The 256,551-nt window shown below is 42.3% G+C and overlaps 6 protein-coding genes across 13 annotated transcripts; 3 read left to right on the top strand and 3 right to left on the bottom strand.

The window, feature by feature from the left end:
• The first annotated feature begins 30,017 nt into the window (after nt 1-30,017).
• On the top strand, nt 30,018-78,263 carry KPNA3 (karyopherin subunit alpha 3). The gene is made up of 17 exons (XM_054653738.2): nt 30,018-30,226; nt 50,091-50,135; nt 58,197-58,286; nt 58,480-58,509; nt 58,599-58,651; nt 58,735-58,830; nt 60,865-60,950; nt 64,379-64,465; nt 64,871-65,040; nt 66,166-66,210; nt 68,699-68,830; nt 69,979-70,107; nt 71,764-71,868; nt 72,001-72,072; nt 72,187-72,349; nt 73,246-73,340; nt 75,675-78,263. The coding sequence occupies exons 1-17, from the start codon at nt 30,149-30,151 to the stop codon at nt 75,771-75,773; spliced, it is 1,575 nt and encodes a 524-aa protein (XP_054509713.1). The 5' UTR covers nt 30,018-30,148; the 3' UTR covers nt 75,774-78,263.
• Nucleotides 78,264-87,664: 9,401 nt separating this feature from the next.
• On the bottom strand, nt 87,665-89,879 carry ARL11 (ARF like GTPase 11). The gene has a single exon (XM_077174700.1). The coding sequence runs from the start codon at nt 89,863-89,865 to the stop codon at nt 89,281-89,283; it is 585 nt and encodes a 194-aa protein (XP_077030815.1). The 5' UTR covers nt 89,866-89,879; the 3' UTR covers nt 87,665-89,280.
• A 9,218-nt stretch (nt 89,880-99,097) lies between these two features.
• On the top strand, nt 99,098-123,504 carry RCBTB1 (RCC1 and BTB domain containing protein 1). 4 transcript variants are annotated; one of them, XM_077173707.1, is made up of 13 exons: nt 99,119-99,254; nt 99,771-99,897; nt 105,368-105,538; nt 106,363-106,513; nt 106,954-107,120; nt 109,712-109,870; nt 110,955-111,062; nt 111,986-112,128; nt 114,871-115,061; nt 118,150-118,276; nt 118,731-118,882; nt 119,488-119,618; nt 122,546-123,504. In XM_077173707.1, the coding sequence occupies exons 3-13, from the start codon at nt 105,395-105,397 to the stop codon at nt 122,684-122,686; spliced, it is 1,614 nt and encodes a 537-aa protein (XP_077029822.1). In that variant the 5' UTR covers nt 99,119-99,254; nt 99,771-99,897; nt 105,368-105,394; the 3' UTR covers nt 122,687-123,504. The 4 variants fall into 4 exon arrangements, with proteins under 4 accessions (XP_054509148.1, XP_077029822.1, XP_077029823.1 ...); XM_054653173.2 differs by lacking the exon at nt 99,771-99,897 and having other exon boundaries at nt 99,098-99,254; XM_077173708.1 differs by lacking the exons at nt 99,119-99,254; nt 99,771-99,897 and adding an exon at nt 99,439-99,606.
• A 785-nt stretch (nt 123,505-124,289) lies between these two features.
• Nucleotides 124,290-171,704, bottom strand: SETDB2 (SET domain bifurcated histone lysine methyltransferase 2). The gene is made up of 24 exons (XM_077174670.1): nt 171,412-171,704; nt 170,373-170,432; nt 167,930-168,052; nt 166,433-166,498; nt 165,758-165,860; nt 164,584-165,153; nt 162,984-163,103; nt 161,812-161,981; nt 160,847-161,069; nt 159,885-159,966; nt 158,836-158,929; nt 157,832-158,160; nt 157,128-157,216; nt 155,016-155,127; nt 147,452-147,642; nt 141,938-142,073; nt 140,181-140,288; nt 139,300-139,433; nt 136,351-136,397; nt 132,811-132,869; nt 132,288-132,354; nt 130,359-130,481; nt 129,056-129,127; nt 124,290-125,226 (listed from the first exon to the last, which is right to left on the bottom strand). Exons 1-24 carry the CDS (start codon nt 171,425-171,427, stop codon nt 125,087-125,089), a joined length of 3,234 nt encoding a protein of 1,077 aa, XP_077030785.1. The 5' UTR covers nt 171,428-171,704; the 3' UTR covers nt 124,290-125,086.
• A 1,553-nt stretch (nt 171,705-173,257) lies between these two features.
• Nucleotides 173,258-232,989, top strand: CAB39L (calcium binding protein 39 like). 4 transcript variants are annotated; one of them, XM_054628475.2, is made up of 10 exons: nt 173,258-173,400; nt 189,572-189,785; nt 198,686-198,834; nt 209,052-209,216; nt 213,497-213,615; nt 218,032-218,200; nt 221,697-221,756; nt 223,295-223,360; nt 223,855-223,998; nt 231,133-232,989. In XM_054628475.2, exons 3-10 carry the CDS (start codon nt 198,733-198,735, stop codon nt 231,310-231,312), a joined length of 1,005 nt encoding a protein of 334 aa, XP_054484450.2. In that variant the 5' UTR covers nt 173,258-173,400; nt 189,572-189,785; nt 198,686-198,732; the 3' UTR covers nt 231,313-232,989. The 4 variants fall into 4 exon arrangements, with proteins under 4 accessions (XP_054484450.2, XP_077029819.1, XP_077029821.1 ...); XM_077173704.1 differs by lacking the exon at nt 173,258-173,400 and adding an exon at nt 189,198-189,348; XM_077173706.1 differs by lacking the exons at nt 173,258-173,400; nt 189,572-189,785 and adding an exon at nt 190,055-190,538.
• A 7,441-nt stretch (nt 232,990-240,430) lies between these two features.
• CDADC1 (cytidine and dCMP deaminase domain containing 1) lies at nt 240,431-255,716 on the bottom strand. 2 transcript variants are annotated; one of them, XM_054655093.2, is made up of 9 exons: nt 255,560-255,716; nt 252,121-252,215; nt 250,434-250,611; nt 249,021-249,599; nt 247,041-247,090; nt 245,834-246,003; nt 244,611-244,800; nt 243,931-243,991; nt 240,431-242,754 (listed from the first exon to the last, which is right to left on the bottom strand). In XM_054655093.2, the coding sequence occupies exons 1-9, from the start codon at nt 255,630-255,632 to the stop codon at nt 242,681-242,683; spliced, it is 1,470 nt and encodes a 489-aa protein (XP_054511068.2). In that variant the 5' UTR covers nt 255,633-255,716; the 3' UTR covers nt 240,431-242,680. The 2 variants fall into 2 exon arrangements, with proteins under 2 accessions (XP_054511068.2, XP_077029818.1); XM_077173703.1 differs by lacking the exon at nt 240,431-242,754 and adding an exon at nt 242,761-243,552.
• Nucleotides 255,717-256,551: the final 835 nt, after the last annotated feature.

Genomic DNA, 256,551 nt, shown 5'->3' with positions numbered 1-256,551 from the left:
ACCTCTGTCTGAGGCCAAGAAAAATGGCCCTCTGTCCTTCCAGGGGTGTGCTGTCTTGGAGCAGCTGTGCTGCCAGCTGGATGAGTTCAGGAGGCAGTGAGCAGGTGGCACACCAGAGAACATGAAAGGGAGATAGACAGGGTCGTCTCTGAGTCTGAACAGCTTGAAGAGCCTCAGACCCATCTGTAACAGGGAAGACAGCAGTGTCTGCCTTGCACTATCAAGGTAAGCAAAACCTCTGGAGAAAGGGATGGATGGAAGCTTATGACGTCTGGCACCAAGAGGAATGTTCTTGCCACACCTATGGGTTCACAGCTGCAAAACAGGTTCATTGCCCTCTTAGTTGAAGAGAAGCTAGGTAAGCATGGGGGCCTAAGTGGTGGACAATACCTTGCTGAGGCACTAACAGGAAAAGTCAGTAATTGACTACAGATCTAGTGTTGGAAACATCATAGGATCCTAACAGGTTGTGGTAAGAGCAGACAGTGAGGTGGACTGAAAACTGGATGAATGGCCAGGCCCAGAGGGAGGTCAGTGACACAAAGTTTAGTTGGAGGCCAGTAACCAGCACTGTACTCCAGGGTCAATACTGGCTCCAATCCTCTTTAACATCCTCATTAATATTCTGGGTGATACAGAACAGTGCAGAGTGCACCTTTAGGGAGTTTGCAGCTGACACAAACTTGAAAGGATTGGCTGATATGCCAGAGGGTTGTGCTGCTATCCAGAGGGACCACAACAAGTTGGAGAAATGGGCTGATGGGAAACTTATGAAGTTCAACAAGAAGTGCAAAGTCCTGCGGTTGGGAAGAAACAACCCAATCTATATGAACAGGCTGGGGCTATCCATCTAGGAAGCAGCTTGGCAGAAAGGAACCTGCAGGTCCTGGTGGACAAGGTGAACTGAGCCAACAATGTGCCCTTGCAGCACAGAAAGTGAATGGTATCCATGGCTGGTTAGCCAAAATACTGCCAGCAGGTTAATGGAGGTGGTCCTTTGCCTTTACTCAGCTCTGGTGGGGCCACACTTGGACCGCTGTGTCCTGTCCTGGACTCCTTGTACAAAAGACAGAGACACATTGGAGAGAGACTGAGGCCACAAAGGTGATTAAGGGTGAAGCATTTTCCCTATGGGGCAGGGCTGAGAAAGCACAGACTGTTCAGCCTGGAGAAGGCTCAGGGGGAATTTGATCAGTGCATGTAAGACGCATGGAAGGAGGGTGAAAGGAATGCAAAGCCACGGTCTTTGCAGTGGATCACAGTGACAGGACTAAAGGCAATGGGCAGAAGCAAATGCAGGAGGCTCCCTCTGAACATCAGGAAACTTTTTTTACTGTCAGGATTGCGGAGCACTGGCACAGCTTGGCCAGACTGGTTGTGGAGTCATCGTCCTTGGAGGTATTCAAAAGCCAGCTGGACATGGTTCTGGGTAGCTGGGTTTAGGTGGCTTTGCATGAGCAGGGGGGTTGGACCAGGTGACATCTGGAAATCCCTTCCCAGCTCACCCATTCTGTTTCATTCAAATGCTTCACCTGGAGTTATATTAATTATGTTCATGGGTAAAGGAGGAAGTATTTAAAGAAATTCTAATCACTGTATCTAACTGCATCCAGCAAACAACTCTCTCTGAAGACTGCTGTGGTTAAGAATATTTAACATTAGAAGCTGCTACCTTGAGCTTAATGTAGACTTGCTTTAAAACAGAGAGGAGGCTGTCTTCATCAAAGCTGGTGTTTGAAATGGAAAACATTTTGGTAAATATAAAATACTCAAAATAGCTGCTACATTCACCAAAAATATGGAAAGAGCCTGCTTTTGTGGCTTAAATTTGCTCATTTCTCATCTTAAACAGAATGAGATGCATTTGTAATACCACACAATGTAACTGTATCTCTTCTGTAAAAGTAAAAAAACTTCTTGTTTTATAATCAGTGACACAGGAGAACTCTAAAAAAAAAAAAAAAGAAGTTAATAAATTCTTATTATAATCTATTCATCAAAATGGAAAGCAATACCAATTTTCACCTGAAAATAAGTTTTGTGATGAGAGTTCTTAAAAGAAGCAAGGCTAGATTTAATTCCATTGGCCACAGAAATAGAATGTGAGTTAACCTGTGTCTCAGCCTAACATTTCAGCACCTGGCAATGAATCCAGATGTTTTCCCAGAACTGTTCCCAGTCCCAGCTTTGCCCAAAAGTTGTAATTCAGTAAAAAGTAAATTTCAATTAAGATTTAGCAATATATTTACTAGTAGCAAATTTATTTTAACAAGAATGAATCATACTTCCCAGTGAAATGGTTGAGGTATTTCCACTAATTGTTTACACCCAAAATGTTTTCTTAATCTTTGAATGTTACAATTTTTGACACCCTGTCTCTTTGAGTAAAAAACTTTGTATTAACTAATGTTTCCTGGGTCCTTCTGATGTTATACTGTGGCAGCAAGATATGAAGTCTGAAAAAGCCTTCCTTTTCACATCCACAAATCGATAGAAGTGAAGGACACATGATACAAGTTACATATAGATCAGAGGAGCTGTAATTTTTATAATACTGTGACTGTCTGTGGTGCTTTGGGGGTAGATGAAATCAGGTAGTGCTATTCCAACAAGATTAAAGTCCTAATTAGGTACTAGAAGGCTAGAAACACCTGTCAAAGATTTCCTGAAAAGATGCTCTTCCACAAAAAAATCAGGATCCAGTACCATGGATTCTCTGCAGAGAGAAACTTCATGCTGTGCATTGGGTCTCTTAAATGCCATTCAGCACAATTCTAATCCCACGATAGAAGAGAGCTTTCAGAGATGGCAGGACATGGTATTCAGGTGCAAATGTTCATGAGAATACAGACTGTCATGAATATTCAGGGTGTTTTTCCTTTCCTCAGGCTTTCTTGGGAGTGCACTGCCATTCATACAGCTGTGTGCAAAAACAGCAGAAGGAACCAGGTTCTATAGTGGGAATTTCTTTACTTCATCTGAGTTCTTAGATTATTTTTGTGTACTCACTCATCTTTCTTATCAGTTTGTGTTGATGTTGTCTTGCATACTGACAACCAATCACGCTCATGGCTGAGATAAGGTTCCACAAAAGTCCACAAGTAAATCAGTAAAACATTGTTTCATACATTTGTCTCTGAATCCAGGCTTTAAGGCCCAAGGATCCAGCCCCGCAAGGAACCTAAGGTGTTGAAAACCACTGTTGCTTCTGGAAATGGAATACTTCTTGCTTAGTGAAGAACTGCTTGCATAAATGTGTCTAAAACAAAGCCGCTAAGGTACTTTCAGGAAGCCTGTTATGGTGAATTTGGAAAAAAATTAAGTGCCTCTTCACTCCTGTTCGCTGTTCCTTCCCTTGCCCAGTTCTGCAATAAAATAGTTTTCAGTATAAATATCTTGGACTTCATAGAAATATAGAAGCACTTAGGTTGGAAGAGACTTCTAAGACACTCAAGCCCAACCATTAACCCAGGACTGCCAAGTCCACTACTAAACCTTGTCCCCATGTACCACATCTACATGTTCTATCTGCAGGAATGAGGACTCCACCACTTCCCTAGGCAGTCTGTTCCAATGCCTGACAACCTTTTCAGGGAAGAAATTTTTCCTAGTATCCAATCTAAACCTCCCCTGGTACAGCTGGAGGGTGTTTCCTCTTTTCCTGTCACTTGTTACGTAGGAGAAGAGACTGACCCCTACATGGCTTCACCCTCCTCTCAGGCAGTTGTAGAGAGTCAAGGTCCCCCCTGAGCCTCCTTTTCTCAGCTAAACATCCCCAGCTCCCTCAGACACTGCCCAAAAGACTTGTGCTCCAGACCCTTCAACAGCTATGTTGCCCTTCTTTGGATACACTCCAGCATTTCAGTGATACAGATTTCCAGACGAAAGTGCGCAGGATTAGGGAGAGCTCTCAGGTGTACCTTTGTACCTTTGCTTTTCTTGAGTGCTTCATGTATAAGCTCTCTGTTGAGGCAAATCTTGGTGGCTTGAATGTTGAATTTTTGTCTGTTGAATACTTGTAAGAACAAAGAGGTGGAAGTACCATTTCCCATCTCACCTGGCTTGTGTAAGAGCCCTTTAATATTTTCTTTATTTTAGTTTCCCCATCCAGACATTTCAGCTTTTCCTAGCTCCTTTTCTAGCTCTGTGTTGGAGCTAAAAAAGCTGACCTGATCTGGCTGCCAAGATGAGTCAGCAGAAGAGCTCTTTGTCCCTCCACATAGTCCTAATGTCTGACACTTCCTGGGAAGAGGCAAGATTTCTTAGACACTGGAATTTCCTTTGCTGCATCAAGAGAGGTGGGCTGGGGATTAAATGAGATTGAAAAAACATTCTCATGGGGAGTCAACTGCTAAAATGCCAGAAATTCAGTGTGAAGTGAGTAAATAAAACTAAGATCACTATTCCTTCATTCCAGAGCATGCCAAGAAAAGAGTTTATATCTTCGTGTGTATGTATTTAGGTTGCATTGTGCCTGCAATTTAATTTAACATAATATAGGGAGAGCAAAAATTGCAGCCAAGTCACTCCATGGAAAACTCTGGCATGTTAGTAGACAAGACACTTCCTAGCTTCAAACATGAAAACTTGAGTCATTTTTGTTGGATGTGCTCATTATATTGGCAAGCAGTACATGTTAAAATCCCCATTGTCGAGAAATCTAAATTCCCTTTTCCCTTAAAATATCTGTACTCAGTATAGGAGGGCTTATGACCTTTTCATAAGTGAACAAATGTTATAGTGAATAATGGTTGTAGTAGGTTGGTGAGGATTTTGTGTGGGAAAAGTGCTGCTCTTGGCCAAAGTAAATGCTGGCAAAATCGAAATAAGCTGGTGGAAGAGACATTTTTCATGCAAGCTGGTAGCTTGCTCCAGACAAAGTAATCTTTTCCTGTGTGTAGGATGGAAATAGCGCTTCCCTCTTCAGAGGGATGTCAGAACACATCGAAGGAAGGTGAGGCAGCCAAGGCCATGTTCAGACTGCTTGTACCCTAATGCCTGTCACAACTCCATCTCTCCATTGTCTGAGGAATCAAGTCTGAGCAGTCTGAGTCACTCATGACTAATTTGAATGTAGTAGTTATAATTCCTAAATTAAGCTCCCTGAGTAGGGAGTGTGAACACACCTTCAGATGTTACAGTAAAGGGAGGGCCATCTAATTTATCTTAAGAGTTTGTACTTCCCCAGAGATTTCTTTACGAAAGGATTGGGTTGCTTGTAGTCCATTTCTTCAGTTCTCTCTCAATTCATAATCTTTTTTCCATTTGCTCTAAAAGACCATTTTCCCACTAATGTTAAAATAGGTGATACAACAGCCATTTATTTGTTGCAGGCTGACAGTTCCCAAAATCTGAGAAATTTTGTATCTATTAAAAAAGCGATGGTCAACATAATTCTGTCAGCTAAAATCCCTGTAGGAGATGCATGTCACGCAGCAAAAGATCTCTGCTGAAGCTCCTTGAATTATTTCCTCAGACAGAGTGAGCAGTAGTGACAGATGGCCTTTTTTCCTATTCTCCATGTATTGCTGGAGGTTTGCCTTGCAGAGCCACGCTGGTTGGGATAAGAAAGCAAACAGGGCTGCCTTGAGGCTTCACAACAGCATAAACACATTGAAAGTTGGGGCTCTGGGGAGAGGAACCAGAGCTGGACCAAATGGTGAGGACAAAACCAAAATCCTTTGCATTTTCTGTTTGCTGGTGATGCTGCTGCTGTCATGGTGGGGTAGGAAAGAAGGAGGTGGTGACTGTAGCTGATACAAAAGCACATGTTGCCCAACATGGGCACGTGTTACCCAGCAAGGCTCTGGTAAAACTCTACCCTAAGTATTTTGTCCCAGGTCACACAGAAAGTCTCAATCAGGTGAAGCAGGCCGGCTATGTCAGTGAGGAGAGGGAAGGGCTGATATTCCCGGCTAACACAGCCATGCAAGTAGGAAGGAGCTTCTGAGCTAGTGAGTGTTAAACTGTCAAAAACATTGCTTGTAGCTGCATCACTGCTCACTGCATTCAGGAGGGTGTTACACTGCTAAAAGAAAAAACCCAAACCCCAGTTTTACTGAAATAGCTGTGTCCTCGCTAGACGTGCTTTTCAGGATAGCACTCTGCTATTCCCGAGCTGATAAGGCTGCCCTGCCGTGCAGATAGCCTTGACAGTGCTGCTATTCGTTCTCCTCTGTGGAATAGCAATCATAATATTTCACCCTTTGTCTTCATCCTAAGAGCCAGGGATGTCAGATCCATCCTGGGGAAACAGCCAGATCCCCCAGGTTTGGCTGTCAACTCGGCTCTGCATCCGTCGCTCCACAATGAGCCTCCCACTGCGGGCGGTGGTGGGGGAAGGTAAACTGTGACCTTGTGTGGCAATGAACTGCATGGCTGTGCCTTATTGTCAGGGCCTGATTGTTGCTTTCAGGATTGGTCTATAAGAAAGTTCCTTTTTAGAGCTATCTCTGTTTCTGCCCTTTATTTCTTTTCCTTTCTCATTTTCCTGTGTCTGAATCTAGCGACACACATGATTTATACCAGTGCAAACCCAGTTGCATTGATGTGGAAGGATCTGCAGCTGCTGGTGTTAGCTTGACTGGTGAATTGCTCAGTGGCTTGGACTCCTCCTAGAGCCTGGAGTCATTCTGCAACTCGACTAAGTTAAGCTTCAATGATTGCTGCCCAGTTCCTCTCTTGGGCTGCATGATCTTGTCCTCGTATGGAGTTATGCTGGCCTGCAGCCAGACTGCACTTCTTTGTGCCCATGTGCTCCAGAAAACATATCTAACACATTCCCTTAGTTAGCTGGGTGCCCTACCGAGGCCCAGTGCTTCCTTTCACCTGGCTCTGTTTCCTTTATCCTCTGAGGAGAGGAATAAGCACAAATCCTGATCTCTCACTGAGTTGCTTTGGCCATCTACAAAGACATCCAGACCAGTCCCATTAAAATCATGGAAAAGATTATTCTGGGAGGTATTGAAAACACCTGGATGACACAGACATTGGTTATAGCCAGCATGGCTTCATGAGGGGAAAGTCCTGCTTATCAAACCTAATGTCCTTCTACAGCAGGGTACCCCACCCAGTTATCTCCAAAAGCCAGTAGGTGTAATCTTGGACTTCAGCAAAGCTTTCAATACTGTCTCACAGTGTCCTTCTGGATAAAATATCCAGCACACCGCTGGATAAATGCACCATGGATTGCTGAGCAGCTGGCTCATGGATCAGGTACACTGGGTTATAGTGGATGGGGTGACATCAGAGTGGGAACTTGTCACTAGTGGGGTTCCACAGGGCTCCATCCTCAGCCATGTGCTCTTGGTCATCTTCATTAATTACTTGGACGCAGGACTGGAAGGGAAACTAAGTTCACTGACAACACTAAGTTGGGAGGAGCTATTGACTCCCTTGAAGATTGAGAGGTCCAGAAGAGAGACCTTGACAAATCTGAGGTCTGGGCAGTCACCAAATGTGTGAGATTCTGCACCTGGGATGGGGCAACCCTGGATGTGTGGACAGACTGGAGAATGAGAGGTTGGAGATCAGCACTGAGGAAAGGGACCTGGGAGTCCTGGTCAATGGCAAGTTGAACAAGAATCAGGAGTGCCCTGACAGCCAGGAGGGCCAACCCTGTCCTGGGGTGCATCAGGCACAGCATTGCCAGCCAGGAAAGGGAGGGGATTGTCCCTCTCTGCTCTGAGCTGGAGCAGCCTCACCTCGAGTGCTGGGGGCAGTTCTGGGTGCCACAGTATAAGACAGACATGAAGCTGTTAGAGAGTGTCCAAAAGAGGTCTATGAATGTAGTGAAGGTCCTTGAGGAGAAGCCACATGAGGAGTGGCTGAGGTCACTTCATCTGTTTAGTTTGGAGGAGGCTGAGGGGAGACCTCATTGCAGTCTGCAGCTTCCTCATGAGGGGAAGAGGATCTGATCTGATCTGATCTCTTCACTCTCATGACCAGTGACAGGACCTGAGGCAATGGCCTGAGGTTGTGTCAGGGGAGGTTTAGCCTGGAGATTAGAGCAAGGTTCATCACCCAGAGGGTGGTTGGGCACTGGAACAGGCCCTCCAGGGAAGTGGTCACAGCACCAGCCTTACAGAGTACAAGAAGCATTTGGACAGTGCTCTCAGGCACCTGGTGTGACTCTTGGGGTGGTCTGTGCAGGGCTTGTGGATCCTTGTGGGTGCCTTCCAACTCCATATTCTGTGATTCTATGATTCTATTATTAGCAGTGATGTAAATTAAAGCCTGTTAAAACTTGGAAGCAAAACTGATTATAATATTTTTTTAGTACAATCTGAACGCTGGAGCTGTGCAGGATATGTGATGATTGGACCACCTTCAGTCCTGTAGCTAGAAAGGAGCTGATCTTGGTAATGATTTTCAGGACCAAACAGTCACCTGTAGGATGCCACCAAGCCTTATGCCTGCAGTGCAGGCAGAGGCCAGCTTGGGAAAGTATGATTCTTCATGCCAGCTTCACAAGGGGATGGTGAGTGACAGCAACAAGCAGGGACTTGCTTCTTCTCCAACACTTTGCTACTACATGAGGCTGCAGCAGCCAAATAGCATCAGGCCCAAGGTTCATCTGTTCTCCAGGCAGTGCTCCTCCCAGGCACACCTTCCTCTGTGACATCTCCTTGTGGGGCCACAGCAACATGCCCTACCCATAATAAAGGCATTATGCTAAATAATATTTTACAGTCATAAGTGTTATTGCATATGGGTACTTTGTGCCATTTGGATATGTCACTGTTTAAATATTTTCTAATGCCCTTAATGATATTAATGAAGAAAAAACCCTCTTTTTGTTTGTTTGGGTATTTTTTTTTATTGCAGGAAACAAATAGCAATCTTGCTGCTTTCAGGTAGGTTGCAAGTCCTGCAAAATTAGCTACTGGTAACACTCTTTGCATTTGCAAAAGGCAAAAGACAAAACCCTGCTTTTTTTTCCCAGTATATCCTAGTGCATTTTTTTAATAATTGTATCCCCTTTGTAAGTATCCCAGAGCATGGCAGTGGCATTTTAGTCAGCAAGCTTTGGTGGGAGGTATTCTGGAGAATAGGATGTTTTGGAACTGGATGACCTTCACAACCACATTTTAGATGACCCTTGTGAAAATCATTTTTAAAACCTGTGTAAATTAAATGAGCGAATGTAGCAGTCTGCAGGAGATGCTGGACTCACAGTCAGATGGGAACAAAGGATCCATGAGAGGAAATTCAACTTAGAGGATGCTAATTCACACCTATAAACTACTGTGCACAAACCAGCTGGGATTGAATTCCCTGCTTCTCTTTGGATGTTAATGAGAAAAAATGTGTAGCAATAACGGGTTAATCACCCTTCAAGAAAGGCTCTTGGGTGAAACTGAACAGGGGACAGGGAGAGAAGAGGAGAGTCAGGTTTAATTTCAGCAGCAGCACCAAGAAATCTGGCTATAGATGCCCAGAAAAGTGCTACTCCATCTGCCTCTGCTTCCACCAGTGTTACAGTGGTGTGGCAAAGTCTGCTTCTGCTCCAGCAATGAAATGGAACCTAATCAGTGAGGAATCTTGCAAAATTCCAGATTATTATTGTTATTATTATTATTGCTCTCCGATAAACCATAAGCATGCCAGGCTCTCCAGTGAGCAAGCCCAGTGAATGCAGTTGATGTTAACCTTAAGTGATACATTCCTGGGTATTCTTCACTCTCCACAGCAGCATTTTGTTTGGAAAGGAGCAGGGTGTTTGAGAGAGGGTCAAGCTGCAGCCTGTCCCAACCCCTCAAAAAGTTCAGAGACTTGTGGTGCAGAGGTGCTTACCAGTGATCTGTAGGTTGGCTCAACAACTCCTCATCCCTCCTAAAATCTCACTCATCCCATGCATCCTTTCCATTTTTCCTTGAGAGATTCCCTGTAACTGCTTCAGAGCTTCAATGCAAACACCTTTGTTTGAAATACAGAATGACAGCAGCAGATGCCTTCATAGACAGCAAAAAGCTTGGAGAAGGGCAGAGTAAATAAACAGCGAAAATTAAATATATATTATTGCCACACAGAGAGGAGCTTTCTGTTCAAAATGAAGCAATTAACATGTAGGGACTCATTCTGCTGGGCTGGGAGGAAGCAGGAGGCACGTTATTTAAACAAATTGCCATGTAGCCCGTGATTATCATTAGGATTCATTCAAGCCCAGGCATTCAGTAAAGCTTCTGCTCTGCGGCTGGCTCTGTGCTGCCTCTCTATCAGTACCTATTGTTTCATAATCTCGCCATACTCGACGCTTTTTTTATCCCAACCAAGTCTGCCTTGTTTGTTACCCTCCCCACTGACTAAGCCAGAGCACATTAACAATGCAGGGTTTCATTCAGCTCTTTTTCTCGGGTTAGCTGAAAGAGGGATGTCTTCTCTCCTAATTGCAGAGGATCTCTTCAGCTTTGCAATTTCTGCACTGAAGCTTTTTTAGGGGAAGGCGTGGGGCTATACATAAACCCGAGAACTCACTGGCAGGGCAGATAATTGCTCTTTCCCTCCAAGCAGAGCAGAGCCCTCCTAAACAGCTCTGCAGAGCCAAGCTTCTGCATGGCAGACGGGAACCTCACACATGGCACAGCAGCCACAGGCTCTCTCCCTCTGTCCCAGCCAGATGGCTTCCCTCTGCTCACAGCAGCACAGCTCAGGTGGGCTGTCTAGGACCCGATCTGGCCTTTCCCGGCCATGCTCTGCCCAGGGGCAGACCCCATCTGGGGTGTGAAGCTGAGCAGGACAAGGATGTGCTGCCAAGTGTGCCTCTTGCACAGGCACCACCACCACATGCTCCCCACTGGGAAGGGAATCACTTTCCTTGCAAGAACAGGGGGCTTGTCACAAATGTTTCCAGATTTTTAAATTTTTTCCTCCCACTGTTCTGATCTAGAACAAAACCAACACCTTTTTGTTGCTTTAGGAGTATTGACCTCACTGAGGAGCAATCTTGTTTCCTAGATGCTGGGGGGAGCAGCCTGGTCATCTCCAAGGAGCCCCGAACTTTGCATGGTCACATTCCCCTTGGCACATCTGCCAAGTCCCCAGTGCCCAGAGTGTCCTGTGGCAGATCAGAGCTGTAGCACAGGAATCCATCCCTGACAAGACTCAGCATGCTCAAACCTCCCTTGGCATCTTCCCTCACCCTTTCTCCTCTTCATGAGTATCTGTGCCTCCCAGTGTGGGTTGAGCACATCCAGCATCGAGGACCCCACTGCACGGACACGCAGACTCCCCATCGCTCCCTTCTCTCCTGCCAGGAGCACGTTGCAAAAACACCCTTCCCTTCTGCAGGAAAGTGGCCTCCTCTGCTCCTCTCCTATCGAAACCTCAAAGTGATGTTTTTGGAGCATCACTCAGGGTGGAATAATCCAATCAGAACTGGGCTATGTTTCCCTTTTGCATGCTGTGTTTCAGAGATGCACCCAGCACAGCGTCAAAGCCTCTCCACCCACAACTGAAGGGAAAGTGCAACCTTAAGTACATAAAATGCAAAACTACCATAGACAAATACATATTTTGCATATAATGTGTCCATAAAAACAAACTTTATAATCTATATATACACATGTAGAGCATTTATATATGCAACAGATATTAATACTACCTAATGAACACAAATTTATATTTCTATGCTATATGCACTTATTTACATTTATGAATATATATTGTGGCTATACAATGTACTTGAGCCACTGGTTGTAGCTTAAATAAGACATTTTCAGACTAACATTTTCACATATGTCCAAGAAGAGAAGGCTGTGCCCAGAGGCAGATGCCTGTGGTTCACGTACTGCAGATAGGGATGGAGAGGGGGTCTTGGAGAAGCTTCAGTACAATGAGCCAGGAGATCTTTAGCAAACACAGGCTCAGGGCTTTGCTTTAAATTGCACCTCTTATGTGAGGGGAGAAGGTGCTTCCTCAGCTCAGGCCCCTTGCTGCTGCCCCTTGTCTGAATCTGTTCCTCTGCAGTTTAGGATAGCCCTCTGGTCGCCCAGGCCTGGCCATGACAGGAGGACGACCACATTCCATGGGACAAGAAGCTGTGCTCAGCACGATGAACCATCTCCCAAAGCTGGTCTCCAGGAGCACCCCTGCAGGGTGGCCTTGGCTGGGCTGCAGCTCCTGATCCCTCTGCTTTCTAGGTGTGACATGCATTGAGGCCATAGCCCCAAATCTGAACCCTCTCCAAGCTTCAGCAGCAGCTTGCACAGGATTTTGAGGTTCACATTTCTGGATTTAGGCTCAGGAACTGTGTACTGAGCTAACCATAGCCACTAAATCCCCTTCTGGATCAGGAGCTTGGTGTGCTGCAGCCTAGAAAGTACCTTTGCACTGCAAAACAATGACTGGCTGCTATGGGATCCTGAAGGGACCTGAGACTGAGCATGGCATGGTGCCTGGAGAAGAGGAGGCTCAGGGGGCACATTATTACTCTCTACAGCTGCCTGAAAGCAGGGTGTAGCCAGGTGGGGGTCGGTCTCTTCTCCCAAGCAACTAGTGGCCTCAAGTTGCACCAGGGGAGGTTTAGATTGGATACTAGGAAAAATTTCTTTCCCAAAAAGGTTGTCAGGCTGCCTAGGGGAGTGGTGGAGTCCCCATTCCTGGAGGTATTTAAAAGATGTGCAGATGTGGCAAGTGGGGACATGGTTTAGGGGTGTACTTGGTAGTACTGGATTAATAGTTGATCTTAGAGGCCTTTTCCAAGACAATTCTGTGATTCTATGTGCTCATCTGTGCTAAATCAGCAAAAATGCTGAGCTGTAAGAAGCAAGACTAAATCCAGGTATCTAAGAAGTTCTAGCTTCAGTTCGAGCTTTGAGCAGTCAAGGAGCTGTGCCAACCTAACCTTCCTGTCCTAAGGCTGCTTGAGATAATACAGGCAGATGAAGTCCCTAAATAGAGTGAGAGAGGAAAACGAAAGAATCAAAACAGAAATGTTTCACAATTTCTGCTTTCTGAAGCATGTAGGCATATTAACAGGGACATCTAAAGTCTGTACTCTGTCCAGAATGGAAAGTCACTATAAAATACTAACAAAAGTGTCTTATCATCACCAAATGTTGATTTGCCCACTCCACATTTTCTTATCTTTATCCCTTGTTAATATTGAAGTTATTTTCCATATTTTCTGAAATTTCTGTGCATCATCTGCAACTAAATTTCATAGCAATTAACTCCTCAGGACCTATCAATTGTATAAGAGAAGACTGAGAAATAAGCTCAGGGAATTCCCAAAGATGAACATTGAACTGCTAATGACTAATCATAATATGCACAATTATGAGGATGGTGATGGCCATTTGAAGACTAACATATGACAAATGATAGTGTAAATATTCTTCACTCTGCCTTTTTGTCTTGATACTTGTTTTGCTTCTTGGAATGTTAACATTGAGAGAGAATTAACTAGTGGTTTAAATTCCAACTCCATCCGCACAAAAAATTGTGTTCCTGCAATTTGGATATGAAAAAGATATAAGCAACTTCCTAGCTAGTTATTTTAAAATATTAAAAGTAAAAATAGTAAGCAGGTATTAATTCAAACACTCCAGTACTGATTGATGCTAGGTTATCCAGGCTCAAAGGGATTTTTCTTCCTCAGATGAAATGAGCACTGCAGTGTGGTGTTGCTGAAATGAGGGCTGGCTACAGTTCCTTTGGCCCCACTGATTCCATCTGAGTTTAGCTTTCAGTTTCCCAAATATCTTGTGCAATCTCAGCTTCCACAAGGGATTAACCTGCCACTCCACAGCTCAACATCTTGCTTGGAGCTAGCTCTTAGCGTGAAACACACAGCCCTACATGAGCAGTGATGCTCCTCATACCTGCACAAACCTGTCAGAGCTCACCCAACCTGACGTCTCGGGACCTGGCATGACCCATCCTGTCATTTCAGGAATCCATGTTTTTCCATGAGACTTGAGCTCTGCCCATCATCTCCCTTTGCAGCAGGCCACAGCAGTGCCCTTTGGGGACAGCTGTGTGGCACCTTGCAGCCAACATGACACATCCCAGGCTACCATGTTGGCCCAAAACTGGCTGCCCCAGAGGGTTGGCCCTCCTCCCTGGCACACTGGAGAGGACAAGACAGCACTGTAAATCCTTGGGGTGGAGTTTGCCAGCTCTGGGGCAATGTTCTAGCAGGTCCAAATAACTGTGACTGGGGCAAGATGGGGGGATTGGCCATGGGAGCCAGCAAGGCAGGGCAGGGCAGTAGCTGCCACCCCAGCAAGTACTGGGTGTCTGCTGTAAACATCAGCCAGGCAGGAATTGCTCCAGGCTCCCTGTGATGGCAGAGGCTTTGGAAACCCTCCTCCAGCTTAAACCAGATTTGCCTTCTTCAGCACAAGCCTAATGGGATTGTAAGCAGTTAAATCTCTGTGACTTTCTCAGACAGTGTAATTTTACACAGCCTTGCCCTCTTCTCCTCCTTTCTCTACCACAGCCTTAAGATCGGACAGTTTTCTTTCATTTCAACTTGGGTTTACTCAAAAGAAAAACAATTACTCTCTAACCAGTTTAAACAAATGTAAAATAACCTGCTGTGACCAAGCAGAGAGAAAAGTGTGAGGGAAAAATACCCTGCCTTCCCCTGCCAAGTCACCTTCCAAAGCAGTATCTGCTCCTCCAGCCAATTGCAGGTGTCAGGCTGCCTCAGGATCTCTTGGTGATTTTATAGTGATCCATTAAGGAAACACATTACACAACTCTGAGCTGATAGGCTTATCCAGGCAGCTGGGAGATGCATCATGGCCTCCCTTCTGACAGCAGGGTGACTTTGCTGGGTCCTGGCATGGGCTCCATGATCCATGTCCTGCCTGGTGACCTGGGCAGTTGGAGCCATTGCCTGGGCAGAGGCACCAGTGCTCATGGGGAGAAAGCTTAAGAGGAGAAAGCAGTGCTTTCTAGGGCAGCATCTGAAGACGGATGTTAATCCATGGCAGTGTGGAAACCTGGAGAAGATCCTTTTCTTCTGGATAAACCACAAGTTCTCAGCTTATTGAAGATAAGAGATAGCATATAGCTACCAAATTAGGGAAAACCAGTGTGATTTTGGTATTACTTCAGTTTTTGTCACCCAAAGAAGAGGTGCAAACATACTGTAGCTCCTCCTGTTTTCTGTCCCAGACATGCTGGTGTTTGCTGTGCACCAGAAACCTGCTTCCCAATGTCTTCCCTGAGATGAGCTCAGCTGGTTGAATCACGGCACTAATAACTCCAAGGTTGTGGGTTTGACCCAAGTGATGGGTCACTATCTTAAGAGCTGGACTCGATGATCCTTGTGGGCCCCTTCCAGCTCAGAATATTCTGTGATTCTGCAGCTCTGTTTGCTGTGTCTGTCACCAGGAGAGCCTGGTGTGTAACCCAGCGAGCGTCCCCACTCCTCTCACCCTTCCGTTCTGTGTTGTGCCGAGAGCCACGGAGAATTTTGAGAGGATGACCTGCATCCCTCAGCAATTTCCAAGGACACTTGTCTTTCAAATAATGGATTTGTGATTCATGGCCAATAATTTAGTGGTTTATGTGTGCTTTTCTGCTGGGTCTAGGATATTTAAAATGTCTTTGAGCCCAGAGTGTGTGCATCTGTGTTAAGAGGCTGAAGGTGATGGGTGCAGCCCATACCACCCATACTCCTTGCTCAGGCAGGCTGGCAGTGGCTAAGAGAGACCATTTAATCTTAAATCTTCCTACTTTCTCCCCAGTTTAAATAAATACCAAAAGCAGAGGGGATACTCTTTTGGTTTGGCTTAAATCTGCTTCTGATCTGGATAAGCTGAGTTGAGATCAGGTGTTTTTATGCCAAAGCATGTGATTTCTTACATATAGTCCCCATCATTTCAGGGAGAACTTGGAGAAAGGAAAGGTACACAAGGGAAAAGCAATCTAGTGGTGACAAAGCCAGTCCTGTATTTCCTGGGGAAAATTACTATGGGGACTCATCAGAGTGGTCCATAAAAAAACACCACGCCAGCCAACTCACCCCGAAGAGACCCAAGTGCAACTAAACTGTCTGGCCCTGCCCTTTACAAGGCCTGGTAAATCGAAAGACATAAGAAGATGCTTGGAAAGTTAATTACTTGTTCCTAATTGGGTTCTTTGCACTTCCCTATGTTGGCTCCCTGCTCCTCGAGAAGCAATTTGTAGGACCAGGGCATGAGTTTGCTGAATCCTGCAAAAAACCCCACTGTAGATGAGAATGGTGAGTGTGTGCGGTCTGCCAAGGTGACAAAAAAGGGTCCCTGGTGCCACCAAGTTCACAAGAGATTAAGGAGCAGAGCAGACACTGTGCCTTCAGAGACAAACTGTAATTAAACCTGTGGGGCAGTGTTCAGAAAGGGACTGACACAGCATTACCCATTATTTTGAAGGGTATGTAGGAAAGAAAAGGTGGCAGCCAATTTAGGTGTGAAGCAGTCCAACTTGTGGCCCCTGCTTTGTTAGCACCAGGCATCTACTGTGGGTCTCCTCCCCATGTTTTAGCTTCTCACAGGTGAGTTAAAAAGCTGTTCCTTGGGCCATGGGCATGGCTGGCACTTTGAAAAATCTCTGCTGCAATAGACTGGTTTGGACCTGTGCTTGTGACAGCTACCCAGGTTGCCGCTGGTGTTTCACGTGCCCATCACTGTGGCATCTTTCATCACCATGACTGCCCTTTGCAGAGGTCTCCAGCCCATCTGCCAGAAATGCAACCTGGGTAGCAATTAAGGACACTTGACAAAAAGCATCTGCCCTCTAATTCATTGTTTTATTTCTTGGCATCCTTTTGTGGAATGAACTGAAATAATATAGATGCTAAATAACACTCACTATGAGGGATTTATTACTTTTTTAATGCTATAAGTAACATCCAAAAACTATAGCTCCAAATAACATGTAGATTGTCAAATATGTTTAAGAGGTGAAGTTTTATTAGCTGCATTTGTTCTCCTGCACTGCATTTCTACTAGATTTTAAAATTGTAGTAATGTTTTACTCTGGTCCCTACCAATACAGGTTTCTAATGATCTGCACAGAAATCTTGAAGTTTCTGCCTTAACTGTAAAATGTAACAGTTAAATGTAAAAGGAAGATGAAGAGTGAATGGTCTTCTTTCCTCCTCATAATCTGCAGGGATTTACCCTCCAGCTTTAGGACCCAAATGAATCTCCCAGTGTTTGATACCACTCAAAAATGTAACTATAATTATTAGCAAGCCACCACCAGCACCTAGTGAGAGTCTGAACAGAACCCCAAATGTATTATCTACCAAACCAGGTATTTACATCTGACTGCATCTCAGTCTTCTGAGATTCTGTAGTAAAGATGCTTATTCTGGCACTTTCCCCAAAGCAACCCACCAGGTTTCAGATATTACAGCCATCAGTCAATGCAGGTTGAGCATATTTGCAGCAGAGACCCCCTGCACTGCTGTCATGGCTGTAAGATTAAATTAAAAAGCACAGTTATCTTTTGTAGCCTGGAGCACTGTTATCTCTTCAAACACAAGGAAGCCCTATTCCTTTTACACTGGAAGAGCAATGCCAGGGACTCACCAAGTATTTTCTATGCAACACTTAAAAAAATTAAAATCTGTGGCACTGAGACAATTATCTGAACTCTCATTTATTATGTGGAAGAAATCTGGCAGGAATTTTGGTAGATCTGGCAATGATTTTCTGCCAGGGAAGGAATTCCCTGTAGCCAGCAGGGAGGCTTTCAGTTTCTCATCCACTTGGCCTCCCTCTTGTTTTAATATGAGCTTGCTGAGTGCTGACAGGGGACATGGTGATGTGCAGCTCAGCATTTCTTAAAGCGAGCAGTGCTCCTGCCGAAGGGCAGGAGGGAGCACATGGGTCTGCCAAGGGGGTTTCTGAGGGGACCCACACAGCATTCCCCCCAAACAGAGTCCCCTGTCACTACCATTTTTCAAAGTGGATGAAGGAGGCTTGCAGGGCTTTGGGGTTTACCGCTGTTGTTTTCCCTCACTGCTTGTATTTACCTTGGCAGCTGGGGAAATACTGATCCGTGTTGCTGGAGGTTTGCTGGAGGGTTTCTGGGAGGTCCTGGTGGTTTCTTAGTAGCTAGCTGAGGGTAGGAAAAACAGCCTGGGAAAAGAAAAAAGACCACCACAAACACCTCTCTCCCTTTTTCTCTTTTCCCACGGATCAGTTCCCTGACCTGATTCCTGACAAGCCTGCCAACCATCCATACTGGCACATGGCAGGGGCCTTGGGGAGCAGAACCAACCCTTGTGCCTGGGGCTGGCAGCAGGGATGCCAGCCCAAAAGGCAGCACCCCTCTCCTCACCTAAAACAATTGGTGCAAAATACCAATTGAGCTAAATTTTAGTAGCCACACCAGGCTGGCTGACATCCAGTTCAACTGAGCCAGATTTTACATCAACTGTGTTGAATCATTGTAAAACTATCTGCAAACAATTGCTTACAAAAGGCTCCCTCCCCTCTCAAATAACCCACACTCACATTTTTTGCTCCTGCTATGTTGTCATTGTCATGTTTTAGCTTAGATAGAGCATTGCCAACACTCATACTGCTTGAGGTTGCACTTTAAATCCACTGTTTGAGACAAGCAGTGAAGTAGGAACTACAGCACTCCTTATTAGTCTCCTTTTGCCTTCCTCTCCTCTCCTCTCCTCTCCTCTCCTCTCCTCTCCTCTCCTCTCCTCTCCTCTCCTCTCCTCTCCTCTCCTCTCCTCTCCTCTCCTCTCCTCTCCTCTCCTCTCCTCTCCTCTCCCCTTGCCTATTCTTTTCCTGCCTTCTATTTCCTCTGCCTGCTTTTTCTTTTGCCTTGACTTTCATTCCTTGCTTGTTCCTTACTTCTCCCTTTTCTTTGCACTGCTGAAGAAAGCTTAAAAATCCCTCCTGGGCTCACCCTGAAGACAAAGCCAAACTCAGAACTGGCTTAGTTCAATCCCCACTGCTGGTAAACAGAAGCTGGTGAATCTATTTTACCAGTGGGTTGGATGTCCCTGCCCAGGATGACAGCATCCATTGGTGGATGCTGGAGACAGGAATGGCAGTCATCTGCAGTGATGTGTCCCCTGCCAAGCTTGGAGTTAATGGCACCCAGTCTCCTCCAGCAGGGGCCTGGCAAGTGCAGTGCAGCACCTGGCATTTCCCCATGCTGCCCAGCGAGCCATGAGGCCTCAGTCACCTCATCCAAGTTCCATGGGATGCTTGGGAATGCCCTTGTTCCAGCTGGCCTGTGAGAGTCAGGCAAGGGGCTGAGGACACTTGCCTTTAAGCAAGCTCGCTCGCAGCTGGCGAGATGTCATCCTAGCGAGAAGTTGTCATCACCCGCTCTGCTGGTTGTGATAATAAAAAGAGACAATTTAGGGTTGTACAGCTCCAACTGGGAGTGTTTCCCAGCTGTGTGTGCTTCTCAGCCATGCCACAGCTTTGCTCTGGGTTGAGCAGAGCAGAGCACAGCCTCAGCCTGTGTGACATGAAAGCTCCTGTCTGGAGCTCTGCAGGCTCCTCGCTGCTCCCTGCCATGCTGCTGGGATCTCTTGGACCCCCAGGCAACCCATGTTGATTTTGTCTTATTGCCACAGCCCTGCACCTGCAAGCCCTGTTACGACAGTCTGCCATGAAAAGTAATAGCCACAGTGTGAGAATTGCCTTCCTTTTCCATCTCTCTTCCTGTTCCTGGGCTCTTGCTCTCAACTTACATTACAGAACACAACAAAATCATAGAGTCATATAATGATTTATAGAATTGTAAAATCATTTAGATCAGAAAAGACATTGAGTTCAACCAGCAATACGTTTGAGTGGGTCAAAAAACTCCCCCAAACCCCTATATACTCACCATGGGAAATTTGTCTGCAGAGAGGTGACACATGTCAGCAGAGAGGATGCTTAAGGGAGGACTCTCCTCTGAAGACCTCCTGTACCTTCTTCTCCCAGCTGGTCATGTGGTGAGCTTTCCTTTCCCTTCTGTTTCTCTCCTTTCATTTTTTTACCTTTTCCAAAGAGTAGCTGTTATCTCTGAAGTCAACGCACGTCACAGCTACAGACCCTGTGAATAAAGCTCTGTGTGGGTCCAGCTGTCTCAACATCCTCCACACAACAACCTGGGTGAGACTGCCAGCAGCTGAATACCAGCCAGCAGGTGAGCTCCACTGGTAAATAGTGCCCAGCTTCCCGAGGGACTCTGTGCCTGCCAGCTCCTGGCATTCCTGCATAGGGATCACACAGGAGCCAGGCTACAGAAGTGATGCAGAATTGGGCAACCAGGAGAGAAAGAAAGTACATGTGCTACCTGTGGCCTGCAGAGAGAGATTAATCCAGTCACAGTCCTGCTGGAGCATCCTCAAAGGACTAAATGAAGGTCCCTCAGGATGACAGAAAGCCATTCTTTACTCAGAGTGAGTAAAGAAACTTACTGTGTAGTTGGTTCTTCCTTCATTGCACATTATCTTCCAACACCTAAGGCAGCACCAAAGATGAAAACAGATTTCTATTCTTAACCAAAACGACTCACAAGGCTTCCCATTTTGATTAACAGTTCCAGTTCAAAGGGGGAACATATGGTCACCAAAATTAAGCTCGAATATATTTTTCTCCCTCTGGTCTTCTGTGACACCATTCCAGTGGTTCTTTGCTGGGAAGAGTGATGCTTTATAGGTTCCCAGTGTATATATGCCACATCATTAGAAAGCCATTCAAAGGGGTGAATGCGGATCTGGTTTAAAAAGTGACAATATAAAAATGTCACTCTCTCACTTGACACATCTGACCAAGCAGAGCATATCTTCATGTGCACTTGGAAAATTGCTGTTTATTTTCATGACTGAAATGAAACCCTCACCCCACAAGCACACAGTGTTACGCTTAGCTGTATGCATACGTGGCATCTGGTTTATTCAGTCAAAATAGCTGTGCACATTGTTATTTTCAGGCTTTGAGAAGCTATTGCCATGGGGACTGAAGATCCAAATAGATCCTGAGATCAGATCACAGGAGGTTTTAAAATAAAATTGGCACTTTTGCCAATAATCATGTGAAACCAGCTTCGATGTGTAAGCACAGAGACTCACCACCTTGATGACTCCTTACAAATCATAGTTACTGAAACAAGAAGGATATTCTATATTGTCCATAGCAGCCTGGTACCAAATGCATTTTCAGGATTTAAATATACAATGTCTCCTCAAAGGAGAAGGAGATGGCAGTAGCCAGCTGTAGAGGGTTTGTGTTGGTACCATAACCATAACTCCAGCTGAATTTTTTTCCATCAAGGAATGCAGAGGCAAGATCTTGTTCCAGATTCACATAGAACTGCACTTGTGACCTTCTTATCTCAGCAGGAAGACAAGCTATTAGATACACACAGAGAGGAGAGAGAGAGAGAATAGGTATACATATAAAACTATGTATAAATGTATATATAAATAAATGTGTATTAACTTATAGTGGGGCAGAAACTAGAACTTGTTTTGCAGAACAGCAGTGGCTGGAATCTGCCTCTACTTCTGTGTAATCTCTGCAGTGAAGCAATCTCAAGCTGTGCTATCAGCTCTGGTAAATGAAGCGATGTCAGGGCAGGTTAATACTTGGATATGAGAACGTGAAAGAAAATCCGCCTTTCCAAGGATGCTGTAATCAGAGCTGCATTAACCAGGGACAGAAACAGCCTGCTCTGCCAGGCTGCAGGGAAGCACTGCTTGCACAACATGCACACAGTGTGCAAATGCATGTTGTGTTGCTGGGATCAAGGGTGGGGTGGAACCAGAAGGCCCCCAGATCCACTTCAGTAAATCTTTGTGGGTTTTGTCATAATTATTGTCATTAAATTGCCTTTGCTTGCACACAAAGAAATTTTTAGTCTGAGTTAGTGAAATCAGTCCAAATACAAGTGAAGGCTTTGGTGTCATTGCAATTCTACTTTTGAGATACTTCTGGCTTTATTCTGCAGTGCAGATGTAAGCCCTTCAGCTCTCAGCAACTGTGTTTAGGGGAACGAGTGTATTGCTAAACATGTACCAAAATCTGAAAGAGGTCACCATGCTTTGTGATGGTGTGGTGGGTTGACCCTAGCTGGACCCCCAGTGCCCACCAAGTCACTTTATTACTCTCCCTTCTCAGCAGGATATGGGAAGAAAAACAGGACAAATGTTCATGGGTTGAATTAAGGACAGGGAGGGATCACTCACCAATTACTGTTATGGGCAACAACAGACTCAACTCAGAGAAATTAATTTATTGCAAATTGAATCAGAGTAGAGTAATGAAATATAAAACCAAATCTTTAAACACCTTCCCCCCACCCTGCCCTTGACAGCTGGGTCCATCTTGGAGCCCCCTGGCATTGGCTCTGTAGGGCACGGGGGAAGCTGCTGGCAGCTTCTCACAGCAGCCACCCCTGTAGCCCCCCTGCTGCCAAAATCTTGCCATGGAAGCCCAGCACAGATGGCAATGTGCTGGCTCTTCACATCTGTGCTAGCTAAACACCACTGACTACGGCTGATCAAACTACTCTCTCCTATACCCGTGTTAGCTATTGTGTATCACTCACCACCTCTTCAAAGCATCAGTGTCCCAGCACCAAGCTGTCAGCATGGCGTCTCATTATCGCTCTGGAGCTGATGAAGGTCACCCCACCCACAGAGTTCCAAACCTGCAGGTAGGTTATTTCAGAACTGATCCTTCAGTGCCACCAAATCAGAGGATATGAGAGCAAAACCATCCTTTTCCCTTGTGCTGCCAAAATACAAGACCTTGTCTAATGTGCAGGCCAAGACTTGGACTTGATGATACTTGTGGGTCTGTTCCAATTCAGGATATTCCATGGTTCTATGAAACTTCTCATTGCTTGGGGTTGTCAGCATAAGGGAGTTTGCAAGTTGAGATCTGACCTTGCAGCACTCCTGAGACTTTATGTGTTCGCTAAAATGAGGTTGTCCTGTCTGGATCCTCTCTGAGAGACCAACCAGAGCCAACCAGGGCTCTCCTGTGTTTATATGGTCAAACTGAAACCCTCAGGTGGATGTACAGGCTGGTTTGCAGGAGCTTCAATAGTTCTGGGGAGGACAGGCCATGGGCATGTGTCCTGCCAGCTGTCAGGAGTGGGCTGTGACAACAGAGCTGCCATCTCTGCTGAACCTCACCAACACTCGGCCTGGGCAGCACAGCCAGCTCTGACCTGTCCGTCTTATGCACACACTGTGACCACACAGACATGTGCAGCACCAGCACCCTGCTGCAAGTGGTGCTGACAGTTGTTTGCATGATCCCCATGGCCACCTCCTCAGAGATGGAGAGCAGTAGCCTTTATCTGGCCCATGACTCGTGCAGGATGCAGTACAGGGGCTTTGGGTAGCTGATGTGAGTGCCACGGCTCCCAGGACAGGCTTTCCCTCAACCACTGTGACATTCTCCACTTGCCACAGTTTCCACAGCTTGCATGAAGATTTTGAGGAGTCCTCCTGCCTAGAAGATGCAGTGAGACAGGGAATAGGAAGAGAGATGTCAAAAAACACTGATTCTCACATTGGTGGTCATCAGTGGTCATCATTTCTCGTGGGAGAACATCATAGCAGGGCTTGCAGGTGCAAGGCCATGACAATAAGACAAAACTCCCAATTATGCTAATTGAATTATCCACTTTGAAATATAAATTAAGAGTCATCCTGCGGACAGTCATTCCCAGGTCCTCAGGGACCTTTCCTGTAAATTGCATTCCTTTAACATCTCCTTCAGCTACAACATTGCCTGTGCCAGAGATTTCCTGGCCCTTTTTGGCTCTGGGACTGGGCTTCAACCAGTGCATTTCCGGGCTGCCTGTGCCAAAGGCTCTGGGCCATGGGGAGGACCTCCCAGAGCCATTTCTACAAAATGTTTTTTATAGAAAAAACACTAGCCCATCAGGCTTTGCTGTTTGTGGCACAGCCCAGCCCAGCCTTCTGAGCACCTGCATCTCAAGGCCAAAGCCAAGAGGGTGGTGGATCCATGGTTCTGCAAAGAGTATCTCAGAAGCCCTGCTTGGATCCTCTGCGCAGGGTGACATTCCTGCTCCTGAACATCATCTAACTTAAATTTGGAAAAGCTGGTGTGAATATCCGTGACCTGTCAAGTTTTGGAGCTCAGACATCTGGAGAAAGGGATGTCTTCAGCTCTAGGTGGGTGCCCAGGCCCCCAGCACATCCCCCTCCTCCTGGGGCTTGGGCTGCCTGGGCCCAGGGCCAGCTTTGACAGTGCAGCTGCCTGGCCTTGAATCAAAGAGCTGTTTGAGAACAAGCTGTGAGGAGCCTTGGCAAGGACTCACTCCCCTTATCTCAGGCACTGTTTTTAAGTAGGGGTTTTGCCCTTGGTTTCTGCCTGAGCTACATTGCAGCTATCCCTGTACCTGGCCATATAACTCCCTGGTCTGGACCTGGACATGACATGGCACCTGCCTCAGCTCTTCTTGCTCGGGTACCATAGCAGAAGATCCTTGCCCATGAAGCCCTTATTTCATGCCCACCTTGCTGTCACCCACAACAGCAGCTCACCAGCTCTTTTGTGCACCTGCCTAAAAACAGGGAAAAACAGAAGATGAGGAAATATTATGGACTGTGGGATTTCCTCTGAGAATAGCAGAGAAGGAAAGTGATGCTCTGAACCAGAAGGAGCAGAACCTCTTCTCCCAGTTAAAGTGTGGACAAAGATGCTGAGACAGCAACTTGGCTCAGACAGAACACAGAGAACCCATGAATAACCAGAGGTTTCATGGTTCCTCCTTCATTAACAATGTTCCCCAGACTCTGAAGATGCTGGCAGACTATCCAGCTGCTCCCTCAATGCTTCTGTTCCTCGTCTGTAGATAATGAGGCATTTGTTAATCCTGACACTGGCTCTCCCAAAGACAGCCTCATGACAGCTCCCTCACCAGCTCTTTGCGTTGTCCCCAGAAGTGACTGCTTCCAGCAGAAAGGGCAGCTCTCTGGGACTGGTCCTGGCACAGAGATACTGAGGAAGGCCCTCATTTCCCTGAGCCCTTTACCAGTCTGCACAGCTCCTGAGAGCCCACTGGAGCTGCTTGTTTGTGCAAGGTGCCATTGACCATGCTGCCCATGGGTAGTGGGATAAGGTGCTCTGCTGCAGAGAAGTATTTCAGACTGCCAGGTCTACTGAGGCACTGTTGAAAAACTGGGGAACAACATCAGAGAGCCAATTGGATGAGATGCACACCCCACTGCAGCCAGAGATTGTTTCCTTGTGGGCATCCAAACCTATGGCCAGAGTTCTCTTCCAAAAAAGCAGCTGTTTTCACCCCAGACTGGAGTCTGGCACCAGGTAAGCTGTCTCCAGGGTGGGTGACCAGAGAAGGGACAAAGCAGCAACAGGACAACCAGGTGACACCCATAACCACCTGCTTTGAAACTGGAGGACCGCACTGTACTCTGGGACTACTTGGGTATCAAATTCACACTGACATGGCTCACTGAGCACTAATTCTCTGCTGTGAATATAAGGACTATTGTGGGTCAGACCAAAAGCAGGTCTGAATAAGAATTCAGTAAGGCTGTTGCATCTCCAACAGCCACCAGTAAACTGATGTATCAAAAAAAGCATAAGGACAAGAAAAAAAGTGATGCTCCCGCCAGCACTTTCCCAGTGTTTCAACTGTTTTCAGCTTAGGGATTTCCTGACCTGGAGGTTGTGGACCTTTCTACACAGCAACTCACCATGGGCTTCTCTTCAGTGGATCTATCTCATGTCTCCTGGAGTGCGTGTTACCTCTTAGCTCACACGGCATTTGTTGGCAGCCTTTAACAAAGCTGGAGTGTCTACCAGGATTTAGCTCACTGTCATTACCAAGCCACAGTTGCAATGAGGTGGGAACATAACTCTTTTCCTAAGAAGACAAATTTTTTACCTCAGTGGTGGAGAGAACTGCAAACATGCATTAATGGTCTCACCAAAACAATACATGCACCTTCAGGGAAAATGAGTGTCAGAGGCATTGCTTTCATTTATTGCATGTGTTACTCATCCCTTTTTGTAAGAGAGCAACACCCAAAATGCTGCCCAGCCAGCTGCTGGAGAGCTGTACGTACAGTGGGACAGCCACAGAGGGTCTGGGCAGGGACCCCAGCCATGCAAGGGTCTGAGCCTGCCCCAGTCACACTGTCTCTAGAGGTACTAGAAGGCAAGGCATGAAGGTTAATGTCTGCTGAGAGGCAGAGAGCACATGAACAGTGCAGATTTTATAGGGCAAAAAGGCTTTCTCTCACTCTGCCATGCCAGTGGTAACACGTGGTGACAGCTGTCATTCATCCCAGGTCAGAGGTGCTTGGCTATCCCATTCTGAGGTGGGCAAGCAAGGCATGAGACCCATGGGTGCTTTAGGTGCTCCATTCTGAGGTGGGCAAGCAAGGCATGAGACCCATGGGTGCTTTAGGTTAGAGCTTAAACTTCTGTAGCAATCCTTGTACCTTCCTGTGATTACAGGTTGCACAATTTTACAGGCTGTTCTTGACATGTGGTTTGTGGCCAAGTGAGTAGCAGTGTTTCAAGATGATCCCACCTTGCCAGCCATCCTGCTCCTCTGCTGAGGAGGCATCCATGCCTCCTCCACCCTAAGGTCTTGGCTTCAGCTTCTCATGGCTGTGAACAGAGACTGAGGAGCTGACACGTTCTATTTGTCTCTCCTGCCTCGCCTTGTAATATCCATTAGCAGGGTGGGACTGCATCTCAAAGCAGTGCACCTAAACCTCCCCAATCCTTCTTGAAGGGATTGCCAGCGACAACATGACTCAGGTTCATTACATTTTTTTACATGCTGGTTTCCTTGCAGCTCTATTGACTGGTGGATACAGACAAAATTGCTGACTGCAAAAGAACAAGTGACTGGCAAGCACAGGGTTAGTGGCCGCTGAATCTGACACTGCACTGAGCTGACCGTGTGCTCTTCCCAAAATACAGCAATATTCATTGGGTTGATCCCAATGAATTTGTTAATTCCAGTTTTGCTGGAGCCAAAAGGTCATCCCAGAAACAAGCACTACTCAACTTCATCCAGTAACGGGATACGTGAAAAGTTCTTATTGCCCTTATCTTTGAATTATGAAATATCTTTCCTCCTCACAGCTCTTTAAGCTACAGATTTTATGTTGTCAGGGCACTGAAGGCACCCACAGGCCTTGGTGGCCCTAACCACCCTCTTTTGCTCCCCTTCACCCTTCCCCATCACCCAGCCAGGACACCCAGCACCCACATTTGGGCCAGGGTTGCAATGGAGCTTGAGACTGGCACCACTGCAGCATCACTGGGGCAAGGGATAGAAATGGAGCACGAGGAGGCTGCTCAGGGTCAGTGAATCCTTCAAATGTGCTCATGGTCCTCACACATATCTTGCAGGTCTTGACAACATGAACACAATGATATGAAAGTCATGGTGATGAAGAACAGCCACCCAGATCCACATGGTTTGTTCTGTTTTTAAAGTAGCAAACTACTCATTCCTTATGTTTTAGTAGTGTCTGTTAATTACTGTGCCAAAAAGTAGTATTTCCTTAACTGCATCAAAATGTTTTCCCTGATCCAAATCAAGAGCTTCACCACAAAGCTTTATTCAGGCAGCAAAGCCAAGCAAACTTCCATGTAGCTCTGTCTAAGAGGTGTTCAACTCCTGAGTGTCTACCAGGATTAATTCAATGCACCATAGAAACTCTGAAGGGCTTATGTACAGGAAGAAATGGGAAAGAAAAGAACAGTGAATTTATAAATCCTATCTAGTGGAATGGGTATAGATTTATGGATTGGTAAATTGAGTTATCCCAACCTGGAGACACTTGATATTTAATTGCAAGTTTTCCTCTTACCTCTCAGTTTACGCTGAGTGGTGCTGAACAATAATCCTTTGTTCATGGTAAAGGTGGCCAATTCCTCCAGAGGAGAACTGATCCTGCCTAGCAGGGATCATATCAGCATTGCTCTACTGCCCTACCAGGCCTGAGACAGCCACAGCCACCTTCCTTGGGGGGGTAAAACAAAGCTCTCAGCTGCTGAATCTGCTTTAGGAGCTCTCCTGAAGACAACTGGATAGCTGGAGAAATTTTCCTTCAAACTTCCAGGTAGCCTAGAGGCCATCTCTGACAAACACCAGCCACACTGGTTGTGCCTTTTTGGCTTTGCCTGTTTCTGACTCCTTTTTGTCTTCCACCCTAGCAACAATGGTGCAGCACATGCGGAAAAAGCTGTGGGAAAAGGCACAGAGGGAAGTGTGCTGGGATTTGGAACTGCTTGGAAAGGAGAGAGATGGAAACCCCGATATTGATCCCTCAGATAAGGACATTTGGCACGCAACTCAATGACGGTGAGGAAGAGCATTCCTCTTCCGGACTTTTACTCATCTCCAGCAGGCTGCAAGCCTTGTTTTGCCAGAGCTGTGAGGTACAAGCTACAGTCACTCAAATGATCCAAAGAGGGGTTGGGAGAAGGCAAATAAAAAGCTGAGCCGTCAATTAGAGACCTCTAAAAGAAAAATTTATATATAGCTGTAAGGATCTGTTGCACACCCTGATGTGGCGTAAGATGAGCTAAATTTGAATGTTACATGTTTTCATTATTTTGGGGTTTTGGTTTTCTTGGATAATACTCTGCTTTATGCTAGGTGTTAGATCACTGCTTACCACTGACTACAACTACACCACCCACTTATATCCTCCTTTCTACCATGAAAATTCCAGGTGTGACTTCAGGGCACCGTATTTGACCCAAATTGCCATGCCAAGGCTGCCATCAATCTGGGGGTGCTTCGTTTGCAGTCTGTTCAAATACTCCCAGAGCTGCACGTGGGGAGTCATACTGCAATAATTTTGACAGTTTGGGGACAGTTTGTTGGGCTGGCAGAGCCCCTTTGTGCCCTGCATCACAGTCGGTGTGTCTCCAGCTGCCACATGCATGTATGGAATGAAGGGCATGTTGGCAAAGCACTGGATTTGCTTTTTCCAGGCAGGGCTTGCTTGCATGGCAGAGCCACCAGAGGGGACTCGAGGCTTCCCAAAACACCTGGATTTCCTAGGTGCTTGTTGTGCAGCACTTCCCAGGCTGGGTACAACGATGTTAGTGCAGTCATGAGGAGCAGAGTGAGGTGCAGAGCAGATCCACGACACAGCCCTGGCTGGAAGAGCTGCTTGAGGCCACTTTGTGCATGAGCCGTGCCAGTGGGGTCACCCCAGAGTGCATTTGGGGGGAAAACCCCACAGCTAACAAGATCAGTGGAATCCTGGGATGCATTAGGAAGAGCATTGCCAGCAGGTCCAAGGAGGTGATCCTGCCCATCTACTCAGCCCTGCTGAGGCCACATTTGGGGTGCTGTGTCCAGTTCTGGGCTCCTCAGCACACTGGAGACAGGGAGCTCCTGGAGCAGGTTCAGTGGAGGACAACAAAGATGATGAAGGGACTGGAGCATCTCTCTTGTGAGGAAAGGCTGGGGGGAAGATGGAGCCAGGCTCTGCTTGGTGGTGCCAAGCAATTGGAAAAGAGGCAATGGGCAAAATCTGATGCACAGGAAGCTCCACCTGAACATGAGAAAAGACTTCTTTACAGTGTGAGTGACCACGCACTCGAACATTTGCCCGGAGAGGAGACTGTGGAGTCTCCTTTACTGGAAATATCAAGAACCATTTGGATACAATCCTGTGCCATGTGCTGTTTGAGCAGGGAGATCGGACCAGATGTCCCGCTGTAGTCCCTTCCAACCGGACCTATTCTGAGGTTCTGCTTGCCCAGTACCGTCAGGCCCTCGGTTCTCCCGGAGCGCCCGGCGTCGAGCCGGCACCGCGCGGCCGGGCCGCCGCTCCACGTGCGGATCCGCCACCCGTCCGCACTACACGCCCCAGAATGCCCCGCGGGGCGGGGGCGGGACCGGACTGGTTAGGGGGCGGGGCCAGAGCCGCGAGGCCGCGCCGCAATTGGGCGATGTCCGCCCGCCCTCCGCGTCACGTGCGCTCGCACCGCCCGCTCCCCGCCCCCCCACTCCTCTCCCAGTCACTCAGCAACGGCGCGCGCGCGCGGCAGCGGCCCCCCCCCTTCCCCCTCCCCGCCCGTTTTCCCCCCCGCGCGCTCGTCACGGAGCGCGTCCCGCTTCCCTCCGCCCCTCGCGCGAGCCGCCGCCGGGAGCCGCCGGAGCCGCCTCGCAGGAGCCGCCGGGAGCCGCCATGGCCGAGAACGCCGCCGCCACCGGCCTGGAGAGCCACCGCATCAAGAGCTTCAAGAACAAGGGCCGCGACGCGGAGGTGCGTGTGGGGCCGGCGGGGCCCCGGCCGGGCCCGGCCTCCGCCGGCGGCCGCCAGAGGAGGGGCCGGGCCGGGCTGGGCCGCGCTCGCGGCGGGAGGAGGCGGCGGGGGGAACGCCTGAGGGGGGTTTTTTTCTTCGCCGTCATGCGGGCGGGCGCGGCCGGCGGGGGGCGGAGGCGGCGGCGGGGGAAGGGTTGGCGCGGCCGGGCCGCCCGCGGGCCCCTCCGCCGGGCTCGCCGGGGCCCGGGCAGGGCCGGCGGGATGCGGCACCTTCTCCGCCCGCGGCTCTTCCCGCTCCCACCCCGGCGGCCTCCCCGTCTTGCCGCCTTCCCCGTGCCCGGGGCTCGGATGGGGCCTCGGACAATGGTGCCGGCCGCCTTTGTGCCGCCCCCCGGGGCGGTGGCGGCCCTTCCGCCGGGGCTCGGGGCTGCCCTGCCCTCGGTGCCGCTGCCGCTCACGGCGGCCTGTGCTGGTGCCGGGGACCGCTCCCACGCTCTGGTGAGCCTGGTTACGGTGGGCTGTGCTGGCCCGTTTTGTTCCTTGTCCTACCGTGTATCAACCCCTTTTTTTAGTTTTTATATTTTATTTTCAAATGCTGCTAGGCCCATCAGTAATGGTTTGCTGGGCGTCTGCGTCTAAATGGGGAAGAAGTGCGGTGCTTGGTAAGGCTAATGGGGTAATAGTTTAGTCGCCCGAATTTGAGAGCTTCAGGGTTATTGGGAGGTTTTCCTAGAGATGTTCCTGAGGTCTTCGAATCTGCGTGTCATTTTCGGACACATCCTCAGCTCTACTCGCAATTGAAAGAGGAAATCCCAAATCTCGTGTTTAAGTTTCTGTAATAGGAAAGGAAGGGGGAGGGAGCTCTGAAATCAGGCTAGGATTGAAATCGGCTTAGGATTCGCTAGAGTGAAAACCTAAATATGTGTCAGATTACTTTGACTTCACCTGAGGGTGTTTTCCATGCTTCTGTCGATTTTATCACTTAACTTTTGTAATCGGTAGACTGGAATTTTAGTCCTCTGAAAGCACATTTTGTATTTTAGGAGAATTCACACTTCTGCTGCTATTGTTTGGGTGGAGACAATTTTATGCAGGTCAGGCTTAGCAGCAGCAGTGTCTTTAAGGTGACATTCACAGTGTAAAGTAATCTTTAATTTTTATTTAAGTCTGCAACAGTGAATCTTAAAGAAACCTTGCATGTAAAGAGTATGATAACTTCAACACTTCTGGCTAACATTAGTAAATGTTAGAAAGTAACTAAAAATTGCCCATCCTTCTGTTTAGCGGTTGCTTCTTAGGGTAAGGAGGGGGCGTGGTGCATTTCTTTTTCCCCTTCTCATCCAGTGAGGCTCTTCCTGCTGCTCCTCATTCATTTTGTCCTTGTCTCATCTCTCCGTATTGGTTACCGGCTTTGTTGCTGCTTTCTCAGTCACTGGCCTGAATCCATCAGAGCTCTAAACAGGGAAAGGTTAGGTATGTTCATGCCTAGTGTGAACTGATCTGTCATCCACGCTTGCCTGTATTATAGCATGCCCAAGACTAGAGGAACTGAATGTCGGCCTCCATGGGGAGGAAGGAGGGAATGGATGGCCTCAGCTTTGCTGAGATTACTTCTGCCAGACCAGCTAAGGTGGCTTAGCTCACATTTCACCCTGAAGGGGAGTAATTATTTTGGAGTAGTGTATTTGCTCTTATGGAGAAGCATATCCCTAGGGTTGACTTCCAGTGTGCTGAGTGATTCCCTTTCTGTGGCTGAGCCTAAGAGTGGTGCAGAGCTCCAGTAACATAGTTAAAGCTGTCATATCTGCTTTTGAAAAGAGTTAAAATCTAGGCAACATATTTCTTTTGCACTAACAAGTAGATAAAATGCAGAGGTATTTTAAAGTTGTATACCCATGGAGATATGCTAAAATGAAATTTAGGTTCATTTAAAGGACTTTTAAAGATTGGAAATGTTTCAGTGTCTTTCAAAATAGCTTAATTTGTATTAAATGTCTGAGGTTTTCTACTAAACCTTCTTTTTGACTCTTTTCCGATCCGGGTATTTAAAAGTTCATCTCAGAAATACCCTTCTGGAGTAAACTTTATCTAACTTAAGCCTCTAAAAGTAAAACAATGTAGATTAAGTTTAGAGTGGAGAATGAATGAGCTCAGCAGAGCTATATAATTGCCATTAGTTACTGTGCCTCTCTTGAGGAACTGGTACACAGACTGACCTGCTGATTGCACAGATTGTGAAAAGCCTATAACTTTCACTACACAGAGACAAAGTGTTTGTTTTCTAAATCAAATATACCTAATTCCCAACTGTCAGCAATTAAATACACTTGGTTTGCTCCCTGTACTGCAATAAGGGTTTGACGTAGAGAACCTGCCTTCAATTTTCTGTGCTCAGCTTTGGAAATCAGGAGGCATCAGTGCTTTCCTTGGCATTGATCTACACCACCTCGTTTTGTCGAATTCCACCAAAGAGAAGTGAAGTATTTAGAGTGATGGCATAATAAATCATGGTCTGATATCTAGATTATATCCTCTGGATAATTTAAAATATTCAAAGCTGTACAGTCTCAGCTTCAGTTTGAAAACAGTGGCACTTGAGTCACCTTCTGCCTGGAAACAGTCATTGCCTTTGAACACATCAGGCTTGAGCACATTCTTTACTAATCTTCCTTTGACTGCTATTAAATACTTGAGAGTTACTATTGATCCCCTCTGGGTACAGACTCTTCTGGCAGACCAAAATACTTACTCCTTTAATTTGTACTTAACTCATATTTTGTTACTGGGTTTGCTGGGACATATAATTGTCTTTGCTTTTACTTAATGCAACTTTAAGGGAAACAAGAGATAAGTAAGTACTTTTGGATTTTGCTCTGCACCCCATGCAGCTTCTCATTGTGAATTTCTAAGAGCAGAGGAACAGACCTGTTGAGCAGAAATCAAAGGTTCTGAATCTTTCACCTGTACAGGTTCATTCTCCTTCTTCTAGTTTCAAGTTTGGGTGGAAGTTCCATACCTCTTTGTTGTGTTCCTCTTTTAGGGAGGTAAAGTTGTTGATACTGAACTGGAATTTTGATTTTGGGGTATTAATATTCCAAAAAACATCTAGCTCTCAAAAAGGATAATAGCAGTATCAAATGCCACAATTTAAGTGTTCTTCACTTAATATGAGTTTCTGTTCTTTCTTTAATTAGTGAGATTTTTCTATTTTTATAGGTACTGACATGTGATTAGCAGCAGACAAAGTTAACCTCAACCTGCAGAGCTGATCAATAAGGAGCCAAGACTCTCATGGCTTCATCTGGACAAACAGCTGCCGGTTCTCTCCTCACTGTCTTCTGAATTCTGTGTTCTCCTGAGATGTGAAAGAGGTTTTTGAATTGTTACACATAAAATGAGAAGACTTTCCTGTGTTGATTATGGACATGAGTCTTAAGTCTCAGTGATGTTTTTTTTTCCTAAATATCTAGCACTAATTATTCCAGTACAGTTGAGGCTTCACAGGACAAAATTAAACAGTTGCAATCACTTAATTTGTGACACTCACTGTAACTGTGTTTATTTGTTTATATTGATATCTAAGCTAGCCTAGCTTTTAGAAAACCTAATTTGAACCTTCTGATTTTTGCAGTTCTTCAGCTTCATTCTTTGCTCAGTAACATCCTTCCTAGCGTTATTTACTCCTTCGGTGTTTTGGATTAGAAATGTTGCTTATTCTTTATTACAGTAGCAGGCACCCATTTGTTGACTCACAGTTCTGATGTTTAAGGTGGTGGATCAAACAATCAGCCCATTTCTTTCTGTCAGGATTAGTCAGCATCCCTGACTAAAACTGAAGAAAAAGTCTTGATGAGCAGAGGTGTTATAATTTGTAGGGCTGTCTGCATGATATGCTGGTGGTTTTTGTGTGTGATATAATGAGATTGTGTGGTCATGAAATTAGCAAAGTGCATACTAAATTGAAAACTCTATGTGCTCTCATTTAAAAGAAAACCAAGGAGAGAAAGAAACCCAAAACCTAGAAGGGAGTTAACGTGTTATAAACTGAATAACTTTATGTAAAAACACTTCAATGACTGGGATTAAAATTTCCTTTTTGTATACCTATCATACCCCAGTCATAAATCAAAAGAAGATAAGTCTTAGATCTTCTGTTGGTTAGGCTGTAGGGTTATCCTTCTGAGATTTGCTGAGGGCCATTTACCAGAAGGAAATGTAGCCACTTGTCATCTTTCACCTACTCCTGCTCTATTTGATTTTTAGTTTCTGAAGTCCTGGTCACTGATGTATTTTTCCCAGTTACAGGCGGTTGTGTGATCTTTAAGTCTGTATCACCTTTGGGATCAGGAACTTTGAAGGATACATTTTTATTCTGTGCCTTCAGCATTCTCACCCCAAATGAGGCAGAGAAAGCAAGTGGCCTTAGCCCAGATCTCCGTCATCAGCTCTGGCAGATTCAGTGTATTTACTGTTCCTGCATTGCTAACAGTGAGGATCTAGTTTTTGAGGATGCCTGAATTCAGCCCCATTTTTCTATCATGCTGCCATCAATTTTTTGTGAGCACAGGAATGTTGTTCTGGGGAGGCCAAATCAGTGCAGTCTCTGGGCATCTGGGAAAAGGTACAGCTTGGCTTAAAGCCCTGTTCCTGTCAAGTGTCAAAGGCTTTTTGCAGTGGAGCCTCCTTACCTGCACAGTGCTAGCGAATGAGTGCACATGCTGCTGCCAGCTCATTTCTGGGTGCTGTTCTGTGCACTAAGTAGAGTTTTTGCTGTTTCCTCGTATTTCCCTCCAAGGCTTCATGAAACAAGTAAGTGTTGTAGCAGTCGCAGAAGTCCTGTTACTCCCAGCTACTTTGTACCAATGCAGTTTCTTTCAAAATTTCACAGTACAGATTGTCAGCTCTCTGCATTTCATTTGGACACAGGAAAGGATACCAGAAGGGAGTAGGGATTTAACAGCTGGCTTAGGTGGGTTTAAGGTACTATGGACCTGCTGTAAGGTTCACTGGCTTGTTGAGGCTCAGTAGGTAAAGTGAAAGCACAGGTGTCCGGTAACTTCCTGTTGGGAGCTAGATGTAGTACATGATCCAGTACTCTCATGCAGAGTTTTTTAACTCCAGCTGCTTCTTTGGTACCCTTTAAACCCAATATACATACTTTTGGAAGAACAAAAGTGTACATGTTTGTACCTTGGAAAGAATTACATGGATTGGAAGTAAGGTACAGATGTGGGAAGCCTCTTTGGTTGCTATTGCTGCAGAATTTTCCAAGCTTTAGTCTGCAAGTAAATAGTTCAACACTGTGAAATGTTCGTGACTCTTGGCAGAAAGCAAACACCTGAAAAGTCCATTTAGATGTACTGTGTAGTGTTTTCCGTGAGGTTCAAAATCAGTTGAATCCATTGCATTTTAAAAGATTTAAATACACAGATACGTTAGGAAATAGTTTATTTCCAAAATACCTGTGGAGAATGCAATTTGGAGATGGTATCTTGTGATGAACATAATCTTCATAAGCTGATTGGGATCTGTGCTTGCTGTATTGAGGCCCAATTATTGCTGTTTGCTGTTGTGATACACCAAGCCTCTGGTAATCTTCCTGTAATTACAGAATTTGTTTTTCTTCATTCTTGTGTATTTCTAACACTATAGCAGTGCCACTGATACCTCTAAAGCTTCTTCTATGAAAGGATTAATTTTTAATTTGTAGAATATTGAAGTCTGGTCACAGCTGGTAGCAGTGTAACAGTCAGACTAGTTTTAAAGGGCTCTTTAACTATTTTTTACATAAGTTCTTTGAGGCCTTTGTAATTGTACCGTTCCAGCACATATCTAAGCAGGATGTTTTGTCCTTTAAAATGGCGTTATGTGAAAAGACAGCAATTAGGAAGATACAGCAGCTACAAATAACTGATCAGATTTGTATTTGTTGTGGGATTAGAAGTGGAATGAGGCATCTAATTTATAACAGGCTAGAGGAGGCGATGAACTAGTAGATAACGGATTGGTCATCAAGTAGTAAAGACAAATTATCAACTGACCTGATTTGAAAAAGAAATCTAAAACCTGTATCTTTTCCAATAATAGTCTGTCAGTTGTTTCCAAAATACCTGCTGTGGGAAACTCTGATACTGAATTGATGTTCCTGCTTACTAATATAATAGCAGAAACTGGGCTTTGTATTCCATTTCACAAAATTTGATATTGGTAGTCAAAAGCACTGGTATCTTCCAAAAAGTTAGTCCTGCATCAGAACTGTCTGTGCCTTGGAGTGAATGAGTTGCAAAGCTCTTCATGTTTCTTTAATTTTCTGCTCCCTTAGCTTCCTGAGCCAGCCCTTCACATCTGGAGAAGACCAGTGGTGGCTCAAAGAGGTCAGTGTGAAGGGGAGAAGGTATATCTTGTCTAGTGGTATTTAACTGTTGGATTGTTATCCCTTCACAATCTGATTAACACCATTAAATCTGCTGGGGAGGCTCCTTGGCTCACCTGACACTTGTCTCCCTTCTCAGGCTAAGCAAATGTTGCAGCCAGCTTTGAACTTGATTTTGTGTATATTTAAAAAGTACAGCAAGTACAAAATAGGAATATATAATGTACTAGTGTCTACAGAACAGGAGACAAATTTGTATCTTCTTCATTCAAACACCTGTTACTGAATTACTCATTTCCCTCATACTCTGTCATGTCTCATCAGCTGAGGACCTCTTCTTGAGCATTTTTAACCTTAGTTATTGTCAGATTCAGTAACAGGTGGACTTTGGAGGTGGTGATAGAGTAAGTGATTCTCAAAATCCGCTTGGGAAAACAGCTTCCTTTCAAGACTTGTAAGCCTTGATGGAGAAGTGTTTGAGTGTTCCAGTCCCACTGCAAATTTGCTGGTGTGGAACACAGAGCTCATCTGTATGAGGAAAAGGTGGTTGGTCACACAGGGTGCTAGTGTGGTGTGTGCCCAGGCTTTCAGAGGTGCAGTAGGGGATTCCTGACCACGTACTGTGTCAGATTTCAGGTTTGCAGTTCCTGGAGTGCCAGTCCTTGCCTTTTCTTAGTCAGCTACAGCGTAAGTCAGAAGGTTGATGAAGTTCTGCAGAGAGTTGTTGTGTCTTGCTGTGGTAACTGAAGTCACCACTCACCATCAGATACTCTTTGCATGCAGCTTTTTGGCATCGGGGCTCTCACTTCTCATGCACATGTAATGTTAGGTGCAAAGTCAGTGGTAGTGATTTCTCTGCAATAAAAATCGGACTTTCAGCCAGATACAGGAGGCTTTCCACATCAGGAGGGGGTCCTGAAATGAGAGCCCTGCTGCGATTCATCAGGATCCTGTTAACCACTGTTTGCCAGGTGTGCAATAAGAATCTGTAGTGTTCATAGCACTGATCAAACAGCACTGAGGAGCAACCTTCCAGACAAGAAGAGGCATTAAAGGAGCACTGATATGTGCAATCAATGTGATAGCATCTTTTCTTTTAGCGGAAGGACATATAAACTGGAATTTTAAGAAACTGAAGGAATCCTCAAGGAGAGCAGTATGATACCCAAAATGTTCAAGTAATGTAAGCACACGGATTCTATGTTTCTGTCACATTAAAAAGTGAGGTAGAAGCATCTAGAATTTAGGATACTGAAATGATTAAATCAAAAGGGCAGCTGACAAGGTTTGTAAGATTGTGGGATGCTGCTAGAGTGTATTTTCTAATTCCTAATGCTCCATCTTCTTCCTGCATTGTCAGCTGGGTTTGTTGTTTTCTCTTGCATTTGAGCAGAATGATCTCTTCATAGATTTAATTAGGCAGCTAGCACATGTTTAATCTTTTTTTTTTTTTTGCCTTTTGATTGTATCTTTCAAAAAACAGCAAAGAAAATCTGATTTCATTTGAGCATGTAATAGTATACCAAAGAAGTCTGCTGTGGTTGAATATAGCCTAGCTCTCTAGGGACTTAATTTATTGGTTTTTTTTTTCATGGCACCCTGTGAATGTATGCAAATTGCAATTATTTTCTCATTTTATAGATGGAATAACAAAATTTTTTTCCCCACTTCACAGGGAGGTGTTTATAAATATATAATGGATTCATAGAATGATCATCCCAGGTACTTTGGTATTACAGTTGAAGACTGTTTACTTATTTGAAAAGGGAGTGTCTTTATTCAAACACAGATGACACAAGAAGGTATCTGGCTAGTATTTAGCCTTGTATGTTTTCTTGATTTTTCTTCTTGCTAAGGGAAACTAGTATAAATATTTGGCATGCTTAAGAATCTCTGGTCTTCTGGTGTTTGCCCCAGAAATCTGTGAAACCTTTCTGACCAAACACTTAATTTTGTAATGAATTTCTTAAAAGAGGTTATCTACAATTTCTACAATCTACAATATAAGTTTTTACATTTGAAAGTATTTATGTTGATCTGAAGATGATCATTTTAGTCAGTTGTTTGCGCTTAATTACCATGAAAGATCCTAATTTGGCTTTGCTGCTTTGATGTCCTGTACACACGTGAATATGGTATTTTGTCTATGAAATATGGTATTAGGTGGTAGGTTTGGTTTCTGGTAACATGTATTAGTAAAAAAATGAAACTGTACCTGAGTTGGTCTTCTAGACTCTTCTTCAGACTCTTCTAGTCTTCTGGACTGTGGAAGGGGAAAGGGCTTCCTTGTCTTTTGTGGAGGCAGTCAGGTTTTTCTGCCTGACCAGACAGGTCTGCTGCTTTCCCTGCTCAAAAGGGATGGGAGCGATGCTTGCTTAGAAACTTTAGGAGAGGATAGAAGAGGTGTCATGTCTTAGGCAAGACCAAGGAGTGGTGTAGGTATTTCATTTGTTCTCCCTCAAGGACAGGTTAGGCTTCTCTTTCCAGGAAACTCTAAAGCATTTACTATCCTGCTCATGCAATTTAGCAAAATAACTAATTGCCTTTTTAGAAGTTTATGTACTGGCAAAAGCAGATTCCTGTAACATAAAAGTACCAAATCTCAAATCCTTGTACCTATTTAATGTGTCAAGAAGCCTTAATCTTTTAACTTTCAAAAGAAGTATGAATAGGAATTACTTGTAATTAGACTATCTTGGTTTCCACTCTTCTTGGTGTTTATTTGGTGTATTACAGTATTCAGATAAGGCAGAGCTGACATCTTTGTGAAATTCAGTATGCCCTTCTCTGTCCAAAAGATATGAGAGGAGAAGAAAAACTCGATGCAGGTATCCATGAGTTTCTTTTGGCCGCCGCATAAATGACCAAACGCTGCATTAAAGTTTTTCAAGGTAGACCTTGTGTCAAAATGGAGATGGCAAGTGACAGCATTGCCACTACTTTTTGTGACATTTTGTGGAGAGGTTCCTTGCTCACTTAGGACCACCAGTCAAAAGTAGTGGAATTAGTTGGTGATCCTTGCTGCCTACCTGTTGGTTTGTGCAGACCAGCTGTTGCACAGTGGTGAGTTTAACTTGGGGTGCTGTCGAATTACCTGGAAACCTGATTTTGCCTTCAGGTGGAGCCCAAATGGGTGCATTGTGGTCTTTGATCTGATATCAGTAAAAGTGTGATTAACAGTGTTAAGATCTACATCTGAATGGAAGTCCTGTAAAACTTGACAGGATATAATGTCCTTGATTCATACAATAGTAGTAACTGGAAATGGGCTAGATTTTGTATTCCTTCCATGAGTTTTGGTGTTGAATAGAGAATTCCAGCTCTTATATTCTATATCAAACCAGGAGATAACATGTTCATTGTATTCCAGTATTGGTGCAATTTGTGTTGAATGCAGCCAACTTGCCTCGAGTCCAGTCTCCTGAGGGTTGTTTGATAGTTTGTACTTGTAAACTGGATAATTGGTATATGGGAATGAAAACAGGAGTGCTCACTTCTCGCTTCTTTGCTGGTAGTAGCTCAGTATGGAGGTTGAACAGTTGCAGAGAGGATATCAGGACCTCAAAGAATATCCTTACAAAAGAGCTGGTAATGAATAAACATAGCAATTGCTTTTCTGCTAAGATCTTTTGGAGCAGTAGAAGCAGACAATGTGAATGGGCAGCTCTGTCTGCTTCCACAGGGCTTTCAGGTGGGTCAGCATCATGAGCAGTAATAATTGGAGGTTTGTGGCTTTCAATACTGGCATGAGAATCTGCCTTCAGTGAGTCATTACCCTCCACTAAGTAAAAGAGTTACAGTAGATCTCTCATTCATCCAGTTTGCTGAGGCTAGCCATGTTCAGATACCTGAATTATCTTGCCACAGACTAGTTAACAGAAGGCGCCTGGGCTTAATTTCAGGCACCCCAAACTGGGGATTTTAAAAAAAAGTGTGGCATCTCCTACTGCAAAATAACTAGTTTTCTTTTAGTGGCCTTTATTAACCCTGAGGAACTAGGTCCCAGACAAATCATGACATAAGATACAAGTAGCATAAACACTGCACTCTGCTCCTTTTGTACCTAGTATGGTGTTAAATGTTACAAGCCAGAAGGAAGATTTAAAATATTATGGTCCTGCAGCACACAGGGAATCTCAACTAAGTTTTAATACCTTCTGCAAAATAATAGAATGTTTACCTAAAAGAAGAGCAAATACCTTTTAGGTCAAATAGTAATCAAATGAAATAAAACTGTCTTGGAGTATCAGATCAAGGTACAAACGCATTTTAAGTTTGTTTGGCTGCTTTGTACTGTGGAATCCATGCCCCCTGCCTGCATTTTTAACTGGGTCAGCATAATTTAATGTGGAGCTATGATAACAAAGCCAGAAGTGAAAAGTGAAGTTGTTCTAACTTTGTAGTCTATACAACTAGGGAAAAAATCCTTTTTTTTTTTTTTTTCTTAGAAGGACAATTGGGAACTTTATATAGGAGTACTTGGTAATTAGGTAAGTCTCAAAATAAGGCTTGGGGAAGAAGGGTCTGCCTAGAACATACACTGGTTAGGGGAGAAAAGATGGGTAATCCATGATGCTGGTGAGTAAGGGAATAACCTAGCTAGAAGGCTTAATTTGAACTAAACATTTGGTTTACTTGGCATGGATGTCAAATCTTTTTGTATGTCCAAAAGAACTAGATGGGATTGGTGTACAGAGCATCATTGTTTTTAATTCCTCCAATTGTGATTAAGTAGTTGCATTCAGATTATCATTATGCTGTCCCAGAATTCTTCTCTCCTATATTGTGAGAAACTTGCAATTCTTGGGTAAGGGATATACACTTTGAAGGTGTGAACAGGTGGAACAGCAGTGTCACCTCCTGTCAGTGTTCTTAGTCTTTGTTTTTATCTGAAGCCAGCTGTTATCAGAACAAGTAGAATATCATCAGTTTAGGCCTCAACTTTACACGTACTAATTATATGCCTATGCAAATTGGGAATATTTAGCTTCTGATTTAACCAAAGATAGGCAGCTGACAATCTTAATCATCTCATCAATTGTATACAAACAAGCATTTTGATGGGGTTTTTTCCTGCCCCAAATCAGCCTGGCTTGTGAGGCTTCTGCATTTTCATGTGCATTGCAGTATTTCGTATTTTTGAAGAGGTGTCAGGGAAGGAATAGGGAAAAAAGGTCAGTAAAGCAATTTCTAGTGAAGATTGGTGTTTACTTCATCTATACAAACATCACCTTTTATTGTCTTGCACCCACACCTATGTTGTGAAATATAAAAATTGTACTCAAGGATATGCTCACATGCAAGGGGGAAGGCATTAGTTACATCCAGTCCAGCTGTTGGAACTGGGCCAGATTTTTCTTTTGGTTAGGCAGGTGGGAGTAGTCTAGAACTGACTTGCAAATGCTAAGCTGGTTGGGCTCCCTATATGTTTAATCAAGCTGCTTTACTAACCAGGCTATGTGTTCAGGGTAGCTCTTTCCTCTAAGCATGTAACTTCTGATTTTCTGAGATCTGTTTCTGTAATGTTGAGAGACAAAAGCAGAAATAAAGAATTTAATGATGTTTGTAAATTCAGAGAAATTAGAATTGGTCAGTGGATTTGTGCTCTCAATTTAATAGCTGAATTTTCAAAGGAATTAAGTGCATATCCTACTAAAGTTCCCGGAAACATAACTTGTGTATCCACAGGATAGCCAAAGCTGACATTGAGGTGTGTTGTTCATCTTGATGCCTTGTGAGGCTACCTAGAACAGAAGCTAGACAGTGTTAAAGTAATAAAGTAGGTATTTATTAAAATGCCTTCAAAGGATACACCTTGGGCAGTGCAAGAGCCTGGGCAAGGCTCCACCCAAGATGGATGCTGGGTCACGAGTTTTCACACTTTTATAACTTTCGGTCCATTTACATATTGGGGTTAATTGTCCAATTACAGCTTCAGGTTGTGAAGTCCCATCCTCCCAGATTGCTCTCCTCAGTTCACTGTTGTTTACATTTTTGGGGCCTGAAGCTGCAACAGTGTCCTGGTTCTCAGGCTGGATAAGGATTGTTTTGTCTAAACTGTGAAGAGAACTTGCTAACACTTTATATAAAGTTCAGAGTTATGTGCTAATGCGGTACAGAATCTGAAAAATATGAAAGCTAAAACTTAAAGCATGAGTCTTGTCAAGATGGTGCTGGCTTTCCCACTGCCATGGGCTAGCTCGAGGCTGATATTGCTGGCTGGCCTGCAGGAGAGTGGGAGTAGGCAGCTAGCTGGTTGTGGGGCAGTAGTGACGTGCTGCCTGGGTAAAAACATCTGCTTCCTCCCTCTTAATTTCTGATGGTTTGTGGACTTGCTTGCTGAAATTGTAATGGAAGTGGTCTAAATGTGTTGATTAAAAGTTGACGCTGTTGAGGTATCCCACTTAATTCCCACTTAATGAGGTGGATGCTCGGGATGAGCACCACACTGAGCTCCCTATGTTGTTGTTACAATGGTAGATAGATTTTTAGTTGTAGATGCTGGTTATGCTTTAGTATTCCTTCTGACACAATTGGTATAGCTAAAAGTAGTTAAAATTATTAAAATTCATACCACTTACTGTTGCAGCATTTGATTATTTTGTGCAGCAAATCTACATTATTAAGCTCTCCATACATGAAACTTAATTTTTAATTTTGTTTAAGGATTCTGTATCTCAGCATACAGCTAGTCAGAAGGTCAGGTCATTACATTTCATTTTGTACCACCCACATATTTAAATAGTTTTAGTTTGCTGATTTCTACTGTAACTGGGGATGAAGTAATCTTACCAAGTGTCCAGAATTCTGTGACTCCAGAAGTGATATACTTAAGGGACTTCAAAGTGTTTATGGTCAATTAAGATTGATTTTTAGATATGAAGTAGAAACTTAAAATTAACAGAAACCCTAAGACTAGTATTCCTATTTAATTGTGGATGAGATTTAGTTGCTTAAAGTAGTAACATCGTTTTAAAACATTGTGTCATAAATGGATGACTAGTCTGTCTACTTTGTCTAAGGTGTGATTTTTATCCTTTTGGATTAGCTTGATTTTTTTTTTCCCCTGCAACCTTGTATAACTATAGTAGGGTTTGGGTTTTTGTCCCGTTTCCTCCCCCGCCCCAGTACACCACTTTATGTATTTGCTACAGAGGAGTTTGAAAAATGTTATTTTGTTCTCATGTACAAGTACAGCTGATTGGTTTTGGGATTCCTTGAAATTTATTTTCTTTTTTAGTCTACAGAGGCTATATGGGTTGCCTTTTCAAGTAGTTTAATGTATTATGCAGTTAAATAGTTCTTATGTTAAACAAAGGCTTGAAAAGGTTGTTGGACTTACCTCCATAGAACCTCAATGTTATTCAACACTTGGAAGTAATCCTTTTTTTCCAGAAAGGTCTGCATGGCTCATGGTAAGGCACCAAGTGGCAGTGTGATAGGAGTGGTCTTGGCTCTTTAACATGTAATGAGCACGTACATCCTGTGCACTCTCATATGCAATTTCACAAATGGTACTTGTGCAGTGTGTATGGGTCGGTAAAGGGCTTCCAAATATTTGAAAAATAATTCTTTGAATTATTTATAGCTGGTGGTACAGCTTATGCTGATAATTCAGAATTTCAGAGGCCATTGATTTTTGATATCAAGAGTTCGATGCAGTTTTGTGTTCTATCTTAAAACAAGTATCAACTGAAAAATAAGGAAGACATTTCCCTTCACCTCAGGTGGCTGAAACTGAACTTTTGAGTTTCTTGTCATCTTGTTGAGAGAGATGCCACCCTTGTTGAGAGATCTGAAACACTGATCTGATGAGTACAGCTGTATTCTGTATTCCTTCTGCCCATTGAGTGTGTCAAAAGCAGTTTTACAGGGACCGTGGCATTCTTTTCCTCTTTTTTTTCCTCAAGGTCTAGTGTCTCTTAAATCTCTTGGCTTTTTGTGTTTTGTATCACAGTGAAACAAAGTTCCCTTGCAGCCCTTAACACAACAACCCTAATGTGTGCAGTGATTTTCTTTTTTGGCATATGAAATTAATTTCAGATTTGAGGGAACTAGGAATTATTTTTCCTTCAAGGTGATAAGGAGTGATCCTTCATAGGTAACTGTGTCTGACTTTGGAAGAATATTCAGAAATTCAGTGTAGAAGTGAAACACTGATTTATCCAACAACACCTAGTAGATCTTTTGGGGTTTTTTATGCTTTATTTTATAAAATAACAAAATGCTGAGGAATTTGAAATTAGAAATACTGCTCAACATCTACTTTTGACTTGTAACAAGACTTAGAGTACTTGGTGCATTACTGTGGTCATGTCAGCCTGTCAAACATACTGGTAAATAATTGTTCCTTACATATGTTGAACTGGGGAGAAGGAATCTCTTGTTACAAAAGCCTTACGAACTTAAGTCTGCCTTGAGTCATGTATAACAATTGAGATGTAATGTTGTAGCACAGCTTGATAAGTGTTGTGTTCTTATTTCTTACTGCTGACTGGCAGTTACTCATTTTTACTGTTTGCACTTAGTGCACGGTGCATTAATACCTTGTGTTTAGGGTGTCCTCATGGTTCAGATGCTGCAGCTGTCATCATTTTGTGATTTGTAGGATTTTGCCTGTGCTGTATTTTCCCTGTCAGAGACTTGGAGAATGTTATTTTTTTTATCCTGTGAAACAGTTCAGCCTTAGCTTGGGGGTTAGTGCCGAGATGTGCTGTTTCAGTGTTCCATGAAGTTACTTGTTTGAGCTCATTATGTTGAGATGTGATCATAGTCAGAAGCTGTGGATGTCAAACCCTGTTTTAGATCCGTTGGTAACCTCTTGCTAGACTTCAGTTGGTGTGGTATCTATACACTTCAGCAGATGTCCTCCCAGCCTGGAACCTGGGAATGAATCCTGGGTTAAGATGCAGAATAATTTAATCTCTTCTCTCTGTTTTATCTGACATGTATTAGCTGGGGAAAATGTTTAGCCTTTCTACTAGGGTATAAATCCCTTGTAAATACCTCTCAGTCCCCTACATGCTGGGTCTTGCAGGTTGTGTAAAAGCATCTTATTCTGCTTACAGTGGTAATGATTCCTTGAAGGGAGACTAGCAGTGGTACTTAAGACTGCTTCTTTTATATGCTATTGCACTATAATATGTGTGTCTCTTCTGAGGCTGTAGGAAGGTGCTGATGACCTGCTGTATTTCTAAATTGGTTCATCTGAAACACAAGCTTTAAATACTTTCAAGAAATGGCAAATCAGGACAAAAAATTATCTGAATCATTTAGGTCTGTTTTTTAGGGAGTAAAATCTGGGCTTGGTCAGTCTTCTGTCCTATCCTGTCCCACTCTCCTCACTGACCCTACCAGATAAGATTGGAAATTGTGCCTTTTGGTCTGCAAGTTTTATTTTAAAACTTCCAAAAGTCCAGCAAGAGTATGCAGAATATGGTGCTATATGTGTACCTGCATTTCTTGTAATTGGATGAAGCTGAAATATATTTTAGGTCTTCCAAGGCAAGGATTACTAGATTGTGGACATTCGGAGTCTTACCATGGGGCAGTCTGTCAGTAGTGTATCAGCACCAATGGTAAAGAGGAGAAAATCAAGCTGGGCAACAGTCTGGAGAAATCCCCAGTAAGAAGCATGAATAAAATTAGCTAATCAAGCCAATGTGAAGTGCATTCATGTGTTTTTCATGTACGTACAGTCTGTAATTGCCACAATTGACAAGTATGAATTAAGTGGAATCCGTGGGATTAAACACATTGATATGCAGTGGTCATGTCATGTGTCAGGAACACAAAGTGTTGGTTAGAAGTAGTGTCAGCAGACTTCAAGCAAGGAGCACTGATCATGATCCAGCCATGGCAGCCAAGTTTAACTGCCAGAATGCACCACAGGCTCTTTGGGAACTTCAGTCCCATGTGCTTGTAGGAAGTCTCTAGCCCCAGCATTGTATCACTGATTCTTGGTGATCTTGATGACCCTGACAAATGGACTTTTTTTAAAAAGATGTTGTGCCAGCAAGAGAGCCCTGGGAGCATGAAGACTGGGAACCCTTAGTTTAGTGGGGGGTACTAAACTGTTTAGTAACAGTCATTGGTTCCATGGAGTTAAAACTGGTATCCCAGTTATCAACCTGTACTGCCTTTAAAAGGAGGAAGGTAAAAAGTACCAGAGCTGCTTTAAAGAGAAAACACTCATAGTAGGTTTAAAATGAAATACAAAAGAACACCCAAAAGGATAAAACCCAGGTAATATGGAGATTGCCTAAAGAGAATTAGAGCTCAAAAAAAGTGTGGTACTGGAAAACAAAAATGTCTTCAGAGGTGATAACTTTTTTATGAATCTTTCTAAAGAGTGATAGCTCTCTAAATGAGGAAAAGATGGGAGATTTTTGTACATTGATTGTGAAAACTGTGTGTAATGGAGTAGTGAAATATTTTGAAGATCAACTTGATAAAAAAGAAGAAAGAGTAAAAAAATATTGAGACAGATTTGTAATAGGGTAGAATCAGACAGGCTGAAGTAATGGAAGCATGAAACAAAGATAAAACCCTAATGGAAAATCTGAGTGAATTATTTGCCCTTAGAAAGAAGCTTGGAGTCTTCCCAATGGAGACTTTATGGATGGCTGACTCTTGAGTAACTCTCTTTATTGTTACTAAAATATTGTTAGAGAAGGTTTTAGAGTAAATTGATTAAATGAGTAATAATGTCTTGCCTGGGACTGCCCTGTATTTGGGTTTTTTCTAAACCAGAAATATCAAACTGCTGAACTGCTGAGCCCAGCATATAGTATTCCTTAAATCTGCCCTGCTTCCAGAGGAATGATAGGTGATAAATGTTACCATGATCTTCTAAAGAACTTGAGATTTAGTCTCTCTCTTTCTCTGTTCAGTATAAATGTTCTAGAGTATTCTTGCATAGCCAAATGAGTAAATTGTAGGTAGGGAGCAAATCTAAAAGTAAATTGTGCCTTGCATCAGTTAAATCACTGAGACTTCAAATTTGGCATGTGCAATATTGGAGTTTGGAGAGGAAAATTCTAGTGGACATTTGAGTTGACTGATTATGATAGGGTACACCTCAAACTCAAAATTTAAGATGAGTAGGAATAAAAGGTGAGATTTTAGGGGAAGGTGGGATGGTGTTGCTAGTGAAATGTTCAGTAAAGAGTTTTGGTGTTTATAACACAGAATGATCAAGAAAAGGAGACTTTACAGCATTGTTTAGTTACATTTTTTATTGAAATGCAGTTACAGAATCATGGAATGACGTGAGTGGAAATGAGCCTTGGAGATCCAGTTCCAACCTTCCTGCCATGAGCAAGAGTACCTCCCACAAGACCAGCTTGTTCAAAGCCTCATCCCACTTGGTCTTGAACAATTCCAGGGTTGGAACATTCACAACTTTTCTGGGAAGACTGTGCCACTGCATTACCACCTCACAGTAAATGTCTCCTAATGTCGAATCTAAACCTGCCCTCTTTCAGCTGAAAGCCATTCCCCCTTGTCCTATCACTCCATGCTCTGGTAAAAAGCCCCTTTCCAGCTCTCTTGTATCCCCCTTTAGTACTGGGAGGCAGCTGTCATGGGGAAGAAGTGTTGAAAAACTTCAGGCTATATGGTTTTCTTAAATTTGACACAGTTACTAAGATTATTCAAATATAAAGTTCTAATAAAACAAGAAATTTTAATGACTGGTCTTGCTAGTTGCATATGATGACTTCTTGGGTTCTTTGTTCAGACAAATGAACCTACACAATGCCCTCCCATTCCCCAGCTATCCAGTCCCTATCATACTGAGCTGTTGCAGCAGGCTCAGATGGTCACAAGTATCAAAGCAAAGGGTTTACCAAAATGATGAGAGGGGGGAAATAACCTGCAGTTCTGGTGGATGCTGTAGTGCTGGTGTCCTCTTACAGTGATGAGGACTTATTTTGTTTAAAGTAGTAGAGTTCAACCCTGTAGATGTAAAAGGAGCATTTTGTCCATGTTTACGTGAGTGAGCTGGTTAATCAAGCAGTGGGCAGGAAGACAAGCCTTTCTTACTGTCAAGTGATCCCAAGGTAATGAATTTCATGGAGAATTTGATGAATTTCATAATGGAGATGAGACAGCTTCAGGGAGACCTCATTGCAGCCTTCCAGTACCTTAAGGGGGCTTACAAAAAGGAGGGAGAGAGGGTGTTTATATGGGCAGGTAGCGAGAGGACAAGGGACAGTGTTTTTAAATTGAATGAGGGTAGGTTTAGATTACATGTCAGGGAGATTCTTTACTGAGGATGAAGTAAGAACCTGAGGCACAGGTTGTCCAGAGAAGTTGCCCCATCCCTGGCAGTGATCAAGGCCAGGCTGTATGGGGCTCTGAGCAAGCTGGTCTAGTGAGCAGCACCCCTGCCCATGGCACTGCTGTGCAACCTGGCTGAGAGCAGTGAAGCTATTGTAGTTCTGTCCTGTATATATTCATGGTGTGAAATCTGCTCATTTTTTCTATCTGTGTTTCATCTTTAGCATGTTTGATGTTTTCTTAGGTGGCTGATGGGGAGTGCTGGTGTTTACTGTTTATTGCTGGTCTTCACTGGTAACTTTTTTGCTCAGGGAGTTATTTGCCCTAACTCAAAAGGAACATGATAGTGGCAGTGAAGGTCAGTAGCAAGGATAGGACATAAAGTATTTTAAAAGGCTAATTTTAGTTAGTGTGGGTGATCTTGCTGGACTGCAGCAGTCATCCAGTCCTGTTCTCCTTTGAATTGCATTCTGATGGTACATGTCTTTTCCACTGATAGTTGAATGAACCTAAGGAGATTGCTTTCAGTAGGCTAAATTCTTTTTCAGTCTTCTGGTCTGTCTTATCTGAGAGGTGCAGCAGCATTGTCAGGAATGCGTTCGGAGTGCGCAGTATCTTTAAGGAGCTGAGATGCTTGTGGGTTGGTTTTCCTTTGTAGTGTTTCAGCTACAGATCCTAAGGAGACTCAGTACCACTGTACTGCTTTGTTTCCTTTTTCTGCAAGCCTGATTGGTCTTGTTGCATAGAGCTCAGTCATGATTGATTTTGGCCAGAGAACTAGTATAGGTTATGTGTTTAGGTTGTGAATGTGATTATATGGGAATATGAGATGGTCTGATATGAGAATATGAGAAACCTGGATTTACTGCTGCCTATGGTCTGCACATATAAAAACACCTGGAGAGTCATTCTAGTGAAAACTCCATGGGAAGTTGATATTTTGTACCTTTGGGATACTTGTTGTGGTAAAAGCTATCTGTAAGGTGTATGATAAAAAAAAAAGAGAACAAATCAAACAAACGAACAAAAAAAACCCAACCGAAGCAAAACATCACAAAAAATATGTGCATCCTCCTAGAAAAGATTGAGTTATAAATTATGCACAGTTTTCCATGTCTTTTGATGAATAACTGCACTTTTTTTAACCTAGAAACAGCTGATTCCAAACAGAATACTACTTTCTTGACATACTTTTTTTTTTTTAAACAGACTATGAGAAGACACAGGAATGAAGTTACAATTGAATTGCGGAAGGTGAGTCTGCTTTTCTTTATCAACTGTGTTGCTTTGCTAAAAGTGCTCTGGTGTCTTAAATAAATATTTTTCCATAAGCTTTGCTTTATAGCCCCAAACTTATATAGAAAAGGTGCAAATTTGGTAAATACTAACTGTGGATTCTAATTTATTTTTCTTCTCCAATTTGTGAAGCTCAGTACAACAGAGCAGTACTGCTTTACTCCAGTGTATCACTTGGAAATAATCCATATTCAGTTTCTGTACCAGTTATTACAGTGGAGCTCTCAGCTGTTCAAATGTTTAAAATCTCTGAATGGGAAAAAGGAGAGCTTTAGCATTTAGAAAGTGAGGTTGTTAATTTATCTTGTTTTCTGAAAATTATTGCTTCCATGCTGTAAAGGGAGTTAATTTGGGGGTCAGATTTTGGCTGTATTGGGTAAATGTCAGTATGGCTGGAAAGATCATGAGTATGAGAGCTGATCTAGTTTACTGCTCTGCCTAATTAGAACATTCGTTACACCCTTATCTTTCATAACTCTTCCAACTGCCTTTCTCAGCACCTCAAAGAGAAAGGGTAAACTTTTATTTGCTTTTGGGTACCTTCAGTGTATTTGAGGACTTCATACTGGCCCCTTTACCTTTATCCTGTTGAGACAGATTCAGTTCTTCACCCTTTTCTTGAACACTCTCTTTCCTAAATTTGACTTGTTGCTGCTTCTTAGATCCAAATTGCCTGAATTTTTCTGGAAGTCTGGAAATCTGAAAGGATGCAGGCTGCAGCTGAGTTTTAAATGGAGTAGTGAAAACCAGTTCCTGATACTGTATTCCTCTTTATACTAAGTATGTTTTTGACAGGCACACAGTCTGTGTATGCTTTGTACGCTTCTTAGAGTACCACAAAGCAAATATAGTTGTTTTGTTTGCATAGTTGAATAAATGCAGATTTTTTTTTTTTTTACAATTGACTTCTGTCTCCTAAATTACATCTGCTTTTTCCAGGCTTTCCCATTTTGTTCCCCAGTATGTTTCCAGGCTTCTCCAACTTGGTATAACCTGTATTTTCTATTAGTTTCATTAATGATCTGATAAGTATTTGGCTTGAATATTCTCAATATAGCCCAAACTCCTTTTGGTCTCCCATTTGATGTTTATCTCCAGTTTGCCAGTTAAATCCTTGACAGTTTGAGTAGTGCTTGCTTAGAAGTGCACACTCATCAAATTCTGTCTTATGTTTTCATTATTTGCAAACTGAGAAGACAAAATACTTGCTAAAATCAAAGTTGAGGGTTTGTAAAGAGAAACTATGTTGATGGAAATTAGCTTGACTTTTGAGAAATTTTGTCTGCACTTATCACCTGATTACGTAGGAGCAACCAAAAAAATCTTGTAGTAGCATTTTCCTGGGATCCTTCTGTTCCTCTTGGAAAAAGGGACTTTGTTTTTTCAGGTCTTACAGAAAAACTTCTCTATCTCATTACATTATAAACTATAAACATTTCTAAGATTCATCCTGAGACTATAATAATTAGTCAAAGAAATCTAATTTGACTCAGAAGACTGGAAAATGATCAGCAGTGGAAGTTTATGGTGACATGTTAGAGGCCCTCTTTGTTCAGAAATGGTGTAAAACTTGCTGTGTAACTGTGAAATCTGTACTGGGAAAAGTCATTTGTTGCACTTGGGCAGCCTGTGCCTGCTAGCAAAGCAAACCTGTAAAAGATGGCTTAGCTAATGCAGCATATCCTTATACATCTTATTAAATTGAGATGGAATGTGAGCATTCCTGTGCAATCTTGGAAGAGAACTTTGCAGTGCAAAGTGAGAGTTTTAATTTTAAATTAATTCTTATAATTGGTTTTTGTAACAGGTCACAATTTCAAGGCCAGTTTATTACAGAAGCATGGTGGGGAGCAAGTCAGACACTTAAGGCAAGATATTATCCTGTGTGGAAGGAATCCAGCATGTGCCAGTAATATGTGAGTGAAAATGAGGAGGAAGCCTATGAGCTGCCAGTGACTTCTCACTGAAAACTGCACATGCAAAGATCAGTTACACATTTAGAGGAGAAGTCTGAGCACTGGATGTAGGTCAGACTGTAAATCAAGAGTGAACAGCAGCTGCAGCACTCTTAAATGCAGGAACTGGTGTTCTTGAATGTTGGTTAAACATCTTCACTGCAGAGACCAGAAAAAAATTTGCTTTAATAATAAATTCACTGTGTCAACTCAGCTAGTACTGGTTTGCAGTTGGAACTCTGTGGTAGATGAGATTATGTACCATTGCTTCTGGTACAGAATTAAGACTGAAATGTTAAAGGATATGTTTTGATAATGTTTTATCAAGTTCCAGCGGTGGAAAGGATAAGTTGTAGTATCATTGCTTCAGTCCTTACAGTTAACACTGCTGCTCTAGCATGAGTATGCCAAAATCAGGAAATTTTTGGCATGACCTTAGTAATCCACTGGTGCCTCTTCAAAGGAAAGGGATGTGTTCTCTTCATCCCAGCTACCCAGATGCTGCATGTACACCTGGCTTTGAAGAAAAGAGACAAATTGAGTGTATTCTTGATCTGTACAGTTGAAGCACTACACAGTCATGGGTTTGTCTTTTGAATCAATGTGGATATAAATATTAAATGAATGGATCTGATGAAATTGTTCACATCTCTGTTTAGTAAGATGGAATAAATAAAAAATCATGGCTTTGAACAGTAGTAAACAACTTCAGCATGCATCAGTGTGAGGTGTTTATTCTCTTGAAATTACAGACATCAAGGTGCATTTGCAACACATTCTGTTTCAAGAATATATTATCTCTATTCACTGTCTTCACACCACAGCTCTTACTCAGGAAGAAACTATTTTTTCCCCTGCTTTTTATTTCTCAATCACTTATTATTTGTTTAGGAATTTAATTGACAAAGATTAGCAAAGCTATCTGACAGGAAAAGGTAGCAGTAGTCTGGCAGATTCCAGGTTGAGGCATGGGTTGGCATCATGAGCCAGGCAGATGACACTCCCCAGGGTCAGATGCCCTTTTACTGATTCCATATTGGCTTTGTGTTCTATGCATTTTGAGAGTGGATCTACTACATTTCTGGAAAGATAGTCTTGGTCTCTGATTATATTGTTTGTACAGCAGCAGCTCTGAGAGCTTAAACAATAGCCATCTCCCTTTCCTGACAGATAACAGTGTCAGTTCTGATACTTTAAGAGTCAGGTGGTAGAGGCTGCATCAGGATGTAGAATATAAAGCTCTTCAGTGCAATGTCTTGGTGAAGTCTGATTTAGAGTGTTTATCACTTGGTTTCAGCATCCCAGAAACCTGAAGGCTGCTCTGTTAGTAACAAGGATCCTGGAATTAATTGGCTTGGTCTGTTAGTCTCAATCTAGAGGGGCATAGTGGATGAGCAATGGTTAGGATTCAGTTTAAGGTTCTATATCTAAATAAATCCTGTAACTCCATTGCTCTGAGACATCCTTTGACTCTGGGTGCTTGGCTTTCTCTGAAGATGAAGTTTGTCTTGGGTCACTTGTGTGCCTAAACAAAGGTAGTCAGTCTTAGCCAGGTCAATGATACGGTCATTGAGTTAGATGTCACCCTTCAAAGGAAGCCTTAGCACTCCTAACTTCAGCAGAAACACAGGATACTGTCTGCTAACTGGAATCCTAAGTACTTCCATGATCTCTCACAAGGTTTATTTTTGGCTTTCTTGGCAAACTCAGCTGCCTCTGAGAGCTCACAGACATGAGCACGTGAAAGCTTTAATTGCCAATTAAGTTTGGTGCAAGGCAAAGCAATTATTTGATAAATAAGTGGTGGATTAAAGAGTCATGGGCATATGTCTTTTTTTACCTCTTTCCCTGGCATACTGTCCTTGTTTCTACTTTGATCTTTCCTAAATAAGATTGCTTATGTCCATGATAGCTCCTAAATAAAATAGAAGACTCTTTGAATAAAGGAATCTGTCTTTTATGTTGCTGGGAGTGCTAGGGTGGAAAATAAATCTTTTTCTGATTCTCAGTAAGTCTGAAACTCCAAAAGCAAAAGAAAATACTTTGTTTCAGGACTGTAAAACTTGTATCAGTTAAGTGTCTTTTCCAGTTCAGTGTGTATGTATAGCTTTTTGTTCGCTATAAAGGACATATTTTAGTACATAATATAAGTCTGCCAGTTTGAAGAATGACTACAATGACAGGGACACTGAAGCACTATTAGTATGGTCTTCTGGAGGCTTCCCTAACATTTTCTACTATCAAGTGTTAGTAGCACAAATTCTTGGTAAAGAATTTGCCTTTACCCTGCCTCAACTGATTCATTTAAAAAAAATACCCTAAGAGGAAAATTACATTCCTAATGGTTTCTTTTAGAGGCTTAGTTGAAAAGGGTTAGGAAGAAATTCTTTGGAGATTTGCTTGAATCCATTTGAGTGAGATCTTGCTGTTCCCTGACTTAAGAGGTCTCAATCTTTGCAATTCATGCTTAGGCCATACACTGCTATCTACTTCTTTTTAGTCAATTTGTCCCTTTTCTGAGACAGATGAGCACTAACCGAACAGGAACATTATGATGGCTCTGTGTTGTCACAAAGGTGAATTAGCAGAACTCAAATGTAGGGAAGTGCCTACCTCTTCTAACTGTGTATCTGTAGCTAAATCTTTATCTGAAGAAGAATCTTGGAATCTGACTTGGGCTCAGTGGTAGCTTAAAAGGGATGTCCAGAAAACCTGAATCTACCTTCATCACTGGCTTGAACCCTTAGTCTCTCCTTGGATGTAATTGCAGGGGCAAGAGCTGCTTGTTGTCATCTGTGAGTATAGCTAATACTGGCTACCATTAGGAACTCCAGTTTTTAATGTTGAAATGTTCTTGAAGTTCTGCTTTTTGTCCTCAGAAGACTCAAACATAATTATGTTAACTTTTGTCCCTCAAGAACATCTACTGGCTACTGAGCTCCTATTTAACTTTCCCCTGACTTGAAGAAACATTTTGTAATGGTATTTGTTATCTGCAGGCAAAGATTTTCTTGTTAATTTCTTTTCCCTTTTAATCTTGGAACCTCACAACAGCTGGCACTCCTCACAGAGCTTTCCGGTGTGTCCAGTGCTGAAAAATATGTAGAAATTCATATTTGATACCTTTCCCAGTTCTGTTAGAGCATCCCATTGGCCATGTCCCCTAGTACTAAGTTAAATGTTGCACAGAGTTTTTAGGATGTTCCTTTTACCCACAAGGAGTCTTCTGTTAAATCGTGTTTTTGAACATTTGAAACTTCCTTGAATTAGTCTTTATTTTTTTTAATTGTGTGGCCGTCTTCTAAGAAGATAAACAAAAGAAGTACCAGGATCTGCAGGACTTGAATACTTGCTGTTCATGTAGCTTGACCATCCCACTGTCAGTGAAGCAAATGATGTGCATCTGTCATAAAAACTGGACAAGAGAGTGCACTCCTAGTATCATTACTGTTATCTATTCATTTGGCAAGTTTACCAATGCCCTTTGTAGGCTGCTGCAGTGGGATCTCTACCAGAATGTTGGCAATACTTACAACCAGCAGTCAGCACCTGTTTATGAGCTTCTGTACTTACTGGACATAGTATACATGGTTCAGGCAGTGTTGAGAATCTTCCCTTTAGAAGGAGACTTGCTGCATTTTGTTTGTGACAAGGTTTAACCATCAGAATTCTACTCTGATGCTTCTACCTTTGAAAGGGCTCTCTCACCAGGCTTTGAACAGGACAGCTGTATCCAGGTATGTTCATTCATCTTCATTTTCACCACAGGAGCCTGCAGAAGGGGCCGGTGCTTTGATTTAGGCAAAACCTTTTTGAGTTTGCTACAATACGTCCAAATACAAGCATTTTAAAGCAATGGCAGGCTGCAAATCATCTTCTTTTACCTTCTGTGGGAGAGTGATTGCCTGTCAAATTACTGGAGAGAGTATTTTAGTTGTCTAGGGATTGGACGCTTTTGCAGATGGACAACGATATTTCAAATAGCCTTAGAGACACTGTTTAGAACTGAAAGGTTTCATGAGCACTGACTTTATAAGAAATGCTAATTAGAATAGAAACTTATAGTACTTCTCAGTAAGTACTAGCCTCTCTGCCTCAGGCTGCTGTGGAAACTCTTCTATATTGGTCCTGACAGTTGTTTTTCAACCCAGCCACCTGCAAACAGTGAATAGCTACAGGAACATTGTTGCTTCTCCTTTCTTTCCTTGGCTGAGGTAATTTTTTCTGGAGCCTATCACACCATATCACTGATGGCCTGAAGACATTGCCTGCACTCACAGAAATTGTGGCATTATTCTGTGGTCAGTTATATCCTGTGAAGTTTCTTTTTCTCTCTTAAGGGGGTGTAATATCTTGGCCTTAGAATATGGACTGTTACTGGTACTTGTTTTGGTTAAGGTTAACAGTAGGAGGCATTCTGGGAGGTATGCTCATGGTGCTGAAGGATTGGATGGTTGAATAGTTGTGTGTGCAGGTATAGAAGGCTTACTGGAACAGGAGAGGCTCTTGTTCAGCTCAGTGACTGGTGTAGGAAAATCAGGTAAATACACTGCAGGTCTTTCTGCTGAATCCATCAGTTTATGTGTTCCTGCCTGATGCACTTTGTCTGCATACACTGCTTTCTTGGTGCTCGGCTGCCCGCTCCTTCCCATCTTCCTTCTCTGCAGATGCACTTGCCAACAAACTGCCTGTGGTGCTTGTCTGTACTGATGTGCTCCGTGTATGCAGCTGTTACTGCACGGCTCTGGAGCCAGTCTAGGTGGTCTGTGCACTCTTTGAGGATCTAGTTTCTGTTCTTACAACTTGACTAAAATTAAACTATGCTAAGTCTGTGGAATGTTGTCTTCTGCATTAAAGGGTTATTCTCGTGCTTGTTTGTAGTTTTAGCTTTGTGTTATCTGAAAAGAAAAATATATTGATTGGGAGGATTTCAAACTTGTTTTAAGTTATTTCTAAGATGTCTGAAAGGTAAACACGTCCCTGAAATTTTGGACCAGGAATTGCTGCTTTTTATAACATAAAATAAAATATTGGGGACCCTTCAACACATCATTCTGTTTAGAGGCTTTTTTAGATATTACAAACCAGGTGTGGTTCTCTTAATGAGCACTGTGCTTATCAGATAATTGGAGACTGAAAAGCGTGCCTTTCCTTGCTAGTATACTAGATTTCTTCTAGATGTTAGAGCTAGCTCTTGCACTTTTTCAACATTTTGCATCATTAAAGAATTAAATCTTAACTTATAAAAAAACCAAAACCAAATATAAAAAGGTGTTCAGATATATATACTGTATCATCATCTTCCATTGCCTCTTCTGTCTTTGTGTACCTCTAGACATACCAAACAAATTATAAAGTCTAAAATTTAGAAGAGACCATTTCACAGTTTTGGTATAATACTTTTAATACGTTCTAGATTTGTAAAAAAGTGTGAACAATTGATGATTTGGGTTTTTTTCTTTTTAAATTACTGTTTTATGTCTTCAAATTCATTAAATTAGGAATGTTAAAATGAAATGTTAAATGGGTATTTTAACACTAAAAAGATAATTTTATTCTTTTAGAATTCCTTAAAGGAACTAAGACTGGAGGATGTCTTGTTTTTTGTCAGGACTTAGGCTAATAGCATGAGTGGGAAATACTGCAAGTGCCAGTGTGCATGGAGCATGCTACTTTACACAGAAAATGCAAATAGATGTGACCAGGGAGCTTCAAAACAAGGTTTAGCTGAAAAATAATCTTTCACTGAAAAAGAATTTCTGTTACGTGTGGCTAAATGTTAATATCATGCAGAGCTATGAGTATTGTGAATGCCTGTTAGAAAACTGATCCCCAGAGTGTGAGTTTTAATTAATTCAAATGTCATGGATTGTTGTAGATCTGTCTGATTAGCAAGCTGCCAGATTATTACAGCTAAAATACTGCAAATTCTATTTGCAGCTACAAATGCCTTTAAAAAAAGGCAACCTTATCTATACTTAAATGTTGAAAGGGTCCATTGTGCATCACCACCCTGTACTAATAAGCATTAGAAGTGGCTTTATTTTTTGTCATTTCTTTACAGAACAAAAGAGATGAACATCTTTTGAAAAAAAGAAATGTTCCTCAAGAGGAAAGCTTAGAAGATTCTGATGTTGATGCTGACTTCAAAGCAGTAAGTTCCTTGATTCTGGAATTATTTTTAAAACTTTGGTGGTGTAACTGAACAATATATTCTGTTATCTTACAGTTATCTGAAAGTAAATTTATGAACTGATACACTGTTAAAATAAGTTTTCTTGTATTAAATGTTTAAGAAGGTTATAATTTATCAGCAAAATTACTAAAACTTTTTTTTTCTTTTCAAGCAAAATGTAACACTAGAAGCTATACTGCAGGTATGTTACATTTAACTTTTTTTTTTTTAACTAGAAGGGTGTGTTCTGTGCATTTTTAATTTTTACTGTGTTTTTAATTTTTATTTCAGAATGCCACAAGTGACAACCCAGTGATCCAACTGAGTGCTGTCCAAGCTGCAAGGTAAAATAAATAAAGATACAGAAACATAACTTATACATGGTTTTTGTTATAAAAGTTACTTACTTTTACTTTCAATTTCACAGAAAACTCCTATCCAGTGACAGAAATCCACCTATTGATGACTTAATAAAATCTGGAATTTTACCAATTCTGGTAAAATGCCTAGAAAGGGATGATAAGTAAGTATTCTTTTAAAAATCTTCACTGTTACTAGAAATTTGCATTAAGAAAAAAATGATTATTTGAAACAAAACTGAGGATTCCAGCACCATATAATCTGACACAGTGGATCAATTCCATGGTGATAAATCACAAGTTCTCCAGGAATATTTATTCTGCCACTGAAATGTCATTTAATTTTTTCAAGCGTGTTTGAGCATATCCAAGTAATGGAGAAAATCTTACTACATTTCTCACTGGGTTTGAATATTTCAGCCTTTCACTAGCTTTTTTTAAGAAACCTGCCACAGACTTGTGTGTATTTGTGTGAAGGCAGAGAACATGCCTGGTTGTGAACAGGGGATTTTTGTAGAATACATTTGTCTTTTCCATTAAGATTATTAGCTGGTATTTCTGGTTTCTTCTCACTGCAAGGTGTGTTTCCTTCTGGCTCTCTGCTGCTCTCTTATGTGATGGTAGAACATGGTGAGCATGCTCTCTGAGCCTTTATTGGAAAACAAAGAGCTTCAGTAAAGAACATAGAGAACACTGAGCATATAGCTGCAGGCATTTAATGACATGTAAGAAACAAAACATGCCATATTCAACAAATCTTGAGCCCCTGATTCGGATAGATAGGGATTAACACAATTGAGGTAAATATTTTAGCCTGTCTTTGATCTCAGGCAGACATGAATGTATTTATAGTATTTCCATTTTCAATGTTATTTCTGCAGCTATGAGAGCTAGGAATTTCAAAAATATGTTGTGGTATTTTTGGTATATTTTGATGGCTGCAAAACTACGAACTGTGAGTAGGGTTTTTTCCGAGCTTGTTTAACAAAACAGTTGCTTAGAAGGCAGCTGACAATAACATTCAAATCAGGAAAGAATTTTAAAATGGGTCATGAACGCTTGTCTGCTCTAGAAGTAAATGGTTCAGTGCTTTGAAATTTTTTTAATTTGAATCTTCTGCTAGTTTTTGTATGATTTACCCTTGTACATATTTAATAAGTCTCTCAAAATTGAACTCAATGTTTTTTTTTAAGCAGTCCTTTTAATCGTGATTGCTATATAATATTTAGCAGAGTTAAACTCTGAAAAGACTTTGCATAACAAATCATTAAAGCTGTTATTCATGTAATACTTAAAAGCTTATCATGAGAGAAAGAAAAAAGGGACTAACCTAAAGCTAGAGTTTTAATACACTTGATCCTAAAATTTAAAGGTTTATAGGTAGCTGCTGAGAGGTGTGATTTGTTTTTACCTCCTTTTTAATTCTTCCCATCCCAAATAAAACCTCAAATTGCTTTGGAAATTAATACAAAAAAAAATTTTAAAGAAGCCGGTATTTAAAACTGTATATAAAACATGACTGATAAAGGCACAAAAAGCCATGGAAATGAAACAGTCACCTGACAGTAAATATTCTCTGTTCTTCCTAAATCCAGACACTTACAGTTGTGCTAATGACCATGGGCTATAAACTCTTTTGTAGCTTGTAGAACTCTTAACTTAAACAGCAGTTTTCATGCAAACCGTTTTACTAAACTGCGGTTGGCACAGACAGCAGTTGACAGACATCTTGGAAGAGATGTCTCAGCTTTCATGACATTTGTAACTAATTTTATCTGTATTTAATAAGACAGGTGTGATGCTGTCTTTTCATACCGATTGTAGATATTTTGCCTGTCAATGATGGTGCAAAAAAATGTCTGTATCCAAGTATACCAGCTTGCACTTGATCTGGAATGTAGTGGCGGAAGAATCAAGTTTAATTGGTTGTTTGGTTGGAGTTTTTTTGTTACAAATACTAATTCAGAGTGATGAATGGTTTACAAAAGGTCACGGAATGCAAGACCTCTTTTTTTCTTACAGCTTTTTCCCTGAAAAGTCCAGGCTTAGATGTTGGAGTTTTTTAAATGTTAGCCCAGTGGTACTGCCTAAATGTAGAGTATTTCTTATGGATGCAGCTAGCAATATTGAAATGATCCATAAAATAGTCTTCAGATGATGTATCAACTTATAACTAGTATAAAACTCTTTCATTACAGTCCTTCATTACAATTTGAAGCTGCATGGGCATTGACTAACATAGCATCAGGCACTTCTGCACAGACTCAAGCTGTTGTACAGTCGAGTAAGTATTACAACTTTGGTTTTTTTGGGGAGGAGGCAGTGGGGGTGGATATTGTGGGAAAAAGAAAGTATTTGGATAACAAATGCCATTTCTTATCAATACCATTAAAGTAATAAATACATGCTTGTCCTGAAGATTTCTGAAAGATTTCTACATTTGCTCTTAAACATAAATCTGCTTGTCACTAACAATCAATGTTAAGGATGCCAGACAGGATTTCCCATAAAGAAGACAGAGAATGACAGATGACACAATCACTATGACAAAAATCTAAGTCCTTTCTCTTTCTTAGTTTGATTTCTGAAATCATGTACCATTAATTGCTCTGTGGATAACACTTAAGTTAGGAGTTAATTCTTTCTGCCTCAAAGGTGTGTTCATAAATCTTATTAAAGTTGTTAAATATATACAGTATGTAAGGTTGCCCATTTAAATACATTGTTAAGAAAATTACCATCCTTTCCTTGTCTGTATGATTAGTATCTCCTGTACACACACGTTTATTGAACTGCTTTCATTTCTTGTTTAACCAGACAGTGAGAAAGGAAAGAAACTCTAAAGTCAAATGAAGATAAATTAATCAAATACTTTTTTCATTATTCTGTCTATAGCTTTTATGGATCAGCATACTTATCTTAAAACAATCACCTTTGTGCTCATAGAATATGTTGTCATAAAACACTAGATTATAGATAAGCAAATACATAATAAGCTATCTTTACTTACTCATATTCTCATTTTTATATGGGAAAGTGGTGACTTAGTTGTTTGAATTTTTTTTTACTGTATGAACCTGCCTTTCAAAGTAAAATGCTGGTTTATATGTTTTCATGGCTAAGAAAATAACTAAATAATTACTAGATTCTGTATATTTAAGATACTGGAGCATTATTATTATTATTATTATTATTATTATTATTAATAATAATAATAATAATAGTAATAGTAATAATAATAATAATAATAATAATAATAATAATAATAATAATAATAATAATAATAATAATAATAATAATAATTGGATAAAATTATCTTACCAAAATGAGCTTTGGATAAAAATCCAAAGGCATTAAAACAAAAAAAAATCAACATCTTGAATTTGCTTCAAAAGTTTCTGATGCTATTTGGGCACCTCTGTTTTTAGATTGCTTTTGTGGTGTCTAAGTACCTTTGAAAATCTACTCCCAAGTTTTTCCTTCCTTCTCAACTTGTTCATTGGTTAGTCATTGTTTTCTTTCTTTTTCATGTCCCACAATGTTGTCCTGTTTGAATGAAGCTAATAGAAAGGATGTTTATAGTATTAACTTTGCAGGAAAAAATCTTGAAGTAAAAATTAAAAGTAGAATAAAAGTATGTACAGCATAACTAAAAGCATTATTGTTACCTGAACAATTACTAGAAGTTCAAGTTGGGACATGTTTCTCCCAAAATCTGTTTAGTTAATGCTTGAAAAGAAAATGTGCTAAATGACTTCAGAGAATAAAAAGCATTTTACTCATGAAGAGAAAACGGATGAAGTTTAGTCTGAAAGTCTTGCTGCTTTGACTGGGAGATGACCGAGGGAAAACAGTCTCCCAGCTCTTCTCCCTTTAGATAAAGGAAGGGTTTGAGGAAACAAAGCAATAGGCCCTTGCAGCTACAGAAGAGGCTGATGCAGCCTTAATACAAAAGAAGGCATCCTCCTGCAGTCAGGAGGGACAGATGGTACTTGGAAGGCCCAGCAAAAGAGAAGTACTATTTGCACAGAATAGCTCCTGGCAGAAGCCAGTTTGGAGCAGGAATAATTAATTTTTTGAGAGTGGTAGGTCAGAAAACTTCATCTCATGCTGTCTCAGGTTGTCCTCCTGCCTGAGTGCTATTATGAAATAACTTCATTCCTGGTTTTGAAAGCATACCAGGATTGCAGTGTAATATAAACTACATGGTTGACCCTCTTCTCCAAAAGATGTTGAATGCATGTATGGCTGAATTGTAATCTCAGTAATTGCTGAGAAGGAAGCTAAAATATTCCACTTGAGCTAATAGAAGTGGGGTGATTTTATTACAAGAGTGAGTGTTCTTAAGCATCAGTGTGTTGCTGTTCCTGCTTGTCAGTTATAGGCAATGGCTGAATCACTCCTCTGGGGTGGGCAGGGAATTTTAGGTTGTCTTTCTTCTTCATGGCTCTGTGTTTTTCAGGAAAATACATCAGGTTTTTTGCTTATTATCAACACAATATTGATTCACGGTTGCTCACAAACTTTTTTTTTTTAAATTTGTGAAGCTATTTCTGCAAGAAAAATACTCTTTAACGGTATATAAATTGATTTAGTTTATTCAGACTATAGGATGAGTATGATCATAAATAGACTTAAAAAATTGCTACAAGAGTTACTGTCTTTGAAACAGTATGGCTTGTCTGAAGGGAAATAGTGCATGGGGATAGTAGTGGGATGGTTACATAGCTCTATCCAATGTATTTAATTCGACAGAGAATGATATCTAAAATCAGTACCACTTCCTTAATTTGGTATGTTGCTGGCATTATATAAGAGAAAATTAAAACGTGTCTTGGGCCTGGCAGATGGATGTAAATCTTCACTGCATGTGGAGAGCTTTATGGATAATTGGCTAGCTGAGAAAGGCCACTTTGATGTGATACCGTTGGATAAGGTTAGGGGAAACAAGCTGGGGATTAAGTAGTCAGTGTCCAATCACTGACAAGGGTCATGGTGACCTTTGCTGCAACATGAAGATGGGGGAGAAAATCTTTTGCCAGAAAAATGAAGATAGCCTAGGTAGAATAGCCACAAGAATGTAAACATAGAAACAAAATAATCATTAGAGCATAGAAGCAGGTGTGGTTGATTCATGTGTGTTTTAACCAATAATGAGCTTAGCTTTGCAATATGTATAAGCTTCATTAACACCAATATAAATATGTGTGAGCTATCAGTAAACTTTGAGATTTGCTGTTCACGCATATTGTGTGCTGCAATTCTTCCGCCGTTCACGACAACTGCATATGGAAACTAACTATAGCCACCTCTTGGGAGGAAGCTATTTTCTTAAAGTCAGGATATGAAGCATGTTTGCACAAGTGGGCATGTCATTCTGCTTGGTATGTGTTGTGATCCTGGATAACTGGAAAATCTGAATTACTGGGACGTGAAACCTCACACCTGCATACTTGAGGGTCTGCCTATTGCTTTGAGAAATATGGGGAAATGTTTGAATGTGGGGAGCACTGTGGATTAATAATTCTGTTCTTAAGCCTATTTTTCCCTTCTCCAGATAGATATAGAAATGTTCAACTCAGGTTTTGTGCACCCTTCATAATAGAAACATTTATAAGGCATGGTGGAGAATGTGTTTTGTGTAAATTAGTGGACATGTTGCTCATATACCAAGATTCAGCATTAAACAAATCTAATATTTGCATTCTGCAGATGCAGTACCCCTCTTCTTGAGACTACTTCATTCACCACACCAGAATGTTTGTGAGCAAGCTGTCTGGGCTCTCGGAAATATTATAGGTAACTTGTTGTTTTGATGATTTGAATTCAGGGAACGTTTCATTTTAGAACTTGACTTTTTGAACACTGGCATTATCATAAGAGACTATGTTTCCTCTGAATTCTGTGTCTTGATGCAACTTTTTTGAAAGTATATAATATGGCCAGAATTACATATGTACCTCCTGGTTTTTTTTTCTAAATAATAGTATCACTTACTATGCAAAATATAACAGGATAAATTTTGTGTTTCCTAAAATATACATACATAACTTTACGTATGTATATTTAATTAAATATGACCTTTTAGTAGTAGATTATTGGTGAGGAAACATAGAATTTCAGTATCCCAACATGTCATTGCATACATTTCAAGATTCTCCATTTTTAATGTAATTTCTTTTGCAACAATTTTCATTTCTGTAGGTGATGGTCCTCAGTGTAGAGATTATGTCATATCACTGGGAGTTGTCAAACCTCTTCTGTCCTTCATCAATCCCTCCATTCCCATCACCTTCCTTCGGAACGTCACATGGGTCATTGTAAATCTCTGCAGGAATAAGGACCCCCCACCGCCTATGGAGACAGTTCAGGAGGTAAATAAAGAATTATGAGACAGATAATGTTTTATACTCTGGGCTGCAGGCCAAATGTTTTACATTGTCATACTATGAATTTTTGCATGTTTTTTGTCACTGCACATGTGTTGTGCCACTATCATATGTTAGATGAAATAATTTGACTAATTTACTTGCTACAGCTGTAATAAAGCTATTTGTAACATCTGAAAGGGAGTAAGACTAAAGTGATGAGCTATACAACAAAAAAATTAACATACTAGAAAGTATTAAAATAGTCAGCATTACATGTTTTCACTAAAAATAAAAAGGCCACAATGTGATTCTGTACATAGAAGAATTCAGATGTAATTATTTTCAGCAAGAGGAAGCGTAAGTAAACAGTGACATGTAGTATGGTTTGTGTTTCAACTCGGTGTGCACATGCAGCCAATGCCAAGTCCCAGCCTGAGCAGAAATCCTGAAAATCCTCTTAAACTGGTGAACAGAGCAAATGCTTGGTTCATAATGTTGGCACAGTTAGTAAAATTGAGCTATTTGACTAGAACTGTAATTGTAAGTGAAGTTCTTGATTTTAAGATAAATTCAAAAGTGTGAAGTACGTTACTATTAACAGCTAAACTTTAATGACATTTTAAAAATGAAGCAGAGAAACAAGAAAACTTTTGCACGTAATGCTTTACTAACTAAAGCACTCTGTTCAAAGCAGTTTTATCACAGCCCAGTTTTATATTTTCTCCATTTGTGATTATAAAAAATTAAACTTTAATCCAAGAGGTTTATATATTGATATTTGGCTAATAATTTTTGTGTGTGATAATTAAACTTTTAAAATATCAGCAGGGTATCTTATCTCTGTTATTTGCTTGTTTTCCCTCAAAATACAGTCTACATTCTGTGTCTGGAATCTAGTACTGTCTCATATTTTCAGAAATTTGAAATACAGATATTCAGATATTTGAAATACAGAGAGATAATACAGATATTTTTATACATACTTTGAGGGAATGACCAGCTGCTGGAAAGTATGTGATTACAATATATTAAAGCAGACTCAGACTAAGCTTTGTGATTGTAATACTTGGATTCATAATTTTACCACCAATTTTGTTCTACTGTAATGACTGATAAACTTCTTTTCAGATTTTGCCAGCATTGTGTGTTCTCATTTACCATACAGATATAAACGTAAGTAATTTCTAAAGTTTTAGATATTTAGATTCTTTGCTTTCTCTAGAAAGATAATGCTGCAGGATTTTCTTAAAGTAGTAAACTTGTGTTTGTATGTTAATTTATGTATCATTAAATCATAAATGCATAATTAAATATGAAGACTAATGTGATTGTAGCCATTCAGAGCATGAAAAAAGTGCAAATACCATTTCTGAAATACCTTTTGTAGAAGATGGCATTTTTTATCCTGTACATTTGAAATAGCTTTAAAAATCCTATCTTTAATTGAGCACTAGAAAATTAAAGTGTCAGCTTTACCATCAGCTGCACTTTAATTCTGCCCCAGGTTATAATTTTGCCTAGATGATATGTAATATGTGTAAAAAAATTAGATGTAATTCTGTGTATCAGTCCAGTAAAATATTGTGATCATAAGGGTAAACCTGACTTCTGTACTTGTTGGGTGCCTGACTTTGCAACGTTTAATTAAGGAAATCACGTATTAAAATATATTTAAACAAACAGCAATAAACTATTGTTTTGTGGCACCTTTGACAACCTTCATGTTTTTAATACTAAACCTTCAGTACTTCTCACATTCCTGAATCGTGAGTTTGCCTGTGTTTTTCCAAGTAATGTCCTAGGGAGTGGATTTATCTCATGAAGCCTTATATATTGGGACTTCAGAACAAACATCTGTGTAACTGACAGATGTTGAGCTGTTTTTCTCCTCCTTCTATCAGGATTTTGTAATCCCTGTAGTGATCTTTTAGTTTAGGGAAGAAGGAATTGAACCCTTGTGTTGGGTTTGGGGATAAAATAAAGCATGAGATCAGTGGAACTGTCGTTTGTTAGTTCAACACTGTAGTAGCAGTGTTTCTGCTGCTTTTTTAATGGTGAAGTGGGCTTGCCTCCACAAAATATTTGTACAGTTTAAGCTGGGATTTTGCCAGGGTTTCCCCAGTGTAATGTGAGTGGGAGACAGCGCATGGTGACTTTTCAATGAGTAATTTGGACAAATCTGAACAGAATTCATTGCAAAACCGAATACACTTCTAACCTGTAGGCTCTTTTTTTTCTGCCAAATTTTAAAGCTTTGTGCAAGCAATGATTGTATGAGAGCTTATTGATGTAGGTATGAGACTGTGATGCCAGGTTTTGACTGATCTCAATTAGGGTGTCCGTCATTTTGATCCTGAGAGTCAGGTGCTAGTTTGGAGGTACCAGTCTGGTCCCAGCCTCTCCGTACTGGAGCAGCAAACCTATCTTTGGAGATGAGTCAGTGATGCAGGTAGGTCAGCCCACAGTCCTGTGAGTGCTTCTGGCGGCTGCTGCTCTCGTCACCAGCAGGGCTGTGGGGCAGCAAACTGGTGAGGCACCATCTCTCACTGCTTCTGCTGCCAGAGTGGCTCCACTGCAGCACAGGAGGTGAGGGCAGCAGCAGGCTGTGGCAGGAAAGCCTTTGGGCTGTGCTGGCTGGCATCCGGAGCTGGGTGGCTGCAGCTGGGTCAGGATTGTGAAGTCCTTCCTGTGCTCTAGTACTGCAGTATTCAGCTGTTCTCATAGCTGGAAATTGTAAATGGCTATCTGTTTTAAAAGTAGGCTAGATCTAGCTACCTCAACAGATTATGTCCTTAGTAGGATCCAGATTTCTTTTCCTGCAGTTCCTAACATCATCTCTATGTGATGTGATATCCCTCTCTGCTCGCATTATTTCTGCTTCAGGTACTACCTTTCAGTGACTAACTTTTGTACCTGTCTATTTTTGAGGGCTTCTAATCATCCTTATCAAATCATCAGTGACTTTTTTTCTTTTAAGATTCTCAGATGGCCCTGCATGATAGGCATTTCTCTGTGGGTTTTGCTTTGCTTGAACACTTCAACAGTTGCCACATTACAATAGTTGCCAGTCCTTTAGTTGGTATGAGAACTACTTTCCTTTGCTGCTTTTTATTCTTAATATGAAGGCAGGAAAAGGCATGCATCCAGACTTGTTTGCAGTTTCACTTCAGAACTGCACTATGGATCAGAAATGCTAAGATGTCCAATGGATTAGAGACTTAAGGGAATTTATGTATTCTGTAATCATAAGATAGCACAGCTGACAAATTACAGCTATGCTAAGGAAGCTGTATTGGTATTTTCTTCAGAAAGTTACTAGCACAACTACTTACCTGAGCTGGTTGTCTTATCTTGGAAATGCAAATCAAGCCCAACAGTTTACCTTTGTGAGATGATGTATGCTGTCACTTTATGCACCAAAATGTGGACATACAGAAATTACTCTGATGGAACAAATGGCCCTGGTTTTCATAGTTGTACATAATAATCTAACATATTACTGATTAGGTCTTATCACAATCATGTTTAAGTTTTTCCTATAACTAAATTGCATGTTTTCCCCTCTCCACCCCAGACAGTAGAATGTTGTTCACTAAATTAAGGCTTCGTTATACAGATTTTTTCTGTTCAATGTGTAAACCCTATTCTCTCCAATTTGTAGATTCTTGTGGACACCGTTTGGGCTTTGTCCTACTTAACAGATGGTGGAAATGAACAGATACAAATGGTGATTGATTCGGGAGTTGTACCTTTTCTAGTTCCCCTTCTGAGTCATCAGGAGGTTAAAGTTCAAGTAAGTCTGATTCAGTTGTGTTTGAATAGTCCTTTGTATGCTGTTTGCTAAAAATAATGTGCCTTACAGTATTTATTAGTGGAGTTAGTGAGACGAACATTTATAGCTACATTTTGCATAGGTAAAATAAACAAAAAATATTACCTACACTGGGGAAAAAAATGTTAAAAAGAAATAAAACTCAAGCAAAATAGTACTAACCCAGTTTTAAGTAGTGACAGGTTAAACATTAACTTCTGTTATGTGATTATCAGGGGTGCCTTCCTTTTGTAGTCCTAAAATACTTAATGACAATAGATTTTATGTTTTCCAGAATTCAAGTAATATGCACTTTTTCTGGTGCTGCATATATGGTTGTGCATGTTCTATCTGAATAGTTCATGGAAATCAGTATTTTGGAACCTTTAGAGTATGGAAATATTTGTGAATGCTGAGTCCTTTTAGTAAAGTATATTTGTAATTAGCTGTGAAAGGTTAACTGAGCTTACTTGATTAATTTTAAAGACAATGTGAAACTAAAAGCTAGTTAATGTGTACTGGGTTTTTTATGACCCATCTGCTGTAATACAGAGATCTTCTATATATCTGTGCATTTGACACATTTGTTTAGTTTGTACTTTGGATGAGATTTGGCTGTCTTAAAATTTGTCAGACTAGTTCACTTGATGGAAGAAGTCTCTCCAGTATTCTGTCACTTGTAAAGCATTTACTGACCAATACATAAAGATGTAAAGTCAATTTCTGAAATCACCTGAGACTCAATAAGTAGTTGTGAGGTTTTGAATGCCATAGTGGGGAGCTGAATGGAGCAGTGAGCAACCTCAGCAGCCATAGAGCCTAGAAGCTGTTGTTGGAATTGTAGCACAGATCAGGTACATGATGACTAATCTTCTAAGGTTTTAATATTCTTTTAATTTCTAATGTTTGCACTTTTTGAGTTGAGCTGCAGTGTATTTATTTTGTAATGTACTGTGTCTTTTGATGAACCAGTATCGATTTTTCTGATGTAGCTCAGAGGATGAAGTGCTAAATTGTATTTTGCAAAGTGTTTTTATAAAGAGATATCTTAAAATGCTCTTTGTTATAGCGTAAGTAACAGCAATGTCTTTAACATGCAATTTTTTTTCCTTCCCACTTTGGATATTCAGACAGCAGCACTGAGAGCAGTAGGCAACATAGTAACTGGTACTGATGAGCAGACACAAGTTGTTCTCAATTGTGATGTTTTGTCTTATTTCCCACATCTCCTGACGCATCCAAAAGAGAAGATAAACAAGGTATGATTTGTTTCTTCCTAACTTAGTATTTTTTTTAAGACATAAAACAGTAGCCTGTGGAATATTACAGAAGAATTTCCTACAGCTGTTATTTCCGGCATGTGAGCAATTTTGTATAAAGATGCAGCCTTAGAGGCTGGTGCTTTATTAGGACTGAAACCAAGCAGCCATAGTGAGTATCCATGCATTGGTGTTGATGCCTCGTGCTTTCTGGGAGGACTGAAGGGTTTTGCTTTGGAGTGGGATACTTTTTCTTTTCATTTGCAAAGTGAATAACTGGCTAACTTCAGTTACAGTTTGTCATAATTTTAGTTGAGTCCAGTGAGTTGCATAAGACCAATGCAGTTTTCCCACTTCACCTTTTCATAGTGAAGTTGGTTCACTTGTTCATCTTCATCTTCAAGGAAGGAGGGTGTATCACTGTTCTTCCCTGAAAATTGTCTGCATTTCATCTCCTTCCTTTTGGCAGAAATAACTTCACTGCTGCAAGGCTGAGATGGAATAGGGAGAGTTTGATCAAAGTGATCAGTGCCTCCTTTTCCAGAGCTGTATTTCGTCTTATTTGGGGTTTTTTAGTCATTGTGCTATCTTCCATTGCAGAGATGGTCTGGTTGAGCAGAAGGCTTTTTTGTTTCGATTATGTGATTCCCCCATATAGTGTATCATTGAGGAAAAATCTATTTGTGAGGAATCTCTGTTTCTTCAGGCCCTGTCAGCTGTGAAGATCTCTGAAGAAGTTATCTTTGACAGTCAAACTGATGTGATTTATTTTTGCCTTACCTCTTAACTTTCACAAAAGAGTGATGAAGAGCTCTTTTGAAGGGCAGGGAATTATTTTTGTACAAAAAAAAAAAAAGTCCAGAAATGCTTTCAGTTTTGTTTCAAGTCTATATTGTGAGAGGCAAATAGAAATAAAATACACGTCCCTAAAAAAGTGGAAACCCATGGGTTTTTTTCCTGCAGTGCTTCATAATTGCCTTCTTGCCACATCTTTTACTCAAGATTGGAGCCTTTTTAAGATGTTCTGGATTGTCATGACAAGTATCCCCCTTTGTAACTGGGAATTTATAACTGCCATCAGATAGGTGGTAGCCATGTGGATGAACCTCCTGAAGAAGTAACTGCTGAGCAAAGTCACAGGACAGTGTCATGTGTGATACTTGAACGGGATTTGTGGACACCACTTCATGTTACATGAAGAAAATAGGAGGTGGAGTCTTCCTTTTATCATAGCAGAAAGGTACTACTGAGCTGTCAGTAGCAGGATTACAGGGCAAGTCCTTTTTTTTATGATGCTTTACCAGTTTTCCTGTTTTCCTCATAAAACTGATTGAAAGTTTGAAGCCTGTCTGTGAGTCCAGCCAGTGCAAAGTGGATATAAGGCACACATTTCCGGATGTATGGAGACACTTCTTGTGTGAGAGAGAATCTGGCCCTGTGAATTAATCATATTAATTTTACATTGATTCCTTTTATCTTTCACAGTACAATAAAAGTTTGTGTGCTAGAAGCACTACTGAGGAGGAGGAGGCCTGTTTAGTGATTGCTCATTGTATGATTTTAGGTTTTGAGGTGGTCAGGTTTGGTTAAGTTCTTTTTTTCATCTGCTGACTAGTTTTTAAAAGTGTTCTACTTCTTTGCTTTATCCCGTTGTAGGAAGCAGTTTGGTTCCTTTCCAATATCACAGCAGGAAACCAGCAACAAGTTCAGGCTGTAATAGATGCTGGGCTAATCCCCATGATCATACACCAGCTGGCTAAGGTCAGTCAAGCTATCAGCTATGCAAGTTGTCATCGTCTTTTTATAAATCTGACATGAGGAGTTTGTGATTTTTAATAAGTTTGACAGATGTTTCCATGCTGATTTTAATGAGCTATTAATTTTATTTTTCAGGGGGACTTCGGGACACAAAAGGAAGCTGCTTGGGCAATTAGCAATTTGACAATAAGTGGGAGAAAAGATCAGGTATGTGTAGCAGGATTTCAAGCTGTCACTAAAATGTTGCATATGCAGCCATTTATGTAAGAAGCACAATGCTGAAATTTTTGTTGTTGTTGTTGTTTGTTTTTAATTATTTAGGTTGAATACCTTGTACAACAAAATGTAATCCCACCATTCTGCAATCTACTCTCAGTAAAGGATTCTCAAGTGGTGCAGGTGGTGCTGGATGGCCTGAAAAACATCCTGATAATGGCTGGTGATGAGGCTAGCACAATAGCTGAAATTATAGAAGAGTGTGGAGGTAAGAGCTTACTAGGCTTTTAAAAAATTTAATTGGCTGGATGTTATTCTGTCCTCCCCTTGCTGATGTTTACTGTAGTGTTATTTAACATAGGCTATTTGAGTAAACAAGGGAGACTTTTTAATGAGAGACATTACCTTTTTTTTTCTCTTTATTTCAGTTTGGAGATGGCTGTGTAGAGGCAATTGTTGAAGGAGCTTTCTGTAGCATAGGTTTTTTAGGTTTCAATGAGAATTGTAATTCTTTTCATGTGATAATTGCACATACTTTGTCCTGTGGTAAAACACACAATTCTTGCTCCAGTTCATTGCCCTGGAAGCAGTTTTAGGATCATAATTTCATTACAGAGCAAAGCAGGATGAGAAGTCTTTTCAATATCACAATCCAAGTTGTAATGTATGCTAATCAGTGTATTATAATAAAGAGATTCTGAAGAACGTAATGTACTGGAAGCTTTTCCCTTGTGTTATTCCATATCCAGTTTGAAAATGGGAGTAGTCTTTTAGCTGCTTTGTCACCTTGCTGTTTTAAACTTACAGCCAACACACAAACGTAGCCACTTCTTTTTGGGGATACATAGAAACCACAGCGACTAACCCAAAAGTTATGTAGTAGACAGAAGTTTTAAAAACTAAAGAGTTTTATCTAAATAAAGAGAAGACTCCATTATCCATTGCTTATAAAATGGAATATTCCCTGGCATATAAAGTTCACAAACTACTTCTCTATCCTCTTAGAGACAAAGATAGCTGCTGTGTAGATCATATTTTCAAACTGAGCTACATCTTTTCTAGTGTGTTTCAGTAGTAATGTTTAATTATTTTTCTTATTTTTCTAAAGTAGTCAGTAACTCTGGTTTAATCTTGTAAAACTCTTCTCCATTTTCTTTTATTCAGGATTAGAGAAAATTGAAGCCTTGCAACAGCATGAGAATGAAGACATTTATAAACTAGCATTTGAAATTATAGATCAATATTTCTCTGGTGATGATGTAAGTATGCTAAAGATGGAAAAGTATATGTATTGTGCTCTTAGCTCAGTAAGTACATTGTCACTGTTCCTCAGCTCCAGTGGTCATGAACATACATTATCTCCCAAGTCATTTTTCCTGGTCCTTGCTCAGTAGTTTCCCTCAATTTAAAGTCTTTGAAGAGTTTCTCAATACCAGGACTTTCCTTCAGCAAAATCTAGAGGACTACTCTAGTTTTGCCTAACAAATTGATCAATGCTCACTTAGTTTTGTCAGGTTGACGTGTAATTACTTGTGATTGGAATCTAAATAGTTCTCTGGCTCTCCTTTTTATTTTCTCTCCTTTTTTATTTTCTCCTACATCAGTCTTTGAAAGGGGCAGCAGATCCTTACTTTCAGAAAAATGTTTGTATTTCAACTGTATTTGCTAAGTCTGGATTCTGCAGTGAAAAGAGTCATCAAAACTATTAACACTTTCTGCAGCTGTTTGATCTAGTATTTTGTGGCACCTAGGATAGGTGTTTTGACCCTCTGGTTCTAGCTACTCCTGCTACTGGCTGCTTATGAATTCCTGAGGAGCACTTCAACATGCAGTTCAAAGACAAATTACCTTTTCTAGGCTTTGCAGGGTGTCTGTAGTTCTACAGCCTAGTAGAACTATGTTTTCAGTACTTCTCTTACATAGAGCTGGCATTTAGAGAGTTCAAACTTCAGGAGTCAATAATTTTCAATTCATGGGCCCATTATATGATTGGGAAGTTAGTCACCAGAGGTTAAGATTTGTGAGAAGTTCCCTATGCTTGTAGTGATTCTGTGAGTAGTGTCCTAGAGTCTCCACAGAGACTCTGAAACTTCTGTGTCTAACTGAAGAGCGCAGTCTGGTTGATGTGGGTGGAAAATATCTCTGTTGAGGTTAGTACTCCCTTTTGTGCATTTACTTTTTACATTAATACAATTTAATCTATGCCTGATGGGCTGAATATGCCTGCTTTACTCAAGAGCAGGACTTTCCTTCAGATTATTATGTTGTTACTATGTTTTCTGGAGCTTCTGACACTCAGATGTAGGAATTCCATAATTGCTCCAGGGAGACAAGAGATTGGTTATGGTAGCCTGATTGGCAGTGTTATGATGGACTGTCCAGGAGTGATCTTGCTTTCTATCACTTCAGGAGCTTCTGTATTCTCATGAGACGTTGCTGGCTCCTTGATGTCCCTTCATTGCTAATCCCATCTGTTCCTTTGCTGAGCCCTGTAAAGTGCACAGCCTGTACTGTAGGACCAGCACTAACAGCTTCCTGACTTCAGTTTTGTGTGTTAAAGGCAGGTGAGCTTAGGTGGGGTTACTTTGTAGTATCCCTGCAGAAGGCAGAAGTGCTAATTTATCAAGACAAAAATGTTTTGTGAAACGTTCTGAAACCAGACTCAGTCTTCATGTGGGCATGACGTGCAGATTGTTGTGGTCACAAAAGGCCTCAATCTCTTCCCCCTGCTTTAAACAGTGTCACCCAAAGTCAAGAGAAAGATTTTAGATGAGTCAGTTCTGATGTGTGCACTACTGCAAGGCCAGGTCTCAGATAGCTCTTCAGACCCCCGCATGCAAGGGCTCTTTCCCGCTTCAGAATGACACATGATCTCAAATGAGGCTCAGAGAGCAGTGCAGCTGGTGATTTGCAGGAGGATGGGTAGGGTTTGAAGTTGTGCATTTTGTTGCTACTGACCATTTATTTGCTATTCCTTGAGGCTGTAAATACCAAATTCTAACAGCTCAGAGGAAGCTGGGTGAAGTTGGCTGCTGATGCCTTTCACTCTGTATCAATAGAGCAATGAAGTACTGTTGATGTAAAACCAACTTCAGATTTGGTGCTTATGAGACTGCTCTGAAATGAGTTCTAAATCCTTCAAATTCTGATAGGAGATACTAAGTCTGTTAAGCTTTATATAAGTATTTCTATCAGCTGCTGATAAAAATATATTTTCATGTTGAAAGAAAATGGGAGAAAATACAAAACTAATTTTGGAATCCACAACTAGTGATTAGCCAACTCCAGAAGTACTAAAAATTGGCACTGAAAATTAAACTGCATAGCTAAAATAGCAACTGCTTTGACCAAACAGCAGCACTGACCCTAAATTACCATAAAAATTTTCTGTTTCCCTAATGGTATTAGAACAGAGTTGATGTGTTGTTCTTTTTAAACATATTTGGAGAATTTAATTGGAAAAACAGATCTAATTTTACTGCGATAATACTTTAAAAAAAAAAGAAAACATGAATGTTTGTGAATTTCTTCTCTGTGTACCCAGTGATGCAGGAAATCAGCCTCTCATGTGTTTCTGCTGTTGTGTTTTGTAGATTGATGAAGACCCCAGTCTCATTCCTGAAGCCACTCAAGGAGGTACTTACAACTTCGACCCAACGGCCAACCTTCAAACAAAAGAATTTAATTTTTAAGTTCAGAAAAAGTGCAGCTTCTGTTGTCCCACACCAGTACGAAGCACCACCAGATGGCTACCAAGTGAAGAAACAAAAGGCTCCAAGACACACATGCCTCTTCGTTTTGATGCTTCTAAAGCAAGCCATGTATTGGTCACTTTGCAGTTGCCAAACATCACTATCACATGGACTGTAAATGCATATGCATGATCTCTTAAACTATTTCAGAATTCTTTTTAACAGTCCCAACTACCTTTTTTTGCCTTTTTCCTGGTGCCACATGCTGACAACCGCAATCTGCAGTTTTGTTAAGAATATTCCATAGTGGTGGCACATTGGCTTTCCACGGAAAAGTAGCTTCTTTGGAAAATGGTGCGCTGTGGATCAAGACACTTTGGTATGATGCATACATTTTGGAAGACTTTACAGGGGCCCAATTTGCTCTGAGCCTCCATCATCGTCCTCCACAAACATATTTTCATAAACTTTATGTGGAAGAATAGATTCAAAAATGCAAGCCAAATGAATTTCATTGGTGAAACTGAAATAAAAGTAACTTATAGAAACACAACACTTGGCAATTGATTAAACACTTAAGTTTAAAAGAAACAAAAAAAAACTACTTCAGCTATCAGTAATTGATGTGTGTTCATTAACTGCCTCAGAAACCAGGGTTGGAGAATGAACTGTAGATTTGGACTGGTAAAGCTTTTGCCATTATACCTAATTTTTGAGAACAGCGAGCCCTATTTGACCACTCACTTCAGCCTGTGTGTTCCTGCTGTTTTGAAGTAATCAAATGCTGTGCATGGTATTTTACCTGAGCTACAACCTGTTATGGACTTGAACTTCTGTTTAAGCTGAAAGCAAGAGTCCCAGACTGTAGAAAAAAAATTCTGTCCAAAAATGTATTAGTTAAAAAGAATCTTGCTTTCAACTTTCAGTAGTCAATATCTTCTGTTTGAAATTGATAATTGGATATGGTTGATTTATATTGGGTTTAAACTGTGGAGCTTTCATGTTTACTGTAATTTAGTCTTAAACTATTTTTTACTTAGTAACCAGTGCTTATGATGATGTGGTTGGCAACAAACCAGCAACTACTTAGAAGCGTCATAAAAGCTTCATTCTTGGAGTATTGGAAGAATAATTCACAAGTTAGTCTCAAATCTTATTCATGTGATTAAAAACATACAAACTGGTTGATGTGTGAGGCTGTATTGAAGCTGCCGTTACTCAGCGTAAACCTGATGTGCAGCGCACATTAAATAACTTTCTATAGGGTATGTGAAGTCATTGCTTTTGGAAAATCGCCTGACCCAGTCACTCTCAAAGGGATTTTGGTATTGCTGGGGCAAAGATCGGTAATTTTGAAATTCTGTAAGCTATCACACAAACTGGTTTTGTTGCTGTTGTTTACTGGGTGTAATTTCCCAATGCATTGATGTGAAGGGATAGAAAAATCTAAACTAATTTAGTTATTGGATGTGGGTTGTATTTACTGTGATGAAGATAAGGACAGATGCCATCAGAGCTTTGTGGATCAGCTGTTTTTCCACTGATGAACAACACATAGCAGGTGTGCATTCATTAAATATATATCTGCCAAGGTGGAGCCACTTTAAAGAGTGAGTTGTCTTGTATCTCAGCTGGATACAAGCGTATGTTTAAACTGCAAGATTTTTACTTGCTAGATAATCTGTTTTAATATAGTGGTTTGGCCTCTGATTATTTATAGGTTTTATAAATTTTAGAATCAATTTCTCTTTAAGGTGGCTCAGATTTTTCAACTCTTGTGCACATAAAATTGAGTTGAAGTTCATTGTGCCTTTTTTCTTTTCCCAGAAGTTGAGTTGAAGCTTCATATGGTAACTGCATCCTATTCACACACTATAGTCTAAAATCTTGAAACTGTGTGGTGTTCGCTAAAAAACTAAACAATAAAAAGTCAAAGTTAGGTAAGGTCACAAAGTTTTTGTGAAATTAGAGTTCCAGCAGATGTTATTGTGAACAAATATTTCCCCCTTCTAATTCAGTCTAGTCTCCAGTACGCCATATAGACTGATGCATACCTGGTTCAGCCTACGCTCACTGTTGTTCTAGAGATGACATGCAAATTGATGATGAAACAACAGTTTCCCTCTCCTGTCAAGATTCGACCCTTTTCTTGCACTCAATGCATTACAATAAAAGTGAACATCGGAGAACTGGGTAAGGCAGGTGAAAGCGCTTGCTCAGTTCTTTCTGCTGTGACCTTATCAGCTTTTGATTGGGATTGCACCATTTCATAGTTAATAAAGGAAACAAAGTATATTGCTGCACTTTTACGTTTTCAGAACAGTGTTTAAAATTGCATTGTTTTTATTATTTTTTTAAACTATCAGTTAAAATAGACTAAAACGTTCTTTCAAAGAGGCATCTAAATGTGTTCCTAATTTTGTATATGGGCTTAGGTTTTGTAACCAATAAAAAGCTGCTATCAAATACTATAAAACATTCAAGAACTTATTTTGAAGGTTATGGAACTGCTTAGTCTTCATGGATTGACTTAGGGGTTTTTGTCTTTGACTAGATATTAGTTAGCAGAACTCCGCATCAAAGTTTGAAGTATGTTACAAGTATGAATAAAGCAAGCTAATGCAGTCATCTCTGAAACTTTGGATACGGAGTTTTATACTTTGTATGGAGATGTTTCCCAGGTGTGTACAGGGGGCTCTGGTAAGTGGGCTGCAGCTGTTCCATGTAATTATTGAAACAGTGACTTCAGTTCAAGGGCTTGAAGGAGGACCAAGAATGTCAAGGAACTTCCACAATTGTCTTCTACCTCCAGAACCATCCTTTCAGGCTCCTGGTCCAAGGCTGATTGCTGATTCATCATTAATTTAAGCTCAGGATGCTGCACAAGGGGAGCCCAGCTCCTGCCCGGTGTGGGTTGGGAGGGAGTGTGCACCAAAACTGGCTTTGGGCCCGACAGCCTTTCATGGCCAGTATCCCTCCCCCTGGCCCAAGTGACCCCATTGGGGTGCTGCTTGGGAACGGCTTGGAAGGGTCAGAGACTTGCACTGTCCAGCAGCCTCCTAACTGCTTTAATTACAGGACAGCACCAGTGGAAGGGGAGACCACTTGAAAGGTGCCTGGGACTGCAGCAGTGGCTTTGCCATCCTTTCTGTGTCAGTTGGCTGAGCCACCTGGAGAAGCCCCTGTCTCCATGGGTGGGAGATGGAGAAGAGCTTCCAGTGCTGTATTTAAGTCTTTACAAATGTTTGTCCATGGGGATATAAAGGAAAAAGATTTCATAAGAACCTAACTTCCGTTTCCAAAAGCTGTTTAATCCCTTTGGTTCCTTCAGCTTTCAGGTGACAAACTGACCTGTGTTGGGTTTTTGCAACCTGATAATCATCCTCTAGATCCTACCTGGAGGACTTGAAAGACACTACACTGGAATAAATAATGCATTATTTTAAGACATGTCTTGTTTAGAAAGAGTAAAATGCAGATGATCTTAATGTTCCCCATACTTGTAAAAATACAGACACTTCCATATTGTTTGCTTGATGTGCTAAACAGAGAAATGAGTAAGAAGAGCCACTAACAGGTAGATATTTCATTGATTTTTTTAATCTCAGCTGAGGCCTACTTTGTTATTCTGCTCTTCTCTAATGCCCTCTAGATTCTGAATGTCATTCAAACTAGTCCTTTCCACCAAATGCAGTGTGTTGTGTTCCTTCTATTTTGTTGCATAAAATGTATTCCTTTTTGTGGCATAATTACACTTCTATTCAAACATATGTAGGACAACAAATTATGCCAAGCCATTAGGAAGCCCTTTTCAGGAAGAAAAGGATAAAAACCCAATCAGTAGAAAACTGTGGGCTCCAGCAGGCAAAGCCTTGGGAGATTTTGCTGCAGGGGTTTGTTATGATTGTCACTGTCACCTTGACAGCAGTGTGAGCTGGAGCTGCCTGAGATGCACAGGTTTGGTCTGCTTCAGGCTGGGACATTATTTGAGGCTGCTCAGGAAAACTGCCCTGTGTCAAGATGCAGAGGTGGGAGCTAGAGCAGCTTTCTACTTCCCTGATCCCGGTTTGTGTGTGCACCATCCTGCCACAGAAACGTGATGGGCAGGTCTGCTCCGTGCTGCTGCCTTGGCCTGGAGCTCTCCAGCTGCTGCTGCAGGCACATGAACAGCTTTGTGTGCAAATGCACTCATGATACAGCTTTCTTGAGCAGCAGCCCAGTTAGTAAAGGAACTTAAAAGCTGATTGTTTTTACAACCTTAGTTGTAAGGTTTTAATGTTGGAGAGATAGCTACCTTGTGTACCACACCTAAGAATGTTATAAGATTATTCTTTTGTTTTAAAATGAAGGTTGGAGCCTTTATCTGTAGCAGTAGAATAGGTGAATGTCACCACACAACCTCAGAGGAAGAATGGCAAGGTCTGTGAAGGATTTAGGTACCCTGCAGGAAGACTCTTCCCTGGACGTGTTGGGGGAGCTGCAGGAGGAAGTTGGTTCTCCGTTTGCTCCGTACACTAAACAGGCTCAGGGACACACAAAGGTGTGGAACATGGATGAACCATCCTCTTTCCTAAGTAGGGTCCTGTGGAAAACTGGTGGTTGGATTTTTTTAATGTGCTGAAATGAAGTGTAAGGGAGCTCATGTCTGCCCCTGCTATTTGCAGGCTGATCATCTTTAGTGGCTGTATTTGATTGTTTTTAATCCTGATTCATGGAGCCAGATGATTGCCCATACAAAATTGTTTGTACACAAAGAGGGAGGATGAAATTGAAGTATTTTGCCAGTGGGCTTCAGCAAGGTCAGTTGTAGGTTTGTGCAGAGAAATGCTCAGGGGAAGCTGCAGCTCTTGCCCTGAGATTAAACTCATCACTGTTCTATCTGTTTGATGCAGTTTGCAGCTGGTTTCCCCTACATTTTGTACTTTTATATCCCGGTAGAGCTCCCTGAAATCTGCATACTTCCTGCATGTTATAACATTGAAAATATGGGATAAATTCCTTCTGTTCTTGCCATGATGATCCCAGCTTGCAGGAGGTCTGGCCCAGTAATTGTGACAGTGTTTATTTGACACTGGTTCTCTAGGAGTGGTTTGCCTGGTCATAGGTTTTGTCATGTTAAGCACAGAAGCACATACATCTCAGGAGGCAATGGGTGTAGAGGAAGAATTTGGACTTATCTAATTCTCATGTTTTAAATCACATATGTAGAAAAATGTGTTGCTTTTTCAAAAGAAAAGTGCTCTTTCAGTTGTTTCAGATCTCTCAGTCACTGCCTTTATCAGTTTGGAACAAATATAAAAATTTTTAGGAAAAAAGTGGCTAAACCTCCCACCTTTTTAATGTGTGTTTGTTTCAATTGCTGCTAAAATGTTGCATCTCACATGGAAAAATTTCTGTCCAAAAGGCTCATTTGTGAACATTAACAGGGAGCTGAATACTTAGCAATAATACTTCCAGTTCTGTAATATCAGTCTCAAATTCTCACATTTCAGGGCTCTGTGCTAAAATATTTAACTCCTTGGTGAGAAAAGGGCCCAGTCCAAGGGGAGTAATTACCAAGGTGGCACCTTGCTCCTGCAGCAGCAGCGTGTTCCTTTCTCCCTGCCATCGAACTGCTGGGGTTTTATGCAACCTCATTGTCAGCAGCATAGAGCCAAGAGTTTGCACTGAGCTTTGTGTGGCTATTGTTATCCAGGGAGGTGTTTTTGTGTGAAGTCAACCAGAGGTCTGTTCTTGAAATATTAATAACTGATGGAAAGGGAAAAAATCACTTCTTGTAAAGGTCACAGTTTTCTCTGTATTTGATATTTTAGTCAACATTTAAACTCCTGAATTTTTCTAGGAGTTATACTCACCTCAGTTGTGTATTAGTTTAAATTTAATAGAAGAGAGACTTGGTCCCTAAACATGGGAAAGAAAATTTGCAAATGTGAGTCCTGCATGTTCAGAAATGGAAGTTTACTGAGGTCCATTATTTCTCTTGATGTAACCTGGGGGCTGCTTCTTATGCTTCCAGCTGCAAGAATACAAAAAGTATTCCTCAGGGCCTTTGTTTGCTCTTACCCCAGTCCCAGTCACCTACTCTAAGAGAAGTACTGCAAGCACTAAAGTGTTTCCACTGAGGACATGGGGGCTCTCTTCTCCCCCTGTTGGGAGTCATCAGACAGCAGGCTGCTGAACTGCTTCCATATTCCTTCCAGCCTAAGAGAGTGCGAGAGCTGAAAGCGGTGGCAGAGAAGCAAAAGCTCCTTGCTAGGTGGGTGTCAGTGCCAACTGCAGGCTCTGTGCCTGGGGACTGACTGCCCAAGTCAGGCTGTCCCCCTCCATTACACCAGGGAAAGTTGGTGTGGACATAATTTGTTTGCTCCTTACTCAGTGTGTAGTTGCTCAGGGTTATAAAACAGATGGCTGGAACTGAACCATTGACTTGAGGCTGCCTAGCTTTTGTTTTGCAGCTGAAATTTCCTGCACTGTCCCTGTTTTTTAGGGTTTGGGTGTTTGTTTTGGCAGGGCTTTTTTGTTTGCTTGTTTGGGGTTTTTTTAACAGCTGTATTATTTAGATTGCTATTCTATCATGGTTATAACACACAGTCTCAAAACTCACAGCAGGCATGTCATCTAAAGCTCTTTCCTGGGGTATTACCTTCAAGAAAATGGCAAGGAGATCCATGAAGTTCCAGCACCAAAGAGACTGAAATAATTCCATGAGGATGCATCTCCTGGGAGGAAGATGGAAGGGACTGTGAGGTGCTCCTGCATGGCCTGGACTGGGCAGTCGGGGGCTGCATTTCCACAGGCTGCTGATCCAAGTGACACGCAAGGGCAGGGCCAGCCAGAGCCAGCCCTGAGGGCACAGGAAGGCACAGCCTGTCAGAAGCCATTCTGTGGCATTTTCAGCCTCTCTCTGTGGTTGAGGCCCTCATTTTTCCCAGGGAATTAATTCTCTAAGGATCTGTTTTCCTGCCTCCAGCAGCACTTGAGCTCCCATGCAGTGGTGGAAGCGGTCAATGGGGTCTTCAGCTCTGCCAGGGGAGGGTACAACAAGGTCATTTGTTACCTCTGCTGATGGTGCTGAGGGAACAGATAGCAATGTGAGTGGTTTTGTGGTGTGGAAGAAAGGTAGGGTGCAGAAAAGAACAAGTGGCATCTCATTGAAGTAAATCACGAGTGCTTCTTCCCAGGATGGAAATACAGGAGAATAAAGGTCTCCCCAAGGGAGAAAGCCTGGAGGAACCAAGGGGTCAAATCAGCACCTTCCTGCCAGGCTGAGGTGCCTGTATCACCCAAAGGCCTGGGGTTGCCTGCAGCCATCTCCAGCAGGACATGTCCCCCACCCTCCCAGTCATTCCCAGGCACTTTCTTTGCAGAGCTGCTTTTTCTCAGAAGCACAGCAGACACCATGCCCATTCTTCCCAGGGCAGCTCTGGAGACTCAGGATTATTTTCCCATGTTTGCAGTCCAAAACCTGCTCTTCCTGGCTGAGCTTCCCTTGCTTTGCTAGTGATGGGTCCACCCCACCATGCAGAAATGGACCATCCTCAGGAATGGTCTGTCATGTTTTGCCTCTGTATTGGCCTTCCCCAAGGATCAGGGAGAAGCTACATCTCCATCCTTGTGCCAGCTCCACCCTGAGGCACACTGTGCAGACACCTTACAGCTGGTGCAGTGCTGACCCCCTGCTCCAGCCCTGTACTGACCCAAACCTCACGTCTCTGAAAATACTGCCTGTGTTGAAAGGTGGACTTTTAGCACTGAAGACTTTTAGTCTTCATTTACACCATTATTAAACAAAAGGACTACTGTTAAGTGCTGTCAAAAGCCAGAAAATTGTGAGGTGTAAATTTTGTGTCTTTATAAGCAGAACATGATCCCCCAGGAAATGAGGGTCACAACTCTCCTCCCAGCAGGTATTTTTCTTCCCCAGAAAACCACCAGTTTGGTCTTTCCAAAGTCCTTTCCCACCATTATCAAACCTCACATGGGCCCATGTGACTTTGTTGTCTTTGTGCAGAAACCAGTGGCTTTGTAACCCCACCACTGTTTGATTAAAAAGCAAATATTTCTCTTATGCCCAAGGCAAAGTGTTGCTGCAGAGCCACCGTTCACCAAGCAGGGTTTTTTGTGCAAGTGGTTGTGGCCTGTTGGAAAAAAACCCTCATTGGCACATCCAAATGTGTTCAGCCAGCACAGGCCAAAAAACACCTAACAAAAATCTGAGGTGTAAGGGAGAATTAAAGAACAGTTTCTCAGCTCTAGGAGCTCCACAGAGATTGTTTGCTGTGTCTCACAGCAGTTAGCAGATCAGACATTGATGGTGCTGGTCTGGCTAAAAGCATTAGAACTTTGGAGAGGAGGAGTGTCCAGGTTGGGTTGGAGTAGGGGTTTGTGCTTTGGGCCACAGAGAGGCAGGTGGAGCACAGGCAGAGGGGGACACACTTGTCAGGTCTGGGTCACAGCAGTTGGTTAAATTATCTTTTTTTTCTTTTCCCTTTTGGCAGGAATTTTATGCAAGTCACACTGTGTGAAGTATAAGATGTGGGGATGATGCACCCCTGGCTATGGATGCATCCCTGAGTTCCTAACCCAAATCCCAGCCTTCACCTGGCATTTTTAACAATATCCAGATGGCAGGCTCAGGGCTTTGACTCAAGCAAATGCATCATGAAAAAAATCAAGTGTGGGAAAGCTTAGATGAAGGCCAGTTAATTAACCCTTTGAAGCCTGTGATGTATTGAACAGTAGTTTGTCATTTGTCTTAATCATTATTCTATGACTGGCTTTTAATACCATTTAGCACCAGTTCTGATTTTTTTAAGAGATGGCATCACACGTGGTTTTGCTCCTTGCTTTTTGTTGGTAAATTACCTGTGCAGAATCTTTACAGGTGGCATTTCAGGGTTTCTTCAAGAGGAAGAAATTACTTTACAGCTGTTAGGTGTATTAAGCAAAAATTAAGACATTTCACTGCATTATACAGCCTGTGTCCTAACAAAAAAGGGGGATCAGAATTTTTTTTCCATATTGTATTTGAAAAGAAAACTCTTCTTAGCCTTTAAAGAACTTCTTATTGACCTTTCTTCCCCTGAGCATTTTCCAGGTCTCTGGCTGCTGCCCAAACACTCTCCTCCCAGTGTTACATCCGGTCACAGATCCCTCTCATGCACCCTGTGCCTGCCTGTTCCCTCTTGAAATACTTTTGGCAACTGTCCATGCCCTCACCATGCAGCCCTGGGATCTCATGGTTCCCCTCTGGTCTCAGGCCCTTCAGCAATACTGAAACCCATCAGGGAAGCTCCACCAGGAACTGCAGGACAAATGGCAAGTAGCTCCATCTGAAAACAAAGAAACAATGCCAGCAGCAGAAATCAGCTACTGTGTAAGTAGAAACTGTTTTGTGTCACGGACTGGCTGGAAAATGGAAGTTGTGAAGAGAGCAGGGAAAATGTGAATCACCCTTCCTGAGCTGGTGAAGAGGGAAAGATGAATTGTCCTTCCTGGTTTTAATGTTGGTTGTTTGGGTTGTTTGGTTTTTGGTTTGGTTTTTTTTTTTTTGTCCCCAGTTTGCTGCTTTCCTGCTCTCTGGAGTAGGATGGAAAACTTCTTGATAAGAATTAAAAAATAAATCTGTTTTGGGTTCATACTCAGGAAACTGCTTTAAAACCACAGAAAAGTTAGTAAATCACTGAGGAATAAGCTATGTCCTTTTATCAAGAGTGTGAAAGAGCAGGGAAGTGTCTTGGTGTCCTTGGAAAAACAGCAAGGCATGGTGGTAACCCCCCCTGCAGCAGTCCCTGCAAAACAGAGGAGGGATGGGAGGCCCAGGGCCTGGAATTGCTAACAGAGCTGGGCAGGGAGGCTGCTTGACAGCTCCAGGCAAGAGTAGATGATTGTATGGCTCACCTCAGTGGAGGGGTGGCTGGGAAGGTTAATGCACAACTATGGATTCTGGTTATGTCCCTGTAATTGTCAATGCACACCAGAGTGCATCCAGCAAAGTTTCTACAAAAGAATCTTGAGCAACCATAGTGGGCTCTGGGAAAAATAACTTGGAAGGATGTTTCAGATTTGTGAGGAACCTGAAGCAAAGTTCTGAGGATTTTTCTTTTACCTGCTATCCAGAGAGAAGCTATGTTATTTTTAGAAATCAGTGCCAAGACTGTGACATCTATCACATGCTCAGGAAGAGGGAAACTAAGTTTGAGGGTGCTCTCGTGGCTGAAATCCATGAGGAGAGATGTTTTAGGGATTAATATCACTCCATGTGGCAGGGGCTCTCCTGCAGAATTTCCAGGAAAGAGGTAACAAACTTCCTTCCCTTGAGCTGGCTGCTTCCTGCAGACTGCCTTTGAACCAGGCAGGAGTTTTGACACCAAAACACTTAAGTGCTGTTGGGTGAGTGTCCAGCAAGCCTTTGATTAGAGCAGTGCTCATTAGACTGACTTGTTTCAGCAGCTGTCCAACACAGGAGAAAAGGGAAATCATTAGAAGTAAACTCTGTGTTTCTATTTCAAATATTATGACCCATCATTGCTCTGACAGTCTCTGAACAATGGCATAAATGGGCTGAGTAATGTGACCCAGCGTCCGGAAAAGCCTTATTCCAGAAAACAAGGAGGGTAAATCACATGATGCCCCATGAGATGGGGTGTTTTGACAAATTACTGCTTCAGGGGAAGTGAGAACAATTTCAGTAACTGGAATGTTGCTCCATCAGTTTCAGACCCTCGGGATTCCCCATTGCCCTTTCTTCCCCACCTCCCACCTTGCTGTTTTCATTTTTAATTGGTGATGTCTGCCAAAGGCTGGTGCTTACCTCTATTTGCTGCCAGAAAAGCCTATTTTTTATCTTTTTAAGGAGCTTAGAAAACACTCAGAGGAAAATGGGAAGGTTTCAATGCCTCATTTTACTACCAGCAGACAATCCCGTAGAATCCAATGCAGGCATCAAGGGGCACTTAGTAAGACATCACCACAACACCCTTTCGGTCTCTGTTGAATTCACCTTGATGCACAATTCTCTGTTTTGTGCCATGTGAGACACAAGACCAAAACACCAGCAAACTCAACTAGGACAATGTGTTTTTTTGGCATAGCAATGCAGTACAGAGTCTTTTATGGCCATTTTGGACACTAGCCTCTAGGACTTGTGTCCAAAATGGCTAACAGATGTGTTGGAGCCTTGGGTGCTAGAGATAAAAAATGACCACCTGCAACAAGCTGGAGGTAGATCAACCAGCTTATGCCACCTGCAAAGATTTGAAGACGTGATTTTGTCCTCCTCACCATGCACAGAGGTCATGGAATTAATTATATGGTTCAGTGCTATTTAAATACTCTCATAACTGTGACTGCTTAGGCCACATTGTCACTGCAGCACTGTTTTATAGCACGTAGTAGTTCTACATCAATGCAGCTAAAACAGTTGGAAGGATTCTTTTATTGAGACTTTCCTATAAATGTCTGATTCTGTTTCTTCGTGACTGTTTGAGCTCTCTATTCCAGCTGCTGCCTTCTATGAAGTGCAGCTAATAACAGCACCAGCAGCAGCTGGACAATTTATTCCTTAAAAACTGTAAAATGCTCTGGTATGAACAGAGGGGGGTTTTGCTGTATATTTCTCCTTGGTGTTTCTAGGCTGACTATTCTGTTCCTTGAAAGCAGCTGATTTCTGAATAGAAACAGAAATGGAAAATAGAAATAAAAATGTTGTATCCTATCCCTCCCCTTCCCCCATTCATCTCATAATGAAGCAGGGATTACTATAAAATATTTTAATTTTAACTCTGGATCACAGAATCTTGGATACACATTTTATAGGTTTTTCCAATGGTAGTTTGAGCAGGATTGGACAAAGACCATCACTACCACATAGTACAACCTGGTCCTGTTGTGAGCTGCACAGGTGTTTTCACTTGCCATGAACACAGCTGAGTGTGGAGGGACCTTTGGTCACCAACCTGCCTGTGCCCAGAGGTGCCCATGGTCCCCAGCCAATGCATGTGGAGTGGTCTCATGCAGTTTCAAAAGTCTGAGAGACAGGGTTTGTCTTGGCTGCTCTGGCCACCATGAGGATATTTAGAGGTTGACTGGCTATGGTGACATATTTCCAAGCATCTTAAAGTCAGGTCTGATTTCTTTATATTTAAACATAATCCAAGGAAAATGAGGGACCATGTCCATGAAATAATTCTTTGATAAAAATGATGAATGGAGAAAGAAAGAACCATTACAAGAAATGCATAAATTAATATACACACATCCTCAAACTGCATTACACCATCAAATCCCAGCTTGCTTCCATGGCTTGAAGATTATTATACCTGGAGATGCCGCAATAAAACAAATTACTTGCTTGCCCATTTGATGTCCTGAGCTTACACTGCTCCCATCCAGCCATTCCTTTCAGTGCTTTCCTGCATTCCCAGCCAATGAACATGAGATCCATGCTGAGAGAGGAGCAGCATGGGGCACATCCAAGCTCCCCCCATGTGAAGATCATCCTATCTGGATAAATGTATCTGGGCTGAGAGCTGCAGAATGAAGAAAACTTCTGTTCCTTGCACACCTCTCTGTTAAAATTCTTAGATGTTAAAAAGCATCCTCGCTGAACCTCTGGACACACAAGGACAGTGGATGAGTGGAATGTGGTGACAGTGGGACAAGCTGCAGCCAGAGATGAGAGTCCAAGGGATGTGGCCAAAACTGCTCCTTGATGGGAGTTTTGCTCAGAGATCCTCCGCGTGGGTTTTGGTGGTGTGGAGCTGGGTGTTTCACATGTCAGGACCCAGGACATCCCTCTGGCTGTCCTGAGCAGCCAAGACCCCTGCCAGGGGTCTCAGAGACCCTGGCACAGAGCCCAAAATCCCTGTGGTTTTGATTATGACCTGTGAAGCAAGTTACCAACCTTAGATGAAGATCTGCAAGCCATGACAAATTAAGTAGAATGATAGTGAATTTATCACAAAGCGAAAAAGTAGACTTTGGGGTTTTAGAATGGGGATTCAGGGGGGCAAGACGGAGGAATCTGGGTGTGTCCAGCCTTTCTTCTTCTTCTTCTTGGCCTCCATCTTCTGCTGTGATGTTGGCGCTTTTAGATTGGTTTAGAGTAGATGCTCACTGTCTAACATAGGTGATAGGTATTGGACAGTAATTGTAAATATTGTACACGTAGTTTTTAGTATAAAAAGATAACACTGCCCTGGGGACAGGCAGAGTGCCTGGACTGTCTTGCTGGATGGATCTTGGCAGGTCAGGAGAAAGAATTTTATAGATAAGATACAATAAACAACCTTGAGACCAGGAAATGAAGAGCTCTGACTCCTTCTTCAAGCGCTGGGCTGGGAAAAGAGAATTTCCAACGTATCTCGGGGTCACTCTGACCAGCGAGAGATCCCGACATCACCGAGTGTCCCAGCTGCAGCTCTGCTCCTTGTAGGGGTGCCTGGAGGCTGGAATCCCCTGTGACAAACCTGCAGGCAGCTGTGAGAGGGACAGGTCCATGTGAGGGTCAGGTTTGCTCTGGAGCTCGCCTGGGCTGCTCCTGGGACAGGGAGCTGTGCCCTGAGCCCCGCAGCAGCATTCCCAGGATGGCCAGCACTTCCTGCAGGCCCTGGCCAGTGTGGGCACTGCAGCCCCGGAGCATCCAGCGGTGCCTGGCCAGCCCCCCGAGCCGCAGCATCTCCCCCAGCTGGGCAGGAGCCAGCGCTCCCGGCACGTCCTGCTTGTTGGCCAGGAGCAGCACAGGGATGCCAGCCATGCCAGGGTGGCTCAGGGCCTCCTCCAGGGCCGCCATTGCTTCAGCCAGCCGGGCCGTGTCTGTGCTGTCAAGCACGAAGACGAGGGTGTTGATGTCCTCCAGGTAGTTCGGCCAGCTGGCCCGCAGGCTGTCTTGTCCCCCAACATCCCAGAGGGTGAAGGAAATGCCACAGGGAGTTCTCAGAGACTCCACGTTGAATCCCACCGTGGGGCAGGTCTCCACAGCCTGGCCGCTCTTCAGTTTGTACAGAAGGGTGGATTTGCCAGCGAAGTCGAGCCCCAGCATGATAACTCGAGCATCTCTTTTCCTCCAGCCTTTGGAGATCAGCTTCCCCATCAAGATACTGCCAGTGCGGGGGGAAATGCAGCCAAAAAAAAAATAGCAAGCAATCGTATTTCCTCGGTGATGTCAGTCATTAGCAGAGGGCTCAGCCCTGTGTCTCCGATAGAGCACCGCAGGTTTGCTGAAGAAAGGTGCGGGCAGCCGGCTTTGGCTTCTCTCTGTAGCTCAGATGAGGCGAGAGCGAGTGTTTACGAGGTGTGCAGCAGAGCCAGGGAGTGATGTTCACATCAGCAGTTCCTACACCCCGGCTCTGCTGCTGCTCACTCCTTTTCATTCAGGACCCGAAGCGATTGGTGCGAAAGTGAGCTAACATTTTGCAGGAAGAGGTGGGGAGACCGTGCAGTAAGTTTCCTCCTCACCACATACATAAATAAATGAGCTTCTGTTCATTGGCTTGTCTAGGAGAAATCCACCCCCGACAGGACAGGACAAGGAGGAACCCGGGCTTCAGACCAGGGTTACTCCAGGAATTTGCTGAATCACAGCTCAAGGGTGGGGATTTAAAGCCTCTTGAGCAACAAGACGATTTTTCTGCCAGTCTTATGTTAAAAAGTACAAAACAAATCACTGTATCATCAGCTTTTACTACCTTTTGTGCCAATGGTAACAACAGCAATTTTAAAAAATGCACACAAGCATGTTTTTTTGAAGTCTTACAGAAATACAATGAGTCAAAATGCCATTCCTGGTGCAAAAATCCCTAATATTCTTTACATCAAAGTATTTACAACATTTCAACTTTTTCAAGTGAAGCAAAGTTATGTGGTTGAGGGGGTACAAAAATCCCCTAAAAGAACAGAAAACTGTTTAACAAGACAGCACCCCTTGCACTTCACAAACCAGAGGCAAAAATGTGCTGCTGCAACAACTTCCAGCCTCGCTTGTGCAAGAGCAGCTGAAGGCAGCCATCAGAGTCACAGCAAAGCCAGTATTTATTTCCCTTCTTTATTGGCTGGGTTTGGCTCCTAAGAGGCTGCTCAGAGGTGTGCAGAGCTCACCTCACAGCAGTAAGGCAGAGCTGCTCTGTAGCCACCTTTATTTGAGAAAGAAATGGGATTCAGCCCTGCTTCCCTGGGCCCACAGGGGAATTTTTAACACATCTGTGGGAGATGCAGTTTCCTCAGCAATAATCTCCACATGACAGCTCCACGTCACAAGCATTGCTGGGGATGGAGTTCAGCACAGCATGTGGAAGGGACTGTCTGGTCAGCTGGTCACTGAGAGGCATATTTCTTCCTCTGGGGGCAAGATACTTCAGTTTTCCATCTTTTACAGAAAGGAAGATGCATGAGAAAAAAAAAGAACACAAGGAGTTCAGCCCACTTAGGCTGCATGGGATTGCAAGGGGTGCAAAACAGACCACGTCCTGCAAGATAACTCTGTGATAAATCTCTCTCCCATTGTTAACCTACAGAGCTGGATGGCACCAGAGCCTCCACAGGATTTATGCAACTTGTGGATGTGTAAGATGGGTTTTAACAACTGTGCAATACCAGGTTGGAAGGACCTCAAGGATTATCTGGTCCAACCAACCTTTCAAGGCAAAAGCATGGTCTAAAAGAAGCTCAGCACCCTCTCCAGCCAAATCTTGTGTCCCCAAGTGCTGGGGAACACACCACTTCCCTGGGGAGATTATTCCAATGGTGGATTGTTCTCATTGTGAAAAGTTATTCTCTTGTGTGCAATCAGAATCTCCCCAGGAGGAAATTGTACCCATAAGTGCTCATTTTTTTCCATAGACTACTTGTAAAAAAGGGATTCTCTATCTTCTTTGTAACCACCCTGTGAATATTGGAACACAGTTATCAGGACTTTCATAAGTCTTCTTTCTCAAGATTCAACAATAAAATTGTGCAGCGTATGTTCACACATGATCTTTTCTAAAACCAGTCTGTAAGTGCAAAACTGGCAGAAAGCTCCCTGGATGTGGATAAGAAAAGAGAACTGTAATGCACAGTGGATTCTGGCCCTTCAGGGCATTGCTTGCACACCCTGAAGTGTGTATTGCTGCCTGAGGGTTATCCTCTTGTCCATGTTCTTCAGTTTTTAAAATAAATCCTTGATCTGCTTGTTCACCATTTTGGAATAACCTTCCAGTATTTCATTATCCTTTAAGATCAGTATAGTTGGTATTTTTAGACATAGCAGTGGGTCAAGTGAATTGTGTCTTGATCTTTTCATGTTTCTCCTGCCTTTGCTGCTGCTCATCCTCTCTGAGACTTGGCAGGCAGTGGTGGCACACATCTGACCAGACATTCGTAGTACCATAATTTTTTTCAAGTAAATTAAAATGCAGGTATGGGAAGCAGGGGTGGAGATTCTACCATTCAGTGAATAATTGAGCATTTGAAATATGATGTGATGGAGTCTTTGATTGGATCACTCCCTCACATGCTACAGAAGAAGGCTGCTTCCAAAAAGCCCCCCCCCCAAAAAAATAAAACCCAAACAAACAAAACAAAACAAACAAACAAACAAAAACAACAAAAAAAAAAAAAAAGGAAAAGGGAAAGAGGAAAAAGGGAAATGAAAAAGAAGAAATAAAGCCAGAATAAAGGATGCAACTAAGCACAGTTTTACTGATGATTCAGTAAAATTCTGAAAACTCTTCAGGTTTTCTAAGGCACAGAATACAGTAATTCATGGGCAAATAGAGGAAACTCTATGCTCATTTTCTTTTTTTTAAATGCTTATACCCTATGTATTGAACCTATTTTCTTTCTTCCTGACAATTATTCCAAATACAGGGTGCAAACTGTGCCTACAGAGCCTGTTCCGCCCACAGCTATGTTACAAAAGCATAGCATTTCCAATAAATAATACATAGGAGCAATTACAAGTCTGTTTAAGAAAGAATGAAAGAAAAGAAAGTAAAAGCATACAAGATGAGTTCTGAGTGCATCTATTGCTGGAACAGAAAGGCCAGGTACTAAATAATTCAGACATTGTGTTCAGAGACAAGGACAGCCCCTATTCAAGCTGTGTCTTCTGTGGACAGAATAAATGTTCTTTTCTTATGTGTCATGTCCCTGAATTCTCAGAAGCAATGCTAATTCCATTTATAGTTTCACAGAATTTCAGTCAATTTATTTGTTTGCTGGTTTTTAGGCATGCATTTCTCCACTTCCTAGATATTCATCCCCCAAAAAAGCAATAATCAGTACTAGCAATACAGGAGAGAATATGCCCTCCTTCCCATGCCCCAAAGATTCCAATTACAGGGATTTTGTCCTGATCACTATATTAACTCACATTTGTTCCAACCTGTGCCACCTCTTTGGAAGGCAGCTCCAGGGAGACAACCCTTCACAGAGACAGGAATAGCAGCTGTAGTTCTGGTCCTTGTTGTGAGTGTGCATCCAGATGGCATCTGCTTGGAACAACAATCACATCTCAGTCCAGCAAAGGCAGAGTGTGCTTCCCCATCCAATTGTGCTTGTGTCCCTGGGAAAGGCCACCAAAACCACCGTGCACCCAGCCCTGCCTGTGTTTCCTGCAGGATCTCCTCATTAGATCATACATGGCAAGACTACCAAGGAGGGCAAGTTCAGAGCAGGAGCTGGTGAGAAAGCCCTCTGGGAGCTGAAGGAAGCCCTGGACACCGGTGGATGACTTGACCTGCAGAGCCCCCTGTCCACTGCTGGCAGTCACCTTGAAGGGGACTTCTCTGTGTTTGGCCTGTGAGAGTTCCTTGTGCACCTGTTGGGATCAGTGGATTTGACCCAGCCAGGGTCCCAGGCTAAAACCACAGCAAAGCCAAATGCAATGGTTCAGACTTAGAGAAGTTTGGCCTTTTTCTTCCCTGCATCCTGCTCCATTCCCCTTGCTCTGCCCCCGATTTCTGGGGTGCCCGCAGGAAACTCCCTCCTGCTAACAGACTCGTGCCAGTTCACTTGGCACCTGCCCAGGAAGCTGCCTGTTCCATCAGGGTCAGTGGGTGGCTGAGAGAGCTGGCAGCTGAAGGCAAGCTGCTTCCTCCTGAGACAAATTCCCAGAGGCTTGAAACATGGCTTAGCATAGTCTGAAAGTTACACAAGAGAGCCACAGGCTATGACATGCCCCAGAAAAGCCTGCCTGCAGTGATGTCTCTTGACAAGATGTGATCGCTTGAAGTTGAATCAACACCCTGAAGTTCAGAATGACAAGACTCACACAACAAAAGACACAGCAGATGTTAAGCACTTGTCCTTCAGGTGCCCATCAAGGACTGTGAGAGGTGTTGGTATCTCCAGGGCACTCCTGCTGGGGTTGGAAATAGGACATTGTTGTCCATCTCATCCTGTGGTCCTTGTTTTCTCCTCATTTCCTGGGACAAATATTTGGTGAAGGGAAATGGTTTTTGGTAGCATAACTGGTAGCAGATAGGCTATCAGCTTCATGCTTTCCAAAGTTAACTCCTTCCAGTAGGAAATGACTCTAGCTGGAAAGCACAAAACCTCACCTGCTACACCCTTGCTGATGCCATATCACAGTTCCCAGGAGGTCCTTGTCTCTTGTCAGTCCCCACCTGTCTGGCCTGCTGGGACTCAGCCCTGTGCTGGAGGATGGCAGCCACTAGGACACAAACATGCCCTCGGGTGTGAGATCCTGCTCAACACAGCTGCCTGATGGCCAGGGCTGGTGGTGCCCCTGCGTGTGCCCCAAGCCTGCCTGCTCCCTGGCTGGGGACAGAGGGACAGGTCCTGACCATCAGACCCTGCCTTAACTCCCTGGCAACAAGGTGAATGTGGAGAATTATGACACAGAGCAAAGAATTTTTTCCCTCATGTTCTCATCCCTTAGCTGGCAGGTGCTGCAACAGCAGGACGACATGGAAAGGAAAATTATTTGCCTTGCTATGATTTCTGTTTGAATTAAGTATTGAATTAAGTCCTTTGTATATGACTGTAAACTATTTTCCACAAATATTATTGCTCTAGTCTCTGAAATTATAATTTCCAAAGCTGTTTGGAATTTTATCAGGATGCAGAATTTTATCAGTCCTCTAGAGAGGACTCTCTAGACATACTCATTCAAGTGCTACCCAAACTGTTTTAGTTTTTCCCACATAAATTGGCAGTGCTCTGTATTCTTTTATGTCACTGAAACTCTCATTCCAGGTCCTTCTTTGTATGTCTTAAATTCACAGATCTCTTCCTCCTTGACCCCTAACATCTTAGCTTTGTCTCCTCATGACAACTTAAAACTAAGCTTCTTTGGCACCCTTACCTATCCTGACACTATCATTCCCTTTCCTGATGCTATTCATTAACTCTTCTTCTTCCAGTTGGTCTCTATCCCAGCTTAGGTCATACACTCATCTATGCCACATACTGCACACAAGCCATTTTCACCTTCGAAACTAATTAAAATACAGCTCTATTCTGAGAGGCCTTAAGCTCAATTCTTTATTATTATTAATGTTTCTAGTTGAAGAGGAAAAAAAGAGCAAAAAATGTGTATGCTTACAAAAACATCAGTGTTATATGTGCCAAAAAAAGGCTCCTGTATCCTAGTATTTTCTTCTCCATCTGTTGAATGTAAAAGCCAGGAAGCAAGGACTGGATTCCTGGGGCTTTTTTTTTAGTATTCCTTTGGTTTCTATTGAGAGGAAGCCCTAAAGAGACTATCTAATGAGGCTTAACCCTACTCCCTACTTGCATTAAATATAATGTAGGTAATATCTTACCTGTTACTTCTATGGGAAGTAAAATTTTATACTTTGAAGGTATGCTGACGAAATTCATCTCTCCAGATTAGTCTGGAGGAAATCCTGCTTTGCAATACACAAATTCAGTTCCCTTTAAGGTGGCCTTCCCTTGTTTCAGTTCCAGAGAAAGAAAATGGGATTAAAATGACAGTGCAGGCATGGACCTGAAAACGTACTTTGTGCAAATTGAGAGGCTCCAGTGCCACAGCAGTCTCACTCTCAGTGCTCCTAGATTCAGGAGGTTTGGATGCAAAGTCTTGTTTAATTGTTTGTTTTTAATATTTGTCTTAGCTTACCTGTTTAGGACATTTTATACCAATAAAAAATTACTGAAAAGATACTGGAAATTATCAACAAGAAAAAAAGATATAAACTGTTCTTTACATTTCTATTTGGTAAAATGGAAGAAAGTGACAAAAACCCATGAAATTTCACAAGTTGCATTTTATCTGTCTGGCCACAGAGTGTCAATGTTTTCCCACACATTTCTCAATGGAGAGCCTCCCTCCAGCGGAATCAGCTGCTGCCAAACAGCAGATGTCAGAGTTCCTGCTTTGATTTATGGACAGGCCCTCCCTTTTTTGGAAGTGGATCACTTTGAAACGGGTTTTGCTGAACAGCAGCTGTAGGTTTGTTTTGTGTGCCACAGGAAGCTGATGGTGAGCACTGCAGAGCAGAACTGGAGTGAGATGTCAGCTCCATGCAGGTCCCATTTAGCTCCAGATTGTTTTCACATCAGATTTAGCTGGCATTATATCCTAGGACTCTACAGTCTGAGTGAAAACCTAAGTGAAAAACCTACCGATGGCAAAAAATGATGCTTAATGAGGAGAAAAACAAGAAACACTTGGAAGAACTTTCTTCCTTTAATATCTTGTAACAGGTCACTGACAGTAGCCATCACAACTCATCACTGTTTGTGAAGCTTCACAGAGCTGCAGACACAGAACAAGCATTTAAATCCACAATTAACAAGATCATAAATTCCTGTACACTCAGGTTTATCTATGGCTTAGACACCTTTGTGATCTCCAGGTTTGACACCACATCATTAGGAATGGAATTACAGAATCAGGTTTTGGGGTACAATTCCAAAACCCCTAGGTTTTGGGGTATAATTCCATGCTAAGCTATTCTCCATTTTGAATTTCTAGTGTCCCCACTTCGGTCACTTGAGGAAAGCTCTTCTCAGTCACCTGCTACTGCTACCAAGAGATGCAAACTGAGGCTGTTGGTGTCAGAGAGAGGGATCAGCACCAGATCACCACCGAGGCCAGCAACACACATTACCTGTGTGGTGTCTTGGGAAACAATTCCTTTTGTTCTATAAAACTTGTCCCTGGATAGCATTGCTTTGCCTGGCTGGCCTATTTAATGCTTTCATAACTCTTCCAGTCGGTCATAACTTTTCCAAGACGGATATCAGGTTTCATAACCCTTTTCCTTGTAGAAAAAGAAATGCTAAGGAAGGTTGCTTTTTGTTATTGCTGGCTTTTGCAAAAAGCCATACTGAGAGAAAAAGAACTGGAACTAGTTATTTGCAAGATAATAAAATTATTTCTGCTGCACACAGAGCACTTCTGTAGCTGTTTCAGCTGCTCGTAAAGCTCACACACAATATGAACTGCCTGCAACTACTGTTTAAGAACTTATTGCATGATAAAATTAGTGTGAAAACTGACTAGTGATAACTAATAAGAAGAAAAATAAACCCATGTGAATAAAAAAACCCCTGACTTGGAGCTTGTGTTCTGGCCTTGTTAAAACAACTGAGCTTCTGCATATGGTAACTAAGCAGGGCTGTCCTGCAGAACTAAAATCACAGTTTTGTTTATGCAGCTCCACCTTTGCACCATTTCCCAGCAATGTCAGGAAAGGCAGCTGCTCTTGACAGACAACTCCTTTGCGAAGCCACAAACACAAGCTGAAAACAAATGCTGTGTATGTTCCCTTTCTGGCCCCCACAGAGGCACTGATGACATTTTTCCGTGTATCTTATTTATGCCTTTTCTTTCTGTTGCTCCAGAATTCCCACAATGTATTCAGCAGTATTTTCCTGATGCTGGCAGCGCAGCAAGCAGCAACTTGGCAGGAAAATGCTCTTTCTACCCAGGACCTACCACTGTGCTTTCCTTGCCTCGTATTCCAGAGCAGAATTTCTCCAGCATCACTGATTCCCTCTCAGAGCAACCCATGCACACTTGATCCCTGGGTTACTAAAATTGATTTTTCTTTTCTTTTTTCTTTTCTCTCTTCTCTTTTCTTTCCTTTCCTCTTTTCCCTTTCCCCTTTCCTTACAATTTCTTCTTTGAACTTAGCTTTTTCTTAAATTGACCACCCTCAAAAAGAGATTGATACCTCCAGTGGGCTTGACCTTACTGCTTTATGTTTCAGATCCATCAGCTCTCCACTCCCTGCAACCCCCAGCTGCCTTCTGACCCACTGTCAGGAAAAAAAAAAAAAGTTAATTTTGAGAAAGAAAGAAGCCATTTCCTGGTAACAACTTTGTGCTAACAAAAGATTTCTCTTGGGAATGCCGGTTTCCAATCTTTCCTTTCCTGGATCCTGCCTACTTGATGCGCAGGTGTTGGAACAGTGAAGGGACAAGACTGTGAATGCTAAGGCCTAGCAGGGGTTTATCAGCTGCCTAAATACTTTTGAATGAAGAGAAGTCGCTGAGTGACTGTGTCAGCAGACCCTTAGCCCTGTCTCTGGGACCCACCTGGACTGAGGCCTGACTGGCCCCAGGCTGCAGCAGAGCCAGCAGCGATCCAGCCCCAGGCGGGCTCTGCTCCCCGGCCGGGGAGGGAGCCTGGGCCGAGCCGCGGAGGATGCGGGGCAGACAGGGCCATCAGCTCAGGAAGGGCAGCACTCTGAGGGGCTGCAGGGGCTCCGGAGGACAGCGGAGGCGGGGAAGGGTTTGGAGCAAGGCCTTACGAAGAGGGTCTGAGGGAGTTTGGACTTGAGGGGATCGCTCAGCCTGGAGAAAAGGCGGCTCGGGGAGGGGGAACCTCATCGATCCCTGCGGCTCCCTGACAGGAGAGTGGAGCTAGGTGGGGGTCGGCCTCTTCTCCCAGGTAATTGAGCGGCAGGACAAAGCCTCAAGCTGTGCCAGGGAATTTCTTCTCAGAAAATGACTGGGCATTGGAATGGGCTGCCCTAGGAGGTGGCAGAGTCACCGTCCCTGGCGGTGCGTAAGGAAAGGCTGCGTGTGGCATTCAGTGCCATGGCCCGGTTGACACGGTGGCGTTCGGCGGGAGGTTGGACTCGGGATGATGCCGGGATGATTTCCAGCCGCCCCGTCCCCGCCACCCACGCTCCGCTCCGCCCCACGCCGGGCCAGGCTGGGCTAGGCTGGGCTGAGCGGACCAGGGGCCGCGTCACGCCAATGGGGAGCGAGGAGCCGCCCACGTGACGGAGCGCGCGCGAACGGTCAATAGGGAGGGGGGCTCCTCCCCCCCCCACCCCGCGCTCCCGCGTCCCTCCGGCGAGTCACGTGATGCGGCGCAACTCTGCCCCCCCCGCTCCCCTCCCGCCCTGGTCACGTGCGCTGGCGCCGGCGGCGCGCGCGGCCCCGACGGCCGTGAGGGGCAGCGCGAGCGGCGGCGGCGGGCGGGGCGCGCGGGGGCCGCGCCGGGCGGAGCGGGCGCGGGGAGCCCGCCGAGAGCCCGCCGGGAGCCGCCGCGGGCACCGGGTGAGGAGCAGCGCCCGCCCCGCGCCGTCCCGTTAGCGCGCCGCGGGTAGCGGGCGGGCAGCGGGGCTGCGAGGGTGGCTGTGCCCGTGCGGAACGGGAGAGCGAGGAGAGGAGGGAGGGACGGAGAGAGAGAGAGGGTCCTCGTCGCCGCAGCTGGGCTGGGCTGGGGTGGGGACCCTCACCCGCGTCTGTCTCGCCGCTAGCCAGTTTCCCCCTCAGCCTCTGCAAGGCTCCGACTGCACGTCCTTAACACTGTGCGGTCTTACTGATTTTTTTCTCTTTTATTTTCCTGGTTCGTGGTGTTGCGGTTTATCCTTCCCTTTTGTCGCCGGCTTCCTGGAGCCTGACTGAGGTACCCGGCTGGTCGGGGAAAAAACAAACAACCCAGGAGCAGGAAAAACTCAACGCTTTTTGTTCTTCCTCGCCCGGCTTTCTATGAATATTTACAGCGTTTGTTCGGGTTTTTAACGCACTTCTTCTAAACTGAAGGGGTATTTGCTTTGTTTTTATTTGAAGAGTTCCAATTTCGGAAACTCTTGTAAATGAACGCTAAAGGAATATTTGCCTGTTTTATAAGGAACTTGCAGGGTTCTGATTTAGAAAGTTGAAGTGACCCGTTTGTGTTGTCCTCTACTGACGGAAGGTAAAATGGGCTTAAATCGTTCCGACAAGGGGTGGGATTAAGAGAAAAGGGTACAAGGCATCATAAATGGAAATGTGCTTGGAGCACAGGGTATTTTAGGAAAAACTTTGGAAGCTGTTGTTAAGATGCATTCGTTCTTTAGTGCCTTAATATGAATGTTTCCCCTTGAATGCTTATCTCTCTATATGTCAGATTGGAAGACAGGCATTGCTTTAGAAGACGTCCTCAGTGAATGGATTTGATAAGTTGCACTACTGTTTTAGCGTAGGGAAAAAAAAAAAGAAAATAAGGCAAAGTGTGGTTGTAATTACAGTTTTGTAATTGGAGGTTTGTTATGGTGGGTGGATGGCAGTCACCCTCATAAGGGTGGTTTCCTGTGGCTAAACCAGTCACGTTCAGTAGCATTCACGTGTATGATGGTGCTCTTTGCTTGCTTATCTCTCTCAGCTGGTTACTCAAAGCAAACAGGAGATCTGGTTGTCAGCCCTTGGATCAGTAGTTCTTTCCTCCCCTGTGTGGCACATTAAGGATATCTGAAAATAAATTGTGTAGAGGTTTGGAACACATGAGTTTTGCCATAGAAATTTTTCTTCCTGTAAGGTCCAAGGAAAGTAAGTTAGGGCACACTTTTTCAGGGTGTGCAGGTCTCTTCATTGGCAGGGAGAATGCCTCAGTTGCATCCCTTGGTTCATGCATCTACTTAACATCAATAGTATTGTTAATATAATGATAGTGTATGGTTTCTCTATTCCTTCTCAGTGCCAAGATATGAAATCAAAAAAAGGAAATGTAGACTGGGGGGAAGATCGGCATGACGTGAAGGATTTGATTCTTCCTTGGTTAAGGTGTACTTCCAATTAAAAAGGGATTTAGTGTGCCAGTCACTCTGCGTTGTTCTAAAGCCAGATATCCCAGCTTTTGTGTTCTCACTGCTGTTCATAATTCCCAAAGGCAATTAGGAGAAATGAAGGCCTGGGCCTGCAGTTCTTCTGTACAGGAGTAGGTCTGCCTAGCTGGAATAAGCTGCAACATTGGAGCCTAAGGAGGGAGTGAAACAAACAAACGTGCAATTGTGTTCCAGCAGCCTTTGCAAATAAGGGGATAATCTTTGAGGAGTTAACTGTAGGTTTTTTTTGTCCCGAGGACAATTGGTACTGTTTTCCCGGTAGGATGTTGTGTTAGGCTATTGTTCTATCCAGCGTGGATTTATTTAGCTGAACTATAAACTCTGTAGAACAGTATCTAAAATCATTTTAACAAAGCATTTTGTAAACGCTGCCATTTTTTTTTTTAAGGCAGGATTCATGTTTGTCTTTCATGTGCCACTGTGAATCGGCTTGCAGGCTTTTTATTTAGTAAGCAAATTACCGAGGAGATGAATGTGTAGGCAGCAGATTAACACAGAATTTTTGAGGTGCCTATGATTCCAGAAGTGTGTGGCTTTTTTAAATTGTGAGCAGATGTAAATGTTTTTCCCTTAATGTTGGTGCTTACCCTGAGGTCAGTTTCTTTTTCGTCACAATATGTGGCCAGTTCAGTTTCCTTTCTTTTACAAGCCGCCCTTTTTTGCTTATTTTTAGCCTAAGTGAAATTCAAGGAGTGATCTCTGTTTCTGTTTGGATACTGAGGTTGTTGGATCATTTTGGAGATGTCAGAGCCGTGAGAAGAGGTGTTGTTGATATAAACTCCCTCTGCTGGTTCATTTTGCAGCAGAAGTAAAGCTTTGTGTTGTGTAATTGTCTACCTCTGCATCATGCAGCAGAAATTAACAGTTGAGAGGTGGCATGCAGTGTTTCTAAAAGCAATTTGGGCAACCAGTTTAAGCTCAGGGGTTTTATACTCATAAGGTTTTTAAGTGCAATTAACTTAAGATCTGGGTGTTGATATATGATGGATACTCCTCAGAGCTGCTGCTGCCTTGTTGCACACAGAGTCAGAGCAATAGCCTGAAGCTAATATATTGAGAGAGCTATTAGCATGCAGATTAAAATACCTTGGCTGCTCGGGGCTCCATCTGGTACATTTGCCCTTACAAACTTCTCAGCCGAGGTGCAGCCCTTGCACGGTGTGTGATGTAGCAGGGTCCTGTCAAGAAAAGTAAATAACCTTAGGTGTGGGACTGACACACTACAGGAAGGGTGAGGGAAGGAGGCTGGGTTTCTTTGTGCTCCTGCTTGTGGTGCCATGTCTGGAGTCTCCTGGATCATCTGCCTTTCATGGCAAGGATTTGCCCAGAAGAAACTTCCCTCACAACTGTCCCCACCAGGTTCGGGCAATGGTGTGCAGGGATGAAGCGTGAGTGTAGTTGGTGTGAGGGCTCAGTCATGGTATCACAGAGCATCTGCTCTTTTGGGAAGTGTGCAGTATGTCCTACAGGATGCTGGAACCAATTTGGTTTCAGTTTTGATAATAACGAGTAACTTTACTGATACCTCTGTTTACAGTCCTACATTTGAAAATAGATTTCTCAAATACTTTTTTCCTCACTTGTAGAATTTTTTTTTCCTTCCTGTAACTGCCAGAACTTTTATTGGACAACTGGGAAATTGGCTGAGGTTATTAAGGAATCTGTTTTCTAGAGAGAAAAAGGTGGTGCTTCTGCCTAGGTAGAGTATTTGTTTTCTGTGGAAAATGAAGAATAAATAGTTAAATCAGCTTTCTATGCGCAACTACAGTTAAGAAGCAGTAGTCAGTGTATAAGGCCCAGAACTTTCAGGTTTGTGTGTAATTTCTCTCTCTTGGACAAAAGGATAAAGGAAAACAGCTGCTGTTGCTGCCATAGAAATGTTGAAAGCCAGTGATGATAGGTACTCCAGCAAACAGCAGAATCTAAGGACAGTAGTTAATATTTCAAGAGTAGGGAAAAGTGTGTCTTTGAGGAGAAGCAGTACATATGACATAAAAGGCAATACGTTGTTTGTTTGGTTTAAGGATTTTTGTGAAACTTTGTTGGTTGCTAAATCCTGGATAGAGTTTAGGATTGAGATTTATTTAAGAAACAGACTTACCAGTGGCAGATGAGTTGTCCTTAAGAACCTTTTGAGGAAAACCCCTGAAATAACTGTAGAAATGTAGTAACAGCTGAAATGACTAAAAATATACAGCATGGTTTTGGGAAAAACAATGTTAACACCTGTTAACAATTGTAAGGATCTTCACCTGTGGATGGAGTTAATTGCTCATATCTCCAGTTTGGGAAGTCTCATGTGCTTGAAAGCTTTTATCTATTGATGTTAGTTTGACAAGATGTCAGGTTGAGCTGTGAGGTGTGGGGAGTGCAGCATAAGTTTTGGAAGTGCTTGGAAAGGTTTTGTCAAAGAGCAGTGATTAACTGAGTCATACAGAGCCGAAGAGAAAGAAGTCAAATGGATTAGAGACCTAGTGCACAGATCAGGAAGGGAGAGAAAAGGCAACACATATTACACTTATTAATTTTAGAATAGATTTGGTTCTCTGGGTGCTGTAAAACTTGTTATTCTGCCAGAGAATATCCAGCCAATTTACACCTTGTCTTCCTGTCTTCACAGGTTATGTTGAAAATTACTTCAGTGAAGAAAATAGTTTTCTTAAAATCCAGGTTGACTCGTTTGTGCCTTGGCAGTTGTATATTACATGAGGCAAGTTAAATAGGTGAAGTCAGAAGGGACACTTCCTTGGTCTGCTCAAAAGAACAAGTAATTGCTGCCTTGTTTTAATTGATTGATAGTGTCATACGTTAAAAGACTTGCCAAGGTGAGGTGACAAATCTTGGCAGCTAACTAGCCTGTGCTTGTAACTGGACTGGAAATTAAGAAGGCTTAAATGCATCCAAACCTGTTTAGCTGTGTAGAATGTCCTATGCCTTGCCATCAGGTAGACTTCCAAAAAAAAAAAAAAAACCTACTCTACAAATAAATCTATTATGCATTTGCTCTCTGGAGATTTCAGATGTTTTCAAGACCTGCTTCAAATCTGAAATAGAGAGTTAAGTCAGGCTCTTAGTAAGAGATGTCTGTAGAGCAGAGCTGGGTTTATTGGACCAAAGTTATGGAATCTGATAAGGAAGCAATCCTGCCTGGGTTTTGTGTCAGGTTTTTTTTTTTTTTTTTTTAATGGACATAATTCCACAGTGACCTCTGTGTTTCTCAAACTTCATTTTCTTAATTGTTATTATTGCTACTTTTTTTAAACTCCCTTCTTCCAAAAAACATCTGCACTGAGTAACAGTTGACTGCTGTCGTTAAATGGCTTTCTGAAGCCCGGTCTTGGTTGTCAGCACAGTTTGCGAACCAAGCATCAGAAGAAGAGCGGAGAGGCTGTCTTGTGTTCTCACTGTTATCCATACCTGGTACCCAGGCACCATCAAGAGGCAGCCTGACTTGAAAGCAGCACAGCAAAGAATAGGGGGATTGGGTTGCACTGAAGCAAAAAATGAAAAGTAAAGAACTAAGTGTTGATGAGAGGATGGCATCTGGGTAGAGACTGCAATTCTTATCCATAGAAAAATTCCCTGCCTCCTTGGTTTTTACTGTTTTATGGTGATTTGTCTTGTCACTGACATTCTGTGGAATTCTTCACCTAATGCTCTCCACATTTCACAGAACTTGCTGATAGCCCTGGGCATGGATCATGGATTGTAAGCAGCAGAGTCCCTTCAGGGTGTGGGCGATGTGATGTGCAGGGTTGAGTGCCTCGATGAGCTCTGGATGTTTGTGCTGTCAGCTTTGCTCCTGAGCTGCTGCAGTCATCCTGGGGAAACTGGGAAGAGGGAGCACTGGAGAAGAATGGGTTCTATATGTTTGTTTTCATTGGCAAACATCTCTATACCCTGTCATGTTTCCAGCTGTTAATGTGATCCACCTGGTTTCTAAGTAACAGATTATGGCAATTTTACTTAATTGCTGTTCTCTGATGTGTTTCACTGCCTAATTGCACAAGCTCATGCTTTCCTGCTCTCACAAATATTTTTTGACCATAACAGCTTTTGATTACACAAGAGATGGCAGATTTGGGTCATGTTCATAACAGCTCCATCCTTATTTTTATTTGTATGTTTCACATATATATCAACTGCTTGCTTACATGGCATTTGTAACTTGTAAGATTACAAAAAATTCACAAGTGAAAATTTTATAAATTGGAATTGCAACTGAAATTCCCTTTGAAAATTCCCTCAGAATTCCACTCTGCCACCAGTGGATATTTGCTAAATCACAAATTTTTACTAAGTTTGCTTGTTAAAGAGCAGACATTTAGCTGTATTGAATATAGTTTACTTAAATACCCTGTTAAGGACACAATTTGTTTTTTCAGTGAGGAGCTTTTTGTTCACCTAAATACAAGGAAATACAATTCCGTATTTCATACAGAATATTTACTTTCAGAGCTACCTGTCTTTTCTCCATGTAAAGGAATTTCCCTTACTGTCTGTTAATGAAAGCACAAAATACTCTTTTTAATAAGCTTTTTGTTTGTGTTTTTTTTATTGCAGCAATGTCCTCTTGCTTGTAGAGGCGTCATGACACACAGCAGCATCATGGTGGACGTAGGCAAGTGGCCAATATTTACCTTACTTTCCCCCCAAGAAATTGCTTCCATTCGGAAAGCGTGTGTGTTCGGGACGTCGGCCAACGAAGCCATTTACATCACGCACAACGACGAGGTGAGCTGCCACAAGTGCCTGTTTTCAGAATGGCTGTAGATTAGTAGCTTCTCAAAAGCATTTTGTGAAATCTAAAATGTGGTGGATATAACATTTGATTTTTTTTTTCTTAAGTTTTGTGTGGGGACAATATAAATGGACTGTTAGAAGACTTTCACGTGGCAAAGGCCAGGATGGATTACGTGCACTTTGGAAGACAGGCAGAATTTAAAAGAAGGTGTGGTAGCTTGAAGTTAAGTGCAGACAGGTATGAAGATAGAAAATGAGGTTATGGCTTGCTAAGTAAAAAATACCGTGAAAGATTCTGTAGATTTTAATGATTCAGAAACTCATTATGAGTTAGCATAGTGCTGCTCAAAGAAAATGAGACAGGTGTTCTGGGATGTATTAATGGGAAGTTTCTGGTAAGACTGGGTAGAGAAGGATTTTTTTTCCCCAAAGTCGTATCAATAGTGCCTGTAGGATGAGCCTCCCACAGTATAGCTCTTTACATGCTTATGCATTATTTGCTATTTACAAACTGCTTTTAAAAGAAGGCGGTGGCTTCCCCTTTTCAGAATTTCAGACTTCTTATGGTGCAGTTCCTGAAAATAAAAATAAAATAAAAGGCTTAAATTCCAGGACTGTACAAATCTGAATAATTCAGTTAACATCCAAAATGCCCTTGTGCAGCCTCTTGAGGTTGTTAATTTCCATGCAGGATGTCTCTGGCCCCTGGAGGTCCAAGATGAAACTCTGTCCCTAGTTAATGAAGACCTGAGCATTACACATCTGTGCATACCTGAGCATAAAACATTTGAAATGAGTATTCTTTTGTTTTTCAGGTATTTGTTTTCGGACTGAATTGCAGTAATTGTTTGGGAACTGGAGATAATCAGAGCACAATAGTACCAAAGAAGTTGGAAGCCTTATGTGGAAAGAAGATCTCCAGTCTCAGTTATGGAAGTGGACCCCATGTTGTTCTTTGTACTGAAGGTAGAAAATTAACATTTAGTTAGAAACATAAGTTAGAGATTTTAAGCTAAACTTGCATTTAACGGGAATGGATTATAGTATAATTGTATTAACTTGTTAACTGGCTAACGTACACTAAGAGGTTCTTGTTGGTCTTAAGTGGAAGTAAATGGATTTTGTAATTGCTAAAGTTTCCATTTCTACTATGTTGAGGTTGTAGCATTTTACACTGTCACTTATGATGTACTTTGTCTTACCTGTGCACTTCCATGTATTTCCACAATCTAGAGGATATGCTGTGATGTATGAATATAAAACAAAGTATATAATTTTATAGCATACAGATGATTCTTCTAATAGTTTGTTAATTTCAATTTCCTGTTGGTATTTGATAATTTCTTAAAATTCTGTCTTAACCTCCCTGGAATTTTTAGTGGTTTTCATCACAAATATTTTTGCAGATGGTGAAGTGTATGCTTGGGGACATAATGGTTACAGCCAACTTGGAAATGGCACAACCAATCAGGGCATTACTCCTGTTCAAGTTTGCACAAATCTCTTAATAAAGAAAGTGGTGGAAGTAGCTTGTGGCTCTCATCATTCCATGGCACTCTCATTGGATGGGGATGTAAGTTGAAACCTGTTCAAATCTCTTAATCTCCTTGTTGAAGTGAATAGTGGAGGTGACCTTGCAGTTTGAACTTCTGTTTCTACAGTGTAATTACAAATATAACCTTTTCTCTTGCTGTCTCAAAATAAGGTGTCCTTTTCTTCAGAGCAGACTTGAGAACAACAAAAAAAAAAACAACCCCAAAACCAAATTACTAACCCCCCCTGCCAGAAAAAAAAAGGAACCCCAGAACCTCGTTCCCAGAACAAGGGAAATACAACTTAGTAAAATTTTGTGTTTCTCACAGGGGTGAGACTAGAAAGATGTGCCACTTAGAGGGGAAGTAATGGTTTTTGAGGTGCAAAATGTTATTTATTTGCTTGCAGTTCTCTTAGTTAGGGGGTATGTTGAATTTGTATTTACTGGGTTAGAATTTAGTCTTTTTCTTGTAGAAATGTCTTGCATTTCCACATTGGTACTGCAGAAGAATGTGGCTCTGCACACCTCAGAATACCTTGTTGTGTAGCTAATGAAAGAGCACTGGGTTTATATCCAAGTCTGCTTCATGCTGTTTGTTTCAGGCTTCAGGCTATGTGTTGTGGGAAACACATCCAATTAGTTTCCAGTTATGCAGATTTGACCAATGTATGCACAGTGGAAAATCTGGTTTCAGCTGTGCAGTAATAAAAGAAAACCTCTAATTTTAAAACCTTTTGACAGTGAAAAGGGAAACTACAGCTCTTCTCATCTGGTAATCTGAGCATGTCTGTGTTGTGGCCCAGTATGGAATAATAGTGCAACAGCAATACCAAGTATATTAAGGGTAAAGAGAGATTGGGTTAAGGGGTCTGTGTTTTATCTGAAAGAAGAACCTACACTTAGGAAAGATTTTGTGCTGTCATGTTTGACTTGGTCAAAGTGTAAAGCTTGGTGAGCATGCAGGGAGGAGAGGACATTCACACATTACTTACACTAGAGGTGCCAGCTGCTGTGTGCTAGCTGCCTGTGCAGGCCAGACTGTTTCTTGTCATAAATGTGATATGCTTGACATCTCAGTTGAAGCAGGGAAATTTCTTCGTGTTGACCGTGGAGCTGGTGTTTGCAGCTGGCTTGCCCAGTGTGGCTTGTTAATGTACTTTAAATCCATCCCTGGTGTACCTTGCAGTAACTTGGTCTGTTTGTGCTCTGAGCTTTTACCAGAACTGAGTGCACTGAAAGCAGCAAAATGTGTTAAGCAGCTTTATAGAAAGATTTGGCTGTCAGCCCCCCTTGTGTCCTAATAAGCCTGAAAAACCTCAGGGAGACATTGAAGTTGGAAGTATTTGTGGAAATACCTGGCATAATTGGTTGGTATGGTTCAGTGCAGTTTTCATGCAGTGCAAATTTAAAAAAGAAGTATTTTAATGATAGAATTAAAGGAATGCAAACATTCATGCTTCTCTGGCATGTCCTTTGGCATTTTGATCTACCTTCTGAGATTCTCTACCTAAGTATTTCCTGTTATTAAAATTAAAGTATTTTATGAGGCATCTTCAAATATTCAGTAGGAATCAAAGATCGAGCATTTAGAAGTAACAAAAAGCAAAGGACTGATTCTTTCTTTTGTTCATGTTATTCATTGTAAATGAGTTGTGTTGGTGGTGGGGGGTATTTTGTTCTTGTCTTTGGTGGGTTGGGTTTTTTTTTGGTGCTGATGGAGGTGTTAGTTTTTATGACTCTTGGTCTGGTGTTGCAGTAAACAGCTTCTGGCACCAAAGGATGTGTAGGTTTCTCATGAGGGTACCTGTCAGTGTGCTTGTATTGCCAAGCATGTCTGTGGAAGGTGTTTCCAAGAGGCCAAACTTCTGAACTGGATGAGGCACCAGAGGATGAACCCTCAGAAACAATTTTACTCCAAGCTGTGGGCATGTATACATGTAATAAAAATTGGAGGCACCAAAGCCACAGAGTTGTAATTTTTTTTATACCAAACTACTTCCCTATCTTCCTGACTTTCAGATAACAGGAACTCATATTTTTGCTTGTATTAGTGCTAGTTTGCGCCAAGAAACTTTAAACTGACAGAAATTGTGGAATTTTTTTTTGTTAATGCTGCTGTGAAACACAAACTGACAAAACCCTGCTCTTTCACAGCTCTTGAAAGATGCAGAAGAGGTATGATGAGTGTCCAGCAATAAACCTGGCTTGGAGCTCTTTGAAGAAAACTACATAGCTCTAAACTGGGGAGTTAGTGTGTCTGGGAAATAAATGATATTCTGGCTTGCATACCTTTTTCAAGATAATGAAATTGTAAAGACAATCACTATGCTCTTTGGCTTACAGTCTGACTTGTATTTAATATGGAAATATATTCCTTTTGTTTTCTGTTTTAGTCAGATGCTATCATTCTTTTGCAATAAGTTGGAAAAAGTGCTATATTCCTATTTGCTAAATGAGTCCTAATGCTGCTTATAATTTTCTTCTATTGAAAATGAACTTTAGGCATTTTAGCTTGTTAAGTAGGATAGTTTACCCAATCTAGTGCTGCCTGTGGGAAGATTATCTATTGCTATCATTACTATTATTAAGCTTTAAACTGTGTGGCTTTGTTTGTTTGTTTTTATGGACAGCTGTACGCTTGGGGCTACAATAACTGTGGTCAAGTTGGATCTGGATCTACAGCCAACCAGCCAACTCCTCGCAGAGTTTCCAACTGCTTGCAGGGTAAAATTGTGGTTGGCATCGCTTGTGGCCAGACCTCCTCCATGGCTGTAGTAAACAATGGTGAGGTAAGTGCTGCTGCTGCATTCCCTCGTTCTCTGTCACCTGAGCCCACCAAGCAGGTGTCTGAATATGGAGAAATGCTGGCAGGGAGGGCTCAGGTTAGGGCTGTTATTGACAGAGCTATCCTGGCAACTTCTGTGAGCCAGCTGCAGGAAAACACTGCGAGTGACTGGAGATGCAGTCTTTCAGTATTCCTTCTTATGGCAAAGACTGTATTGGAACACAGTTCTTACTGAGTCTGCAACTGCAAGAATTTGAACAGTTGTATTAACCATGTTTGTCTTCATGTTGCAAGAGATTACTTAACATAAGTTACGTTAAATTGTTTTAATTAATTAAATTAGTCTCAGTTTATTTCTTTAAAGCATGCACAATCAAACAGTTAATTTTTCTGCAAGGATACATTGGCTGATCCTGTTTTTTAAACACATTGCTTAATTACCAGCAACAAACCCAAGGCGTTCTTTTGAACATTGCCCTCCCATTGTGCAACTGTTCCATTTGACATAAGTTTATGGTGCTGTCTTGCTTTTAGGTATGAACTGTGACCTCTGTTTTACTTCATTTCACCAACCAGAGGGTAGTATCTCCTTGTGAATGGAAGGACTGCAAAGTCCCTGAGGCTGAGATGGGTTTTCATTGTCCTTATGTATGTCATGGTGTGTCCACTGTAACAAAACTAAAGGAAGAATTAGAGATAAACTGGGGACCTCCATATGAAGTGATCAGTTCATCAGAATAACTTAAAAAAAAAGGAAAAGTAATAAGGGAAAGGGTGGTGTAAAAGTCAGTGTTGATGCTATGGGAGAGATTTTGGTGTAGTGTAAGTTTATTGCCAAATTCCTCATACTTCAAAGACATGTTTTTTAGCTTCTTTAAAAGGTAAATGCAGGGTGGAGAAGTTGAGTGCAGTAAGTCATTGCAGTTTACTTAATATCTTTCAGTCTTCTCTGTATTGCTCTTCAAATAGCACACAATTTTTTAATAAGTACTTTTCTTGGCTTGTGCTTGGATACTAAGTCTTAAGTGCTGCGTACTCCTGGTGAAGAGTGGCTTCATGGCTTCATTTTGTTTTCCTTGTGCACTCAGGTTTATGGCTGGGGTTACAATGGCAATGGGCAGCTCGGGCTGGGGAACAACGGGAACCAGCTGACCCCGTGCAGAGTGGCAGCGCTGCACAGCGTCTGTGTGCTCCAGGTATGCCCAGCGTGGAAGTGAAAGTGCATTCCTGCTGCTAGCTTCTGCTGGAAACCTCTCTTTGGAGTATTACACCTGCTTCTAGATTTCACTAGTTCCAACGCTGAATTTTTTTTAGCTACACTGAATTATATTTTGCTTATACAACATGCAAGTAAGCTGTGAAATACTTGATTTGGTAAATGCTTGGAAAGGTTTAAAGTTAGCTACTGTAACTACTAGTGGATTATGCAGTTGATACAAATTGCATACTTGTTACAAAACTAAATGAAATGTGCTAGTTAAAGACAAGGGGAATCTGATGTTCAAATTTGTTCTAAGTATTCTAATTAGTCCTGTAGAAGCAAGGGGAGAGGAAAGATGAGACATGGTGGTGGGTTTTATTGTTTGGTGATTGGATTTAGTTTGGTTTGTTTGGATTTGGGTTGGTTTTTGGTTTTTTTCTAGCTAGAAATTAAACTAAAATTTGGGATTTCCTGGGTTTTTGGGAAGGTTCTATAGAGTTGAAAGTGGTAAGTTGGGTTGAAGGGTTGTTGGCTGTTGAACTGCAGCTCTCCTCATTACAGGTACTCATACTGTATTCAGAATAATCCAGCTCTGAAATACTTTCAGAGCATTGCAAGATGTGATGAAGAAGTTCTGTGTTCCTCATGTGCAAAGAAAGCAGGTAGCATCTAGGGAGACTTGTCTAGTGTGCAGTAAGTTCCTTGGGAGCAGCCAATGCAGTTAATGAAGCTGGGACTTCGGCAGTACCTGCAGCCAACATAGCTCGTGTTAGCTGCCAGTACTGAGAAGTATCGCATTGTGGTGCTGGGTGCAGAGTGCCTGAGATACTTACCATGAGCTAGCCAAGGTAATGTGTGCGATATTTTGTTTCTCATTGTGTTTGGTCCGGGAGTAACGCTGTATACATTTACTTACAGATTGCCTGCGGCTATGCGCACACTCTAGCACTAACAGATGAGGGCTTGCTCTATGCCTGGGGAGCTAACACTTACGGGCAGCTGGGGACTGGCAATAAAAGTAATCAGCTCAGCCCTGTGCAGATCATGATGGAAAAAGAAAGGTAATCTTGCTCAAGCTCTTTCTGGGTTGATAAAGTCTGAGCATGTGTTATGCGGTCTCTAGCAGTGGAAGCATGCATGTGTAGGGCTTGGTGGATTGTTTTTCTGTTGCTGATGTTAAAAATATGGGAAAGGATGGTAACTTATTGTTTACAATGAGCACTGAGTGCTTTTTGCTGTCTGTAATGGTTATTGAACAAAATGTACTTTGCATTAGCTGATACTGAAAGATAATGAAGGAATAAGTGTTATGCTATTCTGTATATTGTTCCATTGCTTAAAACTGGAGCTATGAAATCAATAAACCAAGCCATGAATTGAGGCCTACATTAAAAAAAGAAAAAGAAAGTGGGGAGAAAGGAAACACCACCTTTGCAAGAAGTGACATGTGAAGAAAAACAGTTTTTGAAAGGTTTGAAATAGTCCACCATGAAAATAGAACTCAATTTGCAAGGTTGATTAAGCTAAGGACAGTTAGCACCCGTATTTATTACTTGTACCAGTTAGTAGTTTGTAGTTTTTTTAGTTTCCTGGACTCATAAAAGAATGAAATTAACCCTTGTCAGTCCTCTTTCATCATCCTCATATCTGGGGCTAGCTCTTTTGCTGCTCATCTCAGTCCCATTCTCTGGGCCCTTGTGTGTTTTCTGGGCACATTAATGTACCTTGTCTTGGTCTATAGATCTCTTAATTTTCAGTCTCCTCTTATCTAGGAAACACTTCTGCTTTGTTTTTCTCCCCTATTTGGGAAGTCTTTCTTATTTTTTGTTGTTTCTCACACTTTAAAGCTTCACAGTATTGAGAATGTTTAAGAGCTTAAAAATGGGGGTCAGAGAAAGAAGAAAGGAACTATCACAATAAAAACCACTGCTGTGGGGCTGGTTTGTCTGCAAAGGAACTGACACTAGTGAAGGAAAATGAAATATTCTTTAAAAAGCAGTGAAAGAGAAATGTGTACATTTGCAGATAGATCAACTTTGTTTTGTTAGTGATTTATTTCATGAGTAAACCGTTGTCAAGGGGAACTGTTGCATTCAGAACTGTATGTGAACCCAAGCATGGGGTTATAATAAAGCTGGCATTTGTTCAATGGATGAAGGAGGGGGAAGTACTATAGAACTTCTGCTTGGGATCTAAGGGAGAGATAAGTCACTTGAACTTACTCATCTTGCTTGACTTGGCTCCCTTGGAAACAGTGCTAAAAGTGGGTGAGCTGTCATTTCCCATGAAGCACATTACTGCTGCTCCTGATCTTTTTGTTTATGTAATTCTTTTGTCATTTATATTTAATGCTGGCAGCAGTTACTTAAGAGGTTTCATTTGGTGCTGTCTTGAAAAATATTGCACATACAGATGTAAGGAATGTTCAGACTTCATTTAGTGTTAGCTCAGAGGAATAGCTGTGAAGGTCATCTTCCTGAATTTTGGTGTTAAATGCATGGTTAACATGTTACCCTGTACATGTACTGTAAGTATGTGTACCATAGGTGTGCTTTAGTACTGCTGTACTGCTGAAGTGTTGTATAGTCTGTAAAAAGAAGAATCTGTTCTGCTAAGAAAAGAAGGTTTGGAGAGGGAAGTAGTTCAGCTTGATAGCTATGATAAAAAGTGAGTTGTCCCTAAAATAAATACTCTATGGTGTGTCTTGCAGAGATGTTGCATAGAGGTTCATAAGTTGACAGTTGTTTTACACTACTGTAAAATCAGTTTTCTTTCTGCCAGAAATTATTGATACATATACTGAAAGTGATGTAGATTCTTTGAGTTTTGTCTTGAAATAATTTTGGCACTTTAAATATGAACGTTGTGCTGAAACTTTTTTTTGCCTAAAAATCTAACTCTTCATGGGCATTGTTCTGTAAAGGAATACACATTTTTGTGTGTGCATTCTTAGATTGCTTGGAAGGATATTTGTTTGTTCTGGTTGATGGGTTTCTGGCACAAAAGCATGAAATCCTCTGATGTGTTTTTTACCACAGAGAAAAAACAGGAAAGCATAGCTTTTATTTTGAACTTGGGAACCCTCCCTGTTTTACTTCTCACATGCACAGAAACTCTGGCAATGTCTTTGTGGTGTTTTAATTGGAATTGTGTTCCTTCTCAGTTCTTGCAGTGTTTCAGATAAGAATCTAGGGATTGCCTGAGCAACGGGAGAACAGGATAGATAAGTGAGCATCAGCAACTTTAGTATTTTAAAAAACTGTGAGGTGGGTGAAAAGACTATGTAGACTTTATTTAAAAACAACCATAGCTCTTAAAGAATTCATTCCTCTCAAATGAAGCACTGTGTTTCATGTTGAATTTCAGTGTTGAGGGAAAGTAAGCTTAACAGCAAAATAAGTCTGAAGTACAGGCAGTAGGTCAGAGCTCTGTCAACCTACAAAAATCAAGTTAAAAGGAGGTAGAAGAAATTTCTTCTTGAGAATAAGTTTCTGATGTGTGTTGGTTTTAAGGGAGAAAAACAAAACTTGTTTTTTCTTTATCCTCTTTTCCATAGTTATGAAAAAATAGGAGGGAAGTCAGTTGATAAGAAGGACATAGCTAAAGCAACATCTGATTACAATAAAATCTACAATCTCAAAATTTAATTCTGGGATTTTTTAATACCCGTTCAAGCAGTATCACCTTTCTGCAGGACAAAAACCCAAGTACAGGATTGTTGCTGCCTAGTTTGATTGGCTGCTATTTTGGTGAGGCCTTTGGGAAGTGCTGCGAGTGCCTCACGGTGTTCCTTGTGCCCGCAGGGTGGTGGAGATCGCCGCCTGCCACTCAGCGCACACGTCGGCGGCCAAGACGCAGAGCGGCCAGGTGTACATGTGGGGGCAGTGCCGGGGCCAGTCCGTCACCTTCCCGCACCTCACCCACTTCGCCTGCACCGACGATGTGTTCGCCTGCTTCGCCACCCCCGCCGTCATGTGGCGCCTGCTCTCCGTAGGTGAGCTCCAGCTCCCGCTGTCCCTGTGTCCCTTGGTGATTGGTACAGCACGCTGCTTCCCTGGCAGGCTTCTGTTTCAAGGAGGGAAGCTTGGCAACTCTGTGGCTAGTTGTTTATTCCTTCTGCTTCCTTCTGCTATTTCAGCAGCTGGGGATCCAGGGTAAGGGTAACAAGGTTGTTTGCCAGTGTACATCCAAAGCCAACCCTGTTTTACCGTTGCATGATGGAATATGGTGTGTGAAAAACGCCAATCACTCGTGTTTTAAATTTTTAAAGTTTAGTAGTAATAAAACGGTTATAAAAATAGTGATACAATTAGAGTAATAATAATTTGGACAAATTGAATTGGACAATATGAGACAATAGAGACAAAGAGTTACAGATGTCTGGGTACCTTTTCTGGGCAGCATAACCCTGAAAAAGGACACCTGTTAACAAAGGATTTTTTCCTCTTAAAACTATTCCTGCTTGGAAGATTACTCCTGAGGTTTGTTTTCTTTTGGTATCTAACAACTTTGGATTTTAAGTGTCACCTGTAGCTTTTCCCTCATTAGTATTTGCCTTTCTAGGAGCAAATCTCTCCCCTGTGTTTTCTTGTTTTGAAAGTAACAGAATTCCAAGTTTTCATTTCATGAGATGATTTGTCTCAAGTATATTTAGTTTGACTATCCTTAAAGATGGGCAGACTAGTAAATAATAGTCCCTGTGAAACAAGACTATTTAATTGCTTTTTCTGTTGGAACTCTCTTCTTATATTGCCTTGGATTACTCTGTGGGGTGCTGTCTTTGTGTCCAACAAATAAGCTCAAACCTTTTTTCTTTATTTTCTTTGATCCACATGCTGCTAATTCTTATTTGACCCCAAATAGGATATAAAGGGCTTAGCTTGCACTTCCTGGAAAACATGAAGGTGTTTTCATGTTCAAAAAAATAAGGATGTTTCATCTTACATCTGCTGCCTCCTCAGTTCTCAAGATCTCTTAGGACACCTAATCTATTGACAACAGACCCTAATTTTGTTAGTCCCTGTATGGAATTGTTTTTGGGGAGCCATGGATCACATCCCAAGTAATCTCTCTCCAGTTAAGTCTCTCCTACTTTACTGTTGCATTTGGCTTGTCCTAACCCAGCTGCTCTGTGGTAACTTCTCATTTAGCACGTTACCACATTTGTAGAGGTCCAGGTAACAGCATCTCACCTGTAGGGGAGAATGAGTAGAGATGCTAAAGAGAGAGAAGATTAACTTTGAGCTGTCTGCTCCTGAGTAAATCTAAGTCTGCTTTTATCCCATTTGTCACTTTCTCTGTTCTCTAATCCTCTGCAATATGTGCTGGTCTTGCTCTCTCTTGCCTCCACACTTGTGGAGGTCTCCTGGTTGTCCAGTCTGTTGACTTTTGCTAATAGTGAGAGCTGTTTAAATGACATCTCTCCCTGGTTTCAAGTCCCTTGTTTTTATGAGGTATTCCCAGACTGAGTATAACCAGGTGTTTGACCTCTGTTACCTGCACTTTAATTCCTCTTAGCCTTTGGGGATTCTTCCCCACTTAGTCTGGCAGTCTTACTGAATATTTAAATCAAAATAATTAGTTCTGTGAGCATTTTTAAATCTCCATTTTCCATATGTGTTTTCCTTTCCCACCTGTTTTAATCACATAGGAGTAAACACTTCTTTTTTCTTATGGTTTTTTTTTGTTTGTTTGTTTGGGTTTTCTGGTGTTGTTTTGTTTTCTTAGGGAGAGCTAACTCTGTGTAAAGGTTATTGTTCTACTTACAGTTACAGTGTCCCTGCCAAAAAAATGAATCAGCCACTCAGGATTGGCTGTGGTGAAATACAAATTTGCAGGACTGAAAGTATTTGGAGTGAAAGCTAAGCTCATGACCTAGCAAAAAAAAGATCACATGAGCAAATAGAGAGGGATTGGAGCATGGCTTAGTTGGGCCAGAGGAGATTCAGTTTCTGTGGGTGATTCATGTAAGTCAGAGGAGTGCAAGGTCTTGTGTGGCACAGGCATGGCTTGCCAGTTCTGAGTAGTTTGTTACAGCAGTATTTCTTCTTAAATGCAAAATAATTTAGTGTCCCTAATGGTGAAGAGTGGTGTGCAGATTATATATGCATCAGCTCTATACAGTCCTGTGGATTGCATTCTGTTTAGTAGAAATCCATTTGTTTTTCTTTTCCATGCTTCACTTCTTAGAAGCCACTTTGAAACACACATTTAAGATGCATCAGAATAGTGGGTTACATTAGGTTTTCTGAAATTTCAGAGGCCTTGTTTTACCAGAAGCCTCAGACAGCTTGTGCTGCAACTCCTGTATAATTTCTAGAGACACACAGAGAGTGTGTCTCCATGAGACCAGTGCCACAGGCCTCAATAGAGAAAACTGTGGTATTTCTGCTTTAATCCACTTCCAGAGTTGCTGAGGTTTTGTGTCCTTGGTTGTACCTTCAGCAGCACTGCTGCTGGATTTTGTGTTGTTATAACTGACTCATAAACTGAATAATTGGTGTCAGTGATAGTTCATGTTAATGAGGCCTGGCAAAGACCTCATCAGCCTGCAGGCTGTATCCAATCTGCCAGCACAGAAAGGTGACCATGTGGTGACCTGTTTTCTTTTTAGGCCCAGCCCACACCGTGTCAGTGTGGCTGGAGTGCTGCAGGCCCCTTCCCCAGGGATTTCAGGGGTGTTGCAGACTCCCATTAGCAGCACTCTGCAGGTCAGGGGGCAGAGCTAAGCTGAGCCAGCACTGAGCTGCCTGGAGGCTGGGAATCTTGTGGGTAGTGCCCACATGGAGACAGAGTTCTCCAGGTACTTCCCTTAGTGCTGTGCTGCCTCTGTGCAATGGAATGGAATGGGAACTGCTGACCATTGCTGCTTGTAGCTGTTGTGGAGCAGCCCTTCCCAACAGGAAATGCTGTTGGATTAATCAATCGTTCCCATTTTTCTGCTTAAGCCAGTGGATCTCTGACACAGATATGTTTTCCTTAACAACTCTTGGTTAAGCTCCTAGCTTTAGTTAGTGATGAGTATGTTCCATTTAAGATGCTCTTAACATCTCATTTTGTTTGTTTTGAAATTGTTTCTGTAGAGCATGAAGACTTTTTAACAGTAGCAGAGTCTCTGAAGAAAGAGTTTGACAGCCCAGAAACCTCAGACCTGAAGTTCCGTGTGGATGGAAAGTACATCCATGTCCACAAAGCTGTTCTGAAAATCAGGTAGTGGTTGTGTTTCACAGCTCTTATTTGTACAGAACAAGCTTAGGATATCATCAAAGGGGCAAAAAACAGTAAGAGGGAAGGAGGGACCCCAAAACCTGTAGTAGATAGTATCCATGTATCCACAATAGCTTTAAATGAAGTGATGGTAAAAGGGGGTCCACATTAATTTTTCACTGAGCCTGCTTTTCCTGGGATAATAAATTCTGTTAAGTTGGTCTGATTGCAGTGTATACACAGATGTTTCTGTAGCATGGGCAAAAGAAGAGTTTTATTTAAATGCATAATGAAGGCTACAGTGTTAGGAACCAAAATGTGGACTGCTGGCCCTGATGGGGCATGGTAAAATATTTGTGAGTATTGTAGAGTGCCCCAAATATGTTTTTCAGGGGGGACTGTAATGTAACATTTGTGTGTGTGTAATAGTATTCCAGATGATGTCTCTGTCTCCTAGGTGTGAACACTTCAGAACCATGTTCCAGTCATACTGGAACGAGGATATGAAGGAGGTGATAGAAATAGACCAGTTTTCCTACCCTGTGTATCGTGCCTTCCTCGAGTACTTGTACACGGACAGCGTTGACCTCCCGCCGGAAGATGCAATAGGTACTGCTGATGGTCAGAAAGCAAAGCCAGAAAAACTGGGCCAGGGCTTGCAGTATAAGTGACTAAATACAGGCTTCTAGTCTAGCCTAGAATGTGTTTCACTGGTGATTAATTCAGCTGTCTTTAAAATGCTGTTGTAGCAAACTTAACTGCAGCAAAAATAATGTGTATTTAGAAGTAAACTATGAGCAGTTTGGTCAAGGTTGGGAGAGGAACTATTTCTCTGGGTGAAAATACTTGCATGTTTTACTAATTTGAGTCAGTTACTTTTTGGCATATGATCAAAGAATCTCAGTAGATCTAATGGGGAGGAAACTTGGACAGCAGAGCAATTACAACAAGCTGTAATTCAAGCCCATTTGTTGATAAAAGTTTTTTACTCATGCTATGGTGCCTGCCACTAGGTATGCAAGTTAGTAGGACAGCCTTCATATTTACAGAGATTACAGGAGTGCAGAATGAGGTAATAAAAAGTTCTTCTTTGCCTTTAATCTGCATTTTCTGAATAGTACCCTACTTGGAAAAAGCACATTATAGAGATACAGAGCTTTGCAGGAGCAGAGATAATTTTACGACTGACTGATACCATGATGTTTTAATTGCAGGGCTCTTGGATTTGGCTACTTCATACTGTGAAAACAGACTGAAAAAACTGTGTCAGCACATTATCAAGAGAGGAATTACTGTGGAAAATGCATTTTCATTGCTCTCTGCTGCTGTCAGATATGATGCAGAGGTAAACTTCTAAAGTTCAATCTCTTAAATGGGTGGCTGCTTCCTGACTTAAACTATGGAGAAAAGCAGCTGGTTACATTTTCATATAAGCTCTCTCTTATTTTCGTTTAATTTTATTTGCCATTTTCAGAATTTGAGAATGTTGGACTTACCTCTCATGGCAAATACAGTTTTTGTATCTCATTTTTTATTTTCATTTTTCCCTATAAACCAGTACTGGGAAGGTGAACTAGTATGCAGATATTTCTGAGGATGGAAACACTAACTCTGAAACAAGGGGAAGGTTTAAACAAAAAGTAACATAATGAAAAGCAGGCTTTTAAGCCTTAAATTGCTTATTTGTAAGGCTGTGTGTTGTGTGTGATGACATGGTGGTAGGTTGGGGATTGAGTGCATTTGGGATTTTTTTTTTGGTTGGTGGGGTGGGTTTTTTTTAGCTTTTTTGTTTTGTTAGGTACAAATACACTTCCAGTTTTCAGAGTATGCTAATGAAGTGTCAGGATAGGAACTGCTTCAGGGGCCTTCTAAACGTTGAAGACAGAGCAACAGTGTGTGAAGAGGGGAGTGAAACCTCCTCACTGTGGAATGTCTGACTTCACTCCTAGATCCCTAACATGCTGCTTTAGGAACTAATCAGGAAGTATTCCTGGGCTTGCTTTGGCTGCTTGTGTTCAGTAGTATCTGTGCATTGCGTTGGCAACTTTACAATTGGTTGGTTTTGAACTTGCTGCTTATGCTTACAAAGCAGTTTTTTGGTACTCAGTAAATCAACTTATTGCTTTTTCTTGTACTTAATTTCCAGCAGCTGGCATGCAGCTTGCCCTTACTTATTTCAGAGCCTTGAGGTGTGATGCTTGCTTGACAGACCTTAACCAAAAGCTGTGTTAGTGTCTGTCCTGGCTTCTGATCTACTGTGAATAGTGATGTCTTTGATAGAAGTTCATAAAAAATAGGAAGATTCCCATATTTTAGCCTCCAGAGATGGTTTGCAGGATGTGTCTTAGGTGTGTGATTGATTCTGCTTGTAAGGGCTGTAAGGAATCCAGTTACTCTGCCACACCTGTAGCTCCCTAGCCAAGTAAAGTTAGAACCGTAGGCTTCAATGCTGCTTCCAGGAGAGAATGGGTGATGCTGAGGGGTTGGGCGTCAGCAAAAGTTGGGTTTACATGCTGCAATGCTGGCAGGGGGCTTGGAATTGCTTGGCTGATGTAGTTCTTTCAGGGGGGTGTGTGCCAGAAGACGACACTTAAAAGAAGCTGCTTCACTAATTTAAAATACCTCCATGACATTAAACTTGTGCAGTTTCTTTTGGTGACTGACTGAAGGGGTTAAAATTAGGTCAGGGCGAGCTTCTTGTTGTAGATTTTAAAATAATCCTTAGCTGTACCTTGTGCCTTTATTCACCTAAGTCTATATTAAGTAGTTTGCTGGGAGCTCATCCATCTGCAAATGAAACTCAGCCTTTCTTTTTATACAGAACTTTAGATTTTTCCAGAGTTACTAATACTACAATAATTCTGTTTATTGTATGCTTCTGTTGCATTGACTTGGAATATAAAGTTTTTAATAAAGCAGTGCAAAATATTGCAATGTGTATGATGTAATTTTCTTTAAAATGCTAGTTAATTTTGTTATTAAAAAATACCACAACTGTCAGTGTTCAGTTCTAATAAGCTTGTCTTTTTTTGTTGCACAGATGCCACACAAGTCAAGATCTGCAGCTTCAGAATGCTTGGTTTTAGGCCAGGATATATTTTTATATTACTGTTATGTCAAGAACTGGCACTGGCACACACAGTTGCTCTAGTTTCAGTATTGACCTTAAGGGAAAGCATCAATATTATTCAGTCTTTCCTACATCATGGGGCTTAGAGAGTTTGTTTTGCCTTCCTGCAGTGCCCATCCTGCTGAGCAGCCAAGGAAGAGTGTGTTCTCTCATATAGAGAGTCCTACAAACATCTGATAAAGAAACCAGAACAGTGTGGGCAGTTGCCCTTTTTTGTCAGGGCTGCAGCATCCTCCTTAGAGCAGCTTAAATCTGCACCACAGAGTAGATTTCCTCCTCAAAGGAGGAGTTAGAAATAACCTGAGTGGGAAATGTTCTGTGGGGAACCTTGCACTGACAAGGACTGTGCCTTTTTTTGGTGCTCTTTAAGGCATTCTCTCTGTCTGACATCACCAGAGTGCAATGATGGTTGTGAGGCTTTGCTAATTATTCCATGGGAGTCATTTCCAAGTAAACTCAAATATCCAGAGCCCACTTTCTGCAAGGATTGCTGTGCTGCACTGTGCTCCAGTACTGCATTTGAATTGCATTCAGGAGCCCTGTGAAGTACTTTGTAGCAGAGATTGTTTCTAATGGACAGAAGGACCTTCTGCCTAATCTTTGCTGTACAAACTGTCCAGTCAGGATACACTGAGCCTGGAACTTGAAGGATCTAGCTAAGCCTTTCAAGAAGCAGGAAGGAAGTCAAGCAACCTTACAAATAATAGATTTGTTCATATTATGAAAGAAAAGAGCTGAATTTTCTTTATTCACAGTCTTGGTTATACATCATTACCCCAAGATCTCCTATTTACATTGGAGTTTCAAAGTTGTCAGAGAGTGCAGATGAAACAAAGTGTGAGAATTTAAAATATATATTGCTCAGAAAAGCTGTTTTTTGTGACTGCTGCTATATAGTGAGAAACAAATTTTGGTTACTTCCTCTGTAGCTGCCTTTTCATAGTGACATATGTGGGTAGAATCATTATTTTCTGTTGCATTTACATAGTGACTGTTGGGGGGGAAACACAGAGCCACTGGGTGTGTTTGTCCAATTTGCTGCAAAAATAAAACATAAATAGGCATTTGTGCCTCAATGATATTTTCTGTGATTGAAAGCAAAGATAACATTTTTTCTTTTTGTTTTTTTCCCACCTCTTTAGGACTTAGAGGAATTCTGCTTTAAGTTTTGTGTCAATCATTTGACAGAAGTGACACAAACTACAGCATTTTGGCAAATGGATGGTCCCCTGCTAAAGGAATTTATTGCTAAAGCCAGTAAATGTGGAGCCTTTAAGAACTGAAAGAATGAGGCCGTAAGTTGAGGTGTTTGTGGGGTTCTTTTTCCAGCTACAATGTAACTGTGTGGGTCCAGGCAAGTGTTTTGTGGTCTCTTCCACCACAGAACCTGAAAGGCCACAGTGAAAACAAATGTTTTCAGTGCTCAAGAGCGAACTGTTGTAAAAATGTGTCAAGCAAAACACTCACTTGCATTTAACAAGCCTGGATGGTGGATCCAGCTCAAGGTTCAGGCAGAGAGGGAATGCTGCAGTGTGCAAAGGATTCCGGCCGGTGTTCCGGACTTGCCTTTCCAGCCTAGGAAATCTCCGTTCTAGCACCGCCTGCTCCTATCTCCAATTTACTGTCTGGGGTTGGAAAATAGTCTGGCCCGAGCCACTGAATGATGTCACTTAAATCATTAACTCCCTGGGATTATAGAGGAGCAAATGGCATGGTTGTCTCTTGCTGCATTTGCATGATTGTGAATGAATTGGCCATTTGCTGTGTGTAATTAACCAAGTGTATGCAGTGCTTCAAGTGTGCAAAAATGATGTCTCTTCAAAGCCTCTGCAAGTGACTTCGAAGAAAGGAGTTACTAGGAAAACTAATTTGAAGTAAATCTCTATATTTGGGTATATTTTAATATAAGTTGTAATGTGTACTTTGTGGAATCTGTTCAAGCAATATTTATAATGCTTAATGGAAATAATTCCACTCTCCAGTGACTTCAGATTATATTGGTTCCCTCAGAGGGGGAAGGGAAAGCTGGGTGGGATTTTGCTTTTAATTATTGTCTAAATTTAAACTACATGTAATAAAATTACTTTTTTGTACCTCTTCACTAGCAAACTTTGGATTTTGAAGAACATTGCAAGCTTTTTGTGTTACATACAGCATCTTAAGTTGCTTCATTTAAAAAACTTCATCAAAACAACAAAGGAAAACCCGAATAAACAACAAATAAAGCCAAAACCCAACTTACCCCATACAATGAATCTTGCTGATTTCACTGTGCCTGACAAAATACCTGTGCTCTTGATTTCAGAAGTTCACAGATTTCTTTGTAGGCACTAATTTTAGACCTCAGTGGTTCACTCTATGGATCTGACTTTTTATACTAAGTCATCCTTAAGTGGCTGTAACCCTTCTGAAGGTATGTATGGACCATTCTTATCATTCTTACTGTGTTTAATGACAGAGCTTGTTAATGCATTTTTGGTTTAGGTGGGTTTTTTTTCAGGCTGAGGGGCCCTCAAGTTCTGGCCATGGGCAGTAAACTGGTGATGTTTCTAGGCCTAGAAGGGCAGCAGACTTGAACTCTAAGCAATTAAAATTACTATTAATTTGTTAAATCAAGCATACCTTATTGTTCAAGAGCTCATTTTGAATGCTGTTATTCTGTGCTTATCAATCCTCACCTTCCTACAGAGCAAGCTCAAGTGAGGAATTCCAAGTGGTCATGGAGAGAGTACAGCTGTTGTGCCAGGATGTCACATGTGTCACACCAAGTGGTGTTTGCCAGTGCTCTGCTTGCCCCTCAGCAAGAGCATGGCTGACAGCATTCCCCCTTCCTGGCTGTGTCCTGTGCAGCAGCTTAGGGATGGGGAGCACAACTCCACACACAGCTCCTTTAAAAAATGTTTTATTTTATTAACTTAGCCTGTTGTGGCTTTTCTGTATTCAAGCAATATTTTAAAGACAAAACACATGAAAATTGAACCCTTTCTTAATGGAGAAGGGACGATCCAGTCACTGTTTTGCTCCATTTGACATTGTACTTGTTCTGAGTATAATGCCCAACCCTTTCTGGTCTGCCTGTAAACACTGCTTTACCACTGCCAGTATAGCAGAAACAGTGCCCCTGGACCAGTCAATAAAGAATAATTTGGCTTTTTAAATTAAACTCCTGTTTGTAATCCAGAAGACTTCTTTGAGTGCAAGTGCTGCTCCTTTATCTTTTCTGGGAAAGCCAAAGCAGCACTACGATCCTTCAAACATCACTGTCTAGACACAGACAGTGAGGCCCTACTGCCCAGCCAGGAGAGGGCTCCCACAGGTAAAGTGAATTTAGCAAGTGTTCTGTGGCAGCTGAACATGGCCCTGGCTTTGAGAAAAAAAGTCTTCCCTGGAGGGTTCTGTTGAGTTGTTGCAAAAGCTAAATTTAGTTAGTAACACTCATTTATATTCCATTGTGCAATATAAGTGGAAATTTATAGTGGAACCAGGGAAAAATTTGAAGAGGAAAATTTGAACACTTGAAGGACTTTAAATTATTGCAACAGTGAGGTATAAAAATGAGTATAACAGCACATTCTTGCACCCATTCAGCCCTCATCTTCGGGCTGGGAAATTGGGCACCGACCAGACTGGTCTATGGTTTTTATCATTAAAAATCCTAACAATTGCACCATCACAGAGAGGGGTTATTCAGACACTGTACTGGATGTACTGGCCATGTTCTCTGGAGTAGGAAGGATGACTTCTTTTAAGTCCTGCAGCAGCTCAATCTTGTGATCCAGTCTTTTTCTGTTTTCCAGAAGTTTCTGGATTTTTTCTTCTGTTCCTATTATGAAAAAGGGATAAAAAGCTTTAATTATGAAGGAATAAAAAGATTTTATTATTATACATAAGTATTACTGATATAAAATACATTACATATTCATTAACTCTGCAGAGCTACCACTGCTTGGTTTAATCTACAATAAAGCCTTTGCCTTTCTGCAGCAATGCCTGTAACCTACCACCCTGCACAGCTGGTGTCCTCACAAAGAGCTGAACTCTGTGTCTGCAGAGAGCCTGGCTGGTGTGTCAGAGAAAGCACAGAGCAGGAGTCATGTCCTCTGCCATCCCTCTATAACAGAACTAGTTTTGAGATTAAATTTCAAACATCTCGGCATATGTAAAAATCACTAGTTTAGCTACTAATCCCCTGTGTTAACTGGCATATGAGTTTAAAGGTTCTGTTTTCAGAGCCTGTTTGTGTGAGAACTCCCCCAACAATGATTTTCAATCTTTAAAGATACCATTTCTGAATTACACTCCTAAAGCAAATTTACAAGCCTAATGGATTTTAGCCAACAACAAAATTAAACTTAAAACCAGATGGTTTGGACAACTGCATTCAAGAACTTGATTCTCAAAACCACAATTCAATAGCATTTATTCTCCTGCTTCTGGCACAATCATTATTGACAGTATCCTGATGGGATTACCCAAGTTGTTTACCTTATTTGCAAAGCCCTGCTTGACTGCATTTCTGCTTCCCTCTGCTGCTTCCATTTCCCTGATGTTAAAGATTATTGAAGTCAGTGAGAGCTCAGTAAGGAACCTGGCCAGTATTCAGAAGCATTACCACAACCTTACAGGGTTAATTCCAAATTTTCAATGAAGCACCTGCTTTGTTCAGTTAGCAGGACACACAGAGGTGTTGGTGACCTCTGAGCAGCAAGGCTGGTCTGTGAACAACAAACAACTTTCTCAGTGTGTGAGAATGTTGAGAGTTCAGATCCTAGTAAGAAGAAGACATTTTGTACAAACTGAATGTATTTTTCTTCTTTTGGGGAAGAAGATGTTGAAAAATGTCTCCAAAGTTCCAGTGAGGAGAGTGCAGAAACATCTCCAGATGTTTACCCTATGCCATTCAAAATAAAAAAGCCTTAAGTGATTTGAAAAAAAAAAAAAAAGAAAAGAAAAGAAAGGAAAGGACTTTGGCCTTTTGCCTCCCTGCTGCTTCTTCCTGCTTCTTCCTCTGAGTGAGAAAACACAGCACCTGCTGCCTGTGGGTGGATGTGGAAGGTGATGGACAGGGACACGTTTTTAAATCCATTACCCAAAGTTGGGCGTGGCTGCTGAAGATGGGCAGCCAGAGCACTGTTGGTGCCTGCTGGGAAATTCTGGTAGTGTCCACTGAAGAGGGACCTGGTGCCCCAGCCTAGCTCTGACTGGAGAGAAGGAGATGCCCCTTCTCTCTGCACTCAGGTGACACATGCCTGAAGAAATTTGACATGTACAAGTGGAACCAGGGGGAAAAGCCCTCTTAAGAGAGTATCTGGATATGAATTAATGATCAGAAATGAACAAAGCAGCTCAGCTGGTCAGAGCATGGTGCTAATAATGCCAATGGTTATGGGTTCAATCCCCATTATCCCCATACACGCCACTTAAGAGTTGGACTCAGTGATCCTTGCAGGTTCCTTCCAACTCAGAACACTCTGTGATCCTGTTGATTCAGCATTTGGGAGAGTTACAGATGGAACACCCACAGCTCAGTTTCTCTCCTGTCAAAAGGATGTGGCAGAAATAGAAATAGCCCAGAGAAGATGTCAGTGATGGGAATGACTGGCCTACAAAAATGCTTCCACAGGAAAGGAAGACAGGTAAGAGACTGAGAACCTTCCACCTCATAGAGGAAATGAGCTGAAGGGAAAGAAAATGTATTTCTGTAAAATCAGGAATGGCCTGAGGGATGTGGACCTGGAATGACTGCCCCAAGTGCTATGGGGCTCTCAGTGAAGGAACTGCACAACAGTTTTAAAATTAAGTATCATGGCCTTTGTCTCCATAACCTTTATCTGAATTGCAGAATTTGCTGCTACAAACCCCTGAAAACAAATGCTGTCAAGGAGCTCAAAAGCTTCTGACCAGACTGCTGACCAGCACAGAGGAGAGGGAATCTGATGGAGGCATCCTGCCCAAGCAGGATGCACAACAGAACTGAAAACAAAACTAAAAGAAGTCACTTTCCCTTGGAGAAGAGGAAAAGAACCTCCAACCAAGAAATCTGAAACTGCTGCTGAGGCAACAGTATATCCTGTGTGGAAGGTTTTACATGCAGTTGAGTTTGCAGTAAAGCTGCACATTGCAAAAGGAGTGTGGATTCTTGTATATAAAAAGGGATTTTAAAAAGCCCTTTCACCAGTTACAGTTCAGAGCAGCCTTGCTGTGCTGGCATGTAAGGCTTTAGAACAGGACTTGCATGATGATTTAAGAAGTGACAAAAACATTGAATTTAAAGCACGGCAGATGACCCAAAATCATCAGCCTGAAACACAGAATTTATACCAGTCCTACTTTATGTAGTCCTTGACTTAGTATGTCACCACAAAGCTAGTTAGAGCTTATAAGAGATTATGACAACAGTAACAATAAACAAAAAAAGAAGAAAAAAATAGCAGCTGGTGATTTGCTTTCCCCTCTACAGTTTCATTTGTAATTAGCATGGTTTTCATTTCTTTCTCACTGCTTCATTCTAAGAGCTTCTCTTGGATCAGTTGTGGAACCAACCTCATTATTATTGACCTTGAAATAAAAAGGTCTCAGAAAAGAAGATTGTGCAGTACAGGAAGAATTGAGCTGCTTGAGTTGTGGGGATTTGGAGAGGGGACAACTAGTACCCATGAGAATCACATGGTTGTGTGCAGGGAGGTGCCAATATCAAGAGATTTTCCTGTAAGCCGAGAAGAGGATGAAATAATTGATGCAGCAGTGAAAGAAACAAGTGTGATCCAAGGTTGTGTCACATGAGGAATTTCGAGCAGAGATGTTTTAATGTCCTCAGATGAGGCAGTGGTGGAACCTGTGTCAGACAACTGCAACACTGGACACTCCAACTGCTGAAAAAGGAATTTAAGTGCAAGAACAGGAGACTGAAGGGAGGAGTGGCTTTTTCAGTCAAGTGAAGGAGAAACAGCAAACATCATCTTCACATAACCAAACCTCAACATTAGCTAATTAAAACTCTTTTCACCAGAATAAATTAAAGCAAAAGGTAGAACAGCTGTTGGAGAGGGAAATGGGAAGCATGAGACCTGCCTGACTGAAAACCACCTTCAGCCTTGTTGCTTCAAACAGCTGAGAATCCAAGCCCCACAGTTTCCTTCCACACCAGTACTCCCAAGTAACTGTTCCTGCCTTTGTTTGCATTTCACTCTGAGCATTCTCATCCTGTTTTTCAAAGCACAATTGCCCCCCGGTCCAGGTGAGTTCTGCTGGCCTTTGGCTGCTGTGTTTCAGTGGAAAGCACTACTCTGACCAGCACTTGTCAGCCAGCAGCACAGCTGTAACACTGGCAAACTGCTGAAGGGAGGCTGTGGAGAAGGAACCCAAATAAACTGCAGGAGAGCAGAGTTCCCCTGGGGTGGAGACCCTTTGGCCTTCTAAAGCTGTGGAACTGTGAGTGGCTCCCTCCTTCAGGTCAGCCAGCCCCATGTGATATACTGTATTTCTAAAGATTCAGTTAGCCCTGGCTTTTATTCAACTGTTCATATAACACTGAGAAAAACAGTTCCTTGGAATTTTCATTTTAAATTATTGTTCTATCAAAATTCTCATTAGAATAACTTCAATGCCAAATCCCAGACCAGCTGCTCCTCTGAGAGCTTTTCTGCACATACCTGAATAAATATTTGTCAGTATGTTTTCAAACAGTCCACAGTCAAACAGTGCCATCACTGTCTCTTCATACTCTGGGGAAAGAGATAATTTGATGTAATACTACTGAGTAAAGGTTTACAGAGCCCTACATTAGAAGTACCACAAAAAAGTAATTACTTATTTTCCATTATACTGACTGCTCAAGGTTTTAAGATGTCTTCCTTCTCATATAATCTATATTGAGAAAAAAGGATCAAGTTGTCAATTCTTTCTTTTTAGTTTCATACAGAAGATTATTCCTTTTTTGTGTTTGCACCACATGAACAGTGCATTTAAAGAAGAGCAATATACTTAAGTCATATTTGACTTCAGTGTGCCAGGACTGTGTGATGGCAGAGCTGACTGCACCAACTCCTCCTGACTCGTCAGCTGTGGGGCTGAGCTATCCCCATTTGCTGTTAAGAAATATCCAAGAATTACACCTCAATTTCATACCTGAGGCTTCTGCTGAAGCAAAATACAAAACACTCACAGAGTTCAACTGACACACCAGCTGCTCATGAAGGAAGACTTTCCAGGTGGGACATTTCACTTTCCATGCATGTGCTTCAGTTACTTTGCATAAAATAGCCTTCTTTATGCAAAGGTATTACTCCTAACTTTGCAAAACTGGGAGGGCAATTGGAGAGGAAAGTTCAAAACTTTCTTTAACTGTGTTGTGGACAAAGCAACATTAGATTGGAATTCTTTAAAAACAAAGTGCCTCATACAAGGTGATAAACCCATAAAAACCTGAAACAGACACTAACAGCTGCAGTACACTTGTAACAAATCATCCAAAGCCTTAAAAGGTACATACTTAGGGATTTTCACTCAGAAGAGAGTGCTGATATTAACAGACAGCTGGTACCTCTGTGAAGCTGCAAGAGCAACACGGACTTATGACCTAAATAAAACCTGGCTCTCTTCAGGACCTCTCTGTTCCCCAGTTCCTGGGAGGAGAGGCTGAATTGAACCTTCCTATGCTTATGTCAGCATGTAAAAGGTGGCTTCAAAAATTCAAGTCAGAAGGTCTCAGTGGAGATGCTGAGTTGGCAGCTCTTATGTAATTTTGAGAAAGAAGTTCCTTGGAACTTTCATTGTAAGTGGTCATTCAAAAGGGGAGGTAATTTTCAACCTCCTGCACAGCTGCAGAAATAAGGACTGAGTTATTTAGCACCATGCTATTCTCAGGAAGGTTGCCCAGGGCCAAGTGCCCAGGATTCAGATCTGCACCTCTACTCTGACAGCAGAGTCCCTGCCATGGGTCCCCCTGAAACATACCTGTTTCTGAAGTGTTGTCATCCATCAGCTTTTCCTGAGCCAGATGAAGTGTGTCCAGCATTTCTTCAAATATGTCATCCAGAAGCCCAGCTTGTTTGCACTTCCTAACAAAGTCTATCCGAACTGTTAAAACACAAAAGCATTCTCATACAGAAGTGATCTGTAAAGTGGGCTTTGCTCCCTCTCTTCTAACTAAAGCTTAAGCCAAACTAAAAACTAAGATTTAAGCCAAAGCCCTTCCACCAGTAACAAATAGTTTTGCAGATCTCTGGCTCCTCCAGCCACCCACACAGCCCTTTTAAGTGGGAACAAAAAAGTAGCCAGGCAAATGTAAGCACTGTGCTGGATGTAAAATTCCCTAAGCTCTAGATTTGGCTTCATTCATCACAAGCAAACAGCTCCACAGCTCTAAATGTTCCATTCCTAAAGCTCATGATACCCCCTAGTGATTTGTCTTGCTTGCAGCTTCACCAATCCTTAGGACTCCACCATGGACTAAAGCTAAAGGTAAAGCTTGAAAACAGTGCAATAAATGAATCAGATTTGATAAAAATTGAGGCTACTTTTATTCCAAGTGATCCAGGCAACTAAAGTTTTTTATTACAGCCTATTTTATATACCGACTTTGTCAGATTTGGATTGATAGAGAAATAACCATTTTTTCTTTATCTCTGAGCAGCAGCAAGTTTTAGTAAGATCAATACAATGGGTTGTTCAAAAGCAAAGAGCCACTGGATGGCTCACAGAAGTGTGCCAGTCCCTGTTAAAAACAATGTTACATTTTACTGGAGACATTTGTGAGGAAATGCCTTCTCACTTACACGAGATGCTCTAGGAGTATTCCAGGATTCTTTATAGGTTTCCTGTTCTTTACAGTGGTAATGCAATTCAAAAAAGACCACTAGGCAGCCACTTGCAATACCATGCACATACATTAAGCATATCCACAGTGAGGTGAATAATCACCATCTAGCACATTCCAAACTTCCAAGTGCCAGCAGCAGAATCCCAACAAGCAACTGCAGCAAGAGCTTCAGAGTAACATGAAAACTGCAGGATAGCTCCTGTGATGCATCTCACTGTTGTAACACCATATATATGCAGTGAAAGCCTATATTGTGTTAAGCACCCTGTGTACACCCAGGCTTCCAAAGGCAAGATGTGCTGCCCCCTACTCAGAGCACCTCCTCTGTTAATGCCTTCCAGGGTTCCCATTTCAGATTTAACTGTTCTGATATGGAGGAGCAACGTCAGGCAGAGGCACCCCTGCCTGCAGAAGACAGAGCTGAACACAGCAGCCAGAGGGGGGCATTCCCATCTGAATCACCAGCTCACATCACACAGCAAGTCTCACCACAGGCATTTGTTTGCTGCACAGTTATTAAAACATTCTTCAAATCAGACTTCTGCTGCCACACCAGAGCACAGAGCACCACTTGTCTCAGGAGAATCATAAAAATACATTTGCAGCATAGAATTTGCTACCAGCCATCTCCAAGCTCTGCACTTGAACATAACAGATCACAGTACCTCCTAGTTGCTCCATGAAGTTGTTATCAAATGTCCAAAATATCAGAATAAGGCTCCTTAACACTGAAGTTAAAGAGAGCATCCTTTCTTCAGGCCCAAGGCTCTGCAGGGAATTCACCTAACCTTACATGGACACCATGGCTCTACATTAAGTGTGTTGCTCATATACACTCCCTACATACACTTACAATTTATCCATTATCATAAATCCCACCCCAGGCTCCCAGAGAATAAGTCCTTTGTTCCATCTATCACTGCATTCTTGAGCCACATATCTTCTTCTTGTCTTCCCTCTGTCCTTGCTGGAGGAGCAGCATTTGCATGCCTTGTTTCTCTGCTGAAAGTTTCACAGGCACAGTAAAAACTGAATTAACCCTTCTGGTATCAAATGAGTCTCACCTTTATGCCTGTTGTTTTTTCTTTTTAGTATTCGTAAACTGTTTTCTTCTGCTGTCTCTTCTGTACTCTGTAAGAAAATCAAAACAATGCATTTTTACATCATGCTGACATTTACTGATGTTGTCATTATCATACTTGTGTCTTAGCAGAAAGATAAAAAGCAGTCCACATGTCTGTGAACATAGTCAGCTTCTCTGAGTGGCTAACAATATTCCTCTGCTGACATTCTATTTTGAAAATGGAAGCAAAAACTGCTTCAAAGCAAAAATGCCTTAAGAAAAGCCAAACACCTGGGACATCACCTTCCTTAACCACTGCATTTGCAAATAGCAGAGAAGTTAACAAATGCCTACTGGGAACTCCCAAGGCTCTTTCTGAACACTGTCAGAATGCTTTGATATGCAAGTCCTTTGCAGTAGCAGGTGTGGGTCTCCTGAAAATACTGTCAGAATACTTTGATATGCAAGTCCTTTGCAGTAGCAGGTGTGGGTCTCCTGAAAATACTACTGAAATTCAGAATTACCATTTCTTCTGTGATGGTGGGAGACGTCAACGTACGTCTTCTTTTCTTATTAGCTGCATCTAGGAATCAATAAACAACAAAGTAACAAAAGTGACAACCTCAGACTGACCATCACACATCATTTAAATTCCTTATTTTCCCAAAAAACTAAGGAAGTAAGGCCCTTTGAGTGGCAAGGCAGAAATATGTTTCAGCTTTCCCAAAAATCTGACATTTCAGCAGAATTCACACTGTTTCCATTAAGGAAAATTGCAAGCATCAACCACCCATTAGGAAAAGTGCAAATCATTATAGCATTAGGATATCACTTAACCTTTTCAACTCAGCAGATTTTTAATTATGGCAGAGTGAACTTATTCCTCCTGGCAGCAACATCACTTCTAGGTGGTAAAAAACAGTTTGGTTTAACAAACAATTCTTACGTATGTTAATACACCCTCAAAACTAAGACTACATAAAGAATTACTTAGGTGTATCAAAGACATACAAATGGCATTAGAGTTTTCATCAACATAAGGACCCTCCCAGAAAACCTCCAGAAGGTTTGACTTGTCAGTTTACTATTTGACTGACAGTTTACTATTATTGTAATAATTTGATTTTTCAGTTTACTATTATTTATGCTACAAAGTGTTTGTAGTTGTGTGGTACAAGATCTCTGAAAAATTATCTCTGCTTTCACTGCATCCTTTCCATGAGCATGCACCAGACCCTTGCCAACATCACAACTGGCAGCTTTTGGAAACAGCTACAGTATCACAAGCAGAGAGGGATAGCTCTGGCAAGAAGACATGGCAGGAGCAGAGAAAGGCAGAGAAGAGTGCTACCACCCACCAAAACCTGAATGTTTAGTGTACAGTGGGGTTATACTTTCCCTTCCCTGTTTAATTCCAGAACCTCTGGGCACTACTTAGTAAGGCCCTCCCTGTTAGAAATCATCCTATCAAGGGGAATGAGGAGCCATTGCTGTATACAGAGGCAGTGAAAACAAGTTTGGGCTTTGGGCACTGGTGCTGTACATTTGCATTTCTCATGGGCTGAAAGAAAATTGGTCTCTCACTTCATGCAAACCAAACCTGTAAGGCCAATTTCAGGGCAGTGTGGGAGATACTGCTGTAGGTACAAGTATTCCTTGCTGTCCAATGTGGTATTTTTGACACATGATGGGATTTTCTGAGCTCTCCCTGGTATCTGCTGTAAGGATGCCTTATACAAGAGAAACATAGTCTGAAGAGCAGCCCTGCTCCTCCTGCCCTGCACAGTGCTGGCTGCTCTCCTGCATTTGTCAGCTTTACTCTGTCCACATCCAACTCTGCCAGTTAAACAGAGGTTGGAGCCTGTTTCCAAGTCTAAGCTGCTCTCACATCCTTGCTGCACAGAGCTGCAAGGAGAGTTCCTGGCCCATAAGGCACCTTTATCTCTTTCCAATCACACAGCAGAGCTCTGACATACCAGCACAAGAATGCTGTATGAACAAGAATTAGGGGATCTTCCTTGATCCCCTATTCTCCAAACTATGAAGCAGGAGACACTGGGCTCAGGGAACCAAGTGTCTTCTACTCAACTCTCCCACTTGCTCCCCACTTCCCAGGGTACAGCTACCCTCAGGAGGTGAGAGAAGCACATTCAGGAGGCAGGGTAGACACTGCCAGTAGAAATCATTTGCCCCTCAGAAACAGAAGGTCTCTAAATTAAGTGCCACTAGAAGAACTCCTCTAGGAGAAAACTCTCTTCTCAGGGAACATTGCATATGCAGCATTTGAAGACAAAAACCCCATCCAGTTTCTAAAGGGGGCTACAAGAAAGCCAGAAAATGACTTTGTACCAGAGCATGTAGTGACAGGACAAAGGGAGATGGCTTCAGACTGAAAGACAGCAGGCTTAGGTTAGATATAAAGAAATGCCATACTGCGAGGGTATTGACACTCTAGAACAGTTTATCCAGAGAAGTTATGGATGCCCTGTCTCTGGAAATGTTCAAGACCAGGCTGGATGGAGCTTTGAGAACCTGGTCTAGTGGAACATGTGCCTGCCCAAGGCAAGCAGGCTGGAACTAGATAGTCTTCAAAGTTCCTTCCAACCCAAATCATTCTGTGATTCAACCCTGTAAGACTTAAGTACTCCTGATGAACAAGGAGTGGTCTAGAGGGCTGGACCTAATGCCTGAATATTATCTGGTACTGGAAACAAAGCAATTCTGGGCCTGTCCAGTACTTGTACAGGAGATCACCTGGCACCCTGGGCAGCCCCAACAGACACTGACAACCATGAGACCACAGAAATCAAAATAATTTTGAAAAGGGAAGAAAGGTCAGGATTCAGAACTATGGGTAAATTAAAACCGAAACTACTGAGTAAACTAAGAGGATGCATTTGGTTAGTGAACCAGAGCAATATCAGATATTGAAAAGACTGTATGTCTGGCTAAAAAGTGAGCCAGGGGGGTTAGAAATTAATTTAGGGTAGAAATGAATTTCAGAGTCGGGACAGCTGTTTTAGATGATGTATGTTGCTTAACCTGCTCAGCTTGTAACTTGCTGTGCTGGCAAAGGCCTGCAAAGATGGAAAAAGGAATGCAGGGATCCTGATAAGAAGAGCTCATTACCCCAAACAAGGTGGAAGGAATGCGAGGCCTGTTGGAGATAAGAGGGGCTCCTCAGACCCTGCAGCTAGCTTCAGAGAGATCCCACATGTGCCCAGTGCTGAATAAATACATATCTACCTTCCAACTTTTACAAGTTGTGGAGTCTTTCTGCAAAGCCCCTGATGAATAAAAGCTTAAATTATAATCACCTAACCCATCTCTTCAGTGTCACCAGGGTGGAGCAAGACTCAGTTCAATTGAGGTCAAATTCAAAGTGAAGGCCAGTCCAGGAGCCGCTTCACTGTGAGCAGAGTTCTCTGCATTATGCTAACAATGTCCAGCTTTGGTTGGGATTTCCAAATACCTCTGAATCAGGAAGGGCCAGGACTGCCAAATGAAGCTGCATTTCTGCAGCACAGGAAGCAATCCCTAAACAAGGATTGTACAACCCTTTTGTTACACTTCAAAAGCTCTTGGGATCCTTCAGAATGAAAGGCCCTATTTTAAAAACTACTGCAGTGAATACAGAAGATGCAAATGTCAATGTCTGCATAAACACAGATAAAATCCCAAGGTGACTTATCCTGAAACAGTCTTTTCCTTACTTATCTAGTGCAAACTTGTGTGTGGCTCGCCTGTCTCACATGGGTTTTACAAGCTGCTTGGGCCTACTTGCCCAAAGAAGAGTAAGAATGATTCCATTAAGGATTGGGTCTATTGTGGTTTAAGTCAGTTTTCAAGGAGATTCGGGAAGGATTAAATTTTAACTTTTCCCACTTCAAAAAACTTTCCTTTTTGTGCATACATGTGGATCTTAACCAAACCACTCTTGCAAGATTAGAAATTCACCACTTGATACGAAGGTGGTAATATTTATCTTGTTCTTATGAATTACTGATTGTAGGATGCAAACTTTTAAAACAAATGAAATCAATGAAGTCATTAAAGAAACTCACCATAGCGATTGGTCCTATTCCCTGGGTCATGTTTTGGGCAGAACACTCTAAAATTTAAGTTCAATTTCAAGAAAAAGAGAAGAAGTATTAAAAAATATGCAAACAGAGTTATGTTGACCTATTTGAACATATATTTTCTCCTCTTTCCATCGAACATAAACTGAAAGACAGTTCAAAAAAACCAGGATTTTTGTTCAGCATTACCCACCTCAAAAACCACCTGCTTTAAAGTCCCGTGCATGCACAACCTTGTGTCTGTACTCCTAGAGCCGCAGTGGATTCTCAGCACTGAAGCTCTGAATGATCAGCTCCATCAGCCCCCCTGTCTGGGCCTGCCCACTGCTCAGGCCCTGAGTCAGACACATTTCATGCGTGTGGCCATCACTGGGTCAGAGACACTGAAATGAGATTAACGCTCCCAAGGTGAAACACCACAGTCCTGACACTGCTCCATCACAGCAGCTCTGCCCCACACGGGCCAGGAGCCTCCTCAGACACATCTGCCCAGTGTCACCTTCCATTCCTCAGCCCTGCAGGATGCTGGCAGTGCCACATGGCACCACCATGCACTCACCTGCCTGGAGATCTCTGTGCCCCTCCCTCCCGCTGCCCTGTGCTCATGGAATGGCCCCCAAATCCCCAGTATGTGGGGCAACCCTGTGTGAGATCCAGTAGTTTAAAGCTGCTCAGTCCATTTGTTACTTAAACACTTCAGGAATATGTGAAATGGGAATATTTTCAGTGGTTCTAGGAGAGCAATCTGAATTCCTTGGAAGAGGCAAAATGAAACAAATTTATCTGAAAATATTCCTTATCTTTTGGATAATGTGCAGAGAACATGAACCAACTTTTATAATATGCCTTTCTTACAGAAGCATCCCAAGTCACTTCTTAAGCAAAAAAGCCTTGTCAGGAGGCATGGCAATTTTTAAAGGGAACTGCTTTTACTAGGACATTTTCTAATAATTGTCATACTGCCCTTAGAAATGCAGACTGTTGGCTTGATGAGGAACTTCTTTTGCCTGTAATGCATCTTGAAGCAGAACAAATCAGTTTTAGGTATGCCTAACAATGCCATCAGAAAGCTATATACTGGACACACCTTATTTACATCCCTGAATTTCTAATACTGCCCTTTGGACAATGTTTTTTATTCTTCCCCTCCCTTTAGTTCTAGTCTTTCACAGTTAAAAACAACCCATCCTAAGCACAAGAACATCTTATAAAGTACAGACAGTATATTTTACTACTCAGGCCACTTTATTTGGAAGCACTCCCCTACTATCATTTTTGCAAGACAGCAGTGCAGATTGTACTGATTTCTCCACCTCTGCTCTTACTGGCCACTTCCACAGCACCATATACTTTCTCTTTTTATTCTGCTCCATTTGTTTTGATGATCACAACCCATCACCACAACGATGGCAACTCAGAATTTAAAGCCACCAGCTCTGCCTCTCTCGAAGGAATTCTCTCTTTTTGGTATGTTATATTTCACCATGAAAATGTGCAGGGGCTGTCAATCCACATCCACTGTTTTTCAAGTGTACTCTCCAATAATTTCAGCTAGCTCCAATTTTTGTGCTTTATTTACACCACTGCTACTGTGCAGGAGTCTTTAGGTTCAAATCCTTGAAAGCTGTCCTGCTATCCTTCTCTAATCTAATCCTTTCCCAACTCCTCAATACAGGTTGCTATAGCCTGGTTTCCTAGGCTATCAATGCTACACAGACACTTAAAGCATTTTTAAGGGTCCCTCTTCCAAACCTCCAAGGTCACCAGCTCCAAAATGCCACCAAACTAAACTGTATATGCAAGCACTTCTTTACCAGTTTGTATCTAGATTGCTGTCAGTCCCACTTGTTTTTCAACATCTTGAGTTCAGTCTTTTTGAGCCTGAGTTATCCTTTCTAAAGCTATAAGATGAAAGCCATTTATGCTGTGATCATAGAAAGTTTTCATCTTCCCAGTTACACTCTTTCATGAGCTTTGCAGATTGACGAAGATTTTACAGCTCCCATCCTCCCTGCACAGCTGGGCTTACAGCCTTGCACAGATGCATTCATTTTAGACAGAGTGTGCTGTGAACCAGCCAGGAGTGCGAGTCTTTTGACACAAAAGGACCCATCTTCCACCACTACCAAGGACTGCACTAGTCCACCCCTTTCTGAAACAAGTAGTGATTAGATGATCCCCAAATCAATCTAAGTCTAACATGACCTGTGACCTCTCTGGCCTTGCACAGAAATGAGCATCAGGGCTTTTATGCACCTCAGACTTTACTATAACTTCAGCATTTCAAAAGGTCCCTGAAGCCCCAATTTTTCAACCTCTTAATCTGCATCCTCCAAATAATCGGTTTCATCTGTCAATGGCAATGCAGGCAGCCCAAAGGCAGTGGACACCAGGACTAGCATGATCAAGACAGAAAATTTATTTAGAATGCATTCAATCATGTTATTGCTAGCAACATACTTGACATACAAGGGCTTTGGTGGGAAGCAAAGTTCTTTGCTAGCATGGGGTGGGAAAACTACCCAAATTTGACTAATGTGAGCAGACCTAGAAGTGCTATAACCTGCTTTGTGCTCAGACCACGTTTACTGGAGCGTCTGAACCAACAAAAAATTTAGAATTTGAGTGACATTAATAAAAGTTTTGGTTCTTGAAGACTGGCTAGAGAGTCACAAAAGACTGACTTTCTCAGTTTTTTCCTTGTTATCTTTCAGTGATGTTACAGGCTCAAGCACCGAACAGATTCCCTCCCACTGCAGTAAAGTTTTCCTGTGAAATGAGAACGCTTCTCCCACAGTTTGCAAACAGAGGATCTCTTTAGGAGAGGGGAACTTACTTCCTTGCCTAAAAGCCCTTTAAGCCCCACCCAGTGAAGTCCCCCTTGCTGACCCCCTGAGGCTGGCAGTGGCAGTGGGAGGACACTGGGTGAGGTACCTGTAGACGCCGTTGACCTCGTCGGTCTCCACGGCGGCATCGTCGCAGAGGGCGCAGAAGAAGTGGTAGCTCCTGCGGCACGCGCGCTCCTCGCAGCCCACCGTGGCCCCCTTCTTGCGGCAGAAGTTGCACACCTGCAACAGGAGAGGGTTCGCCACGTAAATGCCACAGGCAGCTACTCCAAATCCTGCCAGAGAGGGCAAATGATGGTCTCTGTGGGAAAATCCAGTATTCCATTGCAAGTCACCTCTGTGTAATTCATCAGGCAAATTCACTCCTGCAAACGCCTACCTTGGTCATTACTGCAGCCACCTTTTTGCTATTTTACCTCTAATTCATACTGATCAATTTGTAAAATGAGGCAAAGAGCCATGTGAGGGCACTAGCAACTTTCCCAAGTTATTTCAACATTAACTCGTGTTAATGTTTGTATTTATGTTTCCTAGGCTAACTTTGTAATGAAAAGAGTTCCACCCAGGACACTGGGGAGGAGGGCAGCTGAAGACAAAGGCAATTAAAAAAACCCTCCTTTAATCAATCATATTTCTGCTAAACTCAGAATGTGTTCCCCTTTACAACTGTGGATTGCATTCTTTCGTTTCAGGCACTGACTTAGTTCTATACCAAAGTCTCAGGAAACTTCAACTAAGGACACAAAAGGCCAGGAAAAAAACCCACCTGCATTTTAATACAGAATGAACTAAATTCCACCAAACCAAATGTTAAATCAATGACTCCAATGCTAAACCTGCAATTTCCCTAATCTTACTAGATCAGAAGGACCAGCTACTTGAATGGGTTTTTTTAAAGCACAGAACAGGTTAGACAACCTTCAGCACTATGAGACAGGAGTAACTGCAGACTCAGAAACATCTCCTTACCAGCCGCTTTCCTCTCCTGAGCTCCTTTAACACTGATGACACATCAAACCTTATTTCCAGATTTTCTGGGTTCTGATCTTCAGATTCCACAAATCCTGAGGAAAATAACTAAAGACAAAAGAGACAGTTATAAGAAATAAGAATGACTCAGTCATCAGTGCTGAAGAGAAACAAGGAATACATCTTTTCTTCTTGCACTTGCCCTACCTAAGAAGGCTGATTTTTCTGTGTGTTAACAAAAGGTTTCACCTACACTGAACAAGGAGCTAAGCTTAAGCATTTCTGCAATCAAAAGAAGTTCCCCCTTCCACACAGGAGATTTCACAAACCTGAAGGCAAACTAAGAAAAGATAATAAGGTGAGAAAGTTAACTTATTAAAAACATGATCAAAGAAAATGTGAAATTCCAGGTGCCCAGAGTAAGGATGAGATCTTCAGGTAAGAGACCTCCACACCTTGGACATCTTATTATTTGCTCAGCTGTTCAGACCTACACCTGGATGCAACATTTCTCTGTAATAAGATTTCCATACAGCCCCATGCTGACAACAGCTGACTGCAGGAAAAAACCAGAAACATTGTACATATCCTGGGAGAAACTCACTAAAAATGCATACATGCACACTCAGGCCATTTTAATTCCCACAGAACTGCTGAGCCATGACAGTGAGTGAGGAAGGGGAAGTTCTTGGCAAATATTTCCTAAGCATTACATGCAGCTAATTCCAAACAAAAGGGAGCTACCCTTTCATCAACTAGCAGGCACAGTCTGTCTGCTCAGAGGGTGATAGCTGACTGCAAAAAAAACCCAACAGCACAAACAAGCCTAAGGCAGAGAAATGAGTAAAGTTGCTGGGAGGAGAAAGAAAGCAGAAAAAAAGAAAAAACAGAGAGAGGGAGAGAGAGAGAAGTTTTAACACTGGAGAAACATTAAAGCCATAATAAAACCTGTTTCAAACAAAACATTCAAGAGCGGTAAAACAACGCTGTTGTGAAACATTCTGATAAAAAATAACCAGCCAAAAAAGATATCAGAAAAGTAAAGATGCAGACATAACAATTGTGAGAATAAGAATGCTGGGGCAGTGACAGCCAGAAAGCTGCTCTAGCAGCAATGTCTGGCACTAAACTGCCCTCAGCTATACTCTCCCTCTGCTGAAGGGAGAATACAGCAGCTGTAATTGATTCTGCACTCCAAGAACCAGCTCCACCAACATTCCAGAATAAAGGGAAGGCAAGAAGAATAGGAGGATTGAAACACATTTAAGAGCTTCACAGATATTTTTATATCATCAACTTCTGATATTTTTATTCCTTATTTTAAATTATTGACACACTGGAAAGTTTTTTAATCTTTAAGTGATATGGATATTTTCCTGCAAAGTTTTAAGTATACAACTTTGTGTGGTCTGAGAATCCTCATCCAAGAGGATGAGTCTCAACAGTGCCTCGAGAAGACCTATTCCTGTTGCTAGACCATATGTGGTCTTTGTGGTGTTTTCAAGTGTGTCTGGGACCACTGCTCAGCAACAGACACATGAAAACACCATGAACCAACAGCTCCAGCTGTGCAGACACATCCTCTCCTGCTCCAAAATCCTGGCCAAGCCCTGTTGCTTTTTAAGCTTTTCATAATATAAACTTGCTGGTTTGAGTAACCAGCCTTTCAATCCAGACATCATCGCAAAACCAAAAACAGATAAGCAGTGGAAACTTTCCCCTTATCCCTTCAGCACTGACCAGCTAAAGGCACTCACCAGACAATCCTGATGAGCTGCAATATTTCTCTCTGTGGCGATATACATCACAGAGCCAGCCTCCCCTTCTGAACAAAATGCACATGTCGTTCTCACCATCTTCGCCATTATCCAGAAAGCACCTAGAGCAGGAAAACTGGGACAAAACACAAAGCAATTGAACAACTTCCATAGGCCAAACAGGACAGAGCCTGACAACACCTGCCCTTGAACTGCTCCTTCACCTACATCCCCTGACCCTGGGTGCTTTGCTCCTCCAGTAACAACTACCAGTAGAACAGCAAAAGCCTGCACCTGGCACAGCAGTGGGATGGAAACCAGATGCCAGGAGCTCCAGCAATTAGAGCGGGAGAAAGAGTGGTTTATCTCCTCTTGGAAAGTCACTAACAAGTCATAAGGGTTAATACAAGAGTTTACAAGCTTGCTTGAAATATCTGCTCCAAAAACAGATCCAAGAGCAGCCTGGCAAGTCATGTTCTCAGGTGTGAAACTCCTTTTATTTGGAGGAGGGCAATCACTCATAGTGTTTTCTTAACCTATTGCTGCCAGATGTGGGTCTGCGAGTCAACAAAGGACAGAAAAACAGCTGCCCCCAAGCTTCACCAGTGCCTTCCAGGAGCTCACAGAAAACAAGGAAGAAATTCTAATTTATTGCTGTAAGAAGGATGTAGCAAAGTAGTGTGGAGAGGTCTACAAGTAAATTGGGGCACAAAAAAAAATCTTAAGTGAGAGATTCAAACATTCAAACATTTCCCTCAAAAGGGCGAAATGCTAACAGGAGTGACAGAATTTTCCCTGAGCCCTGGGAATTTTCCTAGGGACACTTGTTATCTTTTCTTGGCCATATACACTTAAGTCTTAATTGTTCTTCACATAGTCTTTCTCCAGCAGCTGCAACATTCTGAGGCCACCTACATACTTCACAAAAGCAGTCTAAGTGTTTCTGGACAAGCCTTTACACACATCCCCCACCAGTAGGTTAGAGCATCACCCCACAACATTTGTAGCAGAAATTTTACTTTGTGCTTTTTGTGCAAGTCCACCACAGAAATCTTCAACAACTTCCCGCTCCTACTAGGTGTGATACTCCAAACTATCCTCTGCTGGAGACGTCACCTCTGACAGCACAAACTCCTGTATGACAAGGGGGAAGAAAAATCTGTGTTTACTTTCAAGAAACAGGAAGATCTGAAGTTAAATTATTCTAGTGAGAGGTAGTAAGGCCCAAGCACAAAACAGGCAGGAAATGTCATAGTCCAACAAATTCTGCAACCTTTTTCCAAGTTTCAACAGACAAACTGTTTTCATTAGCTCCCATTCCCCTTGCATAAAACAGACTGGGTAGCCCCAAGTGAAAGCACCACCAGACTAGAAGAGCATTTTTTATGTTTTTTCCCCTTTGGCTCACACTTCTGACAATTTACTTGTAATCACAAGTCACTTTGCCTTTGCACATAGCTGGAGGTTTTTTCCCTCTTTCCTTCTATGTCTTGTAAGCAAGGCAGGGTAGAAACTGATTTCCAATACCCATCTATACACTGACCATCATATCAGTTTCAGAACCTGAGCAATCAATAAATACAATAGAAACAAACAGAAATACAAGGACATATTAGAACCAGAATAGAACAGAAAGAAATTCAAAAGAAGAATGAGCTAGAGTTTGAATGGCCTAGAATACAGGAAAAGCTCTCTGCAGCAAACCAATACCTGGAATCAATGCAGACACATAGTGCCTGCTCAGGCCCAGTCAGAGGATCCAGCCCTAGGAATTTTTTAAGGAAGGGGCTAAACGTGGACTCTACAGTTCCTGGTGTTCTTACAGGCTCCAGAGAAATCCTGGTGCTGATGGAGGAAAGAAGACACTTGATCATGGTCAGCCTTGGGCTTATTCCAGCATCTTTCTAGGAATCCTGAAACAGTGGAAATTCAGCTCTTGGCCATTCCTCTGTGCAGAAGCAGCCAGCCTGCACCTACAACCCCCCACCTACAGCCCTGTATCCTGTCCGTCTGTGATGGGTTGGCCCTGGCTGGATGCCAGGAACTCCCCTGAGCCATGCTATCACTCCCCTCCAAAACTGGATGGGGAGAGAAAATATAACAAAGGGTTCATGGGCTAAGGACAGGGAGAGATCCCTCACCAAATGCCATCACAGGCAAAGCAGACTCAGCTTGGGGATAATTAACTAAATTTATTACTAACAAAATCAGGATAATAAGAAGTAAAATAGATTTTAAAACCACCTTGCCCTGACCCCTCCTTTCTTTCCAAACTCTACCTCCTTCCCCCAAGAGGCACAGGGAGATGGAGAATGGGAGTTATGGTCAATCCATCACTCATTGTTCCTGCCACACTCAAGGAGAGTCCTTCCCCTGCTCCACTGTGGGGTCCCTCTCAATGGAGACAGTCCTCCACAAACACCTCTGTGAGTCCCTCCCATGAACAACAGCTCTCCCTGAACTGCTCCAACACAGGTCACTCTCCCATGGGGTGAAGTCCCTCAGGCACAGCCTGCTCCAGTGCTGCTGCCCCCAAGGGTCACAAGTTCTACCAGGACCCTGCTCCAGCATGGGCCTCCCATGGGGTCACAGCCTCTCTCAGGCACCCACCTCCTCCCAGGCTGTGCATGGATCTCTGAATCCCCATGGACCTCCCTGGGCTGCAGGGGCCATCCTGCATCACCATGGTCTGCAGGGGAATCTCAGCTCTGGCACCTGGAGCACTCCTGCCCCTCCTTCTCCACTGACCCTGGTGTCTGCAGAGTTGCTCCTTTCACATATTCCCACTCCATTCCTCTCTGCCCACAATTATATCTGCCCAGTAACTTTTTTTCTTTCCTTCTTAAATATGTTACCACAGAGGTGTTACTATCATTCCTGCTGGGCTCAGCCTTGGGAGCAGAGGGTCAGTCCTGGAGCTGAGTGGCATTGGCTCTGCTGCACGCGGGGGAAGTTTCCAGCAGCTTCTCACAGAAGGCACCCCTGTAGCCCTCCTGCTACCCAAACCTGGCCGTGCAAACGCAACAAACCCCCACAGGAGCCCGTGCTCTTCCTGAGCTTTCTGCTACAGTACTACCAGGAAGAGGACACGGAGCTAAACGGGGCAATAGAGCTGGCTGGCTGCTCCTACGCAAGAAGGGAGAGGCTAAGGGCAGGTTTCCAGTTTCACAGCTTAGTTACATTTCATCTGAGCAACGCCTTGCTTTTGGAGGGCTTAAGCCTGCCACTCAGGGATTCCAGTTGAAGCACTTGGATCTGTCTGAAAAGGCAACAAATCCTTGCTCCTCGCCCGACTCTTTCAGTAGCACTCATGACAGCATTGCTCTGTTACTATTTCTCCTGCTGTATCTTTTTAAAGCCAAGGAATCTGAAACTATTTAGCTCTTCTCTGTACAGAAGCTTGTCTGCATTTTTTCCACCTCTGTCACTTCTATACTCTTCTGGCTACACTCAAAGAGGAGCACACCACCTCCAAAAGGATGGGCTACCATTTACACTACAAAGCCACAACATCACTCTGTATTTTCCTTCTTTCCTTAACAATTCTCACTATTTCAATCACATTTTAGCCTGCTTCTGAGCGCAGAGCTGACACTTCCAAAGAACTACTGTTGGAAGCATAAAGCAGTGAAAAAACCACGAAGCTCAACAAGCAAGGGGGCCCACGGTGATCAGACAAAACTGGGTGGAGGGCTGGTGGTTTGTACTGCCACGGGTCTGGAGAGGAATGTGAGGCAGTGTGGAGCCCTGTGGCCTTGTTCTTTCCCTTGCTTACCAGGAAATGTTCTGCACCAAACTGCACCTCCAGGGTATTCTGTGCAATGTGACCACAAACAATGGAAGGTACAAAAGTACCCTGATTTGTACCTAACTGGAGGGGGAGAATTCAAGACAGAAATCATAGGGACAGATCCATGGGTTTGTCCTCCTGTCCCCACAGAAGGGACACCTTTCAATGAGAGTCACATACTTGTCAGTTGGCTGGGTTAAGTTAGGTAGGGAAAGACCTCTGAGATCATCAAGTCCAAACAATGACCCAACGCCCCCTGTCAACCCCAGACCAGTATCACAGTTCCCCAGATCTCCTTAAGTAGCATCAGATTAAGCAGGGAGGGCATCAGTGTCATGGTTGTTTCTCTGCCACATCCATCATCTTCCACTTATCAATGCTGGATTTTCACCTGCTGTTTTATAGTTAATCCCTTGCTGTCCCTAAATCCTTCTGCAACCCTTTGCTTCCACTGTCACCACTACAGGGAACCCAGGCAGCTCAATTCAGCTGCAAGATTTGGGGGGCTCCTGCTGCCCTCCGCTCATGACAGGACAAACGACACTGCAAAACAGAAGGCAGAGCAGCGGCTGAGAGAACAGTCACACCTGGACACTCCTCCTGTGCCATCTCCTAGAAGGAGAGCTGCTGGTTACGCTTCTTCATTTTTTCACAACAGTGACTAAAGGGAAGGAAACGGGAAAGGAAACAGAAAGTAAAAAGGGAGAAGAACAGTGCTGGCAAGAGTCCAGGGCTTGTAACACTATCAAATTCAGCAATCCTGCTGAAACATTACCAGTTTGTCTAAGTATTTGCTCTCCAGACCCAGTTCTGAAAGCATTCTTGTATGTAAATACCCATATTTTACACAGGAGGAGGCTAAGACACAGAATCTCTTAGTACATCCACAGGGGAGTAAGGAAAAGAACCCAAGTCCCCTGAATTCCGGCGCACTATTGAAACCCACTGCCCCAGCTCCTGCTCTGCTCTCCTCTTCCTTCCAGCGCAGTGCAGGATTGGATCTACGGGAGCAGGAAGAAAGAAAGAAAGGAATCACACACCCGTTACCCCACACTCACTGTCCCTCATTTGTGCTTTGTGGGGAAAGAAGCACGGCTGGAGATTTCACAGCTAAACACCACCGACACTCATCTCCCCATTCTCCCCGCCAGTACAGAACAAACACACCCAGATTTCGCAAGGAAGAAGAAGGAACAAACAAAGCTGTCTTTCTGATCACCTCTCACTTGAGACCATCTCGTTCCAGCCCCCTGCCATGGGCAGGGCACCTTTCGCTGGACTTCGCTGCTCAGAGCCTCATCCAGCCCGGCCTTGAACACCGCCAGAGGCCAGATTACCACAGCTTTTCTGGGGAACCCGTGCCGGTGCCTCACCACTCTCACCACCAAAGAACTTCTTCCCGGTACCTCCCGGGCCCCCCGGGGCCGCCCTCACGGAGCTCCCGGTGCCGCCTCACGGCGCCCCCGCCCAGCCCGAGCCCCGGCAGGGTCCACTCGCTGGCACTGCGGGGAGAGCGGGGCTGCGGGACCGCCGCTGAGGAGGTTCCGCGCTCCCCCCGCCCGCGGTGGCACTTACCGCCCGCTCGCGGCCCGACTCGCGCGAGCCGTCACAGCCACCACCACCGCCCCCTCCCCCGCCCTCAACTCTCCCGCGCGGAAGTGAGAGCGTCCGGCCGGGGCACGGAGCATGCGCGGTGGCGCCCGCCGATGCTCCGCCCCGCACACCTGCGCGGCGCTGATTGGCAGCGGCCCTGGCGTGGCTGGCGGGAAGGCGCGCCGCTGAGGCGCCGGTCACGTGATAAGGGAGGCGTGGCCGCGCCACCCGCGGGCGCGCCGGGGTCACGGCCCGGTGCCGGGGTTCGATACCCGTGCCCGGCACCACCGCCGGGCTGCCGTCGGGCAGCCAATCCCGAGGGCTTTCACCGTGGAAAAGGCGATATCCTGCATCCCTCCCTAGCCTCGTGCTCACTTTTCACAGAATCACAAAACTGCTGTCCAACCTGAGCCTCCCCGGGTGCAGCTTCCTGTCACTTGTTGCCAGGGGGAAGATGCCGACCCCACGCTGCCTACGCCTTCGTTTCAGGCAGTTCTGTAGAGGGGTAGTGTGAAAAGTGTCTATTACCTGGCTCTACGCAGATATTTACTATATGTATTATGTTGTATTGATTAGTGCTGTATTAACATTTTAGTGGTATGGTAAATGTAGTTTTGTAGTTAAAATGTAGCTTTTGTGGTTAAAACAGAAACCATGTATGTGGGATATTTTTTTAAAGAGAGGAATGAAGTACTCGCACCGAGATAGCAGCCACAGGACACCTAAATCTTTCAGAGAAAAAGAGTTTATTGCTCCCTTATCAGAAAAAATGAACTTCTTCCTGCCTCAATCAGCCCTTAAGATGCCTCAGGATTAAGAGGAAGAAGTTGACACTGACCAGACAGAATCCTGTGTTTGAATGGAATTTCTGCATCATGTATGAGATGTATGAATATGCAAAAGGGTATTGCTTTTAAGAGTTAATCCTCTGTTAACGTGTGTTCTTTTTTGGGGCTTATTTTGCCCAGAAAAAGGTACCCGGACGTCCATAACTCTTTGTTCTTATTGTCTTGTATTGTCCTAATCCTAATTGTCCAAATTTTTATTACTCTAATTTCATTACTATTTTTATAACCATTTTATTACTATTAAACTTTTAAAATTTTAAAAACAAGTGATTGGCGTTTTTCACAGGAAGGGTCATCCAGGAGCCTCCTTTTCTCCAGACTAAACTCCCCCAGCTTCCTCAGCAGCTCCACACAGGATGTGTGCTCCTGAGCTTTCCCCAGCTCTGCTGGCCTTGTCTGGATACACTCCAGCCCCTCCACGTCCTTCCTGATGTGATAAATGAATATGATTCATGCTAAAAATTGTAACTATATCAATATTTCAGAAAATATTTGTTAAAAAGTTATAGAGGAAAAGGATATGCAATTAGTGTCACAAAACAAATGTTTTCAGATGTTCATGAGAAAATAGAATACAGAGTATTGAGATAAGCAATATCCCAAAATGGATCCCAGCCTCGGGATAATTAAGGGATCAGCCTTGAAATGGAAAAAATTGGGATGATTCCAGGTATCTATGAAATAGTAAGGCTTATTTTTGGAATGTAACGCTGGCTTCTATAACACAGGACTTGGGGTGCATTTGCAGCCTGTGGGGTTGTTCAAAGGACAGTGATGATGATGAGAAGCCTTCATCAGAAGTGACCACCAAAGAGCAAAGACCTCTAAGAAACAAGTGGAGCATGCGCTGTGCAGTATAGGGACGTAGATTTCAAGAATCAAAAATAAAATAGGAGGAGATTTACAGGAAAATATTGATGAATACGTATTAGCATACAGTATCTAAGTTGTGTTTGGATTCCTTTGTTTTTTTGGTAGAAGAGGCAGGGTGAGAAACCCTGGTTGGGTCTGTACCATTGTCTGTTTTGCTTATGCCTTATCAGAACCTTAATCAGACTTAAATAATCACTGCCAAATTTACTTTGTACATGCTTACCTGATTATATTCATTTTATATGAAATTGTTGCTAAATTCTAATTTTGTGGTTTATTAAATTAGACATATAGGACCTCATTCATAACACTGATTTTAGGGGCTCAAAACTGAACACAGGATTTGAAGTGTGGCCTCACCAGGGTCAAGTACAGGGGTACAATCACTGCCCTGGTCCTGCTGGCCACACTTGCTGATACAGGTGTGAGAAATGAACCCCACTTTTCAAAATTTTAAAAAGCTTAATAAGGGATAAAAGGGACAAATCAATACCAGTGGTGGGTGCTTGGCTCTATGGCCAGAGGCACATCAGCTAACCATAGTAACTATTCTTACATGCTTTCCCTATTGCATTGGCCAAATACATATTCATAAAGATTATACATGTTCAAACATTTCTTTGAACTTGTTTACATGTTCTGGGAATTCTTTAGCTTGGGACCCCTGACCCACCTATTTAGAGTACATGCAGTAATTGTGGATGTGGTTTTGAAGGTTGTGTGTCACTTCCTCACAACGGCCCCTGTTCTGGGCTTTCAGCAGGTGAGAGTTATTGATAGCTGAAGGGTCAGTAGCAGGAATCCTCATCCCATCCATTCCTCAAATGTTATCTGGCCATGCAGACAGTTTTAGCTGTTTCCACAAGTACTTTAAATCAACATCAGCTATTTCACAAATATATCTGAGTTATTCTCATTATTGTCAGTTAGTTACAAAAATAAAAGTATTAGTTATTATTTAACAACTATAGCTACTTCTGCAAAAGTTAACACTGTCATGCACAACACAGCATCCACTTGAATAATCTGCAAAAGCCAATATATAATTAGTGAAAGCCAACAACTACATGGTTACCTTTATGGTATTCTCCATAAGTTCTCTAAGTCTAGAAGTGGCATTAGAAGGCCACCCTGGACTGCCTCCCTGACAGACCCTTGGAGACTGTAGCTGTGGATTTATGCAGTGCTGTGACAACCTGAGGTGGAGTTGTAAACAGGCCATGAGAAATGTGCAAAGTCATTTGGCAGAGAAATACAATTGCAACATGATAAAGGATGCTTGCTAAAGAACTGGGTGTGCTTTTGGCTGTTGCCACACACACAGTGTTGTTACTTTTGCTTTGTTGATCTGTCCCCTATCATCCCTTATTAAACTATTAAAATTTGGAGGAGTGGGCTTCGTTTCTCACACAGGCCAGGATGCCACTGGCCTTCTTGGCCACCTGGGCACACTCATGTTTAGCTGCTGTCTCCCAACACCCCCAGATCCTTTTCTGCTGGGCATCCTTCCAGACACTCTTCCCCCAGCCTGTAAGGCTGCCTGGGGTTGCTGTGACCCAAGTGCAGGACCTGGCACTTGGTCTTGTTGAACCTTCTCCAGCGAGCTCATCAGCCACATTAATAGGCATATTCTGGCCCATCAGGTGTCAGAACCCAGGACACTCCTCTGGCTGCCCTGGGTGATTCGAGACCCTGGCAAGGGACTCAGAGACCTTGGCACGGAATCTCAAAAACACCTGTGCCTTCCATTTCAGCCCATGGAAAGAATTATCAACTTAGTGTGAAGATTTACTAGCCACAAGAGTTTGAGTAGAATGATAGTTAATTTGTCACAGGGTGAAAAAGTAGAATTTTGGGGATTTAGAACAGGGGTTCAAGAGGCAAGATGGAGGAATCTGGGCATGTCCTGTCCTTCTTCTTCTTGTCCTCCATCTTCTGCTGCGATGGTGACACTTTTTGATTGGCTTAGAATAGAGACAGACTGTCTAACATAGGTGATAGGTACTGGAAAATTATTGTAAATAAAGTACACGTAGTTCTTAGTATAAAGTACACGTAGTTCTTAGTATAAAGTACACGTAGTTCTTAGTATAAAGTACATGTAGTTTTTAGTATAAAGTTACCACCATCTCAAGGGCAGTCGCTGTGCCACAACCCAATCTGCTGGACACATCTCCGCAGGTCAGAGAAAGAATGTAATAGATAAGGAAAAATAAACAACCTTGAAAAGCAGAATGGACAAATCTCCACTTCTTCTTCGGTCGCGGGGCTGGGAAAAAAGAGACTTTCTAATACCTTGGGGGTCATCTCATCTCGGGGGTCACCACAGAAACCCGAGCATCATGAGGCTGCACCAAACACAACATGGAGCTTTTAAGATCTGTTCCCTTTACCAGCTAGATCAGCTTTGGCTTTTCAGTACAGTACTCCAGTTGATTTCCCAAACTCCTCTGCACCTGCCCAGACGCAGTATATCGGAGCTAAGATCAACCCCTGTGTCCAGGTTTGCAATTAGATTATATCTATTAGCCAAATACTGCTACACAATTCCAATTCCCAGATCTATTACCTAGATTATACTCAAATGAGTTAATGTGATTCAAGCACCCACAGGTGCATAAATCTTAAACTAGTAAAATCTTCCTAACAGAAGTCTGTTCTTCAACACAGGAAAAGTTCTCTGTGGAGAATTCCAAAAAAAGTCCAAAACCCTTGTGAGCTCTTCCTTCAAACTGTTGTGCTATCAAGCCATATAGTTCTGTGAAAGAGCTGGAAATTAATGCTCAGTGCTTTTTTGGCAAAAAAAAAAAAAAAAAGAAATAAGTTAATAAGCTCCAGTCCAGTTCCTTTTATACTTACGCTGTAAGCTTCAGCTGTCTTTGCACTTGTATGCCTATCTTGGGTACTAATACTTATTACCATGGAGCCCTTATACATCCTCATATCCCTACTGTCCCTCCATAGGGACCATCTTGCTCACTGTAAGAGCTGTGATTCACATCTCAATGCTACTTATTCCCATCAGGCACTCTTCATTTATGATGCCCCCGACAGGCTGATGAGAAGTCCCAAATGTGTCATTCCACAGGTGCTTTGAGTACTTCACTTGGAATATCTTCATCTGTTTTTCCATCGGTGCTTGTGCTCGGTGCTTCTACACACTGCTCTGCTAAAGCATGGGTGACATGAGGGGCTGTGCTCAGAAATATCCTCATCTGTGAGCTGTGACAAGCAGAGGAACAGTCAGCAGAGCAGAGAGAGCTCAGGTGAGCATTCCTGTGGTCATTACCTGCAGAGGATACTTGCAGGACACCCCCAGCAGAACATGTTCTACCAATACTACAGAAGCAGGCAGAAATCACACCTTGTAAGGTGATTTTGCTCATGGATAGTTATGATCTCTGGTCTGGAGGAGGACAATGAAGAAGCACCTGCCAGGAGACAGACCTGATAAAACCAGCTAGCCAAAAAAGCCCTGTCTCATACACAGGCCTTCTGTGACATCTACACTCACAGCAGGCTCTCCCATAGCTGCACACCACATGGAGCAAGTAAGAGCTGCCTCTTTTAAATCATCAGGTCTGTTTTCCTGCATTAAGAAACAGGGCTCTTCCTCACCAGCCCAGTATCATTAATTCCTACCACTGGATCTGGAATGTATCACCAACAGCAGTAAAATGTACCTTCTTCCACTCCCCACTCCTGAAGCTTTAAAAACATTCCTGAAGCATTTAAAAAACGTTTTACATAGACACAGATGTTTTCTGCATTTTCATTTGTTTAGAAGGCTAATACCACTCCTGAGTTACCTGTTGGGTTTTGTCATACACATTTGCATGTCTCTGGTTAATGATGAAAAGATGATCCCCCAAGGCATATTCCCTCTGAGTACAGACCTTCAGATCTTCAATGAAGCAAAAAGCAGCTGGGCTGAGTTCTGTCTACAGCTCACACAGGGGCTGCAGTGACAGAGGGGCTGATCAGGGCAAGAGTGGGTGGCTCTGACCTTCTGAAGAGGTACTGCACCAACAGTGGGGTAGCTCTGCTCTTCCGCATTTATCCCTGAAGATGGGTGGTGAAAGCCCATTGCACAAACCCAGAGTGCAATGACAGGGACCAAAGCTGAAGAGAGGTTTGCTTGCTGGATGTGTGAAACTCTCAAACAGAGTTGAGAGAGAGAAGATCTGAGGTTTCACAGTAAGCAGAATGGTTCACAAGTCTGTTATCTCTTTGAAAGGTCCACTTTTAACAGGCTGAAACTCCTTATGCATGATCAAACTTGAAAAATCCAAAAGCATCATGTGTTGCAATACAACCCCATGACTTTTAAGCTTGAAGCATACAAAACAAACAAACAAAAAAACCCACTTAGGGCCACAGATACCATGTTTGTCCACAGTTATACAGCACAGATACAATCCAATTAAAACAGAACCCTAAGCCATGAGTGCATTAGACATCCACTGCCTCTTGGCCTCAGGGCTGAGAACTGGCTCCTGCTTATCTTTCATTTTGCAGTATGGGCTTGGACATAACCAGGCCACGACCTTCATTTGTTCCAACCATTTCTCTGAAAACCCCCACAGAAGCAGAGTGACATGGTGAGCACTGAGTCATATGGACTGAAATCTGGGATACCAACTATGCAATTAACACATGAATAGTGGTGGTTTTTCCAAGACTCATTTATCAAGGAACAAAAAAAGGTGCAGGTACAAGACTCTCATGTTTACCTTCTCCAACAAAGGTAACGTGACTTCAAGCCAACCACTTTATTTCATAAATGACAGCCTGAGTGAACCTTTATTATTAGCTCATGCTAATCAGCTGGCTGTATGGCAGTGATTTCCCTGTGAGCTAGGATGCTCTCAGTGTTACTCCCCGAGGCTGAGACACACCTGATCAGCTGCAGGTTTCTAGTAAGTGACCTATGTCACACACAGTCTTGTACTATAGTGCCACTGGATTTTCTATTGGTAACTTTAAATCATTATCATATTCTCTGAAGTAACAGAGTAAACTTTGTTATCAAACTTCTTAAGTCTTACTTTTACAACATTTCTAATAAAACCACTTTTTTTGAAACCTTTGGCAGTGGTTTTTCAAGCATCTAAATTACTCATCTGCGCCACCTCCCTGCTTGCCCAAGGCTCCAACACATTCAAAAGCCACACACCTGCACAGCCATCCCTTGCTCCAATTCAGAGCCACCTCCTGCATCAGCACTCCATGTCTCCTAATGTAGCTTGTTTCTCTCTTACCAACAAACCCTGTGGTAAGCAATTCTGTGGCCCCCCTGTCCCCTACACAATATGGCACTGAGATGAGGTACACTGGATTTCTCAAGGATTTGTGTATGTCACAAATGTGGAGAAGGGTGCAATCCAACAAAACCCAGTCATTTCTCTCCTGCTGCAGCAGGACTTGTCCAGCTCATTTGTAGCACAAACACAGCTCTGCAGAACTGTTCTGTTTAATTCTCTGTTCAGGACAATCTGTCCCACGGGATGCAACAGGCTTAGGTGTATTTGAACAATTCCTAGTGCCCAGACAGGTAGTCTTGCATTCATAATGAATTTCAGAAACCTGAGTTTTGCTAACTCAGCACTGTGGAGGGGCACAGAAAGCACCAAGGAACTGCTGCTCTCATCAGTTGTGTCTCTGCTGCAGATGGAATGGAACAGGAATTCTTCCAGTGCACTATGAACTTTGCTTGTGGATTAGAAGCAGGGAGGAGGAAGACCAATTACCCAGGAAAGGCTTGATGCCCGTTCTTAAGAGAAACAGTTCTATTTCTGTAAACTACAAAAGTGACATTTAAACGTAAATTTAAAAAATCATCAGGTGAAAGGCATTTTAGTTGAATGCAATTAGCACCACGGACTTGAGGGCTGTTTGCTGAGTAGTCATCCCTTCCAGCATATAAATTCCTAGGTACAAGATGCGTTGACAGTAGGAAAGCTTTTGCCTATAAGGTTTTTTTCCTGCACTTCTGAACTCCACAGTGACAGGAGATTTCTGTCTCTGGCATGCTTCCAGCTTCATAACCATAATCCCAGGTGAGTTCGGTTCCAGCTTTTACATGTCTAAGGAATAAAATAGTTAATTTGCTTGGACTAAGTGAAACAGTACTGTGCTAACAATTTGTCACCAACAACACACATGCAAACCCCAAAATTGTAGGGGGCAGGGAGCATCACACAGGCAGCTTGGGATGGGAAGGAAACAAGGCAGACAAGGAGTTGTTGGCACACTCATGCTCCTTTGGCTATGGAAATTACAAATAGGGTTGGAGTCTATTGTCTAAAGAATGTGCTCTAACCTAGAGGGAAATTCTGGGAGACAAAAATCAAACAAAAAAACCCACTACAAAGCCAACCAAACAAAAAAACCAAAACAACAATCAAACAAAAAATCAAAACCAAAACAACAAAACAAAAACCACCAAAAGAAAAACCCAAAACCCCTTAAATCAAACCAAACCAAACCAAACCAAACCAGGAAATCCATGTAAGTGATACATCTAAATGAATAACACAGTTTTCAGTTTTGTTATTTTTCTTATGTACAGTGCATCACTGAAGTTTGAACAGATCTTTAGCTATATTGTTGAAGACTGTCATCTTTGGTCTGGCAGGCTACCTTTTAATGCAATTGCACTATTTACATCAAGCCCAAAACTCGGAATTAAACACGTGCTCCTCATGAACCAGCTGCTCTAGTAGTAAAATAGAAGAAATATCTAAGGCAAGAAATTCATTGTCCAGAATGAATGCCAAACTAAATACCTGAGATTACGATGCTGAGGAACAATTGATGGAAAATGTAAGAAAATATTAATATTGTGATGAAGAGAGTAATTCTCTGATGTTTCTCACTGGATATGGTATAGAGGACATCCAGTGAATTCCTAGGCAGCTGACTGAGAACAAACAATGAGGACTTTTCATACAGCACATAATTGCAGCCTGGAACTTGCTGACTTGAGATGGTCTAGAGGCACACAATTAAGCTCAATGATCCAGAGGAAGTGCTCAATTTAGAAAAGTTGTAAAAGAGTGATGCCTTTTACAAAAAGGCAAGGAAATGGAAGAGCCAGTGAGGGGAACTCTCCTTCAACAATCTTCTTCCCTAAGTGCCTTTGCTGGTCACTCTTATCTCTCTCGAGTGGCCTCAGCCCTCACTACACTTCTTTACCAAGTACCTGAGCAAGAAAGACTCTAGCTAAAACAAAATCCTTTTTTGGATGTATTTCAAAACATTGTCCTCAGTTCTTGGAGACCTCCATCTGTGTCAGTATGGAGCAGAGCAGCAAGGCTCCACAGAGGATCAGTGTTCTGTGGAACTGGTTTGTTGGCACAAAGTCTCCCCTCTCTGTTCTGTTCTCACCTAGTTTACTGCTGGCATGCATGTCAGCCAACTTCATTCATACAATTCATCTTTCCTCTTCTGGGTTGAGCTGCTGCCATACTGTGTCTTGCTGGCACCAGCTGTCTGTAACTCTCCTTCTGTTAGACACTAAGGAAATATCTGCATCTCTTACTCTCAGAACAAATTTTCACCTCTGTGTATCCTATTGTTACATCCCCAGGACATGCTGGGCTACACAAAGTCCTGCTTGTCTTGACAGCTCTGAGGAAAAGGACTGAAGCCAGCTTTTTGGCCCACAAAGTGTCTCAATCTTAATATCCTGTGGGGCTCAATCCTGCCCTATGTGAGACAGTTCTGGTGGCCATTCCTTGAGACACAACAGTGGGATGAGTGGATCTTGGCCTTCTGAATGACCATGCTGAGTAAAACCTATTTCTCCACTGAAGAAGATTATCACTGAAGTGGACACATAAAAATCAACCTTCTCTACTTTACATTTGAGTGCAAAACTGAAGTAAAACTCATTAATGATAACCAATGACTATTTCTTCTGCCTTTAGTGCACAATAAGAAGTCACCTCTAAGACAGTTTTATGCTTTTATGATCTAGGCATCTGCCCCACCCCTCAGTATAATTATACTCCAATAAGTGAGCAGTGGGTTTTTTTTCCTCCTAGTGCCTTGAATGAACAACATTAAACTTCCAGAAATTCACCTGTTTGTGAAGAATGCCACCCACGGAAAACTTCTGTTGTGAGTTTCTACAAACACACTTTGTGCAAAGAGATTTGGGCAGCAGCTGTGCTGTAAAACAGAAAATCTGAATTAGTAACAGTCCAACACCACATCATTGGCTGAAAAACGATGTCAGATATCATTTTGTGTCAGGTATCTGTCACCAGTAAAGGTCGTTTCTTCCTTTCCTTCTTATCACCCAATGCCATTGCCAGGGCAGCAGTGCTAGGGAGCAAGCAATGGATTACATGACTGTGTGCTGGCCAAGTACAGGATGTGCAAGGTCTCTCAGGTGAGTTCATGGGAGCAGAAGGAAGGTTTCTGCAAGATGCACTACTAATATTAACACCATAATACCTCTGCAAGGAAGAACAGTTTAAACATATGCAAGGGTTTTGCTGTAAGACATATTCATGACAATGAAGAGAAATAAATTATTTATATACCTGCAGATGAGTCTATGAACTATTTGTCTTAGCTGGAGGTACTTGGCAATTGAACAGCCAGTGTGACCCAACCTACTGTCCTGTCACCTGTGATGGCAGGGAGCACCACATGTGCCTTTCTTGTCATGCACCCACCACCCATACTGTTTATGTGCAAAAACTTTCTAGTCTAAGCTTAAATAAGTAAATGATGTATTTGCAGAGGCAACAAAGAGAACCCATGCAATTTAATACTTACATTTAGAAAACGACCCACATTTCCTTCTTTTGTGGCATCCAGTACATAAATATTTTCTTCATTACTGTTCTTGGGAAGCATGCCATCATCCTCAGACTCCTTACAAAGTGCATCATGTTTTGCCTGCCTGCTATTTTCTCTGCAGTCAGTTTTTAGGGGTGCATTGCTGGATGGCCTCACAACACAGGTGTCATCCAGCACACTGGACTTGCCACAATCAACACCCTGCAGTGACAGACCCTTTTTTTCACAGCCTGCACTCTCTACACCAGCAGAGTCAGTCTGTCCAATGTCCATCAGATGTTCTTCCTTCTGCTGCTGGGTGCATTCTGTCAATGGACATATATGTTATTTCTCAACAGCAGCTTAATGCCAAAGCCTTTCCCTTGTTTGACCCCAAACTCTTAGCCACCCACTTTTCCCACATCCTCCAGAATCTAAGGAGCTTCCTTGCTATCTACAAGTCTATAACACAATTTTTCCATGTCTCTCATCAATCCTCCCAACAAATGATTGTTTCCTGCTGTGATGCCTAAAGCACTTGCTCAAGGTGCCTCTGAGTGATCTAGTGTCTCACTGTTCTCAAATCCCATTCCAGACTGACTTTTCCCACATAGCATTTTTTATCATTCTCCATCTTAATCCCCAAGATAATCACAAATTGTAATTAAGACAGAAGCAAAATGGATGTGCAAATAGCATCAGTTTCACACTGCCTCTCCAGCTTGATGTCCCCCCCCGCCAGTGCTATATCCTGTTTAATTTTTGTTGGCTGGAACAGGTACTGGGTGTGACACAACAAGATCTGCAAGGCTGACTTTCCCACAACTGCACAGTATTTGAGAAGCTGCTGTCTGGACAGTTCAACTTGTCTCAACATCTATGGACAGCATTGTTCTACTCTAAGAAGTGGCCTGCCCACACTGTCAACATTAAAGTCTATCCCGAGATGGGACACAACTGTACAAAGCATGCATACATACAATAGAGCTCTGCAAACCCACTTTGTTTTCCTTTCTTTGTTCCACTGGTTAGTTTTGTTTTGCTTGGCTGATGAATCTGAGAACTATCATCTTCATCTGAGCTGGCACTGTGGACCTGTGTATCAAATGAAAAGGCTGTGATGTGCTGCATGCAACTCTGGGCCAAAAGAGCATAGCAAGTGGCTTTTAGAATTCCAAGGCTGAAGTTTCAAAGCTATTGTAATGCATAGCTGTGGCTGAATTTAAGAAGTTAATACATTTACTGCAATGCAACGTTTATCTTAATTTCAAATTCTCCTTCATAATAACCAGGAAAGAGTCCCCCAGTCATTAAGACATGTAACTAAGTGCTTAAGTCCCAATTATTTTACTAGAATTTTAAGTTGCTTAGCCAAATCCCAAACATGCTTTTTACACAGTTTCAATGAAATTACCAGATGTGGCAGAATTTCTGTCTCATCACAAAAAGGCAATTAGTTACAGGACCACTAGCATGGACAGCGCTGCAAAATGTTTGCGTGAAACTTCCATGTGTATTTCTTAAGGTCAACGAATCCAGTAAAATCTACAGCATAAGTTTACACAGTTTTCCTCCTCTGCACATGTTTGCAGGCAACACTTCACACTCATAAAAGGTCAGGAGTCACATTCAGGTCAGTTCTCCCAACTCTGTTACTGTATGAGAAAACTGCATAGACATCCTGGAATTCCCTTCTCTCCCTGCTGTGCCATTCTTTGGGGAGACAGCACAAAAATATTATCACTCTGACCCCCTAACCCTGTACACAAGGGGTGCAGGGGGAGAATGATTACTTCAGGCTCTTGAGGAGTGTAAGTGAAGGAGGAAGAAGGGAAGGCCATGAGAGTAGGTAGTGCTGCTCCTGGGAAATGCACTGAAGGACTGGAGAGGGGATGGGGTGCAGCTTCCAGCATGACAGCCTAGCTCACAGTGGGACCCAATCTCATGAAGAAAGGTCATTAGAACTATCTAAACATACAAGATGAAAATATCAAAGTTAATATACATATTCAACACAGTGAAAAATGAATCTGTTAAAGCCACTTATTACCATTTTTAGCTGGTGATTGCGAAAAAGTGTTCTAGTTCCAGGCCTTCTCACTGCTGCATTACTTGAGTTCTTTTGATGAACCCTGCACAGAAGGGTCAAAAGGAAATGATAAAATACAAACAGACCCATGAGTAACTCTCACAAGACACATTTCTCTAACAGTCTCTAGTTCCAGTCTCTTCTCTAGAAGGAACTACAGCACAGCCTGTGGTCTGGCCTCATCCCATGCTCTGTGAGTATTTTGTTTTTAATTGAGAACCTAGGCTAGGTTCTTTATTGCATTTGTAAGAAAGCAGTTGCTCAAACTTTTTTGAGAGATCAGCAGCTGCTTTTATATTCTTTTCCAGTTGTCATGCTGAGAACCAAATTGTCTGTTGCTTTACTATTATTATATCAGATTATCTCAAAATAGAGCACCTACAGAGTTTTGCCTTTTCCTGCTACAACTTTCAACAGTTTTGACAGTACAGCTTTCAACTAGGAAAACAGATTCACTGCAGAAGTGAAGTGCTGTCAGACTCTTAGCAGAAGAGGTTAAGGTTTCTGGCAAGAAAGGTTATGTTACAAATAACAAAAGGTTTAGAGACTGGGAGCAAAGGGCAGAACAGCTCGTGGCTGATGTATTATCAAACCCTTCAGTGTCATCAAGTATCTTTAAACAATTTATTTCAAGTACACTTTAATAATTCTTTCAAATTAGCATTCCCATTAACGCCCTGAACAGATCAAGTACACCCAAGAGATGAACTGAATTTCTAGAAAATGCCAAGTGGTACACATAAGTAAAATTAATATAGAGGAAAAACTCTGTCCACTAGAAGAAATAATTGGGAATTTAAAAAGAAGTTCAGAAAGAAAGAACACCACCCTCATATGAGGACATACTCTAAGTGATACAACAGAATTCCTAGATTAGCAGAATATTAGCTTTTTTATGCTTAAGCTTACTTTGATAAACTTACAGAGTTGATTTATTTTCATTATCCACAGTCTGAGACAAAGAATCCTGATTCTCAAGAATGTCATTTTTGGCAGTCTGCACTAGTTCAATCACTGAGTCTGAACGACCAAGGTCAAGTTTTCTTTTTTTGAAAGAAAAGTCATGGCCTCTATCATTCACTGCACTTTTCTCCTTCAGCTCTTGCTCACTATCTTCCAAAACTTCAGCTCTGCTCATTAATCTGCCTGAAAGAAAAAGAAAAGTTTTATTGGTATTTTTTTTAAATGCTTGTTTGCTGAGTCACACTCACTAGCACAGGTCAAACTTACATTAACAAATAGAAGAGCATTACTTGGGAAAGCAAAGCATGAATGCTGTCTGTAATTCTATGATGTCAATATAGGCTGAAGTACAAACTGAATTAGAGAAGGGCATGTAGTAATAAGACAAAGGACAATGGCTTTAAACTAATGGAGAGCACATCCAGATTAGATATTAGTAAGAATTACTTCATTGTGAAGCTGGGAGGCACTGAAACAAATTGCCCAGAGAAGCTGTGAGAGCCCCATCTCTGGAAATGTTCAAGGTCACTCTGGGTGGGGTCTTGAGCCACCTGGTCTAGTGAAAAGTGTCCCTGCCCATGGTAGGAATGCAACTGGATGTTTTTTAAGGTCCCTTCCAACCCAAACAATTCTATGATTTTAAGATTTTTACTGAAGGAAAATTAGCCCTGGCATAGGATGCACTGATTTGTGATGGAAAAAACCAGCACTCTGAGATAGCTTTTGCTCCATTTGTTTGTCTCTCACCATCTCATAGCAGAGCTTTTCAAAGTTCTTACTCATATTGATCATATTGCAAGTTAAGATTACATTGACACACTTCTCTTCCAACCCTGTATTTCCCTGTTCTCAAAAAAAATCCAGGGCACACACCATGGGAGAGGAAGAATTATGCTACATGTCTTCACAGGTCCTCTCCTGCTACCTGAGTAAGTACAAACAAATGTCCCCTTGTCGATGTCATCCAGGCAGCGGACACCCCAGCCCTTCTTCTCCGTGTTGAACACTTGCAGCCTGACTTGAATGCCATGCTGTACAACTCTGTTCTGACACATCAGCTTGTCACACCTGCACAGCACACTACACTCATAAATCCTGTTCAGAGAAGAAAAACAAAGCACAACATAAATGGATGCATGAGCATAACAAAGTTCCTGTTATTAATTCCCCTTCTAAGCATCAACAAGGCAGTGGACTGAAATATAAAGACTCTGGCTAGAACTAGTTGTGTAGCAGTGCTCTGAAGCTTGTGACTTTATTGACTGCTGGTTCATTAATTTTAAGAGTCTGTCTGCCAGATTTTGCATAAGTATACCTAAGATTACATACATTTTGGCATAAGAAAAACAAATGCTATATTTTTTGTTTTATAGGAATAAATCACACAGAAACAGAAATCCCTAAGAAGCACCTAATTCTATACTGAAACTGATTTTAGCAAGACAACACATGCCTGGACTTCATTGTAGCTGTCCATGCTAATGAAGCATTTCCAAAAGGACTCATAATTGTGGCTTTTTTTGCATCTGTTTCTGGGTTCTCTGACAACTTTAATTCTGCATGTCAGCCAAAAACTAACATCACACAGAGGACTGAAAGGGGCTCCTCAAGCCTGTAGATTCAAGCCTTTGGCTATTGCAGAAAGCTACCTTGCATAATTCCTCTCCTAGACACCTGAGAGTGTCATCTTCTCCAGGCCACCTATTAATCCACTGGGGCTAAATAAGAGAAAGGGCAAACACTTGAAGCATTGGATGGCTTTTGGACATTCTTGGAAGAGTCACCCATAACCAAATCTGGCAAAAGCAGCTGGCTGATGCATCTTTAGGATTCTGGTCACTCTTCACACTTCTCCTGGACCTTGACCTAAGCTGTGAAAACTGTAGGACCTGCAATACAAAAGTTTTTTTTTCCTCCTTTAATTCAAGTCACAATAATTATTTTTTATCATCCTGATCTGTCACTAAAATTGTGACAAAAATGGAAGGTTTCAGTAATCCAAAAACTCCAGATATTTTAATCCTGTGGCACTTAGACTGAACTATTAACTGCTGTTTTATTTGTATGCTCTTATTTTACCTCTGTAGTCTTTCTTACCCACTAGGAACAGGTCCCTCCAGTCTCTTGTAACGGTACCCACGGGATCTTTTACTACTTGGAGACAGAGAAGTTTTACTACAACCTCTTGCTGTTAGCTGTAGGCATGCACATTTTGACCTAAAAATAAGAGTAAAACATCTCAGAATGAATTTGAAGCAGTATAAATCAATCATAAATCCAGGTAATTTGAAATGCACTTGACTATACACACACACACACACACACACACAGACACTTCCATATACACACCTGTATTCCCCCTCCCTGCTCCATTTACTCCACAAGTCTCTTGGCTGGTTACCTGTACTTTAAAATAACCATGTTCTCTCCACCCCAACCCCATTCTTCTGCCAAGCTCCTTAAATGGCACATTTAAACAGCTAAAGTACAACAGAAACTTATCATAGGCAGGACACTGTCAAATGGATCAAATGAATAAAAAACATCTCTTCTGGCACAGCATCCCAGCCTGTTTGCCACTACTCAGTTACCTTCCTCCCTCCTTAGCCCTCAAGAAGTGAAGAATTTTACACTGTGGAAAATTCAAGCAACAGTGTCTTCACCATTTTATGGCATGACAACTTCAAAGAGTCACAGTGATTGTGCAAATCCTAAACTCCAAAACTGCACATCAAAAGCATCTCAATTCTTGTGGGACTTCAGTGCAAAGAAGGGGCATGCTGTGTGCTTGCTGGTTCTCACCACTCAGCTGAAACTAAATTACTAAAATTTGGTTTCATTATACCAGGCTGTGATTTCAAGCTTTTGTTGGGTCATGAGCAACTATGTTGCACAGCAGCATGTGCAACTGCCCTAGCTATTAATAATACAAAATGGATGCAACACCAAATAATGCCTACAGAGAGAGAGAGATCAGACAAACATCCTTCAAGAAAGCAGACAAAAATACCACCAAACTTAGCATATGCTAACTGTGGCAGGTTTCCACAGGGTCTGTAGCTTAGTTACTGGGATTTAGAAAAAGATGAAAACAAGCAAGAGTATTGGAACTGCTCAGACCACAAATGTATTCTGTAACCACTGAGTTTTGTAGTTTCTATTTAGACAAGGGGAAGGACAACATGTAGATGTTGGGAACAAGGATGTTTCTTCATCTGTCCTCAGTAACCCTCTAAGCTCCAAATTATCTGATCTCTCAAGGCTGTCCCACCCCATCTACAGGATGTCATTTAACAGTAGGAACTGCAGCAGAAATTGTCAGGCAGGATCCTTCCCTGCCTGCCATGAAAACAAGCCTGTCTCTGCTGGCACAAGACTACCTTCCCTACTCTTTTTCCAAAGCCAAGATATCTGCTTGTCAGCTCCACCTGGAGAAGAAGCACTGCCAGTTTGGAAGAAAGGAAAAGGAACACAATAATCAGCCTATTGATCGCTTCCTTCTCTACAACAGAGGGTGGACCAGTGGGAGCACCCAAGCTCTGGAGAAGAGAAAGACACAATGGTGTCAGTCAACACAAAGCATGGCACAAGATATTCCAGCAGCGCTGGTCCTGTTTGATACTGCGCCTTCACACCCCACCACCCTGCTATTGAGGCATCATGTGTCACTGGCCTGAGATGAGATCTTTCTACCCACCTATCGATGCAGCCATCTGTGCAGTCACAGGAATCAACAAACAGGCTGGAGAGATTGTTGAGATAATATCCACGTGGCCACGAGGACTTCCGATACTTGAAATAAGGCAATCTTGCGTGGTCGAGATTGTTACAGAAGGAGATGGGCACAGACTCGGCTCCATCGCTAATATCGAACTCAAACACCAGGGGCTCGGGATTCATGGTGTTCCTGCCCAACAGCACATAGGTGTTGAAGGAGAAGTGATCTACAAATAAGAAATTGCACTCTGTTTCAAACAAGTAGTTCCGCACATCTCGAAAGCTTCTCAGACTCCGACCACAAGGAGCTTTGTAATTCACATCCAGCGGCTTCGAAAGGCAGTCTGCTTTTGCATGGCGTCTTTGGAAGTCAAACAGGATGGGGATCTTCAGAGGATTTTCGCCCTTGTAGGAACCCACTGCTCTGTTGGCAAGACATGCACTAGAGCACTTGTGGTTCTGATACTGAACAGTTAAAGGTAAACCTTGAATTTTGCTTGGTGCTTCTTTACTCCCTGAGCAGGTTTTTTCCACGTCCTCTTTTTCACTACTTGAAGTAAAAGAGTTAAAAAAAAAGAAGGAAGAGCAGCATCTTAGATAACCAGTGCTGTGTTCAGTTTTTTAGCAGTTCAATATTTTTAGCCCCATTGCTAGAAGCCCAAGGTTTCACATGGTACAATTGTCCTAACAACATATAAAGACATATCCAGTTACATTAAAAAAAAAGCTTCTTCCCAGAACTTACACGCTAAAACACAGCAAGGAAATTTTTAAAAAAAGGAACGATGTATTTACCCCCATCTTTCAAATCAGTACCTGAGGCTAAATACTAAACACAGAGAGACTAAGTTATACACCTGACAATCTGCACATTAAGGAAAGCCTGAGAACTGATGCTCAAGTCCTAACCCTGACAACAGTCACGAACCTTATTCACAACCATGCCCTATTCTGCAATGTTCTCATGTGGGAAATTAGACAAGTCTATCCAAAATCTCAGGTTTTCCACATAGGTCAAGTTAAAAACATTTTCACTTTGAAACTCGAAGGATTCAAACTGGGTTTAAAACACTGACTTTAGAAATACAAATTGTAGAACTCTCTCAACTGCAGTAGAAAATATGTCAGATAAGGAACTGAAAGAAGGCACTGACCTGTCAGAAGCTTCTACAGTATCTGCAGCATTGTCACCTGGAAGAAGAGGCCGCAGTTTGGGTTTGGTTTCCTGTGCACCATCTCCATTCAACTCATCACTTACTGAAAAAAACTGAATGTGAGCAAACTCTTCATCAAACCAGATTTCAATTTATGATTGAATTTACTTTAGTTGCTAAAGAGATAATTAACAAAACACATTACAAACAAGGCATTGCTATGAACTACAGCTAACAAAAGCTTGTTAGCAAGTGTCCCACTGAAAAACCTTCCATGTGGTTTTCCAAGTGACCAGAAAGAACACGCACATGAAACACATTTACAGATCTCCCTTCATTGTTAGAGATAAAAGGATGCCAAGCTATTACAGCCAGTGGAGCCATGCACAGGATACTGCTCACAGGCAGCTCGGGTTCATAAGGGCTTACTAGCTCAAATTCTCTTCCCATGGTACAGGTATTATACATATACACACAACCACAAAAATACAAACCCAGGTGAGAGTTCATAGTTCAGTACTTGAGGAAATTAATAATTAGGTTTTCCTTATTGTAAGGCGAATGGCCTTCTCAGATCTATTTCATTGATTTCAAAGAAGGGAATTGAGCTTCTAGTGAGTAAAACAGGACAAATTAAATCCACACACCAAACAAACACAATGGAAACGCACATACCATTTGGCAAGGTTAAGAGATCACCTAGATTAGCTTCATTCACCAGTGCCCAAGCCTGCCAGCATTCTATGCAAAAAAAACCAAACCAAAACAGATACTAAGTTGGATTTAAGTGATGATAATAGGTAAAACAAGGTGTTAAATCCTCCGCAGACACTTGTTTCTCCTCACTTGCTTACCTAGAGCATCTCAAGACTGATACTATTTGAAACGTGCTGCACCACAGACCTGTGCAGACACATCTAGGAATTACAAAATTGTTACAGCTCATAGCACTGTGAATTGTTGTGAATTGGCACTCAATATCTGTCAGCTTTTGGAAAGCTGCTGGAATGTTTCCAAACACACAAACTGGTGGCCTATAGTGGGAGCAATATATATCAAGACAACTTAGTGTAAGCTTCTACCTTGGTCATCAGACTGATCAGCTTCAGGCTAAGAAGTGCTGGAACTTGGCAGACTGAATTAATGCTACTTCTAAATTGGTGGAAATGGCCTTCAGATAGAAGAATGCAAGACACCCTTTCTGTCTCAACCTCTTACCCCATGCCATAAATATTATAAGCTGGCAGACAACTCTCAGCAAAATCCACCTTAATATTTTAGCTTGAAACCTTTACAGAAGGCAGCACTAAAAAATTCAAACTGAACTTTATCAAAGATTCATTGCATCATCTGGGGATTCAAGTTCAACTTTTATCTCTGTACTGCTTTGATATTTTGTTGTAACAGTCAAGATGTGGGAGCTCAAGAACAAAAAAACCTGCACTTCCAGTTTAGAGGAAGTGCTATATATATAATGCAGAGTGTGTGGCTATATTAGTTTAAAAGCATCTTACACCACTGTACATTTTCTTGCACAAAAAAAAACCCAATAAGGTCCACAGATTACATTTATATAGGTGACTTAGCAAAAAGAAGCAATTTTACTCAATTAAATAAACCAGTAAAAAGAAATCTGTGTACTGCTCCAAGCTTATCAGAATTATGATTTTAGTGTATTTTGATGTAGATAGAGGAAGCTTCTTTCCTTGAAATCAGGAACAATCTGAAATGCATTAGTGTCACATTTTTCTACTATTGTTTCATGTTATAATGGTGTCTCTGATAAAAAATAATACTGAGGTGATTATTATCCTACCCCAAAACCACTCAATTCACTGACAACAGCCTGAAAGGCTAAAACTTCTGATGATATATGAAACACAAGGCACTGCAGATATTTCATTACTTCTCAAAAATGAATATTTCAGTTCCATGTGCTTAAGAGCCATTCATTGTCGAAAAAGTATGCAGGCAAAACAAGAAAATAGCCAATTGTACCTGAAATTACTTTTCTTCTTTTTTTTTTTTTAAAGATATTTTTAAAGTGCTTAAAACCACCAACAGCTAAGTTATTAAAATTCAGAGATATCTGGATTATGGCAGATATCACACAGACCTACACAATGTAGGCCACAGCTACTCTGCAGTTTAATCACCACAAGGATTTCAAACCTTGGTTTGTTGCAGTTCCATTCTTGATCTTTTCCTTCAGCAAGGACAGCACATTTTGCAGCTTCTCAAATATGACATCCACTCTTCTACCTCCCAATTGTGTCCAAAATGTCTTCACATCACCTGAAATGCAAATTACCATTTACATCTCCTGAGAAGTCTAAAAACATGCAAACTCCCAGTGGACTATTCAAAGGCTCCCAGTCATTTAATTTGGAGTCATTTTTGAAAAAAACAATCAGTACAGCAGGATTCATTAAAACTCCAGAAGTCTACTCCTAAACCTAATCAAGAAAGTGAAACAGAAGTCAAGTGATGAACTGGAGTGGCTTCCAATGGTGCACAATGTTCCTTCAAGCAACTTTTTAAGCAGGTCACAAAAGGAGCTGTGGAAGCCTTTCTTCAAAGACCAGCAAATGAATCCCATTAAAAATGAATCACTGAAATTCACAAAAGCAACACAGGAGAATATTTTCAACTGAATGAACCGAATATTTTACTTGACAAAAGACACTGGGATTTTTTTTTCATAGCTGTAACCTCTCTTAGCTGCATAGGCTGACTATCCTGTCCCATCATTAGTTTTGGTAGGTTTTGTCAGGGAAAAAACTTTCAAATATATTTTCAGATAAAAACTTTAAAATATATTTTCAGATAAAAGCAGTTTGATAAATGTTGTTCAACAAGGGGTATCAGTTGAAATAACTAAGACACCCCATATATCATGCCCCCTTCCTCTATGAGAAATATTGATAAAGAACATTTTGTTTAAAGAAATGTTTTTTAAGCTACTGGTTTAGAACCTCTTCTCTTTCAAAGGTATGTATGTACCTTTGAGGTTCTAAGCCCGATCAAGAAGGGTCTTGTAAAAATTTTAGCTGTGCATCTTTGTCAAGGACTGTGAAAAGGAAATATGTTTCAGTGTGTCAAAAGATGATGGCAGAACAAAGAACCAGCTCTTTCTCAGTTAATTTTGCTCTTCTTCAATGACCAAACACAAAAGCATAAGCTAATCTGTTTTCCTACTCAATTTTTAGAGGTGGAGTCACCACTGTCACCACACTAGGTTTTACATTTCACTTTCAGAAAGCAAATCTCTGTTGGTGCTGGGATAACACCTTCCCAGCAGTCAAGAAATACTGCATTCCTTTCAGGCTCATAAATAATATTCCTTCATTTTTTGGCTTAGTGGAGAATGATTTCTGTCACCCAGGGTACCTGAAGCCCAGTGATGCTATGGCAGTGTGGTTACTCTCAAAAGCTCCACGACAGCAGAGAAAGAAGTAACAAACTTTGGTCACAACAACCCCTGCTGCTCATGTCACCAGCAGCTAAAGGCATAATATTTAATATCAACAGGAAATAATAAAAGTACTTTTCTCTTGTGAAATAGCTTGATTTGGCACTAACTCTCAACAAAATTTAATGATCTCTTATATTAACAGAAATTTTTTTAAACATGTGGAAAGCCTAAAGTCCAAGTACAGAAAAAGTCACAACAATTTTTGGAAACCTACACTATTGGTCCAAGGGACACCACCTGCCCTGTGCCATTCCCACCCTTTTGCTGTGCATGACAGTATCACAAATTTAATATAACAAAAAGTATATTTAATATTTGTGTTTAAAATAAAATTTTTAAAACACATTCAATTAAAAATATGCATTTTGAACTTCTAGTAATAAGTTTCTCCACTGCAGATTAAAACTTCTGTCCTTATTCATTACATGTTTTCAGCTATTTCCATACATTGACTAAATCTGGATAGCACTGTGGATGGATTAATTCCAAGGGTGGGTGACAGAACAGTTTCTTGTTTCTGGGTCCTCAGCTATAATAATGTGTAGGCTATAGGGAAATAAAACACTCACTTTGGAAATGCCCCCCCAGTTCTTATGCTGGAGTGCCCCAAAACTCCAGCAGCAAAAGCTTTGTTTTGCACAGAGAAGCAAAGATTTCATTTTTGTTCATAGTATAACTTTCATTTCAAAAAAGACAGATGTCCACATCACTAAACTCTCCAGTGCTAATGCTGCTACCACCAATCACAGCCAGAAGGACAGGGAATGAGCAGACACCAGATACATCTACCTTGTCAGCATTGAGAACCATCTCTCCAGCTGATGGATCAGGGTGTGCACTGGCACCTGGCTGGAGGGATTTTCTTTTCCCTTTATAGAATCCTTGTGACCACATATCTCTTTTTTCCCAGCATTGTGCAGGGCAGTGATGCTAGAGCAAGCAACAAGCAGCAAAGGTCAGGGCTACTTACTCCAGCCACCAGATAAACAAGCTGGGTGCATGTTTCCTGTAGTAGCTGCTTACAAACCTCTTACACCATAAAAGGAAAACTATTGTCTTCCAGTAGTAATTTTCATATCAGAAGCAGTGCCAAATATACATTCCTTTCCTCTTTCCCTCTATAAATGCAAATTATACTACCTTCAGTGCTCTCCTCCCTGGAACTGGTAAGGTTCTCCTCTTCAAAGAGGTCACACAGCACTGCAAGAGATGCAGAATGGACAAGTGAGTAAGAGATCGGGTGAGAAATTAAAAATAATTGTATTTACTGAGCTTTTCAAAATTTATACTAGTAAATACTGCAGTGGGCATGAGTGGAGGAGCACTGTGTGAGAATATGTTGTGTTGAAATAGTCACTCCCCTTTCAAACAGTCATCCCATGCCTTGTCAAGATCTAGCTGAGGAACACTCAAACAATAAGTGTGAGGAAATTTTTTTACTTAGGCCATTTCTTGCTGTCCTTCAAGCATGAAGCTGTTACAAGACGACCTGAACTTTCCAGCACATTCAGATGAGCCTCCACAATCACCCTGTCCATTAACTCACAGTTGGGTTTTTCCTAAATTGATGTGCTCAGTACAGCAGTACTATAACTAAACCAATTTATTTAGGGGAAAAAAAGGAAAGCTGTTTTTAAGTACATAAATTACTGAATTTGTTTCTTGACAAATGCAAGATAACCTTCACTGCAAGAATACTAAGTAAGACAGCACTCTTCAACACTGCAAGAATACTAAGTAAGACTGCACACATTGAAGATTCCAAATTTTTATCTCCATGAATCACGGAATCAAATAGGTTGGAAAAGACCTCTGAGATCATCCAGTCCAACCCATGACCGAGCTGCAGGACGCAAACTGGACCTTGGCACTGAGTGCCACATCCAGGCTTCCCTTAAACACCTGCAGGGACGGTGACTCCACCACCTCCGTGGGCAGCCCGTAATGACACAGACAGCGTAAAACATGCCTTATTTACGTTCGCTCCTTCATCTTTTCTATGCTGTAACTGAAAAAAGAAATCAACCCCAACTTGCCATTCATTCTGGATACCCCATTGAGTTGAACGGGAAAGTAGGTCAAGACAGGTGACTCCTAAAAATGTTTCTTACAAGACTAATGGCTGCCCAAAACATGCATATATATACATATGTAGCTATAATTTTTTTCAAAGGCTTACTGCTTTTCTCTTCCATCCTCCGGGGCTCTGATCGGAGAGCTGTCACCGGCGCTGTGACGGCGCCGAGCCCGGCTCAGGTCGGGGTCTCGCTGCGCTCCGCCACGGCCGCAGGGCCCGCGCCGAGGGCCGGCGGGCAGGGGCCGTGGTGCCGGTGGGGCTGGCAGGCCGGCATGGGGCGTGCCTGCGGCCAGGGCTCGGGCCCCAGGTCACTCCCGCACCCCTCGGGGCCTCGGCCAGGCCCCCGCCGGCTTCTTCTTCTGCTGCTGCTTCTTCCCTTCTCCTCCTCCTCCTCCTTCTCGCCCAACGCTGCACCCGCGCTGCCGACCGCCAGGGGACGCAACCCCGCCGGGGAGCGCGAGAAGCGGGATGTGGGCGGCCCCACATGAGGCGGGGCCGCGCGCGCGCAGCCCTTCCCTCTCTTTCCATTGGTTGTGACGGCAGGAGGGGCGGCGGCGGTGACCAATGGAGAAGCAGGGAGGGCGGGGCGGGGGCAGGGCCGCGCGGCGGCGGAGAGGCGGTGCAGGCGGGGCGGGGGCACGGCCGAGGGACTGGAGGTGCGTCCGCCATGTTGGAGGGGGCGGGCCGGGGGGCGGGCTGTGCGCGGGGCTGTGGGGGCGCCGGCGCCATCTTGGGGCCAGGAGGAGCGCGGGGCACAGGGTGGGTGTCCGGCTGCGGTCTGCTCATTAATGTATCGTAAATTAAAGCGTTTGGTACGTGGAGTTGCGTAACATCGCTGCTGGCCTCTGCTCTTCTTCCTTGCTGGCTGCGCTGCTGCCGTATGGAGCGCTAAGTTGTCGCTGCCCTTTTCTGTTCGAAATGCGAAAATAAAGTTTGATATCTCCATTTATAATTTTCAGCTTCGTTGCCTTTGCGAGTGTTGGTGTTGTGGTTATGTAAAGGTGTTTTTCACGGGGGCAAAAATATAACCCACTCTTAAAAAGCACGGAGGGTGCTTTTTTGTTGCTTCTTTTTTTGCCACCGCTTTAAAACTGTAGAGATAAACATGCTTAAATAATTGGGAAAATATTTCCCATCTTGTCGATACCTCGTGGCGGGGGGTAGAAATGTGATTATTGTGGGGACAGGAATGCTGTGTTTACATGACCTGGAGCTCTCATCTGACCCAAGATCCTCCAGAAGATTTTGATGTCCAGCATCTGCTTTGTACTTGTATAAAACCTTTTAAACGTTTACACAGACCTGCCTTCATCTGTGGCTGAAGCTCAGCCCATGAGAGCTGCCCAGGTCCCCAGACAGGAATGAGACAACTCACAGCAGCATTGCTGGGAAGAGGATGGCTCAGCACTCCTGATGTGCTGGCAAATCTCTCAATAAAATAGTAGTTTATTATGTTTTATAAAAGAGACTTCTCCCTTGTAATTGTTCATTTTAAAATTAAGCACAAGCTTTTCTTGCTCTTGGAATATTCTGCATTATGAGGTGATGCTTGCAGATTAATCTGGCTTTGCTGAATTATTAATAAATGTGCTTGTGAATGCTGAATGTTAGGGAACACTTGTGGCTTTACAATTGTATATACAGAATAAACCAAATGCAGAGGAGATGGAGCCATATGCTGGAAGAATCTGAAAGAACATGACTACCTGCCTTGGACAAATTTTGAATTTTTGAATATATTAGAAAGTACTAATAGATTTTGCTTGCTACTTGAAGCAAAAAGAATGGTAACTATATCTTTCTTTAAATTAAAGACTTAGGACAAAATTTATGAGGCACTTTTGATACATGCCTGAGTTTCCTTCCTTTTGCTTTTAGCCTGGAACTGTAAGATAGGCTTTCTGCAACACAGCATCAAATTCTGCCAGTGAACCAGTAAGCTCAGTTCTTCCCAAACTTGTTAGGTGGCAGAAGCTCACAAGCGATGCTGATCTGACATCCCAGCAACCTGCCTGCAGCTCTCCTCCAGCAGCAGTGGGAGCTTCCTGGGGCTCTGCAGTCTGCACCTGGACTGACTCCCTGTACCCAGAGGTGAGGGCAGCGCTCCCACGGGGTGACAGGAAAGGACCAACTGTCCTGGAGAATGGTGCTGTTGACTGAGTTGCTGAATTAAGCTTTCATTACATAGCTCTGGTCATATGCTGAGAGTTAAAATGAGCAATTGCATGGACAGGCAGAGTGCATGTAGCTCCTTGGAGTGGGAGGAGGTGAACCTGGTCTCAAAGGAATTAATCTAGTTTTAATCTAGAATTAATCTTCTCCAGGGATGGTTTTTTCACTGTGAATGCAGTGGGGATTTGGGTTTTTCCTCATATGACCAGATAGATTTGGGTGAGGTAGAGACACGCAAGTCAAGCTCCAGCAAACAGCAAAGCAGTCAAAGTCATAGACTTTGGAAAGCCATGGGCATTCAGAAAATATGGGTTTTGTTGGGTTTTTTTTGTATTTTTTTTTTTTTTTTTTTTTTTTTAAGTTCTGATAGAGCTTTCTGTCCTTTTCTGATAGGCTTGGCTCTTTGTTTTATTGACTCTTCTTAAAGTGTCATTATATCCATTGAATACTTCTGCCAGCTCCCGCTCTGTCACATTTTCCCTGTTATCCTTGGTGATTTAACTTGCTCACTTACAGATGAATGTCTGCACTTCATCCTTTCAAAATGCAACTCTGATATAATCTACTTTTTTATTACATTGATTAGTTTCTGTGGTTTATATGTAGCCTCTTGTTATTCACAAGTCTATCTTCAGTAAGGTAACAGAACAGAGAACAGGCAATTCACTGCAAATCATAGATCACTCCTACTTTACAAATTGATTACAAACAAAATGGTTTTAGTGAGGCAGCCTTTGGTTTATCTTAGAAATTTTGCTGCAACACATCATTATCTGTGAAGACATAGGCTAATATTCCCTGTAGGTATGTTGCTCACTAATTGGACTCAGAGTATTTACAGGTCCTCAGTATGTTTTGTTACTATGTTTTGTAATTCTTTTGCTATTGTAGATATGGTAGAAGGTTATTCAGATAATTTTTTTTCCCCCAGGTATTAAATGAAAGAAAGGGGAGATTATGGGTCTCTGAGAAGCCTGTAAATGAATTTTGTTCTACCTCTGGTGTAAGCATGTTTGCATTCTTGGCAACTAAAAGTCTAACAAATTGTCTGTTTGAGAAGTGGAGGTTCTAAAATCATAGGCTGTTATAGTCCTGAGGGAATCTTAAAGCACAGGCAGAGACTGGCTAGGAAGAGGAAAGGAAAAATTTGTGTCACTGTTTTAACAATAGACTTCTTTCATGTGGAGGACCTAGATGTCTGTTAATTACTAACTGGCTTGAGGGTTTTGGAATCTGGCCCAATATGCTGAAACTCTTAACCATACACTGGCTGGCATTTTCTCCAAGGTCTGCATTTGGAAACTGGTAGTGCAATGAATTTCATCTGTTTATGTAGCAGAGGCGTTTTCAGTTTCAGCCATATTTCTGTCTTCCAGTCTCGGTATTCATTGCCAGCAAAGATTCCAGGCAGCTGCGTGAGCACAGAGAGCAGGGACTGCTGTGGATGTTAGGGTATGTCAGACCAAGCTGAGCAGCATGTCTTGCCTTTGCTGTGCCACAGCTCCACCACACTGATCAAGACCTAAAACTCTGCCCTCTGATTTTGGGTAATGTGAGTGAGTTAACAAGATCTGGAAGCCTGTGATTACAAGTGCACTTGAAAGGGCCTGAGATTTCTGGAAACCAGGCAGTAGATGTATGTGATGAAAGGAATCCAAAATAAATGGATGCCTATAACCCTTTTTATCTTCATTTTTCCATGTGAACACAGCAATATATTTATCTGAAATAAATTTTCACTGGTACTTTCTGAAGTAAGGCTTGTGGTTGTAAAGTATTCTGACCCTTTTGATGGCTCTTTGTGGGTTTGCCTGCAGGGTAAAGTATGCACACAAACTACTTTCATTACATGAACACATAGAAGACATTAAGCAATCTGCAAGAATTAATGAATTTGTGGTGTTCCCACTCTGAAGAGATGATCTCTGGGGACCCCTACAACTTCATTTTGATTTGCCTTTTGACCTTTAAATCCAAGTGTGGAGGCAGCTGCCCTTGTGGTGCCTGCTGATAGAAGGTTGATGGGCTGGTGCTGGTCTTGCTAGCTGCTGTGGAAAGGCAAGAGAGGCAGTGCCTGCTGCAGAATTTGACTTGAACTAATAAAAGCCATCAAAAGGAGACATAGGGCAACAACCTGAAGTCATTATTGTGAGTGGTGAAACAACCACTTTCAAATAAAACTGAAACATGTAAGGTTTCAAATGTACTAAAGGGAATTTGACTAAAATCTTAGAAAACAGGGTAGATATGTGTTGTGGTGTGAAGGCTCAACAATAGAGCTCTTCATAAGAATATTCTGGACTAAACAGTCCTTAGTCATAGTTTCCTGTGAGGAAATTAATTTAGTTGAAGAAAATTCTAATTTTTTAGTTTCTTTTTTTTCCTTAATCCTGTTCAATGTGTTGCATCAGTGCTAGGTTTGCTTAACTTTGTAGGGATGTGAACCCAGCAGTAAGGTGTGAGGAACAGGAGCAGCAAGAATGGAATGGAGTATTGTCCTATTAATATTTATTTCATTTAGGTTTGTTTATAAGTGTTTTGAAGGGTCAGGGAAGGCACAGTCCCCTGAATGTTTAAAATTGGCACTGTCAAAGAAAGAAACAATCAAGATGTTCCTGGACTTCTTGGACTGCCCTGTTCCTTTGTGTCATCACTCATGGGACTGACTGGGGTTCAAAAAAAATACAAAAACCCCCAACCAAACAACAACAAAACAAAACAAAAAACAAACAAACAAAAACCCAAAACAAAACCAAAAATCAAAACCAAAACAACAAAAACCCAAAAACCAAACCAAAACAAAAAACAAACAAAAAAACCAAAAAACAAAAGAAAAACCAAACCAAACAACAAGAAAAACAAACAAAAAACTCCACCAAAACAAACAAACAAACCCCCAAAAACCAACCAAATAAAAAAACCCAAACAAAACAAAAAAAAAAAGCCAAAAAAAAAACAAACCCAAAAGAACCCACAAAAACTTATTTGGCTCAGCTATATTTATCTGAATAACTTCCCATCTCATTTGCTGTGCAGCCACTTGGTATTTGTGCTTTTCTCAGGGAACTGGAGGTGGTGCAAAATGAGTATCTGGAAATCAATGGATTGCTTTCTAATTTTATTGTTGGTGTCATTGATCTCAATTTAAAATGTTTGAGCCAACTACTTCTACAGTATGAACAAAGTGGTGGTATGAGCAGAATACTTACCATATCTAGGTTATTTTGGATGGTCTTATCACACAGCAGAGCCTGGACCTCTCTGTGTTCTCAGTTCTGCTGGATCAAAATCCCCTCCTGCCTTTTCACAGACAGTGGAGGCAAATGGGTTTCTCTCATGAGTGCTTGGCTTTAACTTTGTTGTTAACTTTTTTCCCTGCAAAATTCTTGAATGACTGGAACCACAGAAGCTGTGTTAAAAAAATGTTTGACATTCTTTCAGTAAGTGAACTGTGGGCCCAAATCTTTGTAACCCTTTCTTCTTAAGAAAAAAAAAGCCCTTTTTCTGAAGATATGCTTTAATAGGATCAAATGCTTGTCGACACATAAATTTAATGTGCATTAAAAAAACGCCCACCAAACACTGCTGTTTTTCCCAGTAAAGTGTGTGGAATTGGTTTCTGTCCAGTTTGTGGTGAACCAGTTACTTGAGAAGTTGTTTGGTAGCATAATTTGCCTTCACTTAAAGTGAAGGATCATTTTTAAGAATGAAATTATTTTGTTAACAAATTCATAGCAAGGTATTAGAACCCTTGCATTAACAGATCAAGATGTGTGGTTGCAACCTGGGTGTAGAAATCAGCAGAAAGGGATGGGTGTTTTTTTTTAAACTTTTTTTCCTGACAGATATTGTAGAAATATTTTAAAATTGCACACCCCTACTAAAATGTTTGTGATTGGATGGATTATTTTTTCCTTTTGTTCTTTTAATATTGTCCATATTAATAGAAGTAGTTCCAAAAATTTCACACAATTTACATTAGTAAGTCCTCCACACTTCTTCTCACTTCTCCAAAAGATGCACTTTTAAGGGAGTTAAGAGGGGTTTGTTTTTTCTGGCTGTTAAATTTTCATGGTGCCCAGCAGGCTGATCTGCCTCCCTCTGCAGTCAGGTCATTCCTAGAACTGATGCAAGGGAAGTGATGGCAGAAAGGGCTAGAATTCTCACTTTGACAGCAACGTGTCCTTAGAGCAACATGATAAACTGTGAAACAACATTTAAAAATTATTTTACAGCATTAGTTAAAAAACACCCTTTTTGATATCACAGTAACGTTTGTACCTTGCTTTTCCTGCTGCAGGAGACAATAATTAAGATGGAAGAAAGTATTGCTGCATAACTGAATTTTGAAATGTGGGGACAGCCATTGGATCTTTGGGTGGTCTTACTTAAAGATCCTGTGTCAATGTGGCACAAAGGCACTTGTACAAATTTATACATACAAATTTATTGCAGCAAAAATACAGTTTGTTTGCTCTTGAGTGTGGGAAGGAAGTTGTGTCTGGCTTTGTAAGTCAAGGCACTGGAGACTGCTGAATACAGAGAGATTAATGTTATGTGGGAAGGGTTCCCATCCAGCAGCTGTAGTGTCCTGAGCATTCAGCTCTTTGTTTTGCCTATTTTCATATGTCAGCAGGGAGGCACGGCTGCATCATCTTTCCCTCTTCAAGTGTACCTTTTAATTGTGTACTCTCACTTTCTGCAGTTCACTGGCAGTCAGGCAGCTCTCTTTCACTCCTGCAAATAAGCAAAACTTATTTTGGACTGCCAGTTCATGGTGGTCATTCACTCCCTGTTGCTTTTGGCTACAAGAGAAGCTGTCTGCAATATATGATTTATTTGTCATTAGAAGTAAGCACCAAATTGAACCTTATAGAGTGGGTGCAGGACTGCATGCTGGTTTTAGTCCTCTGTTAGGGCAAATATTGTGTATACCATATAGTCCCTGGAAAAATCTGTGGGGGGTGGGGTAATTTTTTTAAAACACAAATTAGTTTAAGTAAGTGAACCAAAAAAGGCTGAACCTTCTAAATAAAAGCTTATTACATAGAAATTGTGTTGACCTTTTATCCTATTTATCTGCAGACCATTAATAACTCTTGTCTTTTACATTACAATCTGTGTTTAGGTCTGTATCTGCTTGCAACATCTGTACTGCTCTGATTGCAAGCATCACACACAGCCTTGGGCAAAATATGGAAGTAAAAGCTAAAGTGCTCTAGGTTGAAGGTGGTTTGAATGAGGACAGGTTTGAATGTACTCTGAGATCAAGCTGGCTTGGTGGTCTTTAGGTTGTGTGTTGTTTAGAAAAGTTTTTCCCTTCAAGAAAGCAGCATTAATGTGAGGAGATACACTCCCCTACAATTCTTCAGTGTTCCACCCTTTTGTCAGGGAGGGGAAGATGCTAGCAGAGGATTTGCTGAGATATTCTTATGCAATTTTGGTGGCTTGGGCAGCAGTTAAGTGCTAGTTAAAAATCCATAGAGGTGTTATCCATTGTTTTTCCTCTGTTGCTGAACTCCCTGCACGCTATAAACTGTCTCCTCACCAGGGTTCCTAAAGTTCAGTACAGGTCATCAGGCCATGGGAGAAGACTGCTGCAAAAACTTGGGGGACTCAGCAAATCTCCTCTGTGCCATGTGATGTGCTGCCACATCACTGGTACACTTCTAGCCCTGCCTACAAGAGTGTCCCCCGAAGCTGGGGAGGGGCTGGGGATGTGGGGACACGTGGCTGTCTGGAATAGATACAAATACAAAAAGAGGGTTTCAGAAAAGGGAGAGTCACGTCTTGATTTAGAAATGGTTCCAAGGCAGCAGCAGTTCCAAGTAAGTTTTATAAAGATGATTACAGAAAACTCACTGGATTTTCTTTAGGATATAAGGCTAATAAGAAGTTTAAAAGTACCAGGAGCAAAAAGAACAGTGACATTTGTCTGATGGCTGTGCTAAAGTTGTCAACAGTGATGCTGAAAATACAGAACTGTTCCGTGTTTCTGTAGTGAGAACGAAGATGAATAATCACGTAACTGTGAACAAATCCATCATATTTCAGCAGTAAATAAAGACTAAAAGAACATTTTGGAAAATTTATGGAGACTGAATTTTTTTTCTTTTTATGTCTAATGTAAAACTCCAAAATTTTAAGGATTGTCATAAAGCAAAATATTCAACATGATTAATAGGAAACATATTATAAAATGTCTAGTATTTCAGATTATGGGTTTGATGTATTCTGGCTAAGAAACTCAATATTGAAAATATTACTGTCATTAAGAATATTTTAATTGATACATAATTTTTTGATATTCAGTCATTGGATGTTTGTTTGCAAAAAGAAAATCCCCAAATGAACACACAGTTGAAAGGAAATGCACAATTCCTTTCTGACAGTTCTATCTAGGCCACACAGAGTAGAAAGATGACAAATGGTGGCATAGCCTCATGTATTTGATTGAATCAAAGAGCATCTTGACTGACTCTTTCAAAAGATGGACTCAAAGCTTTGTGAAGTTAATAACCATGGGAAGAGGCTGGATATGCCTTAAAAGATGAGGAATAGTGTCTGAAAATACTTCAAGGTGTCAAAACTCATGGGCCACAGACAGTGGACAAGACACTCGCTGTAGATAAGTGGTAGCCAAGGGCTGACAGGAGTTGAAAACCCTGAATGCAGAGTGGGAGATTTCTTTTGCTGTATTAATGATCTCACTTCCATAATACAATCAGGTTTGATTTCAAGACATTTTTTAATTGAAGTCAGTACTGGTTGTAGGTGTCAGCAAACCGTATATGTACACTTCATGTAGGTGGTGATGAAGAAGTAAATTCTGAGTTTGTTGAAATGATTTAATCACACACCTATACATGAACAAAATGAAGAGCCTTCAAAAAGCACATGTTTAAAAGCACAGGAATCACAGCTTCAGGGAGGAGAAAGTAAAACAGAATATGAATTTTCAGAAAAGGAAAAAAACCCCAAACATTGAAAGTGGTAACCTTAACTGTTGCACTATGTTATTAATGGACTTCACAGATTCTCCAGCATTTGAAATTAGTGTCAAGGTACAAAATTTTTTAAAAAGCTGCTCTTGTTCAAGAAGCTGTTAAGCTTTGGGGAACCAGAGTAAATATTTGAATTTTTTAAGCTCCTTTGCTGATAGTAACAACATTCATTTATTGTTTTGAGAAGAACAAAAAAATCTATTTCAAACTTATTTTAAATCCAAATAAGGTCTTATTTTATGAGTGTAGGAATCATATAGAACTGTCTTTAGTTTTGAAAGAAAAGCCAGTCTGTGTAAACTGTCACAGTGTCATACTATTTATTACTTTTGAACTTCCATGTCGTCTGTTTTTAGGGGTTTTTTTTAAATTGAAAAACATAGAAATAGGTAATGCTATTGTTGGGTTAAATGCCAAGGTATTAAATAGCTTACATTCACATCTTTGGTTACCTGGCTGCCATGCAGCTCTCTGGATACAGGCCTTTGTGTGCTGGAATATTTCAATGGAAGTTCTTGTGCTTGTGAAAGTAATTTCATCCCATGATGACAGCTAGGGGAGACTGTCTTGCACTTGCTGTGGTCATGGAAAGTTGAACTGATACGACTCTTGCTGGGTGACCTTCTCACGGGGTGCTGCCTGCTCTCAGAAAACAAGCCATTTCTTTTCAGTGGTACTTGGGTGGAAACTCCAAAATTTGCAACAATGCCAGACATAATTTTGTGTCCTTATGAGCGCTGCAGTTCTGAAGGAAACAGTTTTGAGACTTTTCTCTCTGAATCTGCTATTGGTCCTACAGTTCTCATAAATTCAAGGTACTGCATACAAATTTATTAGAAAACATGTTCTGCAGGTGATCAGGCTCAGATAGCATCTAGCTAAAAATATTTTTTTTTGCAAAGATAATAGATAACTTCTCATGTCTGGGCTGCTACAGCTTGAGAGTATTTTTTCATTTGAGAGGCATACACCTTACTTATTTTCAGTGCTAAACATGACTTTTATAAGTGGAGAGTAGCAGTCTTTTACCCTTCAGAGGTGTAGATTTTGATGGCAGATAAAGGTATTTTGCGAATGCACACTGCCAAAACACATGCAGAGAAGAAAATTATCAATTGCTTCTGTGGGAAGGGAACAGGTATGTGAGAAAGCCTGAGAAAAAACTGTTTTCTTAAACTATTTTAAGAGGCTGTGACAAAGTTTGTGAGTATAGATCTGTGTGCTGTGTGATGTTGAAGCTGTCAGATTTCATTAGGAGATGTCTCGAGAAATGATGTTTGCCAAGATTTCCTGAGTATGTTTGACCTGTTACAACCTATATATCTGGAGCTTGCCATTTATGTCATGTGGTGAGTGCTTTTCTTCCAGGTATCCAGAGCCTGTCAGGGATCTCCACTGTTGAGACTACACAGAAATGGAGTTGAATCAAAGCACACCCAGGTGCCAGAGCTGCTCTCCCTCCAAAACAGAAATTGTCCAGAAGATGAACACACTGCTCATGTTGGTCTTTGTTCAGGACAGACTTGGCTAAAAAATGCCAGTCTGCAGCATGCCTGCTGCCATTTAAGGACTTCAAGGCATGACCCTGGTTTATTAATTAAAACAAAAGGAACTCAGCCCTTAATTGGACACTTTGTAGTTGTATGTGTCTGACATAATAATTAATTTGTAATGTCAGTTGTTGGGCAACAGGGATGGGGGGAACAGCAGATGGCTTTTTAGTAGTGTGGGAATGTGCATGGACAGGTTTTCCCCACTGGGGACTTCAAAGAATACCCTACAGGTTAGTTTGCTCAATATAGTCAACTTTTGGCCAGAATGGACTACAGAGGTCTTTAGGAAGCTCTGGAGGTTCCTTCCTGAGACCAGAAAAATATGTTACTAAAATCTGAGACAGGGGCTTCGTGACAACAGGAACTGTTCACCAACTAACAGGAAGATAACATTGAAGTGATGGTAAAATACTTACTGTGGGACAGAGAAGTGCAAGCATGCTGTGTTTCATCAGCTGGCCATGAAGGCAAAATATATTTGCAATCTGACAAGTGATGGATATACTTAATTGTTTGTCAGGAGGAATGGCTTTGGGGTACTTGTGAAGACAACCTCTCCTTGTGCAACTTGATCCTGATGAGTTCTGAAGGTTCCCTATCCTTTTCCAATATGTTAAAATAATGTTGTTGCCAGACAAAACTGGTAGTGAGATGTGGGTTCTCTTTCTCCAGGAGAGCAGTGTTGGCACCATAAATTTTCTTCTTTAGGCAAGTCAATTTAGGGCAACACTTGCTTAAGTATAACAGCCATTTTTCAAGAATTATAGTAATGATTGGGTTTCATTATTTCACACTGGGAAAAAACCCTGTAATTCTTCATCTAAAAGCAGCAGTTTAGACTTTTAGCCTAGTATTATTCTGGTTTTGTTTCAACTGTTCTGCCTTAGTGGAATTCTTAACCTGTATGAGAAGAGACTCAGAAGTTTGTTGTGTCTGTGGGCATGGTTTCTGGAGACCTGCATCACACAAACTGCAGGACTGTTTTCCCAGTCTGCAGGAAAAGAACACAAGTAAGCTGGGTACTGCCTGCTGTGTTTGTTTGGGTTCCATCACTGCAGTGTCAAAGCACCTTATGGTTTTGAATGCAGAAATTTTCCAGTGGGGAGACTAAGTGATCTTGGAAAGTGGCTTTTCCAAGATCACAGAGTGTGACATAAATAGGAGCTGACACTTCTTAGATCTGAACTCATCTTCTTCATGGGTATAACACCATGCCTCTATATGGGACTTTCTGGTAGTACTTGTTCCCTTGTCTGGGGGTGGCCACGTGAAAAATGCAATGGTTCTGCAGGTAAATCCTGGCTTTGCTGCCCTGAAGAAGGAACTAACTGGAATGCAATAAATTGATGCTGGAGCTTGTCTTGTTTGGTCCCTCATCCACAGGAAATAGCAGTCTCTGAGCTGTCTTGGCAGCTCAGTCTTGACAGTCAGAAGCAATCTTGAGCAATCTGTTGTATCTGAGCATTGAAGAAGTGATTTGAGAGTCCCCCTAGATGGGGAATAGTGCTCCTTTGGGTTCTTTAACGTGAAAGGTGTGTAACTATGCATCATGGTGATTTTGCATGATACTTCAGGAAACCTCAAAGGTGCTGATTTGCAGAAGCAGAAGAAGAGTACAGTAGTCCTTCCCATGGCATAAGTTTCTTTTTCTACTTTGCTCTTGGTGTCAGCCCCTCTTAGAGATGGGATTTAATGGAGCTTTGTCTTATCCAGAGTGACAGTTTCTATCTTCTTTAACAGTATTCTTTAACAGTATAAATTTATTCTTTAACATTTTGGGGTGCACACCTTTGGGTGTTCCCTTGGTGCCACCTCACTTTCCTCATACTAAATTGGGTGTTACGGTGAGTGCCTCACAGTAGCATTTAACTTGTGTTTTAAATTTAACTTAATTTTGTTTGTCTGCAAGTCGTCTGGAAAGCATCTGATGAAAAATGTTTTAGCCTTCTGTAGTAGTGGTCAGCAGAGGAAAAGTCTTAAATCCCAAACTGCCTTCCAGCTTGTCAGAAACAGTCACACATTGTGTTTCAAGAAATTATAGGCAACAAAAGGCAGTTGATCTGCCCAACATTTTCACAGCATATCACCATTGCTGAGATGAATATGCAATAACTTTCAGCTTTTGGCTTCAAGCACTCTTAGGAAGTTTAAAGCTCTGTTGTCTTTGACCAGCATGGAAGTTGTAGGGAACATCTGTAGAGCTTTTGGTTAGTGAGCCTGTCTTAACCTGTTCTGCCTAACATTAAGAAAAGTGCTTGGTAGTTTGTAGTTATGTGGAGATAAGTAACTAAATTCAATCATTTCAAGAAGACCAAACACTATTAATATTGTTTGACTGTTTCAGAAATGGGAGATTACAGATAAATGATTTTATACACTTAAAATTCAATTCCATAAAGAAAAATGTTTTTTAGTGTGCTGCTATAGAAACTTTGGCACACATGTGATGAGCGGTTTTAAGTCTTCAGCAAAGCTCTTTTTGTTGCACCTCTTGAAATGGTCTTTCCTCTTTCCATTTTTAATTCTGCAAATGGACCTTAAAGAAACAAACAAACAAACATGGCCACTAAGGTGATTGACTGTACAGAACTGGGATAGAAGCAGTTTGGAGAGGTGAAAACTTTAATTATTTTTAAAATACTTGCTTCACTCTTCAGGCAATCACTGATTTGGGGGGCCTAGTTTCTGTTTGCATGAATCTGCAGGTAAAAAGCCTGATGTGGTCATGAGGCTCTGTTCCTCCGCTCATTAAAGTGGGAGTGCAGGTATGGTTCTTATTTGTGTTTTATGTTGGGACACAGTAGATAAGGGGCACAATTAACATTTTATAAGTGACTTTAGGGTAGACATAAAATTTTAATATGTTATATTTTTCAGCTGTTGGGCTGTAGTAACCTTCTGTTTAGACACAATTCACTTGGGAGTGGGAATGCTCAAGGAAGGGGATTAATTTTAATTGACTTTCTCTGGTGATGAAGCTGGATGCCTTTAAAATGAGTAAACTTTTAAAAACACTGGTCTGTACATAAAGTATTAATATACAAAAATTTCTGGTAGAGAGGCCAGGTTTCTGGAGTGATTGTACATATGAATAACACATTCAGTAAAATCTCATGTGCAGTTTATAAGAGCTATTGCAGATCTTAAAAACCCCCAAAACCCCAACTAAACCAAACAACATCTTAGCAACTGTATTAGGATTAAATAAATCGGGAGGGAAAAGGCCGTATGTCCTTAAAAGCGCTAGAGGGAGCTAGGAGGAAGAAGAGGGGAACATAATCGTTGAAGACATGTCTGCATTTTTAGGAGTAGCTTATATAAAGCATCCATTTAAATCCTTCCACTCATTTCAGCTAAAATGCAGCTACAGGTCAGCCACTGCATCTTGCTGCTTTCTGTTTTCCACACTTCACTGAAGAAATATCAATTTTCTAGTCCTGAGAGAGGCCAGAAGCTTTGCTGCTTTTTACATGGCTCTAGGGAAAACCACCTGCCCCTCCGTAGACTGTACCCCTTTTTTTTTGGCCTTATTTTGTATTTGGATGAGCAGCCAAATGTTAATTTGCCTTTTGGTGCTGGTAGCTGTTTTGGGGGGACTGGTATACAGGCTCGATTCCAAGCTTGTGTCCCTCCAAGATTACACAGAGAGGAAGTGTTTGTTGGATGTCTGTATTTGGGATCTGCTGCATGAAGAAGAATTTATTTGCATTAATCTGAGGTGGCCACAGTGCTCTTGCAGGGATCTGAAGAAATTGAGTATCTGTGGACTCACAGAATAACACAGAAGTATGAAGTTACTGTAAAGCATCTTATTTTATGAGGTTTTAGAAGTGTTGTTGGGCACTTTTTATATTGCTGTGCCATAAAGCTAAATGCTTTGAGTTAAAGTGTAACAGCTTTACGATGTAGATTATATAAGTTACTTGTTTTTAGTTCCACTCCACCTCAATAAACTGCCAAACTATCAAAATGTTGATATCTTGGGATTTGTAAGAATAGCACGAAATCCTGTGGGGGATGTTCTTTAGTTTCCAGGTTTTGGAGGGTGGGGGAATCTTTTTAGTATGCTACAGCTTCTCCTCTTGATATTCAGCATTACACAACTAAACCTGTTGCTGTGGAGAGCTGAATTTTGATGGCCTGGGGCACTGAGCAATTTGGGGGGAAGGAAGGATGTTGTTGTTGTTATTATTATTAGAGGCTGCTTAGGGCTTTGGAATGCTGGAAGTAATCTCAGAGGAGGTAGACAGACTGGAAATGGATGATTAAATAAGCAGAATGAATATATATACGCCGTGTGTTTATCATCTGCTTCTGCAATTTATTGCAATTTCACTCACTGTTGAAGTTCCCTAATTCCTCTTTTCCACATTAGAAAATAAATGGTAAGGGCAGGAAAAATCAGCTGGGGTTTTCTTCCTTTGGTCTTTATTAGATGGAATGATTTTAAGTTATGAAAGCAAGGACAAACATTTCTCAAAAGTACTTTAACCATGCCTTAGCCTGAGGACTCTGCCCTCTTTAAAGGAAAGAAATATAATGAAATTTAAATATGTGGAAGCTGGAGTATTTTAGCAGGGCAGAGATTTTTTTTCCCATGTACTTCAGGACTGTGAAGATTTTTTGTCTCTTTATAATTACATCATTCTAGATTTTAGATGGCTACAAATTAAGAATTGAAGAAAATGTATTTTGGAAATATTTAATAACCTCTTGGCAACAAAAAAATCCCAACAAACAGATAAGAGCACCAAGTAATTATGACTTAATTCCTATTGAATGGTTCAGGGCCTTTTCCTGTCATCTGAGAATTAACTCTACTTAAGATGAAACAGAGTATTGGAATAGCAGAGAATCTTTTTTCCCCTGCCCCTTTAGCTACCTTGCTTTGTGCAGTTTCTTCTGCTGCAATGCAGGGGTGGAGGCAGGTGGGTTTCTTGTTCTCCAGCTCTTCAGAGAGCTCCTATTAAAGCCCTAAAAGATTTTCAGGTAGAAGATGGGAAAAGCTGAACTGTAATTGAGTGGAAATTCAATTTATTGTTCTGAGTCAGGAAAACAGGCATATTTAGTCTGAAACAAAGGATAGTTAATTTGTAGATAAATTTGTTATACTTCCAAAGAGCTGGGATACTCAAAATGGTCTGTGAATATTTTATGGAGTGCAGTGATACACAAATTATCCCCACTGGGGCTCCTTATGTGCAACTAAAACACATTTGTTGTGATATTTCAATCTTTTTTTCTGATAGTTTGATTTCAGGGTAACACCTACAACTGTTGAACTCCACGGTAAAACAAAAAGTTGGGGTTCTACCTGTTGAAGGGATGGTGGATTTACAATAGAAAAGATAAAATTTTTCTTGGGACAGGTAGAGGAAAAAAGTTTTTCTCTTAAAAACACAGAGGGGAAGCAGTGATGCACTTGGATTGTTGTGCTGCCTTAGGAAAAGCCAGTACTGTCAGCAGTAGCCCAAGGGCAGAGTGTTTATCATTTGACTTTCACTGTTTATCCAAAGGTTGAGGTATCTGATAAAAAAGAAAGGGCCAGTGTCAGAGTGGGTGCAAGGTACCACAAGGCCCAGCTCCCCTTCCCTTCCCCACCCAGCTGGTGCTGTAAAGGTGCCCAGTGCCAGTTTTTCTCCCCAAGTGCTTCATGCCACAACACATCTCTGCAGGTTGTGCCTCCTGAGCTTCGTGGGTGGCTCATCCTGTTCAGAGCTTTGCATCTGCAGTGTCCCTTGCTGAGCTCTCTGTGGAGCTGGCCTGGAGAGGAAACCTGGTCAGTGGTGGCTAATGTGAAGCCTTTAATTTGGTGCTGGAAGAATATTTCACAAGGGGTTTGGAGCAGAAATTGCCACTTGGTGTCACTTGTTGCAGTGCTTTCTGGTGCAGCGGGAACTGCACTAATTAATGCCTGTTCCCAGTGCTGTTCAGGGCAGCCCAAAACCACAGGAATGCAGTATCTTGATGATCTGTTAGGTAAAGTGTGAGCAGAGGTGGTGACGTGCTTTACTGATAAGTTGAGAGTACAAATCTGCTGATCTAAGGTTGGCTTGGTGCCTCCTGTGCAAAGGCAGGAGCAAAGGCAGGAGGTTAAGGGAGCAGGGGTGGCTTCTGCCTCCCTGAGCCCAGGAGGGACAGGCGGGTGGCTCTTCAAAGTGAGGGTTTGGGATACTCCTGTGTGCTTCACTTCAGAGCTGGCATTGCAAGCAAAGGCTGGTAGCCCTTTAAAAGGTGTCTGTTTCATCTGTATTCCTCAGAATTTAGGTTTCTCATGCACTTTTGGCTGCCTGTAATGTGGAGCTGTGAATAGCTACTGCAGGTAAGCCTTAAATCAAGATCTGATGCAACTGTAGCACCGCTAACTCTGAGATCAGCTCCCCAAGCAAATGTAGCATACCAAATGATTTTTAATAATGCAGGACTTTGGCTAGGCTATGCCCTGAGGAAGAAGTGATGGGAGGTAAAGTTTTCCCCCCAAGCTGGAGAGCTTGGCAGAAAGATATGCTGGGCACACATCCCAGCTGGGACTCGGCCAAGATCCAGATGAAGATACATTTTAAATCCCACCTTGAAGTGCCTATAGTAAAGCATCCTTCTTTCCCTGCTCTTAACAGCTGGGGCAGAGGGGACAGCACTTGCCATTCCCTTTGGGAATGTGCGGTGCTTGCCAAACAATAGTTGCCGAGAGAGAAAAATGAAGCACTAAAAATTCCTTTAATTACGTTTTGCTGTATTGGTACGCTTGATAATAGCTGGTAGTACTTGTTTCAGAGTACTTTATGACTTTTTCCCCATCACATTAGCCTTTGAAAAAATACTTTGGGCTAATGTTTTTCTTCATCAGGATCTAAATTTTGCTCAGAGTATACTGCAGATGGGTGGGTTTTTTGTATATTAAGTATTATTGTGGAAAGGTATTTGGATCTTTGTGTAATAATATATAGTCAGGCAGGAAGCAGCTTATCTGCAGCTTTTCTGGACAGGACTTTGCCGAAAGATGTGGTGCGTGAGCATGTTGATTTTTTTTTATTATCTTGTAACAACAACCCGCTGTTGGGCTCCCTTATTTGCATTCCTAGCAGGACGGCAAGGTGAATAATTTAATTCCAGCAGCCTACGCCACGTGATGGTGCGAGGAGCCGTCTGCGATGCCTCCCCCTGCACCGACAGACTTTGGGGAGGAATGGAAACTTACAGAAGTGATGCGAAATTGTCGCATGTCCTCCCTTAACCCTGGGGAAATCTCTCGGCGGAGTGATCGCTTCATCCTTTGCTTTTCCACGCGTTCCTCTGACGTGGAGTTTGGGGTGTGTGTGTGTGTGTATGTGTGAGCCTGTGAGCAAGACGAGCGAGGGAGTGGGAAGCGGGGAGGGCAGTGGGGGGAAAACGCACACCCAGGCACAGAGCTCGTCGGAGCAGGAACAGCGAGGAGCCGAGAGTGCAGCCGCAGGCAGCGGGGAGTGGAAATTTACAGCTGCTTGTGAGCGCCTGTGCATGTCCAAGTGATCCTTTCTGCTCACGCTTTTCCAGAGGCTGAGGGCCGCCCGGCGGGAGAGGAGCGGGAGGCCGAACCGCGGGATCCCCGGGCTCTGCCACTTGTGGGCGACCGGCGCGGGGAATAAAGCGGAATTAATGGGAGATCGCTGAGGGCGGCTGCCGGCGGCGCGGGCTGCGGGAGGCGGCAGAGCTGTCTTCAGCACCCGGCCATGGGGCTGCGCTAGGAGCCCCCAGCTTCCCACCCACGGTAAGTGCCAGACGAGGTGATGTCCTCCGAGCCACGGAAAGTTGAGGGGTTTGATGAAACTTTCCTTTTTTCCAGCTAGCACCAGCCTTTTGGTAACAAACCGCTTGCCTGCTTATTCTCGAGAGTTAGGCTGGTAGCTTTTAATAGCTTTGTAAACTGTGTTACCAGGAGTGGCTCTTTAACGCAGGCAACCCTAAACAATGCTCCTCCTGTTACATAAGGCGCTGGCTCTGCGACCAAGCACTCCGTGTCCATGGAATATCTCTGGAAATGGCTTTATTTACAGTGTGGTTTCCAAAAATAAAATATCTGCAATATATCATTTCTCCTGCTCCTCTCCGCGGGCTGCCTGCAGCTGCGGGCTGGCTCCTGGGATGCAGAGGAATGAGAGCGTGGCCACTTGCATAAGGCAGGGGAAGGAAGGAGAAGGAGGGAAGATGAGTGCCCGTGTGAGCTGCCACAAGGAACAGCCCATGCAAATGTCCCAGCTCCTCATTTGCAGCCGATAGGTCCTGTCCACTGGAAATGCTGATTCTGTGCCATGGGCGATGCTTGAAATCTTTATCAGGCAGAACTTTAATGGAGCTTAAGGGAAGTTGGGGTCTTTCTTAAAAGCAAAGGCTCTTTCTTGGGAAATATTATGAATGAAGTGAAATTACTACTATAGAAAATTATTTTAATCCATTACGAAGCTATTGGAAGTAACACAGCGGACTTGCTACAAACTTGATCAAGTGAATGCTGTGTAGAGAGGTAAGTTTAGTAATATTGGACCAAATACAAAAATAGTATCCACCTTCCTCACTAATGAATTTAGAGGAAGTCCTATTCCCTCTTGGCTGCTGCCTGTGTTATTTAAATTATGTTACCAGTTTCCATTATTTCTACAGATACTATTCCTACTAGAAATGGATATTTAATTTGGTTTTCCTTTTACTTAAGTAAATGAAAAGCTGTTAAGGGCTCTTCTGTTAGAATTGTGTGTACTTCAGAGACATTTGTTAAGAGAGCTCTTTCTGCATGACTGAGTTTGTGGGAGTTTTGCTATGGACTACAGTTAGGCATGGAATTGAATTCTTAATCTTTTAAAGGTTTTAAAGATCTCTGTGGTAGCAAATGCAAATTGGGATTCCAAATATTCTTGACTTATCAATCCTGCAAATTTGGTGGCTGTAAAACCTCTGTATATTTCTAAAACCTATTGTATATTTCTAGTTTTATTGAATGTGAAGTAATAACCTACCACTTCTAGCTAGTTCATTAGCATGATTGGGAGAGTCTACGTGATCCTGTGATACACATAAATGATGGTGGTGTGAGTGTGGTGCCACACAATGCCATTTCTGCATGGGTGAGAATCTGAATGTTACCTGGCATTGGGGTGTGAAAATGCTGTTTTGTAATAAAATACTAATACTAATACTAATAATATGAAAACACAGGACTTCCAATAGAAGAACACAAGCCAGCAAAATGTCCTTTCAATTCTGTTCTCTGTACCCTACTCATGATAAATTTAGATTAGGTATTAAAAAGGAATTTTTTATGGTGAGCATGGTGAGACTGGTACAGGATGCTGAGAGAAGTTGTGAATGCCCCATCCCTGGAAATGTTCAAGACCAGGCTGGATGAGGCTCTCTGCAGCCTGGTCTAGTCGAAGGTGTCCTTACCCATGGCAGGGGGCTTGGAACCAGATGATCTTTATGGTTCCTTCCACACAGACTATTCTGTGATTAGTATTTTGTTTGTATTGCCACACATTTATACCCCCTTTATGATCATCACTGCCTCATTCTGAGTATGGTTGGTGAACATCTGAGCTGTAGCATCTGCTCCAGCAGCCCTACCCTCTTCCCATGCCCTTCTTTCCCTCTTGTGCTGGTACAGCCCTAGACTCTATCTGGGCAGAACTGGACTGGAAACCTGTGTGACCTTTTTTTCCCCAGCAGGCTATTTCTTGTTAACCTGGGTCACTTCCCTGACCTGGCTCTCCATGTGGCCCTGCAACAGCTGAATGGCTCCCACAGAGGCTGTAGGGATGTGAATACATGTGGAGCAGGGTGTCACCATCACAGAACAAAGCATCTATCAGAATAGAGTGCCTCAGTGACCAGATTGCTTTTTGGTGTTTCGTTTTATCCCCTGTGTTTGCTGAAAGACTGTACATATAGGTTTTTTTTTTTCTTGTTTTTTACTAAAGTGGCATTCAAGCACTCAGATAAAAAGAGTTAGTAATTTTTTTGAGTGCTTCCATAGAGCTACACCATAGCGCTTGAGTGGAGCATCACCGTGAGTGCCGTCAGTTTCATAACACAATTGAACAATGGTGTGATATTATTACTCTCTTTCTGTAGAGGTGATCAGATTAAGGGCAGAGCTGCCTACTTCTTTTCCATGTCTGATCTTCAGGATGCTTACCATCTGCTAAAAAAGTGACATGTGTGGTGATGGTAGGCATTACTGTGATGTTTTGTGTGTTCAGGTGAAGTTTCAGCTAATATCCATCTTCATTTCAGGTAATGCAACAAGTAGGCAACATCAAAGCTTATGATGAGTAAATTCTTGAGTTTTTGGAAAAATCAAGTTGCCAAGCAGAGATGGATGGCATTCATTCACCCAAACCACAAAACTATCCCATCTTCTGTTAATCTTTTGTCTCATTTGCAGTGCACCTTCCAAAATCTGCAACTCATAAGGAGAATTTGCAGAGTAGTTGCTTGTTCCATAGCCTAGATTCCTTCTGCATATCAAGTAAAACGTGGGTTGTGTGAGGAGACTGCACTGGGGAGGGTGAAAGGACAAACTGGGCTTCTCTGGGTGCTCACCACACATGGGGGCTTCCATCTCCTGGTTTGGGGGCATTGCTCTGTCATTGCAACAGCTTTCCCAAATGTGGCAGGACAGAGAAATGAGGACCTCTTCCATTATGTGGAGACTGAATTAGACAAAATGATGAAGAAAGTGTTCTAACTTGGGACCAGGACCTATGTGGGTCATAGGCACACTGCAGTGACTGGGAAATGAAGGATTTTTTTTCCATTCCAGAAACTCTCACACGATATGAGTTATTGAAGTGTTTTGATTCTGATCAATAACTTGATGAAGGTTGGGAGCTAAGACAAGACAAATGTCTGATACTCCATGGGAAGGAAAATTTTTTTCTTATTTTTATTTTTGGAGACCAAATGTTTTGTCCAGAGGAGCATCTGCAAAGAGTGCATGGATGGGCTCATGTGCTCTCTTCCATTCTTGCTTTTGTGGGCAGGAAGAAGCCTTTGTTACTGAGCTGCTTCACTGAGTCACTTCATAGTGGGATGGGCTGCTGAGCAGAGTTGCTGTGTGCATTTTTCTTTCATTGTGCTTACAAGTTCAGTTGCACTATGATATTTTGAGGAAGTATTTGACTTAAAAGCAGAGAAATTGTGGAGAGTGCCTACAATCAGACCTAGATCTCTTTCTGTACTTTATAGCTGTGCTGAATTTTTTTTGGTACATTCTCTTTATGAGTAGATAAACTGGCAGAAGAGATATTTTGAAGCCTGATAAAGTGTCAGCTTTGTTGTCACATGGTCTAGGTTGCATTCCTGACACAGACACTGATTTTTTTTGTATGTGGCCTTGGGTAAGTCTTGTCATCTCTCTGTGTTTCAGCTTCTCCCTTTGCAGAGGAGACAGAATAAAAGTAGGTAGATAGGTTTTTTGAAATTGTGTTTTCCATCTTTGTTGAATGTGTGTAGAGTTGGAGACCTCTGAGAGACTGTATGCCCTGAATATGAAGGGATGTTAAATCTTACAAGCTACTGAATACCCTAAAAGTCATGTCTTGTAAACCACATCCAGCTCTGGATTCAATTCACTGCTTTGGTCTGTGTGGTTTTTTTTGTTTCCTGACTTGAACAGAAACAGGCTGACATTTAGAAAGTGGTTCATTATTGTTTCCTTTTGGTGTTTCTATGGCTTATCTAACATAAAATCAGTGCCATTTTTTTCTCCCAATCATAGATGGAATGGTATTCCACGAAGTATTTTTGTAAAAGTAGAGTTTCTAAAATGTGCTGGACACTCCAGCTCTGGTGTCTGAAATGTCATGTTCACACTGATGGGAACAGCAGGCTTAGGAAACTTCATTTCCTCCTACAGCACTGCCAAGGCATTTTCCTCATGACTGGGAGAGACAATCTCTGAGACCAGGAGAGTTGGTCTGGTAAGATACAGCTGTTTCTTTCCTTGGTCTCATAAGCTCCTCTCCAGAGCACCATTGAAATAACATCATCAAAACTAAATGTTTCACAAATTGGCTGGTTCTCCATTATGAATTCAGGAGTGTCCACAATCCATTTTTGATGTTATGAAAACATATGTTGAATAACCATTAGATGGAAAAGTTTTCCTAGAAAGTGGGAAAGAAAGGGGTTCATTCAGTCCTGTCCCTTGCTGCCAGACAGCACTGTCAAAAATTTATGAACAGATGCTCTGTAGTGTGCCTGGTAGATTAGGTCATTTCAAAACCTCAAAGCTCCAATGGGTGGAAACCTTTACATTTCCAGCTGAAGTTTATACATCAGCAGTTTTTAGCCATTTGCTTCTGCATAAATAAAGTGTTATTGTTATTTAAGCTGAAATAACTTTTTCTGCTTTCCTGTATTTTTATTCTAAACTTACGAAGGTGAGCACTTTTAGCCTCCAAGACATGCTGGTCTTCCCATTTTTCTGCCCATCCAGTGTGCTTCTCTCCCCCCACTCTAACCTCTGTTGATTCTACTTGACTCTGGGTGTACAGTGTTCTGTATGAAGGTCTATCAACACTGTGTACAAAGGCATAGATACCCCTGCATTTCTACTGACCATTATTTTTGTGATTCATCATAAATTTGCATCTGTCTTTCTCACATCTGTAAAGTACTTGTGTGTTTGCATATGTCACCAGTTGCTTGTTTTCATCATTTCTCATGGCAAGTCCTTAGCTTGAAGTAGATATTCTTAGAATGGTTTGGGTTGGAAGGAATCTTTAAAGGTCATCTAGTCCAATTCCCTCTATCATGGATGTCTTCAACTAGATCAGGTTGCTCAGAGTCCTGTCCAATCTGATCTTGAATGTTTCTGGGGATCTGGAGCATCTACAAACTGTGTCTCATCTACCATTCGGCATTATCCGATACCTTCTACTCTTAACTTTTATCCCATTTTTATTACCTTTGTTCTTGACTCCATCCAGTTTCCCAGGTAATGATATTCCAGTCCTGTAATGTGTTGATAATATCTTTCTATTTTCAGTCACCACAATTTTTGGATAGGCTCTTAATTCCTGTGCCTCTCTAAATATGATCCCATCCACAGATTGCTCTTGCCTTCTCAGTCAGATGACACAATAATTTTCTTCTTAAATTAATTTTTTGGTACTATATTCAAATCTGTGCATTTCCACATTAGATACATGGATTCTACTCTGTTTTCTGTTTAAAATATATTTATAAGGAATTGTAGTATGAGCTACCTTTGGTGAGCCTGTGTTGCATCTTTTTCAGTTGTCATTCATCTTAGTTTTTCTGTTATTTTTAGACTGGTTTCTTGAGAGAATGAGGCTTATGTGGTCACATTGTCCATTTCTCATCCCAATTCTCTTCTCATGGTACCTTTTGAACTTGCTGTGAAATTTCAAGCAAACTTGACAGAGGACTAGATAGATGCCTGGAAAAAAAAACAAGTTCCAAAAAACATACTGAAAATAAGTGATGTAAATAATAGGACCTCTAAACCAAATTAGTGCCTCTACTGAACAGAAGACCTTCCAAGAAAAAGCTTAGAGAGCGGAGAGCTGGTACAAAGAGGAGGACAGGACAGAAATGCCCAGCTGTGATAAAAGCTTCTTTAATAAGAGCTTGTGCTTTCTTTGATTCTGGAAACTCCAGTCATGGGGAGCAAAGCTGGAGGACAGGAGTCCTCCTTTTGCCACTTGCCTTATTGGATGACCAGCCATAAGACTAAGGAATACAACTCCTAAATCTCAGCAGAGTGACTTTACCCCCATGTGCTTCTGCCTGTAGTTGTGAACAGCATGTGTCCCCCTAGAAGATTCCTGCATGGGCAACTAAAATGTTCTGCAGCTGCCAGTATGTATTTTCTGAAGTGATGGATCATCTTTTGCCAGGTTAAAAACTGTATCCTGAGAAGGGATAAATCCAAAAGTGTTATTTCATGCACATCTGTGGCTCTTCCCACGTTGCTTTGTATCTAAAACTTTGTATCTAATGAAGTAATGCAGAGACTTGGCTCTGTTCAACAGAGCAATGAATTAAACAGTTTCTTGAGTCCCTTCCTGCCCTATTATTGGTGGTTTTGCTGTTGTGATTAAGATGCTGGTAGGGTATGTAGGGGGAAAAAAAGGTGCTTTATCACTGAGCAGTGCTCTGGTTACTTGCTGGAACCAGATACTGGAACTATGCAGTGGAAAAGTGCTGGTTCTATGGCAAAATTAGTGGTTATTTGAAATACAGACACATTACTCTAGATAGGCATGTAAGTTACTTTTTGAGAGGAAATAATAGTTTATTGTCAGCTTTTCAGTTAGAAATGTGAACTTCATTTTTAAAAAATCTCAGAACCTTCAGCTCATGAGTACTTAATTTAAAAAATCAATTTATCTCCCCCTTTTCTTTTCTTTGTGTGAGGACTTCTGAGAGGAAAAGATGAAGGGATGACTTTAGCAATCTGAATATACCTACCCCACCCTGGATGAAAAGAATTCTTTTCTGAAATGCAACTTCCCTGTTAAGCTCCTGATTTCAGACTCTGTGTCTCTTGCATCATCACATCCTCATGCCATGCCTTCAGGATAATAAAAACATGCAGAATCAGGTCCTTCTCAAAGTGTATTGTGAATTATTAATCTTCTATTTGCACCACCTTTGGGATTACGGAGTGCTTGGCGCTTGCTAGCAGCATCTAAACAATTTTATTGTGTAATATTGTCATCACAGTCTTTGTCAGTGCTTGTGTGTGCCCCAAAGGGTGACTTGTTAGTGCACCCAGGCTTCAACCTTGCACCTTGTCAGGCTGAGGTGGGATTTTGCTCTGGTGACTGCTGCTGCTGCCAAAACTTGCACCTCTGAGCTGCATGGGAGCAGGATTCTGCAGCTGGGAGCTCAGCTGAGGAGTGAAGGTCATGTAGCCAAAGCTGGAGAAATAAAAATGAGTTTGAGCAGGACTGTGAGGAGCTTGAGAATGGGAACTCGAAAGTGGTGAGGTTTCAGGCACTGAATGTGAAAATATTCCTGTAAAACTGACCTAGCAACAAATGAGAAGCTAAATACAAACTCACCTATTTTGGACACTGTAAAAGAACTTTTGGTGTAAAAAAGACATTCAAAAATATTTCCTGTGTGTCATAGAAACTCTTCTTGTAAAGATACTCTGCAGAAGTGTTTTGAAATTATTTTAATAAGATATTAGGACAAAGTCTGTATAGATTTTGCTTTTAAAGATTGAATTCATTTTGTACTTGGCTGTTTTATATGGTTACTATATATAGTTGCAATAGAATGTATGCCTAATCTGGGTATTAATTCCATAGGTTATTTGGGGATTAGTAACACATGGATGTATGGCTCAAATGGGATCATATTTCCTGATGGACTCTGTAGTGTGCCCATAGTAACAACGAAGCATGAGAGGAGCTGGTTCTTTGGGACCACTGGGTTTTCTTTACACTGTGTGTATTGCACTTCTTTAGTTCTCTCATTTGAAACCTCTCATATCAAGCTTTTTTTTAAACAGCAAATGTTGGAGAATAATGGGATTGAAGTGGTTTGTTTGTGTATTTATGTTTTCACAACTAATTTTACAAATGCGTGTATGGAGGAATTGTGATGTTTTTCTTTTGTTGTGGAAGGAGATGAAAATTTGAGATTATTTTTTTATTTTTGTTCTTCCCCCCCCCCCGCCCCTTACCTCTTTTTTATTGTACAAACTGGAATGCAGTCCAGAACAGTGTTGGGCTTCTAACCAGAACATATTCCCATCTGTAGTCAGTCATTGACTTCAATAGATCTTTGTACTGGACCCTCAGCAAAACCCATAAGAATTCACAGCCTAAGCAGAAACTGAGCTACTTGGTTTCTTTCATATATAAATACAGTGATGTAGTATTTGCATTTCTAATCATACAGAAGAAGAATGTTTCAAATTAAACAAACAATCCATTTTCATTAAAATGCTCAGTCTGTCATTTAAATGTAATGAATATGTTTGTGTTTATATTTGGGCCTGATCCTCTGTTCTTTATTTAACTCAGGCAATGCTCTACACCAGTGAGATCTGACCCATAGATTCTTGAAGTCTCTTAGGGGATAGCTTAAACTGCTTTCTCTCAAGGTCCCCATGGCAGACAAAGCAAAGCAACAGAAGAAGAAGGAGAGATGGCAGAGAAGCTGGGACTCCATTTTGCAATGCTTAAAACAAAGAGTGCTTTTGGTGTGCTGGCACCTAGAGTTGGTTTTCTGCACTGTGATGGAGTTGGTGAAGTCTGACAGAAACCCATATGTGAAATCTAGTGACCCATATGTGAAATTTAGTGGAGCCTGCCAGATGTGCAGTGTCCAAAATACATTGGACATGGGCATGGACTTGCTGGAGTGCTGACCTATAGGTCAGAGCTTCCTTCAGGAAGCATCCAACTCCTGTGCAGGTGCTGAGTAGTTGCTTTTCATGTTCTAATGGTAGCTTATGAATCCCCAATGAACTTGCAAGAACTACACATGAGAGCTTTCACTACTCCACGGGGTGGCTGAAGCAAAATGTAGTGCTTGAGGTGCAACCTTTTATTGTTCTTAGCGTCTATGTGTGTTTTTATTGCATTTTTGTATAAGCCTTAAAAGCTGTTTTTGCTTGTTGTTTGATTTAAGGCAGTCCTCTTCTATCCTGAAGGAAGAAATCCAGGTGAAGGAAGACCATGCCTTTGTTTAGTAAATCGCACAAAAATCCTGCTGAGATTGTGAAAGTTCTGAAAGAAAACATGGCCATATTGGAGAAACAAGAAAAAAAGACAGACAAGGTATGAGGTAATGTTGTAGAAGACCAATAATGTTTTTATGCTGGGAGAATAGCTGAATAATGGGAATAACATTGTGTTTGGTCGCTGCCCTGATCCTGTGAGTGCTTGCCTGTGTGTTTGAATGGTTCTGCTGAAATCAGGGGGCTTTTGCATAAATAAAATACATAAAATCTGGGGCTCAGACAGAAAATGCTGAGATCCAGGAGCCAAAACAAAGGGTGATCTCCCCCTACTTTAAACAGTGATGAATCTAGCAAAACAGCTTGGAAGGCTGTGTGAAAACTGTTGTACTGTTAATGGTCTTAGCAGGATAACAAATGAGGTTGCCAATTAATGTGTAGGTACCCACAGAAAAAAACTCTACTTCTGATGCACACCGTTTCCAGAAACCAGGAAAGCTGTATGTGTCCAGATGTGTATAAAAGAGATCTCACTCTGTTCATCCTTTCTAATTTTCTGGGTGCCAGTGCTTCCTAAAAGAGCTGTGCTACTCATTTTCTATTTATAGTGCTAGGCTTTTGCTAATATTACTGCTCTCTTCTAATTCCATGACACAGACTCGAGTTATTTTTGCTGCTTTTCCAGTGACCACTTAGTAGGTACAATGCAACACACAAAATCCTCCCAGTTAGGAATTTGAGCTTGTATAATATATATATATATATATATATATTTTTTTTTTTTTTTTTTTTTTTTATCTGAGACTCTGACCCTCTACACTATTGCTGTAGTAGAAATATATGGTTTTGGTTAACAATAGACTAACTTTAAGTTAAAAGTGATTGTCAGTGGAAGCAGAAATAGCTGATAAGGAACACTGATACTTTTCCATGGAAGCTGATGTTTGCATGTGTGCACGTTGTGCTTCCCCCACCTTGTGCAGGAAGTTGTACAAAGACAAACCCAACCCAAAAAGTAGGCATGGAGCCCTTTGCACCCTTAGTGAAATCCTCTTGAAACTTTTTGGTTCAAAGCAAGTAGCTCAGAGTGTGTTAATTATGTAAGGTAAGTCACATGGATTTCTGGGAGGTCTCTGGTATTTGATGTTTCATTCTGAAATACCTCCAGTAACCTGAGAATGGAGAGAATTTGACTCTGAACTAAAACATAAAATAATAACTAAATAAATCAACAGAATCTGTTCTGCCCTGCTGAATTAATCCTTTGGAGCCTGATTAAAGAAGACTTTCAAAGAAGAAGTTCCATACTTGAATTTCTTTTTGATCTGCTTTGCAGAGTGATTCCTCAGAGTTGTGGTTTTGAGAATTTTTGGCTTTGAGCTGGTTTGTATATTTGGGTGTCAGTGACAAGGAGAAATTCAGACTTCCAAGATGAGCGCTAAATGTAAATTTTTCGTGAAAGTCAGAACAGCTGGTGTGTGTTTTCCTCACAGAGCAAAAGATACAGAATGCTTCCCTGGTGTATTATAATGGAAACAGCTCATGAACTCAATGATGCCTATTTTACAGGAAGAGGTTGATTTTCACTTAGTTTTTGTGTACTTCATTGCTATGGGGTAGAGACTGTTCCTGGGCTGAAGGGGAGTGGTCAGGGGAGAGGAGAGAGAGGGACAAGGCAGTCCCTTCAAGAGCAAGGGAGAAGGTGAGGAAAGCCTTTTTTTGGGTTGGTTTAAGCTTATGTGGCCTGTTGACTCAGGGCTTTGTACTGTAATGTCAAGGAAGCACATAGCGTCCTTTTCCTTGCAAAAGGAAAGGTTAGAGACTCCTTAGCAGTTCTGCCTTTTATCTAAACTGCTCCACTGAGCTGTCCTGAAATAAGAATTCTTTCCTGTTAAAGAAAATAACTAAATTTATTCTCCTGAGTTTATGGAAGTAAATCATAAGGACTGCCTTTACTACTGAGATGGTGATAAACTTTAAAAGCTGGCAGGAAAAATAGCTCTTGCAAAATCACCCAGCCCAATCACACCAGCTGCTATCCATTCAGGTTTGTGAACTTAGTAATGCCATTTCAAAGTGTTGTTTGCAGTTTGAGTTGGAGAAGAAAAGACAATGGGAAGTCTTTCAGTGGCCCACAGGTTTTCAAAATATTCTCAGTAATGCTAATGAGTAATGTCTTTTCATGAGAATGATTGGAGAAATGCAACTGAAAACAGAAGCAGAGAAACAAAGCACAGTGCTGTACTCTATGCTCTTGAAAACCTAGCAAGGTTTTTAAGTCTACCTCCAATTTGACTTCTGGAGGAAGAAGAAATCTGTCAAACTTTCATGAAAGGGCCTAGAGGTTTAGCTACTGCAAGAGCCAGAGACCCTGGATGTCTCAGAGCTGGGTTTGGACCCTGTAGCCCTGTGACCTGGGAAGTTTGTGACTCAGGGCTGTCCAATTTTTCAGCTTTCTAGCTCCTAGTCTGCTGTAAGAACTAAAAGAGTATTGTTATGCCTCACCATAAAACCAAAGTTCCCAGTTGTACTTCCAGGGTACAACTCCAGAGCACCCCTGATTTTGCGTGCAAAGTAGTTTCCAACTAGGACTTGCTTCAGATGCTTAAACAAGATTTATCCTGTGACAATTAAGCTGTTATTGTAGTACAGCCAATGTGGTATGTGGGTTGAGACAGATAAAAGCTGCTAATACAGGCAGAATTGGCAGAGAAGTGGGACAAAGCCTGAATTAACTGCAGGGCTGGCAGAGAACCTCCTTTCCTTTCCAGCTGAGAAATTGTGAGTATGAGGTGAAGATGCCATGGGCAGCCAGGAGGGCACAAGGTCAGACAGAGAGGGGCTTGATGCTTCTAATACAACTTTGTGCAACTTTCAGCAGGAACCATCTATGTCTTAGAGGGGATGCTTTTAGATATTGCAGAAAGGATCATTCCTGCCAGGCTATGGAGTGCACAGCTAGAGGGAACTTTGCAGCAGAGCAGTTAAGACTTCTCAGATAATGGGAAGAGGGTGGAGGATATAACTTGATAGACAGAATGCGGAGAAGCCAGTTGTAAGCATAAAGGAAATTATACATATTTTCTGAGGCATTTCCACATGCACACATAATATACATAGGTTTGCACTCTTCCTTCATGATGCTTTTTGTTACTCATGGAATAGTACCCATTCAGGCTTTAGCTAAACTCTATTGACTGCACTAGGATCTGTCTCCTTAGATAAGGATTGAATTTGACCCACTTTCTCCATGTGTCTGATTTTTTTGAAACTATTAATGTGTTGTGTTGCCATAGTGCTTCCTGATGCTTTTTAAACACTCCCAACTGAAAAACAGGTTAAATTTTTATGTTTGGTTCCTATTTTTTTATGTGGGCTTTCTTGTTTGTTTGCTTGCATGGATATATGCGTGCTTAAAGCTTTGCCATTTTCTCAGCTACATTTTGATGGTTGGTAGACCACAGGTTGAGAAGTGCCAGCACATCTGGCTCTCCTTTTCTTCTGAAGTGCTCTTTCTAATACCTTGTTTTTACAAATTTAAAAAAATAATATATATTTTAAATGAGGGATTGCAGCACTGGCAAATTTAATGCAATAATTGGGAGATTAGGTAGGGTTAGACAGAGCTGAAAAAGTGGACTAAAATGTTCTTTATCAACAATCCTCCTCTCTTCCAACATCTGAAATGAAATAAGGTGTTCTTCAAGCATATACAATTGCTGACATCCTGTTTGGGCTTTGATGTGGTGAAGAACAATTAAGTTTTATTGCAGTATTGTATAAATGTCATAACAATTTAATCTCATTTATGTAGAATCGATCAGTCCTTGAATTTAATGAGAAATGTCCACTCTGGAACTACCTAGAAAAACAGGAAAGTATTTAAATACATAGGAAAGAAAGCCTTCAGAGCTTGGGCTCTCTTCTTTCTGGTACAAACTCCTATAGCATTTGGAGGATGCATGTAAGTAGAGGTGAAGAGAAACCATGATACCAAGAGGCCATACCTGTTGAACCTGAGGAAGAATGGACAGCATGTGACACTCTGGTCACACTGCTTCATTTATTGCTGATGTGCCGCCGTGTCTTTGTTGATGGCTGTTGTAAAGGAACATTGATAGAAAGGGTGCCTGACGAAACTCACAAAAAAAAGAGTGTGACATCCTGACTTCTCAAAGCCTTGTGTTCAGCTGCTGAGCCCAGTCAGCACCAAGCAGTGTGGGTGGCATCCAGTTTGTCACTGAAGGACATCCTTGAGCACATAGCCCTCCTGCTGCTAACCAAACACCTTGGGGTGTGGCAGCCTGACTCAGTGCCATCTGTGGTGCCTACAGGTTTGGTAACATTTTCTGAACCTGCCCTGCAGCAAAAGCCTTCCAAGTGTCACAGGTTTTTAATTTAGTGCAACAAACGGATGTGAGGTTGGTTGAAACTTGGTCTAATCTTTGCATGTGGTCTAGATGGGCTGAAAGATTTGCAGTTTCTGGTATAGCCGATCCAAGACAAGGGTTTATTGTGGAAAATGAACCCCAAATGCATGAGAGCAGGTTCAGAGCACTGTGCTGAGTGCTTTCCTGTCAGGCAGAACTGCAAGCTGCAGTGCCTTTAGTCAGTGCTCAGAAGCAGAGTGAAGCGAGATGTAAAAATAACCTGAAGTGTCGCACTTCTGCCCCTTTCACTTAAATCTCTCTAACGAGACTGCTCCTTCAGGTAGGTCACTGCAATCTGTCCTCTCTTTCATCTCCACGTGCTGTAACAAATTTGGTGCTGTTCTCAAGGGTCAGGAGAGCAGCATTTTATTAAGGCTGCAATTAAAAGACTTCAAGATATCTGGAACAAATACTTCTATCAATAAATCCTGCTTTTTTACATAGCAACGAGGAAGCCATTCCTGGCTGCTGTCCACCTTGCTGGCTGCTGTGTTGGTAGAGCTCTGGGGATTGGTGTGTGAGATGAGGTGCATGCAGAGGGCTCTGTGTGCATTTGCATGGAAGAACAGTTGCGTGACTGCCGGGAACGTGAATACCCACGGATGCGATTCTGCAGCTGCCAGAGCCAGTTGCAAAATTGCTTTCCATTTCATTGCTGCACACTGAAACCAAGGGAATGAGATAAGAAGGGTTTGGCACCCCTTCCCCCTAGCTCTGTGTGTCCTGGGGTTTTGTGGAGCGTTTCATGTTTCAGCTTCCCTGTTCTGCTAAGGCCTGTTATTGCTCTAGAGGTGGGAGAAACTCCAGATACTATCAGGTTCTGGTGCCAAGAGTTTAAACCTGTCTCTTCTGGTTGCTTTTATTTTTAAGGACCTTCAGAACCTTTAGTTCTGTCTTAAGTGCAGCCCTAACAGTGGGAAAGGAATTTATGTCCAGGTGGGGCAAACCTGTCTTGTCCATTTGATCATACATCCTTTTAAAAGGCGTTTCCCTACTGTGCTTGCTTGCCCAAATTGTCTTTGCCAACTTCCTTGAGTACAGGTCCATAATGTTTTGCTAAATAACAGACATCAGGCCTCCTGATCCAAAATACCCACAGTTTGTCCCTGTAGGTCCATTCAGCATGAAATTGCATCAAGAATAAGTCAGTTGGGGTGATCCTGAAGTTACGTGGTTGCTTGATTCAGATTCTGCTAATGGCTTTTCTTGGGAATCCTCCATGTAGAGAGAGCTGCATTGGCATTGCTTTTTAGGAGAAAAATTGGTTTGAATCACACAGTGAGAATATTTTTAAACCAGATAAGACCGAATCAAGGAGCTTTATGCTTTTAGTTGCAATATATAGCATGGAGTACTGGCAGATCACTGAATCACACATTGGAGTATTTAACATCGCACTGGCAGGCATCTCTGTGTGTTACTGTCTGCTGCTGTGCAAGAGAGAAACAGTTTATAGAGAGATTTTGGACCTGGAAATGTGCTAGGTACACATACAGAACCTGTATGGGCCTATTTGTCATATTCTTGTGTTTCTCCCCTCCACAGTCAATACCACACTTGAAGATCAATCAGTGTTTCAGGGAAGATTTTTTCATATAGAATTTCAGGGAATCATTTTTCCGTAAGTTCCTTTCTTTCTGTTATGTTCCTGTTATGTCAACAGTGACAAAACTTTGATGTGTGAGGAAAATAAACCAAGACAAAAATCTTCAACTTATAAAATTTCCAGCTCTGCCTGAAGCTGTTGGTAGGTTTAGAAAGACAGATAAAAACTGACAAAAAATCAGTTTTATGGGAAGGGGATGTTGAACATGTTTATAATTTAACATAGAGAAGTTATGCAGGCTTATCTATACTGTCTGTTTTCCATCTCCAAGGCTGTTGTGGATCATCTAGTCCAATAGGGTTGGCAGAGTAACCCAAGGATTGTTAGATTTCAACATTTACACAAAATTCTGTCTTTCAAAATGGACCCAAAAACCTCTTGTGGGTTGATAGCCATTATAAACTACATTCTGTGGATGCAGAGTCAGTTCTTGTTGGAAAGAGACTTGTTGGAAAGACCAGAAACTTGGCTTAGGAGGTTGACATCCTGACACCCGTGCAGGCACAGCAATACTCGTCTATGTGTGCTGGGAATCAGCTTGCATTTCAATCTCACTTTTTTGTCCCTACCTGCAACTTTTGACTGTCCAAAGTTCAGCATATCCCACTTTTGACATTAGTATCTTTATGTATAAGCTGTTCTGTTTAGGATTATGTGTTTAGTTTTCTCCTTTCCTTCTTTTTTCCTCTCTATTCACAAGAGCCTCTCTAAATATAATGGCATAAATTCAGTCATGATGGAAAGGACTTGTACCTAAGGGATTAAAGGACAATCTGCTGGAAATAAGATTGTGCCTAATTGCAAGAGTGAGGCAAATGGCTGAAATGCTTTGATATTTCATGAAATGGTTTCTTTTGCACTCTAACTTCTGCTGGAGTGATGGTTGCAGCACTTTGCTCTTGTTGCTCTTGCCACTGAAAAGAAAAAATAGCATAGAAGTCAGAATTAGGGGTTTCTAGTGAATCCTTTTTATTTTTTGACACTGAAATTCTGTTTGTGACGCAGCTGGGGTGATGATGTCTTGCTGAAGCTTTTTGTTGGTTTTTGCAATTTTTCCTAAAGAGGCTCAGGACTGGTCTGACTTCTTATGCAGATATGTTTCAGTCATCTTGTATTTTCCATGTATTTGAGTGAATAAATGTGCTTTGTTGTTTGTTTTGGACAGATGTTGGGTCTTTGGATCTTGGAATGTCTTTTTTCTCTGAGTATTAAGAAAGTTTCCATCCCAGAAACAGTGCTTATGTACTTAAAGTATTATTCTAAAATTGCTGTGAGATTAAGTGGAAATGTCAAAATGAAGGCTGTTAATTTAAGAATCTGTGTTTGGGATTATGGTTTTCCTCCAGATATATTGTGGGGGGTATCCACTGAGGAGCAGTCCTTAGATTTGACCGTGAATAACTTTTGGTGGAGAGTTGCACATCAAAACACAGACCATGGAGATGCTGTGAAGGGGGAGGAAATGGCACATGAAATGTAAATTGCATGTGGAAAAGCTGAAGAGAGGAGTGGATGGGATGGCAGGTGATTAGAGAAATGCAGCTGTGGTGGCCACTGCTGTCCACCAGCACCAGTGTTCTATGTTTCATTTTCTCACACTGCACTTTTTTGCCTCCTTTTTGAGAATTAAACCTAAAGCTGAGTCCTGCAGACCTTTTTTCTACATATCAGAAAGGACTGCTTATACTGAAAAGCAAAGCATGGTTTTTTTAAACTACAGAATGCCAGAGATATTCACACCCAGCCCAGCAGAAAGGGTGGAAAGCCAAAAATGTATGGGCTTTGCCTTTGAAATGAAAATATTTCCCTAGCTCTTATAAAGATTTAGAGCTTTAGTTTATAGGATAGAACCCCTGTGGTTAATCCCATCTGTACTCTGTGGGATATCTCAAGTGACACACGACTAACATTTGAGGTAAAAATAGGCTCTTTTGCTGAGTGATGGTAAGGAACATCAAGATTTCTGCTGTTAGAAGTTATCACACAGTCATGCTCATTTACACACTGCTCATGCTGGCCTATCTCAACCAGCAGAAAACTGCAAGTAGGTACAAAGAGACTGGGGGAGAGCAGTTCTTTATTCTGTGCAAAATCAATGCTTAAATCTTCCAGGTAGCTGCAATGTAAAAGTGGCTTTTTACTGTGGTTGGTTTTGGTCTTGGTTCTTTTTAGGACTTCTAGGTTTTTTGTATCATTTTTATTCACTAATGTGAATAAAATCTGAGATTGAAAATGTTAGGAGATCAGCAGCAGGTGGGAGATGCCTCTTCAGAGCACTGGGGTTATGTTATGCAGATTGATGGGGTGGTATTTGAAAGCATGCTGTTTTTCCTTTCAATGTATGTGAGAGATATATAGAAATTATTGATGTGGCTTTGAACATCCATTGATTTCCAGTGAGCTTTTACAAATCGCTCTTGGATTTTCTGTGTTTGTCTTGATTTTGTTTTCCCACCTGCTATGCTAACAAAAGGCTAACTTCAAGTTAAGGTTTTCCAAATATGTCAAATGCTGTCTTCAGCATCCTGCCTGGCAGTTTGCTGTCATTCTCAGCTTTGCTTCCAGACCTGTTCCTTATTTCCTTCCTGCTCCCTGCCAAAGAATCCAATCAGCCTTGCTGCAGGTGATGTGTGTATTAAATATAACCAACACAGAAGGAGCCATTGCCTCTGTAGCCCCGTGGCTGAGCACGTGGGATTTACAGCACGCACATCCACATGAAAAATAAAAAGACTCCTTTCCTCCACAGAGTTTGTTCAAAGTGGAGCATAGCTGTGAGGAAGTGTGAGCCAGAGCTGCCATGCTGTAGCCAGCAGTTCCTTTTCCTTGGCAATCTGTATTATCACTCACATCTGATTTTAACCTGCTGACTGCATGAATGCTGAGTTGTTACCTGTTTACAGCCATGTGTCTTTCCTTTCCCCCTTGCAATCCTGCTGGTCAAGGTTCTTTGTAAGGTAATTCTGATTCATCCTGTACATTAGGTACCTGAAACATTGCACAGGATTAGTATACTCTGGGTGGGAGCAAAAGATGTGAAAGATCTATTTTACTTCACTTGGTGGCAGCTGTGGAGCTTTACTAAAGCAAACGGTTTCATTTAAATTTCTCAATCTGAGGCTGAAGTGCCTGTGTGCTCAGTGAGCAAATCCCATGTGGAAGATGCTGGCTCAAACCACACCTGATGAGGAGAAATGAGATGAGGCAATGTGAAGCTGTCAAGCTTGGCTGGGATAAGGTGAATTTTTTTCCTGGTAGCTGGTAAAGTTCTGTGTTTGGAATTTAGGATAAGAATGAAGTTGATAGCACTCAGATGTTTTAGTTGTTGCAGAGCAGTGCTTACACTGAGTCAGGGCCTTTTCTGCTCTTCAGCCCACCCACCAGAGAGTGGTTTGGGGGCACAAGGAGCTGGGGGGGGACACAGCTGGGCCAGCTGACCCCAGTGGGCCAAAGGGGTATTCCCTATCCCATGGCATTATGCTCAGTACACAATGCTGGGGGGAAGGCTGGCCAGGGCTGCTGCTCAGGAACTGGCTGGACATTGGCTGCTGAGCAATTGCACTGTGCATCACTTGGTGTTTATTGTTGTTATTGTTGTTTTACTGCTACTATTTCTTCCTTCCTTTTCTATCCTATCAAGCTATCTTTATCTCAGCCTAAAAATTTATTTCCTCTCCCCAGTTCCTTTCCCCATCCTGCTGAGGGGGAGTGAGCAAGTGGCTGTGTGGTGCTCAGCTGCCCTCTGGGCTAGGCAGTGCCACAGGGCTGTGAGGATTTATTTGGGGTCCCAGCAGAGGAGCTGGGACAGCCCATCAGGAAGCACTGGGTGGGGAGACAGCCCAGCAGCACCCCTCTGGTGGGAGCAGCCCCCTGGAGGCTTGGCACCATCATCTGGAGCCAGGGAGCCCACTGGGGAGGACAGGGGGAGAAACAGTGAAATTGCTGCTGCCTCTGCAGGGCTGTGCCTGCCTCCAAACTTGTTAAAGGATCTCACTGGTGCTGGTTGGTAATTGATCTCTTGGCCCTATTTTGTGCTCATGGTCTGGAAATGGTGATATGTCATGTATAAATTGAATTTATCATGTGTAAGGCCTGCAGGGTACGGTATGGATGCTCCAGCCTCCGTGATTACCTAGAATTTTGCTATTATTTTGCAGTAGATAATGATAATTGTAAGTACATTTAGAAACATTTGTTTTGAAATGCATGCCTTTTAAAAGAACACCTTTTTTTTTCCTGTTTCATTTTTTAAAACAAAACCCATTATCTGCTGGCAAAAAGGCATCAGAGGAAGTGTCAAAATCTCTGCAAGCAATGAAAGAAATTCTGTGTGGGACCACAGACAAAGAGCCACCCACAGAAATCGTGGCCCAGCTGGCACAAGAGCTCTACAACAGTGGCCTTCTAGTGACACTCATTGCCAACCTGCAGCTGATAGATTTTGAGGTAGGTCAACATTCATAAACTTTTTTCAACTCCTTGCTCTTGGTGCTGTCAGTGACTAGAGCCATATTTTTCTGAAGTCTAAATAACTTCATTGCATTCAAAACTGTTTTCCACAGGCTGAAGAAAGTTGCTGCTCTAGATTGGTTGGTGTCCTGAAGACACTGTCAGTAAATCTGATATTTAAAAACTAAAACAAAAAATTATAAAGAAATATTTCCATGTGTATCCAAACAAGATAGGACATGGTGCTGGGAAGACTGTCTAGGACCAACCTTGTAAACTGCAGGGATGATCTTTGGGATAGTGCTAATAGAGCTACCTGCTGTCTCTGAAGAGTGTCCAAATTAGAGAGGGTTCAGGGACATGGAACAAAAATAATTGGAAGCATGGAGAATTTCATGTGACAAAGACTGAAAGAATTAAAATGGTTTAGTTGAGAGGAAAGGAATTGAAAAACATGTTAAAAACAGACAGCAGGTCACAAGGTAATTTGGGTGTCCCCCACTTAACTGTTTCAATTCAAAGAATAAAGGAAGATAACATTTTTTTTTTCACAGGAGAAAGATTAAAATGAATGTGTGTGTATATATATTTTTTAATTTGATGTATTTAAATATAAAATTATATATTCAGTGGAACTGCTTGCCAGCTTTATTGTTAAACCAAAAACCCAGTAAACAGCTGCTATGACAACTAAACTTGCTTGTAAGTAAGGAGAAGAAGAGTTATAGGAGCAAAGATTGCAGTAATTCAGGATAAATATCAATCCTGTTAATTTACTGTTGACTGGTAGGGATGGGAATAAACTCTGTCACTGTCAGCTCATTGTCATTCTTGTGGTTTGCAATCAGCTGGGATAGTGCCCCAGGGACTGCTGGTATGAGTTCCATGATTTCTGTGGCCCCTGGGCGCTGGGGATTCCTCACAAGTGTCTGACCACCAGTGGGAAATCCCCAGTGCCCAGGAGTCAAACCTCCACCACTGAGTCTGGAACAGGAGCAGTACCCAATGTACAGGCAGCTGCTGGAGAGAAAAATCAATTTCTCAAAGAGATCTGATGCTCTCAGAGACACCTTTTGTGGGAGTCATGTGTAGAAGTTATGTTCTTTCCATTTTGTAAATGAATGAAAGGGAGGAAAATGGGTGATTTCATTTTTTCCACTCCACCCCCTACCACCAGTAAATCCAGGATCAAGGACCGATATATTTATTTTGTATTAATTTTTGAAAATGGAATGTATCAGTTTTTGAAAATTTTTAGTGGAATTCTCTCACTCTGGCTCAGGTCTTAAATTCAGGAGGGTTTTTTTTTAATGCTTTGTCTTCTCTGTGCCTCCTCTGGTTACTGTTAAATGTCTAATTACAAAAATACTCAAAAACCCAACAACCAAGCCCTTTAAAAACCCTTTAAGAGAAATGGAGAAGAGGGAAGGAGAAGATACTGAAAGCACAGAAGGGAGACTTCTGCATTTTTTTAGTTACATGACAGTCTGTATTGCTTTTGCCAGAGAAAAATTCTGTGTCAACATATTGAACACACAGTCTTAAAAAGCAAGCACTGGATGAAATACTTAATCTGTTGTTGAATTGCTGTTATTACAAACAATTCTCATAATTCTTATTGCAAAATATATTTTTTATTAATTGCAAAAGCTTTCCAATCATTTAGCCAAGGTGTTATACATGTTCTTTGGACAAAACACTAGAAAACAAACATCACTGAACAAGTGGACAGTAAGAGCATGTGCTGCTTTTTCTTCATGTCCTCCCACTGGCTTTTCCAGTTTATCAACTTTTCTGTTTCCATTTTGTTATATTGGTGGCTACAGCTGGTATTTAAGTTGCTTCATTGAACAAGCAATTTCGTCTCACTATAACATGCAAGTTAATTTTTTGATCTGTATGTAATGGTAAAAAGCAAATACTAAACTACTGAAAATCTGATTTCTGAAGGCAATAATGTTACTTTGCTTTGTCCTGACTCCCTGTGTCCTCCTCACCAACCCTGCTGCCCACTTTGATCCCAGTTTTTCACAGCTGAACTTCCCTTTGAAGATGTGTTTTCAAAGACAGTGTAGGGGAGACTTCCATCACACATCCATCACACATCCATCACACATCCATAGAAGACACAGGTTTATTGCTTCTGCCACTCAACAAACAAGATATAATTTCAGTGATGATATTGTTTTGAAGCATTAAAGTCAGGTTTGGGCAGGAGCCCAGAATCAAGATCAGACTGGCTTTTCAGAAATGTAAAATATGAAATTTATTTTTGAACTTTAAAGAACTGAGGCAAATGTGCAAACAGCAGAAGTCAACTAAAAATGTAGATGTTACTGTGTGTAAGCCTAAAGGTTCACAAACTGTAAAGCCCCTAAAATAGGCAGTAAATAACTACAAGGCCAGGACTGGTGATTTTATAATCTTTTCCCTACTTTGCCTTGAAACAGGGGCTAAGTTATGGTATAGGTATTATACAATTTTTTATTTATATAATGCATCCTTGGCAGGTTTCTTTTGTTCTTGTCTAGCCACTGTCTCTTCATGCTGCCTTACCTTGTGCTTCAGTGGCCACATGTATTTCATTATAAAGCAAAATTCAATTGCAGATCCAAATAAGGAGTGTTTCAAAAGTACTCCTACAATTTTAATGTATGTCAGGTGGTGAGGGAAATCTGTTTGGTTCCCTTCTATTTGCCTTCATTTCCTCCTGGAGAACCCATGGAGATCAACTCTGGCTTTCCCTAACACTGATCTCTAGAAAATTAGCTATAATTGGATACTCATATATATATATATATATATATATATGTATCTATCTCCTCTCTGCTCATGGATATTATGCTGCAATGCACACAGTATTGAGTAACTAATATAAAATTTGGCATAGCAGAGAGGATCACTTAATTTCTGGCCATCTTTACCTCACCCTTTCAACAGCTCTTCTCTGTCTGAATTGTTTTCATCTTGGAATAACTGCTGAAGCCCGTGGGGATCACAGGATTCCAGGCATATGATATGGGTGTTGTAAAGATAGGGGAGAATGAGATGACTTTATACAGAATTAGGCTATTTGAAATTATGTCCAAGGGTCAAAAAAAGTGTTGCAGATAAAGGCAGATGGACTGGCCTGCACTGATTTGATTCTCCTGTTTAATTCCCAGAGTCTCCAAGTCTCCAAGCCAGCTGGGCTGGAACAAGTAGGAAGGCAGAATATTTTGTGTTTCTCAGCACTGATTTATTTGTAGAGGTGAAACCAGGGAATTTTCCTCCGTGTGAAACTATCTGCTCCTTGGCTTCAAACATTCAATAATTTCTCTGCCAAGGAATGTTTGTCCTCCCAAGACAGATCAATCAGCATGTACAGATTATAAGTGACCTTTTGCTTTAGCTTGCCCTGTGCATAGTGACCTGCTGTTGACTCAGTGCCTTGGTTACTGCTCCTGAGTGCAGCCATCTCCCACCTCCCTTAACTTCACATCAATTTGTCTGCTGTGCCAGGGGAGAAAGTGGTGGGGGAGGATGTGGATTTCAAATGCAAGATGTATTGGTGAGCCCTCTGACTGAACAGAACATGATTTGGAAAGACCTTCTGGAAAGCTGTGTGCACAGGGAAGCATTGGAAGACAAGCTGTGACTGTGTAGATGGGTGCATACAGCACAACATCGGGACAAAGAGAAGGACTTTAGTTTTGATTAAAGCAGAGACACACATGTGATGCAGCCATTTTATTGGTAGTAGTAATTCCATTTTCCATGGTAAATAATGGGCACAGGTTAAATTTAACCCTGATTTTCAGAAATGTAATCACACTTGGGAGTTGTTTGCACTGGACTGATAAAAAGCTTTAGCCTCTTAAGTGTAGGCAGTGTGGCAGTGGTTTGGTACCAGCTCTGTTACTCACATTTGGAGGCTGTGGGACTAACAGCACACACAGCAGCAGCAGGCTTGGCTCAGGGTAGGGGCTTGCTTTTAATGTGCTTTAGTATTCCTATTTGAAATAGCCAGGGTGGCAGTGTAAGAGGAATGCACATCTTCATTTAGGGAAAAAAAGGTGCAAATGGGAGTGGGGAAGTCGGGAGCCTTCAGAGCTGCCCGAACGAGGAAGCCTTCCTGTGGCACTGGGGAAACAGCAAATATGAGGCAGAGACTCAGGAGGAAAAAAAAAGGCTGACCTTTTCTGATTTCAGTTTCATTTGCACTTTAAATTGATGTTGTATTACATGGTTGTTTGCTCATGTTTTTCTAAGCAAAGAGATATTTTGCTTTTTAACAGGGCAAAAAGGATGTTTCCCAGATATTCAACAACATCTTGAGAAGACAAATTGGCACACGCAGCCCTACTGTGGAATACATTAGTGCCCATCCACATATCCTATTCATGCTTCTCAAAGGGTAGGTGCTTTAATTTGAGTTTCATTAAAGAGCATTGCCTGGAACATGCTGGCATTGCAGTTGATCTACTTTCTCACTTTTAGTTTAAAAAAAAAAAGTGGGTTTCAGATTTTGTTCCAGCTTTCTTACTTTTTTTTTTTCTATTGACTTTCTTTCTATGGAACTCTATACTTTTTAATGATCAGATTATTTCATTTGGCTGTTATTTCTTCACCAAAAACTTCATGTTGAAGTAATTATGTGCTGGTTGTTTTTGACTGCACCCCATGTGATGTGTACTCCATTTCTCACTTTGAACTCTTGTGTAGCATTGCTGGTGACGGCTCAGGTTCATTTAGACCTTTTTGCATTGCAGGAGTGACCAACAGTGGTGTCTGTAAATAACTGGAGTCAAACTGGAGCACTGAGTGGTAGAACAGAGAGAAGCAAAAATGCATTAAAAGAGTAGTTGTGCCTGTGGGACAGACTTCTCCAATGCTTGTGGCCACAAGTGAACTTCAACTTTAAATTCTTTCTGTAATTAACTCCACAACTTTCAGCATTAATTTTTTTTTTTGGTCTTTTGAACCTCAGGACAACAATGATGATTCTCTCCATCATTATTACAAACTGTTTTTAATTTCCTATGTATATACAATAATTTTCTTCCCTTTTCTCTGGCTTTGCTTTTTCAGTTTTTCACTCATTTTGATCTTGCACATTGAGCACATATCACTACCAAATGTCTGGGCTTTATTTAAAGATAAAAAACATTTTTGGATTATGTCCCAGATTTTCTTTGGCATCTGTAGCAACCAAGAATATTAAGAAGATAGATAGTAAAGTTTTTATGCATATATGCTTCTGACAGACATTTTACAGCAAGTGACCTGAGCTGGTGGATGAATTTAAATAGCATCACTTAGATGCTTTCTTTAGAGAATCTTGCTGCATGCAGCAGTGTCTGTGGTCCTTGAGCTCCTTGTTCATGATGTCTTGACTAGCCCTCTGCAGCACTGCACTGGCTCAGAATTGCCATTTCTGTAATTTCTGTTAGAATGTGCAGTTGAATCCATCAGTAGGAGCCCAGAGTCAGTCCTGCCCAGCCTGAACAGCTGCTGCAGAACAGTGTAATGATGTCAGACGTGATGATGCCTTCCCTGCTTGTGTCCTGCTGCTGGAACTGTCTAAAAATGAGACCCAAAATCTGCACCTGCAGCCAGGGCAGAGCCCTGAACACACAGATTGCTGCATGCCCACAGCATGGGGGTGTGTGTGTGCAGTCAGCTGCAGGACAGGGAAACAAGCACCTCATGTTAGGCACCACCACATGAAAATGTGACTTGAGGACATGTTTTCTTATTTATTTAATGCTGAATGAATTATATTATTTATACTATATAGATATATATTTATATAATGCTATAATCGAACTCTGTTAAAGGAAAGCGGGTTTGGTTGACTTGTGCCATTCTGTGTTTGTTACATGACATCATGACATTAATTGGAGAGAAAAAAATCACCTCTACCATGACTATAAAAGAAATGGCCCAAGATTATTGTGACTGTTGAACTTCCATTGGATGCAAAATTTCCTCTGCCCCTTGTCAGTCCCCAAAAGCAAGAGGTTCCTTTTTTGTGGCTTAATGCGAGCTCTGTTGGGTGGGAAGGATCTTCAATCAGAGCTCCCGCCCAGTGTTTCCTGTCTCATACTCCAGTGGAACTGCCAACTTGAGATAACAGTTCCTACCTTTTAGGCTTCATTTTATTTGTTGCTTGCTTCCTTCCAGCTTCTCAGCTTCAGAAAACACACAGCACATAGTCAACTTTTTTTTTTTTTGTTTTTTGCTTTCTTTCATTTGTGTAGGTTGTTTGAGTTTGCTGCTGCACTTGCTTTAAGGATTGCTTTGCACTTGCTTTAATAGCATCTTATTTTCTGTGTGCAGGCTTTGTGTGTAGGATTTCAGATGAGTGCAGCATTTGGTGTACATAGAGAACCAGTTGTATTTGGGCCAATTTTTTGCTCTGGTGTCAGCCTATTGCATTAGCCCAGAAATAATTTCAGTCCTTTGTAATTTAAAACATTTTCCCTCTAGGACACTGACTGTTGAGGACTTAGTTTATGCATTGTTTCTCTCAAGTGACAAATTCAGAAGCTTCTTTATAAATATATATCTATATATCTCATGCCACATGCTATCTCTACCCTAGACACTGCCCCAGCCTGTGTTGTGATGACCTCTTGATATCACAGCCCAGTTAAAGCTTTAATGGTATATTGGCTGAGGTTGGAGAATTCCCCTTGAGTCTATCCAAAGATAAACTCAGGCTATACAAGTAATGTAAAGTCAGATCAGAATACATCTGTTTAAGACCTTGTGTCTCCCAGGCTTGATGCCTTCCAAATCTCCTGCCTGTGCTCCTCACCTTGTACCATCTTCTGCACTAACCATGGAACAATTATTCCCCTTACACAGAAATGCATTTCTGCTCTCAGTCTTGCCCCTTTCAAATTTCACAATAAGTGTTCTGAAATACTTCAAGTCCATTGTTTCATTTTCTAGTTCTCTCCAGTATTCACTGTGTGGGGGTTTCTTTAGGTTGTAAGTTCATCCAAACAGAGAAGAACTCAGTTTTGTTTTTTTTTTCTGCTGTGGAAATACATCAGCATAGAACACTAATTGCTCATTAGAAGGGATTTGAATCACATTTCTTTCATTCCTGCCTGGTGGCTTTGCATGTAAGTGTGGGTGCAAAGGACATGCAAACTGTAAACTTCTTCCAGGCTTATTCCAGGCACCAAACCCAACTTCCCTCGCTTGTGTGAACAGCCAAAGGTCCATAACCCACTTCCAGATAATGGAGCATTTGACTAAGAATGATTCTGTTGATACTTAATGTTTTTAAAAGTTATTGTGCTGGAAACAATGTAATTTGCTTTTATTCCAACCAAAATATTCATTAGCCAACTGTTAAATATTTTCCTGGCTGCACTCCTAGGAGCAGCTCTGCCTCATTTTCCTTAAAAATTAGTATTCCTGTTAATGGAGTTGATGCCTCAATGGGAAACATCAGTGAATTTTTGCTGTCTGAAGAGTTAGAAATTCAAGTTTGCAAATGCTTCCCCAAACCAAAACAAACAGGGGCTTGAGTGCCTGCATTTCCTTGAGGGTGGGAAGCTTCATTTGCCTGTTTGGAATAGCAATCCATTTTCATTAAGCCAACTATTGTTGACAGCAGGTTGAAGTATGCAGCTCTGGTATGCTTGCAGAACACAACTGTTCTTTTAAACTGCATGCTAGGGGTAAAATTGAGGGCCCACTCACTTACAGCACAGATGGCATTTTGTGTTTTTCTTCCTTTTTTTTTAAAAAAAAAAAGTATTTCTTTTGGCCTAGTGATAGGAATTAATTGTGCAAAGGAAAAATGATGCTGATAAGCTCTGGGTGATAATACACAGCTCTGATATAGTATAACCAGTTTATTGAAACAGAGAGTGCTTTCTGTCCCCTTGGACTTCACCATTTTCACATGTTTTCTGGGAGACTGCTGGAAAAAATTCATTTTAATTCTTTCTTGACTGTTGGATTTCATCCTTTTTGTTTTTTAATGTGTTTCTAACACTTTTGTTTCAGATTAATTTCAGCTTTAAAGAAATCAAGACTTTATAGAAATTGAAGATGATCTGAATTTCCTCCCCCCTCCCTCCCTCCCTTCCTTCCTTTCCAAGGGCGAGACGTGTGCTGGCTCCTGGCTATTGCAGGGCCTCATCTGCCATAGCAGGATTGTGACTTGGGGAATGGCTGCTTGTGTCCTATCACAGCCAGAGCCTCTGCAGAAGAGGCATTGAGCTGAACTCCTCCTAAACTGAAGAAAAAAAATAAATTTCAGAGCTACAGAAAGCTTAATCCTGTGTAGACTGCCTGGAGAGACTCTTCCTACTTTCCTCATTAATACTGCAGAGTGATGTCCTCTAAAAGAAGAGTGGGAGGTGATGGATGGTCATGAGGTGTTACAGTTTTCTTGAATAAACTGAGGAGCTCAGAATTGAATCTGAAAAGGGAGGTTATTATATTGTACAGGCTGTGCTTTCTCACAAAGCCAAAAGGGTGAAGGATTTCTGTTGAAATGTTGCACACTCCCCACGGTCTTTCCACAGAGAGGGGGTGTAGTGCAAATTTACACCAAAATGTGTTTTGGCTTGGGGAGAGAGAGGTTTGCAATGAAAAATTCTGGCAGCCTTGTCTGTGTCTGCTCCTGAGCTTTGGGCTGAGGTCCTGCAGCTGGGTACAGCGCTGTGGCTGGGAGCTGCCCTCAGTGGGTGGTGTCCCTCCCGACAGGTGTTCCCGTGCTGCAAAGTTCCCTGTTGCTAGAAAGGTGCCTGTTTATCTTCTTTCTACTGTGTTTTGATGTTTTCTGTTTCTCTGCATTCTCCAGATATGAATCCCCAAATATTGCCTTACGTTGTGGAATCATGCTGAGAGAGTGCATCCGCCATGAGCCCTTGGCCAAAATCATACTGTTTTCAGAACAGTTCAGAGACTTTTTTAAATATGTGGAAATGTCAACATTTGATATTGCTTCTGATGCCTTTGCTACATTCAAGGTAAATTATTCAGTACATGCATCATAGTTTGTGTCAAAAGCAGCACTCCATCAGAAGTCATCACTGAGCTCTGTGTGGCTTTGAACTGGGTGGCTGTTTTATTGTTCAGTAAAGGATATAATTAATTAACCCTTGGTCTGATTGTAGCAGGATTCACAACAGTGATCAACTCTGCAAAGAATCTTTAGAGAAATGTAAATCTGTATTTAATAAACACTCTTCACCTTGATAACTCACAGTCTTTTATGCTACCATTTAAAACTCAAATGAATCATGTATTAGCTACAGTTGTGGTAAAATGCATAGAGCCTTCTTCTCTCCCGACCTTCCCCCACCACAAACCCACTGCCCATCATGACCACACGAGTGAATAGAAGGCAACATTTAAAACTAACATTTGAAATAATTGTAATTTTTGCTGTCCCTTCTGAGGTCAGCAGTCAAGTATAGATGAATGCCAAGCCTGCTGATTATTTTACAGTGTATTCATAGTCTTATTTTTGTGACCCATGGTTCAGTGTAAGGACTGTAGTGCGAAAAGCCAAGTAAGTGGAAGCATTGCATAGGCTCTGTAGAGTGTAGAGCAGAGTGTACTGTGTAGTTTGTGTTGCATTAAAAATGAGGTTGGGTGAAGATGTCAAATTTCTTGGAGTTTGTATGTGACCATCATCCTTCTCACCAGGTGCTAGTACAGTCTCTGAGCAAAAAAAAAACAAAATAAATTCGATGCCTGTGAACTTCACATACAGGGAAGATTAATTTATTTCTGAAAAACAGTTTAAGAAAGCAGAGGGAAAATCTTTTTAGTCAAAGACTCTTCTAAACATAGATCCAACTCCTTTTTTTCTTCTATCACTGAGCTCCCTGCTGTCATAGAAACACATTGTTTATTCTTTCCTTTCAAAGCTAATTAGAAACATGATTAGATAGACCTCAGGAGTAATTGTAAGGAATGTTACAGCTCAGCTCAGTGATTCTACATACACTGAAGCCTGGCTTTTTACTGGTGTTTACTAACCTACTGAATGGGATAAAGATTTGCATAATGGAGATAACATTGCATTCTTCAGTAATGACTTGAGCAGGATTAGCAATTCAAATCACCCCTTAATCAATTGCAGCATCTTTCCATTATTTTAAGTTTCACTGTTGTGGTGTCCATTAGGTAAAGGTTATGAAATTCAAAGTAGCACAGAAACACAGATAAGGTATCAAAATGCAACATAACTGAGGTACTTAATTCTTCTGTTTCTGGCATGAAACATTTTACCCTATGCTCAGAAGAATATTTGTTTCTGGTCAGAAAAAGTGCTCCTGGACTCAGTTCCCAGCCTGACAGAAGAGAAATGCATCTTCTCCCCAGGTCCTGCTGAAGCAGGAGAGCAGAGTGTGTTGGTGGTGACAGACAGTCTTCACCCCAGCCAGGAGGCAGGATGGGGATAAGGGTCAGTTAAGCTGTGGCAGAGACTGTAGACATCTACAATCCTCCCAAAAAGAAGAGAGATTGATGTTGTTCACAGATCTACAGCTGTAGCATGTACTCTTGTCCCCTGTGAACTGAGTGTATTTTTAGCAGAATTTAAAAATAGGATTCTACATCCTCGCGTGCACTGGAAAGAGAGGAGTATGAGGGCAGTTCATCCTCAGACAAAGGACAGAATTCACCTTTTAAAATGCTTGGGGGAAATGTATAAACTGAATTTTTAGGTTTTTTTGAAATTATCTCTTAGCACCTGATACATGGTCAGTTCTGGAAAGAAACCAGCTGCTCATTTCATCTCCTGTTTGTCTGTTACTCTGAATAGCTGGAACAGCAAGAGGTGATGTGGAAGCAACTGAAATATGGAGCTACCTCATTTCTAATACTGGGAAAAGAAGTGCTGTGATTGTTTGCTGGCTGGATTACTGAACTCACATTTTCATTTCTGGTGTCCCCATGTTGGGTTGGCAGTTGCCACCGTGGTGTCTGGTTCAGAGCTGAAAGCCTTGGATAGTCTATGCACCAGAGGAGGGCTCAATTAAATGTGCATTAAAGTCTGAGGATATTTATAGTAGGGAAGCACTGGAATTATGATCTGAAGATGTACTTCTTAATTAAAGTTATCCAGGTGCACTGCAGAGAGGAAACAGAGTTGTTAAAAATGCAGAGGAAAAGGGCTTGTATTTCAAGGTACAAGCTGTCTGTGGAGGATGCAAGCAGCAGTTGGAATGTGCTGGCTGAATGCTGCTGCTCCATGCTTCCTCATTTCCTGTGAAAAACTCATTTTGGATTATGTTTCATTTGTGCCCCCTGTTGAAGGACTTGTACTTGCCTCCAAGTGCCCTGCATAAAAGCTCCTGAATCATGTGTTTCACTCAGCCTTTAAAAGTGCTGTCACTGCAGTCCTGCTAAATGAAGGGATGTATTTAAAACAGGCACTGGATTTTGTAGTGCTGTGCTTTCCTCTTATAATTGATGGTAAAAATAAATTAAAGGATTAGTATGTAAAGGATTTCTTTTATTTGTGAGGATGTGTCTGTGCATCTGCTTGAGCTTGAGCTTCTGCTCAGCTTCAGTCTCTGCCTGGGTATTATAAAATTTATAAGATTATAAAAGAGAGCAGAAAAATACCAGCTTGATTCACTGAAAAATACCAATTTGAATGGACTTCATCAGGCCTTTATTGAGATCAATGTTGTATTTTAAAAGAAGCAGTAAGATAAAAATCACACTTAAATACCTCACACTGGCCACTCATTTCACAGCTATTCATCCAGTGAAAAAGACACAGTTTCTTCTGGAGCTGAACATTTGCATCTCTGTCACTGAGCACCAGCATCACCATTCTGTGGGAGAGGTTCTTTTAATTTAAATTGAATTAATTAGCCTTCTGGAGAGGGAGGCAGTCTGTCCAGCTGTCTGGAAGGTCTGCTGCTGCTTTGTGTCAGAAAGCCAAACCTGGGCAGAAAAAGCTCTACAGAAGAGACTCATCCCACTTACCTGAGACTCCTTCCAGAGAAGAGAGTGGAGGTGGAGGGAGCCTGGATGGCTTAGCTTAAGTTGGTGCCTAGCTTTCATTATTAAATAGCTAGGTGGATATACAGTGGTTGAATTCCAATTTTCCTTGTATTCTTGGAGATGAGCAATAGCAGTTCAGGCTTAGCATCATCCCCAGCTCTGGGGTAGCATGTAGGTCACTTTTGGCTTGGAGACCATAGCTCATCCTCCATAAAGGGCTAATTTTCTTTCTTCCTTTTGCCCATCCCTGTTTAATGTGACTACTGTGCACTATGATCTATCAACAACAAGAAAAGGTGGGAGGGAAACAGCAATAAAAAGTATTAGAATAGGTCTGTCTTGATTCTGTTAGCATTACATTAATTGAGTTCTCCCTAAAGTCCTATAGAAATCATGTTGTAAATGCTTTCTGGTCAAACCTGCTGAAATACATTTGAGAATCAAGGGACAATCACAGGCACTTGCCCTCTCAGCTAACCTTTCTCTGTTCTTCCCCAGGACCTGCTAACGAGACACAAATTGTTGGTGGCAGAATTTCTGGAACAAAATTATGATGTAGTAAGTATCAATGCTGAAAGGCTTTTAAGAAAATCTGTTTATGCTTGGCTGAAAAAAAAAAAAAATGCACGGAGGGTTTAGTGTTCTGCATAAACTCCTCACATAGAACTGTAAAACCAAACACTGCTTTGTGCTGGAGCAGAATCCATGCCTGGCATGTGAAATGCAGATGCCCCCTCTGCACACAGCTGGGGACACAGCCAAGGTCTCAGGAGAACTCAGAGGTTAAGAGCAAGTTTAATTCCTCATCGGGTGCATCAGATCTCCTCAAGTGTGAATGGAACTGAAACTTGCAAACAGATCATGGGAGAAAACTTGTGCATGGTTTTAACCAGTTTTGTGATACCCCAGCACTGACAGGGCCATACAGGTGTTATTTACTCTTCTTTGAGAAGAATTGCTGAAACAAGTTTTAGTTACAATTACTGGAAATTCCATGTGTCTAAATGAGGGACTGAGGTCTGAAGATTCCTATTATCTTCCTAAGGCAATTAGCCCCTTGGTTAGCTGCTATTTTTCACTTTGATTTTTTGGCTCCCTTTTGGACCAAATGTGGATGAGAAAAATTCCATTGGATTCAACTAAAATTGGATTGATACAGATCACGGAATTAGACTGTGGGTCACATTTTTGTGTTACCTAAGATATTCTTTATTTCACTGCCAAAATGAAAAGACAAATTTCTTTCATTCTGGCTACCATGAAGGTTAAATAAAGAGCAGGCTTATTATTGCTGAGTCACTAATGCAGCTTAGCTGGAGCAAAATAAGTGTCTCTGCTAATCTTTTCTCTTAATACTGGGGCACTGCACTGGAACAGTCCCTATTCTACATTTATTTGACATTTTACATTTTTGAGTATCAATTGCCTAAGGAAGTTTTTTTGGGTTTTTGTTTGGGTTTTTTTTGTGACTATTGGATAGCAATGTTGATTTTTCCTGCTTGTTTGGTAGGTAGTCTGAACATATTGCAGCCTTGTCTCTCAGTCTTCCTGACCACAAGATCCCCTTGATCCATCCCTGCAAAATCCAGCACACACTTTGCTCCTAGTGACCCTTGCTGGACAAAGAGCTTTAGCGAGTGATGGTGATGAAGGCAGATGAGGTGGCACCTCCCAAAAGGAGCATTTGGGAGTCCCCATCACCATTTTGGGGTGTTGCATTGAGTCACACAGCCAGGCATGACCATGATATGAGTGAGTGGACATCATGTGCTGGGCCCACATGTCCTGGCAGCAGTCACCCTTCTGTAAGAGAAGGCTGTGCAGGTGCTGGCTTGCTTATGTCCCAGTTGGCTCACACTAGCCCCTGTTCCATCCAGTCCATATGTGGTATTCCCCCTCTGCAGCACTTGGAAGAGGAGTGTTCCTGGGCCTTAGTTAATTCACTGTGTGATAACCATCCAAGAGGAAAGGCCACAAGAGCTGGGCCTGGCATTGCAGTGAAGCATTAGAGGGTGGCACTGCTGCAGCAGTGAGAAGGCCAAGAGAAGGAAGGATGGACATTAATCTGATGCATTTGTGTTTTCTTGTTACTCTAGATCTTTGAGGACTATGAAAAACTCCTTCATTCTGAGAATTATGTAACAAAGAGGCAATCTTTGAAGGTAAAGTCTCTCAGCACTTTGCTCCTAAATTTGTACTCTGTGTTATGCAGAATATCAAGGTGCATGTATGCAATGGAGCAGCCATTCTTCTATCAACAGAAGGACTAAGGGCTTGTGATGCTCTTCCTGAAAAGCACAGGAGCTCACTGTGTCTTTTCTTTCCTGGGCCTCTGGGGAAGCACTGGGCCATTTCTATGGAATGAGTGCTGTCACTTCTCCTCTGAGCTCAGATCTGTGCTTTGGTTCAGAACATGGTTACAATGAGCTTGGCAGTAACGTGGCAGTCTCTGTCTGGGACACCAAGTGTGACATGGCCTGCACGTGGAGGCAGAGGGGGGTGTGAATGTAACATGGCAATTAAATGAAGGTGTCTTTGTCTACACTTGCTTTTGTCCCAGCTACTCACACCAGCCCCTGTTACACCCAGCCCAAACCCAGGATCTCCCTCTTTCGTATTTAGAAGATGAGCATTATTTTTCTAATTTTGTTTACAGCTTCTGGGTGAACTGATTCTGGACAGACACAACTTCACCATCATGACGAAATACATCAGCAAACCAGAAAACCTGAAGCTGATGATGAACTTGCTGCGAGATAAAAGCCCCAACATTCAGTTTGAAGCATTCCATGTGTTCAAGGTGAGCCAGTATGGGTTGTAGAGGTGGCAGACTTTCTCTTCTCCTCATAAAAATATCTTTCAAGGTAGGCAAGAAGAAGTCTGGGAAATTAAGGCAAAGGTTGAGGTTTACAGTCACTTGCAGTATTTGAGAATGTCATAATTGAAAAGGGCCTTCAGGTGAGACCTAAAGCAGCATCATTTTGGTTTAAGCTGGGGGTTGTCAGTAGCCATTGCTACAGTAGTACACAACTTCTAGGTAGTATCCAGGCGATCTTCTCCCCACTCCTGGATCATTTTACCATGTGATTCTGGGTAAAGATAAAAAAAAAGCCTTAAAACTCTACCTTAGATTAAGAGTAGGTGGTGCTGGTGCTGGGCATCAGTGCAAGCACAATATGCTTTTAAAGGTATTAGAAAGGTTTGGTAAATCTGAGCTTGAAATGAGTTTTATCCTTCCATCATTTTGCAGTGACATTATTGCAGTGTTTCAAAATTACCAGGCCCAACCAGTGTCCCTTTTTTCATGATGATCAATGTTGATAAGTTAGAAGTTTACAATTTTCCTATCAAAAGAGTTCTCTGCTCTGAAACAGAGGGTGAGTCAGATTGTTATGCAAAACTAACTCTAATTTGGAATGAACACGTTAATTTCAAACTATAAATAGAGTTGTTAATGATTATCAGAAGAGGAATTTTGGGCCTCTAAGGATATCCCTTCCCTAAGTTGGCTAAGAAAGATACCAGATAACACCAAATGACTGTGAGAAGACGTTACAACACTCTCCACAAATTCAGCGTGACTTGTTAAATATTGTACTTTTGCCATTTCTGATTTGGGAAAAAAGCTTTCAGATCCTCAGTGTGGAGATTTAGAGAATGTGCAGCTTCTTCAAAAAGCTTTTGGTTTTGTAAAAGAAAAACAAAATCTTCAAGGAGGATTAAAAGAAAATTCCTTTCATGAAATAAGTGGCTTGGTAAGCTGTTCTCTTGCTGACTTCCTCCAGTCAACTGAACCACTATGAGTAATTTGTACTCCTCCTCCTCCTTATCAGGAGGTGTGTGGCTCCAAGATAAGCAAGCAGTCTGGCTCCAGACACTTGCAGCCTTTGAGATGCCAGTGGAGAGAAGGTATCAGAGGATTTGGGTTTCTTAGCCACTCTGTGAATAAATACAAGATTTTTATTTATGAAGGACATGAGTTGCTGTTCCTGAATTCCTGAATTAATGATAGGCATGGACCAGGCCTTGGGAACGGCTGATTTCACTTATTTTAGGAGACATTTAAAAGGACTTGGAATAATGTAAAAGGATCCCAGTGTGCAACCATGTCACACATTGCTGTTCCTCCTATTCTGCCTTCCCATTCCTCCCTTCCAGAATGTTGCATCCCATTTCCAATTAGAGTGGTGATATTGCAGGCTCATCCTTGCTTGACCACTTGCAGTTGCTGCCGTGTGGAAATAATGCTTGGACCTTGGAGTGCCAGCAGAACAAACCATGAGCAACAGTGGTGTTGTGTTTCTTCAGTTCAAAGGGCCAAACTCTGTCCTCAGAAACCTCCGTGGGTCTTTTTCCAGTGGTGCCAGTCAGCAGCACTTCAGGGGGCCAAGGCATTCCCATGGCATTCCTCACACTGCCTCACACGCACAGGGCTCATGGTGGGGAGCTGCAGACTCAGAGCAGAACCTGATCAGCTGGAAATTGCTCATTCACAACCTCCAGCAGCACACTATAGAGTAACTGTAGAGGTGCAGCAGCTCCACTTATAGGATCCTGCTCACTGAGGATCTGGGTTGCCTGGATTCAGCAGCATCCAGCTCCTCCCCAGGGGGAAGGGTCTTTATAGGGTTTGTTACAGGAAATTGCATTGTGAATTAGCTTTGTAGAGAGGGTCAGAGAAGATATTTTTCCCTGATTTCACTTCCTAAATTGAGTTCTAAATTCTTGAGAATTAAAGAATTAGAATTCTAAATTCTACTGAAATCCTTACATATTTGAAGACTGGCTTTGTCTTTAAGTTTTTTTTGTGCCCAGTTCTGCAGTGTTCCTGCCTCCTGTTTCTGGCTTTGTGTTGCTCAGCCCAGTTCTTTTGTCAGCTGTAGAATTCCATGTTAATGTAACTGGGAGAGGAATCTTGTCCTCAGCTTCTAATCTCATAAATTTTGAACTGTGCCTGCATTTTTAAATTATGCTTCCAAAATACCTATGCAGTCCTGGCTGAAATTACAGTAGACTAACCACAGTGATTTGGAATCAAAGGTCTGCTGAGAAGTGGATACTTGCTGCTCTGTCTGAGCTGCCAAAAGATTTAGGTTTAAATTACCTGATTTAGATGTTTTACCAGTTAGACACAGTTGAAATGAAAAAGTGTTTGTTTTGTAAGCATTCAGATTCCAATGTTCCCGTGCTCCAGCTGACCCAAAAAAAGGCTTATGACTCTTACTGCCTGAGGCAATTTCTAATTATTGGAGATTTGAAACTGTGAAACAGAGGTGAAAGTGATGACCACTTCTAGTGCAAACTTATTTTGGAGGAACATCTTGTGGTTGAAAATGTCAATACCCCCAAGCTCTGAGAATATTTAATTCACCCAATTTACTGTGAGTGGGAAAATGAAGACAGAGTGCCCACTTGGAGTGCCTTTTTCCATTCTCTACTTAGGAGATGGTTGATCTTCCTCTAACTCCAGCTCCTTCTCTTCTTCTGCCTGAAAAAAATGGACCTTCTGCCTTGCAGCTCCATCCTAAAGGTCTGCAGCTGCTTTGTAAAACTGGATGTCCCAGGCAACATATGCATAAGGATTACAAAGTGTTTAATAATGAGGAAAAGCTAACTGACCTCACCCCTTCCCTCCTCCTTCATAAATAATCCGAGGGGATCACTCAGAGCTGTGGGCTTTGAGAGTCACGGGCTCTTCTCTGCAGTGATTTCAGTGGAGAGGTGTTGGTCTCAAGTGTGCACACTTTGGGGATCACATACTGGGAAGGGCTCTCCAGCTCCTCTGGTGGGTTTGTGATGTGTTCCATTAGGGGAGCCTCCTTCAAGTTTGCCTATCTGTAGGGCAGGCTGTATCTTTCAGACCTATGTGAACATGGTGCAGGGATTCCTCTGACTTCACATATTCAAAAACAAAGGATAGGAACAGCTCTCTTGGATTTCACATAAACAATTTGCTGATTTTGAGGAAAACACCCTGTAGCAGTGAGCTGGGATTATATGACTTTCTTGCTCTTAAGGGGACATTTAGCAAGATATATTTTACTGTTTAAATCTAAAAATAGAATGGGTACACTGTGTTTTGTGACCTCAGTTTCATTTTTCCATTCTCTTTCGTGCACATTATGAGCTACCTCCTGCAGCTTGCTCTGCAAACAGCCTCACATAATTTGACCATACTGACAGTTTGCTCTTGGTACGAAGCTGAGGCTGTGTTTGTGGGATGTGTCCTCTCTGTTTCTCAGCTGGATAATCTAAAGGACAAGGATTATTATGTGAAGCATTGTTCTGTAAGCAGCATGAACCTTGTGTGTTCTGTGTGCGCAGTGTCCTGACAGTGACATTGTGCGTGACCCCAGAGCAAGTCCTAAAATGCTCAGTCCAGGGCATCCTGTAATTGCTCTCGCTCCGCTCTTGCCCCAGAAGATTGTAATGCCTGGTTATTAATTGTAAGGAAATAAGGTAAAATTCTCTGATCAAGTAACTTTGACGTTTGTTTGAAGAAATACATTAAGACTTTTAATGGAGAAGGTAACAACTATTCCACTTTGGACAACTTTAGAAGCTTTAGGGTTGATTTTCATTCCAGGTCTTTTGCAAATACTCCTGAAATGGAGCTTTCTCTGTTTTGAGACAGCTATATTTAGAGTTGGAATTTTTATATGGGTACTGTCTTTATTTTGGGTCTCTGTCTCTGTCATCTGTCTGAATTTAGTGCTCTAGAACATATATCTTTTCATAATAAAACCACAGGTGAAACCAAGTTCTCTGTGGTTTGATCCAACTTCATTTTAGTTGAAATGTTCCAGATAGCATTAATAATGTTTCTGGTTTTAGGGATTGATGTCCTTCTCTATGCCAATACAGAGTTCTGAGTGAGGGGGACCCTTTCTAACATAAAGTCTCATGGTGGTCCTGCTCCTGGGCTCTGTGAAACTGGTCAGTTGATACTGACAGAATTGATTTTGTTTGCTTAGCCAAAGCATTGAATAACACTTCAGGAATTTTCTGGTCCTTGAACATTCTCTCTTTACGAGTCCCTGTTGACACTGAGCAAGACTGGCAGCTGAGATGATCTTTGTTTGAATGTTCACTTTGCCAGTTTTGCAAGGGGAAGATTGTAATCTATGAATAGTTGAGCAGGAAGATAAACAGGATGTGATGGCTTCTATGAAACTAGGTTCTTTATTATTTGCTATGGTAATATCAGTGGTAGGTCCAATATGAAATGCTATTTACTAGGTTTACCACCAACCTTCCAGTCCTGTTTGCAGAGCAGAGAGCTTTTACAACAAGAATTATTTAGATTTCTTCATTTTGAGAGCCACCCTTCAGATAAATATTAAGGAGGCCTAATATTCATTGAAGGGAGATGTTCAGCACTTCAAGGTCAGGCCTTCTTTGATGGCTTCTATTTGCATTTTCATCAGATGATTTCTGAACATGTGGGTCTTGCCACTGTATCTGATGGCTTCTTCTCATCACCAAGGGTGAACTGAACTCCAAAATAAAAATTTCTTATGAAGATCTGTAAATCCCTGCCTGTAAGCTTACATCCTGCTTTTCCTCATGGCAGCTCATCCAGATGACTGGGGGCTTATCATAGTCCAGATCCTGGAAGTATCCAGCTTCCACCAGCATGATCACCTGCTGTAGGTCAGCACACAGGGAGCTGCATCCTGGGGCTGCCCCAACTGAGAGCATGAAGTGCTGCAGCCTCATCCAGAGCCACATGTCCATGCTCAGGAGATCTCAAGATTCACGTAGATAAAGCAAGAGTGGAAAGCTGTAAAGCACGTTCATATTTACATCCCCAAACCCTTTTTCTCCCAGTCTAAGGGGAACCAATGCATCAATAGCAGTGTATCAAAGTTATTTGCAAAGGAGGAGATGCTGCTTTCAGATGCTGCAGCTGTTGAGAGTGCCTCAGGTGTAGTGAGAGCTGTGAACTGGCCATTCCACCACAGGCAGGTGTGTCCCTGGTAGGAGACTGCCCTGTGAGTACTTTGGGAATTGTGCAGGAAAGGGGCTGCTCAAAAGGGATCCTTGGGGGATGTTAGTGCTGCACTTGAGAAGTTTTAGGTGGCAAGTGGGAATCATTTAAGATGATAGCTCAGGGTAATTAGAGAAGGGCAAGGTGGAGGCCTTTGTGAATAACTGTAGATAGTGTATTGTCACTGGGACCATGGCCTGGACACCAGATCAAGGAAAACTTTGTAATGCACTTGGGAAGTGTTCACCCAGCATGGCAGAGCTTGCAGCTCTTCCTGCACAGCAAAGGGCAAAGTACTTTAAAGCAGGGACTTCTAGGAGAAGCCTGAGGAGGAGGGATCCAGAGGAGACAAAAACATAGACACAGATTAAGATTACTCTAGCATCAGGTGCCAGGGTTTAAGAGCAGATGCTTTGTCTCACCTTTGTGAAATGAAAAAGTACTTCTAGTTTCCTGTTTGGGCAGAAGTGCTCAGTGGGATACTGTTGGTGTGTGTTGAACCCCACTCCTTCCACATGTTCCCCTGATGTGGCACTTTCCCCACCACTTGTATAAGATCCTCTGATTTTGGAGTATGAAGCCTAGTGGTGGGTGCAGCCTGAGCCCTGCCCCAGCCTTTACCAGGCGTTGTCTTACGGACAAGAGGCTGTAGCACAGCCCCCCAGGACAGAGTGTGTGTGATTCTCATCAGGTAGCACAGCTCCTCCCCGAGCAGCTGGATGTGGCCCAGGTTTTCCTGTGGGCACAACCTCAGGGGAGACAAAAGCACCTGCAGAAGAGCCCCGAACTGGGAGCCAGTGGTGGTGCTGCCTGTGCTCGGCAGGACAACATGCCATTCTGTGCTGTCAGCAGATGTTTGTTTTCATTCTGCTTTGGACAGGCTTGGAGGGAAACTGGATGATTTCCAGCTCTGTCCATCCTTAATTTCTTCTCATGGGGCAGAGACTAACTGGAGTTATTTTTGTCGTTGCACAAGCGCTCAGGCGGTGTTTGTTGCCCAGCCATGGAAACCTCGGAGCGAGCCAGATGTGGGAGCTGCTCCCGGGGCGGCCGGGGTGTGCTGCACGTGTGCTCCCACTGTGAGCCCCACCTGCCCCTCCTGACCCACATCCCAGGAAAGAGAGCCCCATCTCTGTGCCATCCTGGGGTCCCTGGAAGAGCCTTTCACTGTTGGCCTTTGCAACCAGCCTTAGCTTTGCACTTAACCCAGAGAAAATGTTAAAGGAACAGCATTGTGGCATGAGGGGTCATGTTCAGAGCTGGAAAACTGCAGTTTTAGTGATTATAGTAGGAAAAATCAGAGCATTGAAGAAGGCCAGTAAGCCACAGTGCTGGGCTGGCTGTGCCAGGTGAGTATCTGTGTCTCACCTCACCCTCCTGCAATGCCACCCTCCTCTGGTCAGCAAGGACTGCAAAGGTGCTGGGCACACCACAATCCTCCTGCTCCTGCTGCTGTAAGTTTCCATGCTCCCATGAATGGATTAGGCAGAGGGAAGTGAGGCCTCTGACATAATTTTTCAAACCAAAACAAAGCTGGCAAGTCTAATTTTAGGCCTGGTTTAATACGGAAATGATATCAATACTGACACAAAGCTTTTCCATTCTCCTGATAATTAATTTCTGTGTATTTGTCTTGTGGGTGGGAAGAGGCTGAGGATTGATAGCTCCCTCTCAACAGCTGGATTTACAGTCAAAAGCTTTTATCACCAAAGAGCAAAGTGAAAGGGAAACGATACCACACACGGGCATAGTTTTGCTTCAGTTTGCTGTGGGACCAACATGTTTGAACTCCTGTCTGACTGCCCTGGGACAAGGTGGATAGCAGTACAGTATCTGCCTGTAACTTGTGGGGATGTTGTGACTGATGTTCCTCTATCTCTCTCTCTCTCTCTCTGTCTCCACCCCCTTGCTGTCTCTCTGTGCCTGATTTTGTTTGCATGTTAGGTTTTTGTGGCCAGTCCAAACAAAACACAGCCTATTGTGGAGATCCTGTTGAAAAACCAACCCAAGCTAATTGAGTTTCTGAGCAATTTCCAGAAAGAAAGGACGGATGACGAACAATTCACTGATGAGAAGAACTACCTGATTAAGCAAATCCGAGACTTGAAAAAGCCAACAGCATGAAGAACACCTCTTGTTTTCCACTGTAGGCATTAATCCAGTTGTTAAGTTCCTCTGTGTCCCTTAAACACCACAATAGTGCTTGAGAAGGCACAGCAAGTGCCTGGTTTTTATTTTGTCTTTGTTCCTAGATGTCAAGAGTATAGGGGTTTTACATGAGAACTAAAAAACCAAAAATCTAGAATAATATATTATTTTTAATCAAGATTATAATTATTTATGTCAGTTTAGAATCTCTCTATAATAGAAGCTGGTTTGACAGATTTTTTTGTGCTCAAGAAGAATGAACCTCTTTGCTTAACTTTATCAGCAAACTCAAGCACGAGCAAGTGCACAGAGCAGGTCTCCTGAGGACTGTGACATTGTTCCTTCACACCTGTAGTTGTGACTTGGTTCTAGCGCTGCACACACACAAGACTGTGAAAGAGTACATTGGTCTCTGGAGTTAGCTGCACTTATAGGTCAGGTTCTTTAGTCAAAACTATGGAAGATGAAAAAGCAGTAAAGGTCACGTTTTTGCTTCATTTTGTGTTCTTTCATCCTTTTCCCCCCCTAGATCAGAGGTTTTCTATTCAGTGCTAGGGAATGGATGGCTATATCAGCCATCTGAGCTGTTTCTGCCTAACTCCCATTTCCCTGTGTGTGATCAATCTTGTGCTAGAGCACAGGCTTTTCCTACCAGCTCCCTGCAGTCTCATGAAGAGCAGCCCCATGGACATGGTGCTCACGTGCCCTGTAACGGGAAAAGGCAAGGGCAACGCCCCTCCATCAAAGGCCATGCTGTATTGCTGATAAAGTGATCCTACACCTACAGAAACCATCCATGGTCAAGAATATTGGGTGATAGCCAGAGCTGCTTGGCTGAATTGTGACAAGGGCTGAGCCTCAGCACCAGAGTGAGAGGAAGGTCCCTAGAGTCTTTCCATATAAATTCCAGTCCTGGCTGTGTGAGGCGGGGTTGAGCTGAGTTCAGCAAGGCAATCATGAAAAGGCCTCAGCCAGATCTGCTGCGTGGGCTGAGGTCCCTGAGCCTGCAGGTGCTGCCATAGCTGAGAGCATTTACTGGATACTGAGCCTGGGAGGCCACTGAGCAGCAACAGGCACCAAAGGCCACCTCTAGTTTGGCATTTTCTGCCCTTGTTCATCCTGACCTGAATTCAGGCTCAGTGTTAAAGTTGTGGAAGAGGAGGTTGTTGCACCATAAATGTTTTGAGTTTAGTAAGCTCTATGGTACAGACAGTGTTTCCCTGGTGTGTTTGAAGAGTTTTTGGGGTCTTTTGTTTTCTAACAGGAAAATGTTATTCTGATGCTTTAGTAGGAAGTGGAGTTTGAGAGCAGGGAGTGGAAATTTCTTGAATTTTTCTGGACAGCCTTATTTCTGAGTTTTCCTATTTGCTGTAAGAAAGTTCTCTAGCTAAAACTCTATCTAATGCTTCAGGTAACAGGTGACACTGAATTGTAAAAACAGAACAAGCCCTTTTCTTTCATTAAACTGGTGTATATTGAGGTGACTGATACTTTAATTTATGTGCTTTAGAAAAGGGAAGAAACAGAACTGATTGTGGTCTTGTTTTTTTTCAGATGTCAGATACACACAACAAATGTACATCTTAGTTGCCTGGAATTAAAAAAAAAAAAAAAATTTACAAGCTATTAAAGGCATGATAACTGATCACTCTATTTCTGTCTCCGGGTTTTTTTCTCTCTTGCCTTTCTGGATAGCCAGATTCCATACAGTGCTAAATTCCTTCTCTCCTTTGTCAAGTTGTTTCAGCAGAGGGAGAGGGATGAGCACTGCCTTCGAAGCCAATGCTCTCTGAAGCATCAGGTCTGCAGCCCTGGCTGGCAGGGGTCTGGCAACCCCAGCCCAGCTTGGCCTGGCCACGAGCCTCAGCCCCACCCTGCAGGTGGTGTTTGCTGGCAGTGGTCACTTGCAGGTCGATAAGGGAGCTTCTCTGGAATCACAGTGCTTGGAGCCAGTCATTTAAGTCTGATCCTCTGAGATCTGGAGCCTGAATCCAAAGGGTGCTTGGCTGTGTTCTGAGCTCCTGGGGTGGGGCTGGTCTCCAGGGCTGGATTAACACAGAGACACGTGTCCATTGCCTCAGCCTCTGGAGTCACATGAGAACATTGGGCTTCCAGCCCGTGCTAGGAAAAAGTGTCTCATGGTGTGTTGCTGAGGAATGCCTGCCCTTGACGAAGGGAGCGTGACCCACACTGATGTGCCCAGACAGTCTATGAGGGGTCACACTGGGAGAGCTTTGTCTGCATGGTCTGCACACAGAGGAGCACTTGAAGAGACCCAAACCCGATGGTAACACAAGGAGCGAGGTTCCACCCTGGTGTCCGTGTGGGCAGAGAGGAGTCAGGCGAACAGGAAACAGTGATGGGCAAAGGAAGCCTTTTCCAGGGCAAGGAGTCTTTGGACCACATGAGAAAGTAAGTGGTTAGGAGGGCTTGTGGAAAAGGGGATCTGTGTGTGTGTCTGCAACAGGGAGGGGAAGAAGAGGTCTTACAGGTAAAATGACACGTGCCAGGGCCCTTGCAGCTTGTCTTACCAGAAGCTGGTCCTGCAGTAGATCACACAACCCATCTCAAAGTAGAGTTTTCCCCAAGCTCAACTTGCTTAGATCTTTGAAAGAATAAAAAGCATAAAAATTGGTGAAGATGAAATTAGGCACCATAGTAATATTTCACAGCAGGTGGGGACACAGCAATAAGTAAATGAAAATGAAGTATTTTCTAATGTGACTTTGAAATAATGACAGAACTCCCAATTTCCTTTGGTGAATTCAGTCAAGGTGGTTCTCCTGCCTAAGGGAGTGCTCCCACCAGGAACTTGGAGTTTATCTGAATTACTATCTGAGGGAGCTGTGTGATTGCAGGACGTGGTTCATCAGAGTGAAGGCAGGAGAGAAGATTGTAAACTGAAAAGATAAAGAAGCTGGAGGAAGCCTCTCCATTCCATTCTGCGCACAGCATTCAGGGGGTTTGGATCACATGAATAAATCTCTGCCAACATACGATGTAGGATGCTGCAATGTCAAACCTTATTTGATAGAGCAGAGTGCCAGGAATCTTTGAACCATAAGCTTCTGTCATGGGATTTGGGCAGCTTGTGCTGAAATCAGGAAAATCTGATTAGAGGCAGCCACAGGCTCCCCAGAGAGTCCTGGTGTGTACAGCAGCAGGTGTGAACCCGGGAGAGGCCAAGGACTCTGGCCTTCCACAAATGTGGGCGTTAAGACCACTTGAGCCTCTTAATCTGCATTCTCCAGAGACAAGATCAGATGAGAAGGAAAGAATGACTTGGGCCTCTGCTGTTATCTAATGATAACAGCACTCACAAGAGGGAGAGGAGATCCAGATCCCATTTGTTCTCTAGCATGTGCTTTGCTCTTGCTTGTGAAATTGGAGTAGGGCTGAGAGAACCCAGGCCTCTCTCCAAGGGGTGCAGTGGTGTTTGGTCAGTAGAGAAGCTTTTTCTCTGGGCCAACAAATGCTTCATTTCTCTTTCTGAAGCAGTAGCACTTCAACATTTTGGCAGAAAGTGCCTTTCTGCAGAACATCTTATGCCTGGCAGTGAGAGTTGAGGCAGAGAGGATACAGGTTTTGGTCCCTATGACATAAAAGGGATTGTATGTAACTCTCCCACTCCTTGACTAAGTGATCTTGCACAAAGATGCAGGTTTTCATGGACTGAGTGTAAGGTGTCCTAGAGCATCCAGTGGGAGTTTCAGCCCCATGGTGAGAGGCAATCCTGCGAGCAAGAGCTGCTGTGGCCTGGGGAGGAGAAGGAGCTGAAATCCCTGCCATCCCTCCCCATCTGAAGGGAAGCCTTGCCTCCAGCAAAGTCTTCAGTCCCTCAGGGTCTGATGTGTAAGGCCACAAGGTACCAGCAGCCCAAGCCAGCTCTGAGCACAGTTGGTGCTGGGCAGGCAACATGGGATCAGGCTAAGGAGATACCCAAAACAAGGTTAGCAGTTTTGGCCATGTGGTTCAGCTCTAAGCCAAGTGTCTCACAGGGCTGTGACTTGGTCCAGCTCCTCAGGAACCCCAGGGAGAGGCAGGCAGTGAGCCCAACCCTCCTGACTCATGGTCCTGCTCCACAGCGCCTGCCTTGAGCTGGCCTCTCTTTCCAGGAATGTGAGAGGAGGAAAAACAATCAAACAACCCACCCCCTTCCTATGGCATTGCTTGAGAGGGGCTTTCCAAAGCCCTGGTAAAAATTACCTTTCCCACCTCAGGCTGTGTCACATTGAGTGGCAGCACAGGACAGCCTGTGCCAGGGGTGTAGCACCAGCCATGACCCAGCCATGGCCAGCAGCTCCCCCCACCCAGCTCAGTAATGCCGGAGCACTGGGGACAGGGACAGGTGGGGTGCCAGCACATGCTGTGACACACCAGCGTGCCTTGCACCATCACCACTGCTACAAGAGCCCTGTGGCTGTTTCCTTCACCCTATGGGAACTGGCAGCCGCTGGGAGGGCTTTGCTGCTGAGCACTGGCCCAGGAAAGCCCCATGCTGCCCTGCAGAGCCCTGCTGTGGCACGGCACATCAGGCATGGCCAGGTGTCCCACATGTCTCAACCTCCTCCCTCCCTTGGTGTACCCTCAGTTCTGCACGTTGGTATTGATGCCCATGGGGCCATGGGATATTTCTTTATATCCCATGTGCTTTTCTTCAGAGCCACTCTCTCCCCCAAGCACAGATTTGGGAATGGAATTTCCAAATGTCATTGTCCCATAGCCAAAAATGTAACCCACGTATTTTAACTGCCACACTGTGCCAGCAGACACCTCCAGCATGTTGAGTTTAACAAGTAGTTGGACACAACCAGCACCTGACTACCAAGGTGACAGGTAGGAGCAGTTTTTTGGTTGCATGACAGACACCAGCCCAGCCATGGCATCATAGCCCAGCTCCTCACAGTTAAAGAAACAAAACCCACCCAAATCCCCAAGGCAGCTCTCCTGGGAAGAGCTACCAGTATGCCAGTGAATAGAGTTATTCCTTCTGAGAGCACGGAGAAGACAGCAGCTTGTCTTTGGGGCCATGAAGTGCCTTACTCAACTCTTACAAATAGAGGCCCTTTATTTCCAAATTGCTGGGTACGTTGTCTCTACTGGCGCTCGGCTTTGGCAATGCCCTTCAACTCCCTTGTAGAACAGCTGGCTTGACAAGCGTTTGGAGCGGATTTAAAAATACCCTTGTCAAAGCAGAGCCCGTTGCATCTGTTTGTGCAAACATGCAGTCAGGGCTGGCTGTTCGGCACACCCGGCATAGCCCTGCCCTGGCAGCCAGCAGGGAGCAAACAAACCCGGCCTTTGCTCGGGCAGATGGTCAGATGCCCAACAGGCTCTGTGTGCCTGGGACAAGCGGGAGCCTGCAAGGAGCAGGGCTCTGAAAATCCCATGGGGGAAGTGGAAAAAGGCATCTCCTCCCCATTCTAAAACTGGGTGTGGGGGAAAATTTATATCCACAGATGAACTCGCCTTGTGCCCCAAGGAACGTCAAGGGCAGAGCCACAATTAGCTCATAGCACAGAGCAGGTTCTTGTGGTGGGCTGACAGCCTTCCTGTCAAAGGCTCAAAGGAAAGTGACACTGAGGACTAACAGGCAAGAAAGCGGGACGTCCCAGGGGACAGCAGGCATTGCAGAGGGAGGAGAGACATATGTTCATTCCAACAAAAGACCCAGCTCTCCTGCTAATACATACCACTTCTAGCCATGCAGTTAAGCTCCTCTGCTTCCTGCTGGCTTTTGTTTTCTCTAGCTAAATCTGTCTTGCCTCACAACAGGAATGAAAGACTAAGTGAAGGTGAATGCACTGGCATTCACACTATCTTACATACATCTTTCAGGTAGTTCTGAAATAACATTGGGGAGGAGGAAATGTGTTTGTGCTGGCATTTGTGTGACATGTCCCAGAGGCCTCGCTCTTGTTGAAGTTATTGTCCAAGTGCTTCATGGTTTCCCCACATTTCTCCAACCCTTTGTTTTTCCTCCAAGTTTGAAATTTAGCTGCCCTGGTGGAAAATTTACTGGCAAAGCAGTGAGGTGACCTCACTGGAGCCAAAGTACAGATAGTTGAGCAATGAGGGTGAAGGAGGAAAAAGTCAGTCTTAGTTTTTAGTATACCTGTCTTGTGCCACTGAGGAACACGGTGAAGCTGGAACAGACCCCATCCCTCCAACAATGATCCTGTAGTTACAGGAAACCAGCCAGTCCTGAGGCAGAGCCTGGCTTCCTGGGAAATCAAAGTGGAAAGTTTCCTGTACAAACAGCTGATACTTGGGGTGCAGAAGATAAACGTCACACTGCAATATACCCAAGGGAAAAAACCATGCTCAGCATTTTCCTCTGCATGTCTGTTCCCAGCCCAAGCATGGTGAAGCCTGTGCTGCTGCACGTCAAACAAGAAAGCCCTTTAAATACACAGCAGATGTGCCAGCCACAATTTTTCCTCTTCCCATTTATGAGCTTAGAGCTGCCTCGAGTGTTCTGAAGTTTATAATGACCATCAGCACACCTTTGTCTTCTTCTGTCTGCAGCAGCAGGACTCTCTGGGTACTGGTCACAATCACAGAATCATGGAGTGGTTGGGGTTGGAGGGGACCTCTGGAGACCACCCTGTCCAACCCCTCTGCTAGAGCAGAAACAGGTTGCAGAGGATTGCACCAAGGTGGGTTTTGAGTGTCTCCAGGGAAGCAGACTCCACAGCCTATCTGGGCAGTTTGTTCCAGAGCTCTGTCACCCATGCAATAGAGAATTTTTTCCTCATATTCAGATGGAACTTCCTGTGCTTCGTGTGTACCCATTGCTCCTGTCACTGGGATCCACTGGAAAGAGTGTGGCCTCACTATCTTTACACACCCAGCCCTAAGACATTCGTTGCACAAATATAATATATGTAAATAATGCAATACAAATTTTGTGTGCAGGCGAGAGCTGGAGCGGCTCTTGAGCGGCAGAGGCACGCCGCGAGTGCCGGCATCCCTGCGGAGCCCGGCACTCCCTGGGTCTCGCTCCCCGGCGGCCTCCCCGGGCATTTCCCTGTCACCAGCGCCCTCTCCCGGCCTTCCTTCGCCGGCTGCCGGGGGCGGCTGCGCTGGGGAAATTAATTTAATTTATTGCCAATCAAATCTCAGCAGGGTAATGAGAAATAAACACATCTTAGAACAACTTCCCTTTACTCCTCTCTTCTTCCCGGGCTCAACTTCATTCCCGAATTTTCTACCTTCTCCCCTCCAGCAGCACAGGGGGAAGAGGAATGGGAATTGTGGTCAGTCACCACACTTTTGTCTCTGCCGCTCTCACGGAGGGGACCCTCAGGGAGGGGACCCCTCACACTCTCCCCCTGTTCCACCGTGGGGTCCCTCCCACGGGCGAAAGTCCTCCATGAACTTCTCCAACATGCATCCTTCCCTCGGGCTGCAGTTCTTCATGAACTGCTCCATTGTGGGTCACAAGTCGGGCCAGCAAACCTGCTCCAGAGGGGCTCCTCTCTCCACTGACTTCCCACAGATGCTGCCAGGAGCCCCCTCCAGCACCGGCTCCCCACAGGGTCACAGCCTCCTTTGGCAAGGACCTGCTGCAGTGTGGAGCTCTCCCTGGGCTGCAGGGGGATCCAGGCTGCCCTATGGACCTCTCTGGGCTGCAGGGGGATCCAGGCTGCCCTATGGACTTCCCTGGGCTGCAGGGGGATCCAGGCTGCCCTATGGACCTCCCTGGGCTGCAGGGGGATCCAGGCTGCCCTATGGACCTCCCTGGGCTGCAGGGGCTCAGCTGCCTCCCCATGCTCTGCACCAGGGGCTGCAGGGGAATCTCTGCTCCTGCACCCAGAGCACCTCCTGCTCCTCCTTCTCCACTGACCTCGGTGTCTGCAGAGTTGCTCCTCTCACATATTCCCACTCCCCTCTCTGGCTGCAATGGTGCAGCTTTTCCCCACTTCTTAAATCTGTTATCCCATGGCACCATCATGGTGGCTGCTGGGCTTAGCCTTGTCCAGACCTTCATCCATCCTGGAGCTGGCTGGCATTGGATCTGTCAGATATGGGCAAAACTTCTGGAAGCATCTCACAGAACCAACCCCAGAAGCCGCCCACAACCAAAACCCTGCCACACTAACCTAACACAAGAGAAACCCAGATCTATTTGAAATCAGCACATACCATCAGCCTTCTTTGTATTCCTATTCTCCAAGCAATGTAACTCACTGGATCCAAGAAATTAAAGCCAGATATTTGGAGTCTGGTTTGCAGGCACAATGGCTGAAACAAAAAACCTATTTAGAGGACTACAAAGCTTTTCAGAGTAGTCCCCACATTAAATATGGCTCTAGGAAGCCTGTCCCTTTGCCAGCCTGGCTGTGTCCCACTGACTGCTCACTGTGGTCTACAATGACATTTCAGTTCAAGAGCACTTCTGAAAGGCATCTCCCATCTGTCCCCAGATACGTATGTGGCTCTGCAACATGAGCCAGTCTTGGAGGGCATTGAGTGGATTCCTTTCAGCTGAACAGGAAAACTGTAGGAATAGCTGTAATACACTCCACTGGCTCTTGGGCTTTCAGTCCAAATGCCTGGGCTGGAACCAGGTGGATGTGAAACCCCTGGTGGGCCAGAGCCCCAGCATCACCCACTTGATGGTTCAGCCTCGCTGCCCTACAGCTGCACTGGGGATGGGCACTGTCCTCAGCCCCGTCACCGCAGCAATCCCGCTCTGCTCTGCTCTGTGGGGACTGGGAACTGGGGCCCCTGGGGATGCCCATACAGGCAATCCAGGGCAACGAGGCAGGAGGTGAGGCAGGGAACAGTTTTACTGTTGGACGGTCAAAGCTTCATCCACTTCGATCCTCTCCAACCAAGGAACAGGCCATGGAGGTGGCAGCTTGCAGTGCTCCCTAATGCAGTTCCCATTCTCCCGAGGAAGAGGAAATTAATCCTCATGGGCCAAGGAATGGGATCCCAGCACTTTCCCAGGGCTTGCAGGAGGCATGGTCCCATTTGAGACAAATTCTTCAGGCAGAGCAGAGGAAGGCCTGTAAGGAGTGTGAACATTCCAAAGCACTCTGTGATGTTCCTAATAACCCAAACCACTTAAAAATACACTTCAGTATTTACTGTCAGAGTAATTTATTAGCAGGAAGCATGTTTTGCTGTAAGGCAGACAGTTAACAGAGAATTTCTGTAATTCTCAGTCAGAAGGCCAAATTATTACTGATAGTTAATACCTGCAATTAAAATGATTGTTCTGAAATGAATGAGTCTCAAAATGCATATGGAAATTTCATACAATGTATAAAATATATAACTTTTACATTTTTTGAGTAAATACCTTGCAGTTTTTATGTAAGAAACAAACATCCTAGAGTTGATTTGCAAAATAAGCACTGAAGGAAATGTCCAGTATTCTGCGGCTCTCCCTAGTAAGCAGACAAGCTGAGCAGCACCTACAGAGTCCATAGGCTGAGAGAGGAACCCCATCTGCATTGCTCCTGTTGGTCAAGATAAAGTCCCTACTTTGTAATTCCAGTAAAAATTAAGGTAGGGTTATACTGACGATCAGAGCCTAGAGAAATTTTTGAGCCTCTGGAAGATTCTGTAGAATGTAGTAAGACAGAAATAAAGCCAGGCTTCCAAACCTTCAGCCTTACAAGGGATTACAAGTTTCACAGAAAGTCTTGTAAAAAAATCTTCTTTCTAAAAAAAGTAAATAAAAGTAAAGGTAGAATCTTAACTCCTCCTGAAGCAGAGTCTAGCAGCAGCATTCACTGTAGTTATTTCATGTGTGTGATATTTGACTTCATTTACTTCTCTGTGTACCCAGGCCACCTATGATGTTTAAGGGACTTTTCAATTTCAGCTGTTCCTATCAAGATACAGATTTTACTGATTTTGATACCAGCAAACTGATCAGTATAAAACTTGAAGGGGCCTTAAATCTGGTCCTGTTTTTTTCCTTGCTTCTACTTCAAGTAGATGAGCATTGCCAATGGATTATGGAAACAAGGTTTCAGTGGGTGGACTACAGCACACTTTTTATTCTAATTTAGACAGTGTACATTATCCAGTCACAGCCCTGCTATCCAGTTCCAAGCTTCTCCAAAACCTAAAAGAAACAAAAAGAACCTACAGATGCATCTAGGACATGATTCCCCTTCTAGGACTTTAGGAAGGGCAGCAAAGACAAGATGCATGAAAGAACTGGGAAAGGGCTGTTTACATATCCTACCAGCAAGAACAGAAAAAGATTTAAAGCATTTGCACTGGAGAGCTCAGCAGAGGAGTGAACAGAAAGTCTTGGGACATCTGCTAAAACAAACAGAGGCCAGATTCAAAGCAGGAAACAGATGGGAATCAAAAGATTCTGGGTACAACTCTTTGTTCTCATTATGCATTACTTGGCCCCTCAAAACTAGCAACACTAGACTGCAGTTTCAGGGGCTGTTTCAATGTCACCCTTGTAGTGCAGTCATCCAAGAGAAAGGCACCTGAAAAGATTTGGGCTATTTCACTGGTACAGATTATCCTATCTAAGAAACAACAGGACACTGATGGTTTATTAGCTCCTGTAGTCCTAGGAGCCTGTCACTGAAGATTAACAAAACCTCAACACTAGCAATCTTCACAGGTATGTAGGTGCCAGTGAGATATATACAGTGAAATGCTTTTATGCCTGCCTCCAGAAACTGAGAAAAAGAAAAGCTAATTTCCATTAATTCAGATGGACTGCATGTGAGGAAGCATACGGAGCAGCAAGGCAAGTACCACAAAACTAAACAGCTCTGCTGTATGGTAGAAGTGTGTATGAGAGACAAGATTGGTCTCCAAACCCTTTAGCTAGCAATGACTGCTATCCCAATGGTTTTGTGTCCATTATACTGAGAAGCAGGCTGAGAAGCAAAAGCCACTTTCAAGAAGAGAGATAGTTGCTGGTGATTATTTACCTACCATTTCCTAGAAGATTCCCTTGATGATTGTATTTGAAGAAGTACAGCTTATTTCTGCCATTTTCTAGCCCAGAACTTATAAATCCATTCCCTCAATCCATACCACATGCAAATAAGACACCATTTTATTGTTACTCTGATCTACCACCGATGAACTTTCAGTATATTTTTTTAATGTGTTAAAAATGATCAGCCACCCAGTTACTTCCACAGAAAATACAAGCAGCATTTTTTCGCCAGGAGCTTCTAAATTAAAAAGACCTTCAGGTAATGCTGTAAAACATTTAAGACATCATAAATAAACTTATTCTAAAATTCACTTTCCAAACAATAAATAAAACTCTTCCTTATATGAAAGTGCAAACAGGCTGTATTATAAAAAGTACGAAGCAAGACTGCAGGAAGTGCTTAATTATTCAGTAATGACCAAGACACAGTTTCTTGCTTTGGTGCTGCTGGTCATCCAGTGATTTTGTTTTCTGGACCCCATCTAAAGAAAAAAACATGCATGGAGCATTAATACAACAGCAAGCATAGCCTAATACTCAACATGGACAGGGACACTGGAGTAACACTGGGGGTGGGGAATGGGGTGGAGATTATCTTCTTCTCCTTACAGAGGAACATGCAACAATCATTAGCTAACAGGACTACACCAAGGAAAGAGAGGAACTTAAACCAGTGCAGTATTGAAAATGCAGGCACACCACATTAAAGAAAATTGTTAGAGAAATGAGCCCTGTTAAAAGCTGTCAAACAAAGTACCCCAGGATTAATCTTTATCCAGCTGGGTCCTTAAGAGAGAGAGGGACAAACAAGCCCTAACATTTTGCAGTGATCACTAATGCCATAAACACAACTCTGAGCCCTTCCTTCCCTCCCTTCCCCCAGCCCACAAGGAAGTAGCTAACAAAACAACTTCTCCACTAATATATCTCAGTACATGAGAGGAATTTGCTCGGAGTATGTGGCTGTTTGTGTGCCACAAAAACTACCTTCAGTCTGTCTTATGCTCCTAACACAGTACTCAACGCATCTTTACACTGCATCTTCATGCTTGAAGCACAAAAATTATTTAGCTGCCATTTTCCATGTTGCTTTCCTCTCTGGATGAGTAACATTTTAATGATTGGTAGCTGACAGTAGATGCCTATGATGGGTCTCTTTTGTAGCACAAAAAGGCTTCGAAGTAAGACTTATCTAAACTCTGTTTTGATGACAGCTCCCTTGCTACAGGGGTGTGTGTCAATAAGGATTTTGTGACTCTAAGGAGTCCAGTCCAATTTATCTTGAAAAATAATGATACTCTTTATAGAACACAATCTAAAAAGTCTTTCTAGAACAAAATTTAAAGCATGATAAAGCAGTCTAAAATTATCTATGTGCCAAACAGCATGTTGCTGACCTTCACAGTAGCATTGCTAGATTTTGCAATGTGTGTCAATGACAAGCATTTTGTTACAAGTTAGTTCACCTATTACAGTTAGTTATTACTATAACAGTTAGCTCATCTATTCAAAAACCTCAGAAAATGTTTCATAGCAAAATTTAACTCACTGAAATCAAGACTAAGACAAAACAATCTCAGAGGGAATCAGGTTGGTTTAAAATGTGATCTCACTTATTGATTGCAGTCATAAAATGAATTAATGAAAAAAATACTTACTTTCCCTGGCTGTAGGGTCATGGAATTCAAGTGCATTAGTGTGCAATGGACTTAACTGCCACTGGTAAAACAAGAAGAAAATGTTTACTTATTCCAGAAGACAGAATAAGGAGCTAAGTGAGACAGGAAAAGTACACTACAGGCTTTCATTGAAAGGCATGACCTGTGAGGTGGGGAATCAAGGACTCCCTCTTGAATGCTCTTGCTTTGAGGACAAATGACTATTACAGGCATGCAGATGTTAAAGCTACTCACACCTGGAGTAGTGCCCTGGAGAGTGCCCTGACTGCAGGTGCACTTGGCCACATTTGAAACCCACCACAGCTCTTTCGGGAGCTGCTGGAAGGGTCAATGAAATCACACAGCAACCTCTGAAATCAGCTGTCATACTGTGACAGGGGAGGCTTGGACACAACTTCACCATGTGGAGAGACCACCTCCAACAACAGTGAGTTAGAGGGAAATCCTCCATGTAGATAGAAAAAACAGAGGGTTTTGCCCCATCCTCTGGCACATGGCACAGCAGTGCTCCCCAGAACTGTGACAGAGTAACCTCTAAATTCTACTCACCTGACTAAACAGCACAGCACTCCTCTGTGCTGGCTGCAGATGACTGCTCACTCTACTCTCCCATCAATGCTGCCCCCAGTTTTTAGAATACAGTGCATTTAGACACTTACTGTAAATTTGCTTACACCCTCAAGTTCATCAAACTTCATATAAGATATATCTGCTTTCTTTTTTCCAGCATCATCATCTCCTGCATAGATCTGCTTGATACCAGCTCCTTTAATTAAAGGGACACATTCATCACATGGACATTTTGTTACAAATATCATGCTTCTCTCATCTGGCTTTATTTCTCGACACCTACAAGCAGTCAGAAAACAGAATTTCAGAGTTTGTATCTTGGTAGTTTTCAATTGTTACAAATGTGATACCTCAAAAAGCAAGCAAAGAAGTGTTACTTAGAAGCAACTTATTCCTAATCAAGTGCACAAGTACACAATGGAATCTGGCTTGGAATCACTATCTGTGAACAACACCCATCCCAAGTCTCCACACTTATTGTTGTTGGGAGATTCACCAACTGCCACACTTCCTCAGTTTGGTCTAGCAAGAACCAGAGCCAGTGGCTTGTATCTGAAGGATAACTGAAGGAGCCAATATCATTAAAACCCAAGTTCGTATAAGAAATCTCAAGAAACCCCAGGAGTTGACTGTGCCAATATACATCCAACTTCTACATCACAGGCATAAAAAATAAAAAAGACTGTGATTGCAATCCACAGTTCATCACAGTGACATCATACGTTGTCCTAGTTTGGGCTGGAATACAGTTAATTTCTTCTCAGCAGCTGGTGCAGTGCTGTCCTTTGGATTTAGTATGAGAATAATGTTGAAAACAGACTGATGTTTTAGTTGCTGCTGAGTAATGCTTACTCTGAATCAAGTGCTTTGATTCATATTCTGGCAGTGAGGAGCTGCACAAGAAGCAGGAACGGTGACCCAAACTGGACGAAAGGATATTCCATGATAGAGTCACTCCCCGTATATCAGCTGGGGGAGTTACCAGAAGGGACATTGATCAGAGTTTGGTGATAGGGTAGGGCATTGATCAGTGGCTGGTGAGCAACTGTATTGTGCATTACTTGTTTTTACATTGGGTTTTATTTTTATTATCATCTACTATTATTAATAAATTTTGTTTCAATTATTAAACTGTTCTTGTCTCTATAAGTTTTACTTTTGATTCTTCTCCTCATTCCTCTGGGGCAGGAGGGTGAGCAAGAGGCTGCCTGGTGTGCATCTTTCCTACTGGGCTTAAACCACAACATGCATTTATTGTGGAATTGTTTCCAAACCATCTCATTCTTCTCTGTGGTGAGAATAAACCCATTACCTGAATGTCAAGGCGTTCTGCTCTGCATGGATAATGTATCTGAACTTTCTGATTTCCCGATCTTTTTGCTTATCATCCATGTGTGGAAAATCAGCATATTCAGATCCAACAGGAAAGGCATTGTAACCACAGCCTACAAAATACATTGCTCCTGTTCCATCACAGCCTCTCTGCAACAGTAAACAAAGCATCAAATTTGGATGGTATTGTAACTGAGTTCTAAGTCAAAGTACAGTGGAATGTATACTTTTGCATGATCAGACAGCTCAGCTCTTGCCAACTGCTCCATGCCTGTCTGAAGCTTTTCCACTGAGCCCTGTAGGAGCTACACAGGTAAAGTGTAACACCTCTGTTACCTGCACCAGGCTTTGAGGCTTTCCTTTTGGCAAGTAATACTGACAGCAGGGACAAGAAGTCTGAAGGATTTAGTCCTTAACAATGTACATGATTAAATACAGCTGGAGTTCATCCCTGATGTGCCAGAGATGGTGTTTTGCCGGTCTTTTAACAGACTCAGTGACCAGGGGGATGATAAGAGGCAACTGGTGATTGAAATAAGAAAAAGAAACAAAATAGCCATAAGCAGCTGATGACTAAAGTGCTAAAAACAAATTAAGAGTATGTTGCAGCTGCATGAAGAACGAGGCCTCCTGGGATTGGTAACATGCATAAGCAGAGATACAAAGAACAAAAATTTTCTGTTTGGAATGGGGAAAAAACACTGTAACAATATTCACAGAAAAATACAGCTTTGATCTAAAAAGGAATGTGCTAAAGCCCTTACAGCATTTAACTGCAACAAATATCCTCAGGAGACTATCAGGCTATAATTGCACTGAGACCTCTCCTAAAAAGAGCTGTAAAGACGGGCTGTACAGGACACATGCTGCCTGATCAGCAGCTGTGGCAACACCTTGTAGCCAGGATACCTGGAATAACTGACAATGACTGGGGAAGCAGGTGCACTGAAAATCCAGAGCTATTACATCCAGATTCCCATTTATTTTAGTAACCATTGTAGTTACTAAAATAATTTCTACTTCTCCTTCATCTTAAAGCATTACAATGAATCAGTCATTAACTTAGTTACTAAACCTGCGTGTGTGTGCATGAAAAACAGAAGTGTATAAACTTAAAGGAAAATAACAAGGGCAAATCCAGTGTATGAATTGTGAGTTCAAGAAAAAGTAACTTTTTCAATACTTACTGATTTTTCCTCTGCCCAAATAATAGCTCCAACTCCCGTTTTATGATCCTCTAAAATACATAACATTTTAGGAATGAATAACAAATAAAGCACTTCTGAGTTACCTAAACATTAACATATGACATCCTAGAGTAAGGAATAACATTTATTGTTGCTTTGTGAACAGGAGGAAAGAAATGCAGAAAGATTAAAAGCTTGTAAATCATATGAGTCTACTGTAAAAGCTGGGTGTGCTCTTACTGCAAGGCAGTCATTCTAAGATTTTGCTGTGTACATTTGTTCACTAATGAAATGAAGCAACCAACACATGGATAAGAAAATGCATGTCAAGAATATGTGTGGACAGGTTCACGAATGTGAGACAGCTAACTGATAGAAACCTTCTTGTTTACTACTTAATTTAATGACTAAATTTCTGCTATTCTTTAAGTTTATGCTTCTTTGATCTGAAGTCATCTAAAAATTAGTCCTATTTTATACCAAATTCAGAGACAAAATATTAACAATTGGATTTTGGTGGTGTAGTCTATCACCACCATAGGAAAACTGGTACAGAGCTTTCCTTATGTGACTTGGATGGTTTTTATGGCACTTGAAAATCTTCCCCTAGCTACTGATGAGAATCTTGAGCATATCAAGGAGAAAAACATTTCAGGCTTCCATTGATTAATATTGCAGAACACACTGTTTCCATTAATCATTTCCATCATCCTTAGTATCACTACCATATGCAGTAACTCAAAGAGGGTCTTTCCTGCCAAAGATGTACTTTATCAAAGCTGTCTTCATCTATATTCTGCATATTTATTAGACACTGATGAAGAGATGATGATAATGACTGATTAAACCAGCACAGAAAACAAATTATGTTCTTGCTCCCTTTATATGCACCTATAAAATAGTGCAAAGCACCTAAATATGTGTGTGAGCTGCTATTTATTTTAATTTCATTGCAGTGCAACAAAAGTTGGCTCAAACCCCAGACCTGAGTCCAGCTAAACACTACAGCTAAACCTGAATTTTGCTGCCCCAAGAGTACTCAAGCTTGGTCATTCCATCTTGTTCTGTATAATGGAAACTGTACAAAGAACTCGTAACTGGTTCCATGAAACTTCTGAATTACATCTAAAAGATGTAATTTCTGCAATTTTTGGAGACAAAATTTGCTGAGGGTACCTGACTTAATAGGTTGGGTTTGGATGGGTGTGTTGGGGGATTAGTTTTGGTTTAAGCTTTGTACATGTACTATTTGTTTGTTTACAATGGTTTAAAAAAAGCAACTATCATATCTAGAGTACAAAAACATCTCTATGGAGTACCACCAAGTTTTCTGTTTCCTGGAAGAACTTATCACTTTCCTGCATTGGTAGCCAGAGAGAATAAAGAAGTTAACAGAAGTCTTCTCTATTAAGAGAGAATCAATAACTATCTTTCTACCTCAGAAACCTGGACATAAAACTCCAGCATCTGTGCAAAGAAAATCCCCACCAGACATATAAGCACTTCCACTTACAACATTAGGACTAGGAGACTTAATATAATGGTACTTAATGTCCTACTGAAGGATATTATTTCAGTGCTTTTTTCTGAAGTGTACATAATCTGCTTGAAATATTGACATTTATTTGATAACAGAAGCATCTTGTGAGACTTCAGTAAAAAGAGCCTCAGAGCAGCTTGAAGAATTTAAATGTCATTCTGTTCTATTTTCAGTTGGGCGTTGGACACATTGGCAGGGCAGGGTTTGCCAGCACTGTTATGTGAAACACCTGCACTGATTTCCTCATGAAAAGCTTTCACACACAATACTGTGTGCCCCTGAGGAGTCTTTACTATTATTGTTGCACTCATTTCACACGTGTAGGAATGGCATTGAGCAGCTTGCTCAAGGAAGTATTTGGAAGAATAAGACTGAAATTAGGAACTTGCTCTACTGCTGAGCCCCCTACTGATCATTCCCTCACCCCAGTAATGACTCACCTGTCCGATAGGCAAGCAGCCTGGCTTGTATCATACAGTGCCTGGCCACGTCCTGGGGCAAACACTGATCCTCTGCTTCATTTGCTCGCTGGGATCCACTCCTGTAAAACCCAAAGCATCCAAAGACAGGCACGCTGGCAGCCACTGATGCCAAGACCAAGACAAGATCTTTCATATTCTGTCTAAGGTTGCTGAAGTATGGATTTTCACAGAGGTTCTCCAGTCCCATTGTCATCAATATTTTCTTGTGCATTTCCTCATTTGAAATTAGAAATAAACTTTCATACTCTTTTATTCTCTCTTGCCTACACGCAGTATAAAAGTCAGTGTTATAGTCAGGCTGTGATTTTGCTATTTTCTGAATAAAATCAAACTTGGTGGAAGTTTCTTCAATAAACTGCACCATGTAGCACACCAAAGGCTGAAGCAACACACACACGCGAGCACGGCTGTTTGACTTCAGTCTTTCCACTGCTTTGGCATCCAGCTTTGCATCCTCACTGCTCATTGGATTGGATACCTCGTTCTGCAAGCTGATTTCAGGATCTGCAGGCCAGTAAGAAATCCTGTTGACCCCGGCTGGAAGAGAAGATAATGCAGCAGAAGGAACCGTGCAAGTGCAGTGGAACATAAAGCTCATATTCAACACACTATTGTCTAACCTTGGTTTTGCTTCTTTAAGGCCCCAAGTCCTCCCTAAGGGGTGTCTAGACAACAAAAATGCTGGTAGATAAAAGTATCAAGGGTTATCCAACTTGATAATCAGACTACAGATAAAAATTTGAGTCACCCAAATTCCCAGATCTTTGTGACTGCCTAATTTTGCATCTTACATCCAAACAGATAAATTAGCAACACACAAAAACAGTTAGCACTGATAGTTAGCACTCAGCAGCACATTGCTGCTGAGATTAAAAAATCAATATTTGCAGAAGGGCTGTACCAGCAGATCTCATTTCTGGAAATGAATGATCTGGCTTGTCTTCCTATCTCTTGGGAAGTACTCCCTGTGATTTCTGCATAAAAACCCACTCTTCCCTGGGGTCAGTGACAAGCAAAGGGAAAGCAAGGAAAAATACATCCATCTAGGCCTTGTCATCAGGCTTAGGGCTGCTCTGGCAGAGTGCAAAAGGACAGTCAGAACCTCAGCAGTGCATCCCAGCCAAGAGACAAGCACCACCAGTAATAATGGTTGCAAATTACAGGGAAACAGGGTCTTGGCAGCAACCCCAGTTTCTTGACCATCAGCTCCAAGAAATGTACATTCATTTTTTCCTTATGGAAAACATCAATGCACACTACACAAATCAGGGATTGGCATTCACAAGTGGGACAGTCCAAAGAGAAAACAGGCTTTCTGTTTTCAATCACAAGTGTAACATTTACTCCCACTCTACTACAGTCATTGCTTACCATTTACAATCATTTTTAAACAAGTTGAACATGGTTTTCTGGAAAAATAAAGATCACAATTTTTAAGTCTTGATCCGTGTTTAATGAGGGCAATCTGGCCAGCATGCAAGTCTGGACTGGAGCAATGAAGACCAATAATCTTCATATTTTTCACCACAACCAGACCACTCTTCTTTACCTACAGAAAAAGGCATTATTATCATTATTTTACTTTTTTTCAGCATTGATTCCATAAAGATGTTACACCTCTTCCTTGGATAAGAGTAACCAACCAGCAGTAGAGCACAGAGCTCTTCAGTACAAGCCAATCATTAAACAATCTGCACTTCCCTAAGCATTTTTTCTTGTTGTTTTGTTTTCACATGTGCCAGTTAATATCAGGGTGCCTTATCCCTGTCAAACTCCAAAGAGGGACTTGTCACAAATTCCTGATTTTTTCTGGTCATTTCTTTGCCCTTAACAAAATCCAGAAGCAGCATAGAAAATTCTGTCAATTATAGATGAAACCTTCTCTGAATCAGCCAGCATCTGGAAATGCTCATGAATTTAATTTCTGTCTTAAGCCTGACCATCCTGGGAGCCAATAGCTTCTCTAGCTTTATTTCTGTCTCTTCATTTATGTAATGAATCCTGGTTCTAAAGAATCTTCCATAGAAGAAGTCTGCATACCACAGACAAGAGCTACTACATCTGGATTCCCATGTATTGTGAAAAAACTGGATACAAACTAGTTTGATGAAGCTGGTGAAACAGATCTCTTTATGCAATCCAGCTGCTACTGAACACTGTTGTCTTAGATCTGTAAATTATTCAACTGCTTTGTGGTTACAGAAATGAGACTTCACTAAAGCCCTGCGTACAAGCCAAGTGCCATTTCTAACTGAATTACTAAATTTCAAACTGCTCTTGAAGGCTGTAGCTGCTGTTCATCTATCCCTCCTTCAGATCTAGCCTGGGACATACCCAGCTCTGAAAATTAGGCCTAATTGTCACTCAGGTTATTTTCCTATCTCTTCTTGCCCTGACTGATGCATGTGCTATGGATCTTAGCACATGGGTATGCTCTGCACAATGCAGTTATCATTTAAAAGCTCGGTAACAACTCTGATCACAACAGGAAACATCCTGTTCCAGGTCATTCTGAAAATGCCTCTTGACTTTGAAGAGTAACTGGCTACAGTTTAGAAGACCCACTCTTAAGGGCAGCTTCTTTTCCTTGTCACTAAAGTAGTTACCTACAAGTTCTTGACCAGCAAACATTTCAAGTACTTGTGTACACCTCCACGGTATAAAAGAACTGTTCATCTACAGTCATGAACATTGTAACTCTAAAAGAGTCTCTCTGCACCAACAACCACACTGACTTAACACACAGGGTACATACCACACCTCCTTTGTTGTGCTCTTTAAAACACCTGCCGTTTTTTAGTGCTTGCTTCACCTCTTGGCGTATGTATCTTGCCTTTCAAAGCTTTTCAGAAAGAGCATGCTATTTAGCCATCTTGCTATTTTTCTCCCAATACTGGATTTTTTTCTACTTCTAAGAAACATTTGAAAAAAGGTTACTACATTTGGTTGTTTGGTTTTTTTTTCATCTGGACTATGTGTCATCTAAAGAGCAGTTGGGTTAAATTCACTGAAGGAGCCCTTCAGAAAGACCAATTAACAATAAGCACAGACATTTTACCTGGGATTTTTTCTGCTGCTCATGTGAGGGAAAGAGCTCCATCCAGAGACTTAATAAAGTAAAAAGATTGACCTTAGAAAGTCTTGGCATTTGACCTGTTTTGAAGAAAAAAAGAGAAATATTTATTAGAGAATATTTATAAAGAAACTCCATATTGCTGAACATTATTTTTCAAGTCTTTTATACCACAGCTGCTACAGAAGCTGGTTCTGCTCTTTCAGCAGCTACATCCACACCATCCCTTTCAGGGCAGTTATTGCCAACTCAGGATGCTCACATCTAGATGCAGAGATCAGATTTGCACAACAAGAGGAACTGGTGAAATTTTCACTGAGCTTCAGTCAGTTTGTTCAACTCAGAGGGGTAGAGCAGAAATCACAGATTAGATCATCAGACCCCACACAACTTAATGTGCTCAAATGATTCACAGATGTTAGAGAAATTTGAGACAGGTTCCAATTCAGCTTCAGGCTCACCACAGAAGACGGCAAAAATATCCAGGCACACACTTCATGATCTTACACTGATGCCTGCAGCAAGAGAGGATGAGCTATTGTGAAACCTTCCAGTTACATCAGTTCTGGAGATCCTGCTTCTGAATTCTTACAGTCTGCTTAGATTTTGGCTAGCTTTTTTACAAAAATTTAAACCTTTTGCTCAGGCTGTCACTTCTGACAAAATATCCAAATGCAAAAATCCCTTCTCAGAGCACCACCTTGTGCTGTGCTTCTACTCCAAATCTGGAAGTTGTCCTGCGAGGGCCAGCACAACTCAGCACTACTGAGTGCCCCACAAAGGAAAAAGGAGGAAGCACTGTGCTGCTCGGTAAAGCTTGCACTGTTCCAGATGTAAAGCTATCTTGCCCCACACTTGGCAAGAACTTTATTAAGTCTTGGAAATATCTCCAGTCCCCATTTCAGGGGTGCTTACAGAGAGCTGTAATGAGCACATATTCCTCTGCAGGTCTCACACGTGCTGTCTGACAATAGTATTATTTCTATCTTTTCCCACAAATGTTACAGTTTTTGCAAAGTAGGTAATGGCAGTGGCAAGAATGGAACAGAATAGAGAAAAACATTCTTTAAGTAGGTCTAGCAGCTTGGAAGAGATATAATCAGATACTAAGATTACCTAGCTGAGGGAGAGGTTAGTTTAATGACATGTTTGTGAACCCAAACAATTAGAACAACAGATAAACATATGCAAATCTATGACTGAAACACCATTTTCAGACAGTATTTTAGCAGCTTTTTTTACACATAACTGTGGTTTGGAAAGCAAATATGGGCCTGTCAGCAGCACTATCTGATGCCACATTGTCCACTGTTCCTGAGGCTGCTCAGCTCTGCTACCCCACTTGGCACCAGCACTGCAAGGGGCACCTGGTTAGCACAGTCAGATACGTGTGCTAGAAATGGCAAGCAGCACACACCAAGACCTGTTGTCACTTGTACTAAAAGCAAACAGTACAAGAAAGTCTACAAGCCACACCTAAAGGAGAAGACTCTGCTTTGTTAAATGGGCGCTTGAGTTCGTTCTCATTACAGCCCCTGTTTACTCCTGTCATGGCACACACATGCACAGCTCCCAAGTGGCAAGTTAAAACAAACAGTGCAATTTATACCAAAGCACACACACACCTTGTGTTTTCTAAAATGGCCTACAATGTGGCACACAGAATAGACTTAAAACTGCATGCACCACGAAATAGTTTTAATTACTCTTTGTTTTCTTGCACCTAACCCAAATGTGACCTGGGAAACAAACTGAAGGGCATCTTGACATGAATTTATAATGAGAAGCTGGAAAATTTTATGAAGAAGGAAAGACTTAAGTTACAGTTATCATATCTGTGTGTTTGCATCTTCGCTCGGGTAGTTAAACACTCCTGTAAGTTCAACAGGGTGAAGAGAAGGTTGGTTAAAATGGACTGGAAAAAAGGCAGAAGATGCCTTACAGAATTAAAAGCAACTGCAAAGGACTGGGGAAATAAATCAGGCTCTCTGCCACTGAGAGCAAAGCCACATAAAAGCAGTGCTCTCTCCAGGTGCATCAGGCCCACTTTGCACAAAGGTATGATTTTATTCCTCCTAGTTATGGATCTTGCGTCAGTGAGGCGAGGCATGCTCCAGGGAAAGTGTGTGTGGAGGCAGGTGCCTTAAACCCTGCTGCACCTGGAAGCAAACAGGAGCAGGGCACAGCCTACCCGGACATGGCTCAGATCCAGGATTGTGTCCTGCCAATAATGCAGGAGTTCCAAGTCCAAAGCCTGAAAGCTTCTAACAAGTGCTTGACACCAAGGAGGAAGCTTCCACTGACATCACTCTGCTGCCTGGGAAAAGGAAACTAAAACCCATTTTCAGATTTAATAAATTTTGCTTGCTTGGAAGCAGGCTTTCCACAAAACTGGGATGAAACAAAACTCATATACCCGCCCAGGAGAGCTGGCTGCCCTGCCATGGTGCTCAGTCTGAGAACCACATATATATCACATCTATATGCACACACCACTCCCTTGGGACACAGCAGTGGGATCTGTGGAATCTACCAGCATCTGTTTCTCCTGGGCACCCCTAGCCCTGTGAGAAAGTTGCTCTCTACCAAACCCATACCATAGGCCTGCTGTGGAGTTAGTTAGAACACCCCTCAGGTGAGCATTTTCCTGCACATTGCATTGTATGCATATTAAATATACCTGGTATAGGGCAAGAAATTGCTGTAATGGGATGGAAGAGGGGAGCAAAATACAAGCCTATGTTATCAAAAGGCCCTCATGGAGAAGGGTGTGTCAAGAAGGACTGGGGGAGGACGGAGGATATAGATATATTTTTTTTTTTATTTATAGATATATGCTTGAAGATACTACACAAATAAGTATATATATACTCTATGTATATATACACACACTGTATATGTAGCATATATGTACACATACACTATATATATTGTATCAAGTGTGTATAAATATATATATAAAGTATCTATATACTTACATACTAGAGATATGCTATCTATATTTATATATATATATTTACATATGAAAGTGTAGATACATACAGATACTTTATACATACACACACACATACATATATATACACATATGTAGATATATGTATGTTTATGTATATATACACATTATTGCACTGTCTGTGACGGTCAGGAGCACTCTGTGTAGCATCACCGGCAGGGACTGAAGGCGCGGGCTCTCTGAACAGCCCCGGCATGAGGTTGACAGTGTCCCCTGAAAAGAGGACAGACCAGGCGGTCCCTGGAAGGACCCGGTGGGTGAGGCGAGACCCGCGAGGGGCCGGTCAGCGCACACCTCCCTCACACCCGCCCGGCCCGGCCCGGCCCGCCATCAGCGCCGCGGAGCCGCGGTTCCGTCACGGCGGGCCAGGCCCCAGCCCGCCCTCCTTCCCACCCCCGCAGTCCGGCTCACCGGCCATGCTGTCGGTCTGCGTGCTCGCCGCTTTCACCCGCGGCCCGGCCGCCGCCTCCTCCGCGCCGTGCATGGGTGCGGGTGCGGGTGCCGGTACTGGAGCCCCCCGCCGCCGCCAGCCCCGCACCTCCCCCAGGGCGGCACCGCCCCCATGGCCGCCCCCGGCGGCGGGGCCAGTCGCACGGCTACGGCCGCTGACGGGCGGGGGCTCTGGCCAATGGGAAGCGCGAACGGCGCGGAGGGCGGGGCTCGGAGGGGCGGGGCGGTGGCTCCCAGCGGGGTCCGCGGTCCGTAGCGGAAAGTTGACGGGGACACGGGGACACGGGGACACAGGGAGACGGGCACACGGAGTGAGGAAGCGGCCCGCAAGGATCAACCAGTCACCTTCTGGCTCGGCACAACACCACCCCCAAGAGTGACACCATGCGCCCGAGAGCACTGTCCAAACGCTTCTCGAGCTCTCTCGGGTTCCAGTGCCCAACCACCGTGTGGGTGATGAACCTTTTCCTGATATCCAACCTAAACCTCCCCTGACACAGCTTCAGGCCATTCCCTCGGGTTCTGTCACCGGTCACCCCAGAGAAGGGATCAGTGCCTGCTCCCCCTCTTCCCCTCAGGAGGAAGCTGTAACTGCGATGAGGGCTCCCCTCAGTCTCCTCCAGGCTGAACGGCCCAAGTGCCCTCAGCCACTCCTCACACGGCTTCCCCTCAAGGCCTGTATTCGTAGCTCTCTTTTGGGCACTCTCTAACAGAACCACAGGAGAAGACTCTCAGAATATTCTGAGTTGGAATATTCCACCAGGATCAAGTCCAGCTCTTGCTTGAATGGGATCCCAGGAAGTTATTTACTGCAACAGGGGGCTCAGCTGCAAATGGTGCAGGTGGAGCAAAGAGCAGAGCCTCTGCTACTGTGCTGTACTTTCTGGTGCTGTGAGGGACCTGGGGGCTCTGCTCTGACAGGTTATTCAGCTTTCACCAGAGGTGAAAGAGGG

This window comes from Agelaius phoeniceus, chromosome 2, assembly GCF_051311805.1.
Source record: "Agelaius phoeniceus isolate bAgePho1 chromosome 2, bAgePho1.hap1, whole genome shotgun sequence".
Classification (NCBI taxonomy): Eukaryota; Metazoa; Chordata; class Aves; order Passeriformes; family Icteridae; genus Agelaius; species Agelaius phoeniceus.
The sequence above is the reverse complement of the archived record's forward strand: the minus strand, read 5'-3'. Positions and strand labels throughout refer to the sequence as shown.

Excerpts from the sequence above, each read along its gene's own strand:
- SETDB2 (XM_077174670.1), bottom strand. Across the intron at positions 163,104-164,583 it reads ACAGATGGCTGCATCGATAG|GTCAAAATGTGCATGCCTAC; the intron begins GTGGGTAGAAAG and ends TCTTATTTTTAG. Across the intron at positions 142,074-147,451 it reads TGCCAATCAGCGCCGCGCAG|TTTTCCTGCTCTAGGTGCTT; the intron begins GTGTGCGGGGCG and ends GTTTTGTCCCAG.
- ARL11 (XM_077174700.1), bottom strand. The coding sequence starts at position 89,865 with ATGGGGAAGCTGATCTCCAAAGGCTGGAGGAAAAGAGATGCTCGAGTT.
- CDADC1 (XM_054655093.2), bottom strand. The coding sequence starts at position 255,632 with ATGCACGGCGCGGAGGAGGCGGCGGCCGGGCCGCGGGTGAAAGCGGCG. Across the intron at positions 247,091-249,020 it reads GCTGCTTGCCTATCGGACAG|AGGATCATAAAACGGGAGTT; the intron begins GTGAGTCATTAC and ends TATGTATTTTAG. Across the intron at positions 244,801-245,833 it reads CAGAACGCCTTGACATTCAG|GTGTCGAGAAATAAAGCCAG; the intron begins GTAATGGGTTTA and ends GACTGCTTGTAG.
- CAB39L (XM_054628475.2), top strand. The coding sequence starts at position 198,733 with ATGCCTTTGTTTAGTAAATCGCACAAAAATCCTGCTGAGATTGTGAAA. Across the intron at positions 223,361-223,854 it reads CAAAGAGGCAATCTTTGAAG|CTTCTGGGTGAACTGATTCT; the intron begins GTAAAGTCTCTC and ends TTTTGTTTACAG. Across the intron at positions 223,999-231,132 it reads AAGCATTCCATGTGTTCAAG|GTTTTTGTGGCCAGTCCAAA; the intron begins GTGAGCCAGTAT and ends TTTGCATGTTAG.
- KPNA3 (XM_054653738.2), top strand. The coding sequence starts at position 30,149 with ATGGCCGAGAACGCCGCCGCCACCGGCCTGGAGAGCCACCGCATCAAG. Across the intron at positions 60,951-64,378 it reads TCAAGCTGTTGTACAGTCGA|ATGCAGTACCCCTCTTCTTG; the intron begins GTAAGTATTACA and ends TGCATTCTGCAG. Across the intron at positions 65,041-66,165 it reads CTATGGAGACAGTTCAGGAG|ATTTTGCCAGCATTGTGTGT; the intron begins GTAAATAAAGAA and ends ACTTCTTTTCAG.
- RCBTB1 (XM_054653173.2), top strand. The coding sequence starts at position 105,395 with ATGACACACAGCAGCATCATGGTGGACGTAGGCAAGTGGCCAATATTT. Across the intron at positions 112,129-114,870 it reads ATCATGATGGAAAAAGAAAG|GGTGGTGGAGATCGCCGCCT; the intron begins GTAATCTTGCTC and ends TTGTGCCCGCAG. Across the intron at positions 118,277-118,730 it reads AAAGCTGTTCTGAAAATCAG|GTGTGAACACTTCAGAACCA; the intron begins GTAGTGGTTGTG and ends TCTGTCTCCTAG.